The sequence below is a fragment of the Lygodium microphyllum genome, chromosome 1, assembly GCF_053477565.2.
Source record: "Lygodium microphyllum isolate KBCC chromosome 1, Lygodium_microphyllum_v1.1.10, whole genome shotgun sequence".
Taxonomy (NCBI): domain Eukaryota; kingdom Viridiplantae; phylum Streptophyta; class Polypodiopsida; order Schizaeales; family Lygodiaceae; genus Lygodium; species Lygodium microphyllum.
Genome location: NC_141135.1, coordinates 65837691 through 66126048, shown reverse-complemented (window position 1 = coordinate 66126048; position 288358 = coordinate 65837691). Strand labels below are relative to the sequence as shown.

At 43.1% G+C, this 288358-nt stretch overlaps 2 protein-coding genes across 8 annotated transcripts; one reads left to right on the top strand and one right to left on the bottom strand.

The window, feature by feature from the left end:
* The first annotated feature begins 4825 nt into the window (after nt 1-4825).
* Nucleotides 4826-61505, top strand: LOC148041206 (protein NUCLEAR FUSION DEFECTIVE 4-like). 2 transcript variants are annotated; one of them, XM_087678113.1, is made up of 4 exons: nt 4826-5411; nt 5661-5810; nt 59327-60351; nt 60514-61505. In XM_087678113.1, the coding sequence occupies exons 1-4, from the start codon at nt 5019-5021 to the stop codon at nt 60980-60982; spliced, it is 2037 nt and encodes a 678-aa protein (XP_087534239.1). In that variant the 5' UTR covers nt 4826-5018; the 3' UTR covers nt 60983-61505. The 2 variants fall into 2 exon arrangements, with proteins under 2 accessions (XP_087534239.1, XP_087534247.1); XM_087678121.1 differs by lacking the exon at nt 5661-5810 and having other exon boundaries at nt 4831-5411; nt 60514-61503.
* Nucleotides 61506-71504: 9999 nt separating this feature from the next.
* Nucleotides 71505-278738, bottom strand: LNO1 (Nuclear pore complex protein). Of its 6 annotated transcripts, XR_015690892.1 has the most exons (20): nt 278424-278737; nt 251576-251787; nt 246883-247066; nt 230033-230185; nt 209670-209794; nt 208646-208755; nt 188399-188538; nt 184283-184445; nt 183838-184064; nt 183120-183430; nt 149572-149727; nt 149430-149487; nt 149204-149337; nt 148978-149093; nt 106550-106931; nt 75416-75674; nt 73210-75252; nt 72853-73085; nt 72021-72084; nt 71505-71921 (listed from the first exon to the last, which is right to left on the bottom strand). XR_015690892.1 is itself a non-coding variant. In XM_087678071.1 (18 exons), exons 1-18 carry the CDS (start codon nt 278590-278592, stop codon nt 72943-72945), a joined length of 5085 nt encoding a protein of 1694 aa, XP_087534197.1. In that variant the 5' UTR covers nt 278593-278737; the 3' UTR covers nt 72465-72942. The 6 variants fall into 6 exon arrangements, 4 of the variants coding, with proteins under 4 accessions (XP_087534197.1, XP_087534213.1, XP_087534220.1 ...); XR_015690891.1 differs by having other exon boundaries at nt 71505-72084; XM_087678071.1 differs by lacking the exons at nt 71505-71921; nt 72021-72084 and having other exon boundaries at nt 72465-73085.
* Between the last annotated feature and the right edge of the window lie 9620 nt (nt 278739-288358).

Sequence of the window (288358 nt, the reverse complement as noted above, 5' to 3'; positions counted from 1 at the left end):
CCAGAACATAAAGTAAATCAAATTAAACAAAAAAATAGAATAACATAAAAAACTAAATAAACTAACTAAACTAAACTAACTTATCGTTCTTTAATCAATTTAAAGTAAACTAAAACAAAACATTAACTAACCCTAAACTTTATCTACTAACCAACTAAACTAACTTATAATTTAAAGTAAACTAAAACAAAAAAGCAAACTAACCCTAAACAGCTATATGTACTAACCTACTAACTTACTAATCTAATCAACTAACCACAAACAATTAAAACCTACTAACTTACTAAACCAAAACAACAAAATTAAACCAACTGTAAACTAAACTAACTAATCTAATGTAACTAACTAAACTAACTAACATAAAAAACTTACTAATCTAAATAAATAAACACGAAAAGCACACGCACCCACACACCCTACGAACGGGAAAATTCTCTCTCTCTCTCTCTCTCTCTCTCTCTCTCTCTCTCTCTCTCGCTAACTATATATATTAAGTAACTACGATATCTATTACTAACTAAATATCTATTACTAACTATATATATTACTAACTAACTAACTATCTATTACTAACTAACTAACTACATATTACTAACTAACCATAACTCTCTCTCTCTCTCTCTCTCTCTCCACGTGTTAAGTTGTATGCCGGATGAGAGAGAGAGAGAGAGGCGATGCCTCTCTCTCTCTCTCATCTGGTGATTGGGGACTAACGCAAAGAGAGAGAGAGACAAACTAATTAACACTCGGAGAGAGAGAGAGAGAGAGAGAGAGAGAGAGAGAGAGAGAGAGAGAGATTGTGCCTCTCTCTCATCCGGCAGACGACTGTGGCCCTATGTGGAGAGAGAGAGAGAGAGAGAGAGAGAGACTGCGCACCTCTCTCATTCGGCAAACACAAAAACGTTGACTACGGGATTGGAGACCCTGATGACAGACATACGTCCTGAGAGAGAGAGAGAGAGAGAGAGAGAGAGAGAGAGAGAGAGAGAGAGAGAGAGAGAGAGAGAGAGAGAGAGAGAGAGAGAGAGAGAGAGAGAGAGAGAGAGAGGACTGACCTGCCTGCTACCTGCTCCTGACTCTCTACTCCTGCATGTTGCCTGCTTGCTGCCTGCCTGCTCCTGTGTCATGTTTGGCTCTTGCCTGCTTCCTATGAGAGTGAGAGTGAGAGTGAGAGGAGAAGGTGGTGGAAAGAGACCACGTTTCTCTCTATCCCCAATCATGTGAGATAAATGGCCACTTACATTTCCCTCTACCCCTAATCATGTGAGCAATTAATGCCACTTTGGTTTGGTTTGGGAGCTAGGTTCAAGAGCTCCGTGGTGCTTCGACACTTTCCCGAACTTGTAGCTCAAATAATAATGTAGTATAGATATAGATTTTTTCCAAATTAAAATTTAAAAATCCCTTCTATAAATATAACATTATAAGTTTTACTGAATAAAATAACCCTTCTTTTGATTGCACGTGGTACACTTACATTTTTTGAGGTGACCTCCCCCCTCTCCCCCTCCCTAAGTTTCCCTCCTACCCCTACTCTTTTATTTAAGGTTTGCCACTATACACACCACTTCATCAAACTACTAAAGTATGTCTTCCTCAACTAATCATAATTTCTAAACATGACATGATAGGGATAACAACTAGGTTGTGTCATTAATACTTATGACCTATAATTATATGTTTTTTTTCTTAACCGTTAATTATGACTAGCTTGCTAGTACTAGATACACCCTCTTGTCACAATTTGCATGCTTTGATTTGTATATTGTTGTTCAAAGATATGCAGAGATGATTATGGTTGAACTTCTTATACATGTAACACTGTTACATAATATTAGAGTAAATCTTTTCCATTTTGTGAGCCTATCCTCTCAACTGATGATGTTAATCTTATGGTTTTGATGGTTATGTCAATGTATTTCTGGTGAAGAACTACCCATAATATCTCTTGCTTATTATAACTTATTCACAACTAATGCAAATAGATGTGTTGAGATGGGGTTTAGGTCTTAAAATGATAATTTGGCTAGCTTTAGAAAGGAGTGTAGAATTGTGTGTGTGTGCACGCGTGCATGCACATGCATGTATGTATGTGTGATTGCATTGCAAAATGACAAATGGAGAAAACAAAATTTTTGGCAATTATAGACCTCAACATGGTCGTATAATAACTTCATAGTCTATAATGTGTGTATGAAATATAGACAGAGCATTGCCATTGCATTTTAAGATCCCAACACATCCATTTGCATTAGTTGTGACAAGGGCCAAAAATTTTTGGAAGCAAGACAATACATCATCTTTACTAGCCATAGGAAAAGCCTACACTTTTTTAGTTGCATCATTAGTAAACTTGATAAAATAGGATGCCCCCCCTAAAGACCTTGTAGAGATAGCCCCACAAATATCAATATGTAATAAGTCATATGGCTCACTCTTTTTCCTCTTTAAGTGCTTTTTATGGGCTGAATGAGCATGTTCACAATACATGCAATCCTCACATATAGAAAATTTAGCAAAGTATAAAACTGGCAAGTAACCTGGATGGGAAAGCATTTCTATTGCTTTCTTAGAATTGTAATCTAACCAACAAGACCGGAAAGATACACTTGGCTACTCGATTATTGCAATTACATATGATCTTTTATAGTGGATACATGAACAAGATTAAGGTTCCACATTTGGCTCCTCAAGCTATAACAAGCGAGCCCTTGTGGATTTTCCATGATTGATAGCCAAAGGTAGTGGAATACCCCAAGTCATTGAGTTGCGCTCTTTGTGAGCTTCGGCACATGTTGTACATTCTTAAGAGTGAAGGTAGAGCCATTATGAAATTAAATTTCACATCTCCTATGTCATATACATAGTCATTTTCAGTGTGGATAGATCCGCACCTACCATTGTCATATGAATAGAGCCACTCCCTATGAGGAGTTACATGAAAAGAATCGCCAAAATTAAGTATCCAATCTTGGTTCAAGTGCCAATTTGATGCAATCAACATGTTTGTAGGGATACTAGAAGCAAATAACACTTCATTATCATCTTCATGCACAATTAATGCATTGACTTCCTCAATCTTCACTTTTCCTTTGCCCTCTTTCTTGTTAGCTTCATTTCTATCATTCTTTTTGTCCTGCTACTCTCGCTGCCATTTATAATAATGCTTCTTGCAATGACATGTTTTACCATAATGGAAGCATTCAATATCTTTCTTGGACTTGGATTTACTACATGACTATCCATGGTCTTGATTCTTGCCTTTATACTATTTTTTGCCTCTTTCTTCCTAAATTGCCAATGCCTAACCATTTTTGCCTTGGCCCATGGATTTCATGTATATATCTTTAGCCAATAAACTACCCACAACATCATTGAAGTTCACCTCACCATCTGGAGTTCAATTACTAATGGTTGTCCTAAAGGTATCCCATGACATAGGCAAGGAACATAATAGAAAGATAACCTTAAGCTCATCTTCAAAATTCAAATTTTATGCTTGCATTTGGTTGAATATTTTGTTGAACTTATTGAGGTGGGAGGAGATACTAGTACTCTCCTTCATTTACAATTCAAACAATGCACAAACCTCATCATTCACCCAATTTGACAACTAAGGAAATGCCACCCACATAGGGCACTCACATTGTAGCATACATTTTAGAGATGATTTAGCTAGCCATGGAAGAACATATAGAAAATTACCTTGCAGTCAACAATGACGTGCAAGATCTAGTCATGCTCAAAGATAGAGCCAACTTTGAGAAAGAAGGAGCCCCATCCAATAAATTGATATTTGATAAGCTTTGGTCATTGAGAACTGTTTATCGAAGTGAAGTCTCATATTCCATGAGGGACTTCCTTGGAAAATACATAAGTAAGCATGTGAGAGAGTAGAGTAGATACCTATTGCAGAGATTAGAAAGTGAAAAGGTTGTAGGTGCATACATGGTCATCTCGCTTTCATCACATGTGAGCATCTTTTGTTTCTTATTATTGTTGAGCTTGAGGTGATTCTTAGATTAGATTGAGGCTTTTTGAGCTTTTCAACATATTCACATTCCATTCCCTCTTGCTTTTGAGCCTTCTTGGACTCAAGCCCATAGAGTCAACTTGTAGGGGGAGGGGGTGCTTGGAGTTGCTTTTCCCTTGCATGCATGTGGTGGTTGGAAGAGGGGGGGGGGGGGCGGGGGGGATATAGTTTTAAAGGAGAACAATGGTATGTGTTAGACCACTTCATTCCTCAACGCCTTTGAGACCTTGTACTAAAATCGTTGTCATCATCACTTGATTATTACCTCTCTGTTTGTTTGAGAGTCATCATCACTTGGTTGTCATATCTCGCTTCTCAGAGTGCCGATAGGTGAGTTTTCATTAGCTGATTGTAATGTCTCTCTTCTAAGAATGCTTATGTGTGACTTGACATGTGTGCTAGAGAACTCGATGCAATTTGACAAAACATTGCTTGGTCTTGCACTTTCTCTTGAGCAATGCGAACAAAATTCACAACGAGGTGGAAAGGCAATAACCATGAGCTCTCAATGGTAGTGTTCACCCGAAGAAACTGACAGGACATTGGACAAGCCGAGCCGTGTGACAGGGCACAAATACTAGCAAGATTCGCATGGTTTCTTACAGGGCCGGGTGACAGTTGAGCTGCCAAAAGGCAAAGCGCCACGAATGATGTAACGGACGCCGTCACGTGCAAAAGGGGAAACCCGCGAATATTTAGAGGAGAAATGCAAAAGAAATCCGGAATTGGATTCCCCCTGGTCGGCGGGCCACCTCATCGTCGCCATGGACCATCATGGCTCGTGTATGCCGGCGTGTACAGAGAGAGAGAGAGAGAGAGAGAGAGAGAGAGAGAGAGAGAGAGAAAATGTCTATTCATATCGAAATTCGAATGATGATGATGATAGTTCTCGTATAAAATGATGATGGTGATAATGATTCTCCTATAAGATGATGATGATGCTCCTCTGGCTGCCACCTCAGTGCTTACCCCTGCAGTAGCTTCCATGGATTCTTCCTCTTCTTCTTCTTCTTCTCCTTCTTCGCCCTCCCTATGGCCTGCCATTCCCTCTGCTTCCACCCTCGCCATCAACCTCTGGCGCAGCCGATGGCTCGTCCTAGTGGCCTCCTTCTGGATCCAGGCCTGCGCAGGCATTGGCTATGCTTTCGGGAGCTACTCCCCTCTCATAAAATCGGCCCTGGCCTACAACCAGCAGCAGATCAACATCCTCGGTAATGCCAAGGATATCGGTGATTCCATGGGTCTTATCTCCGGTAGCCTCTGCGAGGCCCTCCCCATCTGGGTCCTGCTACTCATCGGTGCTGCTCAGAACCTTGTTGGCTATGGCTGGCTGTGGCTCATTGTCACCGACAGGGCTCCCGCCATGCCTTTCTGGGTGGTAAGCTCTGTTCCTGGTTCTCTCCTCCATTGTAGGTTAAGACTTGTCGTTCAATGTGTTCTGAGCATCCCCTAGCTCTGAAATAACAATCAATGCAGACTAATGAATTCTTACTTTTATTGGACGCGGCTTCTGGTGAATGAAACTGCGCCTAACACCACTAAAAAAGTTTACACCACAGAAAGTGCTGATTCTCTCTTATGTTCATAAAGCCTTACTGGCAAGTTACTGCTTTTTACTTCAGGTCAGGCAACAAAGCCTTCCATTCTTGTGCCACAGCATTGCTTGAACAATGCAGGATCTCTGTACTCCCACTCACCAAATCCACAAAGTGGTGACGATTCAACAACTAGTGGGAAGGTATCTTGTGGGTTCAAACCCCATTGGCTACACTTTGAGGTACCCCACACAAAATGCACAAGGATGAGTCTACATTTTTGTTGCAAAATCTTGTTTGGCAGATCAGTCAATTGCAGTTGTTTCTCAACAAAATGAAAGTGGAAATGACTAAAGCCAGTCAACCGATGATGTCTAGCAACCGAGCAGGCTTAAGATGCTGACACAAATTGCCTGACACATAACACAGTTGTTGGCAGCCAATTGAGATGTGTACTAAATTTCAGCAGTTAAAAGCACTCAGCTATGAAAGTCTGCACATTTAAGGTTTATCTCTGATGCATGGTCAACTGAAGTTGAGCACTACAGAATATAGTCATCAGTACTTATTATTTGACTAGGTTGCATGCTCCTGACTAGTGGATGAAGCCTGAACTACTTGCTTCAGTAATATACTCATCCGTACTTATTTTTGACTAGGTTGCATGTCCGTGAGTAGTGGCTGAAGCCTGAACCAGTTACTTCGGCTGGCATATTAAAGCCTAACTTTCTTGTCCTTTGAGTGGATTGCAATAATGACCCGACTAACTGCTCGCTAGCTCATGGCAGCTCCTAGCCTAGTCAAGGTGTATTACGTTAGTAGTTGTGCCTACTTTGTGCATTTTCTAGCTCTAAAGCGCAAGATCATGGTATTCTTGCATGTACAACCATGTCGTTTGGCCCAAGTCTCAATTGGACTTTGTGAAATCACCTCCCACTTTGCTTGTTATATCTCTTCCTAAGCTTGTGGGCAGCAGACAAACAATGCTGGAAACTGCAGTAAGAATTCATTATTGAGCCATCTTTCTGCATGTCTCTAATGTTACGGAACTTGGTGAGGAACTATTGCAACTTGTGCCATCTCTGTTGGTGGAGAAGGATATTCTTTGCGACATTATCAATTATGCCATGTCGAGAGTTTAGGGGCTCATCTTGTACCTCCTGTTTTATCTCATGCCCAAGGGCTGGGATCCAAATGCTCTCTTTCTAAAAATACAAGTGTCTACGAGGGTTCATGGGGGGCGGGTTTTTTGTGTGTCAAGTTGGCCTGCCAATGCAAAAGTGGCTTTTGGGAGTTGACTAAGAATTGAGGGTTAAGGAGGCCTATAAAAAAGACCATTGGGCCATCACTCTTCAACTCCAAGCCTTGGGGCTTGCTAGGCATGCACATTTTAGTGGTGGGGGTTGATGATATGGTTGCTAACCTTTGAGGTTTGGAATTGGAGGCCTGACCATTGTGGCTAACCCCATGCTTGGAGTGAGCGGGCATGCCTTTGTTGTGATTCAAATGGCACATTTGAGTTTTTTTGGGCTATAGCATTTTCTAGTCTGGTGTAAAGCCCATGATAGGAGTCTTTGAAGCCTCCCCTATCCAAGGACACTAGAGGAGCACAATGATGTGCAAGGAGGTGCCCATAAAGGGGGGCCTACACGACTTGCAACTAAGGTAGGTGTGAAGAAAACTGCTAGGGTTTGCACTGAGGACACATAGAGTGTATGACCATGACAGAAACACAAAGAGATAGACACAGACACAGAGGGCAAAACTCAAACCCTAAACGCAAAACTCGAAAACTCAAACCCTAAACGCAAAACTCGAAACTCAAACACAAAAACTCAAACACAAACAGAAGAAGGGAGAGGGAGAACACAACTCTGAAGTGAATGAATGGTGTAAATGAATGTAAGAGTGTATAGTGTGCTCAAGGGTAGAGCAATGTCGGAGTGTGACGCCCATTGAAGATGGATCCGAAGTCTGTGACCACCAGTTGGAGTGTAGGAATGCTGAATAGTGAATCGCAGCAGGCTGGTCACCAAAACGCAGCAGTTTGGAGGTTGGAAACTGGTAAATGCAGCAGTGTGCCACCGATCAGAGGCTAGAACTGTGCACAGTCTGCTGTAAGCAGCAGGCCGAAACAGTGTCTGAGAGTGTCAAGGTTTGCAATGTTGAAAACGCAGGCTGGCTGACCCTGGAGATGATGGATAGCAGGCTGAATAGCAGTCTGGGACAGTTTGGAGCAGTCGCCTACAGCAATGGACAGGCTGAAGATAATGTGGTTGTAGTGGATGATGGCTGGACAATAGATGGAGGCGGGCTGTAGGCTGGAAACTGGGCGCCAACAGCAGCAGAGGATGTGTGGGCTGGTCTAACCTGCAAACAAGGATAATCGCTGAATGGGGGCAGCTTGTCTATTTATAGATGTGGAAGGGTGTCCCAAAAATTAGGGTTTTCACTAAACTCTCTCGAACCGCTCCCCGTTTTAGGGTTTCCAGTGAACTCTCTCGAACCGCTCCCCGTTTTAGAGTTTTACTCTAAAAGAGCATTTTTAGTGTGTTTTGGGGCTGTTTAAGAGGCTAATCAGCAAGTAATGCATATTTTACCTCAGCACCCTCTCTCAAGCCCAAACTTGAGCTGAAAGGTTAGGCCAGCCATTGTGATGTTTATGTATCCCAAGGCGTCCCATCCCAAAGCACCCAAGGCATCGAACAAAGGGTGCATGCTAGCTACCTAGTGGCGTATCAAGACTACAGAGGCGATGGTTATCGTATCAAGGGAATCCAAGTAGTTACCCTAGAGAGGACAGGGCATTGGACAAAGGGTGTACGTCGGCTGCCCACTGGCCTACCAAGCCCTACAAAGGCGGATGGAACTACATGGAATGTTTTTTTTTTTGAATAAGTGAAGTAAATTTGATGGGATGCGGCCAATTGAGTAAAAGTGACCCAGAAGACAGGAGTAGGGAGGGTATACCCAACACATCAGAAAACAGTACAAGCTAACCCATTCACTCACGGTGTCGATGACGAGGAAAAATAGGTGATGAGGTATCCATGTGATGAAGAAGGATGGTGGTGTGGTAACAACAGCCGCTGGTGGAAACAACTTAGGATCTGTGCAAGTGGTGGAAGTCACTGCTATGATAGCATCGAGAGAGATGCTGCACGATCTGCCTCGGGAGGGGAAACCGCCATATTGAAAGAAGAGTAAGCACTCCTAGGATGATAAAACCATGAAAGGAACGGTACGCATCCCCACGTCTCTAGCCCAGGGAGGACCAAAGCAATCTGCAAGTTAGCCCTACACTGAAAGTCAAAACCCTGCAAAAGAGATGAGAATTTGCAAACACAGAGGTCAGTGGTGAGATGCTCCAAAGCAAAACAGAACAAAAAGAAAATCTAACTCAAAATAAATGCAATGAATATGTATGTTGAGTAAATGCAGTGGAAGACAAAAAAATAGAAAAACTAAGAATAATGAATTCTATGGGCTCGACTCCAAGAATGCGAAAAATGAATGCTAGACTGACCTAGGGTATCCGAAAGGACCTAGATGCATGCGAATCGAAGAAGGTGACTACCATTGTGTATGTCCAGTAGTAGGGCTTTGCCAAGGGAACGCCCGACGGGGTAGAAAGGAAGGTGAGATGGATGCATGAAGTGCAATAGGATCGAAACCTGTAGATCAATCAACCAATCCCTTAGGGGTAGTGAAAGAGATGGGCCGCTCAACACCAACAACAATGGGTGTTGAAGGAGTAGATGAAGCAGGAGCAGAGGGCATAGCCCCACTGGACTGTGCAGTCGCAACGGCCTGTTGAGGCTTTTTAGGTGGAAGACCTTGGGCCTTGGAGCGACACTCCTCGTCCACATGGCCTGCTCTCTGGCAATGTGTGTAAAATCGGTTTTTCTTAGGGAGTTGCTGCCAGATAGGTCTAGATTCTTTGGTTCCATCTGAGGAAGAGGAGTCACCCTTTGATTGGCTTGCCTTCACATCTAGCGAGTTCTTGCCACTAGTGGGTGTCCCTCCCGAAGAAGAGGCAACCAACCCCCTCTGCTCTGAATAAGGCTGTGATGAGGATTTTTTGTGGACTTGATCATATAGCCTCGCGCAACGCAAAGGACTGGCACTCAAACTCGTAGAAGGTTGGCAATCTAGGTTGGGAGATGATGCATTGAATGAAATTGAAGTACTTGTCGGGCAACTTATTCAAGAAGAATGTAACCTGATCGTCATCTGACTTTGGAGAGCCAGTAGTGGCAAACTCGGCAAGTAACCACCTATAGTCAGTCAGGTTGACTTTCAGATCATCCCCTTCCTTAATAGAGAACTCTTGAAGCTCAAAGTTGAGATTGATGCGCCGAGTACAATCACGAGCCGCATAGCGGTCGAGAAGGTGGCTCCAACGCTCTAACACAAGGGGGAAGTGCTGCAACTGAGAGTGATACTTAGGAAGCAATCCCTGTATCAGCTCTGTTAGCAGCCATGTTTGTCATGCCTTGTCATCTCCTGCCTGTGAGCCTTAGTCTGAGTGAGACGAGGACTTTAGGAGCTCTGACTTGTCTATCACTTGTTTTGACGGAGGAGGTAGCTTATTCTAGAGCACTCAGTTTATTGCATTTCAGTGCATTTTCTCCTCCAGTCCGGATTTTATGTGCATATCCCGGGGTAGTTTCTGCATTCTTCAACTTGCCTCACCTGCCGGACATTGTCCACCCTTTCCGAGATTTTTCTGAGCATTCCTGGCATTTTTACCAGCATTAAATGCTGGTCGGATCAGCATTAAATGCTGGTCGGACATATTTATGGCCTCAAATATCAGGTCGGCCAGTTTTTGGGTTTTTTGGCTATTTATAGCCGTTTCCTACTTGGCAGTTAGTTGTATTATCATCTTCCCTCCTTCTTTGGCAAGTGCACACTTCGACTCCGTCATCTTCCTCCGTCTTTGGTGCTGCCGTCATCATCAGCCTGATCTGGTGCCCTCACTAACGCTTCGGGCTGCGTGCAGGGACTGATCAATCCATTTCAGTGTATTCAGCATTCATTTCAGTCAGTGCAGATTTTCTTCCTTCATCTTCTGCTTTCTCTCTCTCTCCCTCTGTGCTCGTGTTTCTTCTTCCGTTGCGCACTCTCACAAGCTCAACATTGGCTATGGCATTGTGGGCTCTCCATTGATGGATGTAATCAAGGTGAGCTAGTCGAGGGTCCGACATAGGCTCTAGACCAATGACGAGGTCCCAAAGACCCTGAGACTCAAGCACTTGTTGCATGAAATTAGACCAAGTGTCCGTGGCAACAGGAGTGGTAGTGATTGGAGATGGATAGTGTGAAAAAGTGTAGTGTGGGTAGGATGGGGGAGTGGAGTACACTTGGGAATGGGCCCCAAAGAGCGCGTGTGCCCACTAGGCATGCGTGTAGTGTGCAAGGTGGATCCATAGGTAGGGATGGGTTGACTAGGCATGGGCATGGCAGCCACATGAGGAACCCAAGGAGGTGGGACGGGAACATGGTGAGCAGAAGATGGGAATCCCTACGTAGGTGGAACCCAAGGAGAGTGTGAAGACGTACCATAAGCTGAGGATGGAAACTCTTGTGTTTGAGTGGTCATGGGAGATGTGAAGTTGGGGATAGTGAGGGGGATGCCCATTACAGTCGTCCCAGGAGTTATGGGCGTGCTCATGTGCTAAAAGGTGGGAGGCACTATGTTAAAGGGTGGCATTCCCCTAACGAAGTACCATGGTGCAAAGAGGTAGAGAATGGGGTGGAGAAGGAAAAGGTGCTAGGAGCCGAGATGGAAGATCCAACCCCTAGGGTGTGTGATGCAGATGTGGAGTGTAATCCAAGGTTTTGGAAAGATGATGAGAGGTGTGATAGAGAAGAGGGTGGGATGGGAGGGAAGTGAGAAGTGCGTGTGATATGCTCAAATGAAACAGAAGCTGTAGATGTACTTGAATTTCGTCTGCTTCATGAGCCCTCTCTATTGAAATTCACATGCGCAAAGCCATCCGGATCCTGTACCTCAAAAGAAGAAACAGGCGAGGGTTTTGATTCATGCAACACAAAAGAATTGTATAAACCTGACATTGGACCTGGCTGAGATGATGAAGATGGATCGCTAGACGTTCCGAATGCCATATGTCCTCCAGGATCGGCGGAGAGGTGGCTAGCCTCACCAACGGGTCCGGATGTGGTAGCAAAACTGGTAGAAGGGGTGTAAACATCACCATACTTGTTGCGATAGTACTCCTCAAAGTCCTCCTCTGTCATGTTAGTGAAATCTGGTGAAGGTGGAGTGTTGTTCCCCTCACCGAGTCCATAATGCCGTCTTAGGGCCTCCAATGAGGGAGAAGCCTGATAAGACATCATAGGAACTGGAGAAGAAGGTGTTTGGGACATTGTGATTCGGTTAGGAGTCGTATTGTGTGTCTCGCACAAAGACTAGCTCTCCATAATATCCGCAAGCACTCTTTACAAGAGCATTGGCTCTGATACCATGTGAAGGAAATTGCTAGGGTTTGCACTGAGGACACAGAGTGTACGACCACGACAGAAACACAAAGAGACAGACACAAACACATAGGGCAAAACTCAAACCCTAAACGCAAAACTCGAAACTCAAACACAAACAGAAGAAGGGAGAGAGAGAACACAACTCTGAAGTGAATGAATGCTGTAAATGAATGTAAGAGTGTACAGTATGCTCAAGGGCAGAGCAATGTCGGAGTGTGACGTCCACCGAAGACGGATCCCAAGTTTGTGACCACCAGTCGGAGTGTAGGAGTGCTGAATAGTGAATGGCAGCAGGCTGGTCACCAAAACGTAGCAGTGTGGAGGCTGGAAACTGGTAAACGCAGTAGTGTACCACCGATTGGAGGCTGAAAACTGTGCACAGTCTGCTGTAAACAGTAGGCTGAAACAGTGTCTGAGAGTGTCAAGGCTTGCAATGCTGACTGACCCTAGAGATGATGGATAGCAGGCTGAATAGCAGTCTAGGACAATTTGGAGCAGTCGCCAGTAGCTGAGAGCTGTTGCCTACAGCAATGGATAGGCTGAAGATAATGTGGCTGCAGTCAATGATGGCTGGACAATAGATGGAGGCGGGCTACAGGTTGGAAACTGGGCGCCAACAGCAGCAGAGGGTGTGTGGGCTGGTCTAACCTGCAAACAAGGATAATCGCTGAATGGTGGCAGCCTGTCTATTTATAGATGTGGAAGGGTGCCCCAAAAATTAGGGTTTCCACTAAACTCTCTCGAACCGCCTTCCTGTTTTAGGGTTTCTACTGAACTCTCTCGAACCGCTCCCCGTTGTAGGGTTTTACTCTAAAAGAGCATTTTTAGTGTGTTTTGGGGCTGTTTAAGAGGCTAATCAGCAAGTAATGCATATTTTAGCTCAATAGTAGGTAGTGGCATTTTCAAGCACAACCAATTGGAGATTTTCAAGTCTTGTTATGCACAGAAGTGTAGGAGGGAATCCTGCCTTCGCATAAAATAGAAGCCATTGAAGTGCCATAATATGCTGGCTTATTGATGTGAGAGAACAAATCAAGAGGTGCAATATTTGGTCATTGCCTAACTATCAAGGCATGAGAGGGTGGTGCTTTGGTATTTCATTCCTATACCTTGGGTTTAGACTTGCCTAACAAGGTTTAGGCATCTACTATAGTTAGAAGTCAAGCATCTACTTGTGCAGCTAATGTGAGAGGGCAGTGCACAAGTTTGAGGCGGCTAAATTGAGGAGCTTAACGAGGCACTTAAAAAAGGATCCTAGGAGTTAGTTGTGGGAAAGGAGTCCTCACTCTTGGACTCTAGCCTTGGAATCGCTAGACATACACATTTGAGGAGTGTGTGTCAGTGGTATGGGATGCTATTTCTTAAGGCTTGGAAGGTAAGGCCCACTCATTTTGCTGCTCGCCTTGTGGTTGGGGGTGACCTCAAATGGGTCTATGTTGGGGCAGTGAGTTAGGTGCTACACTTTAAGTTTTAAGCTTTGTGTTTGTTTGTTGTCATGTTAGGGTTATGCCTGTTGTTCCAAGTGTGGGCGTGTTATTGATATTAGAGGTCCTTCTAGGATATGTGACAAATAGGGTAAATAAGAACCCTCTTCTTGGGATTGGGTGGACTGGGACTTTTTGGGAGGGAATGATGGAGTTGTGACCTATGCAATGAAGTGGATGGTGGATGTGGAAGAATGGTATGGCAAACATAGAGGTCACCAAGCTGAGGAAGGTGTTGTCAACTGAAGATGACTTATAGATGGATTGGACTGAGCAGGCTGACTGCAAAATGCAGTTGGGAAAGGCAGCAAATTGGTTGTGGCAGTAGGTGACTAATAGGATAACAATTGTGTGATGATCCTCCACTGAAGTTGAAACCAGTCTTCCTTCTGTGGAGGGGTGGTAATAACCTAATTATAACTCAACTACAATAAGCAATTATAAATGAAATGCTGAAACACAAACATAGCTGTGGGAACGACAGTTCGGTACTCGTTGTTGTGATTGAGCCTAGGGGTTTAAAGGAAAATCGTAAGCAACTAGAATGGCATGGCCCCTACCATGATAAACCTACCATGATAAACCCAACAATATACCAATCAATCTTGGACATTGGATATCTTGTTGGCCCCAAAACTGGCAGCCCTTCGGTATTTCTTTATCTTTAGTCATAGTTGAATTCTAATACAATGGGATTCATTCAATCCCCTTCGCAATCCAAAAGCTCCTTTGCTGTTAACAATGACTAGCAAGTCTTCAAATTGATTTGCCCCTAGATTTGCTCGTGTAATTGGCCTTCACTGACTCCTTGGAAAATGAAAATTGCCCCATGAAACCAACCTTCCTTCTTGGATAGGGTGGCACTAACTTGATTTAACACTAATTACAGAAAGTAATTAATTATAAAAAGTAAATAATTCACATAAATTGAAATACACACTTTATCAGTTTAATCTTGGACAATGGATAGCTTATTGGTCCCAAAATTGTGCCCCTTGCAGTATTTCTTTAGCTTTTATTGCAAATGGATGGAGTGCAACTGAGATTCTCAGATCTCTGCTAATTAAAGTGCTACTTCTTGTTATTGATGATCACCAAGCCTTTAAATCAATTTGCCCCTTAGTTTGTGTGGGGAATTGGCCTTTACCTTGCTCCTTGAAAGACAAATTAAGTCCCAAATGTAATATGTTGGCCTTTTGAATCTCCCTACAATTCTTTAATTTTAGTTGCGGGAAATTAATTCAAGTCCTAGGCCCTCGATTTTGAGCATGCATCATGAGGTGGCTGCCAAGTCTAATTTCTGCTGTAAATTAGGGTTTACAGCAGAGATTGATTGAAATCTCTTCCTCTGATGACTCAAACTGGTGAACAATATTGAGGGAAGTTGAGAAATGGTTGGAGAATGAGAGAGAATGTTGAAGAGAGAGAAAGTTCAGACTTACATCGCAAGAAAATGGAAGAAATCCGCTACTACCCTGTCTAGATAGCCATGAAAGCTGTCTCCATTGATGAAACACATCGATTATGAGGTTGTTTGTTTGAAGTAACCCTCAAATTGTTGTCATCTCTTGTTGTAGTCTCTTTAGGGCATGTCACTAGCTCCTGGAGAGTCTCTTGCTGGCTGGAAATGGCCTGTCAATTGTTGTAGCAGTTATGGCAGTCTTCTCTTTCTCTCTCTCAGCTTGCACAAGGTTGGAATGGCCCTCTCTCTCTCTCTCTCTCTCTGTCTCTCTCTTTCCTAGTTTCAGAAATGTCTTTCCCACTTGCATGGGCAAGTTTTGCCAAGTGGTAGCCTTCGAATCCCATTTTCTAGCATTATCTAGCTTATTAAATTAACTTTAGTAATATTAATTTTGAAAATTAATTTAATAATTATTCTAGTGCCTGGAAAATTGATTCCGCTAGCTCATAATTAATTGGCTAGGATAATTTGTCTCCAAGTGTCCTTGAGTAGTTATTGATCCTTAGATTGGCATTAATTAATTAATTAATGTCTAGTCTCTAATGTTACTATTGACATTAGTGGCCAATAAATTAGTCTAGGCCCAAATCTGACAGTGGATACTACCTATACCTGTCCTAGTATCTGTTAGGCATAACTTATTGCAACTTTTGCCTTTGGCACCAATTGATATCTTGGGGTCTTGGGTCCCACATTGTGAAATAATTAACTTGCACCTCACATATGCAAGTCACATTAGCACATTTGATTAACTTTTAATCAAATGCTAAGCAAAGCAATAAAATTTTATGTCCTTGTGATACTCCAAAGTCAAAAGTTGGCTGGTCCCTCATTTGAATGTTGCTGAGAATTAATTCTCAGCCGTGAAAATTCAAGTCTTGAGGTTTCAATCTCTTGGTATGCTTTCCGAGGTTGTTGTCAAATCCTAATTTTTGCTGTAAATTAGGGTTTACAACAGAGAAAAATACAAAATGCTGAGATCTTTGGAGCAAGACTGGGAAATGGCTGGGGAATGAGAGAGATTTCTGAATAAAGAGAAAATTCAGACTGCCATTGCAAGAAGATGGATGAAATTAGGTGCTGCTCTATCTAGACAGTGATGAAAGCTGTCTATTGATGGAACACACCGAATATATGTTTGTTTGACTGAAACAACCCTCAAATAGTTGTCACCTACTGTTGTAGTCTCTTCAAGGCATGTCACCAGCTCTCGGAGGTCTCTTGTTGGTTAGAAATGGCCTGTCAATTGTTGTAGCAACTATGGGAACCTTCTCTTTGTCTCTCTCAGCTTGCACCAAGCTGGAATGACCCTCTTTCTCTCTCAGAGCTTGAAAAATGTCTTTTCCACTTGCATGGGCAAGTTTTGCCAAGTGGCAGCCTTTTGATCCAATTTTCCAACATTATTTGCATTATTAAATTAATTGTCAGCTTTAAAATTCTGAAAATGAATTTAATATTTATTTTAGTGCCCAAAAAATTAGTTTGACCAACCAACAATTCAATTGGCTAGGCCAATTCATCTCTCAAGTGTTCTTGAGTCTTCTTTAGCCCCTAGATGTCGAGCTAAAAATGCATTAGCTTGACTTAAACAACCCCAAAACATGCTTAATTAATAAAGAAACCTTATTATTTTAAAAAGAAATGCAATTCTAGAGAGTAAATGTGTCCCACATGCCAAACCCTAATTTGGGTATCCCCAAACTTTCTATAAATAGACATGTAGGCCATCCCTCTCTCTTAATCTCATTTTTGCAAGCTTGAGTTCTCTCTACTGTCCACACCTTGTTTGTAGAGGACATCGCGGTTAGAGCTTCCCATCATAGTATACATCCATTCGCTTCCTGATTCCAGCCTCTTCTACTTGTCGGCTACCTCGTGGAGCCGTCGCCATCACTAGAGTGCTTGCATTTATTGATGTCAAGACATCCACATATAGTTTCCATCATTTGCATTTTGTCACTATCATCTTCCTGCCTGCGTTTGGTGTTTATACCTTGCGTTTGCAGTCATTTTTCCTCCTCTAGTAGTCACCTCCTCATCCGCATTGTCATCATCAGCCTGTACCTATCGCCCAATATCAGACAACTTGTGTTTGTCTATTTCTTCCATGTGCACATCACCAAGTAATGGTCCCACCTCTTTTTTATATGTAAAATGCCTCACCCCAAAGCAACCAAGGCTTTGGACCAAGGATGCCTTGATGGGTTACCAAAAGGCCATACCGTGATTCTAGAGTTGATGGATATCTTCTTTCAAGTAGCCCAATTTTATTAGTCTTACACTTTCCTTTTGGTTCTTTTTTTGATATCTATACTTGAATATTAAGGCTTAAGATTTTTAAATTCTCCATAAAAGTAATAATTGCAAGGCAAGGATGGGGTGAACGAGAGTAGAAGAAGTAATGATAAGATAATGCTACAGTGGTATGTTGCATAATCCAAAGTAATCTGCTATAGTAGATTGCCATAATGATGTGCTGTGAATATGGTGGATCCAAATCGACTAATCTGTGACTAGGTAAAAGGGAAGTGTCCTACATAGTGTGATGAGTTTTCACCTTGAATGTGTGCTTGTTTTCACAAGTTTTCCCCCCCATCCAAAGTGCCCTATTTTCAAATAGATAGATTGCCAACGTGTGAGGAATGCAAGGCGTCATGCTCAAACATTATGCTATTGTAAATGCCTTGAACAACATAGTACGCTCAACAATGATAATATAAGTGTATTTTCGAAACTTGACACTTCAAGAAAGTGGAAAGAGTGAACACTTGAAGATAAATTATGACAATTATTCATAAAATTACAGCCATGGACGCATAAAAGAAATGAAGACAAGTTGAGGATTGAAAATGGGTAACCGCTATTCAACCTAAGGCCCTTAGGGATGAGCTTAGCCACAATCAACCATAGAGCAAACAATATTTCTCATTCTCACAATATCATGCAAAGGATGGACACATGCACACATGCCTTACATGCATATACTTACCACGCTACAAACAAAAGATTTCTTTACAAATTGAGATTTCTCAGCCTTTCTACATGGTTCTTTAGTAGTACATTGCCATGGCTTCCTTCTTGATCTTGAGATGGAAGAAGAGTTTCATAAGAGGTGCTATTATGAATTTATAGGTGTACTGTCTTGTAAACAGCAATGAGAGGAGGGGAAAATTGAGAGACTTTATGATGAAGAAGTGGAGGATAACTTTGGGGCTATCTTTAGTTGTTGTAATGAGTTTACAAGACGGAATATTCCAACAACAACACTTTAGGTCCAAAATTGAGGCTTTAAACAAGCATTTTTTTCACTAGAATGGCCATGCATCAAGCATGGAGGAGAGAGAAGTAGTAGGATATAGACATTTTTGTGTTTGCTGCCCATAAACAATGCCTAGCAGTTGTTGCCTGCATCAACTGAGCTCCAACAGTAGTTGCCTGCCCTAGACAGTGTTATCTACAGCTTCATCTTCTACACATGATGAAACCAGCTTTCCTTTTGTGGATGGGTGGTAATTCCTTGATTACAACTTAATTACAGCAATAACATTTATTACAAAACTGAGAAATGCAAAATAACTTACAATCTTGGACGATGGACACCTTGTTGTCCCCAAAACGGGCACCCCTTTCGGTATTTCTTTAACTTAATTGAAGAAGAAGTTGATGTACAATGGGATTCTCCCAATCCCTTTCGGTATTCCAACTCCCCTTGCTGTCCAAAATGACCAGCAAGTCTTCAATCTGATTTGCCCCTTGATTCGGGTAGTCAATTGGCCTTCACCTGCTTTGATGGAGATGGAAAATGCCCCAAATTCATTGATTTGCTGGTCCCTCCACTTGAATTTGAGTAAAAACAACTTCAGCCCTATTGAATCTAAGTCTTAGAGCTTCCAATTTTTGGCACGCTTCTCGAGGCTATTGCTTAGTTCCAATTTCTACTCTGCAGATTAGAGTTTACAGTAGAGAAATCTGAAATTTCTCAGGTTTTGGTGATCTCAATGCTGTAATCTTTGGAGCAAGGCTGTAGAAAGGTTGGGAGATGAGAGAGAATGCTGAGGAGAGAGAAAATTCAAACTTTCTTTGTGAAAACTTATAGAAAATTAGTCATTTACTGCTGGTGCCGTGTCTCAACAGCCTGTAGTGCTGTCACTTGCTGTTGATTAGTCTTCTCCTATCCCTGGCTGCCTTGGAAGGTCCTCCAATGACTGCAAATCAGACCAACATCTCCTTGCTCTCTGTTGCAGGTTGAATGCACTAAAAATATCTCTCTCTAGCATCTAAAGACGTTTTTCAGTCTTGCGTGGATATTTTTGATAAATGACAACCTTCCCAAATGGTTTTTCCAGCATGATCTATAATTAAATATTAATTTTCAGTCGTTAAATATTAAAAATTAGTCTAATAATTATTTCGGTGTCTAGAAAAATAATATGGTAAGCCAATAAGTAGATTGGCTAGGCAATTTCCATTCCTGAGTGTCTCTGCACCATCTTTGACCATTAGATTGATGTTAGATACCATTAAATACCACTTCTCTAGTGTGACAAAAAAACTGACACTAATAGCCAAATGAATGACCTAGGTCAACAACTGGCACCACATACCACCAAGTACCTGTGCGGCATAACTTATAGCAATTTTTGCCTTTGACATGCCATGATTTTCTCGGGTCATGGGATTGTAAATTACTCTAACCGTAGTTATACCTCACATGTGTGACATTTACTTTAACCATGTGATAAGAAATTAATCCACATGGTAAGTGAGGTTTCAAAGATACAGTGACAGCCCTCCCCCTTAAAATCCTTGCAATTGTCCTTGATTGCATTACCAGATGCATCGAAAGCAAAATAGTGAATTGGAATTTCCACAAGGAATCATAGTTAGCACAACATTGTGCATTGTTGCTCAACCATTCCATATGCCCAACACATGTTGAAAATTACTAGCCAATCATAACATAACATAGGACTCACAAAGAATCTCAAAAACATTGCCAGCTTATCATGCGACATGTCTATTTCTCATGAGCTCAACTCATCGGGCAAAACCAAATCATAGCATAGCAGAACCAAGCATAAACCATGGCTAAATCATCAATGCCATCATAACATATGTTGTTGTCCATGGAACCAAATGTAAACCATTGAAAATTGAGCATAAATTGATCATAAATTGATCACTTGCTGATTTGAGAACTGATTACAAACTGCTACAAATGTGACCCCAAACTGATCACAAACTCATTGCAAAACTGATCAGCAATCAATGCAAAAATTGATGCAAAACTGATCCCAAAAGTGACCAAGTTGATAAAAAATTGAGATGAAATTGATCATCAATTTTGCCTCAAAATTGAGGTAAAATTCATGCCAAATTTATCATAAGCTGATGCGAAAGTATAGTTCCAGTGACCAAGTGAAACTCATACTCATTTGCATACATCTCACAATGACTAGTACATTAAGTAATGACCTCATGGCAAACATACTGTCAGCATAGTACCTTGGATGCATGCTGAATATATCCAGATCCACTACATACGAGAGCTGTCCATAACTGGAGGAGTGAACGTGCTACCTCCCCCTTGAGCATCAGGCAATACTTCAAACCCTTGCTCTGCTGAATCTAACGGGGAGCTTGAACTAAAGTTGGCTCTAATTGAAAGGCATCTTGGTAAAGCTGCAACAATTGAGGATGGTCTGCTAAGTCATCCTCTTCGTCCATTTGGCATCCATCGATGAATATTTCTGAAATTTCACCAAGTATCTCCTAGAAACTTTACCTTTGACCTTTCTTTCCTTATGTGCCAAAATCTGGTCGGGTATCAAAATCTCATCCGACTTCTTAACCTTGGGTTGAATTTCAGCATACATATCCTTTGGCACATCACCATGAAAAGGCCTCAACAAGCTGACATGAAAGGCATTGTATATCTGCTAATGTGGAGGTAATTTCAGCCAATATGCCACATCGTTGATCTTCTCCAACATCAGGAAAGCCCCGTAGTATCTCATACTCAACTTTGGATATAATCTTTCTCTTCCTTTCATCTTTTTCAACCTTGCCTTTTCAAACCGCAGCAATACATAATCACCCTTTGCAAATTGCAAAGCACGTCTGTGGCGATCAGCTACCCTCTTTTGGTTTTTTTGCGATCTTTGAAGTGCATACTTTATCTTTGCATAGGCTACATCCAAGTTTTCCACATAACAATCAGCCTCAAAGATCTTATCCTTAGTTTTCAGAATAGGTCGTACCTTTTGTTAGCAGATTAGTCAGGTCATGGTTGAGTCTGTATTTGTGGTACAGCAGGCTGGGCACAGAGACATTTTAGGCATTTTATTTGCCTTTGCTTATTATGGTTTAGGCATTATTTGTAGCCAGTTGGCCAGTATTTAATGTTGGCTGACTAGTCATATTTTGGGCATTTATTTGTCCTATATATTGTTTGGCTCCCTCCTCCAGTTATTCATTCATCACTTGAGAGTTTTTGGGGAGAGGGAGCAGGTGCGAGTGCCTCCACAACCGGTGACTCACATTGCTTCTGTACTGTCTCATGTCTTGGTATATGGATTCCATTTCCCGAGCATACATCTGAGTTCTCATCTGTATTGTGTTCTTTCTTTCCCTCTCTCTTTTGTCTTCTGTTTCAGCAGTTTATTATAGCTTATGTTTACGCTTCCATTGCTGCACCACTTCTAACATGGTATCAGAGCTCAGGATTTGTGCTTCTACTGTGTTTTCTTGATGATTTCAGGACTGTTTTCACCCTTGCTGATCAAGTGGCTGTTGCTCCATACAGGCGACTTGTTTGACCTGCATTTTCTGCAGATTTGCCATCGCCTGCTGTCCAACACCTCCTGTTGCGTGTGTTTTCATCATCAGGCTGTTGGCGATAGTACCCTATACCTGTTTATGCAGTGTGCAGCCTGCGTTTTGCTGTTTTCAGCACTATTTTGGGCTGGGCGACGGGCAAAATAGGCCGTTTTTACTGTTTTTGGCAGTTTTGAATTGATTTTTTGACTTTGTGTAGCAGATTTTGGCTTCTTTTGATCAGATTTTGGGTTATTCTATATGTGAACTCTTGCTTTTTGCAATCTGTGCTCGTGGTTTGGCTGTGTTTCCTCTCCAAATACCTTATTTTCTCTACTTCTGTTCTACATTCTCTCCAGATGGCTCCTCCGTGCACATCCATTGATGATACACTACATGGAGATTCCAGTGAGGCTTTTGCAACTTTAGAGCTGGGTTTGAAGACAAAGAAGTTAGCGGCTACCAAGAAGGACCACAATAATTAAGGAAGGACCACAACGAGTTAGCGGCTACCAGGAAGAAAAAGGAGCAAAAGACAAAGCGGGATGCGGACTCCTCCGATGAGTCCTTATCTGCCTCAGATTCCGTTTCTGATCCTCCAGCCAAGGCGAAATCCTGTGAGAGTGCGCAGCGAAAGAAGAACACGAACACAGAGGAGAGGAGAGAGGAAGCAGAGAATGAAGGAAGAAAATCTGCACTGACTGAGATGAATGCTGAATACACTGGAATGGACAGAACTGTCCCTGCACGCAGCCCGGAGCGTCAGTGAGGGAACCAGGACAGACTGGAAGCAGAGGCAGCACCAATGCCGGAGACGGAGACGGAGGGAGGAGTGCTGAACCTGCAGAGCATGAATGAGTGAATGCTGGACTGACTGGGGGGGCAGCTATAAATAGCCCCCAGCCAGCAAACTGGCCGACCTGGCCAGATCTGGCCGACTATGGGCAGTCACCCCAAAAACAGCCCAGATCTGGGCTGTAAAATGCCCAGGGCTGCATACAGACTAAGGCAGCCTGAAAACACACTGACAGAGCTCCTCTGTCTCCTGTCAGACTCTGACAGGAGCTCACAACCAGGAGATGACAGACTGAGACTAAATAAGAGCAGGCTAACACCCCCTCTCAACTCCTGGGAGAGTCTGAAGACCCAAGAACCGCATGTGATGAAGCAAAGAAGCCTGAGGCAAAGGCTTCGTAAAGAGATCAGCTGCATTGGCCGCCGTAGGACAATAGACCACCACCAGCTCCGAATCCACGATCCGCTCTCGAACATAGTGATACTGAACCTCAATGTGCTTCGTACGAGCATGAAACACCGGGTTCTTGGCCAGAGCAAGAGCACTCTGGTTATCCACGCGCAGCTCCGTAGGTCCGGTCTGGGAAAAGCCAATCTCCGCGAGTAAGCGACGGAGCCAAACTGCCTCCATAGCGGTCGAACATAGGGCCCGATACTCAGCCTCTGTAGAAGAAAGTGCCACAGTAGGCTGCTTCTTGCTGCTCCAAGAGACAGCACCAGATCCAAGGGTGAAAGCATAACCTGTAGTGGATCGTCGCGAATCCACATCACCTGCCCAATCAGAATCACTCCATCCAGAAAGGGTAAGCCCATCTCCATACATGATCCCAAAGGATCGAGTCCCCTGCAAATAGCGAAGAACCCGCAAGGCCGCCTGCCAGTGATCCTGGGTAGGAGTCTGCATAAAGGAAGATAATAAAGCCACCACAAAGGAGATATCCGGCCGAGTGTGAAGCAGCCAGATAAGAGAGCCGACAAGGCACCTGTAACGGGTGGGATCGGTAAGAGGAACTCCAGCTGTCAAAAGCTTGGACTCAGGGTCCATAGGGCATGAGATAGGCCGACACTCAGCCATGTCAAACTCCGAAAGAAGCTCGGAGATGTACCTGTGCTGCGAGATAAAAATGCCCTGTGCCATCTGATAGATCTCCAGACCTAGAAAGAAGTGAAGGATCCCTAGATCCGTCAGGTCAAACTCCTGCTGTAGAATGGACCGTGTATGCTCCACCTGCTGAGTGTCGCTCCCTGTAATAATAAGATCATCCATATACAAGATGAGAAACACCGAAAGAGAATCCACAACCCGTAAGTAGAGGTTGGGATCATAAGCGGAGCGCGCAAAGCCACTCTGTAGAAAGAAGCGGTCAATCCGCTGGTACCAAGCACGAGGAGTCTGCTTTAGGCCATAAAGAGCCTTCCGCAGCCTGTAGACATGATCCTCCTTCCCCTGCACAAGAAAACCAGGAGGCTGTGAAACATAAATCTCTTCCTCAAGAACGCCATTCAGAAAAGCAGACTTGACGTCCATCTGATAGACAGGCCAACGGTGATGAGCAGCAAGAGCCAAAAGCACTCGGATGGTGGACATCCTAGCTGTAGGAGCAAATGTCTCAAAGTAATCCAACCCTGCACGCTGGGCAAAACCCTTGGCAACAAGCCTAGCTTTATGCTTGTCCAAGGAGCCATCTGCAAGATATTTGGTCTTAAAGACCCATTTCACACCAATCACCTTCCGTTTCGCGGGACGCGGTACAAGCTCCCACGTATGGTTTCGCTCGATGGAGTCGAGCTCGGCCTGCATAGCCTGTCTCCAAATATCCTGTGCAAGAGCCTCCTCCACAGTGGAAGGCTCGGAATCCTGAAGAATCTGTGACATAAGAGCATAGTTCACACATAGTGAACTGTCCCGCTGGGCCTGTAAACGGGCTGATCGTCGAGGACCTGTAGAAGAAGCAGGAAAGTGTGTAACACCTGAATCCTGCATGAGCCGGCGATACCATAAAGGAATCCTGAGAGACTCCTTCTGCGAGGGAGACCGGGGGGTCTCCGGAACCTGTAAAGCACCCAAATCGGAGAGGGACTCCCCCTCACCAAGTGAAGGTAAATCCTCCGCATCTGAAGAAGGCTGTATATCCCGTAAAGATCCCGAAGAGGCGGTAGAAGAGCTCGTAGAAGACGAAGGCACATCCACCAAAGGGGAAAGGGAAGCCGAAGGAGGAGGAGGAATAGGGGGGGTGCTAAGGGTGATCCTGGAAGGAAGTGAAGGGAGAGAAGGTGGGGGGGGTCCGTCGATGATGAAGAAACATCGGAAATAGAACCATCAATCGGATCCTCAGAGGCCGAAGCCTCATCAAAGATCACATCCCTGCTCACCTCAACCTGCCGCGTCGTCGGGTCGTAGAGCCGATATCCCTTCGTGGTCGTACTATAACCAACGAAGATAAGCTTTCTCGACTTAGAGTCGAACTTCGTCTTCCTCTTCTTCTTGTCCACATGGACAAAAGCATCGCACCCAAAGATGCGAAAATGGGACACGGAAGGCTTCTTTCCGAAGAAAGCCTCATATGGAGTCATGTCCTGTAACGCCGAAGTCGGAGAGCGGTTGCGTATATGCACCGCTGTAGCCACCGCCTCACCCCAAAGGAAATGAGGAAGTCTCCTATGCTCCAACATAGATCGGGCCATCTCAATCATGGTCCGATTCGCAGGCTCCACCACACCATTCTCTGATGGTGTGTTCGGATGGGAATACTCCACCCGAATACCATGATCCCTGCAAAACTGAGAGAAAAGGTGAGAAGTGAACTCTCCACCATGATCAGCTCGAACACCACGGACTTTGGAAGTTGTTTGGGTCTCCACAAACACCTGCCACTCACAGAAACGGGAGTACGCCTCGCTTTTGTACTCCAAGAAATAAGGCCAAACATAACGACTAAAGTCGTCCACAATCAGCATCAAATACTTGGCCTTCCCAAGGGAGGCCGTGCCCATAGGTCCGCAAAGGTCGGTATGAACCAACTCAAGCGGTGAAGTAGCCCTCCTAGAAGCAACCTGCGGGTGAGGCTGCTTGTGCTGCTTGCCCCTCAAGCAGCTAGGGCACAAAGTGTGAAGAGGAGGGAAATCAGGAAGTCCCTCCACCATCTTCCTCCTAGAAGCCCGGCGAAGAGAATCAAGGTTCAAATGACCATACCGAGCATGCCAGAGCAGCCCAAGCTCATGGGAGGTCCGCGCAGCCAAGGCTGTGAGCGTATAAAGCCCACCCTCTTGTGTACCTGTCCAAAGGGCATCACCTGTAGAAGCATCCTCCACTGTGACTGCATCCTGAGTAAAAATGACTCGGGTACCTAACTGAGTAAGACCATGCACAGATAATAGGTTAAAACCCAAATCAGGCACATAGAGAACTTTGGCGGAGGAAGACCGCCTGTCAGAAAACATAGGTAAAGTCCCCACTCCATGAACAGGAACTGTAGAATTGTCACCAATGGTGACTGTACCCCCTCTGGAACGAAGATCCTGAAGCCAATCCTGACAGAAGGTCATATGTGAAGATGCTCCACTGTCGACGAGCCAAGGCTTCTCCTGAGTGGTAGAAGCTAGGGCAGTGTCTTCCTCAACAAAGAGATGCACAAACGCAGATTCTGTTGTGGCTGGGGCCGCCTTCGAGTCCTTCTCCTTAGGCTTCAAATGGGGATACTTCTGCCAACACTTCTCCTCGGGATGAGTGCCCTTCCCACAATGGGGACACTTGGGCTTCTTCTCCTTCGCATCCTTCTTATCTTCCTCCTTCTTGTCCTTGGACTTCTCCTTCTTTTGTTTCTTCTTCTTGCCACCACCTGTGGCAGCCGTAAATGCCTTGGTGGAGCCACTGGCTCCCACCTCTTTGAGTCGCTCGTCATGCTCCAAGACAAGCGGGGAAAGCTCCTCCCATAGGAGAGTCTCACGGGTTCTCGTAGTGATGAGGCTGGTGTAGAAGACATCATATCGGGGTGATGGCAGCTGAGTCAACAGAATCATCGCCATATCCTCAGACGATATCAGACGACCAAGAGAGGCTAGCTCGCCTCGCATATCCTCCATCTTCGTGATGTGCTCCTTCATGGAAGAAGAACCATCAAGACTGAGCATCCGCAACTTCTTCTCCAGGGAAATCTTGTGGGCAAATGTCTTGTGCTGATACAAAGACGCAAGCTTTGTCCATACTTCCGCCGCGGTCTTTAACTTGTGAACATGTACAAGAACTGAATCATGGAGACTCATAAAAAGAAAGGAACGGGCTCGTGAGTTGAGCCTATCCCATAAGGCTGCACGGTCCATTGAGGTGCCATCGGACGAATCCACGGGGGGTCGGTCGATGGGCGAAGAAACAAGATCCCATAGATCAAAGGTATCAAGAATGCAAGCCACCTTGCATGACCATAGGGAATAGTTGGAACCATCCAACTTGTCTTCCTTCGGAAAGGAAGGGAGAATCGGCACCTGAATAGAGGGAATCAAGGAAGGCATCCGCACAGTTGATGCAGTCTTCACTGAAGAAACCTTCGCAGTAGATGGAACCCTCTGAGATGCATGGACTGAAGAAGGACGAGTGCGAGGAGGGTCATCCCGTTGTCGAACTTCACGATAGTCCCGCCTCCGCTCAGAGGAATGATGAGAAAGAAGCTCATCCTCTGAGTCTTCAAAGCCTGAAAACTGGTAAGACATCTTCCAATCTGCAAAATACCAAAGAAAGTTGTGCCGCTGACGAAATAGGACCAACAGTGTGGTCACCAACCACCAAGATGCGGGCAGAGTATGCCTACAGCCACCTGGATCTGCAAAACGCAAATAGATCTGATGGCGAACACCAGAATCGAGACCACCAGCACCGGGAACTTGCCCAGACAGAGGTCGCCTGCAGGATAGGAGCAGTTAGGGTAGAAGCGACCTGCAAAACAGCAAAACGCAAGCTGTAGGAGGGTCGCCCTGCAGCAGAGGAGGTCGCCTGGCAGCAAACGCAGGGTTGCTGCGTCACTGGATGACGTGGCAGCCCCTGTGTACAGCAAACGCAGGCTGTACAGCCTTCTGATGCAGTCGCCTGGCTGGAATAGACCTGTTGGCAGCCTCCTGAAGGAATCGCCTGGCTGTTGTGGAACTGTGGACAGCAGCAGTAAGGTATTTTTCTCGTCCTCCGTGCTCTCAATCAGGCGATGATACCATGTGAGAGTGCGCAGCGAAAGAAGAACACGAACACAGAGGAGAGGAGAGAGGAAGCAGAGAATGAAGGAAGAAAATCTGCACTGACTGAGATGAATGCTGAATACACTGGAATGGACAGAACAGTCCCTGCACGCAGCCCGGAGCGTCAGTGAGGGAACCAGGACAGACTGGAAGCAGAGGCAGCACCAATGCCGGAGACGGAGACGGAGGGAGGAGTGCTGAACCTGCAGAGCATGAATGAGTGAATGCTGGACTGACTGGGGGGGCAGCTATAAATAGCCCCCAGCCAGCAAACTGGCCGACCAGCTAAACTGGCCGACCTGGCCAGATCTGGCCGACTATGGCCAGATCTGGTCCGACTGGCCAGTTCTGGTCCGACTGACCAGAACTGGTCCGACTGCCCAAAATAATGGGCAGTCACCCCAAAAACAGCCCAGATCTGGGCTGTAAAATGCCCAGGGCTGCATACAGACTAAGGCAGCCTGAAAACACACTGACAGAGCTCCTCTGTCTCCTATCAGACTCTGACAGGAGCTCACAACCAGGAGATGACAGACTGAGACTAAATAAGAGCAGGCTAACAAATCCAAGGTGCGGCAGGGATCCTCTTCTTCGGATCGTGGGAAGGGCTTCGTAGCCCCTTCCTCAGCTGCTTTCTAGTGGTGGTGATGTGGTCATCCCTTACGACTCTCCAGTGTTAGAGAGGGAGTGTGAGAGGGTGGTGAGATGGGGCAGCCGTGCCTCATCTATATTTCTATACAGATGCACAAGATCCAGAGAGGGACATCCCTGACGCATTGACCGAAGTCTGGCAGGTACAAATCCTGGAGCTAGGATTGACATCCAGGTTCATGATGGGCTAGTTACTTGACAGAGAGAGGGTGGCTTTCGTCTGGAGCTCACATGAGGGGACACTTTGGCGGTCTGGCATTGTTGACAGAGAGAGGGTGGCTGACCAGTCATATTTTAGGCATTTATTTATTCTATATATTGTTTGGCTCCCTCTCCACTTATTCATTCATCACTTGACAATTTTTGGGGAGAGGGAGTAGGTGCCAGTGCCTCCACAGCCGGTGACTCATATTGCTTCTGTATTGTCTCATGTCTTGGTATATGGATTCCATTTCCCAAGCATACATCTGAGTTCTCATCTGTGTTGTATTCTTTCTTTCCCTTCTCTTTTGTATTGTGTTTTAGTAGTTTATTACAGCTTATGTTTACGCTTCCATTGCTGCACAACTTCTGACACCTTCTTGCTACTCTCAACCACCTAAAACGGAGCTTTGCCCGTGGAAATATGCACTATGTTGTTGTAAGCAAACTCATCCAAGGGCAAATACTGCTCTCATTGTGTCTTGTGGTTTGAAACATAGCACCTCAAAAGATCTAACGTTGTGGAATTTGCTTACTTAGACTGATCATCTGTCTGTGGATGGAAGGATGATGAGAATTTTAGTGTGGTATCCATATTCTTAAATAACTCCTTCCAGAATAAACCGGTCATCCGAGGGTCTCGATCACTAACGATCGACTCTGGCATACCATGATACTTAAAGATGTGCTACAAAAACAATTGTGCCATTTGATTAGTATTTATTTTCTTCCTCACCGAAATGAAATGGGCTTGTTTGCTAAACTTTTAAATGATAGTCCATATTCCATCATTCCATGTAGGTGTCTTAGGAAGTTTAAAAATAAAGTCCATTGTAATGCTCTGCCAAGGTCTATCTAGAATAGACAAGGGCTACAACAAACTCGGCATATTTTTCCTATCATGCTTTACCTTGCCATACGATGCATGTCTTAATAAATTGTTCTACATCATGCCTTAAAGCTGGCCAACAAAAGAAATGCTCCACGGCCTTGACTGTGGCATCAATACCTTTGTGTCCTGTATACAGAGGAGCTTGACTTTCAGTGATAACTTTGGCCCTTAATTGCTTTGTGATACATAGCCGTCCATAGATCATAAAAAATCCATTTCTTAGCACAAAGTGTTTATGCCTTTGGCCATTGCAAAGCTAATCATAAACATTAGCAAAGTCCGAATCAGCAACATATTGCTCTTTCATGGCATCCAACTTAGTGTGATAAACCATATTGACGGCTGAAATTTGTGGCTTACGTGATAGTACATTGGCCACAACATTCTTTTAATCATCAATATGTACAATTTGAAAGTGAAACATAGAGAGAAAATTTGCCCAACATTAGTCACAACATTCTTTTTATCATTAATATGTACAATCTGAAAGTGAAACATAGAGAGAAAATTTGCCCATCTCATATGCTTCTTTGACAACTTTGTTTGTGTTAGAAAGTACCTCAAAGTTTGATGGTGTGTCTGCTTTGTTAAATTAGCCGCCAATAAATAATGTTTCCACGCAGACAGTACTTGAATTACAGCCAAGAGCTCTCTCTCATAAACTTGCAAATTCTTTTTTGCACCGTGGAGAATTCGGCTCTCATAAGCCACAACTTGGCCAACTTGCATAAGAACAACCCCAAAGCTATTACCATATGTATCACATTGAACTACAAATGACTTCCTTGGATCGGGCAATACAAGCACAAGATCTGAAGTCATATTTTCCTTCAACTTTTCAAATGCTGAAATTTCCACTATTGTCCATCTAAATGGTACATCCTTCTCTTGCAAAGCATGCAATGGAGATACAATTTCAGCAAACTCGCATACATACTTCATGTAGTAAGAACATAAACCCTAGAAGCTGTGGATCTCATGCATATTTCTCAAAGGTGGCCATGATCGTATTGCCTCAACCTTTGCAGGGTCCATGTGAATACCATCAGCTGATACAATATGCCCCTAAAAGTGGATTTCATGCAAGAAGAATTCACTTTTCTTATCATTGATAACCAGCCTATGCTCACGCAGTTATTTGAACACAATGTCCAAGTGTCTTCGATGCTCTACCTCGTTCTTTGAATAGACAATCATGTCATCAAAGAAAGTGCCCACAAATCCTCTATGTGGCTTGAAGATGCGATCCATCATCTGATTAGAAGTGGCTAGAACATTCGTAAGTCCAAAAGACATAACAAGAAACCCATACAATCCAAAAAATGTGCTGGAAGCTGTCTTAGGCACATCTTCCGATCTAGTGCGTATTTGATGATACCCACTTTTCAAATCTGTAGGGCTGAATATGGCTGTCCCTTGCAATCTATCCATAACATCATCGATCTGAGGAATCAAAAAGTGATTCTTTATCGTGATCTTGTTCAGACTACGATGATCAATGCGTATATGCCATGAACCATCCTTTTTTTGCACCAAAAGCACTCGAGAACAAAAACGAGATGAGCTGGGCTGAATCAGCCCTTTTTCTAACAGCTCATTTACTTGACTCATAATCTTCTCCTATTGGTTCAATGCTTTTCCACCCTCATCATAGTCTTGTGCTGCCCCTTTGGGTGTTAAGTTGTCTTGAGCCCCATAAGCATGGCACAAAGTAGCATTCATTCCTTGAGCCCCATAAGCATTTGGGGGTGCAGATGTAGTATCAAATATGCTACTTTGTGCCCCAGTCATCAAGTCAATGCTATCATACATAGGGTTTTGCATACTTCCAGCCATACCTGAATACATTGGGCCTTAGTCCTTGTCCAACCATAGCATGAAAAATTGTGCTTCCACCAAAATATTGTGACTGCCCCATCATAGCATGCATGCTTGGCTGTCCAAAATCCATTGGATTGGCACTTCTGTGATGGCCTTGCATTTACATTCCTTGCCTAGTAGGTATCAATTGTTTTGTTTCATTAGCATCTTTGGGAGCTTTAAATGAAGGGTTTGATATTATCTTCAGTGCATCTTGCTTTCCTGAAGGTATACTTGCCTTTGTTATCCTTCTTCGGAGCAAATTAGGGTTTACTGTCTAGAAACTTGCAAGGTGCACAATTGCTGTTTCTTTTGTTCCCTAGCCGTTGCATGGTCTATTCATCGCTAAATGCCATGTGGTGAACTTGCCCATGTAAATTCAGCCTCGAAATTTGAATTTCCAGCACTTAATAATTCAATAAATTGAAAAGTACTTGGACATGCCCAAGTTTTGGCCATAGCCTAGCCTTAATTTTAAATCTCTAACCACTATGAATTTGAAAGTGTTGAAGCTTTCCACAAACCTTAGTCCAAGGTATTAAATTGATTTAATTTTCTACTCCCCATGACTCCAAAAGTTATTTCCATGGAGCTATTCAATGTTGCTGACCAAGTTTTGTCCTTTATATGCATTGGCACTTGTCTCCACAACTTTTGCCAATGCCCCCCCATTGGTTTTTTGTCACCATGGTAGAGCAGCTTGGTAGCTCCCAAGGCTCATAACCTTGAGGTCACGGGTTCAAGTCCCGTGTCCGCAAAGGAATATGTTCATTCATCTTTGAAATAGTCCAATATGACCCTAATCCCTTCAATCCAATTCTTTTTCTCCATTGATTTACCGAATTAAAGCTCTATTTCTTAAGAATTTCAAGAAACAATAAAAAAATCCCAAGTTAAAACTTCTTTTAGGTTTCCATCTTGCAAATCAAAAGAAAAACACAAAAATTCGTCAATACTTTTTATGATGCTTAGTTGATTCCTTTGTCATATCTTCTTCTTATTGTTGGAGACAAGGTTATATATCTTGGAAGAATTGGTGAAACATTCTTATTGATATTCAATCAAAGAGTTTTAATTGGATTATGTTTTACAAGGGAGAAAAAATTACGGGGGGAGCCTTTCATAAAAGGTTAAATTAAATTAGAGAAGCCATTTTCTTCTTCTCCCTCCCACCCTTTGTAAAGAAATTCTGGACTACAGAATACAAACAGAATTGTACAACAAACGCATAGACTGATAAACAAACACAATTAGGGTTAGGGTAAGATAGAGACAACGAACATAGAAGACAAAAAAGTTTGAATAATGAATAAATACAATGCTTCATGCAGCAAACACACTATGCATGGTGAATATTGAACCTTGAACTACCGTGTCTCAGGGATTGGGGTAGATAGTATGAGCTGAAGAGTGTGTTGTACTTTGATGGATCCTGAAATGTAGTAGACAGCCTCCAGAGATGTGAGAGAGCAGTGAATGCAGCTCAAAAAGGTTGGAATCAGTGTCTGGCGGAGCAGTCAGAGCAAAAAATCAGTAAACACAGAAGTGATTGATGATGTGGCAGTTGTACGACAGGTTGCAGCAGCAAAACGTAGCCTGTCTGCTGATGTGGCAGGCAGCTGGAACAGGTAAATAAATGCAGGCTGCAGGTGCTAGGTGGTAGCATGGCGACAGTAGACTGCAGTAAATGCAGTCTGTCTTGCATGCAAATAGGCTAGAAATAGGTTGCCAGCTGTAGGATATGTCAAGATAGTAGTTGTCAGCAGTGGAGAAGGGCTGAACAGTAGTTGCCAATAGTTTGGGAGTGTCTGGAAGTTGGCACTAGCAGCAAATATCTGTAGGAAGCAAAGCCCAAGTAATCATCCCGGAAAGACTAAGGCATCGGACAAAGGGTGCTTTCTGGTTGGCCAATGGCCTACTAGGATCTACAAAGGCGGATGGAACCACAATGTGTTTTCTTTGTTGAAGGGTTTTAATCTTTGATTTAATTTAGCATCAAGTGTGGGTTTTCAATTAGTGTTCATCTTATTGAGTAATCTGTACCCCTAGGGGATAATAAAAGGAATGGTTAGTCACAGACCCAAGACCTTCACAAAACGGACAAGCTATCCCAATCACCATTGGGTGTTGGTTCTTTGGTTAGACTGTCGTTTGGTGGTAGACCCTAGCATTATTGATGAGGTTTCTACACTGCATTTGGATTCTATGAGTGCTATTCAATTAGCCAAGAATTTGGTCTTCCTTGCGAAGATGAAGCACATTGAGGTGCATTACCACTTTATTCAAGAGGTTGTTGAGGACAAGTCCATTAAGCTTGTCAAGATCTTAACTGGCCAAAATCCTACAGATCTATTCACTAAAAGTCTCTCAGCAGAGCGCATTGCCTTTCTTAGGAAGATGATGGGTGTTGGATTTGATGGTCTTTCCTTATTCTATTGTACTTATGTACATTTGTACTTTATCTTTTTTTGCTTGTTCTCTCCTCATTAGGGGCACATTTGCCTTTAAGTAGGAGGTTATTGGGGGTAAAGGCGTTTGCGCCTAGCCGCATGTGTATTAGTTATACTGATAGTACCCTCACTGTGTATTAGTTATCCACACACTGGTACACTGTAGGTGGCGTGCACCCATCATTGCCACTTTATTCTTTATTCTTTAAGTGACATTTGAATAAAGGAAAGACGGGTCACACATTATGACTGTTGGAGTTCTCACATTGTGTGTGTCTCTCTCTCTTACTCTTGCTACTTCCACTATAGCTCTTGCTTCCGCTCATGTCCTTCCACTTTAGGGCTCACCTCCCTTCACAACAAGTAAACAATTCACATAAATTGAAATGCATACTTTACCACTTTAATCTTGGATAATGGACAGTGTGTTGGTCCCAAAACTAGCGCACTTGGTGTTATTTCTTTAGCTTTTATTGCAAACGGATGGAGTACAATTGAGATTCTCTAATCTCCTGTGAAGAAAATTGCTAGGGTTTGCATTGAGGACACACAAAGTGTACAACCACGACAGAAACACAAAGAGACAAATGTAGACTCAAACCCTAAACGCAAAACTCAAAACTCAAACATAGAAACTTAAACATAAACAGAAGAAGGGAGAGAGAGAATACAACTTTGAAGTGAATGAATGTTGTAAATGAATGTAAGAGTGTACAGTGTGCTCAAGGGCAGAGCAATGTCGGAGTGTGATGTCCACCGGATATAGATCGCAAGTCTGTGACCACCAGTCAGAGTTGTAGGAGTGCTGAATAGTGAATGGCAGCAGGGTGGTCACCAAAATGCAGCAGTTTGGAGGCTTGGAAATTGGTAAATCTAGCAGTGTACCACCGATCGGAAGTTGGAAACTATGCACAGGCGCTGTAAACAGCAGGGTGACAGTTGGAGAAGGCGTGTTGGAGAGTGTCAGGGCTTGTAATGCTGAAAATGCAAGCTGGCTGACCTTGGTGATGATGGACTTCAGGCTGAATAGCAGTCAAGGACAGTCAAGAGCAGTCGCCAGCAGCTGAGAGCTGTCGCTACAGCAATGGACATGCTAAAGATAATGTGGCTGCAGTCGATGATGGATGGACAGCAGATGGAGGCGGGTCGCAAGCTAGAAACTAGGCGCCAACAGCAGCAAAGGGTGTGTGGGCTGGTGTAACGTGCAAAGAAGGATGATACTGAATGGTGGGCAACCTGTCTATTTATAGATGTGGATTGGAGCCTCCCAAATTAGGGTCTATACTGAACTTTCTCGAACCGCTTCCCGTTTTAGGGTTTTTACTCTGAAAGAGCATTTTTTAGTGTGTTTTGGGGCTATTTGAGAGGCTAATGAGTAAGTAATGCATGTTTTAGCTTAACACCCCCTCTCAGGCCCAAAACTGAGTCAAAAGGTTAGGCCAACCATTTTTACCCCAAGGCATCCCATCCCAAAGCAACCAGAGCATCGGACAAAAGGTGCAGAGTGGTTGCCCAGTGGCCTATCAAGACTACAGAGGTGATGGTTATCTTACCAAGGGAGTCCAAGTAGTTACCCCAGAGAGGCCAGGGTATCAGACAAAGGGTGCACGTTGGCTGCCAAGTGGCCTACCAAGTCCTGCAAATGCGGATGGAACCACATTGAACCTTTTTTTTTGTTTGGTGGGAAAGTGAATGATTAAGAGATGGTTTGTGGTCGATTAAGTAACAATGCCAATATTTTTTTGTTTGGTGCGAAAGTGAATGATTAAGAGATGGTTTACGGTTGATTAAGTAACACTGCCAATATGGAAGAATGACAAGGGATGGTCAGCCCTAGCACATCATAAAACAAACAAGCTAACCCATCCACTCAGGGGTGTCGATGACGAGGAAAAAACAAGTGATGAGGTATCCATGTGATGATGGAGGATGGTGGTGTGGTAATAATAGCCGCCAATGGAAACAACTTAGGATCTGCTCAATTAGTGCTTTGCACAATGAAATACAAAGTATGCTACATGCTGAAGAATGCTTATGCACCAGGTGCCACTTGGACAATGTCCCTCATGGGAAAATTGTTCACTTGCCCAAGTGCCCTAGTACAAGGATGATGTAATCATGCAATGCAAAGGGTAAGGTACAATAGGGGGAAGAAGCCGATGTCGAAGACACAGTGCTAAAGCCTGTAGAATACCAAGAAGGGTAAGAATCCCCTCTCAACCTGGATGTAGATGCCGAAGAAGGAAGAGGAGCCTGATGTTGGTCTTCATATGGCGCCGAGAACCATAAGGAATGAAAGAAGATGAAGTGATGCTGCACGATCCGCCTCGGGAGGGAAAACCGCCATACTGGAAGAAGAGCAAGCACTCCTAGGATGATGAAACCATGAAAGGAACGGTGCGTATCCTCACATCTCTAGCCCAGGGAGGACCAAAGCAATCTACAAGTTAGCCCTACACTGAAAGACAAAATCCTGCAAAAGAGATGAGGATTTGCAAACATAGAGGCTAGTGGTGAGATGCTCCAAAGCAAAACAGAATAGAAAGAAAATCTAACTCAAAATAAATGCAATGAATGTGTATGTGTGTGAGTAAATGCAGTGGAAGACAAAACAATGGCAAAACTAAGGATAATGAATGCTATGGGCCCGACCCTAAGAGTGCGAAAAATGAATGCTAGACTGACCTAGGGTATCCTAAAGGACCTAGAGGCATGTGAGTCGAAGAAGGTGGCTACCATCGTGTTGTCGTGACGCTGCGCGTCTACCACTGCAAACCTGAGGGCAGAATTTTCTTCCCAGATTTTGAACTCTCAAGTCAGTGTTATTATGAGTTTATTTTCCGTTGTGTGTTTCTTTTGTGTTTGTATCTGCATGACGCACGAGCACATATAGTTAGGCTAGGCACAATTTTTTCAATGCATTCATAAATTTTTCATGGAAGCATTGCTTGATTGATTGCATTGCATGGAACCTAATTTGCAAACTACACGAGTGATTGGGCACGAAGTTCTTTCCCAAAGCATGTTCTTGATAGAGCACATTACATGAAAAATGGATTCACATGAAGATTTCTATTTTGAAGTCTCAAGAACTTGAGGAAAAGAATGCAATGTTGATCCTTCACTTGGCCTTATAAATCGGATGTTGCCAAGAACAGATGGAGGAGACTTGCTATGCAAAGTCTATTGTCCCTCTACCTTTTATACATCATGGCATTGTTATCTTGGTGTATGACAGGTTTTTGTATGCTCCGAGAGATCACTTCAAGAGCTCTTCCTGGATGAGAGTTTAATTGATGTTTATGAGAACAACTGGCTACATGAGCTAGCATTATACAACTCATCCTTGGAAGTGCTCAACTTCTCAGCCACAAACATCTTAAATGATGAAATTATAGATTTTGAGACATTAGCAGAAATCTGCAGAGCTCTAACATCGCTGAAGGAGAATGATGGATCTGAACAAGACCATGGTGACAGGTGTGTTACTGCATTAGTTTAGCCATTAGCCTCCAATTTGAAGTAACCTGGCCTTGAATAGGCAGTTCTTAGTGTTGATGGCCATTCTCGGCTCCTTTGACATTGTTTCAACCTGGAAACTTTTGAGGTTTTGAATGACATTGGTTCAACAAGAATCGGTAATACAAAGAAATATAACATCCATTGCGTAAGGTTGTGGAAAACTAGAGTACATAGCATTGTACATGTCAGATATAAACAATGCTACTTTGAGGGCGGTTGGCGACGGATGCCCAAGACTCGAGAGGTTGCGCAAGCTATTTTTGATCTACTTTTGCCCATCAACATTGCCTGCTGTCCCTATTACAAGGAAGATTTTTATGGACGCGAAGAATTAGCGAGGAGGACCGTTTTTTATCTACAGCAGCGGATAGCGTGATCTCTGACATAAGGAAAGCTTTTTTTTGACGATGCTTTTATGAAGCTTTTTCAAGGTGGTGGATTGATTTAAAAGGATGATCAGAAGGACATTCGGGGGAGAGGAGAAGAAAGATCGAAGGGCAATAACAATGACGATAATGAAGAAGAAGCTTTGAAGATGAAAACGGAGGAACGCAGACGTTGCTGCAACGGAAGCCTATAGATGACCACGAAGGCCGAAGAAAGCAAACGAAGTTGTAGTGGAACGCAATAGAAGAGAAGGAGGTAACGAACGAAGACTGAAGGTGACGAGCTTGGGACGACGGAGGAGAGTGGAAGACAAAGATGTGAATGAGATTGCCGACGATAACTGCCTCTCCGGCTCCCATATTCACCTGTCCTTTTCTGCAAGATTGATGGCGATGGAGGCTAGTCTTTGGCTGCTTTTCCGGGAATTGGAGGTGCTAAACTCCGCAGACCAGTATTCGGATGTTGAAGACATCGAGATTCTTTTTATTGCTTCGCAGATATCCAACAAAGTTGGCAGGCAAACGGCATGAAACGACGCAGATCAAATGAGGAGATGATGCCGTAAGGTGCCAGCAAAGCTGTAGAAGATGAAGCCGAGAGGAGGTAGGTCAGACACTTTGACTCCAAGCTATGGAGGATGTGCAAAGGGGATAGACGAGTCGACATTGGATGCTGAAAAGTTTGATGAAGCCTACTAAGGTGGATGACTGGAGGAAGGAACTCTCCATCGGTGGAGTCGACATCATACCCGATCCACGCTCATTGCTCCGATCTATTTGAACCTATATTCCAACATAGACAGACAGTAATCACCAAAGGTTGCAGTCCAATAGACGGATGGCGGTCCGTTAAATCGGGTCTGTAGTCATCATATTGTATTGTGGCTTTTGTTTCTGTAATTTCTCTCATGATGACTTTTCTGACGGCTTATTGACATAGAGGCAGAAATCCACGAAGGCTAATTACATGGGATAAAGCTGAAAGTCTAATTGTTTCTCTAAAGCAAGAGAAGATGAATTCCTTCAGTCATGCATTATGAAGAGTTTGTAATTCACTTTCACCTATTATGCCTTTACCTGATGATATGCGGAAGCTGAACTCAAGTTCTTTTTGTCTTGCTTCCTTGTCTCCCAAGTCTTATACACTAAGAACCCAAAAATATTCCTTAAAGTCTTTGTTTGTGTATTCCTTATCCTCATATCCAAAGCATGGGAAATCTTAGAAGAATCCAATGTACATAATGCAAACATATGTACTTCCAATAAACTTATTGATTTCTCTTGTGAAAAGAATTCTAATGTTTATGTGTTTATATTGAGTTAAGCACTCTTCATCATCCTTGCTCCCGTCTCAAAGCGTCCCTGCGGCGAGAGACTTTCACGAACCCCCCGCACGAATCCTGTTCGACAGTGTATGTCCAGTAGCAGGGCTTTGCCAAGGGAACTCCTGACGAGGTGGAAAGGAAGGTGAGATAGATGCATGAAGTGCAACGGGATCGGAACTTGCAAACCAATCAGCCAGTCCCTTAGGGGTAGTGAAAGAGATGGGCTGTTGAGGCTGTACTCGAGCCATATGTCCAGCAACAACAATGGGTGCTGAAGGAGCAGATGAAGCATGAGCGGAAGGTGTAGCTCCACTGGGATGTGCAGTCGTAGCGGTCTGCTGAGGCTTTTTAGGTGGAAGATCGTGTGCCTTGGAGTGACACTCCTCGTCCACGTGGCTCGCTCTTTGGCAATGTGTGCAAAACCGGTTTTTCTTAGGGAGTTGCTGCCAAATAGGTCTAGATTCTTTGGTTCCATCGAAGGAAGAGGAGTCACCCTTTGCTTGGCTTGCCTTTGCATCTTGCGAGTTCTTGCCACTAGTGGTTTTCCCTCTCGAAGAAAAGGCAGCCAACCCCCTCTGCTTTGAATAAGGTTGTAATGAGGATTTCTTCTGGACTTGATCTTAATCATGCAGCCTCACGTAACGCAAGAACTGACACTCAAACTCGTAGAAGGTTGGCAATCTAGGTTGGGAGATGATGTGTTGAATGAAATTGAAGTACTTTTTGGGCAACTTATTCAAAAATAATGTAACTTGATCGTCATCTAACTTTGGAGAGCCAGTAGTGGCGAACTCGGCAAGTAATCGCCTATATTTAGCCAGCTTGACTTTCAGATCATCGCCTTCCTTAATAGAGAACTCTTGAAGCTCAAAGTCGAGATTGATGCGCCGAGTACGATCTCGAGCCGCATAGCAGTTAAAAAGATGACTCTAACGCTTTGACGGGACTGGGAAGTGCTGCAACTAAGAGTGAAACTTAGGAAGCAATCCAAGCATCAGCTCAACATTGGCTGTGGCATTGCGGGCTCTCCATTGACGAATGTAGTCAGGATGAGCGAGTCGAGGGTTCATCATAGGCTCTAGACTAATGATGAGGTCCCAAAGACTCTGAGACTCAAGCACTTGTTGTATGAAATTCGACCAAGGGGTGAAATTTGACCCGTTAAAATGTGTCTTATCCGTGAAGGCATTCTTGGCCGTTGCAACAGGAGTGGTAGTGCTTGAAGATGGATAGTGTGAAAAAGTGTAGTGTGGATAGGATGGGGGAGTGGAATACACTTGGGAATGGGCCCTAGAGTGCCCACCAGGCAGGCGGGTAGTGTGTAAGGTGGATCCATAGGTAGGGATGGGCTGACTAGGCATGGGCATGGTAGCCATGAAGACGCACCATAAGCTGATGATGGAAACCCTTGTGTTTGAGTGGTCATGTGAGATGTGAAGCTAGGGATAGTGAGGGGGATGTGAAGAAAACTGCTAGGGTTTGCATTGAGGATACACAGTGTACGACCACGATAGAAACACAAAGAGACAGACACAGACACAGAGGGCAAAACTCACCCTAAATGCAAAACTCAAAACTCAAACACAGAAACTCAAACAGAAACAGAAGTAGGGAGAGAGAGAACACAACTCTGAAGTGAATGAATGCTGTAAATGAATGTAAGAGTGTACAGTGTGTTTAGGGTAGAGCAATGTCGGAGTGTAACATCCACTGGAGATGGATCCCAAGTCTGTGACCACCAGTTGGAGTGTAGGAGTGCTGAATAGTGAATTGCAGGAGGTTGGTCACCAAAACGCAACAGTTTGGAGGCTAGAAACTGGTAAACGGAGCAGTGTACTGCCGATTGGAGGCTGGAAATTGCGCACAGTCTGTTGTAAACAGTTGGCTGAAACAGTGTCTGATGTGGTTGGCGATGGCTGGATGATCAGATTGCAGTAGATGATGTTGTCGCCAGCAGTTGACGTCAGCATGGATGAAGGCGCCAGCAGTAGGAGCAAACACGGATGGAGTGGCAGCAGTCTCGAGGGTTGGACAGTCACGTGGGAGGAGGCTGATGGCTGAAATCTGCACATGGAGTGAGAAACCTGCACAGATGGAATAAGGTTGAATGGGGGCAGCTTGTCTATTTATAGATGTAGAAGGGTGTTCCAAAAATTAGGGTTTCCACTAAACTCTCTCAAACCACTCCCCGTTTTAGGGTTTCCATTGAAGTCTCTTAAACGGCACCGCGTTTTAGGGTTTTTACTTTAAAAGAGCATTTTTAAGTGTGTTTTGGGGTTGTTTAAGAGGCTAATCAACAAGTAATGCATGTTTTAGCTCACTACCCCTCTCAGGCCCAAAACTGAGCTGAAAGGTTAGGCCAACCATTGTGATGTTTATTGACCCCAAGGCGTTCCACCCCATAGCTGCCAGGGTATCAGACAAAGGGTGCACGTTACAATGGTTAGGCCAACCATTGTGATGTTTGTTGACCCCAAGGCGTTCCACCCCAAAGTAGTCAGGGCATCGGACAAAGGGTGCACGTCGGCTGCCCAGTGGCCTACCAAGACTATAGAGGTGATGGTTATCTTACCAAGGGAATCCAAGTAGTCACCCCAGAGAGGACAGGGCATCGGACAAAGGGTGCATGTCGGCTGCCGAGTGGCCTACCAAGCCCTAAAAAGGTGGATGAAACTACATGGAACTTTTTTCTTTTTTGAATAAGTGAGGTAAATTTAATGGGATGTAGTCGATTGAGTAATAGTGACCCAGAAGACGGGAATAGGGAGGGTACACCCAATACATCACAAAACAATACAAGCTAACCCATCCACTTAGGGTGTTGATGATGAGGAAAAATAGGTGATGAGGTATCCATGTGATGAAGGAGAATGGTGGTGTGGTAACAACAGCCACCGGTGGAAACAACTTAGGATCCGCTTAAGTGGTACTCGGTACAATGAGATACAAAGTATGCTACATGTTGAAGAATGCTCATGCAGCAGGTCCCACTTGGACAATGACCCTCATGGGGAAATTATTCACTTGCCCAAGCGCCCTAGTACAAAGATGATGAAATCATGCAATGCAAAGGGTAAGGTACAACAGGGGGGAGAAGTCGATGTCGAAGACAAGGTGCTGAAGCTTGTAGAATACCGAGAAGGGTAGGAACCCCCTCTCAACCTGGATGTAGATATTGAAAAAGGAAGAGGAGCCTGATGTTGGTCTGGTGCTGAGAACCATAAGGAATGAAAGAAGAGGAAGTGGATGAAGCACCCTGCGAGAAGAGCAAGGTAGAAGTCACCGCCATGATAGCATCGAGAGAGATGCTGCACAGTCTGCCTCCGGAGGGAAAAGTGCCATGCTAGAAGAATAGCAAGCACTCCTAGGATGATGAAACCATAAAAGGAAGGATGCGCATCCCCATGTCTCTAGCCCAGGTAGGACCAAGCAATCTATAAGCTAGCCATACACTGAAAGACAAAACCTTACAAAAGAGATGAGAATTTGCAAACACAGAGGTTAGTGGTGAGATGCTCCAAAGCAAAACATAACAGAAAGGAAATCTAACTCGAAATAAATGCAATGAATGTGTGAGTAAATGCAGTGGAAGTAAAAAGAATGGAAAAGCTAAGGACAATGAATCCTATGGGCCTGACTCTAAGATTGCGAAAAAATGAATGCTAGACTGACCTAGGGTATTCAAAAGGACCTAGCGACATGCTAGTCTAAGAAGGTGGCCATCATCGTGTATGTCCAGTAGTAGGGCTCTGCCAAGGGAATGCCTCACGAGGTGGGGAGGAAGGTGAGATAGATGCATGAATTGCAACAGGATTGAAACTTATAGACCAACAAGCCAATTCCTTAGAGGTAGTGAAAGAGATGGGCTGCTGAGGCTCTACTTAAGCCATATGTCGAACAACATCGGCGGGTGCTGAAGGAGTAGATGAAGCAGGAGCGGAAGGCGTAGCTCCACTGGATTGTGCAATCGCAATGGTCTGCTGAGGCTTTTTAGGTGGAAGACCTTGGGCCTTGGAGCGGCACTCCTCGTCCACATGGCCTAGTCGCTGGTAGTGTGCAAAACCGGTTTTTCTTAGGGAGTTGCTGCTAGATAGGTCTAGATTCTTTGGTTCCATCTGAGGAAGAGGAGTCACCCTTTGATTGACTCTGATACCATGTGAAGAAAACTGCTAGGGTTTGTACTGAGGACACACAGAGTGTACGACCATGACAGAAACACAAAGAAACAGCCCCAAAACACACTAAAAAATTCTCTTTTAGAGTAAAAACCCTAAAGTGGGGAGCGGTTCGAGAAAGTTTAGTGGAAACCCTAAAACAGGGAGCAGTTCGAGAGAGTTCAGTGGAAACCCTAATTTTTGGGGCGCCCTTCCATATCTATAAATAGACAGGCTGCCACCATTCAGATTCTTTCCGTTTGTGTAGGTTTCTCACTCCACGTGCAGATTTCAGCCATCAGCCTCCTCCCAGACTGCTGCCACTCCATCCGTGTTTGCTCTTGCTGCTGGCGCCTTCATCCACACTGACATCAGCTGCTGGCGACATCATCATTTGTTGCGATTTGATCATCCAGTCATTGCCAGCCACATCAGACATTGTTTCAGCTTGCTGTTTACAGCAGACTGTGCACAGTTTCTAGCCTCCAATCGGTGGTACACTGCTGCGTTTACCAGTTTTCAGCCTCCAGACTGTTGTGTGGATGACCATCACAGTCGACCCAAGAGTTATGGGTGTCCTCATTTGCTGAAAGGTGAGAGGCATTGTGTTAAAGGGTGGCATTCCTCCTGACGAAGTACCATGGTGCAAAGAGGTAGAGAATGGGGTGGAGAAGGAAAAGGTGCTAGGATTGGAGATGGAAGATCTAACCCCTAGGGTGTGTGATGCAGGTGTGGAGTGTAATCCAAGGTTTTGGAAAGATGAGGAAAGGTGATCAAGGTGTGATATAGAAGAGGGTGGGATGGGAGGGAAGTGAGAAGTGTGTGTGGCATGCTCAAATGAAATAGAAGCTATAGATGTACCTAAATTCCGTCTGCTTCGTGAGCCCTCTCTATTGAAGTTCACATATGCAAAGCCATCCGGATCCTGTACCCGAAAAGAACATGCGAGGGTTTTGATTCATGCAACACAAAAGAATTGTACAGACCTGACATTGGATCTGGTTGAGATGATGAAGATGGATCGCCAGACGTTTCGAATGCCGTATATCGTCCATGATCGGAGAGGTGGCCAGCCTCACCAACCAGTCCGAATGTGGTAGCAAAACTAGTAGGAGGGTTGTAAACATCACCGTACTTGTTGCGATAGTACTCCTCAAAGTCCTTCTTTGTTATGTTAGTGAAATTTGGAATAGGAGTAGAAGAAGAAGGTGAAGGTGAAAGTGGAGTGCCATCCTCCTCACTGAGTTCATAATGCTGTCTCAAGGTCTCCAATGATGGAGAAGCTTGATAGGACATCATAGGAACCGGAGAAGGTGTCTGGGACATTGTGATTCGATTACGAGTATTGTGTGCCTTGCACAAAGACTAGCTCTCCACAATATCCGCAGGATACTCTTTACAAGAGCACCGGCTCTGATACCATGTGAAGAAAATTGCTAGGTTTTGCATTGAGAACACACAGTGTGTTCGACCACGACAGAAACACAAAGAGACAGACGTAGACACAGAGAGCAACCTCAAACCCTAAACGCAAAACTCAAAACTCAAACATAGAAACTCAAACAAAAATAGAAGAAGGGAGAGAGAGAACACAACTTTGAAGTAAATGAATGCTGTAAATGAATGTAAGAGTGTACAGTATGTGCTCAAGGGTTGAGCAATGTCGGAGTGTGATGTCCATCGGAGATGGACCCCAAGTCTATGACCTCCAGTGGGAGCTGTAGGAGTGCTGAATAGTGAATGGCAGCAGGCTGGCCACCAAAACGTAGTAGTATAGAGGCTGGAAACTAGTAAACGCAGCAGTGTACCACCGATCGGAAGCTGGAAAGTGTGCACAGGTGTTGTAAACAGTAGGGTGACAGCTGGAGAAGGTGTGTTGGAGAGTGTCAAGGCTTGCAATGCTGAAAACGTTGGCTGGCTGACCCTGGCGATGATGGACGGTGGGCTGAATAGTAGTCAGGGACAGTCAAGAGCAGTCTCCAGCAGTTGAGAGCTGTCGCCTATAGCAATGGACAGGCTGAAGATAATGTGGCTGCAGTCGATGATGGCTGGACAGCAGATGGAGGCGGGTTGTAGGCTGGAAACTGGGCGCCAACAACAGCAGAGGGTGTCTGGGCTGGTGTAACCTGCAAACAAGGATGATATTGAATGGTGGGCAGCCTGTCTATTTATTGATGTGGATTGGAGCCTCCCAAATTAGGGTTTACACTGAACTCTCTCGAATCGCTCCCCGTTTTAGGGTTTTTACTCTAAAAGAGCATTTTTTAGTATGTTTTGGGGCTGTTTAAGAGGCTAAACAGCAAGTAATGCATGTTTTAGCTCAACATCTCCTCCGCTAATCCAAGTGCCTTTTGCTATCAAAACTAACCAACAAGCCTCCAAACCAATTTTCCCCTTGACTTGCTTGGGGTTTGGCCTTCACTGTGCTCATTGAAAGACAATTTTAGCCCCAAATCTAAATATTGAATGACTGGCCCTCTTGAATCTCTTTGAAATTCCTCAATTTCAGTAGCAAGCAAGAATTCAAGTCCTAGGTCTTCAATTCTGAGCATGCATCCCGAGGTGGCTGTTAAACCCTAATTTCTACTATAAATTAGGGTCTACAACAGAGATTGATTGAAATCTCTTTCTCCAATGGCTCAAACTGCTGAAAAATGTTGAGATAACTTGAGAGATGGTTGGGGGATGAGAGAGAATGTTGTAGAGAGAGAAATTTTAGAGTTTCATCATGAGAAATGTTGAAAAATTACTGCTACTCTTCTCAAATAGCCATGGATACTATCACCTACAGCTTAGGACCACTAGAGAGATTGTTGCCCCCTCTTGTACACTGTCACCTGTACCAAAAGGATCTTGGATTGCTGTCACCAACACTTGGAAGACTCCAAATTGCAATCACATCCTGTAGGATTGATCCTTGGTGGTTAGAAATTACATTAACCTCTTCTCGCTATCTAATAACCTCCTTCTTTCTCATAATGGCTAGAATAGACTTCCACCAACACTTAAAAAATGTTTTTCCCACTTGCATGGGCAAGTTTTGCCAAGTGGCAGCCTTCTAATATCATTTTTCAATATTATCCGGCCATTTAATTAATTTTAAGAATTGAATGATCTTGAAAATTAATTTCAGCCCTTTTGACGCTGCCCAAAATCAAATGTGCCCATCCATAATTAAGTTGGCCAAGCCATTTGCAACTTGGAGTGATCCCCAACCTTTGTTGGCCCTTAGATGGACATCAATTAATTAATTAATTAATGCTAGTCCCTAGTGTCACCACTAATACTTATTGGCCAAATAATTGTCCTAGGCCCTAGGGTTAAAATTGACACCGATTGACTACCAAAACCTTGTTGGCATACCTTATCACAACTTTTGCATTTGACACCCGCTGTATCCTTGAGGTCCTTGGCTTGTTATCATGAAATAACTACCATGTGTATCACATGTTGTTACATTAATGAATGTAACTTATGGGGAAACAATATGCCTCCTGGCATCAGGTTTTGAGCCATCCTATTTTTTCTTGGCTCTCCTCCAATTGTTTTATCATTGTAGCTCTTTCGTGGATTAACCACTAGTTCTACAGCTTCAATATGTGAATGTTTTGCTAGATTCTGTGTACAAGCTAGAAGCCCTTGACTCTAGTCTCCAACAAACCTTAGTAACAATGGGAAACACAATGAGAATGGAGGGGTGCTTCTCATTATGGAATCCGCAGGATGCAACTTGCCATCCGATATTCTTTCTACCCTCCTTTGAGCTCATTGCCTCCAATGCACTTGGTGTGTTGACAGAAGCTGACACTTGGTTTCCCTTGTGAATGGATTCATACTCATCTTCTAGAACAATATGGAGATGGTATAGATGCTTACAACCAAGGCAGTGATCCATGCTCGCATGTTGATGTGGTTTATAGTCCCTGAAAACAAAGTCTTGTAGTGAGTTATAAATTAGTATAACTCTTGAGAAATTGACCTTTGGCAGGATTCTACGCGCGCTTCTTCCTGCATCTTCCTGAGTAAGGTTGGGTGGTGAATCGGAAGGCTCTCGTGCTTGCCGATGCCTTTGCTATTGTAAATTAGGGCTCCCTCACATTGGTATCAGAGCAGTACGCTTGTTGGACGAGAGAAGAGGAGAAAACAGCTAGGCGGAAGAATTTTTCAACTGGCTTGCCCGTGGAAGCTTCCTACAGCCCTGGACACCGCACCACAAATCTACACTCCCTCAGGCCATTTTCAGTAGGGCGATTTCTCCTGGAGGCTGAAATTTGAATTTCAGAAATTTCCAGTGTGCTGAAAACTGAAATTCAGTGCACCCATCTACGCCCCTTGCCGAGGAATAAGGTGGACGCAATATAGGGAAGTGCCCCACCTTTGTCTGCAAATTCGTTACATCTTTTTTCCTATTCCAGTGTATAGATGGAGGGGAAAGAGAGAGAGGGAGCAAGGGAAGGAAACTGAAATGCAAGAAGAACACTGGGAATAATTTTTTGCTACACGAGAGCAATTTGATGATTTAACTGCTCGTGTGCAAGGACAGGACGTTCAAATGGAGTTGCTAACTCAAGCACTCATTGAAATAAAATCCCAATTAGCCTTATTGTTAGGAAGGGCCAAAAGGGATAAAGGTAAAGCAGAGGTCTCAGATATTCCATCTTCATCGAAAGATGTAGATGTGACTATACGAGACCCAAGGGAACCCCACCAAAAGCTAAGGGATAACCCAATGTTAAAAGACATGAAACCCTCTCAGTTTCATGGGGAGGAAAAAGATAGAAACAAAGACACATCTTTAACTTCCTCAAAAAATGGGAGGATTTGCACAAATTAAAGAATACTCCACCACATCTTCAAGCGCTGGAGGCCAGTTTAATCTTGGGGCCAAAGGCATATAAATGGTGGAGAACTTTAAAGGAGACAAATAAAATACCTGAAACTTGGGCTCAATTTGAATCGGTCTTTCTGAAAGAATTCCTTCATGAGAATGAAATGGAAAGAAATTGGAAAGATTGGGATTTTGTCAGACAAAAGGGAATACCTTTGCTGACATATCTCGAGGAGTATCGTGAGATAATCCTCAAATTGGAAGGAATAGATGAATTTCAAAAGACGAGGATTTATAAGGGGACTAGATAAGGCCTGTAAAAAGGAGTTCACCTAAGACACTTGAAGAGGCAATTAAATTTGCATTAATCAATGAAGATAATATGCGTCTAGGTGCACTCACTAGTCCCACCAACACAGAGCCCAAGACTAAAGAATTTGAGGCCTCAAAATTTGCAGGCAAATCCAAAAGGAAAATGTCATTCCTTAAGGGTAAGAAACAACCCTTTGAAGAGAGAGAAAATGTAAGGCTGAAGCTAAGTCAAGATGACTTTGATAAGGCCAAAAAAAAGACAAATTGTGTTTCAATTGCCTATCCCGTAACTATGCTGTTTGGAATTTCCCTTAAAGAAAGAAGGGGGAAGATAAAGGAAAGGATAAGGACAAGGGCAAGGGAAAAGAGAAACAAATCCATGTAGTGCAGACCTCGGAATTAAAGGGGCATGAAAGGTATAAATCTTTAGAGGTCTTGCATAAGGATGTACAACACAGGTGTTGTATGTCAACTTCCATGTGGCAACCTACCTTCGGGCCACATGATTTACTTAGAGTGCATGGATTGATAGGTGGGAAGAGGGTCAAAGTCATGATTGATGACTCTGCCACCTACAATTCATAAGTTATGCACTTGTCAAAAAGTTGAAACTTTCCCAATAAAAGAGTGAGCATCAATACATTGTTTGTATGATGCAAGGCCAGGATAACAAAATATGGGATACAATGGTATCCAATTTGGAAATCGAGATCCAAGGATATAAAGATAAGCTTGATTTCCAAATTATGAATATGGAAAGGGCCGATATTGCTCTAGGGAGGAAGTGGCTATGGGGATTGGAACCATCCTTAAAGCGTAGTTATCATCATAATACACTGGAATTTGAAAGGGATGGTAAGACTTTTGTGATTCAAGGTGAACATGAAGTATCTGATAACCCTTTGATGTGTTTCCTTGAAGTACAGAAGTTGATGATGAAGGAAGCTTGTGAGGTATACATGTTACGGTCCCTCCCTATACAGGACACTTTTATTTATTGTAATATAAAGCAACAATTTTCTTATGCTTGTGAGTTGAATGTAAATAATGAATCAAGTGGTTTGTTAGATGAATTTAAAGATGTGTTTCCATCTGACTTACCTAGTGGCCTTCCACCAGATAGGGGTGATGTAAATCACCCAATTGATATAGATAGGGATACACGCCCTGTCTCTAAACCACCTTACAGGCTGATTGAAACACAACACTAAGAAGTCGACAAGGATTACCTTGATAAGGGGTTTATACAACCTAGCAATTCACCTTGGGCTTCGCCAATTTTATTGGTGAAGAAAAAAGATGGCTCTATGCGACTTTGTGTTGATTATAGAGTACTTAATAAGATAACGGTGAAGAATAAATTTTCTATGTCTAGAATGGAAGATCTTTTTGATCAATTACAAGGGGCAAAATTCTTCACAAAGATTGACTTAAGATCAGGCTATCACCAAGTAGGAATTAAGACCCAGGATGTTCCTAAGACGGCATTTCGTACTAGATATGGGCATTATGACTTTTTGGTGATGCCTTTTGGCCTCACAAATGCACCGGCTACATTTATAAGTTGATGAATAGTGTGTTACGGCCCTATCTAGGAAGCTTTGTAGTAGTCATCTTGGACGATATCTTGATCTTTAATAAATCAAGAGAAGAACATTTGAAACACTTACGGTTAGTATTCCAATTGTTAAGAACCCATTTCCTTTATGGAAAGGAAACTAAATGTGAATTCTTCACACAAGAGGTCAAATATTTGGGGCATATTATCTCGAAAGAGGGAATCAAAATGGATCCAGAAAAAGTAAGGGTAATTATTGAATGGCCATCTCCAAGGAACTTGGAAGAGCTGCAGATCTTCCTAGGTTTATCTGGGTTTTATTGTAGATTCATTCAAGATTATGCCAAGATAGTTGTTCCAATGGCGGACCAACTTAAAGGAAAAGGAAAGAGCTTTAATTGGGGAATAGAACAAAATGAGAGTTTTGAAAAACTTAAGGTAGCTATTGCTACAGCTCCAGTACTATTAATTGTGGATCCCAATAAACCATTCATGGTTGAAGCTGATACCAGTGACAGGGTAGTAGGTGCGGTCTTATTATAAGAGGGTCGACCGGTTGCTTTTGAAAGCAAGAAATTAGACCGTGCAAAACGGAATTGTTCTGTTTATGAGAGGGAGATGTATGCAATAGTACATGCAATGAAGAAATGGAGACACTATCTGTACGGTGCCAAACTTTTGATCTTGTCGGATCATGAAGCATTAAGTGGCTTAATGACCAACCGGGTCTACAAGGGCGTAAAGCCAGATGGACCGAACTCCTCCAAGAGTTCGACTATGAGATAAGGTATAGAAAAGGAAAATACACTATAGTGGCTGATGCGCTCAGTAGAATGCCCATCATAAATGAATTGAGTTTTACTCAATTCTCTTCTGATTTGCTTGAATCCCTAAAAGGGAAATGCCAGGTTGATCCGGCATATTCCAACATATGGGAGGTAATTGATAATGGGGATCCAAATGGAAGGGCCTCCACTGAGGAAGGAACATCTGAAGATGTTCAACAAGGAAATGGAGCATCAGGGGTTACTCGAATGGGATTCAAGTGGAAGAATTTTACCATTGATAATGGTTATTTACTCTACAAGGGTAGGGTATGTGTCCCGAAAGATGAAGAAATAAGGCACTAGATACTCTTTGAGTGTCATGATATCCCTAGTGCGGGACATCCAGGAGTTAATAAGACTTATAGTCTTATTAAAAGGCAGTTCTATTGGCCTGGAATGAATAAGGATGTCCTTGACTATGCGGTCAAATGTAATAAGTGCTAGGTTAATAAAGCTGGAAGATTGAAAATGGGAGGACTTTTTCCTTCGGGAAAATGGGAGAGTATCTCCATGGACTTTATTGTCAGGTTTACCCAAGACATAGAGGGGGCACGACTCTGTGTGGGTGATTGTGGATAGGTTAACCAAAATGGCTAGGTTTATTCCAACTTCAACTGATGTTAAAACACTTGAATTGGCTAGATTGTTCATAGAGAACACATACCGATTGTATGGCCTTCCGATAAATATAGTTTCTGATCGAGATAGAAAATTTGATAGTCAATTTTGGCTTGTTGTATTTAGGAAGTTGGATACTAAACTTAGCATGAGCACGATGGAGCACCTGCAAACTGATGGGCAAACTGAAAGGGTTAATATGTTGAGAGCATATGTAAATAAAAGGCAAACTAATTGGGAAGAGTACTTACCGATAGCAAAGTTTGCATATAATAGTGCAAAACACTCTTCCACTGGATATAGTCCATTTATGCTAATGTATGGGTTTCAGCCTAGAGCTCCTCATGCAGTAGGACTGCATAAGAAAAAGGTTCAGGCCGCAAAAGATTTTTTGGAGGACATGAATAGTATGTTAAAATTTGCTCAAGAAAATATTAAGAAAGCTCAAGACCAAGCTAGAGCTTATGCAGATCCTCACTGAAGAGAAATATCCTTTGAAGAAGGGGAATTGGTCTATCTTAAAGTGCATGAACAATCTGAAACCATGAAAACGAGAGGATGCCCAAAGCTTTCACCCAGGTATTGTGGTCCTTTCACAATACTTAAGAAGGTGGGGGAACATGCTTACAAGCTCCAACTACCTGCTGGTAGTAAAACACATCGAGTTTTCCATGTAAGCAAGCTAAGAAAGAAGCTGGGTGATATGGATAATCTAGTCTTAAATGATAAGATTAAGGAGCTATTCAGTGAGACCAATCTATTCCACATGAGCTAGAAAGAATTTTAAATGTTCGTAACAGACAAACAAGGCAACTATTTATCAAGAATGTCTCTTAAAATGGAAAGATTGTTCAGAAGAAAGCTCAACATGGAAGCGAGTAAGCACTTTAAGAAAAAAGTTTCCAAATTTACAGTTAGACCTTCCAAGTATCGTTTTCGAGGACGAAACCAATTCTTAAGGGGGAGGAAAAAATGAATGTAACATTTGGGGAAACAGCACGAGAGATGACCGTCCGGGGGCCTTGGGCACCTGTATGGGGTTCGGGGGGCTTAGGAAGTAAGTGGGAACAAGGCCTTAAGTAAGTGAGTTATAAATTAGTATAACTCTTGAGAAATCGACGTCTAGTAGACACACGTGCTTAAAAAACCTTGCATATTTGATTAATGTCTTAATCAAATGTTATCCGCAAGTTTAGAGCATCTCAAAATTTCATGTCCTTGTGATAGTAAAGTAAAAGAAGAAGGAACATAAGTCGAAACTTATGTACCTTACATTAGAGTGGAAGGATGAGTTTAAAAGAAAGGGATATACTTTAGATTTCTTTTTCCAACACGTGGGATGATGGAGGTCTCGATGGCCTTGCAACCTCATCAGATTTATGTGCAACATTTGAAGAGAGAGAATAAAAAATACCTTCATTGATTAGTTCTCAAAGTGCAACTCTTCTGTTTAGATCTTCGATCTTCTTTGCTCTGTGAGCAATAATTAGCTTAAGCTCCTCGTTGATGATAGAATATGGTCTAGTTTCTCTAGGGTAGTTAGAAGTATCCCTACTCGTGTCGAAACCTTATAGGGATTAAGAAAATGATTGTTGTGAAAGCAAACTAGAAAGACAGTAGGGTTTGCGGGGTGAAACATAGTGTGTGTATGGTAAACACGGAGAGTTGAGAAGGAAAAGATGATGAAGCACTGGATCATTCTAAGTGAACAAAGGTGATACAGTGGAGCCGAATCTTTGGAGATAATTACACTGTCTTGTTTGATCAAGTGGCAACACCTATAGAGAATCTGCATGGTGAAGGGAGGGATACACAGTCCTTTGGGTAGTGGGATGTCTATGAATGCATACTCTGAAAGATAAGAATCAATAGGACAGCTTGCTAGATGAGGAAATCCAACCCTTGACGAAGTAGGAACTGCAAGAATGTAGGTTATCTAAGGTAGTAGGTGTTTGTCACAGCCATTGTTTATGTGAGGGAGGTGTCAGACTGTGAAACACAGCCTGAGAGGCTGATGCCATGTGGAAAGAATTGCCTCTAGGTAGAGAGAGGTGATTTGATAGCAAAAACGTGGGTGCTTGTTGATGCTGAATGGAGATGATGGTTGTCAGGTGGAGGAAGAGAATCTGCAGCCAAAACCATAGGTACAATCTGATGCCAAATTGAGATGGTCGCCAAGCAGAGGAAGAGAATCTGCAGCCCAAAATGCAACTTGGAAGGTATAGGAGACGGGGCACCTAGTGCAGGAAGAGATGAAGACCATGAACTATAACATCCACCGGGTGGGGTGTGAGCAACAATGGAGAGGAAGAGAGTGATAGAATGTCGGAGGAAATGAATGTGGGATGTGTAGAATGGGTGAAGTCAGTGCCATATATATAGGCATAGACTGTCTAGAGTATCTGTTAGCAGATTAGTCAGTTCATGGTTGAGTCTGTACTTGTAGTACAATAGGCCAGGCTTAGAGATTATTTAGGCATTTTATTTGCCATTATTTATTGTGGTTTGGCATTATTTGCAACCAGTTAATGCTGGCCGACTAGTCATATTTTTGGCATTTATTTGGCCCATATATTGTCAGGCTCCCTCCTCCACATTCATTCATCATTTGACAGTTCTCGGAGAGAGGAAGCATGTGCCAGTGCCTCCACAACCGGTGACTCACATTGCTTCTGTACTGTCTCATGTCTTGGTATATGGATTCCATTTCCCAAGCATACATCTGAGTTCTCATCTGTATTGTGTTCTTTCTTTCCGTTTCTCTTTTGTCTTGTGTTTCAACAGTTTATTATAGTTTATGTTTATGCTTCCATTGCTGCACCACTTTCGACATGGTATCCGATTTCAGGATTTGTGTTTTTGCTGTGTTTTCTTGTTGATTTCAGGATTGTTTTCACTCTTATTGATCAAGTAGCTGCTTCTCCAACCAGGCGAATTGTTTTGCTTGCGTTTTTTGTTGACATCAACATCTGTACAGTCTGCGCATCTGTTTCATCCTGTGTTTTGGTGCTTCAGCATCTCCTCTTGGCTGGGCGCTTGCATTATTAGGCCGTTTTTGCTGTCTTTGGCAGTTTTTGACCGATTTCTTGACTTTTTAGCTTTTGTCTTATTTTGATCAGATTTTGGGTTATACTACATGTGAACTTTTACTTTTTGCAGTCTATGCTCGTGTTTTGGTTGTGTTCCCTCTCCAAATACCTTCGTTTCTCCACTTCTTTTCCAAATTCTCTACAGATGGCTCCTCCATGCACATCCACTGATGACAAGCTCCATGGACCTGATTATTACACGTGGAGTTTGTTGATGAAGGCCTGGTTTATCCAGAAGCGGTTATGGTATATGGTTGGCGGAGCTATGGGACATCCTTAACAGCCTTTTCTTGTTCCATTTGATTTTGATGAAGACAACCATGAGGAGGCAGTGCTTACATGGGATTCGGATGATGGCCATGCTTATTCACCATTACTTCGGTGTATTTCCAAAGAAGTCCTATTGGCGATCACCTCCTGCAGGACAGCTTCAGACGTATGGTCGAAGTTGCAGTTGATGTACGAGGCTCCTTTCACCATGCGGGCCGTTACTCTCTATGGCTAGCTCCAACAATTGAAGTTTGAACCCTAAGATATGATTCAATCATTCCTACTTCGTGTTACCCAACTCCAGGACCGTCTTTGCACTATGCAGTTTGCCCTATTAGAGACACATCTTGTTGGTATAGTACTCTACAAGCTTCCTCAGGAGTTTTATGGAGTGGCAAAATGCTTTAAGGGGGCAGATATCTACGACTCCTGTCAGTTTTCTTCATATGTCCTCGATGCTACTTGAGCATGAGGCTACTTTGCGACTACAGGGGAGGCTTCCATCACATTATGGAGGTTCAGGTGAGACTCTTGCAGCTTTAGAGAGGGGTTCGAAGATGAAGAAGTCAAAGGCCCAATGTTACCTCTGTGGCAAGAAGGGTCATTTAAGGAAGGATTGCAAAGAGTTAGCGGCTTCCAGGAAGAAAAAGGAGTAGAAGACAAAGCGTGATGTGGACTCCTCCAACGAGTCATCATCTGCCTCAGATTCCCGATTTTGATCTTTCGGCCAAGGTGAAGTCTAAGGCGCAGAAGGGATCCTCTTCTTCGGATCATGGGAAGGGCTTGGTGGCCCCTTTCTCAGCTGCTTTCTAGTGGTGGTAATGAGGTCATCCCTCACGACTCTCTAGTGCCAAAGAGGGAGTATGAGAGGGTGGTGAGATGGGGCAGCTGTGCCTCATCTATATTTCTATACAGATGCACAAGATTCAGAGAGGGACATCCCTGACACATTGACGGAAGTCTGGCAGGTATAAATCCTGGAGCTGGGATTGACATTCAGGTTCATGATGGGCTGGTTATTTGACAGAGAGTGGGTGGCTTTTGTTTGGGGCTCACATGAGGGGACACTTTGGCAATCTGGCCAAAGAAGGGGAATTCATGGTCATTTATGTGCTGCGGCATTGGTGTTAGGATGGTCACGTATGCTACATCAGAGGCATTGTTGACATACATTGAGAGCTGCTATGATTCTCTCTATCTTCAGGAGCTGGTACGATTGACATTGACATCAGGTTCTCTCAGAGGCACCTTGGTGGTGGCTTGCGCACCCACTACTTGGGTATCCATGGTTCTACTATGATGGACATTGTTGTATGTACTATGATGCAACATTATCATTGTATATTGTATTGTATCAGATCACCCATGATCTGAGAGCGGGTGTTAGCAGATTAGTTAGTTCATGAGTCTGTACTTGTGGTACAGTAGGCTGGGCTCAGAGATTATTTAGGCATTTTATTTGCCATTATTTATTGTGGTTTGGCATTATTTGCAGCCAGTCGGACAGCCTTTAATGCTAGCCGACCAGTCATATTTTTGGCATTTATTTGGCCTATATATTGTTAGGCTCCCTCCTCCACATTCATTCATCATCTGGCAGTTCTTGGAGAGAGGGAGCATGTGCCAGTGCCTCCATAACCGGTGACTCACATTGCTTCTGTACTGTATCATGTCTTCGTATATGGATTCCATTTCCCGAGCATACATCTGAGTTCTCATGTGTATTGTGTTCTTTCTTTCCCTTTCTCTTTTGTCTTGTGTTTCAGCAGTTTATTACAGCTTATGTTTATGCTTCCATTGCTGCACCACTTCTGACAATATCGACAATTGAAGTCTCTTGGGTGACACCGTGACTCTCTTGGAAGGTGTCCAGAAAGCCTTTTTGGGGTTGTAAATGGAAACCAAAAATAGGAATGGAGGGAAAATGTACTCAACGACTTGGTTTCTCAACAATAGGGTAGGCTTTGGAATTTACTGTTGCTTTGTTCTCAACATAGGCTGCTTTGGAGACATGGGACACACATTGTCTAGGGTTGCATTGCTTTTTAATGAAAGTTGGTAAAGGTTGCCATGATGGAGAGAGGTTATGGGCAATAGGATGAGGTGTTTGTGATGATGTCCGGGCTGTGGAGCACTTCAAATCAGGTGGCTTGCATGTAAAGACCTTGCGGAAGGTAGTGGCAGCACTCGGGAAGGGTTGGCAAACTGAGATGTCCTCTGTGAGGGGGTGTGGAAAGCAGTGGAAAGTGCTGAGGGGTAGCTAGATAAGAGAGAGTGGGTAGTCTGATCTGAAGAGGAATGAGAATGGGAGAGTTTGGGGGAGAATAATTTGAGTGGCTAGATGCCCACAACATGCCATGCCCTATTTATAGGGGAATTTGGTGCATTTGTCCTACCATTTGAAATCAATGCCAATACATATAAATAAAGCCTTTATGGGGCTGTTAATGAAGGCCAAAATTAAGTGCTAATGCACTAAAATTACTTATTAATTCATGTGAGGATTTTGGTTGCTCAATAGGGGCCCCATCACCATTGGTGACAATTCATCAATTCCTTTTAGTGGAGTGGGCACCATTCCTCTTCTTTCCGAACATTGAGATCCTTGTCTAGCAACTGAAGTTCTCTATGCCCAAGATTTGGGCTTCATGATCTATTCTTATGGTCTCACTCGGCTTGGCATCTGAGTCGTCTTCACATAGGAGGAAGTTAGGATGGAGGATGCCTCATTAGGTGATACCCTTTGACCCAATCATTAGGAGGGTGGGCTCTATGTCTCAGAAAAGAAAAGGAGGGTGGTCTCTACAAGTCCACAGCCCTAGTAGCCCATTCTTTTTCAGCCCGCTAGCTGCAAAGGATTGGTAGAGTGTTTGTCAGACTTTGCTCATGGCTTCCATCACTTTGCCCATGTTTGCCTTAGAGGCAAGCAACATGGGGAACTTGTTCTTGTGTAAGCGTGCTACTATCTCTTTGGAGCTTGCCTATACTGATTTGTGTGGACTTGTCTGTATCTCTTCCTTGGGCAAGACCATTTACCTTATGCTGATCATGAATCATTTTTTGAGATATGTTCGGGCTTATTTCCTAAAGCTCAAATTGGAGGCATTTTCTACTTTCTATAGTAGAAAGACTTTGTGAAGCAAGCTTTGAGGTACTTGTGCCGATCTTGATGGAAAATTCCACTCCTTTGAGTTTGACAGATTCTATAGGTACTACGTAGTATGCATTCTGATAGAGTTTGCCAATATAGGTAACCCCATTGGAGAATGCTGTGGTGGAGTAACCAAACCCAACCATGTTGGAAATGGCTACTAGGTCCATTCTTGAGTGCAGAGGGCTTCTATATACCCTTCGGGCTCAGGTTGTTATCACAGTTGTGCAGATATTTGCAACTATTTTCCTATGGTTGCTATGCTTGGGAAGACCCTGTTTGAGGCCTATTCTGGGCAGAAGCCCTCCGTTGCTTATTTTTGGGTTCTTGGATGTGATGTCTATGTTCATGTACCAAAGGATAAGAGGGGGGAAATTAGATTAAAATTCAAGTGGCATATGAGGATAGGAACGGTTTACAAAGGGAAAAGTGCTATGTCCTATGCCATAGAGTTAGGTTTATATATTCCAGCTGTGAGCATCCACTAAGTTTACTTGTGGGATGTTTAAGCATTAAGTTGGTGGGAATTTGTAAGAAGGTGAAGAGGTCACGCTTGGATTTCATGACTTGGGCCAGCTCAGTATGCACATTTGAGGGGTGGGCCCTATGCAATGGGATGTCAGCTTTTGAGGATTGGAAGCCAAGGCTCAGTCATTTCTCTAAACCAATGCTTAGGAGTGTACGATGATTATTTTTGTCTTTGAAGTCTTTTGTTTCAAGAAATGTTATTGACATGTTCAGAGGATTAGGATGGAGTAGGGAAATGGAAAATACTACCAAGGAGAGGGGGCCTGGAAATAAGAACTAAAGGGTGCCAGATGAGGTGTGGGAGAGGAGGCCATGGAGGAGGCGGAGGAGGAAAGAATGGAAGAGGCTGTATTTGAAGGCAAGAAGGGCAGTGGGTGTAAAGAAATATTCGTCTATAGATAACAAACACAATCATAGGGCAAATGACAGACTAATAAAGAACACAGTTAGGGTTAGGGTAACTTAGAGACAATGAACACTACGTGGGTGTTCAGCTTCTTTTTTGTTTTAGACACCTCTCTTCTACCTCAAACAGTACAAATAACCGCTCCCTCCATTGCAGCAAACGACCTTTATGAGGATGGGTTGCTTTGCTGCAATTGCCACTATACAGGGGTGGCAATATGGCTCGTCTGATGTGGAAACAATCATGAAGTCATAGAATTGCAGGTATTGTGTGAAAGATTTGGTGGAGTAATATCCTTTCCCTCGCCATTGATCCCTGTTCACAAACAGGATGGAAGAGGGGCTTGTTAAAATAGTCATTTTGCTAGACATAAGAACGAGTCATTTATAAATTTACTGTGCAGTCTTAAATCCAGTTTGACTTAAAATTTTTTTCCCCCTCAGGTATGTATTCTCATCTTTGTTGGTACAAATGGAGAGACTTACTTCAACACTGCTGCTCTTGTCACCAATGTCCGGAACTTTCCAAAAAGCAGAGGACATGTAGTGGGGTTGCTCAAGGGGTTTACAGGTCTATGTGGAGCCATCTTTACTCAAATTTACACCACTTTCTTTGCTCCAGACCAAGCAGCTTACCTCTTTATTGTAGCTGTAGGTCCAGTAATGGTGACCTGCCTTGTGATGTTTATTATCCGCCCCCTTAAGGGTATACCAGCAGACAGCACACGCTCAGAATCCATAGGATTCTCTTACATCTATGCTAATTGCCTTGTTTTAGCTGCTTATTTAATGGGCGTTCTTATAGTGCAAGACATCATTACGGTGAGCTTCACTGTTAGTCTTATCATCACCATAGTTTTAGTGGTGCTTATTCTTTTACCTCTTGCGGCTCCACTTGTCTCATGGATTGTACGTGCCAGGAGCCCTTCTTATGCTAGAACTTCCAACATAGCTCCAACGGAGGAAGTTAAAAATGAGATGGCTGCTCATCTTTTAAGCACATCTCAGCAGCCAGTTTTGTCAACATATAATCTAGATGAAAAGGAAGCTCTTGACCAGCCTTCTGGGTCTATAAGCAGGGTGGAAAGCTTTGCTGGCTCTGTGGATTTCAGTGAGCTGGAAGATGACAGGCCAAATGAAGTTGATCCCCTTCCTGAGCCAATCAGGGTAAAGAAGAAGAACAGGATTTTGCATGCCATAGCAGAAGGTGCAGTAAGACTGAAGAGGAGGAAAGGCCCCAGGCGAGGGGAGGATTTTACTTTGGCTCAAGCTCTTGTAAAGGCAGATTTTTGGCTGCTTTTCCTGGCACTTGTGTGTGGAGCAGGAACAGGATTAACGGCCATTGACAACATGGGACAATTGAGCCAGTCTCAGGGTTATGTAAACTCAACAGTCTTTGTTTCCATGATGAGCATATGGAACTTTCTTGGACGTCTCCTGGGGGGATTTGCTTCTGAAACTATTGCAAGGTAGTAATGCTAATGTGTTTTCATGCAATAATATTCCATTCCCAATGTTGTTGATAATCTGACACTAATGAAGGCTAGTAATTCAGTTGCTCGCACTGAAGGTCAAACATCATAGTACCACACTAGTTTTGATTATCTTCTTTGTGGCTTGATGCGTTGCAGGAACTATTCACTCCCACGGCCATGGGTATTGGCAGTTGCCCAAGTTTTTATGGCACTAGGTCATTTTTTGTTTGCAATGGCTTGGCCTGGCACTTTGTATGTTGGGACTTTGTTAGTAGGACTGGGCTATGGATCTCACTGGGGCATTGTGCCACCAACTGTTTCTGAGCTTTTTGGGCTGAAATACTTTGGTATTCTGTACAATTTTTTCATCATGGCAAGCCCTGTAGGATCTATCTTCTTTTCAGGCTTTCTGGCAGGCTACTTGTATGATTTGGAGGCTGCTAAACAGCAGACCACATCCTCGTCCACTTGCTATGGAGCTGTTTGCTTTCGTTTAACATTTCTCATAATGACGGGGGTGTGCATTCTTGGTGTGGCCTTAGCAACAGTTTTGTCTGTGCGTACCCATTCAGTCTACCAGATGCTCTATGCCAAGCAAGGGGCTGTTAGGGCAACACTGAAATGAAGCATTTCTGTTTCAAGGAAGCAATTGTTTTACCAACAAAGCTTCACATGCTCAAGCAGTTTTACAGTACGACAACATACTTGGAAGGGTTAAAACTTGGACTTGATTTCAGTTCCATGCTCAGAATGTTTGGAAGCAGATAGATGGAAAAGGATTGTGTTGATGAAGAAAGATGAACATGGCGCCACACAGGTTCCAAAGGAAGTGCTACGAATAGGTCTTCAGGCGGTGGCTCATGGGCATTGCAGGCTAGGCATGTTTGGTATCCTTCTCTCTTGAAAAAGAAAGTTGGTCAGTCTCACTTGATCTGTAGTTTGTTTGCTGTAAAATCCAAAGTTTTGTTCCTTCTTGTTTGCCTGTGGGGCATGTGGTAAGAGGTTTTCGAACATAACCCTTCAATAAAAGATTCCCCAAAAGATTCCCCCCAAAAATAAAGGGTACCCCCTGAAAATAATAGTTTTTGGTATGTATGAAAGTCCTGCACAAAGCAAGAAAAATGAAAAAAGGGGCCAAGTGTCATCTAATAGTATTCCATTCTACCTTTCTTTTCCAAGTGGCCTGCATAAAGTTTTTTAATAGGCAAACAATAAACATCATGACATTCATATAAAAAATTTGGGGCATTTTGATATTTTTATGTAGACCTTATAACTGAAGGGTTCACAAAAGAATGACAATGAAGGGCTAATAAAGTGACACTTAAGGATGCACTGTTTTAAGGTTACAAGATCCAAAAATATAAAGAAGTTTACATGGCTCAATTGTTTAGTAAAAAAAATCATCTTTAAATACAAAGGTGTTAGTGACCCTTTCATTGATTGTAGCGTGAAAACGTCCACATACTTTTGAGGAGAGAATCATACACAATGTAAACAAAGTGGTTATGATAGCCTTGCCTTATGGACATTTTAAGTTCCAATTAGAACGTAACTATTGATAGTATATCCATGTCCAAATTCCATTCTTTCACAAGTTCAAAATGATGAAGGGCCACTTGGATTTATCATGAGTTGTACTTGAATCTAGCTTAATTAATACCAAAACTTTTATTTTCAAGGACAAATGCATGCGAAGGGCCATGAGAATCAAGTTTAACATGTCATGACAATCATAAGATTGAGCCTCATAAAACAAGACAAGGCCTCATTGTTGGGATTTTATCTACCATTGTGAATTAGATTTATGTTTTTTATAACAAGCATTAGCATTTGACTTGTATGTAGTGCAACAAGATGGTTGCGTGAATTGCTACCATTAATATACCAAGACTTATTTCAATTTTATAGCTTAGTAGAAGCTTGTGTTGCCATTATTTACTTCCCTTATTTGAGTTGAATGGGTCAAAGCAGTGCTTGCAAGATTTAGTTGGAAGGTGGATCCACCTTCAAGACCCAAAGGACGACTAGACAAATACTAGCAATCTATGGTAAGTTGATTTGTTGTCATGGCAATAACCATTAGAGGTAGCACATTTGAAACTTGTTGGGCCTCCACTTAAAAGCTAATGATGTTCTTGATGGATACCAAGCATTTTGTCTCAAAGCTTATAAAAAGTCCATCTTTCTTAAGTAATAGATTTAGTATGCATTGTTCTATCAATTGACCCTCTTAAAAGCTTATAAATGTTTTTTGTATCATTGGCCCTAAGCTTGTAATATGTTTATCTTTTCCTTGTGATAGGGATGTGTTGCATTGTATTACACCTCTCTCTCTCTCTCTCTCTCTCTCTCTCTCTCTCTCCAACCATACAAGGGCAATACCTAGGGGAGAGGGTTAGAATTAAGTCCACCCTAACATGCAAGATATACCCAAATAGTTTCTCAATCATATTGGTAGCACTACTTAAGCCAATTTAAGCACCTAGAAGTAATATCTAGGTCATTGAGCTTGCAATGTAGATGCAAAAAGTATGATCTTGAAAGACTTGCTTGCCAAAGTGCACACACGCTTAAGAAAACCTTTGTTATGGAGGTGAGGTGACTACAACTAATATGAAGATTAAAGATGAGCTTAAGGAAATGGCAACAAAAGTAGTAGTACAACAAGAAATGAAAACAAGCAAGAGGATAAGGTATAAAAAACTATTTTTTCTATAGTTAATAAAAGGACATGGCAAAAGATTGAATCCCACAAACATCTAAGCGGCCTTGTAATGGGGGCATGAAGAAACATGAGAGAAACTAGATGATCACTACTAAGAATGTTTGGAGTCACACATGCTAGAGACTAAATAAAGGACAATATTAGAGAATCAAGAGTTAAATCCAATGGTGCTATTGCACATCATTAAGCAATGGAATAACCAAGTGACATTGGATTTTGGAGACATACAAAATAAAGTTGAAGCACTAAAAAGCCATTGAAATGTTTCAAGGGACCCAACATGTGGGTTATGGATGAGCTCATGTTACCACAACTCAAAGCACAACCAAGTAAATTGCCAAGATGAAGGTACCTAGGAAAGAATACAACTTGGTAGTTTATCAAGTTGGCAAAGACATCATAGAAGGGTAAAAAGCATAATCATTTAGCTACTTTAGGGTCGTTGATTATGTAGTAATTCTTTGGACCTTAGATGCTTGCTTTCCTTTGTGCCACCAACACCTCCAAGTCAATTGTAAAAGCCTAAAATTTGTTGTTTTGTCCTTTATACCTTAGGGGTCGTACAATACTAATATCACACACACACACACACACACACACACACACACACACACTCTCTCTCTCTCTCTCTCTCTCTCTCTCTCTCTCTCTCTCTCTCTCTCTCTCTCTCTCCACTTCATATCACAACTATTTGATCTATTGTAGTCATTTGCCATGGCCAACACTTCCCATTAGACTATCTAATCTTCATCTAAAGTTGAAATAAAGACAATGGCCTAAAAATAGTCCACATGATGTATGTTGTGAGCCTTGTCATCATTCCAATTGCACACTATCCATTCGTCCTTTAAGGCCAAAGTATGGACAATGCCATATAATAGTTTGCATGATGAATGCTGTGAAAAGTCTCTTTAACAATATGTCTTAGGGGAGATCTCCAAGTAGGAAAATCAATTGTTAAAATTAGCTCAAACACACCATCATTGACAAAACAAGATACAACAATATTGAGAACTCTACTGATTATTTTTAAGAAAATTTTGTAGGAAGCTTGGAGGCAAATTCAAGAGTCATGGTCACCTACACCCATCTCTAGTCCCACCATTTGGTGAATACATGTAAGTCCCTCCATCATCTCCCAAAATAGTAACCATTACCCCCTCTCCACAAGACCACAGTGCTGATTTTATCATCATCCAAATGATCACAAACCCACCATTTCAACATTATTCACCTCTACCATGGCACTAAGGCTATAAGGAGATTACACCATGACAAATTTGCAGTCACTTGAGATGTGAGGGACACCTTGTTGGAGAGATGCTAGAAATGAAGCAATGATGGTATAAGAAGAGAGGTGTGTGTACAAGGGTTCCCCTACACATGAAGCATGCACATCTTCAATCCCATTCACAAATCTCATGGCTCAATAGATCCAAGGAACTACGATCATTAGGGTTGGTTAATATAAAAGATATATGAAACAACATTTTAAGAAGATCTTAGCAACTTAGCCAAGACACACCTACTTATTAAGTATTGCACACTTAGAGCATGCATTCAGTTTGAGGTCTCTAGGTGAGAAAATCAAGGCTTTGGGACATGGAATTTATTACTTCTTTTGGATTTTTGCAAAGATGTTGAGAAAATGCCATGGGACCACCTTCTCCAACACTGTCCATGCTCAAAGTACCATTAGGAATGATATGGGGGATCACTGCATTGCATAAAAAAGTATTGGGGTGAGATAGATATCCAAGTGGTGTATTAAAAGAGAGATTGAGCACTATGGAGTTGTAGCAAGGCCAACTACCCTCCCCAATACTTTGGCGACATATAGATGAGATTACGGTGTAGAAACTTATCATCAACATACTCTTTTGGTTTTCAAAGAACTGTAGGATTGATAAACTTTCACCCTTACACTTATTTTTAATTCTCCCCAAAGGGAAATTCATATCTCCCACCAACACAACCAACTATTCATTGCAATTTGAGTGCTTAACCCATCATCCCCTCCAATAATTTCTAATAACTATGGAATTATTTACACTTCCATCTTTGTCAAAGCCAATCTCCATTTCTCATAAAGAGCAAGACTATGTTGTTTGTTATTTATTGCATGTCACCTGATATAGAGGTGAAGGATTTGTTCTTAAGCATAGACAAAGCCTTTTCAATCCATGAATTACAAAACCATAACCCTTATCCTAAGTGTAGGTAGGTGAAAGCAAGTTAACATTTACCAAATAGCATGTACATGGACAATTGTAAACAATATAAATGTGAGATGTCAACTAAACCTAAAGATAGTCTAGAATAAAAAAATTCCTATCATGCTGTATATAATTGAAAAGCTCTTTAAACAAAGAGTCATAATTTTTAATAAATTTTGATTTTTTGGGTAATAATTTATTGTAAATATAATTTTTAAAACATATTATTGCTAATAAGCATAAAAAGTAGTTAAGGTTAATTTACTTTCCCTGAATGTGAAATCACTAGAAAGCCTCATTCTTATTTATACACATTTTTTTTTTCACTAATCTCTAAACACACCTCTTTGCTTTACACAATTGAGAGAGTAGAGTAGTTTATTATCGTCCACAGAAGGCCAAGTTATGACCCATGGGACCTTTCCAGATGTACAATGATTCTCCTTTCCCATGGTAGGAAAGGGTAGCTACGGTGAAAGAACGATCTATACAACGTGGTTCTTGTGAAAACATAACATGCGGGTGACGAGAGCCCCTAACTTCGATATAGGATTAGTGGTTAGAAACTGGTGAAGTGGCCCTTGTAAAGGGATATCAAAGTTAGCCCGTATGTGTGCAGATGTTGGGCATGTCGTAATCATGTGCTCCTCTGATTCTACACTTTGTAGTCCACATAGCTTGCATAACCTCATCTCTCTTTGCTTGTCCACTCCATGCACATGTCTCGATCAATAAAGTATGTGATTGAGTTTGAAGTCGTGCAATACTCTGTCTAAATACCATAGAGGGCAGGTTGGCTATGTATGGCTGCGTGTGTGCCTCTGCCTGCATGTAAGATTCCCAACATGAAGGATAGATATGCATACTATAATAAGCAAGTTTGCAATTTGCTCCCTTGCTTTGATGTTTTGCTTGATACACTCGTAAGAGGTCTGATTGAAATGTGTCCATGCATATATCTTCGGATATCATATCTAGATATCTATCCACTCTCCACCTTTTAAACCATTTTCGCATATCTAGCACCCATCCTGTTGAAAGCACTTTACTTTTCCACATTTTCTATAGATGTGTGCTAGCATCCCATGCCTATTTGGGGAGCCTACTGTCATATATTTGACGTACTCGAGTGGCATATCTCAATACTCGGATCATAGCATGTACCTCAATTGGCTGACGGCCAGTTTTCAAAAGCATAGGTGCATATGGTGTGGTAATTTTGATGCCCAAATGTCTATGAATAAAAGTTTTTTGTAGCTTCTCAATGTTGTTCCATACAGATGAGAGAGTGAGGAGAAAGGGAGCTTTAGTGGATGGGTGAATGTGTGATCTCATTGTCCTCTTGTGCTTCCTTTTCTTCTTTTTCTTCTTTTGTTCTTACTCAAAGATCTTGGAGATCAAAGATATTGGCAACCATTGGAGATTGAAGCTTCCTTGCCATGGAAAGGGAGAACTAACATTTGTAGTGGAGATCAAAGGGAGGCCAAGCTTGGATCATGAACCACTGAACCTCCTGGTCATCTTAACTATAATAAAAAGAGTCATTCACATAGTCTCTAATGAGACTTGGCTTTATTAAGTAGCTTGTGTAGGAAAAAAAGGAGCATAGCTTGCTTAATGAGGAAAAAGAGATTAAGTGAATCTTAGTGCAAAACAAGAAGCCATAGGGTGCAATGAGCTATTGAAGGAATAAGAACAATCCATCTCATATTAAGTGTTCAATCACGTTGATTGCATTGCTAAAACAATTTTGAAACAGAGCACTCATTGGGAGTCGCACATCCTTATTGCATTACTAGAACAAAGAGTGATGATTGTAAGTATCAAAAGAGTTTTCTCTCCAACACATTGACATATAAGTACCCATAAACACATTGCTAATTGATACATGGATGCTTTCAATGATTTATCTTGATTTCATTCTTAAGCATAGAGATCTATTTCATGCCAACATTTTGATTACAACATCAAATGTGTATAAGTGATGTAAGAAGAATCACTCAAAGAACATAGAAAGCATTTGGGAAGCTTAATAAATGAAATTGAAGTCCACAAGACTCCCCTTCCCTTTACATCTATACTTCATCATTGAGTTGATTATGCAAAAGTAGGCCCACCTTTTATCAAGCTAAATATGACCATTTGTTTGGTATTATAAAAGGCTAGGGAAAAGGGTATGATTATGTTGCTTCCTTATAAAAAAATGTGATTGTAAATTTCAAATAAAGAATCACCTTCTCAACATCTCATGTAGGCAAGGAGGGTGCATAAGGTTGATTGAATTTGCATCTTGAGCCATTGGGACAGCCAAGTTAAAAAGCTACCTACTTAGGTGTATGTGATTTCTATGGAGAAACCATAATCAACAAGGAACACATGGAGTCAACTCTAGGACACCAACAATAAAAGATGTACAAGCATTACCAATGGTAATGCATAAAGGCTTAACCTACTGGTAACATTTTGATAGCTAATTCTACCTTTTAGGAATATATTGCTGGAATACAAGATTTAGATGTTTTCAAAAATGTACCCAACTAGGAAGAACAATATCATGCAAAGCCTCCAAGAGGACTCTTGCTTACTAGTTGAAAAGGGAAATGCTTAAATAGATTATGACTGTTCATATCAAGCCAAGGTGTAATGCACATGCATATTTTCTTAGAGCTAATGTTGAAGGCAATGCCTTATAAATGCTAAAACCTATCCAATTTATAGTAAGTCCATGGTTTGAGCCTTTTCATGAATGGACTTACTATTTATCAATCAAAAGGGTTGAATCAATGAAATTGACCTCTTCATCAAAGCTCCATGAACTTGAAATTGGAACATGTCCTATGTTTACCAAGTTGAATGTATTGATTGAGCCTTGTATCAATCAATGCTATCATCTAGCTTGAATTTCAATTTGGAAACCCACTTAGGACCAATGGCATCTTGGGTATCAAATAGGCATATGCCATTTTCAATGTAAAGTCATGTGTTAGATTGTAGTAATACAATTTTCTAACATTGTCCCACAAAAGATGAGATGTTCATCCTCATCACACGATGGTAAAACAAGTACATGCAATAATCATAAGAGAGATTCATGTTGAGAGTCTAGTGTGACAATACAAAATAGCAACAATCTTGCTATCATATAAAGTCTACAGTAGCTATTTTGACATACATAGTGGCTCTTCAAAAATTGCACTCTTCTCATTAGCAATATCATGTATGTATGTATCTTGAAAAAAAATATAATGAATTAGTGTTGAACATGTATGGACTAATTACTTGTCTCTATATAAGCATCATGAATCTATACATGATTATTTGTCATTAACCTCATATAACAATGCTATAAATATCTATAAGCTTACATTCTCTAGTTACTACACTAACATTGCTTGCAAAACATCTTTATATGCATCCATCTCAATGAATACTTGTGAATGACAATCTTAGAACTATGCCTAACAAAGACACATTACAACATTATCTTCAAACTTGTCATGTTGTATTCAAGGATATAAGACCATACGTCAAGCTACATGAGTGAGCTTTAAATTATGCTAAGCCTCATAAAATCCAACAATTTATGTATAATTTGTATACAAAACATCCTCAAGCCAAAATGTTAGACTCAATAGATTGTGCACTTCGTGGGAGATGTTTTCCCTCTCCATTGTACCATTTTACTTACATATTTATGCTTGGAGATGCCTTTCCAATTTGGTGACTCAAATATCAAATCAAGTTTATAAAAAAAAACAAATTGCTAAAATTTATTATAAAGTGTGCATGTCAAGCCTTTATATAAAAATAGCTTGGATATAAGTGAACAAATATATTTTATCCTCCGAACATTTCCAATTTGTATTCATCTTTTACACATCATCACAAATTGTTATCTATGAACTTGACCATTACGCAAATGTTAATAAAATATTATAAATCACTCAAACCATGATAAACACATTTTTGTAACGGTAAAAACCTCACAATGAGTTCTTATTAATCCTCTGCAGATATACGTTTGAGATTGAGAACATACAACCATCACCAATTACAACAATGATTTTTCTAGCACCATTGTTAGGACAAGAAACACTAGGATATATGATTATATTTCTTGTTTCCATCACTATTTGAGAGAACCAAATATGTATATTTGCAACAAATACAAAAAGATGAGTAGGAATAGTCATTATAACAATGCACATTAATGCACTTTCTATACCAATAGATTCATGAGGCATTGTTGGCCACCATGAAGTTCTCTACATTAATGTGCTTTTCTATACCAATAGATTCATAAAACATTGAAGCATATATCAAGGTTAATGCTGCTAAGTCATCTTTACTTCTCAGTTTAGCGACTGACAATAATGGTCATACTAGTCAAGCATGGGATTTGTTATGGTGGCCAATGACAATTATGATATAAATCAATAATGTTAAGTTTAATGCGGCTGCTCAATGGCTTGGAAGTTATTAGTACAATGTTGATGGTTGTTTTTTTACATGATGAGAGGTATCAAAGAAAAGACATTGATTTTCTTTCCAACAACAAATCAACTTCCATAACTGTTTTGGACTCTATGTGAAGAACTCTAGTTTATTATTATTATTACAAGTGCAGCTATGTGACATTTTGTAATTATCTATTTTTTTATTTTTTTGAGTTAAAGAAGGAAAGCATAAGCGTACATCCAAAATTGAAGAAAAGCTTAAATATTTAAAAGCTTTTAAGCTTTTTAAGTTTGTAAACTACAAACGCTTTAAAAAGCTTAAAGGAAAGCTTTAAACGTTGAAAAGTCTTAAGCCTATATAAAGGAGGAAGAGTTAAGTAGTACGAACCATTCTCTTCATTACGAAATTCGTCTCTTATTTAAGAAGAAAGAAATATCATACACAAGTATGTGGAGATACATAGTCAGTTTCTCGATCATTGTGCTTGCAAGCTAAAAGGTTACATTCAAATCTTCGTCATTCGTTTTTTTAAAACGATTAGTTTAAATAAAATTGTCTGTCTTTTTAGTTTATTAAGATTAGATTTAAATCTTCATCATTTGTTCTTTTCAGAATTAGTAAATAGTAGTGAAACAAAAAGTAAAAAAAAAAACCTGTTAAATGTATGACAAAAATGAAAGCATAACAAATTTTTGAATATACTTTAAAAAAAACATAAAACTCTAACCAACCATATATTTTGAATGAATAAAAAAACAACATATTCTCCCATAATTATTTAATTACCAAGAGATTTATACAAACTCTTCAAGATGCTATATAACATGTTTTCTCATTTCATGTTCTTCGTCTTTTTCGTTTATTAAGGTTAGATTCAAATAATCGTCATTCGTTATTTTTAAGATTAATAAATAGTTCAAAAATAAAAAAAAAATCAATCTTTTGAACATATAGTGAAAACAAAAGCGTAACGAACTTTTGAATGTACTAGAAAAAAAACATAAAACTTCAATAAATTGAATATATTAAACAAACGAAAAAATAACATATCTTATAATTATTTAATTACGAAGAGATTTGTACCAACTCTTCAACATGTTATATAATATATTTTTTCATTTTACTTGGTTTTTAAAAAAGAATTTGAAATAATAATATTATTCATTAATTTCATTTATTTACTTTATTAAAATTACTATGAAGAAAAAAAATCATCCTTGTACGTTTAAAAAAAACTATCTTAAAAAAATAAAAATACAAAATATAGCACACTTTTTTATAAATAAGTGTATTACAATTTTATGATAAAAACATATCATTTTCATCAATATCAATGGATGTTACAAAAAAACAAAGTCACAAGGCATTCTTTAGAACTTTTAGAAAAAGAAAAACTATGAATTCTACAAAACATAACAATTTGCTACAACTTTGTACAATAGAAAAATTCAAATTATCTTGAGCGATAGAATGTGAAAACATCATTGGAAAACTAACAATATGCACATCTTGTGATATAGTTACAATGCAACATTATGCTATCAACTCACAAAAAAACGATCCATCTATAGAAAACCTACAAGTCAATGACTTTGTCAAGCATTATTCTCATCATTACATGCCAACAACACAAAGTCAACATGATAACTAAATACCGACTATGCCTTGCGAAGAAAGAGAAACAAATATGTAGTGTCACTCTTACCAAAGTACACAAAATGAATTCACAATGCAAAGTTGTTACAACTCTAACTATTGAGCATCATTGATACATCCATCTCGGTTTGCAAAACGACAAGAGCAATTGCGAATAAAACCTTGGACCGTCGATCTATTATTGATAACCCTCTAGTCTCTTAGAATGATGAATTACTTTTGCAATCATCTACTAGAATTGACTTGATATCCGATATTGCGAATGTATTTGCTTTCAACATGCTATATAATCCATCAATCCAAAAGTACATGGCTATAGCAAAATATCCACATCCAAGAACAAGACTTTGCATCCTCAACAAACAATCCATCAAAAGGATTATAGAGCTCCATTATGAAAGCTCTCCATTTGACCCAATGTTGGAGTAGATCACGAGAATGAAAGATGTTACAATTTGCTCGAAAATGTAGTCGAGAGCCAAGATGACAATAGGCATTCCAAAGAGCTGATTAGCAAGAGTTCGCATGCATCATATTACGGAATAATAACCGTCTTATTGAAAGAACAATGTTCAGGATGAATGGCTTGCCTACAAGAACCTCACCCTGCCTAGATATTACCTTGGAAAATATAATGTTTCCATTCTTATTCCCACTTGGCCATGGTGCCTATGACCAAAAGAAATACAAATGTTCAAAATCACGATAAGTGTCTCCAACTACATATCCATACATATTCTCCTTTCGACATCCTCCATGTATTCAAACACCACAAAAACTTATCTACAAACGTGCTTCGCTTCAAAACACAATGCATATCTAAACACCATTAGTACAACTGCTACATAACAAACATGCAAGAACTGCATATAGAACTTTAAACTCCTTTATTGAGCTGCACATGTCAATCTAGTTGCTATTGTTATTATTTTTTGGGGGGGGGGGTGGGAGGTGGGGGGGGGGGGGGGGGGGGGGGGGTTTTAGTGTTTTGTGGGGGTGGTGTGTGTGGCCGTTGTGGGGTAGGGTGAACACACACATAGGCATACAAATAGCAAACTTGTGTAGCTTAATTGGAAGATTAATGTGCACCGTGACCAAATGGACTCGACTTTGATTCCTACACCTGTACAGCCATGTTACAGTGCTAGAATTGTAAGGGCCATCCAAATTTCTAATTTGAAGGGCTATACTAAAAGCTCAATTTCTTTGTGAAGAGATTGGATGTGTTCACTAGTCTTATGCTAAGTACATACTTTATTGCGAGGGGCAAATTTATTTCTGCCCTCCCTGTTCTTCAAATTCAAGCCCTGGTCTAGCGACGAGAATAATAAAGAAGGAAAATCTGAACCCAAGCCTGGGGCCTGATAAAACAAGTGCTTTCTACTAGGGTGGCCACTTGAGAGAGAGAGAGAGAGAGAGAGAGAGCAGCTGCTATACTCTTTCGACCAGCAGTGATATTGTGATTGATTAAGGAAGGTTACACGCCACTGAAGTTCTTCGTCTGCTTCCAACCAGATATTCCAAAACTTATTTGCGCATTTGAGTGAAGAGACTGGAGTTTGTAGCGCTTCCAGAACTTTGAATGCCAAATGATCCAAAAGCACCCGAGCTACCTCCAAAGGACTGAAAGCCACCTCCACCGGCCACTGCAAAGCCACCAAATCCTCCACCTGGATGTGGAAAACATCGTTTAGGATAATAGAGCCCTTCCAGACAATTACAAGCAAAACCAGAACAGAACTGGAATATGTAGAAGATAAAATCAATCATATCAAAATGCAATCAATCATTTACCACTTGCAACCGATGCAAAACCGCCACCAGTTGCAGCACTGGCAAAACCGCCACCTGTTGCAGCACTGGCAAATCCTCCAGTGTTTGCAACGCTTGCAAATCCACCTCCTGTTGCTGCATTTGCAAAACCACCACTGGTTGCAACACTGGCAAAACTACCACCTGTAGAAGCACCTGCAGACCCACCACCTGATCCTACACCAAAACCTGTAAATGATGATGCTCCAAATGGAACTCCTATCTGCCTGGTCTGTCCAAATGCACCAAGGCTACTTCCTAAAACTTGCTGTGCAAGTCCAGGTTGAGCAGGCTGCCCAAATGCAGCCCCAGTTGGTCGAGCTGGGCTACCAAATCCACTGCTTATTGGGCCAAATGCTTCAGGAGTTCCAGATGTGATGTTGCTCATGAATGTGTTTCCACTACTCTGTGGTGAGGACTGGGGTGTTGGGAGACTGAATGAAGCTGGTTTGAAAACCTGGCCTGAAGGAACAGATAACATAGCTGGAGAGCCAGTTTGGCTTCCAAAAGGAGAGACCCCAAATGGACTAGAATGTTGAGATTCCGCAGCTCGAGTGGTTGCTCCCAGGCCAAAACCTGTAAACCCGGATCCAAAATCAAGAGTGCTACTAGTCTCCTCTTCCATATCTTCCTCATCACTCATTGTAGGAGGACCTTGTGCAGTAAAAGAGGATGGAACTGCACCGACTGTGGCAAGAGGGTTCTGTTGTGATACTGGTGTTACAGCCTCAGTAGCAGGCAACACAGAGAAGGAAGAAACGAGTGGAGGACCTGAGGATGTAGTTAGCTGTGTTTCATGTTTGATTGATGAAACCTCAATTTGTGAGGAGACATCAGTAGTGGTAGATGGGGGAAATGATGAACTCAACAGTTTGCCTACAGAGCCAAGATCAGAAGATGTGAAGCTTGCTGATGCGCTTGGCAATTGATATCCAGGTCTATCAATTAATGCTCGAGCTTGTTCAGGTTTAACTGGGGATGAATAGACTGTTGGCATTTTATCAGATACTGTTGTTGAAATACTAGATATCTGGGCTGAAATATCAGAGTCCTGTCCACTTTTTGTAGAGAAACTCGAGCTTACTGTAGAAGCGGTATTTCCAGAAAGTGGTAAGACAGGAGCTGTTTTCTCTGCTGTGGTTGAACTAGGAATTGTTTTTGCCTTCTCTATTTTAAGACTGCCTTCTACCTGTAGAGGTTCAGTAGGTGGTATGACCATGCCAGTTGGATGGCAAGTGTGCAGAGTCTCAGAAGGTGTAACTTGATGTGGCTTCATGAGAGCAGACATATTTGAGTTAGAAGAAAATACTTCAGGTTTATTTGTATCATGTGACTCCATGAAAGTGATACTGGAACCTGCCTCTGGAGAAACTTTAGAGAAGAAAGATGTAGATTTACTTCCACCTGCTTGGGTTTCCAAGTTCTGGTTTCTACTCTCTCTCTCCCGTAGCATTCCGATCTTGTCAATATCTTCACCCTCAAGTTTATGTAAAGCTTCCATCTGCACTGTTGGAGGTTTGACTTGCATGTTGCCTGAGCTCTTCAACTGAAATGCAGGTAACTGAGTAGAGGAAGATGTAGCTGTTTTCCCTAGTCTAACTGATCCCTGTTGAGTTGCTAAACTTTCTATCGGCCGTACTGGAGGTTGACCTTGAAAAGGGCCCAATGAAGACTGAAGTGTAGGCCACGAGCTGGTTGAAGATGTAAGATTACTGTCCATTGTTCTGCCCAATTTTGATAATCCCAGTTGAGTTGTCGAACCATTTTGAAGTTGAGGTGCCATCATTGAACTTTTGGCTGAGCTGGTTTGGGAGAAGATGCCTATTTTTGGTGTGTTGTTCTTGTCTGCTGATGCTTGTAATGTTGCTGTATTGAATAACTGATTACCTTGGGAAGCAAAAGCAGTATTTCTAGTGCTATAAGGATCTTTAGATGTGGGGCTTGCTAGTAAAGGCTTCGGTGCATCACTCTGTTTCATATTCAAGCTCCAAGTTGACCAATTGGGAAGATTGCTTGACCCTGTTTCTTTCAAGTGATCCATGCCAAAATGAGAAATTTCCTCTTTTAGTATAACAAACAGTTCAAACTAACACACAAGTCAATAATCAAAGGCAAGAAACATTCATCTATTGCAAGCACAGGTTGCATTTTGAAAGACATGCATGCTACATAGAAATTTTGAACCTACCTGACTTTCCAAGGGCAGTTCCAATTCTTCCTAGTTGGGCCCCTTCTGTGTGTTTTGAACCAGATAGATTTATGTTACCAAAGAGCTGCCCGGGAGATGATGGTATAGACTCAGATGCCGGGGACCCTCCAAAAGATCTGATATTTGTGTTTTCTTTTTCAAATCCTTCTTTGATTTCTGGAGTAGGGAGACTTCTGGATCCCCTAACTGGGGTGGCCCTTTTCACAGTAGTTTTTGCAGCCCCCACGTCAGACCATAACTGCAACAAAACTCATTAATGATCTCATTTCCGGGTGTACTGGATAGAGATATTGCATTTCAAAGTAGCACAAGCCTGCTGACTGAAGAGAAAACATTCTGCATTGTCTAGCACAACCATACATTGAAGAGAAATGTTTGGGTTTTTTTGTGTGTGTGTGTGTGTTCCTTTTCATGCTTTCTGATTTCTCACATTGCCTCAAATATACTTGCCCACTTTCCTCGAACAGTAGAGGTCTTCTATGTGGGTTGAGATAGGCTCTCGCTCTATCTTGTGCCTTCCTAATGCTGCTTTGTACAAGTTTTAACATTTCATTCATAATCATGAAAAAATCTTTGAAGCTTCACTGTCTGAACCTTCTCTTCTTGCAATCCCACTTACAAAGAGATCCAGGCTGAGACCAATACATCAGCATTAAGGAACGATATCCCATGGAAGATTCCTCAACTCTGTTATACGCAAACTCTACTATAGGTAAATACTCTTCCCAATTAGCTTGCCTTTTACATGCATATGCACGCAACATTTAGTCTATGATTTGGTTAAACCTTTCCATTTGCAGAGTTTTGTTGTGTCTCTAGTTTAGTGTCCACCCCCCTACAATTAAACTTGCTATCTTGATTAGGATCAATATTTGGTGATAGGTCATACAACCAGTGGAGGTTCTCTATGAAGAATTTAGCCAATTTTGGTCAATCTATCTACAATTACCCAAACAGAGTCATGGCCCCTTAGTGTCTTGGGTGATCCAACAATAAAAGCCGTGGAGATGCTGTCCCCTTTCCCTGAAAGAATCTCCAAAGCTTGAAGGAGATCTCCCACATTGATCTTTCGAGTTTATTGACCTGACACTTGTGAGTCTTGGCATCCCTTGGGCGGTACACACTAGGACTATCACGACACTCCTAAAGTATCCAATTTGAAGTTACATCTTTTGGAACACACTCTCTCCAACTTTGTAGAGTGAATAGCCATCATAGATGAAAACATGTTTTTACTTGTTGCAAACTTGAACGGACTGTGATGTTCTTTCTTGGGTGGGAGACCCTTTCATTTGAATCCCCATTCTCAACAGTCTGACATTTTTGTATAATGGATCTTAGTAACAATGTTCTATTTCCCTCCTCTAAACAATTGCATGTTGAACTTGAGCTCCTCAAAGATGTGGCAAATGGAGCCTTGAAGCAAGTAGATCCTCCACTTTTTTGAGTTGCCTCTACATTTGCATCCATAGAGTTGTTATCACTACCTAAAGCATCACGATCTATCCACTGTGTTCCTCCATACGTCATACAGATGGATCTGTACTGTGCACATTGTACTGTACGTAATCGTATGGAATTGTATGAATCCATACGTGATTTTATGTGCGTTTTGGCCATCCATCTTGCAGATGAAAACAAGTAATCCAAAACAATTTCAGAGCATTTTCACGGGGCAGCATTTGGCAAAAGGGACCGGTGTTGGACTTGGGGGTCATTTGCACTCTCTCAAGTCTCACTCTCTCCTCAAGGCTCATCCCTTCCCTCTTGTCTCCAAGCATCAACCGCCCATCCCCTCCCTCTCAAGTATTGTCTCCCCACCCCATCCCTCTTCAAGCCTCTAAAGCTCTCACTTTCTCCTCTTCCTCCCATCCCCTTTCTCTTCAAGCATCATCGTGATTGAAGTGATGAGTCTTGACTCTCCTCTCCATGGGGCCTCGCCTCAACGCCTCGACATCATGACACGAGAAGTATGAGGCCTTCAATTTGCATGCCATCCATGTGGAAAGGACACAAAGATATCCAACTCCCACCATTGGACATGCAAGTATTGCGGGAAGCGCTACACAAGTGGTGTGACTTGGCTTCTTCAACATCTTTCCAAGATGGGGGGGCAAGTTGCCGCATGCAAGGCAATCCCTCAACACATTGCAGATGAGATTCTCACCAAGATGAGAGAAGGATCCACTAGAGGAGGAGAAAGTGGTGCATCGGATATGATACCTAGACCTACGTCTACTTATGAGGAAGCCTCAAATGTAGACATATCTTCGACTGATACGGATGAGGCCTCCACCATTGGTGGTACCAACTCTCGATCATATACTTGGATCCATTGCATTTCTTAGAGAAAAACAACGACAAGTGGACATTGAGATTGCATGCATGGTGATCGAGTGCAATATTGCATTCAATGTCCTAAAGTATGAGCAATGGAGAAAGATGGTGAGAACCATCGCCAATGTGGGTCCATGTGAAGGATGGAGCCGTGTTACATTACAATGACATGAGGAAAAAGAAGATTGATGAAGAGAAGGAGAGGATTGATAGAGCCCTTGATCCTATTCGAGCCGCATGGACAAAATATGATTGCTCCATTCTCATCAACGCATGGAGAGACCGTAGGAAACGGGGCATCATTGACATACTTGTTTCATGTCCACTTGGCACATATTTTTTGCGGACCGTAGAAACAGGCAAGAGGGAAAGCAAAACAACCGGCACATTCATCTACTGCTACATTTGGTAGACTATCATTGAGGTATCATTGTCTCTTTAGAGTTGTTGCTTTCATTATTATAATTTGAATTCATGTCCTCTCAAAGCTTTCCTTATCATAATTCTAAATTTGTGTCATGTATGATGTGGTTGTAAGAGGGCCCACAAATGTGGTGCAAGTTGTTATTGACAATGGATCCAGTTGTCGACGCACGGGCCATTTTCTTGAGGCTAAGTTTTCTTCGATAGTGTGGACTCCATGTACAAGTCATTATTTGGACTTACTCATGGGGGACATTGGGAAGCTTAAATGGGTGAAGAGGGTGGTGCATAAGGCTACATCAATTGTCACCTTCACGGTGAAGGTGAAGGTGCTTGCGATGTATCGCAAGTATAGTACGATTTGGGTCAACTTGCTTTGCTTATATGTAGTTGTTGTTGGAGTGCCTTTATGAGGTGCAGTCCAACAATGATATCCACTCTATGGAACGAGTGAAATGAGCATGAGACAAAGGAGGTGAAAGCCATGCAATGCTTGTGACTTGATAAGCAGTTTTGGTAGAGAATCTGTGGGATCGTGATTGCCGTGACTCCCTTTTATGGGATGTTACGTATGAGTGATCCATCATGGGTCTTCTCGTTCACTTATTTAGAGCAGAATTGGTGGAGGCATGGGCTTATATGGTGATCATGGAGTCACAACGTGTATATATCATTGACATGGCAAAGAAGAGATGGGCATGGATGCGTAAGCCTATCCATGGATTTGCAACACTATTACATCCAACCTATAAGTCTCTAGTAGTCATGGATGATAGAGAGTTGCATTCTGACTAGTTTTCATATCTCACTCGTGTGGTCCCTGTGGATAACCACAACTTAGTTCTAGAGGAGCTTAGATGATGTGGATTAGAGATGACATGTGGCTTTTGCTTCTCCCACTTGTTGGAGAAGAGAGTCACTTGTGAAGCCTCTCTTTTGGTGGCAAAATTTTTGAATATGCGCTACAGACTTTTTAGCCCTTGGCCATGCGAGTCCTTGCTCAAGATTGCTCTTTAGTTGCATGCGAGAAATTGGAGTGCCTATTCTCTCATTCACACAAAGATTATCATGGGACTATATTGGGAACACTACCTTATGTATACTCAAGATCCACTATGAATGAAAGGTAGGCATGGTCAATTGCAACTCCACTGGGACATGGCAATCCTATGAGATTGTAAATATGGCAGGTGAGTATTCTTCGTTTTCTTTTTGTTTTGTTTCTTTCTTTTGGAGGGGGGGGGGGGGGGAGTGGGGGAAGAGGGGAAGAGAAGGGGGTGTGAAACTAATCTTCCTCCTCAAAGAGGTTGGTAATAATTTGCTTTAACAATAATTACAACAAGTAAACAAATTGCATAAACTGAAATGCATACTTTACTACTTAAATCTTGGACAATGAACAACGTGTTGGCCCCAAAATTGGTGCCCCTTACAGTATTTCTTTATCTTAAATTGCAGATAGATGAAGTATAACTAAAATTCTCTAATCTCGTCTGCTAATCCTAGTGCCTCTTGCTATTATAAATGACCAGTAAACCTTTAAACCAATTTACCCCTTGGTTTGCTTAAGAATTGAACTTTACCCTACTTCTTGACATATAAATTTAGCCCCAAATTTGAGATAAGCTGATTGGCCTCTTGCATCTCCTCAAAATTCTTCAATTTTAGTTGCTAGAACTCAATCCCTAGTCCCTCAATTTTGAGGACGCTTTCCAAGGCAAATGTCAAACCTTGATTTTGAGTATAAATTAGAGTTTACAACAAAGATTAATCAAAATCTCCACCTCTAATGGCTCCAATGGATGGATTTTGTTAAGATAACTTGAGAAATGATTGGAGGATTAGAGAGAGAATTTTTATTTTCTTTGTGAAAACTCCAACAAAACAGCTTATGCCCTATCTAAAAGACCTTGAATGTCGGCACCTATCTAGGAGCTAAAATCTGCTATTGCTAGCTATTCTAGATCAATCGCCTACTATCTAGGCCCCTTCTTGGCTATCGCCTACACCTGTAGGCCTCCAATTTGCTATCGCCATAAGTAGGTCTTTGATGGCTGTAGATCAGTTCAATAGCCTCTCCTCTCTCTAACAACCTCCTCTTCTCTTAGAATTGCTAGAGTAGTCTTCCACCAACCTTCTCTCCACCTGCATGGGACAATTTTACCAAGTGGTAATCTTCTAATCTCATTTTCCATCATGTTACATTAATTCTTAGAATATTAATTTTGAAAATAAATTCACTAGCCAATAATTAAATTGGCTACGCTAATATGTCTTGAAGAAGCCTTGATTAGTTATTAGCCCTTCGATCGGCATTAATTAATTAACTTATGTCTAGTCTCCATTAACATTAGTGACCAATAAATTGATCTAGGTCAAAATTTGACATCGAATACCACCTAATACACGTTAGGCATGCCTTATTACAACTTGGTGCTCAAGGAGCTTTATTGCGAACAGCATAGAGCATGCCATTTCCATGATTGTCTGGTTCCTATGCTCTATGACTCCATTCTGAGAGGGGGAGTTGGTAAAGATGAGTTGGCGAGAGATACCATGTTGCTGTAGAAACTCAGAAAACCCGTGGAAGTTGAACTCACCATTGCTATCACTCCCTATGCAGCCAACACAACGACTCGTTGGTTCATAGCACCCAAGCAAAGAAATATGTGAAAGCATTGTACTTATGCTTGAGGAAATACACCCACATGTATCTCAAATGATCATCAACTATCAAAAAGAAATACATTGCGCCGTTCAAGGCAATAGTTGATGTTGGCCCACAAAGATCAACGTGAATCAATCTAAGAGGCACCTTAGCTCTATTTGTAGATTGCGGAGGGAATGGGATATGGTGCTACTTCCTGAGCTAAGATACTTTACAAAGGTCTCGAGCTAGCTTCAAGCGAGTAAGACCCTCAACCATCTCATAGTAAGATAACTCAAAAAGAAAGTCATAGCTAAGATGCGCTAGGCAGAAATGCCAAAGACGCTCATTGTTCGTAGGCTTCCAAGATATGGCTAATGCCTTGAAGCTATGGAACATGGAGCCCTTGGCTGTCGGCTCATAAGAAAATGGGTCATGTAGTATAGGCCATTAGGTTGTGCCTCACAACGAGCAATTATTAAACCAATTTGAGAGTCAAGGACCTCGACTGTGGTTGCTATAAAGAAAATTGCTCGCCCCAGCAGGCAAAGATGTTGATTAGGTTATAAGTTTACCCCAAGTTGAGAGACATAGTATACATTGTCCAGTGAAGCCAGATCCAGATCCTTGTTAGTGGTAAAACTGATGCAACCATGAGCTTGGATCTTGATCGAGAAGTTGTTTTCTACACGAACCCACCCGGTTGCAAGGACTTGGGTATAGAAGATGTCCTCTATAGGAGTCATGTGATGTGTAGCTCCACTGTCCATAATCCAAACAGGTGCTGATGTGCTCGGCTATGACAAATGGGTCTCTACGGTAACCTCGTCAGAAAGTCAACTCACAGATATGAACGAGACTTGCATCAGATGTCTCTATGGAGACAATGTGGGCCTCTGCAGACTAGTCACACAAGCCATCTTGAGTAGAGAACGTTGTCGACTGAGATGGCTAACCGGTAGCAATGTGAGTCTGATCTTTCCACTACTTCTTGCTATCACCCTGCCTCCCATGATAGGGGTTACTTGACTGAGAGGCGGGGGTCTATGACTTGGATTTTGGTATTGTGCTTCTTGCCTTTGATCGACACTCCTCTTCAAAATGGCCAACCTTTTGACAATGTTGATAATATTTATTCTTCTTAAGTATATTCTGGCACTTAGGTTTGAGTTGAAACTAGGAATTTCCTTGTGATTGCCCTGCTTGATTTTGATTTTAATTTTATTTATCCTTCTGTTGCTACCCCTTCTGAGAATGAGCAACAAGAGCCCTCTCTAAGGGATTATTTATATGAAACTGATTGAATAGCCGTGCATAACGTAATAGCTGATACTCAAATTCATAGAATGTGGGTAAATTGAACAAAGAAACCACTTATTGCATAAAATTGAAGTATTCACGTGTTGGCTTGTTAAAAAACAATGTGACCTGATTGTCAGAGAACTTAGGAGTCCCTATAGTGGAGAATTCGGCAAGGAGATGCCGATTCTCAGTCAACTTGACTTTCAAGTCATCTTGATCAGAGATTTTGCAATTTTCAAGCTCATAGTTAAGATTTATTAAACGAGTCCTATCTTGAGCCGCATAGCGGTCAATCAAGTATGCCCATCGCTTTGACGCTAAGTCAAAATGCTGAAGCTGAGAATAAAACTCAAGCAATAAGCCTTGTACCAGCTTGACAATAGCGGAGGCATTTCTAGCCTTTCATGAGCAGACGACCTTCTATGGAACAAGTGCCAGATCGGGTTGTGATTCTAACCTTTGCACAAGATCCCATAGCTTCTGTGAGTCAAGGACATGTCTCATCAAGTTCAACCAAGTTGTAAAGTTTGACCCATTAAAACGAATCTTGCCATTGAATGCATGCTTAATGGAAGATGAGGTAGAACCATGAAGTATCAAGAATGTGGGATAAGATGGATGTGGAGAATAAAATGGTAGTGGTGGTGGTGGTGTCCGATAAAGAGGAGGGAGAAGAGGTGGGTAGGCGGAAAGTGGTTGTGAGTGTCCAATGAGTGTCAATTGATATGGAGGCACGGGAACATGAATGTTTCCATAAGGTGCCAATGTAGATGAAGGTACTGAGACACGTAAGCAATGTCCAAATGTCGACTAGGACACAACAAAATAACAAAAGGGTCCACTAGGTAATGTCATAGAGGCAAATTATGGCACCAACCGATCCACACTCGAGAGAGATTGAGGAGAAAACCCAGGTTGCAATGATCCTGAAAGTGTGTAAGAAACCCACTCGGCTGAGGAAGAGATGAGGTCCTAATGGCTGTGCCTAAGTTTGAAGAATCTCCTGGTGTGGTAAATGAAAGCACATGTGATTCAAATGAGATGCAACATGTGGTGCACTTAATGGAGGGTGAAAGGATATAGCAATAGAATAAGAGGGTGGGATGGGACGGAGATTAAATGGATTTGTGATAGATGTAGATATGGAAAATAATATGGGTTTTTTTAGTCCATTAAATGCATTAAATTGAAATGATGATGATGAAGATGCCTCTACTTCATTTGACCTTTGAAAACAAAATTGTTTGAAGGAAAAGAAGGGGAATGGGTACTCACAGTTTCTTGTTTTAACTGCTTACCTATTCTTAAGTTCACAAAGAAATATCTGTCTTTCTCATTACTCATAAACCAGAAATTGTTTTGCATACGTCCTTCATCATGAAAATCATCCATACCAATAGGAAAAGGGAAGTCATCATTAAGAGAATATGAAATGGTAGACACACTTGGTATCGGAGAGAATAAATATGAAAGCAATGGAGTGTACTCTATGCCTGTTTTCACTTGCAGATGGCTAGTCCTAAGTGGAGATTCCACCCTTCCAGCATAGTCAGTAGATCGGTGCACCGAATCTGAAGGGTGAAATTCAGACCTACCTTCTATTTGTTGTTGGGCTCTATGCATCAAAATGAGACGTACTCAGCTGTAGTGATCTCATAAGGTCATGAAACTCCATGGTAGTCCAATGTTTGTTTGGCCATGTTGAGAGCTTGTCAAGCAAGCCGTGAGGCCCACTCTGACTCGTTCCTTGATGGATTTAGCTCAAATGTGAGAAGTGGTGCAGAAGTAGTGTTCGTAGTCATTTGCCTTTCTGTTGTTCCTACTTTTTGTGTAGAGCTTTTAGATCAAGGCCTAGGTTTCTCTCAAAGAACTCGACTCTAATACCATGAGAAGAAAATACCCTAACACAAAAACACAAATAATAAAAGAACACATTTAGGGTTAGAGTAACTCAGAGACAATGAATACAGAGAATGAATGAAGTGATATGACTATTGAGTATATAATGCTAATGCAACAAACACACTATACATTGAATGAATACTGAATCTTGAACTCCTGTATCTCAAGGATCAAGGTGGGGTTAATGAGTTGAAGACTGTATCATACTCCGAACGGATCCCGAATTGCAGCAAGGCAACCTCCTAGTGTTGAACAACAGTAAATGCAACTTGTGTGTGGCTGGACTTGATACAGATGACAGTCTAGAGAGAGAGTGTGCTGTAAATGCAAGCTGAGGAGAGAGAAAATCTGCAAACGCAAGTTGAGATGATGATGGCGACAATTGGAGGATAGAGAAAATTGCAAAAAGCAACGAGAGAGAAAACAACAGCGACAGCTGAGAGGAGAGAGAAAACTGACGGCGATAGTTGGGGCCTGCAAATGCAGCAATATGCTGATGTGACAGACTGTACGACAGCTCAATGGGTGCACAGTAATAGTTGCTTGGCTGAAAACAACAACAAAACGATAGAGGGCTAGAAACAGGCACCAGATGAGTTAAGATTGCAATGGACAACTTAGACAGCGATGTCCTCCGTGAATGGGGTGTGGGTAGCGAGTTGAAAGCACTTGAAACTTGTGAAAACGAGATGAAGGCTAAATGGAGGGCATCACATCTATTTATAGAAAGTTTGGGTCCTCCCAAGTGGGTTTGTGCTTATGAGATACAGACACTCTAGGAACGCATTTCTATTAAATAAACAAGGTTTCTTCCTTAATTAAAAATATTTTGGGGCTGTTTAAGTGAAGTTAATGCATTTTTAGCTCAACAAGCCAATGTGGCCTATGAGACAAAATCTAGAAAACATCCATGTCTAATATCATCTCATCAGTAAGGTGAAGATAACGTTAAATTAAGTAAGTGGCCTATGAAACAATGCTAAGAATAACTATACAATGGGACTATGCTAGAGTAGAACCATGTCTAGTGTTGTCCCATTGGTAGAAAGAAAAGGAAACCAAAAAACCTAATATGATGGACCTATTTATAAAAACCGTGGTGGAGACTCTAGGCTGTGGCTGATCTCAAGATCTGCGCACGATCTTAGCCATGATGGAGTCCATGCTTGCTCCATTGGCATGCTTGGTGGTGAGTCTTCGGTGTTCCATGATAATGGCTTTGATCCACGATTGTGATGCAACATCCTTGGACGTGGTCTTGGTAAACTGGATCGTTGTACTCGATGAAGTAAAATGACTCTATCCAATGCGACTCCACGGCATGGGATGGAAGGCGTCTCGCGGAGTGGCTTTGTCTCTGCTAGGCTAGTAGTGTTAGTAGGGTAATCTGTGAAAAAAGGTTGTCACTACTCTCTGTGTGGGTCCCAGTCCAAAACCATCACAGAAGAGGCAATGGTATCGACCTCGTATGTCATAGTACATTGTACATTTGCATATGGAGTGCTCCTTTGTATCAAGCTCTTGGCCACAAAGATGGCAAGCCCTATCCTCTATTGGAATATTTGTCAATCGCCTCTTTCCATCTGTAGACTACGACAGGAGATGCGAATCTTTCTAATAGCAACACCTATGTTGTGGGAGAGAGGTGTTTCTATGTATGTTGGCCAAATATTGAATCCATTATTAGTGAGACACAATAAGTGAATCCAGTAGAACAACATCCTTGGTCCAAGAGAGAGTGGTAGATGGATCCATGTCCTCGCTATCTCAATCCTTAAGATATCAAATCTAATCACTTGGTTTAGCTTTGATTGGCCCAGAGAAAGTGTAGAGTAGTTAAGGTTGTAATCAAAAAGTGGAAGGCAGTCATCCAAACCGTGTAGGCTCATCCAAATAGTCATTTGTGAAAACCAACAATTCTTCTCGCCCTCCGTTGCTAGTTGTCTAGATGAAGTTGGTGCCAATTTGGAGTATCTATGACGTGAAAGCTCCCATAATCTGTGCCAAAAGGTCACTACCTTGCAGAGTGCCTCTGTGACTATAGGTGCTGCCCCCAACTCTGCTTTGACAAGGGATATGGGGTGGAGGGCTTACTCCTAATCATTCTTGCTATTATCATGATCAATGGCCTTTCCATGCTATTCCAACCATCATAATAATCTCTCTTTGTTATGGTCCGATCAGTGAGTGGGCTAAGATACTTGTGTTACAAGCTGCATCCCCATAGCTCTACTCTATACAATAGTGTAGGTGTGACTAGGGTGTCAAACAACCATAGTTTTGTGCAAGGCTCATGGGATTGAATGTAAGCACATTGACTCTCAAGTGCCCCTAGTGTTGCATAACCTCGTGCTAGACCTGCCTTTGATGCCCCTCTTAATGAAAATTGTGGGCGAGAGAAGGTGACTTCCAAATAGACATAATCCCTCACATGCTCCACAATGTCTCCCCGAGTTGTGAATTGGTATATTGATCTAGTCATCCATGTTGTTGAAGTACTGAAGACCATGGTTTTGGTCCTCCCAAGGTTTACTCTCAGGTCTCTCTCTCTACAAAAGACATGCAAAGCATCTAGGTGGCGCTACAATCCCTTCGATGAATTTGAAATGAGAACAATATCATTTGCGTACAATAATATTGGTATCAACACCCCTGCTAGGCTGGCTCGTCCTCCTCCTCCTTAGTCAATGTAATCACTTCATCTATATAAAACCAAACAGTGTGGGTGACTTGTTTCACTCCTATGGTATTATCCATCCTCTTTGAAAGCCTCCCAAGTGTCCACTCGTACATGACCTGTCATGGTCTCATATAATGCATAGGTACCCCATCGCATACCCTCTGGTACTCCAATGTCTTGCAATTCATAGTTTAGAGTGAATCATGAGATCAATTTCTTTGTACTTCCTTTCATTCATGGTGCGTGAAGTCTATCCATGCTTGTTAGATCTTGGTGAGATGGTCCAATCACGAACTCTACAGCCCTATGTCTTGTATCATATGTTCTTAGAAGGAGTGTTGAACATTGCTTCCATGGATGGTTGTGTCAATTCTTGATCAGATTCATCTCCCAAATAATCATTTTTCACGGTTTGATGCTTACATTTGCCTGCATTATATATCCCCATAATTAATTGCAATCACACACTGTGTGCTAGGCCACTCAACTTATACTTCGAACACATCAAATCAAACCAATAGGCCATCACAACCCCAAAGACACTCAACAGTTGCTGTCACAGTCACAATCATAGTCACAGCAAGTAACATCACTTTCATGATAGTCAATCACTATTCCTATGCCAGCATCACATCACACGGAGAATGATCCATCACTATCACTACATCAAGTCAGTCATCACATCCCAATCGTTGCGTTCTTATGACTCCCTGCAAGTCACTGTATGGGGAGACTGTAGATGGCCAGCAGACATGTGACCTCAATCTGTTGCACTACTGCTGAGTATCACACAGCATATGATTTTCCAATAGTGTATGATCTTCCAATTGCATCAGTTCCAATCACTCTGTCATGACAACATTCATAGTATTCACCTCAATCTAAGCATTCAGTCACAGCCGAAGACTTTAAGTCACAAATGCATTTCATTTCATTATGATCAGAGCATTCACAGTATTTAGTTGTGCCAGCATTCACACAATAGTCAATCATGACAGTATGTTGTCATAGGTCATGGTATTTTGTCACCAAGTCACTCCATTTCATTGCAGGTTACAATATTCCTCATAGGTCATGGAACATTTTCCCTTGCTAAAGGTGCTGATCACGACAGCAAGGCAAGATAGGTCACAGTTGCATCTCATGCTCAAAGTGGTCATGCATACATCCTCGCAACAGCAAGATAGGTCATGCCAGTATTTAAAAAAACATTCGTCACAACATACTCTCGTCTTAGAGAACATTCATGTTGGAGGTCAACTATGGATGTGAAGCACTTCGAGGAAGAGTGAGAGTGACGGCTAGAGAGAGTCAAAGAGGGAGTGAAAGTTAAAATTAGATTTGAGTGTACCAACAATGTGTTGGTACACAAAGAATAAAATGTATTTATACTTAGGGCACGTAAGGGTGCATTCACATGTACAACTAAATAATGTGTGTGTACTTTACACAGAGGTCAAACGGGCCTTTATCCCAACAACCTCCCACTCAAAGGTCTGAAGTGAACCTCTAACTAACCCCCACTAGTCGTATGCAATGCTCATGCTGAGCTTTGCTTAGACTTTTAGTGAGAACATCTACAAGGTTGTCTTGTGTTTTGATCTTGATCAATGTGATGAGACCATCTTCCAAAATCTGTCTAATAAATTGATATTGCACATCTGTATGCTCTGTGCGTGAATGATACATGGCATTCTTAGCCAAATACACAGCACTTTGGCTATCACATTCCAAAACTACAGTACCCATAGACATGCCGAGATCCTCTGCCAGTCTGCTCAACCATATAGCTTCCTTAGAAGCTTCAGTAGCTGATATGTATTCAGCTTAAGTGGTACGCAATGCGACGATGTTTTGCAACCTGGAACACCAAGAAACATACCCACAAGCAGCTGTAAAGACATACCCGCTGGTGGACCTACGAGTGTCCAAGACACTTGCCATGTCTGCATCACAATCGCCCTGCAAACTAAGTGCACCCTACCCATAGAAAATACACTTGACAGCCTCCCAATGTGTTTTGCCAGGATTTGACATAAACCTGCTAACTCCCACTGTATGAGCAATGTTTGGACAAGTGGCAACCATAGCATGCATAAGAGAGCCACAAGCTGATGCATAAGGGACTCCCTTCATAGCATTTGCTTCCACGTCATCTTTCGGGCTGTTAGCGATACTAAGCTTAAGATAAGAAGGCAAGGGTACTCCAAAAGGCTTAGCTTCAGCCATGTCAAATCTGTCCAGTACCTTTTCAATGTACTTTTCTTGAGATAAAAACAATAATTTCTGCATTCTATCCCTACGAATCCTCATGCCCAAAATATGCTCTGCATTCCCCAAATCTTTCATGGAGAAGGCTGATTTCAGCTGATTTTTGAGAGCATCCAAGCTAGTCTTTCTTTTCCCAACTAGCAACATATCATCCACATACAAAACAAGTATGATGGGGCTACCATCTGTATCCTTTTTCATGTACAAACAATGATCTACATGGATGCGTGGAAACCCATGAGATAGCATAAAAGTGTCACACTTTTTGTACCACTGCAGTGGTGCTTGCTTCAGCCCATATAGGCTGCGTTTTAGTTTACACACCATCTGCTCTTTTCGAGGAACTACAAAGCCCTCAGGCTGTTTCATGTAGATTTCCTTATCAATGTCACCATGCAAGAAAGCTGTTTTTACATCCATTTGATACAACTCTAAGTTTAATACAGCAGTGAGAGCAAAAAGCACACGTAGAGTGGTCATCTTCATAATAGCTGAGAAGACCTCTTGGAAGTCAATCCCTTCCTTCTGTGCATACCCTTTGGCATTCAGTCTTGCCTTGTACTTGGGTTTCCCATCAACTGTCTTTACTTTGTACACTCATTTGTTTGGAAGAGGCTTCCTTTCTTTGGGCAATGACACAAGATCCCAAGTATCATTTGCATATAGAGATTTAATATCTTCGTATATAGCTAGCTCCCACTTACAGCTGAATTTGCATGACTTGGCCTTTTTGTATGTAAGAGGCTTAACCTCATCTGTAAGCATCACATAATGCAAGGAGGGGTCAAACCTATGTGGTTGCCTTCTTATGCGTGTAGACTTGCGTACCCAATGATCAACATTTTTAGAAATTGGGTGTACATCTGGAGGTATGTTATTTTCAGAATTTTTGGCTGCTATAAGCTATTTTCAGCATGGTGTTCATGCTGTACAGCACCTTCATTTTCATTACCAGCACCTGCATTCTCGTAATCAGCAAGTCTATCTTGCAGTCCATGACGTCCTCGTACTTCTATTTGCTGTCCATCATCATTTGGCTCAAAAGTAACCCGCTGATCATCAGTTTCAGCCTGTGGTACAGCACCATGAGGCTCATTTTCTGAAGTAATAGGTGGCTACAACCTCTAAAATTTGACCTTTTTCATATCTTCATTAGAGGCTAAAGTACCTTTCAACAAATTTGCCTCGTTAAACACAACATTACGGCTGCGAATAATTTTCTTGGACTGAGGTAACCACTCTGTAGCCAAATTCACCCTTGTCACCATAGCCCATAAAAATGCCTTTGGTGGATTTTGGGTCAAGTTTGTTCCTTAGCTCATCTATAACATGCACAAAAGCATCATAGCCAAATATGCGTAAATGGTCATATGAGGCCGATTTGCCACGCTGTAGCCCTTCAGGTGCGCTAGAGATGAGGACTATGTCGTCCGCATATAGTAAGATGGGTATCAGTGTCCCTCCCAAGCTCGATCCCTTCTCGCCCAATCTATCTATGTACTCTGAGATCTCATCAATGTAGAGGCCAAATAGGGTGGGTGAGAGTGGGCATCCCTGCTTGACTCCGATGGTGTTGGTTATCTCCTTTGACAGCCCTCTTGGTGCCCGGACTCGGCCTGTTACCGATTCGTATAGTGTCACTATCCCCCATCGCATTTCGATTGGGACCTCCAGTTCCTGTAGTCTCTGCATGAGTCTCGCTCGTGGGACTGTGTCAAAGGCCTTGCGAAAGTCCACAAAGTAGTAGTACACCCGTCTTCCGTGTGCTCTGCCCTCCTCTATGATGGCTCTCAGTGTGAGGATATGGTCAAGGGTGCAGAAACCCCTCCTAAACCTTGCTTGTCTTGCCGCCCGATGTTGGTGTTGCTCTGCCCACTTGCTCAGCTCGTGGTCCAGTATGGATCCATAGAGCTTGGCTAGTACATGGCCAACCATGACTGTTCGGTAGTTCGTGGGAACCATAGGGTCTCCGGTCTTCAAGATAGGTATTATGGTGTTGGCTGACCAGCTGGCAAGGAAGCCTTCGCATAGGGCTCTGTTGAACATGTGTGCTAGGAGAGGTGCCAGTATGTCTCTGGCATGGGTCAAATGCTCTGCTACCAAGCCTTCGTGGTCTTGGGCACGGCCATTTTGGAGTCTATCAATGGCGTCCCGAACCCGCCCCGTGCTGAAGAATGTGGATGATCTGGGTTTGCTCCCTAGGGGCTGGGGTAGCTGGGGCTGCTTGGGTACTTGGTATAGTGAGGTTGCATATGTGTGCCAAGTGTCCAGGGAGGTGATGGGTGTCTGGGCTCGGGGTTCCTGAAACGCCTTCCATGCCTCTCTGCTGTCCTGTCCTAAGAATAGCTGGTAGAATTTGTGTTCCACTTTGGAGAGGTAGGCTCGTTTCTTCCGTCGCACTAGACGACGGAAGATCAAGCGTGCCTATTTACGCGTGTCTACTCCCTGTGCTTCGTCCTGTTGAAGACGGAGCCGGGTTTCCTTGCACTCTGCCTCGTACCAGCTATTTTGTGGGACCTTCTTCTTCGGAGGGGTGGAGTGGGGGGATGTGTGGGGAAAGTATTCGGCAGCCGAGGTGTGTAGTGTGCCTGCCAACTGTGCTGTGACCTCCTCCAGGGGTGCGTGGGGGTCCATTTCCTACAGGCTCCAGTAGAGATGGTCAGAGTATGCTATCGCCGTTAGCCTGGTAAAGTGGTACCTGGGGAATCTTGGGGGGGGGGGTTGCTTGGTGGGGGGGTTAGGTCATACCTGCAGGTTATGTCAAATTGCAGGTAGGCATGATTGGCAGCCACTGCGAGTGGGCGAGGTGATATTTTAAAGGACTGGATGTCGGGGATAAGTGATAGAGGGCCGAGGAAATAGTCCACTGTGCTTGCTCCCAGTTTCTGTGTGGGTGCTCCATGTGCCCCCCGTCCGGTGCAATTGGCCGCGTGCTTGTGTGGGAAGCATGTGAGGGCCTCCGACCCGGGCCATCTGTCGAGACCGTTGAGGATGGCTAGTCCGTGTGCCCCCCCTAACGCCAGTAGGTGTTCACCATATTGGGTGCATTTAGCTGTGTCCTGTGATCCCCGGTTGAGTCCTATCTCCTCCGGTGCGATCTCTTTGTACATGTGGTCTTCGCTCTCGAAGAAGGGGATATGCCTCTGTGCTGTGTGTGCGTTGAAGTCTCCGGCCAACATGACATCCCCCAAGCTGGAGTAGTGCATGATATCTTCATATAGTGGTAGGTATGGTGACTCACCCTTCGTATTGCGTATGGGGAGCGTGCTAGTGGGAAATAGCACACCGCCATGTATATGTCTCGGGGGCGATTTGTGTGTATCCGGATCCACATGAACCGAGCTTCCTGATCTTTCCGCATGACTTGCACCGTGGGCTGTAACTCCTCCCTGTACAACACAGCCACCCCTCCGGTCCCTCCTTTTGTTCGGGCTCTAGGGCGGCATGCCGTCTCCCATCTATATCCCCTCAATTCTGGTAAGTAGGTGCCTGGGCTTTGGTGGGTTTCTGTGTAGAGGACGATGTCCTTGCCGATGAAGGTCTCCTGGAATAATCCTGCATCTGTTTTCATAGCTCCGTTGCAGTTTCACACTGCAAACCTCAGGTGGGTCTCATAGGCCGCGGCCCATCATTGGCGTTTATCTGTGATGATGACACGACCATCTCTGTATACTGCCCATTTTCCTGCTTTGCGAGACTCTAGGATCTGTGGCATGCATACTTTACGGTGTGCCACCTGTGCGGGTGTGAGGTCATCCTCCAGGTAGACATTTTCCCCTTTTAGAGCTGTCCTTTTGGAGAGGAAGGCTCGTCTAGATTCTAGGTTGGGAAATTTAAGGATAAGAGGTCTTCCCTTGGTGAGGTCTTTCCCTACGCGCCATGCGTTCTTTACTATTTGAGGGTCCGCTACTCCCAGCTTTTCACATATCTGTTTCGCGTCTGCCAGGGGGCTATCCCCTTCCTTCCATCCGACTACCCGGATGTGGAGCTCTCTAAGCTTTCTCCTTTTCTCCTCCTCCAGTGCTGCATTCACAAACTCCTCCTTCTTTGTTGGTGACTTCTTGGCTACCTCAATCCATTTGGAGTTCTCGGCCACTTCGGCTTGTGCTTGTTTCACTATATTCGCCCATGTGTTGAGCTCCTTTGTTACTTGTGTCTTCAGCTCGTTGATCTCGGTTTGCACCTTGGTGGGAGTTGTTTTGGTGATTTCTCCTTCCTCATTCTTGAGTAGATCCAGCTGGTTTCTATATTCATCGAGCTCGTGCCTCAATTCTTCGATCACCTTGTTTCTCTCCTGGAGGGACGTTTCAATGTCCACCTTCCAGGAGGTGAAGTGTGATGCGATCTCGGCGTAGATTTCGTTCCTCCAGTCTTGCACTTTCGTGCTTATTTCCTCCTTGATTTGGTGTGCAGTTTCTGCGCACATTGCTGCCATGATTTCCTTGATGTTGCTGATGTCTTGGTCATGCGCCTTGCATACATCTCAGAGGGCCTCCATGCCTTTCCTTGTGTGGTAGTTTGTCACCTTGTCAATGCTACTCCAAATCGCTAAGTATTTCTCATTTTTCTCCCCTCTTGTGCGGTTCCCTTGTGACGGGGATGTCTTGCTCGAGCCCATCATCTTCCTCACGGTTCTTGGGCTTGCCCAGGGGATGTGTGCATCTGGCCTCATTGTGATGGCAGATGCGTGATGGGCGGTGGTAGAGGGTGGCTGAAAATTTGGGTGGTGTGATATGGGTTCCGAGTCCGAGGCGCGAGGGAGGCCTGTAGCAGGGCGGGGGAGGGGGGGGGGCGGCGGTTGCTACAAAGAGAGGAGAGATGGCGACTGCTCTTGTCGGAAGAGCAGGGAGGGCGATGGTAGGGGCGGGCTGCGTGCATGGTCTGGCGGCTTGTACGGTATGGACGGGGAGGGTGGTCACGTGGAGAGGGGGGCGTCCGATTGTGACATGGGGAGGGGGCTTCCGATTGTGGGGGGAACTCGGACGAGATTGTGGGGGGAGCTCGGATGAGGGCGGGACTCGGACGAGAGACGTCCGAATGTGGGGGGAACTCGGACGAGATGGTGGGGGGAACTCGGAGGAGGGCGGGACTCGGACGAGGGACAGACAGCGGGGAGAGACGGGCGATGACGGCGATGATGGGGTGATGATGGGGTGAGAGAGAGAGAGAGAGAGAGAGAGAGAGGACCTGCGGACGTGCCTAAGAGAGACCCCTCTCTCTCTCTCTCTCTCGAAGAGAGAGAATCGCGAGAGATGGCGCCCTGTTGCCTGCGTGCCCCGTCACGCCGTCTGACTGCCCGCCGCTTGACTGCCCGTCGCGCCCCGTCGTCGTCTGACTGCCGTCGTGTCCTGTCGTCTGCGAGCCTGTCGCCTGAGCGGCCCGTTCGCTGTGCGCCCAGTCGCCTGCCTGCCCCGACACCTGCGTGCCCCCTCGTCCACGAGCCAGGGTGCCCCGTCGCCAAGCCGCCCAGTCCTGTCCCCGCCCTCGCACTCGCCCGTCAGTCGTCTGTCCTGGGCGCGGGGACCCCTGCCGTCGCCCTTCAGTCACACAGCCCTGCGCATCACCCTGTTTCATCCCGCTGAATCGTCTGCAGCCGCCCCGTCAACTTCACCTGTGCTGCTGTTCGAGGCTCCGCCTGTGTGTGCTCCTCCTTTCGTGCAGAGGCGCCCAGCTCCTGTAAAACCCTAAACCTGACCATCGTCAGAGAGGCAGCGTCCAGGATAGCGTGCCCCCTGCTCTGTACACAGTGAGAGAGAGAGAGAGAGGGCGAGAGAGCGAGCGGTCCTGATCTGCACTGTCGGTCAGTCCTTCTTCGAGATCAACTCGTCATACACGATGGCTGGTTTGGATCTGGATTTCATAGACCAAACGGTGGCAGCACTTGGCCCGGACTCTGATGCTGAGGAACCGGAGGATATGGCTCCGTGCACTGAAGAATTGCCCCCGGGTCCTGACATCCAGCCTGCGGGTAAACGTACCAAGCATACCCCGGAAGAGATAGGTGTTACTCCGGATCGTTCCTATGCGCAGGTTGCTTCGGATTCTGTGGACTCTCAGGAGGTGGACTGGGAGCATCTGTTGGAATTTGCCAACACTCTGCTTGGTGAATATGTTCAACATAATCAGGAAGCCTTCTCTGACTCTGCTCCAGACGATGTTCTGGAAGCTACCGTCGACCCAAAAACTGTCCTACGCTCCTTTTCGGTATTTTATGATCGCGCGGTGATACTCTTCTTCATTGGTCGAATCCCACTGCTTTCCCGTATTCGCCAATGGCTGCAGAGTCTGCTACAAGGGGAATGTGTTGAAGAGATTTTTGTTGGATCCCGAGGTTTTTTTGAGGTCCTCTTGAAAACAGAGACGCACCGTGCTGCTCTCCTGTCTAAACTGCCTTTGTTTTTTGATCGTCGGTTGGTTCATGTGGTTCCATGGCGCCCGATGGCAGATTTCCAACGCCTCCTGCAACGTGAATGCCCTGTGTGGGTAGAAGTGGAAAATTGTCCGGCTGTTTATTGGCCGCTATTGAAGGATGCTATGGCCGCTGTGGGCACGGTTCTGGTCCCTCCCAGTCTCAGGGCTGTGAATCGCAACCGCTTGTGCATGTTATGGGATACTGCAAGGAAACGCCCTGCTTGGTTACGCCTCAATTGCTCTGGCATGCATCCGTTACACTTTCGTTTGAAATGGGGCAATTTTGCAGGCCATTGCTTTTCCTGTGGACAGTTGGGGCACTTTATGGCTGAATGCCCCGAGCAACAACACGTTTCAGATGCGGTTCATGTTGCTCCGCCCATGGAAGATATGGTGTGTGATGCTCCGCCGCTGGATACTATCCACCCGCCCCAAGTTCTGGCCAAAGGTAAACAACAGGTTTCGGGTCTGGATTCCCGTGCCACTGATTGGGTTGAAGTACGTGTCAAAAAAGGCAACAGGATTGGTGCTGGCATGGAGAGTACTGTGCCTACTACCTCACCAGATTCCATGCGAACATATATGCGCAGGAAGGAAATGATGTCTTCCGAGCGCTCTGCTCCTGCTATGGTTTCTTCAGCTCCCCGTCATCAGCCTGCCAGGAAAATGTATTCGGATCGTCTAAAGGGTCCACCTGCACAGCTGGCTTTTGATACCAGAGGCAACGTCATTACTCCGTGGGACCGTCGTTACCCACGTTTCAACCCCAAGCAAGCAGATATGCCGTCTACTTCCAAATCTGGTCCTCAGAACTCTTTTGCGGTGTTGGCGGATTTCTTGGATGAGGGAGTCCTGGACATTCTCGCCGACAAAGTCAAATCGAGGCAAACTGTGCCTCGTACCTGATTGTGTTTTGAATACACATGAAAATAGCCACGTGGAATGTGCGAGGAATTTGTTCTCGCCACAAGCAACATGCCATGTGGACTGCATTGTATGAGAATCAGTGGGATGTCCTGTGCGCTGTTGAGCACAAGAGTCACGGTGACGCCGGTAAAGTTGTGGATTGCCATGACTTTCGTTTGTTCTATGCAGGAACACAAGCCATGCATTATTCGGGTGTGCTCATGATTGTACATGCCAAATATCAACCTGTTCTTATTAAAAATGATGTTCATGGCCGCTTTTTGGTGGTTGAAATCTTATTCGAAGGGGAAATCCTATGGTTACTTGGCCTCTATGCTCCGAATGATTCGTTATCTCGCCGGGAGCTTTGGCAGACTTTGCAGACTTCCTTGTCACTTGGCAGACGGGGCTTCTTCATGGGGGATTTCAATATGTGTGTTGATTCTTCCCAGTCTACATCGGAGCACTCGGTCATGGATGCGCCGGAAAGTCGTATGTGGCACGAGTTGGCTCTTGCTGTTCTTAAGCAAGATCTTTGTTCCTGGCTACACCCGTCTTCTCCAGGCTTTACTTTCCATTCGGCCCAGTATGCCATAACATGGTCGCGGTTGGACCGTATATATATCATGCAGAATGATGATTTTCTGCCTGAGATGCTCAAAATAAAAGTGTTGCAGCAATATGTCTTGTCGGACCATTTCCCTCTGCAGTTTGAGTTGCTTGCATAAACCATTGCCCCTTTCAAGCAATTTCTGGAGAGACTCCCTTTGCGTTTCAACTCGTCCTACTTAAAGCATACAATTTTTCAGGGCTATATGCAGCAATTGCTTGACAGATTCTTCTTGGACTTTTCCTCTCAGGGCACTGTGTGATTTGAAAGATTGCTCTCTAATGTGCAGCGGGTTGCTCGGCGATATGGGATCTATCATGCCTCTCTTTGTCGGCGCCGTCGACAGGCAGCGGAGGACCTGCTGCTTTTGGTTCGCTCCCTGCTGGTGGACACTCCGGATGATGCATTTCTGCTTGCACTGGCCATGCGGGTGGCCGATCTTATTAAAGAATTCCAGTTAAAATCGTATCAGCAGGCCAAATTGCAACATCTGACAGAGACTTTGCAAGATAGTGCATGTCAAACCCATAAGTTCTTTCGAGCTCTCCATGCCTCTCCTGCCCGAGAGAATATGACCAGACTCGAGGATGCACAAGGCCACCTTATACTGGATCCACAGACTATTGTGCATATGTGCAGGAATTATTTCCGTGACCTTCTCGGTTCCGCTTCTCCACCTTCAGCCCAAATTACTCAGGCCCGTTCGGTTTTTTATGACCTGGTCCGCAATCAGCTTCCACAGGTCATGCAAGCTACTCTGGAGTCAGATATCGGTGAAGCAGAGGTTATGAATGTCTTGTTACACTTGCCCAAAGATAAAAGTCCGGGTTGGGATGGTCTCACCAATGAGTTCTTTGAAGCTTTCGCTACCCAACTGGCGAAACCATTGCAGGCTTTGTTTCAGCAGGTGTGGGAAACGGGGATCATGCCTCCCTCATGGAAACAAGGACTTATTAAACTGCTTTCAAAAGTTCCTTCGCCATCTAAGTTGACACAGTGGCGCCCCATTTCTTTGATGGGTTCAATGTACAAAATCTTTTCCAAAGTAATGGCGAATTGGCTCCATAAGCATCTCCCTGCCCTTGTGCACCCTCTCCAGTATGGTTTCATTAAGGGCCGAAATATTCTACACAATGTTTTGAATGCCCAATTGGCCATTGATTATGCCCGGCATTCTAATCAGGAGGTGGTACTGATTCAACTGGACCTGGAAAAGGCTTTTGACTATCTGGACTGGTCTTTCGTTGCTGACCTTATGTCTGCTATGGGCTTTGGTGCTCGGATGTCTCGTCTGATCTACACCATTAGTGCTGCGGCGTCTTCGCGAGTCATGCTGAACGGAGGTGTTACTGCGCCATTTGTCCTTGCCCGTTCTGTCAGACAGGGGTGCCCCTTGAGCCCTTTATTCTTTGCCCTTGCGACACATCCAGTTCTTTCCATGTTATCACATATGGCCACCTCTTCCCAGTTGGCCGGACTGTCGCTTCCTACAGGACAACACTTTATTAGCCAATCCCTGGCGGATGATACTTTTATGATTTTGCGTGCGGACAAGGATAACCTTCGAAAAGCATTGGATGTTTGGGGTCTCTTTGGTCAGGCGTCAGGCCTTCGTATCAATGCGCTCAAATCAACCATTCTAAGCTGCACGGAGTCGGATTTGCAGTCCTTGGACTGGCAGGGTCTGGTTGTTCCTCGAGGTTCCATTGTCAGGCATCTTGGATACCCTTTGGGTGTTGATGTTCCCCCAAAGCAGCTTCTGCAGTGGATTTCTCAGAAAATGGTGGCCAAGTTTATGTATTGGAAGTCTCAGGCCTGGCCTTTTCATGTTCGCCTCAAAGTAGCCCAGATAATTATGTTGCCAATGCTCACATATTTCTTGCCATTGTTGCCCTGGACTCCTACGACTCTGAATGCTCTCACTCAGTCTATTCGCTTCATGCTATGGAAGAAGGACTCATTGCATGCAGGTATTTCCTGGATCTCGTGGTCGCATGCGTGCACCCCCAAATGCATGGGTGGCGGAGCTATTTTAGATGCCCAAACTCACATGCAGGCACTCCGTTGGTCCCTTTTCCGCGCCATGTGCTCGAATGATCATCATCCGTGGGTCGCTATCGCCCGTTATTTCCTCGAGGGCCATGGGCTTCGGCATGGCAATACCCAACTCCGGAGTTCTTGGTGGCACGTTCTTAATGCTGATTCGCGGTTTTCCAGTTTTTCTTCATCGCTGCTTACTCATTTGGTGTGTTCTTGGAAACATGTTCTTCAAAAGGCTCAGTGGCACCCAACGGAGGATCGCCTGGCTACTAACTCTTTTCAATTGGAATTACTGGCAGTCTCGCGTTTACTTTCGTGGGAAGGTAAACGGGAGCTTAGACCACAATTCAACCGGATGGCACGTTTGGGCTTGTCTTCAGTTGCGGATGCCACCCTTGCCAGTCGCAATGTGCTTATATCGTTTCGTACTGCTAGGAGGCTTTTCCGGATCCCTCGTGGATACAGGCCTTTATGGGAACAGCTTTTGACGGTGCTTCAGAGCAGACAACCCTTTCCTGCTCTTGCTTTGGATCATCCCTGGCAGGATTGGGACCTACAAGGCCGGCTGCATTTGAGCAAAGCTTCTGCTAACCAAGTGTATCATCTTCTGATTAAAGATAATCAATGGCTAGTTACTAAAGCGAATGCTTTATGGGGATTGCGTAAATCCCGGTCATGGTGGAGGGCAACTGTGATGGAGGGCTGGGTCAACAAGACACCCTTTAAATACAAAGTCTTTCTTTGGAGAGTGATGATTGGGGGTCTTCCGATTGCTTCGGCTCTTTCCAAGCGACGAATCTCCAATGGCACCTGTTTCTTTTGCACCACTACTATGGAATCCGCCCGCCACCGATTTATTTCTTGCCCCGTCGCTAAGAAAGTCTGGTTATTTTTGTCGGCCGTTTGGCGAGGAGCGGTTGGTATCACACTACGCCCCTTTGATTGGGTTTTGGGCCAGCCCAAATACCCTACTCCCGCACAGCCACATATGAAGCTCATGTATCACTTTCTTCGATACTGGGGCTGTTGGCATAACTGGACCATTCGGAATGCTTTTCTGTTTGACTCTGCCCATAATGTTCAGCGGCATATTGTGAGGCTTAAGGGCCTCTTGTATTGGCAGTTAGCTCTTCTCCATCGTTCTGATTTGCTCTCTACGGAGGACTTCCGTCCTTGGCATATGGCAATTTCCTCCGCATCCTTGCCATGAAATTGTAACTTGTAGTGCTTAGCACCTCTTCACACGATGGCTTGGATTGTCGTCATGTATCTTGTAATCAAGTAATCTTGTATTTTTTTTCGTAATTAATACAATTACCTTTTATGAAAAAAGAGAGAGAGAGAGAGAGAGAGAGAGAGAGAGAGAGAGAGAGAGCATGCAATAAGCAAGCTCATCGTGGAGCTCGAAACATATCAAGGATTTGCGTACATATGTATCTATGATGCATGCATGCATGCATGCAAACGCACATGCACACACACACACACACACAGAGAAGAGAGAGAGAGAGAGAGAGAGAGAGAGAGAGAGAGAGAGAGAGAGAGAGAGAGAGAGAGAGAGAGATCTGCAGTGGTGCTGTGCTGCCGTAAACCCTAGCCAGTGTACAGCTGAAATCATCTTAGAGAAGGAGCGCTTGTTCACACAGGTCACCGGCAGGTATACCTCATCCGATGCCCCGCTAGCCCTCAGCACTGTGTCTACTGCCCGTGGGTGCTTGCAATGTGCATGTTGCTGTGCCAAGAGAGAGAGCGAGAGACATAATCCGGGAGCACGCGACTGCGACCTTGCACAGATTAGAGAGCTGACCTGCCCCTGTACACAGAGAGAGAGAGAGAGAGAGAGAGAGAGAGAGAGAGAGAGAGAGAGAGAGAGAGAGAGAGAGAGAGAGAGAGAGAGAGAGAGAGAGAGAGAGAAAGAGGGAGGGAAAAAAGAGAGAGAGAGTTGGGAAAAAAAGAGAGAGAGAGTTGTTAAAGTGGTGATACAACATGGCTGGTCTGTACATGGACTTTATTGACCAAACGGTGGCAGCCCTTGGTCCCGATTCCAAAACAGAGGAACCAGAGGATATGGTTCCTTGTACAGAGGAGATGCCACCTGCTCCTCACTTCCAGCCTGCGGGCAAACGCACCAAGCATACTTCGGAAGATACAATGGATCATCAGGATCATCAAGAACGTTCTTATGCTCAGGTTGCTTCTGATTCTGTGGATTCTCAGGATGCTGACTGGGAGCATTTGTTGGAGTTTGCCAACACTATGCCTGGTGATTATGTTCAACATAATCATAAAGCGTTTTCTGACTCTGAAACTGAAGATGTTCTGGAAGCCACTGTGCATCCTAAAAATGTTTTGCGCTCATTCTCAGTGTTTTATGAACGTGCTGTTATACTCTTCTTCACTGGGAGGATCCCAGTACTTTCCTATATTCGCCAGTGGCTGCAAAGTCTACTACAAGGGGAGTGTGTTGAAGAGATTTTTGTTGGGCCTCGAGGCTTTTATGAGGTCCTGTTGAAAACCAAGAAGCATCGTGCCGATCTGCTGACTAAACTGCCATTGTTCTTTGATCGCCGTTTGGTCCATGCTGTGCCATGGCGCCCAATGGCACATTCTCAGCGCTTGCTTCAACACGAATGCCCAATGTGGGTTGAAGTGGCAATCTATTGGCCACTGTTAAAGGATGCCATGGCCGTTGTGCGCACTGTTTTCGTTCCCTCGAGCCTAAGGGCCACGAATCGTAACCGTTTGTGCCTATTATGGGACACTGCTCGGAAAAGGCTTGCTTGGTTACGTCTTAATTGCTCTGGCATGCATCCTTTGCACTTTCGTTTGAAATGGGGTAACTTTGCAGGGCATTGTTTTTCATGTGGAAAATTCAGGCATTTTATGGCCAAATGTCGAGTGAAGCAACCGACTTCAGATGCTGAGCATGCTTTGCCTTCCATGAAAGATATGGTGCTTGATGCTCCGTCGCAGGATGCAACCCAGCCACCTAAAGTTTTGGATAAGGGGAAGCAACATGTTTCACGTTTGGATTCCCGTGACATTGACTGGGTAGATATACGTGTTAAAAAAGGTAAAAGGTTTGATGCTGGCATGGTGGATACAATGCCTAATGCTTCACCAGATTCCTTGCGTACTTATATGCGCCGGAAAGCCATGTTGTCTTCAGAGCACACTACTCATGCTATGGTTTCTTCTGCTTCTTGCAATCAGCCCACTAGGAAAGTATATACGGATGGTCCGAAGGGCCCACCTGCTAAGTTGGCTTTTGAAGCTAGAGGTAATGTGATTACCCCATGGGATCGTCGTTATCCCCGTTCCATCCCCAAGACAGTGGATACACTGTCTACCTCTAAATCTCGCCGTTAGAACTCTTTTGCCGTGTTAGCTGATTTTTTGAATGAGGGAGTCCTTGACATTCTAGCAGAAAAGGTCAAATCGAGGCAAGCTTTGCCTCGTTCCTAATTTTCTTTTTAAATACACATGAAGATAGCCACGTGGAATGTGCGATTCATTCTCGCAATAAGCAACATGCCATGTGGAGTTTATTGCATGAGAATCAGTGGGATGCCTTGTGTGCTGTTGAGCACAAGAGTCACGGTCAAGCAGGAAAAGTTGTGGATTGCCATGGGTTTCACTTGTTTTATGCAGGGACACATGCCATGCATTATTCTGGTGTGCTTAGATTGTACATGAGAAATATCACCCTGTTCTTATTAAAAATGATGTGCATGGTCGTTTTGTTGTGATTGAAGTTCTATTTGAAGGAGAGATATTATGGTTGCTTGACTCTATGCTCCAAATGACCCTTTCTCCTGCCGGGATCTTTGGAATACTTTGCAGTCCTCCTTGTCGCTTGACAGACGGGGTTTTTTAATGGGGGATTTTAATATGTGTGTTGATTCTTCACAGTCCACATCATAGCATTCGGTGATGGATGCTCCGGAAAGCCGTGTGTGGAATGTGTTTGCTCTTTCCGTACTTAAGCAAGATCTCTGGTCATGGCTACACCCTTCTTCTACAGGGTTTACTTTTCATTCTATAGAGTATACAACTACATGCTCGCGGTTGGACAGCATGAACATCATGCAGGATGATGCTTTTATTCTTGAGATGCTGGAAATGAAAGTGAGGCAGCAATATGCCTTGTCGAACCATTTTCCTCCACAGCTTGCGATGCTTGTTCAAGCCATTGCACCTTTTAAGCAATTTCTGGATAGACTTCCTTTGCATTTCAACTCATCTTATTTGAAGCATTCAATCTTTCAGGGTTATATGCAGCAATTGATTGATAGATTTTTATTGGACTTCTCCTCTGAGGGCAATGCTTCTTTGGAAAGATTGCTCTCTAACGTGCAGCAGGTTGTCCGGTAGTATGGGATCCATCATGCCTCTCTTTGTCGGCGGCGTCGACATGCAGCGGAGGAATTATTGGCTTTAGTTCGTTCTCTGCTGGTGGCGACTCCAGATGATGTATTTCTGCTGCCATTGGCTATGCGTTTGGCTGATCTTATTAAAGAGTTTTAGTTGGAATCTTATCAGCAAGCCAAACTGCAAAATTTGACTGAGAATTTGCAAGATAGTGCTTGTCAGACTCATAAGTTCTTTCGAGCTCTCTATGCATCTCCTGCTCGAGAGAATACGACTGCTCGAGAGAATACGACTAGACTCCAGGATGCAGAAGGGACTATTGTGAATATGTACAGGAATTATTTTCTAGACCTTCTTGGTTCTATTTCTTCACCTTTTGACCAAATTACTCATGCCCGCTTAGTTTTCTATGATTTGGTCCGCAATCCGGTTCCACATGACATGTTAACTACTTTGGAGGCAAATATTCGTGAGGCGGAGGTTATGGATGTGTTGTTACACTTGCCCAAGGATAAAAGTCCCGATTGGGATGGTCTCACCAATGAATTCTTTGAGGTTTTTGCTACCCGACTGGTGAAACCATTGACGGCTATGTTTCAGCAGGTTTGGGAAACAGGTTCATGCCTTCCTCATGGAAAGGACTTATCAAACTACTTCCAAAAGTTCCTTCGCCGTCTATGTTGAAACATTGGCGAATCGGCTCCATAAGCATCTTCCTGTCATTGTGCATCCTCTTCAATATGGTTTCATTAAGTGCCGAAACATTCTGCATAATGTCTTAAATGTGCAAATGGCTATTGACTATGCAAGGCACTCTAATCAGGAGGTGGTATTGATTCAATTGGACCTGGAAAAGGCTTTTGATTATTTAGACTGGTCTTTCATTGCAGAACTTATGTCTACTATGGGCTTTGGTACTCGGATGTCTCGTTTGATCTACACCATTAGTGTTGCGGCTTCTTCGCGAGTTATGCTAAATGGTGGTCTTACCGAGCCATTTGTCCTTGCACGCTATGTGAGACAAGGTTGCCGTTTGAGTCCTCTCTTTTTTGCCCTTGCGACTCATCAGGTTCTTTCGACGTTATCGCATATGGCAGCTTCTACTCAGTTGGCTGGATTGTCTCTTCCTTTTGGACAGCACTACTACATTGAATGCTCTCACTCAGTACATTCTTTTGATGTTATGGAAGGACTCCTTGCATGCAGGCATCTCATGAATTTCTGGGTCGCATGCATGTACCCCCAAACGCATGGGTGGTGGGGCTATTTTGGATGCCAAAACTCATATGCTAGCACTCCGTTCGTCTCTTTTTCGTGCCATGTGCTTTGATCATCACCCGTGGGTCTTTATAGCCCGTTATTTTCTTGAGGATCATGGGCTTGTGCATGGTAATACCCAAATTCGGAGCTCCTGGTGGCATGTTCTTAATGCAGAATCTCGGTTTTCTAGTCCTTCATCATCCCTGCTTGCTCATTCGGCATGTTCCTGGAAATTGGTTCTCCAGAAGGCTCAGTGGCATCCAGCGGAGGAGCGCTTAGCTACTAACTCTTTTCAACTGGAATTCTTGGCAACCTCGCGATTACTTTCTTGGGAAGGCAAACATGAGCTCAGACCAAAATTTAACCGCATGGCACGTTTGGGCTTGACTTTAGTTGCGGATGCCACCCTTGCCAGTCGCAATGTGTTGATATCGTTTCGTACAGCCAGGAGGCTTTTCAAGATCCCTCGTGGATACCGTGATTTATGGGGACAGCTTTTGATGGTGCTCCAGAGCAGACAACCCTTTCTTGCCCTTGCTTCGGATCGTCCCTGGCAGGACTGGGACCTTGCAGGCCGGCTGAATTTGGAAAAGGCCTCAGTTAACCAGGTGTATCATCTTCTGATTAAAGATCATCAATGGCTGGTTACTAAAGCTAATACTGTATGGGGATTGCGTAAATCTCAGTCATGGTGGAAGGTAACTGTGATGGAGGGTTGGTTGAACAAGATACCTTTCAAATGCAAGGTCTTTCTTTGGAGGGTGATGATTGGTGGTCTTCCTCTTGCTTCAGCCCTTTCCAAGCGTCGAATCTCCAAGCGAGCAGTGGTTAGTTTCGCGCTAAGCCCTTTTGATTGGGTTTTTGTGCGGCCCAAATACCCGACACTGGCACGGCTGCATATGAAGATCTTGTTTCACTTTCTTAGATACTAGGGCTGTTGGCACAATTGGACCATTTGGAATACTTTTCTTTTTTATTCAGCCTCTAATGTTCAGGGACATATTGCTAGGCTTAAAGGTCTCTTGCATTGGCAGATAGATCTCATTTGACACTCTGACTTACTCCCTCGGGAAGACTTACTTCCCTAGCATATCGCAATTTCCTCTGCGTCTTTGCCATGACTTTTGTAACTCATTTGTCGTTTAGTACTTTATAAATATAACATCCATTACGGAAAAAAAAAAAGAGAGCAGGCAATAGATGATCCACTCAAATGTGGAGGAAAACAAAAAAAGAAGAAGATTAAAGTCTCCTTATTTGTGTCATTGCTGCCCCTTCCCTACAAGGGGAACACGGCTACAATGTTCCAACTAGAGAATGCTTGTCCACAAACCGGGGCTCGAACATTCCATTGTGATGGTGTGTTCCCCATTCTTGATTGTTAAGGGGCAGTGTGACCATCAAGGGACAACATTTTAGCGTTCCAAGCACGGGTTTCCTTTGTTCAAGGTCATTATGTATGTTTCTCTTGGATTTTCAGTCTTAAGGTGGTGTAAGATAGACAAGATTGATGTGGTTAGATATTTCTATAAAGCATCCTCAAATGCAGGACACACTATCAAATCTAAACTTAAGGAATCTCACAACTCTAGGAACATCCACACAAACCAAACCAGCTTGTGAAGGGAAAAGAAACAAGGAAGAGAGGAGGAAAATAAAGGGAGGAGTTTTTTGTGTGTGTGTTTTTTTTGGTGGGGTGGGCAGGGGGGCTGGGTTGGTGTTGTGTTCTTCTTGCTTGCTTGGTTGTTTTTTAATATCTTATTGCACTGTGCTGACCCTTTCACATCAATCAACCATGCCATATCATAAAGGTTTATCAAATATTCAATGCTGTATCTTCCTTTTGCTCAAAGACTGATCATTCGTATGGACATTACAGGAAAAAAGTTCACTTGAGTAAAGCAAAAAATTAGGTCGAGCAAGGTTGTAATTTGAATGCTTTTCTAGTCATACCTTATCCAAAGAGTCTCTCCTCCTCCTCGTGCTATCCTGTAGGCCTGCATTTAGTGCAGCATTAAAATCTGGTTTCCTTGGTGTTTGCATTGAGAAGTAGCTCATGCCCGTTTTTGAAGGCGAAAATTCAACAGACTCTCGTGGAGTTAAAGTTGGTCTTGTCCTGCCGAAGTGAAATGAACTTCTTTTGCTAGACTTCTCATCCAAGCCCATGCTCTCCAATTTGGATATAGATGTTTCAATATTCGCATGAAATTCCTCTTTTCTAGGAAAAGATTGCTTTAAAACTTCAATTTGGATGGCAAGTCGTTCTGACAGCTTCTGTGCCACTGCCATTTGTGTATTTACTGTGCCATAAAGTATTTGCATGCGCTGAAAATACCTGTTTCATTATTGATATTTTTATTTATTTCAAAAGGTAGCAACACAACCAAAATTTTCAAGACTGCTACCACTTCATACAAATAACCCTAACTGCAGATCTTCTCATTCACATATTGAATTTGCACACTACTTACGCACTACAAATCCAACATGACAGGCAAAAATGCCATCTCTACGTGAGTCTTATCTAAGTGTGTGCCCATAGTGCAGCTTAATAAACTTGAACTGCACAAACAAGAGGGGATGTTACATTAAAAATTCCTCATAAAGGTGTAGTATTTTCATAGATTTTGTAGTAGGATTATCCCGTACAAGTCAAGGTCATAATGTAATTTGGGTAATGGTTGATCAATGGACGAAAATGGCTCAGTTCTTTCCAATCAAGGAGATCCCATGTGTTGCCTAGCCTCTTTGTTGCACATTTGTATAAACCTTGTGGTTGTCATAGAAATAGTCAGTGACGTTGACCCTAAGTACACAACTTGAGTTCAATTGACACAAACTAAGAGGAGAAATCAGACCATGGAGGACATGTTGCATGTGCATATCTCACTCACTTTCTTTGTTTGAGTCCCAAATCCACAAGGCAGCCTCTCTCCTCCACCTCATCCTCTCAGAGCCACCCTGTGTCTTCTTCCATCTCTTGTGAAGAGTGTGGATAATCTCTATCCAAGTCCTCGAAAGAGTCTATAATCTGGATGCATTCTAAACATTTATAGCATCACTGCACCTCAAAGTCCAAATGTACTGAGCTATAATATAAGCAATCAGCTTCCATTTGTGACACTTGTCCTTGGGCTCACTGTGAATGCAAGTAATCTGAAGCAGGGATCTTGCTTTGATGTCCAATGATGAGGAAAGAAAAGCACCCCTGAACATACTCATACCCAGATGCCGCATGGCTCTCTGTCTTGAACCCAAGCTACAGCCCCCCAAGTTGCCACCATGGTCTTTGTTGTGTGTAGAATATCATCCCAAGGCTCTTCTTCATATCTCCTAAGCTCTTGGACAAGCCAACATGCGGTCTCTCTTTGTCTCCTTTGGCTCACCATGCTTGGTGCATGCTGTTGGGTCCTTGCCATATCCAAGCAAACTGCCAAGCATTAAGCTCTTGTGAGCTAATAGCCATAGGAAGAGGGATATCCTCCCAAGTAGAAATCTCTCATCTAGCCTCTTCCAAAAGTATAATAAGAAATAATCTAAGATGCCCTATCTATGCCAATGGAAGACGGCTGCTTGCTTTGCCTTGATCTTGCTCATTTGAATTTTCCTCTTCAACCTAGTGGTGTAGCCAAAGAAGGCCTATCAAGGAATGGATCCTTCCACACCTACTCTTTTGGAGCCCATTGAAATCTCTGGAGAGATCACTGATAAGCCCAACATTTCCATCCATCTACTAGATATGTGGGTGAGTTTGGGTCAATGTATCACCTCCCTCTCATAATATGCCACTACTCTAATACTTTGCCTAGAGCATCCTCTGAACATTGTGTTGTTTAAGTCCTCTCATTGGCGGTGGCCATCATCCTCAATCATAAAAATGAATGTCTTGTGTTTGCTATTCCTAACAGCTACTATAGAATGTTCCCTCTAGAGAAGAGACCTACCCAAGTCTCAAAAGTGTCTATATCCGTCCCTCAAATCAGCACGTACTCCCTTTGTCACGGTCTCAATCACAGTCCTCACTCCCCTGAGGCCATGTAGTCTATGCCTCTAAATCCCTTGTTGAAGCTCCCAAAATGCAAACTAGTCTTTGATTAAGGCAGCAACTTGTCTACCCTAGGATAGATAACTGCTCCTTACGAGAGTATGGCCTGACTATAATCTCAAATAGTCATTGAAGAGAAGGGGCTGCCTCCTCTTCTCTTCGATTGTGGTTGGTGGTAGCTGATCAAGGCCAAATGAAATTGATCTCCTTAATCTGATAATAGCAGCTGCAAATGTGACCTCAAAGCTGCTCCCTAAGTCTACTCCTATCTCTAAAAATCCACTGAATTCTACGCTGCCATGGTCCTCCATGCGTAAATACAACAAACTGATGCCCCCCTACCATAAGCTTCTTCCAAGGCTCCTTGCCTAGAAGAAGACCCTTGAAAACGACAATAGCAAATAAGCCTTTGAAAATGAGAATAGCCAATAAGCCTTTACTTTGGATATCTCGGTCCATGATCCCCATGACTCCTCTAGATTTGGGTTGTATGATGACAACCCATAAAGTAATTGATAAGGCCCTTCACCTGGCCAATGCATGACTTGGAGAATGCCCAATAGGAAGGGGTATGCCAAATGGTCACAAGAGGAACTTGGTTGGTGATCAACACTCGCCCTCCTAGGAAGAGCCTCACAAACCTCCAATGAAGGAACTTTTGTGTGATGCTTGGAAGAAGAGCTGCCCATTGCTACTCCGAAGTAATGTTAGTCCTTGCATGGCATCCAAGATCTCACTCTAGTCTTGCGAGAAACCTAGGTGAAATCCCTGAGTAATCATCATTCTATCTACCCAAATCCATAGGAGCTGTGCCAACTAATTAAGGCACCACTGCTTTACGGAGTATCTCCATGGGTCATGGCAGCTACAAAGGCTCTAAAGCTACTCTCATTCCCATCTAAATAAACATTTGTATTGTTAGCCAACTCCATGTCAAGAAGATCCTTGAACTCATGGCTAGCTAGATACCTCTAATATCATAGATTTGCCTCTAAAGAAGGAGCTCATAATCTCTGCTACAAATAAGAACAAGAAGGGGGGCCATGGGCAGCTCTATCTCACTAATCTCCAGATGCTGAAAATTGAAAGCCCTTACAGCTACAAGATGGGAACCTTGATATGGCCATCTTATATATATCTCCTTCTTGGCTACCTTCAAAAGGAAATACAATTACTCCACATGTTCATCTCTCTTATAACCATGTTTCTTGTGTATAGCGCATTGCATTCGAGAAGTAGATTTTATCCTTGCACCCATTGCCTTTATCACAACTTTGGTCAAAACAACTAGTTTATCTCTAATGTTGAATGCTCCTCACTAAAGCTCCTCTATTTCCATTGATGTCAAGTTTGTACCTCCTAATCTATCCACTCTTGAGGGTGCTTCTTATCTCTAATGTTGAATGCTCCTCACTAAAGCTCCTCTATTTCCATTGATGTCAAGTTTGTACCTCCTAATCTATCCACTCTTGAGGGTGCTTCCTACGGGACTCCTCAACAATGTTAGATGGTGGCCATGTGTGATCTACACTGCTTCCACAAAAACACACTAATTTTGTTTCTACAACCATGCATATTGTTTGAATCCTAGGCCAAATGGAGGAAGTTTTTCATAATTGGATATACCGGAGGTCATCCATCACCTTTAAGATTTTGAGGGCTAGATGGCTAGCCTAATTATTGAAAACTTCCAGTTAACTGCACATGGTATGAACAATACTAGGATGGGTGACCTCTCGAGAAGGGAAGATACAAGGGCCCCCACCACTTTCTAACTTCGTATCAAAGCTCAGGTTGCTGAGCTTGGGTGGCACTAGGATCTCAACCAAGGTGTGGCTTGAGGGGGGGGTGTTGGAAATGCAATCCACACTTGCTAGAGAAAACTAGCTTACTATTGGTGCGGTGGCGATGTGTTGAGACTAGGTTTGAATCCTAGGCGAAATGGAGTAGATTTCCATAATCGGATATACCTGAGGTCATCCATCACCTTAAGGTTTTGAGGGCTAGATGGCTAGTCCAATTATGGAAAACTTCCAGTTAATTGTGCAATGGCGTGAACAATACTAGGATGGGTGACCTCATAGGAAGGAGAGGTACAAGGGCCCCCACCACTTTCTAGTTGGCCTATGGGTCATAACCTTGCAATGTGTTGAGGAATAGGGTGTTGCTACTACCTTGACTCACTACTTTGGGGATCCCATCCTTAGCATTGTGCCCTCCAAGAACTCTCAATCCACACATTGATATGCATTCTCAAAGTTGAGAAGGAGCACGATGAGATCCTAGTCTCTAGAGTGAGCAAGAGCAGTGACTACCAAACGGCAAAGATGTTATCCAAGATGGTGCACTCTTGGGCAACAGTCTTGGTGGGGTGGATAATGTTTGATATCAATGGGGCTAGTCTAAGACTAATCACTTTCACAAGGATCTAGTAGGCAATTCCTAGCAAAGTGATCACTCTACTAATCTTCAATATGTCTCCATATCCCTTGGAAATGAGGTAAATCAACCTATCAAAAAGTCTCTCTACCATAACCTTGGACGCGACAAACTCTTCGAAAGTGGAGATTAGGCTTGTATTGGTCAATTGCTACTACCTCAAAAAGGACTTCTCTTGTCCATCTTCTCTTGGACACTTGCCGAAGAGTAGTGCTAGATTAGCCTTCTCCATTTCCTCTTTAAAAAGGGCCATCAAATGTCTTCTCATCCTATTTGTGGCCACCCTCATTGGAGCTTGGCCATACCGTCTCTCTATCCCTCTCATAGCCCAAGAGTCTAGTCGTAGATCGAAGCAAAGTTGTGTAGTACTATATAGCCACATGTCTTGCCTCCAAAGGCTGTATGCAATGGATGGTGATTCCAAAGGAAAACATTAAAACAGTCTGGGTTCGTGCTACATTTTATGAAAATCATAGTCCTTGAGTCCAAGAGGGCATGTGCGTTCACCTTAAATTCCCAAAAGACTCCAATTGAATGACTATTGAGAAGTATTGTAAGCTCTCTTACAGGTGTTCTGGATCTTTGTATTGCCAAGAAGATAAGTAGTGCATCGTATGAGTTGGATTTATCTTCAAACATTTGAGTTCAACTGATATTGCATGTGAGTTGTTTCAAAGAATAATAGGGCAAGGTGAACTAGTCTCCTTCTGCCATCTAAGAGAGTGCATACTCTTAGCCACCAAGATCATGGGGTGCATACCATATCCCACCTTGGCATGAGGTGAGTATTCATCTTGCAGCATTCATCTATGATTCTTAGCCTTCGATGAGAATATAATTTCATGCTTAGCCACCTTGGCTATGGTTTCTTGGCACATATAGTGTATTTCTTGTATTTTCAGTTATTTGCTTGCTGTGAGAATTATCTATTTTACATTGGTATCACAACTCATTTTTGATCCAATGGAAAGGTCATTTTCATGGTGAATCTGGTTACAAGTTTAGGCATAGAGTTCCTCTATGGTCTTTCGCACCTCTTTCACATTAGCTCTGCATGTGCCTCTTTGCACCTCATAGTTATGTGTGCCTTGATGGATGAACAATCTTGACATTGGGCTCACTGACATCACATAATACACTACACACTCGCGCTTGGAGAGCAGGATGGGTGCATTGTGTTTGTCAATATGTGCTTATTAAGTGGTGAAGAGGGAGATATTCCTTGAATATGTGGCTCGTTGGTGGTGAGATTGCGCCCAAGTCCATGGTTCTCACGGTTTAAAATAGACCTATTCGTGAATATTGTTCAACATTTTATATTGATATGGATGTTTCCTAGGCCCAATTTATCATTTATGGTACTATCGACTATTTTTTTAAAATATCAGCATTTAGATTTTGATTTTTCTTGATGCATTCTTTATCTCTACACGCTTGCATCATTTTACAGATAGTTGTAACTTATGTTGTCATAGGTAATTTTGGCTCCTTGTAGATGTTAACAAATCATAACAAATCATTTCATTTTATTTCCTCTCTCTCTTTTTTTTCGTAACGGATGTTATATTCATAAAGTACTAAACGACAAATGAGTTAGAAAAGTCATGGCAAAGACGTAGAGGAAATTGCCATATGCAAGGGAAGTAAGTCCTTCCCAAGAAGTAAGTCAGAGTGCCGAATGAGATCTATCTACCAATGCAAGAGACCTTTAAGCCTAGCAATATGTCCCTGAACATTAGAGGCTGAATCAAAAAGAAAAGCATTCCAAATGGTCCAATTGTGCAAACAACCCCAGTATCTGAGAAAGTGAAACAAGATCTTCATATGCGACTGAGCTTGTGTGGGGTATTTGGGCCGCACAAAAACCCAATCAAAAGGGCTTAGCGACAAATCAACCACTGCTCACCAAACCGCTGATAAGAGTGACCAGATTTTCTTAGCGAGAGGGCAAGAAATAAATCGATGACGGGCCGATTCCACACTCGTGGTGCAAAAGAAACAATTGTCGTTGGAGATTCGACGCTTGGAAAGGGCTGAAGCAAGAGGAAGACCACCAATCATCACCCTCCAAAGAAAGACCTTGCATTTGAAAGGTGTCTTGTTCAACCAGCCCTCCATCACAGTTACTTTCCACCATGATTGAGATTTACGCAATCCCCATACGGTATTAGCTTTAGTAACCAGCCATTGATGGTTGTCTGCTCTAGAGCACCATCAAAAGCTGTCCCCATAAATCACGATATCCACGAGGAATCCTGAAAAGCCTCCCGGCTATACGAAACGATATCAACACATTGCGACTGGCAAGGGTGGGATCTGCAAATTGAAGTCAAGCCCAAACGTGCCAAGCCGTTAAATTTTGGTTTGAGCTCATGTTTGCCTTCCCAAGAAAGTAATCGCGAGGCTGCCAACAATTCCAGTTGAAAAGAGTTAGTAACTAAGCGGTCCTTCGTTGGATGCCATTGAGCCTTCTGGAGAACCAATTTCCAGGAACATGCCAAATGAGCAAGCAGGGATGATGAAGGACTAGAAAACCGAGATTCTGCATTAAGAACATGCCACCAGGAGCTCCGAATTTGGGTATTAAGAACCGGATGAGTCGCAAGGGCAAAAAAGAGAGGACTCAAAGACTCGAAAGAACTTATGAGTCTGACAAGCACTATCTTGCAAATTCTCAGTCAAGTTTTGCAATTTGGCCTGCTGATAAGATTTCAACTGAAACTCTTTAATAAGATCAGCCAAACGCTTAGCCAATGGCAACAGAATACATCATCTGGAGTCTCCACCAGTAAAGAACGAACCAAAGTCAGTAATTCCTCCGCTCCTTGTCGACGCCGCCGACAAAGAGAGGCATCATGGATCCCATACTACCGAACAACCCGTTGCATATTAGAGAGCAATCGTTCAAAAGAAGCATTGCCCTCAGAGGAGAAGTCCAATTAAAATCTATCAATCAATTGCTGCATATAACCCTGAAAGATTGAATGCTTCAAATAAGATGAGTTGAAACGCAAAGGGAGTCTATCTAGAAATTGCTTAAAAGGTGCAATGGGTTGTACAAGCATCTCAAGCTATAGAGGAAAATGGTCCGACAAGGCATATTGCTGCAACACTTTCATTTCCAGCATCTTAGGAAGAAAAGCATCATCATGCATGATGTACATGCGGTCCAACCGCGACCATGTACGTGTATACTGCGCAGAATGAAAAGTAAACCCTGTAGAAGAAGGGTGTAGCCATGACCAGAGATCTTGCTTAAGTACGGCAAGAGCAAACGCAATCCATGCACGGCTTTCCGGAGCGTCCATCACCGAATGCTCTGATGTGGACTATGAAGGATCAACACACATATTAAAACCCCCATAAAAAAACCACGTCTGCCAAGTGACAAGGAGGTCTGCAAAGTATTCCAAAGATCCCGACGGGATAAAGGGTCATTTGGAGCATAAAGCCCAAGTAACCATAAAATCTCTCCTTCAAATAAAACTTCAATCACCACAAAACAACCATGTATATTTTAAGTGATCTCGCTCCTGCGATAATTTTTCAATATACTTTGTAAGGTTACACTGTTCCACTATCCTCCTGGCTGCCTCCTCCTTCGCCATCACAACTTCGATGTTGTGGATGGTTCAGAACTTGAGCTGGTCGAAGGCACGGTTCTCTAAATGGATGAGATACTGCTCCCTTTCTTCGTCTGTGAACGGGAGTCGATGGGTGCGGTCTTGCTGCGACATTTTCTGCTCCTGCGATAATCCGTAACTTTCGTTAGCATTTTCCACATAGCACTTTATTGTTTATGTGAAAATAAAAACTCTTGACTGAATTTTTTAGGAAGCCATTTTTCTCCTATTATATGCTTATGCTTTTCACTACCTTTACTTTACTGTACCCGCTTTTTATTCATTTCCTATCTGATTCTTTTCACCTTCACCACATACCCACATACATACCCACATACACATACACCCACATACCCCCTCCTCTTCTGGCTTAGAAAAGAATCCTTCCTAGGATTGGGGGTTAAAAGGTGAAGGGCTTTGGGCCTGTTGGGGTAGGAGTTTACGTGTGAAGAAGCCACGACATAAAACAAGCAAAACCCATGGCAATCCACAACTTTTCCTGTTTCACCGTGACTCTTGTGCTCAACAGCACACAAGACATCCCACTGATTCTCATGCAATAAACTCCACATGGCATGTTGCTTATTGCGAGAACAAATGCCTCGCACATTCCACGTGGCTATCTTCATGTGTATTCAAAAAAGAAATCAGGAACGAGACAAAGCTTGCCTCGATTTAACCTTTTCTGCTAGAATGTCAAGGACTCCCTCATCCAAAAAATCAAATAACACAGCAAAAGAGTTCTGACGACCAGGTTTAGAGATAGACGTGTATCCACTGTATTGGGAACGGAACGGGGATAATGACGATTCCATGGGGTAATCACCTTACCTCTAGCATCAAAAGCCAACTTAGCAGGTGGGCCCTTCGGACCATCCGTATATACTTTCCTAGTGGGCTGATTGCGAGGAGCAGAAGAAACCATAGCATGAATAGTGTGCTCTGAAGACAACATGGCTTTCCTGCGCATATAAGTACGCAAGGAATCTTGTGAAGCATTAGGCACAGTATCCGCCATACCAGCATCAAACCTATTAGCTTTTTTGGCACGTACATCTACCTAGTCATTGTCACGGGAATCCAAACCCGAAACATGTTGTTTGCCTTTATCCAAAACTTTAGGTGGCTGGGTCACATCCTACGACGGAGCATCAAGCACCACATCTTCCATGGGAGGCAAAACATGCTCAGCATTTGAAGTTGGTTGCTTCATTGGACATTCGGCCATAAAATGCCCCAATTTTCCACACGAAAACAATGCCCTGCAAAGTTACCACATTTCAAACGAAATTGCAAAGGATGCATGCTAGAGCAATTAAGCCGTAACCGAGCAAGCCTTTTCCGAGTAGTGTTCCATAACATACACAAACGGTTACAATTCGTGGCCCTTAGGCTCGGGGGAACCAAAACAGTGCCCACAACGGCCATGGCGTCCTTTAACAGTGGCCAATAGACAGCCAGACAGTTTTCCACCTAAACCCACACCGGGCATTCGCTTTGAAGCAAGCGCTCAAAATTTGCCATTGGGTGCCATGGCACAACATGGACCAAACGGCGATCAAAGAACAATGGCAGTTTAGTCAACAGATCGGTACGATGCTTCTCAGATTTCAACAGTACCTCATAAAAGCCTTGGGGCCCGACAAAAATCTCTTCAACACACTCCCGTTGTAGTAGACTTTGCAGCCACTAGCGAATATAGGAAAGCACTGGGATCCTACCAGTGAAGAAGAGTATAACAGCACGTTCATAAAACACTGCGAATGAGCGCAAAACATTTCTAGGATCCACACTAGCTTCCAGAACATCCTCAGTTTCAGAGTCAGAAAACGCTTCATGATTATGTTGAACATAATCACCAAGCAAAGTGTTGGCAAACTCCAACAAATGCTCCCAATCCACATCCTGAGAATCCACAGAATCAGAAGCAACCTGAGCATAAGAACGTTCCTGATGATCCATTGTATCTTCCGAAGTATGTTTGGTGCGTTTGCCCGCAGGCTGGAAATCAAGGCCAGGTGGCATCTCCTCTGTGCAAGGAACCATATCCTCTGGTCCCTCTGTTTCAAAATCCGGACCAAGGGCTGCCACCGTTTGGTCAATAAAGGCCACGTCCAGACCAGCCATGTTGTACCACCACTTTAACAAGAGATCCGAAGCTTTTTGCAGGGCGCTCTCGCTCTCTGCTGCCACACTTTGTCTCTCACTCAGACACAAAGCAAGGCACCGCAGGAATGTTAGGTCATAGAGCAAGACTATTCACAATTCAAAACGATGATCGTTCACACGAGTATTGGGGTAGGGCTCGATCAGGGCAGAAACGGGCCCTGCGCAAGAGAGCTGGGGGAGCTCACGCAACACGCGAGACAGATTCAAACGTCAGCTGGCAGACAAAAACGGGCCCCCCTCGTTGTCAGACACAGAGCACGATGCCTCGGGAATGTCAAATTAGGGCGACGAGGATTGACAATGGTACTGGGACAGAGCGCGTGCTGAGTAGAAAGCAAACTTAGCTTAAGTAGGCGGAAGACAGGCGTCTTGACATCAGGGGCAGGACACGAAGTGACGGGACAGCCAAGACGAAACGAGACCCCGCCCTAGTCAGATCCAGGAAAACAGGCAGTGCGCGAGGCAGGAATAGAACGACAAAGGCATCACGTCCGTCTGTCGGTAGGAAGGCGCAACCCTCTCTCTTTCACACTCGCCATTGCTGTCGCTCGCTTCTCTCTCTCTCTCTCTCTCTCTCCAGTTTGCTCTTTCTCCACCGCCAATGTACCACATCCTGCATCCAGGAGGGATCACCTGCTATTAGCGACTTCGACGACTGCTACTACATCCCAGGATAGTATATCTCCCTGCATCTGTTACATATACACATCGCACCACTTTATCACAGCCGACAGTTGTTCCCCTATCACAGCCGACATTTGTTCCCCTTTTGTAGCCATTATCTGGAGTACCAGAGCTACATACGCACATACACATACACGACACTTATCACACTCACAGCACCGTATTTTCAGTTTCCAATTTTTAGCTTTTCATTCAACACTTTTATTTTGGATAGCTGGACCTCATCAGTTGTATCACAGTTTGTCTCATAGGCCAGTTTTGGTCTTTAGAAGACGTTAATATAACTTTCTTTCTTTCTTTCTTTCTCATATATGAGGATCCACACACATTCTCTCTATATATCTATCTTTAATGTGCATCAAATGGTATAATACTTAGTGGCATTCATGCATACACACGTCTTTAGCGAGGGCCAACAAGGGCTTGTCAGAGTGTGAGTGCCTTAAATGATCACACTTCTTAGGTTTTTCCCCTCCATTTTAGTCGTTTGAAAGTGGCTTTTTCATTTTTCAAGGATTAGGATCATGCTACAATTGCCATGAAGGCTAGGTTGCTTCTCTATATGAGGTTTAGTGATTGCCTTGCTATTTATGAGCTAATGAAAAAATGGTTGTGACTGCCTTGTCCCACTTATCTAGGTCTATTATTGTAGGCAATCTCATGGGCTACGTGTTGATGCCCTTCGATCCATGATCCGGGCTCCCTAGGCATTTAGACTCTCATTAAATGCAGTTAGACACTAGGGTTAAAGTTTCCTTTAGGGTCTCCTATGATGATTAAGCCATTAGGGTTCTGTTTTGTTATAAAAGGACACTTTGTGAGTCATTAGCCCATAAGTGTGATATTTTCATTGTGAAAGCCTTAAGCGTTGTACTCTGTCTCACTCATTAATACATCACTTTACATTTGTGATCGAGTGTTGTTGTGCATCGATTAATTGTTTCATTCTCTAAAACTATTAAGTTAATCATACATTTACTCCACATCTGGGCCAACAGTGGTATTAGTTCCACTTACCTTCATCGCCATCGCCATTGCCATCACTCACAATCACCTTCCCCGTAGTGATTGCCATTGAGTGCCACATCTTGGCCGGTTGCCCCACAAGATTGCCACTCAAGGCTCTATCCTTCAAACTCCAATCACTTGCTGAAGCGATAGATCTACTTGGTCTCGTTGGTCAGGGACCTCCACTTTGCCTAACATTGTCCCTGCATCACGAGATGGCCTTGAGCGTTGTACTCTGTCTCACTCATTAATAAATCACTTTACATTTGTGATCGAGTGTTGTGCATCGATTAATTGTTTCATTCTCTAAAACTATTAAGTTAATCACACATTTACTCTACATCTGGGCCAACAGTGGTATTAGATCCACTTACCTTCATCGCCATCGCCATTGCCATCACTCACGATCACCTTCCCCGTAGCTATTGCCATTGAGTGCCACATCTTGGCTGGTTGCCCCACAAGATTGCCACTCGAGGCTTTATCCTTCAATCTCCAATCACCTCTGCAGATGCGATAGATCTACTTGGTCTTGTTAGTCAGGGACCTCCACTTTGCCTAACATTGTCCCTGCATCACTTGCAGCATGCACTAACTTGTGCACCTACAAATCATTGATTGCCTTCATCAACTCCCTACCTATTGAATCACCTATCCCCAATGTTGATCGCCATGCTTGCTATACCAGCTGTGCTTGGTTATCGCCTGGTTGTCTACCAGCCAACCTGCAGTCACGTGTTTCTTTGCCTCCCTGTGAGGCATATTGAAGTGTCACCTACTCATGGTGTCTACCACATTGGTCCAACCCCCACGCCGACCTAGCCCATCACCATCGTGTTTTTGCCGACCATTACCTGTTGACCACTTCTCAAGCCAGTCACGTCAACATGTTGCTTTTTGCCTTATTTTGCTTTGGCCAAAAGAACGATTTTTATCCTCATAATATTCATTTACAAAATACTTATTTATCTATTATTTTATTCCATCAAAAGCCCTTGTTCTTCCACACTGCCCCTCCCAAGCACAACTTGGGTAAAATTTTGGGCTTTTCTTGAAATCCACCCAATTTGGCCAAATTGATAATGAGCTTCCTCAAACTCACCACTAGTGAAATTTGAGCCAAATTGGTGGTGAGTTTCTTCAAACTCGCCAACAAGCTAGACAAATTCGATAGTGTCATCAACAAAATATTGAAGACAAATTTTCTTATTTTGGCACATTTATTGGGTGAATTCTCACAAATTCTGTTGCGGTCCACATTTTTGGAGCTCCTCATCCACTAATCTTTGATTCTACCATATTGTTGATTGCCACCTTGTTTGCGTAATATTTTATTACTGAAAATTATTATTTTCAAGATATTTTTCATCCTTAGCAAGAAAACACCAAGAGAAGAATTATTATTCTTGATATTATTCGACTCCATTGAAGCGGCCAACCACTCACGGCCAGCAATAATAATGATTTGTTGGGTATGCTTAGCAACGACAACAAGATTGACAGCATGAATTACCCAATGAGGTTTTACATGATGCAACATGTTCTTGTTGTGAAGAATTTATGGCACATTGTCAATGGCACCGAGGAAAAGCTAGCTTCTCCACCCCCCTACATCAAGAGGTGGCTCTCATGATGTTGAATCATCTCTCTTCCACATTGCCTCCCACTCGTCGAGCAAATTCGATGGATGGTGGTAATGCCCAAGCATATGCCATAATTGATTTATTCTTGAAGAGAGATATCATTCCACACATCCAATCATGCAAGACAACCAAGGATGCATGGGATAAGCTTGCATCATTGTACGAAATACGCAATAATAATGTTTTATTGGGTATGTTTGGCAGTGATGACAAGCTTGACAACACAAATCACCCAACGAGGGCTTATATGATAAGACATATTCTTGTCATGAAGAATTTATGGCATATTGTCAATGGCACTGCCGAGCAAAGGCCGGCTTCTCCAATACCGGAACCACCTTCCGCCTCCATGTCAAGATGTGGTTCTCATTATGCTAAATCTTCTTCTTCTTCCACATAGCATCCCACTCCAGAGCAAATTCGATGGGATTGCCGTGATGCCCAAGCACATGCCGTAATTACTTTATCCCTAAAGAGAGGTATCATTCCACGCATCCAATCATGCAATAATCTTGCATCATTGTATCAAGTACACAATGTTAGAATTTGTCGATTCTATGGGCAGAGCCCAATGAAATTTATGTGGTGTGGACACTTATTAAAGTGTCAATGTAAGGTGTGTACACCTAGTGTCTTAGAAACTTAAAGTAGTGACACTAGGCTCAAGAGTAAAATATACCTAACTCTAGTTAGTTGGTGGAAGGTTGGTTAGGTCAACGCTTGACCTAAACATAAGTTGTACTTTCACTCTATCTTTCATTCTAGCAAGTATACTCCTCTTTTTGCTTCAGCTCCCTCTCTTGCTGTCATTGTCTCTCCTCTCTCTCTCTCCACAGCTAGCTTCCAACATTTGATATCAGAGCAGCTTGTACATGCAGCGGATTCCGTTCAGCCACTGTCAGCTAGTGTCATCCCACCCAAGGTCCTACTGCTGCCAGCTTGGTTCTCAGCTCGAGGAAGAGTTTTCAGCTGCTGTGAGGTGCTGCTGAAGTGGAGGAGGAGCTGTAGCTGAGCCGTCTCTTATCTACTCCACATCTGTCCATCTGCTCCAGATCTGTCCAGTTCAGCCATCAGCTCCAAATCTGTCCATTTGCTCCAGATTTGTCTAGCTTAGTCATCTGCTCCAGATCTGTTTTCAGCCTGTGCGCAGCCCTGCACGCTGCCCAACGCGTAGTCCCACATGTGGACCTGCACGCAGCCCAAGGAGCTGTTGTTTTCAGCTCTGCCCACCAATTTCTGCAAAACCTAAAAAGTGCAAAAACCCTAATTTTCAGATTTGGGGTTTTCTCGAAATTTCTAGAATTTCTAGTCTATTTCAGCCATCTCTTCTCGAATCTCAGCTGGTGCTGCCCAAAAATTTGGGGCCTTTGCTAATTTTTGCTCCCGGAGTTCGAATTGACAACCAATTTGAAGAAATTTCTCAATTTCTTCTACATTGGCTCAAGAAAATTTGGGCCTTTTCAGTTTTTTGGATCCGGCACGCATGAGGAGGCAAATTTCAGCTTCTGTTCACTGCTAACATGCATCCGGAGGTGACATTTCTGTAGAAATTCCAATTGTACGGTACAAATTTCTTCAATTTCTTTGAAATTTTAGAAAGAAATTTTGGGTTTTTGCCCGACATGCACTGCAAGGCAAGCAACAAGCAGTATAGCAACATTTAATTGCTTTTACAGTTAGATTGGGCAGAGAATTTTGGGAAAATTCAATAAATTTTGGTAAGAATCAGCATTCTGTTGCTGTATTTTGTACTTTGTGGGCACACATTTCGAGGCGAGTGTGGTATAACAGTATAGTGCTGTAATTTACTATCTGAGTGCTGATTTGGGTGGCATTGTGCACACTTTGGCATTTGTGTGATAGTTTGGTACTAGTTTCTTAATCCCGTTGGGGATATTGGTACTATACTCTATACTTCAGCATTTAAGTATTTGGCTGCGGATTTTTGTCTATCATTGGCAGCATGCCACGTTAGGGGAATAATGATCAGAGTAACATCCTTAGTGTCCTCACTCAGGAGAACAAACTTGATGGCTCAAACTACCTACTGTGGAGATTTATGGTCCGTAACCTTCTTGTGGTGAAAGACTTATGGGACTATGTTACAGGTGATTTGCAGCGACTAGGAGATCTTGCATCTCAAACACCTCAACGTAAAGCTCGAGGACATGTTGTTGGTGCTGGTGGTAGTGGTATCGATGCTGCTACTGTTACTGCCCCTCCTCCCCCTCCTACCGAGGATCTAAGGAAATGGGACTCAAAAGATGCATAGGTACTTTGTTTGATTTCCTTGTTAGTGAAAAGGGTGATCATTGCACACATTCGATCTTGTAAGACCTCAAAATCAGCATGGGATATACTTGAGCGTATGTTTGCAGTACGCAATGAGGCCAGGATATCCTATCTCCGCAAAGAGTTGGCCAATGTGACCATGGATGAAGGTGATAGCATGACAGAGCACCTTACTCACATACAGGATTTGCATGAGCAGCTACTCAATGTTGATGAGGTCATCAAGATGCTGAATTAGTAAACATCACACTGAACTCTCTTCCAAAGTCATATCTTGGTTTCCACACCTCTTTGATGTTGTCTTTGAGGGGGGGGCAACAGCCCCTTACATTTGTGGAGTTGAAAGGCCTCTTGCTGCAAGAGGAACAGACTCGTAATAATGTGGCATTGTGTTCAAGTGATGTGGCTATGCTTTCCAAGTTCAAAGGCAAAGGAAAAGTCAAGCAAAATGTAAAAAATCAGCAAAAGGGTGATACTGGACAGCCATCAAATAAGGTTGTCCAAGACACAGAAAAGACTAAAAAGAAGGGGAAATGCCATCGTTGCAACAAGCCCGGTCACTATATTGATGAATGCAGAAAGAGATTGGCCAAAGAGAAGAAAAAAAACTCCGGTTCAGCTGTCCAAGAAACATCAGCCAGCAAATCTACTGATGATGATACTTCAACCAAATTTTTAGAGGAGCACTATGCATTTCTCACATGCAGTTATGATTCTTCAATGACTGATTCAGCATTTAATGCTGCTGAAACGCAACAAACATGGTATTTTGACAATGGGACGTCTAAGCACATCACTTCCAGGAAGTATTTGTTTACCTCTTTGCATTCAGCCCTTGCTGGGAAGCGTGGTACATGTGCGAACAGCAACAGTTATGATATATGTGGCATTGGAACAATCACTATTACTGCAGATGGTTGTGATTTCATGCTTCTAGATGTCTTGTTTGTACCTGGCATTAAAAAGAACTTGTTGTCTATCTCTGCTTTTAATAAGCATGGCTTTCGAGTCATCTTTGAGGATGATAATTGCATTGTTAGAGACAGAGAGATGAGTTATGCACTTAGGCTGTCCGACACCCTATATAAGGGTCTATTTTTGTTGGATACATATGACAGACAGTCTCATAATGCTTCAGCAATCACTACTCTTTCGCCGGCTATGCAAAATACAAAGTTATGGCATGCCTGCTATGGACACATGAGCTTTGGGAGTTTGATGGCCCTTCAAAGGTGTCATATGGTAGATGCATTGCCTCCAGTGGAGACTCCACCTCCTCATGCATCTGAGAGATGTATTTTGGGAAAGATGCATAGGTTTGCCTTCAAAAAGAATGGTACAGTGCATGCTGTCCGAAAAATGCAGCTTATTCACTTTGATTTTGTGGTCCCATGAGGACACGTGCACTTGGAGGTCATCAGTACTTTGTTACATTTATTGATGACTACTCTCAGTATACATGGGTGGTTGGGTTGAAGGCAAAATCTGATGTGTTCATGCATTTCAAACATCTTGTTGAAAAGCTTGACGTTAAAACTGACTTAAAAGTACAGACACTTCGCACAGATAGAGGGGGGGAGTACATGTCTCGTGCTTTTGAGACATATTTGCTTGATCATGGCATTACGCATCAAGCCATTGTTAGAATGACTCCTTAGCAAAATGTTGTTGTTGAAAGGAAGAATCGGTCTCTTATGGAGATGACTCGTTGTATGCTAAAAAGCAAGGGGCTACATCATAAATTTTGGCTAGAAGGCCTTCAGTGTGCAAATCATGTGTTGAATCATGCACCCACTAAGGCACTGAAGACGACCACACCGTTTGAAGCTTGGCATGGCAAGAAACCAAAAGTAGACTACTTTCAGGTGTTTGGTTGCATAGCCTATGCACATGTTCCGAAATAGCTTCATGGGAAGCTTGATGACAAGGCTGTAAAATGCATATTTATTGGCTATAGTTCGGAGAGTAAGGGCTATTGCTTGTATGACCCACACACGAAGAAAGTCTTTGTCAGTAGGGATGTCCAATTTGCTGAAAATGCTGCATTTTCACATGATCAGTTTCAAATGCCAGCCACCCATGACATTGCTGATGTCTTTGAGGGTCTCTTGCCACTTACTTTGGAGTCTGTGCCTGCTGTAAATGGCAAGACAGACTTAATACAGCAAGCTGTTGCTACACCATATGCTCCTGAACAGCAGGATATCGATGATGGTTTGCCACATGCAATGGAAGAAGTAATACAACATGAAAGGGCTGCTGTAAATGCAGCCAAAACAGTCCCAAGATGGCTGTTACAAACTCTCCAGGAGAGTAAAATGGATCCTCCTATACCTTAACACACTAGAAGGGTTGCCAAAAATGCAGCAAATGATGCAAGGGGGACACATTTGATTGATTATACAAAAGTAGATGATTGTGATGAGCATGTGTCTAGTGTTACTCTAGAGCAGGTAGGTGTAGTCTAGTGAGATGAATCTATATTTGCTAAACTAGAAAGAAAGAAAGATATATTAGCGTTTAAATAAGGCCAATGTGGACTATGAGACAAACATCCATGTCTAATGTCATCTCATCAATAAGGTGAAGATAACATTAAAATAAGTAAGTGGCCTATGAAACAATGCTAAGAATAACTTACGATGGGACTATGCTAGAGTAGAACCATGTCTAGTGTTGGGCCATCACTAGAAAGAAAGGAAACCCAAATCTCACAGAACTATCTATAGAAAAATGTGAAGGAGATTGTAGATTGTAGCTGATCTCAAGGTCTGCAAATGATCAACTCTGATGCAATTCCTTACTGCTCCACTAATATGCTTGGTGGTGAGTCTTTGGTGTCTTGTGATAATGGCTCTGATCAGACTTCCTTTGGCATGCTCGGATGCGGTCTCAATAGAGGGGGTCGTCATGCTTGACGAAGTGAAATGGCTCTATCCAATGTCACTCCACGGCATGGAATGGGAGGTGTCTAGCAAGGTGGCTCTATCTCTACAAGGCTAGTAGTGTCAGTGGGATCAAATCTGTGAAAAACGTCTCTCACTTCTCTCTATGTGGATCCCTCTTGGTGAGTTGCCTCTTGTCTCACAATAGTACTGCATAGCACCTCTCAAGCTCCAGGAGGCAAAGACCTAGGCATCTCCAGTCCTCGTATTAGAGAGAGAGAGAGAGAGAGAGAGAGAGAGAGAGTGTGTGTGTGTGTGTGTGTGTGTGTGCGTGTGTGTGTGTGTGTGTTCTTTTTTAAGGAGTAATAATGGCCGCAATGGCAATGTTTTGGTTTTATGCTAATCACTCGTGTCATTAGCCCGACGTGCTAACCCTGCGGACAATCTTGCGTGATCAGTGACAGCTGGATAGAGATCGTGCCGAGTCAGCCTACAAGCAGTTGTGAACCTATAGGTTGCCCTAGCATGAAGACAAACCTAAGTTGTGTGCGTGAAGTCAAATACTCACACAAACATGCAGTACTAGAACCTTCCAAATTGTGATGAAGAAGATATTATGGACGCTCATGTTGACACACAAACTACTTGGCTCTTTCTATGCTCTTTATGAGCATGGAGTCATCCTTTTTCACGGGTAAGATCTCAGTGATACCTTGGATCTATCAATGGTTGACTTTCATTTTACGATATGATTGTGCTAAATAGATTTTTATGGGTCCTAAGGGCTTTTAAGAGGTCCTACTCACATCAATTAAGAATCATGATGACATTTTGGGCAAGCTGTCCCTTTTTTTCGATAGAGAATTGGTGCATGTGGTGCCGTGGAGACCCATGGCTGCTTAAACAAAAATGTCCAGTATGCGTTGAGGTGAAAAGCTATCCTGCGGTGTATTGGCCTTTGCCAAGGGATGCAATGGCAGCCATTGGTATTATTTTGGTACCTCCAAGTGCGAGGGTTGAAAACAAAATTCGATTGTGCATGTTGTGGGATACCACAAGGAAAAGGCCCAATTGGTTGCATTTTAATTGTACTCATATGCATCCACTATGGGTTAGACTTAAATGGGGTACCATTGTTGTTCACTGCTTCTCTTGCGACAAGTTTGGTCACTAGTATGATGGTTGATGCACTAGTCACTGGGGAATGGACTATGCAAAAAGATTTGGTCCATAATAAGCAGCTTGTGCTATCTTCAGATCTTGATGATTTTCGATGGGTTGATGTTCAGCATAGAAAGGGCAAGAAGGTTGAAATTCAGCAGCCCCAAGGGTCCATCAATACACACCTAGGATTCCTTCCGTACATTCATATGTAGAATGGATCAATCTTCTGATGGGTTGCATGCACCTACCATGGACCCTTCTAGTTCAAAGCAGCCCACATAGTTGTAAATGCAAGTTGAACATTCTCGAGATCCACCTGCTCACCTTGATTTTGATCAATGGAGTAAGGTGATCACCCCATTGGATCGTAGATATCTCTGCTCGGGTTTCAAAAAACGAGACTAGGTCCTCTATCTTCAAGTTAGGGGCAAAACAAGTTTACGATACTGGTTGATTTCTTGGCAGATGGTGTACTTGAAAAATTGACTGAAAAAGTCGAATCGAGGCAGGATTAGCCTCAAATAGGATTTTCATCTCATTATGTTGGCCCATGAAGATTACCACTTGGAATGTTTATGGAATTTGCTCTTGCAGCAAGCAATATGGCATGTGGCACGTGTTGCATGAGAATTAATTGGATGCCGTGTATGCTATTGAGCACAAGAGTCATGGTGATGCTGGACAAACTGTTGAACATCATGAATTACCATTGTTTTATGCTAGGAATGCCACCATCCACTATTCTGGTGTCCTCATGATTGTTCATGAGAGATTTCAACCACTCCTTGTGAAAAACAATGAATATGGGGGTGTGGGGCGCTTGGTTGTGTGTGTGTGTGTGTGTGTGTGTGTGAGCACTCTTGCAAGTACACAAACTGAAAGAAATAGATTGATAATGATAGTTGTGACAAAAGTACAAGTCATAGGGCTTGAATATATAGGCTAAGCTATGTAGCTAACCCTTTGACCCCTATTTAATAGTTAGTGGTCTAAAAGGTGTGAATGTAAGTCGTTTAGTTTCCTTTTTGAATTTCTCAGTAAATTGGAAATTAATCAAAACATCTTAGTATTGAATGTGTGCATACACATGCATATAAACTAAACTGAAGTCATGAGTTGATTATTATTTTGAATGGAAATTATTGAGATTCCATTGAAAAAGTTATCTTAGACACCGATTGGAAAATATTGTTTTTTTATTCAATTATTTCTCATGATTGGTTTTGATTGGAGAAAGCCATACCCAAAAACTCTTCACCCAGAGTAGCTATCTAGCCACATCTCCACCTCCAATGGCATGGCATTAAACTCCTCAAAAGTTAGAGGAGTTCTTGCCTATGTATTCAACATTAAACACACACTTTTACACACACTAATGTGTGTTCACATACACGGAAAAGTAACACTAACAAACCCCTCTTCGGGTCATGGGTAACTAAACTTGTGACATGAAACATATGAAATAGATAACAAGAAGCCCTTATCTCAAAGAGGTAGTATCTTATCCCGTATAATGATTTTGAAAAAAGGAGATACATAAGTAAGAGAGATGCAACAATAGGTAGGTCATCGGATCGTCTATTGACAAGCTCAAGGACTCCATTTAAGACATGGTTCAAACGTTTGGAGGCATCGCTGAGAGGGTGATTAAAAGCGAGCATGGCTCAAAGGCATTAGGCATATGACCAAAGGCCAAATACACAAGTACAGCTTTTGAGATCAAGTAGAGGTCATGTGCAAAGTCGTTAGAACCCCCCGCCCCCCTTGAAACAGAACTCCTTTTGTGAATCCAAGAACGGAAAATAACCCTGCGTATATCTACCACCTTCTCAAGCTACTTATGCATCTTGTCTTCATGGAAGACTACATCATGGCTGCGGATGACTTTCTGCGCCTGCAGATCCCATAGATGATAACCCATCTCTCCTACATCTCCATAGCCAATGAAAATGCATTTGGCACTCTTAAGATCCAGCTTACTACGCTTGTTCTTGGACACATGGCAGAATGCCTCACATCTAAAGACACGTAGATACGCATAAGACGGAGGTTTCCCAGTACATACCTCCTATGCAACCTAGAAATCCAAACCACTAGAAGGTGATCTATTTATGATATGCACAGTTGTACCCATTGCCTCGGCCCAAAAGTTCTGTAGTAGGCTTGCATAGCTAAGCATACTGCGTACACGCTCTTGGATGGTTCTATTCATCCGCTCAACCAAACCATTTTGGGGTGGGGTATCGGAAGCGGCTAACTCACACTTAATACCCCTCTCGTCACATAGCATATGAGTAACACATCCAAGATCATACATCAATAACACATCCATAGCATATGAGTCGTCAAGAATCCAATGATAGCATCCAATGTCATGAAGACAATCCTAATCAATCTCTGTGACGAGCCAAAGCAAGACTAAAATAAGCTCCAAAATATCCAAAGTCAAGCCCAAACAAAGTTCCAGTAGCATTCAAGTCTAAACAATGTAACTAGCATGTGTAAGTAGCATAAGCATCAAGCATGTACCAACGGGTCATACATAGACCATAGGTATAACCTCTATCACAAAGCATGTCACTATAGACCAATGTCAACTAAATGCCATCCAATACAAAGCTCAAACAAGGCTCAAAATACATTCTCGAACCATCCAAAGCATTCGCCAACCTTCATTTGCATCCCAATAGTCAGATGAAACACCCAAGAAGCACCTATGACCAGTAGGCAGAGCATAAAGTAACAAAATAAGCTTCAGCCCTGGAGTATACAGCAGTGATTTACTATGTAAAACTCAGTATTTCAAGACACTAAATCAGCTCCAAATGATGGCCAATCAATAGGCATACATTCCCCAAACATTCGAGGACCACTCAAGACCACCAACTAGGCATAATCAGGCATCAAATGACCATGTAGCATAAGTATAAAGTGTAATGACAGGGTATTGCCCTATTTTGGGCTGCCTGTGGACTGTGCAAAACAATCAATGGCTGAGCAAATTCAGTCCCAAAAGCATCTCACATCATAGGCATACATTCCCCTAGCATTCGGAGAGCATTCGGGACCAACTGGGCATCAAATGTCAATGCCAAAGTGATTCAGACATAAAATGCTAATGTAGCACTGCTGTAGATTGCCTCTAAACTATGTGTAACAGTTCCAAACCTGAAGGCTCGGGATCAAATTCCAAGAATAAACCAAGTGTATAGTGCCCAAATGAGGCTGCCATGAGTGCCAAGGGAGAGCTGAAGTAAAAAGACGAATTTTTTTGCAATCCCTTTTGTTGTACCCTGCAAACTGAAATAAACACTCAAAAGAATGCTTCAATACCTCTGAAGGAATGCCCTGAGGGTACCCAAATGGGCCAAGTAGGTACTCGGGAAGCCGAGGAGTGACGAGAGCTCGAGAGAGTCGGCTATGGCTGCCGGGAAGGAGACCCAGAGTGTAGGTAATCAATAGGAAGCTGAAGGAGTCACGGACCAAGCTTGAATGCTCAAGCAACCACACTCTGATACCAATTGAAAGGTGAGATGGATCTATATTGGAGCATGAGCTCAATGAGTGGGCAAAAATGCAAGGCAAGAGAGCTTAAGGAGAGGAGGGTTTCAGACGAGGATATACCATGCTGGACCATATTCTCACACTTAGAGCCATTATTGAGGAGGGTCAAGCCCAAGACAAGAGGATCTATTGTTGCTTTGTAGACTTTCGCAAAGCTTTTGATACAGTGCCTCGTACACGCATCATGCAGAGATTGCAAGACATTCGAGTACCAGAGGGTATACGATGGGGAGTCTATGCATTATATGAGGCAGTGACAGGTCATGTACGAGCACCTGGGGGGCTATCAAAGAGGATTGACAGTACCATAGGAGTGTAACAAGGATGTCCACTTTCACCCACATTGTTTGGTCTATACATAGATGAAGTGTCTGATTACATAGACCGAGGAGGAGCTGGAGCCAACCTAGCAAGGGTGTTCATACCGATATTACTATATGCAGATGATACTGTTCTCATTTCAAATGCACCGAAGGGATTGCAGTGACATCTAGATGCTTTGTATATCTTCTGTAGAGATAAAGACCTCACAGTGAACCTTGGGAAGACCAAAACCATGGTTTTCAATACTTCAGCAGCATGTGTGACTAGATCTATGTACCAATTCACATTTGGAAGAGACATACTGGAGCATGTGAGGGAATATGTCTATTTGGAAGTCAACTTCTCTGGCCCACGTTTTTCATTGAGAGGGGCATCAGAGGCACGTCTGGCACGTGGAGACACAGCACTAGGGGCACTCGAGAGTCAATGTGCTCACATACAGTTCCAGGAGTCCTCCACCAAACTCTGGTTGTTTGACACCCTAATCACACCTACATTACTATATGGAGCAGAGATATGGGGTTGCAGCTTGTACCACATGCGTCTTAGCCCACTCACTAATCAGATTGGCGTAGAGAGGGATTATTATGATGGTTGGGATAGCATGGAAAGGCCATTGATCATGATGATAGCACACATGATTAGGAGTAAGCCCTCCACCCCACATCCCATTGTCAGACCAGAGCTAGCGGCAACACCTATAGTTACGGAGGCCCTCTTCAAAGGCAGTGACCTTTTGGCACAGCCTATGAGAACTTCCACACCATAGATACTCTAGATTGGCACTAACCTCATCTAGACAACTAGCAGTAGGAGGCGAGAAGAACTATTGGTTTTCACTGATGGTTATTTGGATGAGCCTACATGGTTTGGATATTGATCGTCTTCCACCTTTGGATTATAGCCTTGACTGCCCTACACTTTCTCTTATCCAATCACAGTTGAACCAGGTGATCAGAGTTGATATCTTGAGGATTGAGACAGCAAGGACATGGATCCATCCACCACTCCCTCTAGGATCAAGGATGGAGTTCTACAGGAGTCATTTCTTGTCTCTCTGATGATGGTTTCGCTATTCGGCCAGCATATATGGACACCCATCTCTCCCATAGCGTACAGGTTGCTATCGGACACATTTGCACCTCCTCACATAGGCTTCAGATGGAGACAAACAGATGGACAACTACCCTAGCAAAGGATAGGAGACTTGCCAGCTTTGTGGTCGAGAGCCTAAGACGAAGGAGCACTACATATGCAGATGCACAGTATACTATGATATACAAGGACGGTACCATTGCCTCTTCTGTGATGGATTTGGACCCGTCACATCATGGAGTACGAGGACCAGAGATGCCTAGGTCTTTTCCTCCTAGAGCTCGAGAGGCGCCGAACTGCACTACTGCAAGACAGGAGGCTAGCTCACCCAGAGGGACACACACAGAGAGCATTGACAGACTTCTTCTACAGAACCGACCCTACTGACACTACCAACCTAGTGGAGACAGAGCCACCCCACCAAATACCTTACAAGCCACACCGTGGAGTCACATTGGATAGAGTCATTTCCTTTGTGGAGCACGACAACCCCATCTACCAGGACCACGTCCGAGGAGGCCACACCACAGTCGGATTAGAGCCATTATCACGAGACACCGAAGACTCACCACTAGGCATATCAGTGAAGCAGCTAGGGACCGCATCATAGCTGAGATCATGTGCAGATCTTGAGATCAGCTACAACCCATAGTCTCCACCACACTTTTGTACATGATTCTATCAGATCTGGTTCTCCTTCACTACACATGGTTCAACCCTAGTATAGTCCCATCGTATAGTTATTTTCAGTATTGTTTCATAGGCCACCAACTTATTTATAATGTTATCTTTACCTTACTGATGAGATGACATTAGACATGGATATACTTTGGACTTTGTCTCATAGGCCACATTGGCCTTATGTAGACGTTAATGTTTCTTTCTTTCTTCTCTCTCTCTCTCTCTCTCTCTCTCTCTCTCTCTCTCTCTCTCTCTCTCTCTCTCACACACACACACACACATACACAAAAGAATGAAGAGTCTCTTTGTCCATCCACCCTACACTTTGCTTTGTTGTATGATGTATTACATATACACTCCCATCTGTCTTCTAGTGGCACGTTGCGCATGTTGTGCATGAGGTTTTACCTTGTTACCTCATGTATTCATCCTATTAACTCAAGTGACATTGCTATTTTAGCTCTAAACATGTGTTCTATTATCTATAATCCAAAGTAACCAAGTTTTTGTTTTTTTTTTCTTTTCGTATTGATATCGTACCATACCATATAAAATCATAAGGTATCAATTAGTACTGTATTTTATCTTACAGTACCGTATCGTACCTTTCGTACCTGACAACCTTGCAATTATTTAATAAGTGATGGAAAGATCTCAATGCATGTGTGTAAATGGCCAGTGCCTAATTCAAATCACCTAATTGTTTTAAAAAATCAAAGCTTTTATTTGTTTTTAATTTTTTATTTTTTTTAATTTTTAAAAAAGTTTTGTCGAGATAAGAATCCAACCAAGAACATCGCGATCAATGTTGAATGCTTGTGACGGCATCACCAAGCATTGGACGTTTGCCCAATGTCGAAGGTGAGTACTCGCATGGTCTTCATTGTATCATTGCGGGCCTCGATTGGATGTCAAAGAGCTCCAACATAAAAAGCCCTATATTTTCGTGAACCAATTTGGAGAAATTGGGCTTAGATTGGAAAAGCCCCAAATTGCATAAGAAGATTCCCTAACAATCCAATGTTTTGAACTTTAGTTGATCAATGTTTACGTAAACTTCAATTCTTGGGTTATATGGTGGATGACGGGCCAAACAGATAATGTGACGGGTCAACACACGTGGCTAGGCTATCAGCGGTTCTCGATGGGCTGGAGACATGTGACACAGTACATGCAATGTGATATCTGGCAGACATCGTCACCAGGCCAGCAAGCACCGAGTATGCAGGTCGAGTCTTGACACGTCGAATTGGTAAGACCCGTGCAAGGATGTGGGCTTCACCAAGCAGATAGCATGGTAGATTATGACAGGCTGTTTGACACTTGTAGTCAATGAGGCACATCGAGAGAAAGGACATTGCAGAGCAGTGGACGGACAGGCTACGTGTTGTATGGACAGGCTACATGTTGTGCAACAGGTCAAATTGTTGGGGCGGAAAAGGGCTGCTGAGCATAGTACTTCTCTTCTTCCTTCTGATGCTAGAGCTGCTGGGCAGCATGGAGCTGTTGGTCAACAGTAGACTTGCCTTCTTTAGCAGATTCACTCTCCACTCTGATACCACTGTTGCATATGGAGTTCGCATGTGACCAGCAGGCTATGATGGATGGAACTCCATTTTGGGGGGGTGGGGAAGGGGGGGGGGGGGGGGGGGGGGGGGGGGTGGTATGGATAGAGAGAGAGAGAGAGAGAGAGAGAGAGAGCATTCCTGTAAGTACACCCAAACTCAAAGCAATAGATTGATAATGATAGTTGTGATAAAAGTACAAGCGGTAGGGCCAGAATATATAGGCTAAGCTGTGTAGGTAATCCTTTGACCCTTATTTAATGCCAAGTGGTGTAAAAGGTGTTCATAGCTAAGAACAAACTTTTACACACAATAATGTGTGTTCATACACAAAGATAAATAAAGCTAACATAGTTGAAAGCAAACCTTCCTCCTGGTAGACTGGGCTTGATGATGGGCAACTTTAATATATTTGTTGCTTTGTCACAGTCTACCTCTGAGCAATCAGTAATGGATGCACTGGAACAAAGTGCTTGGGATGATTTTGCATCAGCCATTCTTAAGTAGGATCCTTGGTCTTGGCTTTGCCGGTTTGCTTTGGGTTTTACCTTTCATTCAACCTAACATACAATAACATGCAGTCGTTCGGATCGCATCTATGTTTTATGCTTTAACCGAGGGTCAAGTTCGTTCAAACATTCATGCTGTTTTAGAGGCTGGCATTCGTGAGGATGGGGTTATGGATGTTTTATTAAACTTACCTAGGGATAAAAGTCCTAGTTGGAATGACCTCATGAATGAATTCTTTGAGACTTACATTGCTTCTTTAGCCAACACTAGAATCTTCCCGCCATGATATATCACTTGTCCATTGGCTAGGAAGATTTGGTTCATGCCATCTTACATTTGAAGGGGCTGTGGTGGGCCCTTTGCACCATCCATCAAATAGGGTCTTTGGCAAGGCAAAACATCCTGCTCCAGCATAGCCACATATGAAAATGTTGGCACAATTGGGTCATTCGGAATGATTTTGTCTCTGATTCTGACTTCAGGTTTCAAAGCCATCTTGCAAGCCTCAAAGGTCTTCTTCATTGGCAGCCGGATCTAGTTCAGCACCCTGGTCTTCTCCCTCAAGAGGATTTAGTCCCTTGGCATACAGCAGTCTCTTCTATTGCACTGCTGTGTCTCTTACATTCTTCTGTGATTAGTACAACCACCCATTACCGGGGGGGCGGGGGGGGGTAGCCTTTTGGCTTGACTTGTAATTGCTGGGATTTTCATGAGTTTTTATGGCTGGCCAGCTGGCCTGATGTAAATACTTTCAGTAATTTAAGATTCTTCACGGGGGGGGGGGGGGGGGAGAGAGAGAGAGAGAGGTGTTGTGCGCATAGTTACCAGGAACGGGGAACGGGAACGGGACCCCCTAGAACGGGGGGAACGTCCAAAGTGAGGGAACAGGAACGGTATATATATATATATATATATATATATATAGAGAGAGAGAGAGAGAGAGAGAGAGAGTCAACACTTGTCTTAGAATCTAGAGAGAGAGATCATATCAACCATAATTCATGAAATTAGACTCTAGAGACATAATAATCAAGTTTCAACAATAATAAAGATTCAAAACATTGTAACTAGCAATGGATTGTCGCATTCATAATTCAACATTCTAATCAACAATGTTGCATAAGTCCAACTGGCAACAAGTGTGCATTGCAAAAACACAAAATATGCACTAAACTTTAAAGCCTAAATAGTAAAGATCCAAGTTACAAGAGCTCCAATTTCCAAGTCAATACTCTAAAGTTCCAAAAGGCTAGCTACTAAGTGCTCTAATTCATGGAAGATGGCTCCACTGTGCATGAATGCTCATCCTGCTAAACAACATCCTGCCCATCATCATCACCATCATCATCATCGTCATCTTTTTCCCAACATATAAAAGAATCAGCCTTTGCAACTGATGTACGAGCTAGCAAGAGAAGATTGGAGCTTACATAAACTAGGTCATTCGTCTTCATTGTACCAAGACGATTTCTCTTCTTTGAGTGAATGTGATTGAATGAGCTCCATAGTTGCTCTAAACAAGAAGAGCTAATTGTTTGGCTAAGAATACGAATAGCCAAACTCTGCAACTCTGGAGCTTCTGCCCCGTAGTCCTCCCACCATAAAGCAGCCCCAATATTTATCATGTCCTCTAGTGCATCCTCTGTACCAAACATCCCTAATGTTTGCCGATATACAGAGAGCTGATTTTTAATTTTGCGTTGCATTTCACGGTTGGGATAAAGCCTTGCAAGCAATGTGTTCCAAGCCTTGACCACCTCAAGGTCTCTTTCTTGCATCTTTCCTTGAAACTCAAGATCAAGCACATATGCTGCAGCATGCATTGGAGAGTCATACTCATTCCATCTACTGATGCATAACTCCTTGATCTGCTCATACCTATCTGCATTTGGTTCCAAACTCTCCAACCTCTCAATCATGCGATCCATACCTTCATAGATCTTCCCAATGCATGGATCCATGCCATCTGCAAGCCTCAACATGTGCATAATAGGATCAACCATTTGGTTGGTGCGATTAACCTCATCCCAAAAATCTCTATCAGAAACATATGCATTACATAACACAGCAGTAGCAGTGGCAGCCCCAGTCCAATTTTCATACTCATCACTAGCAAATAGCTCCCGAATTGCACCTTTGCAATAGTGCAATCGACCAAGCATAAGAAAGTTATATGCAAATCGTGTATCCGAGTATTTAAGAAGTTCTTTGTCATTCTCTTGCGAAACTCAGCATGCAAGTACTGATGATTACATATAAAAGTGATAATCTTGTTGCCTTTCGCAACAAGAGATGCAATCCATGGCAAGTCTCCAATATCCTTCAACAAGTTATTCAAGCAATGCGCCATGCATGGACTAAAGGTGATATGTGGATACATTGCCATTAAAATGTTTCCTGCTACCCTATTTGTAGGTTCACCATCTGCCACAAACTGCACTACATTTTCTGCCCCAACAGCCTGCACTGCCTCGCACCACTCGGATGCCAATACATCTGCACTCTTTCCAGTCTCTGAAGCATCATGACTACCAATGAAGTATACATCTCCACGAGAATATGCAACAACACCATGTATGGACCTATGGCGTGTGTCACACCATTCATCTGCTATCAATGTCACTCCATTTCTTGCCCATTGATTGCGAATATTTGCTGTTGCAATCTCTATGGCCACTTTCTCCTTTTGAAGCAATGTAGTCCTGATAGTTTCTAATGAAGGGGGCTTATATGTGGGTCCATACTCTGCAATCTTTGTCACCATATTTAAAAAATAAGGTGACCTGGCTGATTTGAATGCAATATGGTCATGGTAAAAAAAGCGTGCCCCTGCTGCATCTGTTTCCTCTTTTTTCTTTGGTTCCCATGAAGTGTGCAATGAACTCTGTTTAACACCACCACCTGTTGCCATTGATGGCCCACGAGAAGGCTGCGTAGCCACTAATCCTGGTGGTCTTTTGCATGAAGCACCATGCCCTGCTGGCCTTGGAGTCCATGTTGTTGGATCCACTGCTATATTTGGCATCCTCCTGGCGTGTGAATTCCCCAAAGAAGTGGCTATGCGGTCAAGTAACTCCTGCCTTTTCTCAATTGATACATTGGTGCAAAAACGCACCTCTTTCCCCTCCTCATGTAGAAGATGGGCTCTCACTTTATCGGCCCCACTAGTGCGAGCATAAGGGCAAAGTTTGCATTTCCAAGGGCGAGCCCCTCCACCTCTCAATGGCACCCCTGCATCTACCTCATCCCACCATGACCAAGTAGTGCTTCGACTTCGTCCAGTTGTTGACGAAGTACCTGCTGAGGATGATGAAGATCCCATAGATGTCAATGCTGCCATCTATATAGAAGTAACAAATAATCAGTAAACTGTAAACTTCAATGAAATTAGTAATTACAGAAATTTGCAGCCAACATTTCAACATCCATGCGTCAAAGTTCAATGAAATTGCAAAAATTTCAACCAAGGTCCAAAGTGTACCGTGTGCCGCACGCGACTTAGGCAGGAGACTCAGAGGCAGGTGGGAGAGTCAGATGCACAGAAGTAGGCACAGCGCACGCCCACGGCCTTGGCGAGGTAGGTGTGGCAGGCCAAGCAGCCTGCAGGCGGAGGAGCAGGAGCAGGCGGAGGAGCAGGCGGAGGAGCAGGAGCAGGAGCAGGGGGGCAGGTGCACGGAGCAGGAGGAGGCGGAGGAGCACGCGCAGGCGGGGCAGGCGGCCACAGGCGCAGGCGCAGGGGACAGGCGCAGGCGCAGGGGACAGGCGCAAGCGCAGGGAACAGGGGACAGGCGCAGGCGACAGGCGCAGGGGACAGGCGACAAGCAGGAGCGAAACGTCAAACATGACTTTTTTTTTAAAAAAATTAAAAAATTACATGGCTGGGCTAGAACGGCCGTTCCAAACAGGGAACGGCCAGGGAACGGGATGGAACGGGCTGGAACGGGCCAAGGAACGGGCTGGAACGTTTCGCCAGCGTTTCCTGGGCTCGTACCGCCCGGAACGCGTTAATCCGTTCCTATGCGCCGAAACGGGCGTTCCCTGTTTCTATGGTTGTGCGTTACAACCATTATATCCATGGCGTGACTGGATGTTTGTGCTTCCTAATGATTTCGAGAAGAGGTTGGCTAACGATATATATCATCCATATATGTTTGTGCTTCCTGATGATTGCGACTATGCCCCGTGCTTCCAAACATCATCCATGACACACAGACAGGCTTTGTCCAGGATAGGAGCATCCGTGACAATGTATTTACCTTCTTTGAGGCGACAAAGTGGGCTCAACACAGTGGGCAGAGAGACTGGCTTATGATAGGGTGCACTGGGATTTCCTAGAAAGCACCATGGTGAGGTTGGGATTCCCGCACGTTCGGCCAACAGCAGGGTTCTCATAGGCGGAAGGCTAGGGAAGGAGTTTCGGCTAGAGAGATCCGTTCGACAGGGTTGCCCCCCTGGTCCCATACCTGTTTCTAGTCTTTGCAAAGGTGATGTCTCACTTTCTCAAGTCACGTGTGACCGGATTACGCAGCCTCCGACTTCCAATGAGAGAGGAGACTGAATTGTTAGATTCAGAGTATGCAGATGATACAGCACTCTACATAGAGGACGATGAGTTGATGCTGGAGAGAGTGAGGCTGGCTCTTGACGTGTTCTATTCTGCATCGGGAGTGAAAATCAACTGGCGAAAGTCAGTTGGTTTCCTCACAAACCTGGACTCTAGCACAGAGTGGGGCATCCACCTGGGATTTAGATGGGTGAGCAGAGGACAGACCGCCCGGTACCTAGGGTTCCAAGTGGGACTTGAAATCACTCCTACCCAGCAGTTTCTTCCTGTCCTTGATTCTATTTGGAGAAAACTGACCTACTGGACCACTGGCCGGCTGAGCCCTAGTGGTTAACCAAGTCCTCCTAGCAATGGCCTGGTACATCGCCTCGTGTTGATGCTTCTCCTCATCATGCGTAGTGCAGCTTCGCCGCTTAGTGTGGAACTTCCTTTGGTCAGGGTCAAATGGTTCCAGGGATTCCAAGGCCAAGGTGGCGTGGGCAACCATCATACAGCATCGATCAAAGAGAGGGCTTGGGATCATAGACCCCAAAGTATCAGAGTATGGCACTCTTGGGGAAGCTAGTTGTCCGCGGCCTCACACCAAGCGAACAGACCTGGAAGGTCTTATTGCAAGAGGGCCTCCAGGACTGTAGACCGAGGCTTGGTGGAGAGTGGAGGCCGTCCCTAAGATGGATCTTCACGTCAGCCCACATCACCCCCCCAGATCACCTTTCCTACGCAGCTTACTCCACGTGTGGCAAGGCCTCCGTGAGGCCCTAATCCAGAGCCCCCAAGGCTGCCAGGAGGAGATAGACTGTCAACTGGTGATTTGAGATCCCCAAGTCAAAGATCGGGTTGGGGCGCCCCCACATCCAGCGGGCTGGTTGGGAGGCCGGCTCGGCTCGTACCATCAGGACGTGGCGGGAGGTGTACAAGATGGCAGACGAGGGGATGCTGCAGCAAGTATCAGGCTGCCAAACAGGAGTGGAGTTGAGGAGAAAGGAGATAGACGCGGTAATAGCTTTGGAGTGGCTTACTCCCCTGATATGAGAGCCGATAGAGCCCGGGGAGATATGGGCAACTAGGTTTTCACTAGTAGGCATCCCCCTATAGGTAGCAAGCAAAGTGGGCAGCGCCTTGCAGGGGACTTTCTTCGCCATTCAGGAGGGGGGGGGGGGGCAGGGGGATGGTGTGTGGGGGGGTTGGTCTAGCCCTTGACAGAGGGCAGCAGGATGAAGGGATAGTTGCCCTTTCATGGAAGAGAATTCGGGTGGTGGGCCTTCAGAGAAAGACATGATGACTGGACCCCTATGTTTTATGGAAGGAGCTCAGGGAGTGGCGCCTTTGGATCTGGGAGGGTAGACCACTTGATGAGCTGGAGTGGGACCCATGAGAGTGGCTATGGCCGGCCACAACGGTCGCCAAGAAGCCATCCAAGTTCCTGGAGTACACTACCACGATTGGCAAACATGTATTGATGCAAGAGGATATGGCTTGGGCGCCATCACGTAGCACCCACTGGGCGGAGCACAACATCACGGAGCCTTTCCGACAAATCTTCTGGTGCTGCCAATGGGATAGCTGGAGGCCGAGGAGGGTGTCGTATTTCTTATGGCTGGTGGCACATGGAGGCTTGGTGGTGGGAAGTTTACTTGCCCAAATGCAAGAGGGAGGTTGTAAGCGTTGCACACAGTAGCCTCTGGAAACACCAAAGCACTACCTTTGGTCATGTGAGGAGGCACGGCTCATGTGGAGAGGAGCATGCCGCATCATTCTCCATATGGTACCCACCCTTGGATGTATCTCATGGGGAGCTTTTTGTTGGCACGCAATTAGCCAGGGTCGTCACCTTCTATATGAGGCCGGGATACAGGACACACTATTCATTATCGAGGCAGGGTCATGTGCAGTGGTAGGTTTGGAGGTTCTGCCCATCCGCCAAGTACTGGAACCCACAGCAGACCGCTCGAAGGTATGGGAGATCATAGAGAGTCTAACTGGATGGCATATCTGGAAGGCGCAGTGTCAGATGGCTTTCAGCAGAGAAAGACTCTCAGTACAAGCGACCTTAGCGGAGCTCTATACCTCCATCATCCACTCCCTCCGCGGCCGATGGGACCAGGTGCAAGGCGAGTCCAAGGCGAGTCAGGAGCTCCCTTGTCATTTCATGCGTACTTGGGGTAGCCAGGACCTGTTCTTCATGATGCAGGCAAGCAGTCCCAGTTGGCGATACAGACCCCCCCCCCCCCCCACATGGCTTCTTGCCCCCATCCCCCCCAGACCGCCTTGAGAGGCTTGTATACATGATGTAGTTGTGGCTTGGCATCAGCTCCAGCTAGTCTGTTGAGCATGAGCACCCCATTGTAATCAATTTTTTTGAGTAATATAATCAACCACATTTTACTCGCAAAAAATATATATCATCAAATGGTGGAGGCCAAGAGATGGGCCACTGCAAAGGTTAATAAATTATGGCATATTCGGAATAGCAAAAAGAAGTGGAAAGAAAGATTCATCCAGCTTTGGAAGTCTAAGGTTCCATATCAGGGTAAAGTGTTCATGTGGAGGCTGCTTATTGGTGGTATTCCAACTGGGGATGTGTTGCGTGCCCGAAAGATTTCTGTTGGTCGTTGTGTTTTCGACACTACGTGTGATAAGACATTGCTTCATCTTTTTGTCTCTTACCCTGTTGCTCGACAGATTTGGAGTTTTATTTCCCGCGTGTGGTCTTCGACGACTCAGCAACGGATGCTTCCTTGTTCGTGGATTATGGGAAGCATGCCCTCTATGTCTTCTTTGCCTTCAGATTATTCCTGTCTCTTACATTTCCTTAGATGGACAGCCCTGCGGCATATTTGGCGTATTCGGAATGCCTTTATTTTTTATTCAGTATCGGACATCCATGGTCTTGTGGCCCATGTTTGGGGTTTAGTGCTATGGCAGATCTCTTCTATGATGTCAACTGACTTGGCTCTTCCTGGCATTGCTGCTCCATAGCTGGCTATTGTTCGCTCTACTCCAGCTGTCCTTTCTATGTGATTTCTTTGTATTAAAGTCTTGGTAGACTTTCGACAGTTTTCTTTGATGACCTGATGGTCTAACGTAAATATTTACTACTTAATTCAATTATCTTCATAATAAAAAAAGAGAGGTGTTGTGCATATGAAAGCAAATGATAATTACTAAAAGAATGGAACTGCAAGTGCAAAGGTTTTTTAGCATTTCTTAGTAGGCTAAGGTTCATACCTATATGTTTAACCCTGCAAGAGGTTCACACCCACACATACTGTTACATTAATGTGACATTAAAGTGACATTTAATGTGACATTAAGGTAAATCAAGGGGAACATGCACGAGGATGACCGTCCGGGCTCTTGGGCGCCCGAACGGGGTTTAGGGGAGCCTAGAACCAAAGAGAGTTCAAGAATAGTAGGACTCACCAAGGTATGACGGCTGGCAATCGGATCACGATGGGTCGGGCCAGCAATAAACTAGGCAAGGCTGGGAGGTGAAAGAATCGCTCGTGCTCATTTCTTCGGACTGCTTTTTCCTCTGGCTTTATGGTCTTCTTCAGAGTCGTCTGACATTGGTATCAGAGCCTATGGTTCAACGGACATGACCTGTCATTTGCCAGGTCGCCAATCGATTAAGGTTGCGCGTCACCCGTCATAGGTTATTGGCCGAAAAGGGACGCCGTGAAAGCGTGACGAGCCATGAAACGTGAAAGCGTGACGGGCCATGAAGGAAAGTGAAAGGTGTGAGACGTGCCACGTCACGTAAGTGTGACACGTTGCGGGCAGAACTTTACGAGCAGAGGGAAAGAGTGAGGCGAAACGTGATCCGACGGTGGTCAACTGAGGCGAAACGTTTAAAAAAAAAGGCGCCAGAAACGTGAGACGATTTCTGTGCGCGAGGTGACTGCTGTGGGACGGACAGAAAAACGTCATGGGACGGACGGAAAAACGTCAGATGATATACGACTGAAGTCAGGAAACTTCATTTTCAGCATGACTGCTTCACTGTTCTAGTCCAGGAAGGCAAAATTTGTTCCTTATTTACGAAACCAGCAACAATTACCTGCCATTATAATCAGGGAAGTACTTTACTTTGTATGCAAATTTCTTATATTTGCTTTCCAATTCCAGTGTATTAATGGCAAAAAAAGGGAACGAGAGAGTAATGGAAGATTCTAGTTCTGGGGACCACCCTATGGTAGATCCCCATGAATCAGAGATACAAGAAGAACATTGGGAAGAATTTTTTGCTACACGAGAACAATTTGATGATCTTACTGCTCGTGTACAGGCTCCGAGGGTTCAAATGGAATTTTTAACTCAAACACTCACTGAAATAAAATCTCAATTAACTTTATTATTGGAAAGAGATAAAATTAAGATAGAAACCTCGGATATCCCATCTTCATCGAAAGATTTAGATGTGACTATGCGAGATCCTAAGGAACCCCACCATAAGTTGAGGGATAATCCAGTTCTAAAGAAAATGAAACCCCCTCAATTTCACGGGGAGAAAAAAGATAGAAATAAAGATACAATCTTTCATTTCCTCCAAAAATGGGAAGATTTACATAAACTTAAAAATACTTCACCACATCTCCAAGCACTAGAGGCTAGTTTAACTTTGGAGCCCAAAGCATATAAGTGGTGGCGAACTTTAAAGGAGGCAAATAAAATACCTGAAACTTGGGCTCAATTTGAATCCGTCTTTTTGAAAGAATCCCTTCCTGAAAATGAAATGGAAAGAAATTGGGAAGTTTGGGATTATGTCAGACAAAAGGGAAGACCCCTGACGACATATTTGGAGGAATATCGTGAGATAATCCTCAAATTGGAAGGAATAGATGAATTTCAAAAGACAAGAGGATTCATTAGGGGACTAGATAAAGCCTGTAAAAAGGAAGTAAAAAGGAGTTCACCTAAGACGCTGGAAGAGGCAATTAAATTTGCATTGATCAATGAAGATAGTATGCGTCCAGGTACACTCACTAGTCTCACTGATACGGAGCCCAAGTCTAAGGAATTAGAAACCTCAAAATTTGTGGGCAAATTTAAAAGGAAAATGCCATTTTTTAAGGGTAAAAAACAACCTTTTGAAAAGAAACCATATGTGAGGCCAAAGTTAAGTCTTGATGACTTTGATAAGGCCAAAAAAGAAAAGTTGTGTTTCAACTGCCTATCCCCTAACCATGCTGCTTGGAATTGCCCTCAAAAGAAAAAGGGGGAAGACAAACGAAGGGATAAGGACAAGGGCAAGGGAAAAGAAAAACAAATCCATGTAGTGCAGACCTTGGAATTAAAGGGGCATGAAAGGTATAAATCTTTAGAGGTCTTGCACATGGATGTACAACACAAGTGTTGTATGTCAACTTCTATGTGGCAGCCTACTTTTGGGCCACATGATTTAGTTAGAGTACATGGATTGATAGCTGGAAAGAGAGTTAGAGTCATGATTGATGACTCTGCTACACATAATTTTATAAATTATGCACTTGTCAAAAAATTGAAACTTCCCCAACAAAAGAGTAGGCATCAATATGTTGTTCGTATGATGCAAGGCCAAGACAATAAAATATGGGATACAATGGTATCCAATTTGAAAATTGAGATTCAAGGATATAAAGATAAACTTGATTTCCAAATTATGAACATAGAAAGAGCTAATATTGCTCTAGGGAGGGAGTGGCTATGGGGATTGGAACCATCCTTAAAACGTAGTTACCATCATAATACACTGGAATTTGAAAGGGATGGTAAGACTTTTGTCATTCAAGGTGAACATAAAGTATCTGATAATCCTTTGCTGTGTTCTACTGAAGTTCAGAAGCTGATAAAGAAGGAAGTTTGTGAGGTATATATGTTATGGTCTCTTCCTATACAGAACACTTTCACTTTCTGTAATATAAAGCAACAATTTTCTTATGTTTGTGAGTTGAATATAAATAATGAATTAAGTAATTTGTTAGATGATTTTAAAGATGTGTTTCCTTCTGATTTACCAAGTGGCCTTCCACCAAATAGAAGTGATATAAATCACCCAATTGACACAAATAAGGATACACACCCTATTTCTAAACCACCATATAGATTAAGTGAAACACAACATCAAGAAGTTGAAAGACAAATTAAGGATTACCTTGATAAAGGGTTTATACAACCCAGTAATTCACCTTGGGCTTCACCAATTTTATTAGTAAAGAAAAAAGATGGTTCTATGCGATTTTCTGTTGACTATAGAGCACTTAATAAAATAACGGTGAAGAATAAATTTCCTATGCCCAGAATGGAAGATCTTTTTGATCAATTACAAGGGACAAAATTCTTCACAAAGACAGATTTAAGATCAGGTTATCACCAAGTAAGAATTAAGGCACAAGATGTTCCCAAGACAGCATTTCGTACTAGATACGGGCATTATGATTTTTTAGTGATGCCTTTTGGCCTCACTAATGCACCAGCTACTTTTATGAAGCTGATGAATAGTGTTTTACGGCCCTATCTAGGACATTTTGTAGTAGTCTTCTTAGATGATATCTTGATCTTTAGTAAATCAAGAGAAGAACATTTGGAACACTTACAATTAGTATTCCAACTGTTAAGAACACATTCCCTTTATGCGAAGAAAACTAAATGTGAATTCTTTGCACAAGAGGTCAAATATTTGGAGCATATTATCTCGAAAGAGAGAATCAACATGGATCCAGAAAAAGTAAGGGCAATTATTGAATGGCCATCTCCAAAGAACCTGAAAGAGCTGCAGATCTTCCTAGGTTTATCTGGATTTTATCGTAGATTCATTCGAGATTATGCCAAAATAGCTGTTCCAATGACAGACCAACTTAAAGGGAAAGGAAAGAGCTTCAATTGGGGAACAGACCAAAATGAAAGTTTTCAAAAACTTAAGGTAGCTATTGCTACAGCTCCAGTATTATTAATAGTGGATCCCAATAAACCATTTGTGGTTGAAGCTGATGCCAGTGATAAGGCGATAGGCGCGGTCTTATTACAAGAAGGTCGACCAGTTGCTTTTGAAAGCAAGAAATTAGACCGTGCAAAACAGAATTATTCTGTTTATGAAAGGGAGCTATATGCAATAGTACATGCAATGAATAAATGGAGGCACTATCTGTACGGTGCCAAACTTTTGATTTTATCGGATCATGAAAGCATTAAGTGGCTTAAAGATCAACCGGATTTACACGGGCGTAAAGCCAGATGTGCCGAACTCCTCCAAGAGTTCGACTATGATATAAGATATAGAAAAGGAAAGTATAATATAGTAGCTGATGCACTCAGCAGAATGCCCATCATTAATGATTTGAGTTTTACTCAGTTCACTTCCAACTTGCTTGAATCTTTAAAAGGAAAATGCCAGGTTGATCCGGCATATTCCAACATATGGGAAGCAATAAAAAATGGGGATCCAAATGAAAGTGCTTGTACTGAGGAAGGAATATTTGAGGATGTTCAACAAGGAAATGGAGCATCAGGGGTTGCTCAAACTGGATTCAAGTGGAAGAATTATACCATTGATAATGGTTATTTACTCTACAAGGGTAGGGTATGTGTCCCGAAAGATATAGAAATAAGGCGCCATATACTCTTTGAGTGTCATGATACCCCTAGCGCGGGACATCCAGGAGTTAATAAGACTTATAGTCTTATTAAAAGGCAATTCTATTGGCCTGGAATAAATAAGGACATCCTTGACTATGTGGTCAAATGTAATAAATGCGAGGTTAATAAAGCTGAAAGATTGAAAATGGGAGGACTTCTCTATCCACTAGAGATTCCTTCGGAAAAATGGAAGAGTATCTCCATGGATTTTATTGTTGCTCTACCAAGAACACAGAGGGGGCACGACTCTGTGTGGGTGATTGTGGATAGGTTAACCAAAATGGCTAGGTTCATTCCAACTTCAATTGATGTTAAAACACCAGAATTGGCTAGATTGTTCGTAGAGAACATATACCGATTGTATGGCCTTCCGGCAAATATAGTTTCTGATCGGGATAGAAAATTTGATAGCCAATTTTGGCGTGCGGTATTTAGGAAGTTGGATACTAAACTTAGCATGAGTACGGCGGATCACCCGCAAACAGATGGGCAAACTGAAAGGGTTAACCAAATTCTTAAAGATATGCTTAGGGCATATGTAAGTAAAAGGCAAACTAATTGGGAAGAGTATCTACCGATAGCAGAGTTTGCATATAATAGTGCCAAGCACTCTTCCACTGGATATAGTCCATTTATGTTAATGTATGGGTTTCAACCCAGAGCTCCTTTTGCAGTAGGACTGCATAAGGAAAAGGTTCAGGCAGCCAAAGACTTTTTGGAGGATATGAATAGTATGTTAAAATTTGCTCAAAAAAATATTAAAAAGGCTCAAAATCGAGCTAGAGCATATGCAGATCCTCACAGAAGAGACATCTCCTTTGAAGAAGGAGAATTGGTCTATCTTAAGGTGCCTGAACAAACTAAAACTATAAAAAAGGGACAATGCCCAAAGCTTTCACCAAGATATTGTGGTCCTTTCATAATACTTAAAAAGGTGGGAGAATTGGCTTACAAACTCCAACTACCTGCTGGTAGTAAAATACATCCAGTTTTTCATGTAAGTAAATTAAGGAAGAAGCTGGGTGATTTGGATAATCTAATCTTAAATGATGATATTGAGGAGCTATTAAATGACCAATCTAATCCACATGAACCAGAAAGAATATTAAATGTTCGTAATAGACGAACAAGGAATACTATTTATCAAGAATGTTTGGTTAAGTGGAAAGATTGTTCAGAAGAAAGCTCAACATGGGAGCGAGTAAGTACTTTAAAGAAAAGGTTTCCCAATTTACAGTTAGACCTTCCAAGTATCGTTTTCGAGGACGAAACCGATTCTTAAGGGGAAGGAAATGTGACATTAATGTGACATTAATGTGACATTTAATGTGACATTAAGGTAAATCAAGGGGAACATGCACGAGGATGACCGTCCGGGCTCTTGGGCGCCCGAACGGGGTTTAGGGGAGCCTAGAACCAAAGAGAGTCCAAGAATAGTAGGACTCACCAAGGTATGACGGCTGGCAATCGGATCACGATGGGTCGGGCCAGCAATAAACTAGGCAAGGCTAGGAGGTGAAAGAATCGCTCGTGCTCATTTCTTTGGACTGCTTTTTCCTCTGGCTTTATGGTTTTCTTCAGAGTCGTCTGACACATACACTCCCATATACACTCATAAGTGTGTTCACATGAAGAGGAACTACTCTCCAATAGGGAATACCTAAAGATGGCAGGGCTGCATTATTGCCCACCAGATTGGTTGTCCATGCAATCATTTTATTTATAATGCATTTAGCTACTCTCTATAGGGTTCTTTGTACTTTGTATCTCACGTCATGGGAATTTTCTTCAAGGTGGTATTCTACAATTTTCTTTCTTTGAGAAAAAAAAAAAAAGAACTCGAGGGGCTGGTGGTCCTTGAGCTGCTGAGGATGCAGGCTGTGGTCTTGGCTCACAATCTATCTTTGTTGTCTTTCTAGCAATGTTGACAATACTATGTCTTAGAGAGACTATGCAATGAACGTTAAGATAAGTTTAAGAGAAGATCATTCCATTCCAGCAAACAAAAGCATCTGGAAAATACTGACTGTTGCCTTTAGGTCAACAATTAGACAGCCTCAATTAACAAGGTATGATTCAGATTTATAAACTGGAATCTACACCACTGCCCTTACACTGGTTTTCCTCTGGACTCAGCACCAACCCAATGGATCATTGTACATATCATGTCACTAATCCAAGCGTTGATGCAACATATAATGAAGCATGGATAAATATGGTGCTTGATAAACTCTTGGTCATTATGAATCAAGTGTCTCAAGGTTGCAAGTCAAGAAAAAATGAGATTTACTTGATCGTGGTAATGACAGTCCAACAAAACAGTGAGATTTACTTAACTACAATAAAGACAAGTTGACATTCTAGGGAGCTCCAAACAGTTAACCATGAAGACAGTGCTGGCAGAGAACTTCAGTCAGAATCAACAGAAATTCTTATGATCCAATCAATGCCCTGAAGCAGATACAAGAGGACCTTGTTAATGGAAGGATATGAGAATCTAATGAAAACATACTCTGAATTTGGCAAAGCAGAGGTCTGATGAGAGAATTGATTGTATTTCCTCCCCAACTGAGACAACTCGATATTGTGCACATGTTCCTCAAGCTCAGCAATTTGTTGTTTCACCGACTGTGTGAAATAAATATGAGGGAAGTTATATCCGCAGAAGGTACAATTTATGAAAGCATTTATGGTGCTAGGAAATACAACTCAATCCAAAACACAGAGTTCGTACAAACCTGGTCAACCTTAAGAATTCGTTTGCGCAATGCATCCATGCGTGGATGCAGCTTTTGTTTCTTCCATAAATCTTGGTAGCGCTGATCAGATGCTTGTTCAAAAAGGCTCTGCATATAAATCCTCCAATCATTCACTGTACACAACATGCGACCATGTGTGAGGAGACTCAAGGATTGTGAAGGCAACAGATGCATAATATACACACTTCATAACTGACAGATTAACCTTGCTTGCTTTCATCCATGAGATCGGCAAAATTCTCCCTTTGGTTCCTCAGTTCTGTCTGCATGAAATAATGGGTCAAACAGAAGAATGAAGGCAATAGCTACAGTTTCTGGATTAAACATATGATTTAACAATTCCAGACCTGGAACAGTCTGCAATCAGAAGAAATCTTCTGAATACCATGTTGTATGTCCTCCAATGAGCCTCTTGTGAAAATTTTCTGCTTTGCATTTTGCGGTGGAATTTGTCCATCGATGCATGAGAGAATATCTTCAATTTGGTTTGCCATCCTTTTGACCTGCAAGAGATGCTGCTAATTGGATGAAATCACCCTAGGGAAAGAATTTTAGCAAATGTCTCTTCTTTTAAAAAACAATAATCTATCAAAAATTCATCCTAGCTGAAAGATCAAGGTAAAATTACAAAGCAGAATCCATACGCAAAAATAATAACATCATAAGAAAGGCTATTGAGCAATAAGTCTTATATAATCGGCTCACTTAGAATCCATTCAAGAAGAACACATTGTGGAGATATAATGAAATGAATGGAAAAATATGCTCTCCCAAGTGGCAAGAAATGTCTCCCAATCTCTGATATGTGCTCTCTGGATCACCTTAGAAGTCTCATCTACCTCTCAACACTCTGTATGTATGTGCATACACAGTGCACACACGTGTGTCTGTCTGTACACACATGCACACACATTCGGTAAAGGAGAATTATTGAGACCAAACCCTCCTGGAGGAGAAGCCCTGCACACAAAAATCCGTCAAATCGACCAAAAGGACATCAATACACGTTGTGTCAGCAAAGTCGTATCACAATGGAAAGCAATCCAAGCCATGATATTCTATTAAACCTGGGTCTAGCATATTATATTTTCTCTCTCTCTCTCTTTTTCGTGAATATAATTGAATTAAGTAGTAGATATTTACATCAGACCATCAGGTCAGCATTCTCTATATCTCTTACTATCTGTTACATCAGACCATCAGGTCATCAGAGAAACTCTCTCTCTCTCTCTTTTTTTTTTCGTAAAAGGTAATTGTATTAATTACGAAAAAAAGTACAAGTTTACGTGATTACAAGATAGACGATGGTTCTAAGCCATCGTGTGTAATCTCTCTCTCTCTCTCTCTCTCTCTCTCTCTCTCTCTCTCTCTCTCTCTGTGTGTGTGTGTGTGTGTGTGTGTGTGTGTGTGTGTGTGTGGCATCAGACCATCAAGGTCCTCAAAGAAAGTGACGAAAGACTATTAGGATAATATCACAAAGAGAAAATCACACTGCTGGTGTAGAGAGAACAATGGCCAGCCAGTGGGAAGCAATGTCAGGAAGAACCAGGTCAGCTGATATCATAGAAGAAATCTCCCATAGCACTAAACCTCGAATACGGGCCACATGACCTTGGATGCCCGAGATTGAATCAAGAATAAAGGCATTCCAAGTACGCCAAATATGCCACAAGGCAGTCCATCTAAGGAACTGGAAGAGGCAGGAACAATCAGAATGCAAAGAAGGCACGGATGGCAGCTTTCCCATAATCCATGACGGGCTGTTATCCGGAGTTGAGTCGCCGAGAGCCACATGCGAGAAATAAAACACCAGATCTGTCGCGCAACTCGACAAGAGGCAAAACGATGAAGTAATGTTTCATCGCATGTAGTGCAAAATACACAATGACCAGCAGAGATCTTTTGAGCATGCAACACCTCTCCAGTTGGAAGACCACCAATCAGCAGTCTCCACAAGAAGACTTTTCCCTGATAGGGAACCTTAGACTTCCAAAGCTGAAGGAATCTTTTCTGCCACTTCTTTTTGCCTTCCCGAATATGCCATAATTTATTCACCTTTATAGTGACCCATCTCTTGGTCTCCACCATCTGATGGTACATCTGGTTAGTAGACCTCTTCTTGAAATCATCCGGAATCACAAACTTCCAATCATGCCATGGATACAATGGCTGTAGCATTGGTAAAGAAGAAAACCTTTGAAGATTGACCTATATGGATGACCAGATATCACAATATCCATGAGGTACCCAAAAATGTTGACGAATACGCCGAAAAGAGTAAAGACGGAACTGCCCAGGAATAACACCATCAAAAACTATCTGCAACCCCAAACGAGCCATCCGATTAAACTTGAGTCTATGCAAATCTTTGTCCAGCCAATCCAACAACCTGGAGGAGGCTAAGACCTCTCCTTGCAGTGAATTCGCCTCCTTGCGAATCTCAAGAGGGCGCCAAACTGAAAAACGTAAGAGCTCCTGCCAGGATGCAATCAAATGAGAAAGGAGAAAAGACTGGGTGGTCTTAATTGGCCTTGAGGAGTTAAGCACATGCCACTAGGAGGCATGAATAACCGTATTACCATGAGAGATGCCAGTCTTTTCAATGAAAATTTTTGCCATGTCTGACCAAGGATGACTCTGTACACATAATGCCTGCAAAAGGGCCAACCTCAAGGCTTTCATATGCAAATGAACATCCAACAAGGCTGCTCCCCCCATTCGTTTAGGCGTAGTCACATGCTGCCACGAAATCCAAACCTAACCCAACCGATTCCCCTTCTTTTTCCACGGCATAAACCTGACAGGCTAAACAAGTTCCAAAAGGGACTTCTTAGTCTAGGAAAGCAATGGCAAGAATAAATAACAATATCATACTAATCATAATACTTTGAGCAACTTTCAGTCTGACATGCAAAGGCCAACACTGAGATTTCCGGTACATGAACCTGTCATGCATCCGAGAGGCCATCCAATCCAATAAGGCCCGGGGTGCTACCTCCACACCAATAGGATATCCCAAGTGTCTGGTTATATTTCCTTTTGGAATCGCAAGTCCATGCCATCCCAAGGCTCTCTCTCTCTCTCTCTCTCTCTCTCTCTCTCTCTCTCTCTCTCTCTCTTTTTCGTAAAAGGTAATTGTATTAATTATGGAAAAAAGGTACAAGATTACATGATTACATGATTACAAGAGACACGAGGGCCCTAGGCCAATGTGTGGGAAATCCCCGTACTAATGCACTAAAAAGGTTACACCAATCATGGCAACAACCCAGAGGCAATTGCCATATGCCAGGGATGCAAATCCTCCCGAGGCCGGATGAGATCTAGCTGCCAATGCAAGAGCCCTTTAAGCCTGGCAATATGTCTCGGTACATTAGAGGCCGAATCAAAGAGAAAAGCATTGCGCGTGGTCCAAATGTGCCAGCATCCCCAGTATCTGAAAAAGTGAAATAAGATCTTCATATGTAACTGTGGCGGTGTGGGGTACTTTGGGCGCACAAAAACCCAATCGTAAGGAGTTAGTGAGGACCCCACCACTGCGCGCCAGATTTGCGACAAGAGTGACCAGATATTCTTGGCGAGCAGGCAAGAAAGAAAACGATGTCGGGCCGATTCCGCAGTAGTGGTACAGAAGAAACAATTGCCATTCGAGATTCGACGCTTGGAAAGGGCCGAGGGCAAGAGGAAGACCACCAATCATTACCCGCCAAAGAAAGACCTTGCATTTGAAAGGTGCCTTATTCAGCCAGCCCTCCATCAGCGTTGCCTGCCACCATGACAGCGATTTCCGCAGTCCCCAAACAGTATTAGCTTTCACACCCAGCCATTGGTGATCTTGAATGAGAAGATGATACACCTGATTAGTAGAGGCCTTTTCCAGACTCAACCGGCCTGCAAGGTCCCAGTCCTGCCAAGGACGATCCACAGCCAGGGCAGGAAAGGGTTGCCTACCCTGAAGCTCCGACAAAAGCTTTCCCCATAAACCACGGTATCCGTGCGGGATCCTGAAAAGTCTCCTAGCAGTCCGAAACGATGCGAGGACATTGCGCGTGGCAAGGGTAGCATCCGCAATCGAAGTCACACTTAAACGGGCCATGCGGTTAAATCTCGGTCTGAGCTGATGTTTGTCTTCCCATGAAAGTAATCTCGATACTGCCAACAATTCCAGCTAAAAGAAGTTAGTCTGCAAGCGGTCCCCTACTGGATGCCAACGGGCCTTTTGGAGCACCACTTTCCAAGAGCCGACCAAGTGCAGTAACAAAGAGGAAGAGGGACTGGAAAATCGAGAGTCAGCATTAAGGACATGCCACCAGGAGGCCCGAAGCCGTGTATTACCATGGCGTAGCCCGCTGTCCTCAAGAAAATAACGGGCTATGATGGTCCACGGGTGATGATCCACACACATGGCACGAAAAAGAGACCAACGAAGAGCCAGCATATGAGTTTCTGCATCCAAAATAGCTCCACCACCCATGCGTTTAGGGGTACATGTATGTGACCATGAAATCCACGAAATGCCTGCCTACAGTGAATCCTTCTTCCATAGCATGAAACGAATGGGATGAGTGAGAGCCTTCAAAGTAGTAGGCGTCCACGGCAGCAATGGCAGAAAATACGTTAGCATTGGTAGCATAATTGTCTGAGCCACTTTGAGGCGGACATGGAATGGCCACGCTTGCGACTTCCAATACATAAACTTCGCTGCCAGTTTTTGTGAAATCCACTCCAGTAGGTCCTTTGGCCGTACATCCACCCCCAATGGGTATCCAAGATGCCTGACAATGGAGCCACGGGAAACCACCTGGCCCTGCCAGCCTAATGACTGTAAATCAGGCTCCGTGCAGCTGAGAATGGCTGACTTAAAGGCATTGATGCGAAGACCAGAGGCCTGACCAAAGAGCGTCCAAACATCTAATGCCTTTCGAATGTTGTCCCTGTCCGCCCGCAAAATCATAAAGGTGTCATCAGCCAAAGATTGGCTAATGAAGTGCTGCCCCAAAGAAAGAGACAATCCTGCCAGCTGAGCAGAAGCCGCCATTGAGGATAACATTGAAAGGACCGGGTGAGTCGCCAGGGCAAAGAAGAGAGGACTCAAAGGGCAACCCTGTCTGACCGAGCGTGCAAGGACAAATGGCTCTGTAACCCCACCATTGAGCATAACTCTTGAAGAAGCCACAGCACTAATGGTGTAGATCAATCGGGACATCCGGGTACCAAAGCCCATAGCAGACATGAGATCTGCAATGAAAGACCAGTCCACATAGTCAAACGCCTTTTCCAAGTCCAATTGAATCAATACCACTTCCTGACTGGAGTGCCGCGCATAGTCAATAGCCATTTGCACATTTAAGATATTATGCAGAATGTTGCGGCCCTTAATGAAACCATATTGGAGAGGATGCACAATAGCTGGAAGGTGCTTGTGAAGCCGATTCGCCAGCACTTTGGAGAAGATTTTATACATCGAGCCCATCAAAGAAATTGGTCTCCAGTGTTGCAGCTTTGACGGCGAAGGGACCTTTGGAATCAGTTTGATAAGGCCTTCTTTCCATGAGGAAGGCATGACCCCTGTTTCCCAAACCTGCTGAAACATGACCGCCAATGGCTTCACCAACTGCGTGGCGGAGTTCTCAAAGAATTCATTAGTGAGACCATCCCAACCAGGACTTTTATCCTTAGGCAAGTGCAACAAAACATCCATAACCTCCTCCTCGCAAATATCCGCCTCCAAAGTGGCTTGCATATCAAGTGCAACTTGCTGGCGGACCAGATGATAGAAGACCGAGCGGGCATGCGTAACCTGGCTAGAAGGCGAGGGAGAAGAACCAAGAAGTTCCATAAAATAATTTCTGCACATATTGACAATGGTCTGCGGATCAATGACCATGCGACCTTCCGAATCCTGGAGTCTAGTCATATTTTCGCGAGCCGAAGAAGCATGCAAGGCGCGAAAGAACTTATGAGACTGGCAGGCACTATCTTGCAATGTGTCAGTCAAGTTATGCAGTTTGGCCTGCTGATAAGATTTTAACTGAAACACTTGAATAAGATGGGCCAAACGCCTCTCCAGTGACAGCAGAAAATCATCATCTGGGGAATCCACGAGCAAGGAACGGACCAAAGCCAGTAAGTCCTCTACTGCATGTCGGCGTCGGCGACAAAGAGAGGCATGATGAATCCCATACTGCCGAGCAACCCGCTGCACATTAGAGAGCAGCCGTGCAAATGAAGCCAAGCCCTCAAAGGCGAAGTCCAATAAGAATCTCTCAATCAATTGCTGCATATAGCCCTGAAAAATTGGATGCTTCAAATAAGAGGAGTTGAAACGTAAAGGGAGCCTATCCAGCAACTGCATAAAAGGTGCAATAGATTGTGCCCGCATCTCAAGCTGGAGGGGGAAATGGTCCGACAACGCATATTGCTGCAAGACCTTCATTTCCAGCATCTCGGGAAGAAAATCATCCCCCTGCATGATATACATTCGGTCCAACCGGGACCAAGTAGTTGCATATTGTGCGGAATGAAAAGTAAACCCTGAAAAAGAAGGGTGAAGCCACGACCAAAGATCTTGCTTAAGTACACGCAAAGCAAAGGAATTCCACACCCGGCTTTCCGGCGTATCCATTACCGAATGCCCTGAAGTGGACTGAGAAGAGTCAACACACATATTGAAATCTCCCATCAAAAACCCCCTTCGGCCAAGTGACATGGAGCCCTGCAAAGTCGACCAAAGATCCCGTCGCGATGCGGGATCATTCGGAGCATAGAGGCCCAGCAACCATAAAATCTCTCCTTCAAATAAGACTTCGATTACCAGAAAGCGGCCCTGCATATCATTTTTAACAAGAATAGGCTGGTATTTCTCATGGACAATCATCAGCACGCCCGAATAGTGCGTAGCATGTGTCCCTGCATAAAACAGACGGAATCCATGACAATCCACAACTTTTCCTGCTTCACCGTGACTTTTGTGCTCAACTGCACACAATACATCCCACTGGTTCTCATGCAAGACAGTCCACATGGCATGTTGCTTATGGCGAGAGCAAATGCCTCGCACATTCCACGTGGCTATCTTCATATATCTTCAAAAAAAGAAAGTCAGGAACGAGGCGCCTGTTGCCTCGATTTCACCTTTTCCGCAAGAGCATCTAGGACACCCTCATCCAAAAAATCAGCCAATACTGCAAACGAATTCTGGCGACCTGCTTTAGAGATAGAAGGAAAATCCACTGTCTTGGGAGTGGGGCAAGGATAACGCCAATCCCAGGGTGTAATCACATTACCTTTTGTATCAAACGCCAGCTTAACAGGTGGGCCCTTGGGGCCGTCTGTATAGACTTTCCTTGTAGACTGATTACGGGGGGCAGACGGGGCCATAGTATGCGCAGCCTGCTGTGAAGTGAACATTTCTTTCCTGCGCATATACGTGCGCACGGAATCCTGTGAAGCATTAGGTCCCAGGATCCGCCAGGCCTGCATCCAACTTTTTATCTTTTTTTTTGACGTGCCTCAATCCAATTAGTGCTACAGGAATCCAAACCCAGGACCTGTTGTTTGCCTTTATCCACGACATTAGGTGGCTGAAGGGCCTCCTGTGTCGGGGCATCAAGCACCACGTCATCCTTAGGCAGCACAACCTGCGCATCCTCGGAAGATGGTTGCCTTTCAGGGCATTCGGCCATAAAATGCCCCAATTTACCACATGAAAAGCAGTGTCCTGCAAAGTTGCCCATTTCAAGCGAAAATGCAAAGGATGCATGCCAGAACAATTGAGGCGAAGCCACGCAGGCCTTTTCCTAGCCGTGTCCCATAACATGCATAAACGGTTTCGATTCATAGCCCTGAGGCTTGGGGGAACCAGCACTGTTCCCACAACTGCCATCGCATCCTTCAACAATGGCTCTCTCTCTCTCTCTCTCTCTCTCTCTCTCTCTCTCTCTCTCTCTCTCTCTCTCTCTCTCTCTCCCTCCCTCCCTCCCTCCCTCCCTCCCTCCCTCCCTCCCTCTCTCTCTCAACAATGGCTCTCTCTCTCTCTCTCTCTCTCTCTCTCTCTCTCTCTCTCTCTCTCCCCCTCCCTCCCTCCCCCCCCCTCCCCCCTCCCCCCCCCCCCCGCCCGCCCTCCCTCCCTCCCTCCCTCCCTCCCTCCCTCCCTCCCTCCCTCCCTCTCTCTCTCTCTCTCTCTCTCTCTCTCTCTCTCTCTCTCTCTCTCTCTCTCTCTCTCTCTCTCTCTCTCTCTCTCTCTCTCTCTCTCTCTCTCTCGGTGGAAAGGCAAGGCTGCACTGTCTCCGTATGCAGGTCGCAGAACCCAGAGGCGCAGGCTCAGGCACGAACAGAGGATGCTGCCTCTCGCTGAGAGGAAGAAAAGATCAGTACGCCCTGCGAGACGCTGCCACAAACGATGTGTTACCTGGGGCGACCACCACGGCGGCTGACTGGCGAGGGCAGCGTCTAACAGGCGAGGGCGGCGTCCGACAAGCGAGGGCGGACAGTTCAAGCAGGCGATGGCGTCTGACAGGCGACAGGGCAGGCAGTCGTCAGAGGCGGGCGACAGGACAGGCGACAGGGCAGGCGACGGGCGTGCCTGACGGCGAACAGGACCGACGCGCAGGCCTGATGGCGAGCAGGTCAGATGGCGGATACGACGGACGGGCACCGACGACGAGCAGGAGCACCGCTGGTGTGACAATCGACAGCAAGCAGGAGCGATGGCGGGCAGGGTCGACAGTCAGCCAATCGACGGCAGGGCGGGACACGCAGGCGGCGTCATCGCGCCCCCCTCCCCTCTCTCTCTCTCTCTCTCTCTCTCTCTCTCTCTCTCTCTCTCTCTCTCTCTCTCTCTCTCTCTCTCTCTCTCTCTCTCTCTCTCTCTCTCTCTCTCTCTCTCTCTCTCTCTCTCTCTCTCTCTCTCTCTCTCTCTCTCTCTCTCTCTCTCTCTCTCTCTCTCTCTCTCTCTCTCTCTCTCAGCACATACACATACACATTTGTTTCCCTTTTGTAGCCATTATCTGGAGTACCAGAGCTACATACGCACATACACATACACGACACGCACATACACATACACGACCCTTATCACACTCACAGCACCGTATTTTCAGTTTCCAGTTTTTAGCTTTTCATTCAGCACTTTTATTTTGGATAGCTGGACCTCATCAGTTGTATCACAGTTTGTCTCATAGGCCAGTTTTGGTCTTTAGAAGACGTTAATATAACTAACTCTCTCTCTCTCTCTCTCTCTCTCTCTCTCTCTCTCTCTCTCTCTCTCTCTCTCCGTAATAGGTAATTGTATTAAGTACAAAAAGTGTACAAGATTACAAGATTAATGCAAGTACATAGGACGTAGACAAGCAAAAGAAATTGCATCAAACAAAGAAAGAAAATCGTGTCTATGAAGAATATGCACCAACTCAGTCAAGTCAAGTTGCCAACTAGTCCACATATGCCAACAACTCTAGAAATGTAACAAATGAAAGAGCACTTTCATATTGGCCTGCATAAGATCCACAAACTTGGGTTATCCAAAGAACCAATCCTTTGGAAGCATCAATAGCCCAACCATGTAGAACCAAATGGCCAATAGTAGTGACCAAACCTTTCGCGCCACCCGACAAGAAAGGAACCATTGGTGGTGGATTTCTACGGATGTCTGACAAAGGAAGCAACAACCATTGGAGATCCTCTACTTGGAGGGTGCACATGCAAGAGGAAGAGCACCAATCAACACTTGCCAAATGAAGACCTTGGATCAGAAAGCCATTCTGTTTAAGCCGACTTGTCATTAGCACTAAATTCCAACATGCTGACATTTTTTGTGACCTAGGTCGTGTTGCCCTTCTAGGCAAGCCAATCCTTATCGCATATGAGCAAATGGTATATTTGTGCTTGAAGCACAGACCCAATGCACCCAACCATTAATCATCCAATCCAACCAAGGGACCTCTTGGTCCAAAGAGGGGAGAGGTAGTATGGCCTGCAAAGAGGCCAAGATGGTGTCCCACAAATTACCATGGCCTCGAGGAATACGAAAGTAGCATCGAACTGACTAAAAGAGGTGACAGCCCCACTTGCAAGTAGAAGAGCATCACTAACAATGACCAGTCCTAGGCGTGCCATCCTATTCAACATCAGCCTTGGTTCTTATTTGCCTCCCCAAGTGAGAAGATAGCACTTCAGCTCTCAGGGAGTTTGCCATCTCCCAATCCAAAGGTGGGTGCCAAGAAGATTTAACAAGGGCCGATTTCCACGAGTGGACCAAATGATCCAAAAGCATGGAAGACTTGAAATGAAAAGGTTGTTGAGCATTAACCACATGCCACCATGAGGCACAAGTATAGGTGTTCCCCATGCTTAATACCTTGAGTTTCAAGGAAGAGCCTAACAATCAAGGACTAGAGCTGCCTACCCTCGCACAAAGCCTGGAACAATGATCAATGTGTCTCTAAGTCCACAAAGCCCCACCACCCATTCCTTTGGGAGTGCAAACATGGTGCCAAGAGATCCACGATATACCCATCTGTGTAGAGTCTCTTTACCAAAGCAAGAACCGCATGGGTTGATTATTTTCTTATAAATTAAACTTCGACCAAGGGAGCAAGAGAAGGTAATATGAAACAGTCGATACCATGATCGTCTAAGCAATTTTTAATCTTACATGGAAAGACCAAGCTTGTGATTTCCAATACACAAACTTAACCATAAAGCATGAGGATATTTAATCCACTAGCACTTTAGGTGACACCTACACCTCCAGAGGATAGCCCAGATGTCTAAAAACAAAGCCTTTAAGCACCACCTCGCATTGCCAACCCAAGGCCTGAAGATCACTCTCACTACAACCGATAAGGGCCAACTTACAACTGATAAGTCCCATGTGGCAATTGCTCTTCTATATTATTAGAATCAGCCTTGAGAAACATGAAATTGTCATCCACCAAAGCTTGCCGAACCAGATGTTCCTTAGTTGGGAGTGACAGTCCAACCACCTCACCATTAGCTGCTAGGCAAGACAACATCATTAGAATGGAATGAGTAGCTAGGGCAAAGAATAAAGGACTCAACGAGCAACCCTACCTAGCCGATCGGCAAAGGGGAAAGGATGTCATGACACCACCATTGAGCAGAACTTTTGAAGAGAAATTCACACTAATAGTATTCATAAGTCCAAACATTCTTGGAACGAATCTCATGCCTAGCATCACCTGGACTAAGAAGGACCATTCCACGTCCAACTCAACCATGACCATTTCCTACTTTGTGTAGCAAGCATAATCTATCCCCATTTGGGCATCCAAGATTATGTGAAAAATAGTTCTCCCTTTAATGAATCCATATCTGGGAGGGGGAATAAGGTTTTGAAGATATTCATGCAATCTAGTAGCCAAGAATTTGGAAAAATGGTAAAAATCTTGTCCACATCCCATCAAAGAAATTGGTTGCCGATTCTTTAAGGTTGCGAGGAGTGGTGTTGAGCTAAAACACGCTTTTTAGCTTATTAGCATCTTTAAACAGCCCCAAAATACACTTAATTCATGAAAAACACCAAACTAATATGTAGTTCAAAAGAGTTTCATAGGTCTCCCAAAACCCTAATTTTTGGGGCATCCTTGAACATCTACAAATAGACAACTTGCCCATCATTCAACCTCAACCCGTTTGCGCAGCTTCTCACTCCCTTGCTACGTTTGGCCCATCTGCCATCACCAGCCCATGAACTGCCTTCTTGTTGTGTTCCATTCTTCGTCATCCAGGCAACAAGTGGTAGCCCTCCATCGTCATCAGGTGTCAGCCCTGCAATTTGTGTTTGGCCTTCTCTCCCCCATGCAGCCACAATTGGCGACTGTCATCTACCTATTGACACCCTTCTTCTCCCTCTTCTCCCTGTTGGCAGCCATCTTATAGTTGCAACTGTAACTTCTTGTTGCTGCTCTCTCCTCCAAGCATCATCCTTACTACCACCTCTATCTTCTGACTACCTAGTGATTAGTGTTTGGTGTTTTCCTTCTGTTCCGTACTCCAACTCGTGGTCACAGTACTTGGGATCCTTCTCTGGTGTGGGTGTCACTTTCCGGCACTCCATTGCTCTGCCCTTGGGCATTCTGTACACTCTTACATTCATTTACAACATTCATTCACTTTAGAGTTTCTTCTCTCTATGTTTGTCTCTGTATTTGAGTTTTGAGTTTTGAGTTTGCATTTTGCGTTTTATGCTTAAGGTTTGAGTTTTTCTTGTCTTTGTTCGAGTTTCTATGTTTTAGTCGTAGTCATACATGTTGTGTTTCCTCAATGCAAACACTAGCATAGCTTCACATGCTATCAAAACCAATGCTCTTCTAAAGAGTATCCTGCAATGATTGTGGAGGCTAGTTTTTGTGCGAGACTCACATGTGACTTCCTCTACAAATCCTATGACACCCTATCAAGGTTCTCCATCATTGGAGGCTCTCAGAAGGCATTATGGTCTCGAGGAGGGGCTAGACTGTTGGAGCGCGCGGGTAGCGGAAGTGTGAAGATTTGCAGAGCAGAGGAAGTGAACAGGTGAGTGAGTGAGCGTAAGAGTGACGAGCAGATTTTTGAGTGTACCAACAATGTGTTGGTACACAAAGAATAAAATGTATTTATACTTAGGGCCCGTAAGGGTGCATTCACATGTACAACATAACAATACAGATGTAGAATACACGAAGGTGAATAAAAGACCTTTACATCCCAACAACCTCCCACTTAAAGGTCCGGAGTGAACCTTTAACCAACTCCCACTAGTCGTATGCAATGCTCATGCTGAGCCTTGCCTAGACTTTTAGTGAGAACATCTGCAGGGTTGTCCTGTGTGTTGATCTTGGTCAATGTGATTAGACCATCCTCCAGAATCTGTCTGATAAAGTGATATCGCACATCAATATGCTTTGTGCGTGAATGATACATGGCATTTTTAGCCAGATACACAGCACTCTGGCTATCACATCCCAACACTGGAGTGCTCATAGATATGCCGAGATCCTCTGCGAGTCTGCTCAACCATATAGCTTCCTTAGAAGCTTCAGTAGCTGATATGTATTCAGCTTCAGTAGTACTCAGTGCGACGATGTTCTGCAACCTGGAGCACTAAGAGACGGCCCCTCCAGCAACTGTAAAGACATACCCGCTAGTGGACCTGCGAGTGTCTAAGTCACCTACCATGTCTGCATCACGATAACCCTGCAGATTAAGTGCACCCTGCCCATAACAAATACACTTTCTTTGTGTACCCTTCAGATATCTAAGAATACTCTTGACAGCCTCCCAATGTGGTTTGCCAGGATTTGACATAAACCTGCTGACAACTCCCACTGTATGAGCAATGTCTGGACGAGTAGCCACCATAGCATACATAAGAGAGCCACAACCTGATGCATAAGGGACTCCCTTCATAGCATTGGCTTCCATGTCATTTTTTGGGCTGTTGGCTTTACTAAGCTTAAGGTATGGAGGTAAGGGTACTCCGAGAGGCTTAGCTTCAGCTATGTTAAATCTGTCCAGTACCTTTTCAATGTACTTTTCTTGAGATAAGAACAACAATTTCTGCGTTCTATCTCTATGAATCCTCATGCCTAAAATATGCTCTGCATTCCCTAAATCTTTCATGGAAAAAGCTGATTTCAGCTGATCTTTGAGAGCATCCAAGCTAGTCTTTCTCTTCCCAGCTAGCAACATATCATCCACATACAAAACAAGTATGATAGGGCTGCCATCTGTATCCTTTTTCATATACAAACAATGATCTGCATGGCTGCGCGTAAACCCATGAGAGAGCATAAAAGTGTCAAACTTTTTGTACCACTGTCGTGGTGCTTGTTTCAGCCCATATAAGCTGTGTTTTAGTTTACACACCAACTGCTCTTTTCCAGGAACTACAAAACCCTCGGGCTGTTTCATGTAGATCTCCTCATCAATGTCACCATGCAGAAAAGTTGTTTTCACATCCATTTGGTACATCTCTAAATCCAATACAGCAATGAGAGCAAAAAGCACACGTAGTCTGGTCATCTTCACGACAGGTGAGAAGACCTCCTGGAAGTCAATCCCTTCCTTCTGTGCATACCCTTTGGCAACCAATCTTGCCTTGTACTTGGGTTTCCCATCAACTGTCTTTACTTTGTAAACCCATTTGTTTGGAAGAGGCTTTCTTCCTTTGGGCAACGACACAAGATCCCAAGTATTATTAGCATACAGAGATTTAATCTCTTCCTGCATAGCTAGCTCCCACTTATTGCTGAATTTGCATGAGTTAGCCTCTTTACATGTCAGAGGCTCACCCTCATCAGTAAGCATCACATAATGCAAAGAGGGGTCATACCTATGTGGCTGCCTTCTTGGGCGTGTAGACCTACGTACCCAATGATCTACATTCTCAGGAATCGGATCTACATCTGGAGGCATGTTATTTTCAGCATTTATTGGCTGCTGTAAGCCATTTTCAGCATGCTGTTCATGCTATACAGCACCTTCATTTTCATTTCCAGCACCTGCATTTTCATAATCAGCAAGTCTATCTTGCTGTCCATGACCTCCCTGTGCTTCTATTTGCTGTCCATCATCATCTGGCTCAAAGATAACCGGCTCATCATCAGTTTCAGCCTGTGGTACAGCACCATGAGGCTCATCATTTGAAGTAATAGGTGGCTGCGAATTCTGAAATTTGACCTTTTTCATATCTTCATCAAAGGCTAAAGTACTTTTCAGCAACTTTGCCTCATTAAACACAACATTACGGCTGCGAACAATTTTCTTGGACTGAGGTAGCCACACTCTATAGCCAAATTCACCCTCATCACCATAGCCCATGAAAATGCCTTTGGTGGATTTCGGGTCAAGTTTATTCCTCAGCTCATTTCTAACATGCACAAAAGCATCACAGCCAAATATTCGTAAATGGTCATATGAGGCCGGTTTGCCAGACCAAACCTCCTCAGGGATGCCATTATTTAGGGACCTGTTTGGAGAGTGGTTGCAAATGTGAACCGCGGTTTTAAGTGCCTCTCCCCAAAATTCATGAGGGAGATTAGCAGTGGACAGCATGCACCGCACTCTCTCACATAGAGTCCTATTGTATCTTTCAGCCACACCATTTGAAGAAGGGCTGTAAGGGGCTGTAAGCTCCCTCTTGATCCCATGCAAGTCACAAAAGGACTTAAATTCATTAGACGTGAACTCACCCCCATTATCAGTTCTCAAGCATTTCAACTTTCTACCTGTCTGAGTGGTCACGAATGCATGAAAAGTTTTAAAAACAGCAAACACTTCACTTTTCTTTTTCAACAAATAAACCCAAATCTTCCTGGAACAATCATCAATAAAAGAGGCAAAGTATGCAGCACCACCCAACGATTTCAAAGGCATGCTACATACATCAGAATGCACTAAGTCCAAGACATTTGACTTACGGGAGACACCAGAGTAAAATGAATTTTTCATTTGCTTTCCAAACTGACAGTCATTACAAAAATCAAGTTTAGAGCCTTTTCTATCAACCCTCTTCAAAGAGGTAAGAACATCAAGTCCTTTCTGGCTCATATGGCCTAATCTCTTATGCCATAACTCCAAAAGACAGCCAATTTCAGCAACTCCAAGAAACTTGCCATTCAAGGCTTTACAGTGCAGACAATACAAAGTGCCCTTCTTGGTTCCTTTAGCAATCAGCATGGAACCCCTTTTTAATTTCCACAAACCACCACCAAACAGTGTGGTGTAACCATGCAAGTCAAGTTGTCCAACAGATAGTAAACTCTTCTTGATGCCAGGCACATATCTGACATCTTTCAACATAAGTTCTTGCCCATTATCCAAAGACAAGTGTATGGTGCCAATCCCATCAATGCTGCAAGCGTGATTATTTCCAAGGTAAACCTTGCCATAACAGCCTGCATCAAAAGTAGCAAAACACTCCAAGCATGAAGTCACATGGAAAGAGGCACCAGAGTCTACAATCCAAGTCTGAGTGACACCATCATCAACTGACAAAAGTGCATCAATCACATCAGCCTTGGTGATCTACATATCCTGCATGTGACATACAAGGGCATCATAATCCACTGCACATAATACATCAGCCTCTGCATTTGAGAGCTCCTCTATGACAACACTAGAGGCCACATTGGCCTTTTCCTTGCCTTTACCTGCCTCAGATGCATCTGTCTTTTCCTCTTTCTTCTTTTTGTCTCATGCATTCTTCTTTCTCTCTTGTTCCTTCTTGTAATACCTGCAATCAGGCTTCTTGTGGCCCTTCCAACCACACTGATAGCATGTAACATCACTCTTTTCTTTTCCTTTGCTCTTGCTCCTGCTTCTCTGTCCAGCATTTGCATTTTTCTTTTCAGCCCTGCCTCTAACATTATAAGCTGAGTTGTTGCCTTCTCCACTAGACTTACGTCTAATTTCTTCATTCAAGATCGAACCCCTCACACCATCATATGTGAGATTGGGGTTATTGCTGAGAGAAACAACCAAAGTCTCCCAAGAGTCAGGCAATGTCATGATCAAAAAGATCGCCCTCAACTTATCATCAAAATCCAAACTTGCATCCTTGAGCTGATTTAAAATGCCAGTAAATGCACTCAAGTGCTCAGCTGCAGGCTTGGACTCATCCAGCCGCATATTCACCAACTTGCGCATTAAATGCACCTAATTAACAGGTGTGGTGATCTCATAGGTAGTTTTCAACTTCTCCCATATTGCATGACCAGTGTCTAAACCCTTAATGTCTGTCAAAATGTCATCAGTGACACCCATCTTTATATAAGCCACAGCCCTTTTATTGACTTTGGCCCAATCCGCCTCAGACATTTGTGCAGGTTTATCCATTTGCAAAGCATCCTCACAATCCTTTAAGAACAGTATGCCCTGCATACGATCTTTCCAAAGATCAAAGCCCTGACCATCAAATCACTTGATTTCCATCAAACTTTTAATGTCAGAACTGGAAGAAGTTGCAGCCATTTTATCACAAGTACAAGTGTAAAAGCACTGAACTGCAAGAGCACAAGCTAAATCAGCAAATACACTGCTGTTCTTGCATAACCAGCAATAATCCTCTGCTGTTTTGACATAGACCAACCACTGCACAAGCAAATAATGCAGAAATTTATCAAATTCTGCACAAAATCCCAAATTTCCAGGTCCAAATGTGCGCAAATGTCAGCCAACCTGACTTAGCTGAGCAAAATTACATCAATACATGAAAAGCCCCAATTTTTCTTGGTCCAATGCCAGGAAATTTTACTCGGATGAGCAAAATTCCAACAAATTTGAAAAATCTCCAAATTAATTGAGGTCAATGCACACAATGTCTGCAATTTCTGACACAGATGTCACTGTCAAGCATAAACAGCATCAAATCTGGGAAAAGCCCCAAATTTCCAGGTTCAAATTTGACCAAATCTGAGAACTGTGCCTGCGCGTGCGAACTCCCGTTAGTGGCAAAGGGAATGCTTGCAGTAAACCTTAGAAAATTTTTTAAAAATTTCTGGAAGAAAAATGTGTCGAATCTGCAGCCGTTGACCTGCGCTGCCCGTCAGATGCCACGCAGCCTTGCTTGAGCTGTCGCCTGCTCAAAAACATGACGAAACTGCATCGCGTGACCTGTGCAGCCTGCGCCTGATGCCACGCAGCCTGTCGCTGCAGTTTCGTGACCTGCGTTGATTTGTGCAGCCTGCACCTGGCTGCTCGTGACCTGTTCGTGACTGCCTGCCTGGTCAAAAATTGACATGTCGCCTGTCTATCAGGCTATCGCTTGCACAAAACGTGACCTGCAACACTGTCGCCTGACTATCCAGCACATACACGTGCCTGGAAAACAGTGACGACCTGACCTGTATGAGTGACGACTTACTGATTTCTCGCGAGCGAGGAGCTGGTGATGTCTCACGCGGACTTCGAGGAGCGCGAGCACCTTAACCTCAGCTCTGATACCAATTGTTGGAGCGCGCGGGTAGCGGAAGCGTGAAGATTTGCAGCAGAGGAAGTGAACAGGTGAGTGAGTGAGCGTAAGAGTGACGAACAGATTTTTGGGTGTACCAACAATGTGTTGGTACACAAAGAATAAAATGTATTTATACTTAGGGCCCGTAAGGGTGCATTCACATGTACAACATAACAATACACGTGTAAAATACACGGAGGTGAATAAAGGACCTTTACATCCCAACATAGACACACCTTCACCTTTACCATCTTCTTCTTCATGTTTTGGTCATCTTACAAATGAGAAGTTTGAGGAGTACTTGCTCTAATAGTAACCATAACATTCAACACGTTTGTTGATCCATCTCCTTCATCACAACCAGCTCTTATGTAAGGTTTATATAACCCTTTTGAGTCCTATGAGTCAAAACCCTCTTCCATTTCTCCATTTGGTGTGCAGGGTTCGGATGGTTTTCAATATGTTAACTTTAATATAGGAGGCTCTTGGAGCAGATACTCTTCATTAGGTATATCTCTATCATCAATTTCATTTGAGCAAGTAAACCACACTTATTAGCTTCCTCCCATCCCACCACTATCTTCTCCACCTTCCGATCTACTAACATCTTCATTCCAAAACCTAGGAATACACTCCACTTCTGCTCAAAGCACACTAGGGGTGGATCTTCCATCTCAGCTCCTAGTACTTTTTCATTCCCCATCCCGCCATCTAGCTACACTCCATTCACTCCACCTCTTGCTGCATTGTTAGGGGGAATGCTACCCTTTAACACTATGCCTTCCCCATACCCCTACTTTACCATATTCTTACACTCTCGCACTATTGTGATGACCACCCCCTCCCTACCCCCAACCACTCACAACCCCCCTACACGACCTACAGACGCAAGGGTATCCATCCTTTACTTATGGACTATCGTCCCACATCCCTTAAGTCACTTCTATGCATGGATTTTCATTCTCTGCTCCCAGTGTCCCTATCCCTCCACCTTGGGCTCCTCATGCAATTACCATACCCATACCCGGTCCACACATACCCACACTTGGAACCACTATGCACATTTTGCATTTGCACACTTTGCCCCATTCATACCAACTCTTTTCTTCATTACTATCATTAGAAGCTTCATGAGAAGACTTTGGCATTTTCTTCAGTACATCATGCTATCCCAAAGGTGTAAAAGATGACTTCTTATTCTTGTCCTTGCAATCCTTCATTGGAGCATTCAAGAATCGAGCGAACTAAGCAATTTCTGCCGATTCAACAAAGAGATTTACTATTATTCTCATTCGATTTTAAATTGATCATCATATTCCTCTTCCCCTTGCTGGTCATCAACATCATTTTGCCATTAAGATCCTGCATCTTGACCAACAACAACATTTTCAGCTCATTGTCCATGCTATGAGCCTTGTCAAAGATCAAGCATTACATTTCCTTCTTCGCCATGTTGAAACCAACCTTCCTTCTTGGAGAGGGTAGTAATTCCCTAATTAAGCACTTAATTACAGCAATCAACAAATAAACATAAAGTAAAAATACACACTTTACCGCTTTAATCTTGGACATTGGACACTCTATAGGCCCCAAAATGGGTACCCCTTGTGGTATTTCTTTATCTTCTATTGCAAATGGAAGGAGTACAATATGATAAAATACAGTACTAAATGGTACCTTATGACACTATAAGGTATGGTACGATATTAGTACGAAAAAAAATTAACATGATTTTTTTAAACCATAAATCATTAAATGATAGAATACATGTTTAAAGTGGAAATATCCATTTCATTACAAAATAAGATGAATACATGAGGGTGACCATCGCGGTCGCATGGGCTACGCAAAACATGTGATACAACTACAGTCTAGTGTATCATAGTAGCATCATGCATGTAGATACAATGATAGTAGATATAAAAAAGAGAGAGACCTATGAATCTTATTTGAGACATCACTATCATCATCATCATCACCAAAACCATTTGAGTGCTCATCAAGAGAGTCTAAAGATAAATCCTCAGCATCAGATGATAAGACACACTCATACTCATCCTCGCTGATGAGCTTACCACCATCATCATCAAATGATGGCTCCCTAGGTGGCGGCTATGTAGGCAAGGGAGGGATGTCATCATGAGGCACAGGATGTGAGCTACAAGAGCCCCACCTTACATGTGTTTGCAAGCCACTCAAACTACCCCTCCTCGATGTTGAAGGGCATCAAATGACGATGCCCCTACTACCACCTACTCGAACTACTTGCCCACGAGCACGTTGACTACGAGTGTCATAAGTATCTGTTGCTATAAGCTCTCTACAGAGCTCTGCAAAAATCATATCCTCCTTCTCTTCCACCTCCTAATATACACTCGGAAGAGTGTAACCCCTCAACTTGAATGTATCAACATTCACCTACACAATGCACACAAGATTATGAATGCTTAAGTTTAAATTGTAAAGTATAAAACAATAAATTTATGGTTAAATGTTTAAACTTTACTTGCTTCAGACTATCCATGCTCATCATAGCCCTCATCATGCATCACTTAGTGCAGCAATAGACTAGCAACTCTAACTATCGTATGCTAAGCCGATTGCGAATCTTTGTGTGAATAAGAATAGGCACTCCAATTTCTCTCACATGCACCCAAAGAGCAATCCTGGGCAAGGACCCTCATGGCTAAGGACTAAAGGGTTTCCAATGCGTATCCAAAATTTTGCCACCAAAATAAAGGCTTCACAAGTGACTCTCTCCTTCAACAAGTGGAAGAAGCAAAAGCCACATGCCCTCTTTGATCTGCATAGCATCCTAGCTCCTCCAACACTACATTGTCGTCATCTATAGAGACCACACGAGTCAAATAAGCGAGCTGGTCCGAACGAAGTTCTCTATCATCCATGACCGCCAGCGACTTGTAGACTAGATGTACCAATGCGACAAAACCATGGATGGGCTCATGCATCCATGCACATCTCCTCTCTACTATCTCTAAAACATGTGCACGTTGTGTCTCTATGATCATTGTACAAGCACGTGGCTCCACCAATGCCGCTCTAAAAAAGTGAACGAGAAGGCCCATGGTGGACCCCTTGCAATCACTCATACATAACACCCTATAAAAGAGAGTCGCGACAATGACAACAGCACAAACTTTCTGTCAAAAATACTCTTTAAGGCACAAGCGATACATGGCTTCAATCTCCTCTGTCTCATGCATCCCACTCATTCCATAGAGTGGACACCACTATCTGGTGCAAGGTGAACAACACCTCATAAAGGCACTCCAACAATAACCACATGTAAGCAAAGTGAGTTGAAGAAGGCTTCTTAAACTCCAGTATACTATGCTCATGATACATCACAAGCACCTTTACGTTTACCCTGAAGAAGATAACAACTGACATAGCTTTGCGAACCACTCTCTTCACCTACTTGAGCTTCCCAATGTTTTCCATGAGCAAACCAAACAATAACTTGCACATGGAGAACTTGGTCTCAAGCAAACCACCCATGCACCGACAATTCGATGCATTGTTGGTAACAACTTGCACCATATTCGAGAGGCCCACCTACAACCACAATTTACAAATTACAAGTATACTAATAATACTTGGGAAAGAAGGGAAGAGAAGAAGAGGAGAGGAGATGGTGAAGAGCTTCACCCTCTTGATCCCTCACTCCCACACACTCACTCCCTCACACTCTCACACTCCCTTTCTCAAGAGCACACACAAGCAAGAAAAAGAGAAGAAGAGAAGAAGAAGAGAGCTCCTGTTAGCCACACACCAAAGAATGAGCTTCCATTTATTTTTTGAACTTTATATACAAGCCCTAAAATCCCATGGGCACCCATCCCCTTTTTTACATGACCGGCCATTGTGGCAAGGTTCTTTTTCCATTTCCCTCTTCTAGCCTTATTCCTCTAGCCTATGCCCGTCTAATATTTTACAATTGGCACACGAGAGAGCCTGGCGCTCTTTTACAAGAGTTTTCCAAGTTTTTTGAGGTGCCTTTCATTTAAAATTGTGCCTTTGGTCTCGGCTTCGCTTTTAGAGGTCGCCTGCACATCTTTGCTCTTCTTCCATGCTTTTTCCACTTTTTCCTTCATTTTCCGTCATTTTCCGCCATCTCGACTTGGGGTTAACATTACCCCCCTCCGAGACGGGTGCCAGTCCCATGGCACTTCTGTGTTGTTGTAGAGTGGTAAGCACTTGGGCAATGATGGTGTAAAGGAAAGGGCCACATGTAGATTCAGGTGCATCTGGAAGCTGATGTTTGTCGGGGAAGCCAGATGGATAGCGAGTGGTTGACGGGGGCCTCCGAAGTTTGTGATTTGCCGCTTGTGTGATGCCTGAAAGGAGAAGGTGCGGTGCTCTTCCTAAGGGGAGTATCTACCTTACTGTGTTAGTGTAGTGTGCTCGTGCTAGTGGAATGGGGAGGTGGGTCTAACCGCAAGCAAGCATGGGTGATGTCCCACACTTGAGGACCCCATTTGTGTTAAGGGAGGTGCGGTGCAAGTGGCTTAGGGTGACAGGTCTAACCATAGGCGAGTGTTAGCTCCCTAGGTATGTCCTGCCCTTGATGTGCCCTAAGCATGAAGTGGGAAAGCAAAAAGAGCTAGAGGATTAGGAGCGGAGCCGGCCGACCGAAGCCACCGGGCACGCCTAACTTGAGAACCCCTAGGTGCAGTGATAGTGCTCTATGTGGTATTTAAGTGCTTCTGCAAGTGAGTGCTTGTGTGCTTTTTCTTTCATGTTATTCTTTTCTTTGCTTTGACTTCTTTTTTTTTTTGGCAGTTGTGGAATGACAACCAGGCCTAATTTTCTTCATCTGAATGAGGAGGGGAAGGGGGTCCGATGGATTTGCTCAAAAATTGGTAGCTTTGCATGTATCCTTTCAGATTCATGCGGATGTGGAGAGAACTGGTGGAGAGGAAAGGGTGATTGTATCTAGTGAATTGGCTGTCATTCATATCTTCTAGGAGGGCTAGGCAAAAAGAGGGGAGGAGACTAGCCCTCATCATAAGACGAGCCATGGCGTAGCTGTCAATAGAGTTAGGGTCAAAGAAGAGGGGAGGTAGGCCGCGCTCTTGTGGAGTCAGGTCCTGCTCAAGGAGTAGCTTAAGTAACCTAAGGTAATTACAGGTTGTTACAAAGGCGGGGTCAGGGCGTGAGGAGAAACTGCAAGAAAGCATGTCATAGAATCATCTAGGCTTTCGGAGTTAAAGAGAAGGGCATGCTCGAAGGATACTACATTAGAGTTATAAATAATAGGGAAGTCGTACCGCCCGTAGAGGGTGGCATCAAAATTCACACCTACCCTTTGAGGGTATGCCATGTAGGTGGGGTTGTTCCACTCGAATGGCAGGGTATTACAAAACGCCATCCAGGCGAGCATACTGATAAGGTATGCCATGTAGGTGGGGTTGTTCCGCTCGAATGGCAGGGTGTTACAAAACGCCATCCAGGCAAGCATACTGATGTCGCATACTCGCCTCCTCCACAAGGGTTGGCTTTTGTAGCCCTGTATAGTGTGTGGAACTTCAAAAACTTTGTTCTGCCAGTAATCAGCCACTTCTATTCCCCAAGAGGTCGGGGTTTTTTCCCGCTCTTCTAGTCATCTTTGCCCCAACCAGCCACCAATCGCGATCACCTCATCCATCACCTTGAGCAGCAAGACCCTCCGTAAACTGTTGGGTAGGAGAAAACTAAAGGTGAATGGATCCTTTTCTTGTTCTTGTCTCTCCCACAGTACCAGTTCTACGTGGAATCCAACAGGGATATCATCAGCGCAAGGTGGGAGGGGTGCGGACGGCAGCACGGCTGGTTTGGCTCTCAGCTATTTCCTGGCTTCCTCTACTAGCTTTCTGCGCCTTTCCCTAGATGCGGCTTGTCTTTCCGCAGATGGATCCTCCTGTGGTGGCTCTTGAGACTGCGGCAAGGGGAGTTGTGGGACTACATCCTCCCTGAATCGGTTCATGTCGATCTCAAGTTCTGCTTCCTCCCCCTGCCGTTCTCCCTGTGGTGCTTCCTCTTCGAATCCGAGGGCGTCGATTTCCTGGGGGGTTAGGCCGGCCAGCAATAGGTATTTTCGTTGCTCGTCCAAGCTCAGCCTAACCTCCGCAGGTTGGGGTGGCATCTGCAATCCAGCATGTAAGGCTCTGCGTGCGATGCTGAGCTTTCTTTGTGTCACCTCCAACGACTCTCCTTGCTCTGAGCGGGTGGTGTCCATGATGGTGTCGAGGAAGGCTTTTTGTTGGGCACCGAAGGCCACTTGGGCGGCTTCCGCCTTCCTCTCTGCAATGATTTTCTCCTTCTCTACCAGAGCAAGGCGCCGTGCCAGTGTCTTCACCCTCTTTTCATTATGCACAGCCCACTCCTCTGCTCTCTTGTTCATTTCCTCCATGCTTTCTCCTTGCTTTAGGATTAGTATCATGAGCCTTTGCTCTTGGTCCTCCAACTCCCTGACCAGTCTCTCTTACTCTTCTTTTTCAAAGTTTAGTTGATCTATCAAGCACTCAATCTCTTCTTGCTGCTCCTCTATGTCTTGTTTTCTCTCCTCATCTCTGGTGTTCATTTCAGCCACAAGCGCGTCAACCTGAGCGGATTTCATAATGAGCTCCTGGTATTGCACTATCAGGAGCTTGTGCGCTCTTTGCATATTCACTAGCTCCTGTGTTTCGTTCTCGAGCTGCTGTCTCCAATGCTCCTCCCTGTCATCCTTAGCCTTGACTGCTTGTTTGAGATCTGCGATCTCCCTTTGCTGCATGGCTATCATCCTTGTTTTATCCAGCTGGAAGGTGACTACTAATTCCTTCTCAGCTGCCAACTCAGCCACGGCTATCTTGCGTTCCTCCTTAGCTTTCTCCAATTGGGAGAGCAACTCGGCGACGTACTCGTCATAGTTATCCGATAGCGTCATCGTTGTGTGGATGGGTGAGGTTGAGGCTTCCACCTTCTGCCGTTTAGAATCTTGCCTGGATTCCGCATCACTAGCTGGCCTCTTTTGTCCTGTGGCCGTGGTTTCTGTGCTCTATCCCTGGGCCATCTCTTTGTTGATGAAGTATTGCATCCATGCCACGAAATTTGACACGTCGACACTGGTCGGGATGCTAGGGGTGATGGTGGTGGGTTCAGTGGAAGGCACCAGGAGGGTAGGAATTGGATGAATTGGGGCCTTGCCCTTGCCCTCAGTGAGACTACAGGTGGCACGATCTCCGGCACCTATGTGGTAGACCCTGGCCCTTCTTCTCTATGTGGGCTCAAGTTCCCTAATTCATCAGCTCGGCTTTGTTGCTCAATGGACCGGCGTATGGCTTCAGCCAGGTCCTCTTCCTCCTTCCTTCTTAGTTCTTCCTCTTCCTCATCAGCCTTTCTTCTCCTTTCCTCCTCTGCTTTTCTCTGCTCTTCCTTCTTTTTCTCTTTTTCTTCTTTTTCCTTTCTTTTCTTCTCCTCTACTTCCTGTTTCGATGCCTTCTTTGCTTTCTGTAATTCTTCTTTCTCCTTCTCTTCTTCCTCTCTCTCCTTGGCCTCTTTTAGGGACTCTTTCTTTGCCCTTTCCAAGTCTTCTCTCTCCTTCTTTCTGCCTTCGTCATCCTTCTTCTTTCTCTGCGTTGTCTTCTTTTTGGGCTTCTTGGTTGTCTTTTTGCTTGTCTGTTCTTCCCCTTCTTCCTCTGTCTCAGTTCTATCGGTGGACCTATCCTTGTCCTGGTGAGGAGGCGACCTTTCTGGCGTTTCTCCTTCTTCCTCTTCTGCATCCTGTGCTTCCTTCACTACCTCCTGAATGAGCGCAGTCAAGACACCTCCATACCCGATGAAGGAGGCTTTGGAGGAGGCTTTCTTTCTTTCTGTAGCTTTAGAGGCTGGAGATTCTCCTCCTGCTGGCACACTTTCTAGGGCCAATGCTTTGGCTGCCTGGTTGATCGTTTTTCGCACATACCCGTTCCATTCCACTTCATCTAGGGTATGGGCTGCTACATTCTCCAGCACAGGTACGTTAATTCGATGCATCAATGAGTTGTAGCGCTGGCTGGAAAAGAGCACATGTATCAGCTTTGCTTGCATCCTGGCTTCTGCGCCGGGGATATCTTGAATGCTTATGCCGTCATTTGTGAGCACATCTTCCCTCTTCATTTTAAGCATGGCATAAACATCCCTTTTCTATTTCCTCTCCGTCTTTGGCTCCAACCCCAAAGCCTTCTCCACCAAGGCTGGGTCTAAGCGAACCTGTACCTGCTTTGCATTTTCTCCTCTGCCCACCGTCACAGTGCCACATTCTTGATCTGGGTTGTACGTTCTGAGGAACTCCACGCACTTCAGCTGGTCCAACTCCTGCGAGAACTTTTCAAGATACTTCGTGAGGTTGCATTGTTCAACCACCCTCCTAGTTGCTTCCTCCTTGGCCACCACAACTTCTACGTTGTGGATGGTTCGAAACTTAAGCTGGCTGAAGGCGCGGTTCTCTAGGTAGATGCGGTATTGCTCTCTTTCCTCGTCTGCTACATTGCAAATTTGGATGTAGCCATAGTCTGCAAAGATGGTTAGAAGACTAGTGGGGATGCAATGGAAGCAACTCCTAAAATTTAGGGAGTTACTATTTTTGGACTCCAGAATCTGTTCGCGTCATTATCTTCGTTTTTGCACGAGGATTAATCCTTTGGTCTGTGCCGAGGTCAAATTTTGCACCGAGGATGGAGAATTTTAGACATGAAGGCTAGAACGGGAAATATCTTCCAGTGCTGCCATTTGGCACAAATTTGTGCACTTACCTCCTTAAAGAGGGGCTGACGTCCAGTTTTTTGGGTATTGGGGGCTCATTTGTGAAAGGGAAGATGGATAGCTGCAGATGGAGAGCTATTGAGAGCTGGCCTACCTTGTCTATGATGCGCAGAGGGTTGAGCTTGCTCCCTACTATGGCCAAACCTACTGCAGTTAGCACAAGGTCTTGACCTAGGGTCTTGACACTGGGCCGGTAAGTGGTTTCCGCTACAGTACACGCATTGGACGTATGGGCGCGTTGGTCATCTCAACATGTCTTGCAACTTGGCTAATTCCATCTTGACATCAGCCAAGCCTCGGTCTGTCTCGGTGGCCTTCTCCTTATCTTGGGATGATGGGATTGATCGCTCACTAGAGGCTGACGCTCTCTCTAAACCTCGCGAGTTTGTCTCCTCTACGTTCGAGCTCCTGGAGCTCCGCTCTTTCAGCTGATCATTGACTCTGATGGCTTCCTCAAACACTCTAGCTATCGCGTCTCGCTGCAAGCTCGAATTGCCTGCCAAAGCCTTATATAACTCCTCGTCTTGAATTCCGCTGATGAATACAGTCGAAACTGCTCTTTCAGTCGGTCGATCGCCCAGAGGGATTCTCTTGAAGAGACTCCTCACATGGGTTACATAGTCGCGAATGTTCTCTCTTCTTCCTGCTTGACGTTCATCAAGCGTACTAGTAGGTTATCGGAGTATCCGGGCTCGGCGAATCTCTTAATGAAGAGATCCTTGAGCCCATTGAAGTCGGATCGCTCTACAGCATCTAGGCTCGTATACCACATCCTACCCTTGTCGCCTAGGCAAAGCCCGAACACTTGCGAGCGTTAAGTTAGGTCGTTGAGGCCGTTGGCTTCACACACTTGCTCAAACTGCTCAACAAAGCTGTATGGGTCGTCATGGGGTTGGTACTTGTCGAGTTGCTTGGCAACGATCGGTATTTTGGACTGGCTCTTTGAACCTTGGTTCGCCCCTAGTCCTGCGAGCAGCGATGTCGCTAGTGCCGCAGCACTTTGCTCTGCAGCCGTGTTATCTAGCAGTCGCCTCATGAGAAGCTCGCTCAACGTCAAGTCCCCCTCTTGGGCTCTCTCGTAATAACACTCGCTGCACCTCGCGCAACTCCGTACTTTGCCTTTGGCTTCTAGCCTGTTGATCCCTATTGTATTCGGCTATGCTTTGCGGGCTAGCTTTCTCTCCTCTTCTAGATCTGCGATGTTAGCGTCTGTTGTCCTACCGCGGTGCTCATACCGGGCGTGTGCGTCGTAACTGCTTACCAGCTACTGAATAGCCTCTGGGAAGACGTTCAAATTGAGTTCCTCATTAGACCTGCGGTCTGAGCTTTCCTCTGCCATTGTCGAGTTGTCTTGCTCCACCAAGCTGTCGATCAGGTTCAGTAGACTTGTTAAATCCACGTCGTTGGCACCCCTTGCTTGGTCCTAATCTGCGCTTTGATGGTTTGTCTATGTCTTGGGTCCTCTCCTATTGGTGGGTTCCTTGAGTGGTTTATCTGAGTGAGTTCCTTTAGTTATTGAATACAAACCTCAATTTATGATCACTCAGTGCGTGTGTCGTTTCTCGTGCACTTGTGCTCAATCAGACTTTCAGCTTTCTTAAGTGTACTTCAAGTGCGGAAATTCAATGTGAGTGCAGCAAGCAATTCCTAAGCGTCTTACGCACTCTCGCTTGTTTCGGGCCTGATAGGCTTGTAGATCAATTTTCTGGGCGTTTTGTCAGTGTTTAGGGTTTTTCTCGTATGTCGCCTTGTTCGTTTTCAGTCAGTCAGGTTTTACAGCTCAGCGGTTTGCGTCTAAGTCCTTGGGTCTTGCAACTATCTACTTCTAGCTGCTAAGCAGCTGCGCGCTACGATTTTTTCCTATTACGTGTGCCAGAATCAAGTTCTGAGCGTCCGAAGGATTTCGACAGTTTGCGCTGCTGCGTTTTAGCCGGGTCAGGTCGAATTTCTGAAAATTTTGATAAAAGTTGCACTCGAACCAACTGGTCCGAATTGCAGGGTCCGAGTAGGTCACTCGGACGGGCCGAGGCACAGGGCCGAGGGCCGAATTTCAAGGTTTGACTCGGACGGTTTTGATTCGAACGGGCCGAATGGCAAATTCGAACAAGGTGATTCGGACGGGTCGAGGCACTTGGGCCGAAGGCCGAATGTGAAAAGTGGCAGAGGACCGAATTTGAGACTCGAACGGGTTGTTCGGACGGGCCGAGGCCGAATGTGCCACGTGGCCTAAAGTTTGACTCCGACGGTCCGAATAGGTAGACTTGGACGGTTTGCGTAGGACGGTCCGAGTGCCGACTAGGTTTTGGGCCGAGTGGACCGAGTGACAGGGGCCGATGGCCGATTCTGGGACTCGGCCCAGAAAAGGCCACTCGGACGGGCCAAGTGCGGCACACGTAAACAGCGCGAACACGAATTTGATCGATTCACAAGATTTAAGCAAGCACAATGGCCATGCACTTCCAGATCCTATCTAGGGGAGTAGAGAGAAAGATTCATATACCTGAACGGGCCGGTAAGCGCGTCGGTGATGCGATTGAATCGATGTGGGCTGGAGCTCTCTCTCTCTCTCTTTCTCACTGAAATGGCACAACTGAGCTCTCCCTTGGCCTCTTGGCTCTTATACCCCTTCCCGGGTGTGATGCTGATGCCTCCAATCACTCATTTACCGATCTTATACATCACTAGCGAGCGTTTTACCAATTTTTGCACGATTTTCCCCCTGTTTTGCCCTGTTTTGAAACAGTAAACCCTACCCTTCTCCGGTTCAATTTCCTAATTCTAACCTACGCTAAATGCAACAAAAATCGAAGGCAAAAAACTGAAATAAATTCTCCATGTTTTCCAATCATCAAACAACCAAAATATCCCAAAATACTTACTTGTTTTGAATATTAAAAACACCCAAGCTTCCTACCTATCTCAAGCTCCGTTTCGGGGATGAATCTCCTACTTCGATACTCGATATGAGGCGTGCAAGTACTCAAGCTTGAATCCGTTGGTCCCGGCAACGGAACCAAAATGTAGTGGGAGCTCACGCTCAACCGCCAAGACCCACGGACCGCTTATTACTTCAAGCGTTTCAAGCGAGCTCTAATGGCTATCTCTCACCTAGCCGACGCGCCGTCGATCCTACGAGTGTACTGAGCTTACCTTGATGCCGATGTGAGTAGCCTCCTCCCTCCCACACCTTGGTAGCTCTACGATTCTTCATGCTAGCTCAAGCCTCCTCCATCTCCAAGCTCCATCCTCCATAGCCGCGCACGCGAGAAAAGAGAAGAGAAGGGAAGAGAAGAAGAGGAGAGGAGATGGTGAAGAGCTTCACCCTCTTGATCCCTCACTCCCACACACTCACTCCCTCACACTCTTACACTCCCTCTCTCAAGAGCACACACAAGCAAGAAGAAGAGAAGAAGAGAAGAAGAAGAGAGCTCTTGTTAGCCACACACCAAAGAATGAGCTTCCATTCACTTTTTAAACTTTATATACAAGCCCTAAAATCCCATGGGCACCCATCCCATTTTTTACATGACCGGCTATTGTGGCAAGGTCCTTTCTCCATTTCCCTCTTCTAGCCTTATGCCTCTAGTCTATGCCCGTCTAATATTTTACAATTGGCACAGGAGGAAGCCTGGCGCTCTTTTACAAGAGTTTTCCAAGTTTTTTGAGGCGCCTTTCATTTAAAATTGCGCCTTTGGTCTCGGCTTCGCTTTTAGAGGTCGCCTGTGTGTCTTTGCTCTTCTTCCATGTTTTTTCCGCTTTTTTCTTCATTTTCCATCATTTTCCGCCATCTCGACTTGGGGTTAACATCGAGGCTTTTGCTAAACCCTAATTTCTACTGTAGATTAAGGTTTACATATCAGAGATTTGAAATTTCTTAACCTCTGGTAATCTCAATGCTCTAATCTTCGAAGCAAGGCTATAGAAAGGCTAGGAGATGAGAGAGAATGCTCAAGAGAGAGAAAATTCAGACTTCCTTTGCGAAGAACTAAAAAAAACTTGTCTCAACAACTTGTAGATGCAAAGAACTAAAGTAAATCAATCATTTACTGCTGCTGCCCTGTCTCAACAACATGTAGATGCAGCAAGATCTCTCTCCCTCTTGTAGACTGAATCTCCTAAAATGCCTCTCAAACCTCTAAAGACGTTTTTCACTCTTGCATGGGCATTTTTGACAAGTGGCAACCTTTCCAAATGGTTTCTCTGACATTATCTATAATTAAGTACTAATTTTCAATCTTTAAATACTATAAATTTATCTAATAATTATTTCGATGTACTAAAAAATTATCTAACTGGCAATAATTAAATTGGCTGGGCAACTTCCGTTGCCAAGTATCTTTGCGCCATCTTTGACCATCAAATTGGCATCAAGTACCATTAAATGTCACGTCTCTAGTGTCACCAACTAACACTTATGACGAAATGAATGACCTAGGCCAAGAACTGGTACCAGATACCACCAAGTACCTATGCGGCATAACTTATAGCAACTTTTGCCTTTGACATCCCATGCTTTTCTTAGATCCCAAGCTCATACATTTACTCTACCCCTAGTTACACCTCACACGTGCAACATTTACTTAACCATGTGATTAAAAATTAATCCAAATATTAAGTGAGATTTCAAAAACACATGTCCTCATGACACTGTCTCTGCTATCAGTCTGTAAGGGTTGCAAAATCATGCCTACAATGAACTAAGTTTATGAAGATTCACTCCTATCTCGATGACAAGTCAACACAGCTACCTGTCTATGTATGGCACGTTATGGTCTTTGTCTTGGCTGCAAAACTATGTATTTGTTTGCGAGAGATCTTTGCTTGATACCTATTCATATGCCCGTTTTAAAAATTTTAAAAAAAAAAACTCTATCCTATAGCAAGTTGCTTCTATGGCTGAAAACCTATCCATTTAATCCAACAAGTCTTCTCTCTATCTCTCTCGCAAACTTGGTCTTACTACCGTTACAAGATCCTCTCTCTCTCTCTCTCTCTCTCTCTCTCTCTCTCTCTCTCTCTACATATGGGTGTCTAAGTTGAAGATGCCCAATTTCAGCCCAAATACCTAAGAGAAGGCTGGTCTGCATCTAGCCCTTTGATGGAAGACGTGAGAGAGAAAAAATTTGTATTAAGCTCTACAAAAGGCCAAATAATCCTATGACATAAAAACATATACAGGTAAAACATAATCTAAGAGGAAACACCTAAAAGATGCAAAGAAAGAAAGAAAGAAATATTAACATCTATCGAGGCCAAACACAGCCTGAGACAAAACCATATACACTAGGTAGTAATCACTGGACATCGAAGTGTACCATGCAAAGTATGATATGTATATAATATACAACGCAATGTCAATGTAGACATAAAACAGATGGGTGGACGGAGTACTAAATGTCCAGCTATGTGGCTGAGTGATAGCCTAATGTATGTAATGAGGATACAATCATGTGTGGCAATCCTACCTAACTCCATCTAGTCAAGATCGGTGGGTATGGTATACCATATATCCCTGATGAGATGGTGTGTGGACAGGCTACCAGGTGCCGCTCCACAACCACTGCCAGCCCAATCTCCATAGGCTACTAGATGCCGCTCCAGCCCAATCTCCATACTCTCTCTCTATTGTAATGTAGTGGGCTTCCCCGTGCGTGCCTTGACACTTTCAACTCACCAAATCTCCAATGGTAATTGCTTTTTCTACCTAGTGTGGAATCCTCTCAACACCGATTTCTTTCATGCCCTTTGGCACGAAAAATCTGGACTCTTTTGTCTAATATTTGGAGGGGTGACAAATCACTGCGCCCTTTTGATTGGGTCTTTGCTGAGCCTAGATATGCCACTCCAGCACAACCACATATGAAGGTTTTGTTTCCTTTTCTCTAATTTTGGAGCTGTGGGCCCAATTGGGTCACTCAGAAACTTCTGTTTTTAATTCCGCTTCTAGTGTTCAAAGATACCTTGCTAGACTGAAGGGCCTCCTACATTCGCAACTGGATCTCTTTCAGCACACTCATATTCTTTCCAAGGAGGACTTGGATCCTTGGCATATGGCAATTTTTGCTGCTTCTTTGCCATGAATCTTGTACTCTTTTGGTCATTTGATATAATATAGTTACTCATTATGGGGAAAAAAAGAGAGGAAAGATTTTTCAAATCTATCAGAGGCCAAAATAGCCAGTGAGACAGAAGTACTGATACATTTAAAACTCAGGGAACTAAATGTCCTGAGTCCAAAATGGAAACTATTAACCGCAAAAGACAAATAACTAACTACATCCTGAGGTCAAACCAAAAACAATGACCTGAGTCCAAAGTAGACTGCAGGGAAATACAAGTGAGCTGCAGGAAAAAGCAGCTGGCAAAAGTAAAGATGACAAAACAGAGGCGGAAAACAATGTGCAGCAGTTATGCAGCAAAACAAGTATGCTTAGTCAGGAAAAGGCCAACAAAGTCAAATTTTAAGAGTGATTCTCTTCCCGTTCCAGCCTGACCATTCCCCTGATTAGGATCATTCCTACTTAGTAATAGAGATAGAGAATTGAAGCTGGAATGTTCCATAAATTAGAAACATATTCCCCATCCCAAAGAGCTCTAGAACCAAGTTCCCGTGTTCTAAGCTCCCCTCCCCTCTGTTCCATGTTGCTATGAAGCATTATATTAGAAGTACTCTGGAGCATAGGTTTTTTGTGCATTCAACACAGCAAATGCTGAGGTTAACCATTACAAAAGCATGATTTGAGTATGATCAGCCCCACGACCTGAATCATATATGGCAGAAACCAGAAGATATACATGGTACACAATCAATGTTTAATGCTATTCAGACAGACTGCAGTAAATAGAGAAAATGGGAAAACCACCTCAGTCCTCAATTTTTTGTACAATTGTAGAATATTTCAAGTATGGGACATCAGTTCTTAAATTTCGAAAAGGTCAAGTATGTTTCTCTTTTTTCCATACAGGTTTAAAATCACAGATTTCGGACATAAGGTTGGTTCATCAAATCATGTGCATCTGATTCCAACTATGCTTTGGAGAGAGCAGAGAGTTAAAACAGGTGGCAACCTGATCATTGGCTAGGATTATCACAGCTTAAATAGCCAAACAATATGTAAGAATAAAAAGCATCCGTTCATGTGTATTGGCTGTTACCTTCTCAAGCTCCTTCACAAAGTCCGATTCCATTTCAGAAACAGGAGAGGCACAAGCCTGCTCTTGCTTTGAAATCCCAAGGTTTATTGGGTGCAGTTTTACTGCAGAAGTGTGCTCCTGCAATGGCTTCGGTGCTTCAAACTTCAAAGGTTTTGGCTGCACTTCTAAGACAGGACCTAGTGGTTGTTTCACCACTGTCAATGCTGCTCGAAATGGGACGCTTGGCTCCTTTGGTCTACTTACTGGTACTGCTTGGTTTGTTCTATCCATTTGCAGCAGATTGCTTGCCTCCTTTGATTCCTGTAGTGACCCTGCTCAGAGAAACAGAATCACATTTTATTTGCAAGACTCTGGACCAGAATTGTTACAAACGAAGCAGACCAGCTGCTGTGACAAATGTAGTTTGTGTTTCAGTCTTAACTTGTTACCATTTGCTGCATACAATGTGAAATTAAATTACTGAAGCAACAGGAACAATGTCGTAATTGTTTATCCTCAAACATAAGTTGGAGTTTCTACATTAAGCCCACAAGTAGAAGGTGTTCTACTGGGGCTACCAGCAGCTTGAAACAAAAAGAAACAATAAATGGAGGACCGTTTCACCACAGGTGACCCGGAGAGACAATTGGGTAAACCAAAACTTTACTCTAACTAGAAGGCTTAAGAATCAGGCTAGCATATATAGCATCTTGTTTGGATTATCAGGAGGCAAACTCACCAAGTTGTCTTTCTTCCGATATCTTCAGAGAAGATGGAGATAAGTCACCAACAGAATTTTTATTATGCTCATTCCTTAATTCACTAACTCTTGCAGAAGCCACAGCCTCAAGACGATCCTCTTTAACAGGCTTATCGTTCATCATCTTAGGACAGGAAAGGCCGCCCGCTTCTGGAATGTTTAGAGGAGGAGCAACAACCTCGACACCAGTCCACTTTGGGTCTGTCCTGCAAGTGCATATCATTTCACATGAATAAAACTTCTCTTAGAGGGGGTGGTAGTTCTGAGTTTCTCCAAACTGCATCAACCGATATGGTTGAAACAACATCAACACAAAGAACTTAAAGAGATTCTATCCTTTAGGAGAATCAAGCCTTTGCTAAGTCTAAAATAGCCAAGTATTTAGCATAACAGTTAAAACACACAAGAAGTAAGAAAATTTTACCTTGCAACAGAGAAGAGAGTGAGTTTTCCTTCAAGTGTCAAACAAAGTAGAACCGGCCCAGGTGGAAGCTTTTCCCCAGCCTCACTACCTGGCACAGGCAGCTGAATGTAGGAACTGGTGAGATCAACAGCCAATCCAACCACACTGTTATCATCATCATTCTCTGCAGATTCAAAAGTAATAGAGGAGGACAATTCAGATATACTACACCATGTTTATGATCCCATACTGTAACCGTACCACTTAATAGTTTATAAACCCATCAAACAATGTTTCAAGTGCCAGATCTTCAATGAAGCATCTAGCACTATTAGCATAAGCACTACAGAAATCTTAATGTCCTAGTAGAGATTGATCTCAAAACATGTCTAGAGCAACAGAGAAAACATTGCACATGCATTAACCAAGAACCTGTACATATCATTGGATTGGTAAAATAACAACTGCTACACAGAAGGTAACTGAGAATAAAGATAACTTGACTTTTCCTTCTCTTCCATTGTAAAAAACCAAAGATTAGCCAGTTATCCATAACACGCCATGGATCTCCAAGAACTCTGATAACTTAAGGCAACCAAATTACTCAAAAACAGGCCTGGATATCCTGGAATTCCGCATCCTCCAGAATTCCAAAAAACTGAAAAGCTGGGCTTCAAAAGAGGCATACCAGTTAATGCCAAAATTCTCGACTTTTGATTGGCCATGTACCTTGTCACTATGTGGATACTCAAGGCAGTCCTCCATTTGTAGTTTTATCATCACTTGGACAGCATTTGAGCACTATTCCCACTCCAGACGTCCAGATGCCACAGATCAATTGAGTCATAGGTCAGTTCTAGGTAGAATCTAATTGTTTCAGCATACTAGATTAGTGCATAGACAGCAAGATCCAGGCATGCCATCGAGCAGGATGATGTTTTTACGGCAATAAGTGGGAGATATGGATTTCTTTATCTCTCTCTCTCCAAGATATGTTTTTTTCATACTTCCAAAGGACAACACAAGTAACTATGAGTGTATGAGGAGGAGAGATGCTATTTCAAGTTCCACGTCTTCTTCCACTTGGATACACCTATGATCCAGCAGTACCGGCCACCAGATTTTCCTTTTACAAAGAGTGTATTGGAACCTCTTCCAAGGGCATAGCTTGCAGATATACTCTATTGAATATTTATTTCTGTCATCACAATGCTTCTACTGTACTTTAACCTAGGTTCTTCTCTTAGCTGATTATCAAAAGGATTTTCTTTCGTTGGGAGAAAAGGCATAATAAGCGAAAGTCTGACCTTCAATTCCACACAATCCATTCCCCTATTCAATTTTGTGCAAGGGGAACAGGAAAGGAACATACTAAATAGGGAACACCTATCAGAATCATGATAAAAAAACGCTATGGATAAGAATACATTACGCACTCCTACCCATTTGAGAACAGCATTGCCATGCTGCATGTTGATATGACCATCACCCAAGGTTCACAAGTCAGCAACCATGTGCACACTATTGCTGGTATCTTGCACACATATGGCAGCATTCCCTCACACAAAAGGCAATTTGAGGCCGCCATACAGCACTGCCTACAAAAGTTGGTATGATCACTACCGCACACATAAGCACAACTTCACAGGCAGCTGACAATAGGGCAGCTCATGAGCCATGCGTCACTGTCTCACTAGACAAAGGACATGGGTTCTATATATGAGAATTGAGAAACTCTAGCACAATGCTTTATGGAAACTCTAAGGATACTTGTTCCGAGAGATACCAAGACCACCACCATGCGACCTCCAGGCTCCACCGGTGGTCTAACATGTGTATGTCCACGCCCTCTACTACACTCATCAAGCCCTACCTTATTGCACAACACCTTGTCCTACAACCTCATCTTTTCCCCTGCCAACCTGATAATATGGCAACCTCCTCCCAGATATGGCAAAAATGGCAATGACAGGTCTATGCCAATGATGATGGTGGTGATTGGCAACTGCAACTGCGTAATCTGCAACAGTCCTGACGACTGACTCACTGTGTGGCTGACAAAGTACTATCAATGACGTCCAATCCTAAATGTTGAGATCATCTCTTAGCTGTCGCAGGTGCATATGGACTACCCATTCTTCATGGCCAAGCCAGATGGCCAAGATTGGACACTCTCATATGCTTTTCACACAAGCATGCATCTAGGCTGCCAAGAGGAGGCCTCTCTACAAGACCTACACAAAGACTAGGAGAGCACAGCATTCAGGAGGAGTGGTAATATTATTTAGGAAAGCCTAGTGAATGTAATACAATTACTACAAAAGGATGTAAGAGGCCAGATACATGTGGAACTAAGTACACGCACACACACCGCAACAAACTCACACTAAGATGTCTTTTCTGCAGTGTGTTGTTTTCCTCCAACTCATTCATGCTATGCATCACAAGCAAAGGCACCCTATATGCCTTGCAAACATCACTATATAAAATGAGTCACCAAAGACATGTGTTCTTGTTTCATGTTTCGAGGCTTTAATGTTTCATCTCGTTGCCTACCTTGAGGTTTGGAGGTTTTGAGAATGTTACTGATTATAATTAAATTTACTATGTATTAACAGTATTATTGCAATAAATAGATCCATTAAGTAAAAACCTTCATTTCACCTGGATCCTAGATCCTAGATCCTAGAGTCAAAAGCTTAAAGCCTAAAACAAAAACATGAATTTCACCTACTCATTTAGAAATTAGCATTCATGATTTACAAATCACAACATAGAGGCTACAACATATGGATACTACGTGATGCAAAGTAAACGTAAAAACTGATGTTCATGAGCAGAATCCTTGAGGAGATTCCTTGTTGGGAGGCATTTGTCACTAAAGGAGGAATAGGTGGAGTGTGAAAGAGGTGGTGGAGGAAGTGTGGAGGAGGAGCAAAAGGAAGAGGAAGAGATGAGGTGGAGGTGGAGGTGGAGGTGGAGGTGGAGGTGGAGGTGCAGTTGAAAAAGATGCAGGACGAGAACATGCATAAGGAAAAGAAGTGATGGCACACAAAAGGAGGGGGTGGAAAAAACAAGAGCTGAAAAATATAAAACAGCATACATATTCTCTTTTTTACAAAACCCTGAAAGAAATTTCCATTCCAATTTTAAAAAAATCATTTTGTGGCTCTATTTCATCCAATGAAACAAAACATTCCATGTGTTTCATTGTTTCATGTTTCATCAAGGCGAAATGGAATTTTCAGTTACTATCCATGAGGGACACTATGTATGGAGAGATACCTCTACAAGAGACAGGTTTACAAGAATCTCACAAGATAGAGGGATGTAAGGGTATGGGACGCACCTCTATGGGCTTGGGAGGTGAAGATAGGCTGGTTATTTATAATTGCTTAGTAAGGTGGCCAAATTCACATGCTCTCTCTTTTGCTGGAATCATGGTAGAGGAGTTAACACAGTCAACCACCTAATAGGCTCACTAGATTTATTTCACAACTTCCACAACGTCATGATTTAAAACAGACTAACTTTGGCTGCCACCAAACATGCAGGCTTGTCTTTCTCAATGAAATGTCAGGGAAGAGGCAAAATCCAGTCCTATATGCAGGCAAACATCCAAGTTATCACTTTACACAATGAGACAGCCCATATATATAGGAGTTTGTGGTATGAGATCGTTTATGGGACATTGACAACAAAACCCTTGGATGAACTGATGGTAGCCCTAGCAGATGTACTACATGTATAGTTACACTCATACATCGTACAGACTTTACAGTGTGCATTTCCACATAGCAAAGCTTTCAAAGGTAAGACTCCATGAAACAGGTCCTCCAAAACACATACAATGAAGAATGTCATGAGACTACAGATGGAGAGATCTCACTGCACACTTTTACACGTAGCCAGGCAAAGAGACTTTTCAAAGCCTAGTGTGGAGCAAGAAGTGCAACCACCTACTTAAGCTTGAAAAGGAGATCTATCAGCTATTAGTGGGGCAGGATAGCAAGAGAGCTTAAAGAGGTTTAGATCTCGTCAATAAAATAATAGTAAAACTAAAAGATCTCAACTTGTGAATGCTAACATAAATCTTGCCATTCCAAACGATATCCAAAACATATAGTATCAAAGCACCTTGAAGCTCAATTCTTGGGATGTAATTGTCCATTGCATACTCAAACTTGTAAGGTTCAAGCTTGTCATCTTGCATTAGCCATCCAAGCAGACCAATATGATCATCAACGCACCTTCTGCTCGTGACAATGGTGAAGTCCCTAGCACAAAAATAGGGGATAAGCAAAAACGACTGTGTCAAATTGTAAATGCCCATCAAAACAACTATGAAGTCACTCACACAACTACATAGTAGTGCAAACTACGATGTCATCGTAGGGAACCCAACTAGTATTGTTTAGCCAATTCTATGACAAAACAATAATAATCCATATTATGAGAAAAACAAAAAAGCATTAGAAAGGCACAAAAGACACACAAAGAAAAAACTAAGCCTCAATTGTACCCTGAAGGCTAATTCTCCATCAAATTAAAGAAATACCCTTTCTCCGTATTCTATTTGCTTAATTTACTGTTAAAGCAGTAATTTGTCTTTGCAAATTAAGGATATACTGCCCTTTGAGCTATGAAAGCCCAGTTTCAAGGTTCCGTTGCCAGGGCACCATCATCTTCTATAAGGAGGTGGGCTTGAAGACATCTCTAGGAGCAAACACGTGCATTTGGGCTTGCCGTTACCTTATGGCAGCAATGTTTTTACTCACCAAAGACAATAAATAGCATACACAATTTAGTGAAAATGTCTTGCAACAGTAGTGACATGAATGAGGAGCAAGAATCCTGTCCACAAAGGCAATGTGTGCAATATTTTGAATCACAATATGCTCAAAATCCTTCAGGAAAGTGAGCAACGAATGTGATTGGTGAGCACGCAGCTCATTCACATACAGCCCCTCAAATTCAAGATGAACAAGAAATAGATGCAATGTGTAGGGAACAAATGGCAGTGTTGTAAACACATGGTATTTAACAAAAGTTCAAGATGAACAGGAACTAGATGTAATGTTTAGCACACAATTGGCAAATGTTGTAAACACATTGCAACAATTACGGTTTGACTCTATGGGTGTGTACATGGATGTGTGAGTTCAAACCTTGGATACAACCTTGAGGCATCTTGCATCTTCCAAATTTCAATCCTTCTTGGAAGAACAACAACAACAACAAACCACCAAAAAAAAAAACAAACAAACAAACAAACCACCACCTCAATTTGCTGATTATATGCAGGTTACTACCCAAGTCAAAGGGAAAAAGGCATAGTCCATTTACATAGCCATGTCAGGCTCATGCACCTTCGTCTCAATCAATAACATTGAATGCACCACCACTAGTGATGCTGAATATGTGGGGCCTCTTATGGACAGCAAACAATTTTTCTGCATCTGCACATTTAGGTAAGTTTAGGGGTTATTCATTGTTTCAAGTTATGGAGGTTACCACACCTGCCAATGTTGGCACACAAAATACAATAGGATTTGAGATTCCTGTGCAAGGTGTTCACATGAATCCTTATGGGCCATTGCAGGCTGAAACTATAATGCCATGTATGGTATCATTGGCATATAGCCAAGTATGCAAACTAATAGTTGATCCATTAGGAGGCCCTACAAGGCAAATGACAAACACAAATGCAGCAATGGCATTACATGGGCCACAATTGTTGCAAGCACCAGATTATGATAATTTGACACCTTTACTTACAAAGAGGATGAGACAATGGTCAAGTTAGAAACCTTCAATTGTGTACAAGGAAGCCTATGATGGGACAGTACAGGGAGTGAAGACTACACAGAGATGGATGGAGAGAGAGACACACACAAAATGTTGCTTTGTGTGGTGCCTCAATAGCTCTCTAGTGAGCAGCCCCTTATTGCCTTATCACTTACCACATGAAGAATGAGTGTATACATGTATATTACAATTAGTGAGATGGGAAGTTAGCCACATTAGCCTTTACTTCAACAACCTCCCACTTGAAGGCTAATGTGCCTTCAAGGGAGAAGGAACAATAAGAGAATATATGAGGTACTCTATCCCCATGCATATCAACTTCCGACAATGTGCAAAATTCTCAAAGGGTAGACTCTTAGTGAGAAAGTCTCCAAGAATTTCATCTATATGCACATTGACTAGTCCAACACACTTATCACACATATCCTAGAGTTGACTTCTTGTTGTCAACATTCCCTGCATCACATACATCTATATACCCAAGTACACCACCACTGCTCCTCCCAAAGTATATGCATGTATCCCTTGTACCACTCAAGTACCTCAAGATGCCTTTCACTAGTTCCTAATGTTTCTTGCCAAGATTTGGCACGCACGTATCCCTTTTACCACTCAAGCATCTCAAGATGTCTTTCACTACTTCCCAATGTTTCTTGCCAAGATTTAGTATGTATCTACTCACAACTCCCATTGCGTATGCAATGTCCAAGTGAGTAGCAATCATGGCATACATGAGACTACCCATGCATACTATATAAGAAACCCTGGCCATTTCAATCTTTTCCACATCATATTCGGACAATCATCAACACTAGGTTTCCATATGGAGACAATGGAGCACTTATTGTCTTTCCCTCTCCATGTTGGAACGTTGCAATACTTTGCTTATATAATCCTTTTGGGACAAATGGATCAGCCTCTTTGTTCTATCCCTAATTATGTGCACACCAAGAATACGATTGGCATGTCCCAAATCCTTCCTCTCAAAGGTTTCCATTAACCTTTTCTTTAGGGCATCAATCCCATACCTATTTGTCCCACCAATTGACATATCATCCACATATAAGATCAACACTATCAAGTTGTCATCCTTTAGCTTTTCTAGTGCATAAGCTATGATCTATCTCACTTCTTCTCTATCCATAAGGATGCATAAAGAAATTAAACTTATTATACCATTCGTGTGGGGCTTGCTTTGAGCCATAAAGATTCTTTTTTAGCTTGCAAACAAGCTTTTTTTACCCTTTTCCACAAAAGTCCTATGGTTGCTGCATGTAGATGTCATCATGAAGGTCAAAATGTAAGAATGTCGTCTTTACATCCAACTACATAAGGTCCATATCTTCTTTAGTCACTAACAAAGAGTACTCCTTTTCACCACAAATGAAAAGATCTCATCAAAATCCACACCTTCAATCTATCAAATGTTTTTGGCTACCAAATGTGCCTTGTACATTATCAACTATAACCTTCAATTTATAGACCCACTTACATGGCAAAGCATTCTTGCCCTTTAGCAAAGGAACTTACTCCCAAGTATAATTCTTCATGATAGAATCCATTTCTAATTGAATGGCTAGCTCCCATTTAAGCGTGTCATCACGAGTCATAACCTCTTTGTAGCATCTATTAGTATTGTAGGCCATCTCATGGGCTATGAATCGATGCCCTTTGATCAATAATCCTAGCTCCCTAGGCATTTAAAATGTCATTAAATGTAATTGTTGGCCCTAGTGTCCTAGTGATCAATAATCCTAGCTCCCTAGGCATATGTCATTAAATGATTTGTTGGCCCTAGTGTCTAGGACACTAGGGCCAACAATTGCATTTAATGTTTTCGGCTACCAAATGTGCCGTGTACATTGGCTTAGCATTATCAACTGTAACCTTCAAATTATAGACCCACTTACATGGCAAAGCATTCTTGCCCTTTAGCAAAGGAAATTACTCCCAAGTATGATTCTTCATGATAGAATCCATTTGTAACTGCATAGCTAGCTCCCATTTAAGCTTGTCATCAGGAATAATAACCTCTTTGTAGTATCTATTAGTATTGTAGGCCATCTCATGAGCTGTGAACTAATGCCCTTTGATCAATAATCCTAGCTCCCTAGGCACTTAAAATGTCATTAAATGCAATTGTTGGCCCTAGTGTCCTAGACACTAAGTGATACTACGATTAGGGTTTCCTAAAACGATTAAGCTATTTGGGTTTCATTTTATTATGACAAGACACTTTGTACGTCATTATCACATAAGTGTGGCATTATTCATTTTGGTCGCCTTGAGTGTTGTATTCTCTCTCGCTCATTAATACATTGCCTCTCATTTTGTGAGAGAGTCATTGTGCATCCATTAACTCATTTATTATCCTTCATTCTCTATCAATTAAATGTCCAATTACTTTACACCTGGTCCAACATTGATATCAAAGTGGCTTACCTTCATCGCCATCGCCATCGCTCGCAACCACCTGCTATGCAACCATTGTCATTGAACGTCACAACTCAGACCGACTGCCACCCAAAACCATTGCCACTATGCCAGCTTCTATAAACCTTGACGAGTGGCAATTGACAATCACACATCACCATTTCGACCATTGTCACTATCACTTGATCTCTTCTTTCTTCACCAATAGTTTTCACTACCTTGATTATCCCCTTCAAACCAACAACACTACCTCATCCTCTTCATAGACAATGGACACGCCAACTTGTCTTCAACATCATCTCATCTACTATTGAGAAATAAATTTATTTTTGTGCTATCAACTTGTTATCTCTAGTCCCTTGAGTTATCTTGCCAATTGGCCAAGTCACCTACTTGTGACAATTCATGGTGTAACGAACAGTCTTACAAACGCATTGCCCAAACAATAGTCTACTTGCAAGCACAATCACCACCTACTACCGCCTTTGATTGTTGCCTCCGCACCTAGTTGTTCCCAGCTTCATCTAACCCCAATCACATTGATGTGTTACACACCACCCTGCAAACCGACCAAACCATCATCGATCTTATTGCCTAGACGCCCTCACCCATCTTTAATTTTGGTACTTCACTATCCAAGCGACAATTAACCGACAGGCTACCACGTCCTAAAATTTTCACACAATTTAAGCCTCTATTCACACTCAATGCCCCACCCAAGCATAGTTTGCGGAAAATTTAGGGATTTCTCCAAATCACCCAATTTTTCCCCAATTGAAAGAAAAATTTTGGGGCTTTTCAACTAGTACTCCAAATTCATCACCAAACTAAAGGAATTTGGCGCCCGCCTTTGTCAAATTTGGGGATTTTTGTTGCATGCCTCCAATTTCATTGTCAAAATTAAAGCTTTTCTAAAATTTGGCATTCTTCATCAACATTGAGGCCCAACTCATCAAAAGGTGTGACATTTAGCATCATCCAAGTACAAAAATCACAAAAACTCTTCCATTTTCTCTCCATGTTCTCAATAAAATTTGGGGCGTTTTCACCTTTCAAGTTCTAGTTCACCCAAATTTCTTCAAGACAAATTGGGGCTTTTCTGAAATTCATCAAATTTCATCAAAACCAATGTTCAATTCAGCTCAAAGCACAACATTCAACACCAAATCAAGTCATCATTTTATCCAATATCTTCAATTTCTCTTCAAATTTTGGGTTAAATTTGGGGATTTTGCCCAATCTTACCTCCAAGGCACTCAAAATTTGGGGCTTTTTCCTCAATTCAATTTTTGTGGCCTCGACATGCTCAAAAATCATATTATTTGGTTGTCGGTCCTGTTTTTTCCCAAAGACAAAGTTCTATTATTATGGTACATTTATTGAGCAAATTCTCAAATTCTACTGCTGTCCATATAATCGCAGCATCTCAGCACAAATCTCTGATTTTAGCATATAGGTAATATTTTATTTCTGAAAACTATTATTTTCAATTTATTTTTCTCTCCTTAGTATAATAATAATTTGTTGGGTATGCTTGGTGCCAATGACAAGCTCAACAACACCAATTAGCTGATGCAATCTACATGATACGGCATGTTCTTGTCGCAAAGGATTTATGGCATATTATCAACGGCGACAAGCAAAGGCCAATATTCCAATACTAGCACCATCTCCCACCTCCACATCACAACATGGCTCACATGATGCCGAATCCTCTTCCTCTTCCACATCGCCTCCCACTCAAAAGCAATTTAAATGAGATAGCCGTGACGCCCAAGCACATGCCCTAATCCCTTTAACCATGAAAAGAGATATCATTCCACACATCCGATCACGCGCAATAACCAAGGATGCATGGGATAAGCTTACATCATTGTATCAAGTGCGCAATGATGTGCGCGTTGCTTACCTTTAACCATGAAAAGAGATATCATTCCACACATCCGATCATGTGCAATAACCAAGGATGCATGGGATAAGCTTGCATCATTGTCTCCATTACACAATGACGTGCGCATTGCTTACCTATGTAAGCAACTAAAAGACATTCACATGGAAGGAGGAGGTCATATGGATGCCTCTCTCACCGGCATCAGAGATCTCATTGAGCAATTATTAAATATTGATGAAGCGATCATAGATAATCAGCTTGTTTACATCACTCTTAATGGCCTACTAGAGTCATATCAAGGTTTTGCTATCACCTTGCAATTGGTAACTATGGGTCACCAAGTTACCTACAATTTCGGCCAACTTGTCTATCTCTTATTGCAGGAAGAAAAAGGCGTCTCAACCGCAAAGCTACTATAGCAACTGAACAGGCCTTTTTGACTCATCATCGTGGAAAGGGTAAACCTAATGTAGAAAACAAGCCTACTAGTCAAAAGTCACTAAACTAAGAACTTTTATGTTGGTCGTCCTTCTACTTCCACTTCTTTTTTATCAAAGACATCCTTCCATATTGGTCCATCCTCTTCCAACCCTTCAAAGGGTACAATCAACAAACCCAAGAGGTGTAATTATTGCCGAAAGATAGGGCATGACATCATTGAATGTTGTAAGCGCATTGCATCGGAGGAGGAGGAGTCGAGTCTTGTTCTCACACATAAGACCACGAACTATACTCAATTTAAAGATTTTACTTTTTTCATTCAATGTCAGTATAATCCTTCTATTCATGATACCTATTTTTCTATTAATGATACGGCTTCTACTTGGTATTTTGGCAATCATGCATCTAAGTAAGTCACCTCTTGCCAAGCATAATTTTTCTCTCTCACACGTATCTAAGGGGGGTACAATCATGTGTGCTAACAATGCCTCCTATGTAGCTAACGGCATTGGTCATGTGCAAGTTGTCTCTATTTTGGGCACTTCGTTGACATTGTACAATGTTCTCTATGTGCCCAACATCAAGAAGAATCCTATTCCCATTTCAGCCATTGCAACTTCAAGGTTTTGTATCATTTTTTATGGTCCCTCTCTTGACATGCACCCTCAGTAAAGGTCTCTATTGTCTCGATACATATGATCACCAGCTTGCTGAAAATTCTATTGATACTACCTTATTAACAAAGGAATCTTTCCAAGATATACATTTATGGCATCGAAGGCTTGGCTGGATTAACTAACGAGCATTGATGAAGCTCTAGTTAGAGGATATGGTTAGAGACCTTCCAGAAATTCACTTACCATCAAATCGCATTTGTCAAGGCTATTTACTCGGTAAGATGCACCAATTCTACTTTCCTATGGACTCTTGTGTTCATTGTCCATCTATTTTGCATCTTCTTCACAATGATATTTGTGGTCCTATGTGAACCAAATCTCTTGGTGGATTCCTATATTTTGTCACCTTTATTGATGACAAATCCCGATTTACTCGGGTAATGTGTAAAAGTTAAGTCTGAAGTCCTCCCTTGCTTCAAAACTTTTATTGCCATGGTGGTGAACCAAAGCGGCTCCTATATTTGGACCCTTCGCATCGATAGAGGGGGTGCATACCTTTCCAGACAATTTTCGAAGTATCTTGCATCTTGAGACAGCAAGTAGCCTCTTCCTTTGGCTGCCCACACACAAGTCTCCGCTCCCAAAGAACAAGGTAATCTTCTTGCATGTGCATTGGTGGCTATAGCATGCAATGAAGAATGTTTAGGCTATAAAGATGCTTTTTCAAAAGATCATTGGGAGGAAGCAATAAAGGCAGAGATTGATCCCATCCATCAAAATGACACTTGGGAGTTATGTGACTTGCCTCATAGCAAGCATGCAATAGATATCAAATGGATTTATAAAATTAAAAGAAAGTCAAATGGTTCTATTGATAGGTACAGATCCCACCTTGTTGCTAAGGGCTATGCCCAACAGCAAGGCATCAACTTTAAGGAGACCTTTGCCCCTACCTCTCACATTACTACCATCAAGAGTATTATTGCCCTTGCTACCCACTTTCTTTGGGAAGTGCATCAGCTAGACATCAAGACCGCGTCTCTCCATGGATATCTCATTAAAGAGATTTATGTTTCTTAGTCTCCAGGATTTGAACTCAAAGACTCCGAGCACAAATCTTGTCCTATCAAGAAGGCTTTGTATGGTTTAAAGCAAGCTCTACAAGCTTGGTATTCCTACATACATTCTCATTTATTGCATCTTGGATTTTAGCCCCTACTGAGGCTACTCTTTACATTTGACATCAAGGATTTGATTTTATTATTCTTGTACTTTATGCTGAGGACATGCTTGTCAATGGGACCAATGTTGGTCAAATTGGAGCATTTAAGGCTGATTTACAGCAGACCTTTGCCATGATAGATCTTGGGTCTCCTTCACTACTACTTGGATATCCAATTTGCTACCATTAGGGGAGGCATCATTATATGACACAGTCCAAACATATTGGACAATATCTTTAGCGCTTTCAATTTGAGGATTACAAGCCCGTGTCTACTTCCTTGAAGCCTCATTTCAAACTCACTGCTAATTGTGGTAGCAAATCCTTTGACACTAATTTATATCAACAGGTTGTTGGATGCTTGATTTATCTATGTCATAGGAGGCCCGATCTACAAAATTTGGTATCTCCCAATTGAGCAGAGTTATGCACAGCCCTTCAATACTTCATTAGCAGGCAATAAAATATGTATTTCGATATATTAAAGGCACACAAGATATCCAATTTTCCACCATTGAGGGGGGCATCATTATATGACACAGTCCAAACATATTGGACAGATTCTTCAGCGCTTTCAGTTTGAGGATTACAAGCCCGTGTCTACTCCCTTGGAGCCTTGTTTCAAATTCACTGTTAATCGTGGTAGCAGATCCTTTGACACTACTTTATATCAACAAGTTACTGGATGCTTGATTTATCTGTGTCATAGGAGACCTGATCTACAATTTGCTATCTCCAAATAATGCAGATTTATGCATAGCCCTTCAATACTTCATTGGTAGGCAATGAAATATGTATTTCAGTATATTAAAGGCAGACAAGATCTTGGCCTTTCCTACGAGGCTGATTCTTCACGCTCTTTCCATGGATATTCTAACATTGATTAGGCTAGTTGTTTAGATTCTCACGTCTCTCATAGTGGCAGCTGCTTCTTCATGGGTACATCTCATGGTTCAGCAAGAAACAAACTACAGTTGCAATTTCCAAATGTGAAGCTGGGTACAAAGCAACATTCACAACCACAGTGGAGTGTTTGTCTATGCAAGTTAATTGCAAATCTTCATGTGCACCAAACGACTGGAACACTTATCTACACTGACAGCCAGAGTGCTTTGGCCATTGCACAAAACCTAGTGTTCCATGCCTGCATAATGCATATAGAAGTTCATTACCATTATGTTTGTGAGTGGATGTCAACAAGAGATAGAGTTGTCTTATATACCCACTGTAGACAACCTCGCATATCTTTTCACAAAGGCCCTTCATCAACCAAACTTTCACGTTTTTCGAAAAGCCTTGAACTCGATTTCATTTGCTCCATAATTGTCATACTCTGTAATGCCATAGGTTGCTATATCCACTAGGATGAGCTTTTTTTCCCCAAGAAAAGAAATTTCTATTAATAACACCTCCGCGAATAACCTGAGGTGAAATAAAAAGTACAAGGAACTCTATGAAGAGTAACTAAATACATCACAAATACAATGGTTGTGTGAATAACCAATCCGATGGGCTATAATGCCAAACCATACGAGAGACAGGCTTTTATTCTCTTCTATTTTCTAGGATTTTCTTATAGCTCCTAGATCAATCTACCCATTTCATGAAGAGAGGTTTGTAGGCCATCTCATGGGCTACAAATTAATGCCCTTTAATCCATGCTCTTTGTGCCATATTTTATTATTAGCATTTTGATTTTGATAGCCTCGCTCATGAGTTTTTATCTCAAACGGGATCGTAGATGGTTATTCCGTTGTCCTCGCTGGGTTCCCTAGGCATTTAAACTCTCATTAAATGCAGTTGTTGCCCTAGTATCCTAGGCACTAAGCCACACTAGGGTTCGGGTTTCATTTAGGGTCTCCTATGACAGTTAGGTCGTTAGGGTTTCATTTTATTATAAAAAGACACTATGTGTGTCATTAGCACATAAGTGTGGCATTATTTGCTTTGGTCGCCTTGAATGTTTATTCTCTCTCACTAATTAATACATCGCCTCTTATTTTGTGATTGAGTCATTGTGCATCAATTAATTCATTTATTTTCTTTCTTTCTCTATCAATTAATCACGCTATTACTTCACACTTAGGCTAACAAGTATCACAAAGTCAATGCCAAGCTGAAATCTCTCAAGGAGACAAGAGATAGAAGTAGATTTTGGTAACAAAATGGTGGAAATTTCAACCTCCATTCTTTCTTCACGAGGTATCATAGGGCTCTCAACCTACTGCTTAAACAAATCTATCCACTTCTTGCTTACTTGCAAAAGCACGACTTGAGCCCTCCCTTCCTATACTTGGTGCACTAGCATTCGCCTTTTATAGCAATACAATAGGTGGCAATGCATCTTAGAAAAGTAACTCTTCTTATCTCCTTTTCTTAAGGAACTCTTTATGCATCTTCTTCTCATTGAAGATCGCATGATTATTACATACGATCTTCCTAGCTTCTGGATCCCAAAGGTCGTAACCCATTTCATCACACTGTCCATAGCTTGTAAAGATGAATTTTCTTGGCTTTGGCTCCAACTCTTTTGGCACATATACATAAGCTTCACAGCTAAACACTATTAAGTAAGCATATGAAGGCTTCTTGCCTATCCATACCTCCTTAGAAATGCTATCATCTAATGCAATATTTGGTGACCTATTTATCAAATGTGCAACCATTGCCATAGCTTCAACCCAAAAACCTTGGGTAAGACCAATATTTGAAAGCATACTTTGCACCATTTCATTAGTGATCCTATTCATGCATTTTGCCACACCATTTTGTGCAAGATTACTAGGTGCAATGAGCTCCCTCTTGATGCCATGCTTTTCACAAAAACTTTTGAATTCAATAGACCAATATTCATAGTTACCATGCGTTTCGGAAATGGGAGTTTCGGAGTTTCGGCCATTTGAAATTTTGGTGGAAACGGCGTTTCAGAGAAACCAATCAATTATGATTAAATATACATATATATACACATACTAAGTATACTAGAGACTAGAGTTACTAGTAACTCAACAATCTTAACTTTTAGCACAAGAATCCAACTTCCAAGACCCATGATTTAAATTTCACAAATCACATTGCACAGCAATTTCACATAGTTATCGATTTCGCAAGCTGCAAATCACAAGATTGAAAAAATCTTAAATCACCCAAAATATCTTACAATATTTTGAAACAAAAGTGTAACATACTAACATCATAAAATCTGTCATCCAAGAATTATGATCAGAACTTAAAAGTTAAAAGTCAAGTTCATCATTCATGAGACTCATCACTCGTCACTCATCATAATACTAGTAACCGGTGACAAATCATAGTACTAAGTAGATACATGATACATCAAGATTCATCATTCATCATTCAAATTTCAAAAGAAGGCAGCCTAGATTCTAGAATCTAGATACATCTAACATCAACAAAAGCCAATTTAAAGACTGAACAGAAGACTACAAGCTATCATATGATGTATCATGTGAGTCGTGACATGTCTCAAGAGTCAAATATCAAAGTAAGATAATAGATCTATGAGATCTCAAAGAACTGATAACTTTAAATTTCGAACAACGGCCACTGGCCAGCCATGGGAAAAAACATAAGCAACTGACAACTGTCAACAATGCTCAACAGCAACGATAAAATCAAGGCTCAAGGCTCAAGCATCTGTAACAACATCATCTAAGCCAATAGAGGTGTTGTCATCCTGATCCTCCTCTGACTCATCGCTATCCACATCAGCTGATGAGCCAGAACTATCAGAAGCCCCTGAACCTGCTTGAGCAGCTGAAGTGCTAGCTCCATCTATGGCTCTCTAACGTTGTAAAGCAGTCTTGCTGCACGTGGTACGGCTCGGGGCTATCATCTCCTGGTAGAGCATGGTATATATATCTCACTCCTCTAGGGTGATATCTGGAACAAACTTCATATTCTCTATGTCGATCTTGTCAATATTTACCAGTGTTTATTTGACATAGAAATTTAAAAAAGTTATCATCTTTAGATTCTAGAATTGGCATTCAAGAGTCAAACTTCAAAGGCCATAAGCTATTAGCAAAATATAAATATAATCACCAGCGCAGGCTCGGAATGAATATCGTTTTTCTCAAGCAGTTGGAGGTTGCAATGGCAAAAGACCAACCTCTCTAACTGAGCAGTGGTAAGTTAATTCTTTTTCTTTGTATGGAAAAGAGCCCAAGTACTCCAATTTCTCTCACAAGGGCCTAAGCTATAATCTTGTGAGAGAACCCGTATAGAAATGTGTTTCTATAAATCATCATTCAAATAGAAATACAAACGGAGCCATAAGAATCTAAGATTCAACTTTCAAGAATCAAACTATGCAGTGAATGCCAGTGATAATAAATTACAAATATGTGATTATGTATAATTATTAAAAGAAATCTTGGAATTGCAAATTACCAATGTGGGCGCGCAATTTTCATACTTTTCCCACCATGAGACAGGTTGAAGTTGACTCTCTCTCAACTTCGCAGTCTCTCTACCAAAATGCAAGCTCTCATTGCGGAATGTCAAAAGATCATCCTCAATCCTTTGAAGCATTGACACATCGCCACCTGTCACCATTGACATATCGGTAATGTGTAGCACTGTGTAGATAGGATTGAGAGTTCTCACCATAGCCTCCACATCTTTCCACCAAGTATCATTCATGACATTGCACCGAAATGCCATGGTCTTTGGATAATCATACGCATCCCACTGCATGAACTCATCAGACTATATAGTGCGCACCAACTCCTTGTGAACGCGCACCAATCTCTTAAGCACAATGAAGATGTAGGCAAATCTCATAGTGGAGGGTTTTAAAAGCTCAAGATGGCTAAATGAGCGAAATATGGTAAGAACCTTGGGCCTTCTCCTCACAAAATTGACCATACTTATGGCCATACTGAATATGACCTCAACCCATTGAATTTTGCCTATATCCTCAATCAAAAGATCAATGGAATGAGAAGCACATTATGTCCATACAATGCTTGGAAACTTCTCCTTTAACATACTGCCCATGGAGACACAATTGCTTCCATTATCGGTCACAACCTGCACAACATATTCAGGCCCGATTTGATAAGGCAGCTGGTAACTTTTTGATCAATGATGACGAATTGAGGGCTGCCATTGATGGTTTGTACGGGTGGTAAAAAAGCTTATTACGAAAGCTTTAAACGAAGAGAAAAACACGACACGGCAGTTCAACGTTTGTAAGAAAGCATAACTTTTATGTTTAAAGCTAAACACCTTAGTTTTTTTTTTTTGGGGGGGCGGGGGGGGGGGGGGGGGGGGGGGGGGGGGGGTTGTTAGAAAAAAAACACAACGTGAGAAGAGGAGGAAAATCTATATAAGAGAGGCTCTAGTGGTGCTCTTGGGGGCAAGGAGAGCCATCAAATCAAGTGGGAAAGGCTAGAGGTTGAGCTTGTATCCCTCGCCCTCTTCGAAGATCTTGCCATCAATTCAAGAGAGAGGCTTGAGGTTGAGCTTTAAGCCCCTCGCCTACATCGAAGTTTTCGCCATCGAGTTGCCTATGAAGATTGGCTTGAGTTCAAGCTTGGTGTTCCTCGCCTTCCTCGAAATTCTTTCCATAAAATTGAAATCTCACTTACTTCTCTTCTCTCTCAAGTTGAGAATTCATCCTTGTCTTTCCCGTCACTCTTTTGATCTAATCCGAAAGTCTTATGAACCTGTAACTTGCCTATATATTTTTTTAATCAAGAATTGGTTTCTTATTCAAAATTCTTCTGGATAAGTTTTATTTCGCTAATTTCTCCCATCTCAAAGCATCCCTGTGGCAAGCGACTTCACGAACCCCAGCGCAAATCTCATGCGTCTCTGATCAATCGGCCGGTGTTGCAATAAATTCTACCTAGGACCGGCCTAGGTACACCCTCCCCTACTTCCTTAGATTAACGAGCAAAGGGTGATTCCCTCCAACTTTCTCTTCCACTTTCAAAGGGTTGGCTTTCTCATCTTATTGGTGACATGATGTTGTTTACAGTTTCTTTTCAAGCAGTATGTATATTATACTTTGTATCTTCATCCGCATCATCAAGATGACATGATTGTAAAAGGGCACTTGGACAAGTGACCAATTTCTCTACAAGGACACTATCCAAGTGGCACCGTTGCATAGCATTTTGCATAAACGTGATCACACTTATATTGACACTTGCATAACTCTAGTGCATCAGTATTCAATTCTATAAACAAGCATTTGTGCACATCTATCTCTTTTCTTCCTTTTGAAGTGGTCAACTCTCGATCCAGTATATTCATGGCATTGCACATGGCAGTCTCCCTTGCTTGCTTAGCTTTGCTAGCTTGCTTTCCACACATCTTTTTCACCTCTCCACATACACACCATATTTGCTTCACACACCCTTAGCATATTCCTTCGTCATCAACACCTAGTAGTAGTAGGGATAGCTTGCTTATTTTGTGAAAGCCTTTGGGTCTTCCCCTTAGTCTCCCGTCAATTACTTAATCAACCACAATCCACATTTTTTGAAACAAACACTCTAAGTAAAAACAAGAGTTTATTGTGATTCCATCCACCTTTGCAAGACTTGGTAGGCCATTGGGCAACCAACATGCACTCTTTGTCTGATGCCCTGGCCTCTCTAAGGTGACCCCTTGAACTCCCTTGGTAAGATAATCATTGCCTCTATAGTCTTGGTAGGCCATTGGACAACCATCGTGCAACCTTTATCCGATGTCCTAGCTGCTTTAGAGTGGGATACCTTGGGGTAAAAATGCCAAAGCAAACAAAACTTTGAGTTGGTCTTCCTTTCTAGCTCAATTTTTGGGCCTGAAAGGGCGTGTTGACCTAAAATAAGCATTACATGCTGAATTAGCCTCTTGAACAACCCCAAAAATAAAGTAGATAGACTGCTTTCCATTCATATCAATCTCATATTTGCAAGTTTCATGTGTTACCTACACCCCGTTCGCAGAAAACATCTCAACTGATGTTATTCCTTGCAGGTTGCTAACATCTAGAGTCTATTTCCAGGCTCCACCTTGCTAATTGCTCTCCTTCCATTCATCACCTTGCTGACCCAGCTCCACTGCAACTGCGCTTGTAACCTGGTGACCTATTCTACACTTGGCGACTGCATTAGGAGCACTCACTGCAACTAGCGATGATCTACACCTTGGCCTTTTGATGATTTTGTTGTCACATGGCTTGGAGGCCTCCATCTACATCTATGTTTTCACTCTGTAGCTGCCACCTCAGTATCTAACACTCCTTTGAAGGTTGTGTTTGCTAATATTCTCTCTCCTCATTGCCAATCTACCACCACATCCAAGATCCTCTATTGCATTTGCTGGTGTCCAACATCTTGGAGGCTGCCTTGCTACATTTCAAGATCCATCAAGAGTACAACACACTCTCACACTCATTACTTCTGCCTCAGTCCTCGAGATACGATAGTCCGGAGTACAATTTTCATTCCCAGTATGGTTTGTTTGTTGCATGAGCATTATATATTTAGTATTCATCCATTCATTCAAATTTCCATGAGTTCATTGTCTCTAAGTTCCCCTAACCCTCAGTGTGTTCTATTGAGTTTATAGTTGTCGAGAAACCCGTTTCATATGGTTAGGAAACTCATTTCATACCTAGGTGTTTCATAAACATATGAAACACTTGTTTTCAACTTTCTAATGCCATACCCTAAACGTCATGGAACTTTTGTAATTGTCATTTATCATGGATTTAATTAACACATTGGCATCAATATTGGCATTGATTGCCGGAGTTTTTTGTTTTGAGTTGTTCTCCATGATGATTGAATATGTTGATGGCTCCTTTTGCAGCTAAAGTTGATGTTGGGCATGGATAGTGGACCATTATGCATGCAAATATTGATCTCATGTTGAATGTTCATTTGCATTGTATAGAATAATGAGTAGTGCCAATCTATGTTTTCTACGTCACATGAGTCATATAGTATATCTATATAAAACCTTTATACTTTTCAATATCTCGAATGAAACCCATTTCTAACATTTTATGAAACTTGTATGAAACCTATGAAAGCCGTTTCATACCTCCTGTTACAGAAACCCTTGGCAACTATGATTGAGTTTATGCTTTATTGTACGCTTTCATTTATGTTTCTACTTTAGGATGTTTCTTCACAACCCTATTCAATTGTACCTCTCTGATCTCCTGCCACAGCAGACTACCGGTGATTGCTCTATTGTTGGCTTAGGATAAGAAGGTGGCCAATCCACCCTTCCATTGTGATGGAAAGCCTAGGCAACTCTATCATAATCTTTCTCAAAATCAAGAGAGGGATGGTTATCCCTTGGCCATTTGTCTTGTATCTATCTTATGTCCAATCTAAGGCCTCAAAGAAGCTAAGGATTTTGTCTAAGTTACTTCTATCCTAGATATACATGTCCCTTGAATGATTATTAACGATCTTGGTCAATATAACAAGAGGGTGATGGGTCTCCATGTGTTCAACTCCTACCACTCTCCTCCTTTGGGAAGTAGACAATCATCACACTGAGAGGCTGACAGGCATCCTTCTTGTGCTGAAAATTTCCTAAAGCCCTATGAGCAAGAGTGGCTTCACCTCCTTCCATAAAGCAAAGATTAAGGCTTTGAAAATCCCATGCTTACCTCTATGGTTATCCCCCTCCTAATCCCTAAAAGGTGAGAAGTATTGACACATCTTGATCACTTTGAATGCTCACCCAAACCTCCTCTCTGCAATGCAATGGTCTTAAAGAAGTTGCAATTTGCGTTTGCAGAAAGACTCGCTTTGGAAAGTCATAGTCCTCAAGGCAATTCCACACCCTTCCAATCTGATCTGTAAGATGAATTGAACTCCAAAGGCTCCCATACTGATCTCTAAGTGTGCACTCTCCCCTATTGGTCTCTGAGACTACAATTTTGATATCAAGTCACTTTGGGCAGATGCACTTGGAAAATTTTCCCTACACATGGTACCCCCCTTTAGACCTACGAAGCTAAGCAGGTGTATTCTCCTCTTCCCAATGTTGCCTAGAGCTGTCTTGGCTAGCACGTCCTCCAGATTGAGAGAATAGTCCCATAAAAACTTGTTCAGATTAATGGTCCTCTCGTCTTAACAGCATAGTTGCATCACCCTCAAGGCCACCTCCTGGTTGGTCAAACTTAATTGACTCCATGATCAATTAACGCCTCCTCCTCAAATCCCAAGACATGCTCCAAAACCCTTCACCAAATATCCCCCACTGTCTCTATTTCATAGATGGAGTCAAGAATTAGCCACCCCAAGGAGGATGACGTTGAGAAATGGTAGGGTTTGTGGGAATCACACAATTTGTAGAGCAGACACTATGATAAAGGACTCAGGACACAGAAAAAGAATGAAGATGAATGATGAACATTGAATCATACTGATAAAATGGAGTGAGAAAGAGTGAGTGAGCCTCAAACTTACCATGCCTCTAATATTGACACTGAGGTGAGGAGAGCTCAGAGATAATTACATTGTCATGGACAATCAAGCAGTAACACCTGTAAGATATGTGCATTGTGAAGGGTGGCAAATGCAGTCCTTCAGGCAAAGGTGTCAACGACAAGGATAAGAACTGCTCTGTGGAGGGAGCGAAATGCAGTCCTTTGGGAAGTGGGTTGTCAGAGTAGACACTATGAGAGAAGTGGCAGAGGGATCAGATCAGTCCTCACAGGCTGTCACCAAAGGAGTTTTGGCTGGGAGCTGTAACCAGCAAAACACAAAGTAGCTGATTAGCAACCAGGTCGCCAGCAGCTGCACATGTCACCAGCTGATAGAAGACCATCCAGCAGCAAAACACAATGTTGCTGTTGATGATGCAAATGATGACAATAGACAGTGGAGTGAGCAGCTTCAAACGCAGGGCAAAAGGCTGGAAAACAGTAAGCCTCAACATGACAACGAACAACAGGTTGGGCAGCCGCAGGCTAGGCCACAGCAAACTGAACAGGGCAGCAGCATGAGCTGAGGTGGCCGACAGCAGAATAGCTACATATGGCAGCAACCAGCCACTCCTGTGGGGCAGCAACCCCCAAGCATTGGAGAGTGACAATGCCCATTCCTATTCATGAACCACAAATGCCAACTAAATATAATAAAGCATTTTCGGGGCTGTAAATTGAGACCATATTAGCATTTAATGCAGTACAATTATTTGTTAATGCATTTGATGACTTTGCTTGCTCAACAGAAGCTAGTACAACCAGAGATCAAAGAAAAGAAGCATTATCGAAGAGAGTAGTGCCCTACAAGTTTTTCACTTCACTACCACAGCTGTAACCCGATCTCCAAAGATCAAACCTATCAAAGCTAGTACAACCAGAGATCAAAGAAAAGAAGCATTATCCGAGAGAGATATGCCCTACAAGTTCACTTCACTACCACAGCTGTAACCCGATCTCCGAAGATCAAACCTACCAAGGTCCCACATGATCCAAATAGCATCCACCCATCCTTTACAAACACCTGAAAACTCCAAGGAACCCATTCCCCTAAATAAAAATCTCTCCACGCATCTTATGCGCCTGTCTCAAAAAGAACACTTCCTACTCCTTTAGTCTGCCTCTCTGATGCCTTACAATTACGCCTCTATGTGACAGTTGGCTTCTTGGAGGCATGCATTCCATAGCCCTTTAGATCACTACGCTGATACACAGCACATGAAAGACAACACTTGCCTGGAGCATTTACATGACAATTCACTTCTTGGTATAAGGCATTCCATTATAAATGTCACATTCACCTTTGAGGGTGTCGAATCTCACATCTGTAGACCAGTGCAAACCTTCTATGAGGAAGCCAATCTAACGATGGTCATACAATCACATTTAGCCAATAGTTTAGCAGATGAAATCCAATCCCTTGAGAATTAAGTACAGGGGTGATGTTGTTGGGACCTTAAACTGTAGAATAGACATCCAAAGTCACATTAATAGCTACATCTCACTGCTGCAGCAGAAAGGAGACACAACCCGAACATGCAGCCACTCCTACATATCCATTTTGGAGTGGGCAGCTCAAAGGATGATGCTAAGATGGGGTTGTCCTGTCCTACCAATTTCCAATAGACATCCATCATGCAAGCAAGCCACAAACTGGTCAAGTGCTCAAGTCCACCCACACCAAGCCACTAGATCATGTGCTCCTCCACCTAACTCCAAAGTACATCCCAAAGCACATGCTAGAGCATATCGCAAGATGGTGGAGCAGTTTGGGCCATCTCAACCACAATTCATTGCCTTGGACTTCAGATTTCCACCACTAGAGGAAAAGAAAAACTTGCTAATTTGTAATGTATGTCCAAATGCCTTGCCCATAAAACTGTAACAGGAAAAGTTGGTCATCCAAGGAAGCATGCCTAGCACTTGTGACCAAACACTTTACTGGTCACCTCACGCAGGGACACTACTGCAATCTCAGAGAGGGTTGAGGAAGTCAAAATGGTATGGGTATACTCCTTAGCTCCCATGTGCAGATAGAGATGCACATGGGCTATGGCAGGGCAGCCAAAGGTAGACAAAGAAGGACGGGAGGTGGGGTGGAGTTGCTGGGTCCTTTATCTTTGACATAGGCTTTATTCTTACTAAATCTCAATCTTTCAAGACTAAGTAACAAAGCAATAAGTCATGAGAAAATGAGACGGATTCTCAATGCTTCCTTTGCTAGCCTTAACAAATGTTTTTTGTAATTTCCAGAGCAGCTAGCTTAACATTGACCCTCGCAAAGATGTCATCATCAAATGTTATGCACTTACTGCTCACTAAAGAATCTGTACCAATTAGATTTGGAACATGTTCAAATGGATTCCAACAATATCATTAATTCTAACTCCCTGCTAGGACAACATTGGTGGTTAAAGAAACAAATAGAAAAAGATAATAAGGAATACATTGTTACCAAAATAACTCAAAAACTTAGAGACTGCCAGCAATGATTACAAAGGCATACCATGTTTGCAAAAAACTTGCCAACATGTAAGGACCAGTTCCCGAAGGTAAGATTGATTCACTAAGTTCTGTAAATAGCTCATAAGTCAGGATCTTAGTGCTACTAACATCCTGCAAGTCCAAGATGTAGCCATTTTAGTGCTTGAGAGAAAAAATATTCAGAAATAAATCAAATGGTTTCCCATTCTAATAAGAAACGGTGAATGTTTCTATGGCAAAAATGTCAACAGAATGTCTGTGCCCTAGGTGGATCAGAGATAATAGACATAAGTGTGAATGGTACTCGGCATCACATAAAAGTTATATAGACTTGGATGTTTGTGCAATAAATATATATACATGTAAGGCTGTTCAAATGCAGAATGTCTGTGGCATGTAGGGGTCACAGAAAATAGACATCCATGTGATAAGTAGGCTGTATGATGGTTAAATGACAGATTACATGTTGGGGAGCATGCATGCAGATTATCTAGCTAATTTGCTTGGCATTCACCCTTTTTCTTGTTCAATTATATGTTAAAAGCCAATCTATAGTTGAAACAGCAAATCATAAGTTTTGTCAGGATGCAAGAACTTTAAAATTTTGTATTCTAGTCCTGAAACCTGCATATGAAGGTGCTTCACATAAGCATAAGCATGAATACTTTCCACAGACGGGATAAAAACATGCATGCAGATTCTCCTGCTGATTTGCTTGGCATTCACCCTTCTTTGTGTTTAATTCTCTCTTAAAAAGCCATTCCACTGCTGAAACAGCAAATGCAATTCTCTGTCAGCATGCAAGAATTATACACTTGTATTCTAGTCCTGAAACCTGCATAGAAAGGTGGCCTAGATAAGCATATGCATGAACGCTTACCATAGATAAAGCTTTTAAAACTGTGCACAGGCCAAGCACCAAAAATTTTATGATAGAGAACACCAATGTGCAGTTCATTTTAAACAAGGTTTTACTATGCTCCACCTACAAACACCACTAGGTACCAAAATAGCCTTTTGAGAAAACAAAATGATCAAAAGAGAACCTTAGCAACATGTCCTTCACTGGAGACGAGCAGAAAGATCCAGCAATCATCTTCTTCACCATCCGTGTTTCTGTGTACAGAGCTTATCAGCAAGCTGTCCAAGCGAACCCATTTCAGCATGTCCACTGCAAGATCAGAAGAATAAGGCAATTGATTGCATCAACAATGTGAAGTAACCTCTTCCCAGAAAAAGAAACACGGCGGCACAAAATATACACACATAAAGTAGCCCTTGGATGCACTTCAACATGAATTTGCAGATTGGCCGCCCAGTTTAAAAGATGGGATTACTAGACATGCAAGCTTAGCCCCATGCATAGTTGCCAAGAGTTTCTGAAATGGCGTTTCATAGGTTTCATATGAGTTTCCCAAAACATTAGAAATGAGTTTCATTTGAGATGGAAGAAAAGTATCATGAGACTTTATACGTATGGAGTATGACTCATATAATGTAATTCATCATAATTCATGATCCTATACAATGCAAATGGAAATTCAACATAGCATCAATATATACATGCATCACGGTCCATTATCCATGACAACATTAGCTTTAGTTATAGAAGAAGTCACCAATATATAAATGCATCGTAGACAACAACTCCAGAAAATTCTTGCAATCAATGTCAATGGCCATATCAGTGTGTCAAATGAATCCATGATAAATGTTGATCGCAAAAGTTCAAATACATTTTTTAGGGTAGGCCTTTTTTGGATATTTAAAAAAGGTGTTCCATAGGTTTCTGAAATGCCCAGGTATGAAACGGGTTTCTCATTCACATTGATGCCTACCACCACCATTTCTTGTCAAAGATGGTTGTACTTGACTCCAGTTTGACAGTCCATACAGATATACTTAACAATTGAAGTAATTGCTTATATCAAGCGGGAAATAATACAGGGAATCAGGATCCCACACCCTGGGATTTCTTTAACATGCAAAACAGCCACAGACACACAAACTGCAGAAAATCTATGGGGATGCAGGCCCAACCACCTTCCAACAATGATTGACCAAAAGCACGTATTGTCTGTCCCCGCCAAGCCACTGTTATCCCTGACATACTGGTTTCCCATACTACCAGGACATGCTACAAGGACCCGAGGATGATGGCATGGCGGGCACACCTTAGGTGTACAGTTGCATTAGCTCTTAGGAATTTGACCCTGCAGAGTTCACCATGATGTGAGTCTCTGACTGAGTGCACTACTAACCATCAATCACCTGCCCTAGCTCCAGGCCTCCCTAAGCCTTTGAAGTTTGAACTGGTCAAATGTGCCGTCCCAAACCTCAACTAGGGAGGTATATTTATACGCACAGATATCATTTGACAAGACACTAGGAGAAGCTGGTACTTTTCAATTCTGCATGACAGTAGGATATGATGATTCTGATTCTTGCACATACAGAGTATCAAGACACGAAATTAGCATGGTCCAAGCCCCTTGTTTCATTAATTGAAAACACATAGATCTCCTTCCACTAGAATGGGACCTCATCATCAACAACCATAGCAACATGGGATGAGGACGTTACACCAGACCGGAACCAGAATAGGGAGTTGAAAATTGCATGTTCTCTTGACATAACTGGAATACTCTATAAACAAACTTTTACAAAATGAAATACTCTATAAAGAAACTTTTACAAAATGATGCTTTGACTCAAAAAACCTCCTAAAAAGTTCAAATAAAACAATAAACAAGCCATGAAAGTTGGAACATGTCAATTGAATCGTGATGTCACATAATCAGAAATAGATTCATAGAACCCAAGGGCCATAAAAGTCCAATAGTCAACACTCAAGACTGAATACCATGGTGACAGCAATTGAGCAAAATGAGTGGACTCCAAAACAACAAAACGATTTTACACTCTATACTCCATGTACATGATCTAGACTCATCAACTGAGAGGTGGGATGCCAGTAAAGATGTATAGCCTAAAGGTGCTAGCCTAGCTGGCCTCATGCTCCATAGCATCAATAGCCTATAGGACAACGCTCTATCTCCTGCATGACATAATCATCCTCCAAAACTTCCTGCTCAGCTCGATACTGCTGCTCCTCACAACCGCATTGCTTTCCAACATATGCAATTTAGCACTAGCAATTACTAAATCGTTTGCTTTTGCACACCCAATGAATTCCTCCTTTTCAAAACAATGTCAGAATAAGAGCTCCATAACTGCTCCAAACACAAGGAGCTCATAGTAGCACTCAAAATCCTGATTACCAATGCATGTAGCTCAAGCCCATTGGATGCACAATCATCCCACTATAAAGCAACCCTGACTCTACATTTTGTCATCCTATGTATCCTAATAACCATGCATGCCCTAACAATCTCTATACTTTGAAAGATTGTCTCTAACTTTTCGTTTCATGTCTCCATTGCTGTTCAAGATTACATTCCAACCAGCTACAACCTCATGATCTATCTCTTAACAACAATTTCTGAAACTCCAGATAGAAAATGTATCCAAATGTATGTAAAGGAGAATAACACAAGTTCCACCTTCTTTTGCATAATACATGCACCTCCTCCATGATTCCATCTAACCATTATCATCATTGGAACAACGGAAAAGGACCTTAGCTGCTCAATGAACCTATCCATAGTATCACATACTTAAAAGTGTAGCTCCATGCATTCCATGAGTCTTAGCAAACACATAATAGGCAGCACGATGGCATCAAGCTGACACATCACCCCCCAAAATGAAGCATCTCTAGCACACATGGTGCTTTTCTTTCCAATCACTATGGAGAATAATGCATTTATGTGATACTCATCACTAATAAACACTTGACTCAAAGCACCACTGCATGTACTCAAGTGACCAAGCAACAAAAGGTTTTGGCCATAATGTGTCTTCAAGTACTTCAAGATAACCTTGTTAAAATAATCTGATCTTTTTGGAAGAAAAGCAATGTGTTCATGGTAAAAGATTCTAGCAACAACCATATTTGCATCTTCTTTTTTCTTGGCATCAACTCTGCCATACACGTGTAAGTGTAGGTACTACATACTTGCAAGGCATGTCAAAGGCACCAACAATTGTATTGCTAGTGATCAAAGTAGTGGTTGACAATGTCCCATCTGATCAACATATTATCCCAATCCCATCCCCACGTTAGAGCCCCCTCTTGGGACATGGTCATGACCCAATATATTACTAGCTCCCAAGCTCAAGAGAGAGCCCGTTTGGCTCTCTAGCGAGGAGGTGAGGCTGATATCTACTCCCTTTACGTTCTTTGTTCCCATCTGCTCAACATATTATCCCAATCCCATCCCCATGTTAGAGCCCCCTCTTGGGACATGGTCATGACCCAATATATTACTAGCTCCCAAGCTCAAGAGTGAGCCCGTTTGGCTCTCTAGCGAGGAGGTGAGGCTGACATCTACTCCCTTTATGTTCTTCGCTGTGGATATGACTTGCGTTGTCACATGTGCAAGTTGGATCCTCTAGCGACGTATCATTGGTATTAGAGCATCAACCAACTATCTTGCATGGGATACGATTACGTGCACAAAACCATTGTTCACTCACGAGACCTTGATGGTCCATGCTTCAGAAGTATGCTTTTATCTTGTATAGGGTGGTATGTGATGCTACTAGCAAGAGAAGCATGCACAAGGGATATGTGCTGTAGGTGGTGGGTACAACAAGGTATGTTTCTTATTCGATAGTTGTGCTCAGGATGGTATTCAGAGCAATACTATCGAGGAGAGAGAACATTAAGTTTGGAAGAGGGAGTGAAGCTTGTCAAGGAGGGAGAAACAATGAACCAGGAGGAGAGAGGAAAGTCAAGGCTCCTATCCACCAATACAACCAACACCAAACAAGACTGGTGAGGGGTGGTGTAAATATGTAGGTGGTGATTGATAATGGCCAACAGCTAGCATGGTGAGTTGATCCGCTATTGGCCAACAACTAGTGTGGAGATAGTGGACATCTAGCATCTTCTAGCAAATTGCACAAACCAAGCCAACATGGCTATTCCAAGGTCTAGACCAATTGTGTAAAGAGCGGGCAAGGGTGTTCTGGGAAGGCCACATATCAACATGACATATCAACCAATTTAGTGTCCATGTGGATGGCTCTTTTGTACTCTCTTTGATCAATGGCATAATTGCCAAAATCTCAATAAGAACAATTTGCTTATAGGGAATAAATTAATCTTGGTATATTTGTTCCTAAGCCGGTTCGTAATTGCTCAAGTCCCTAAAAAAAAGAGCCACCAAAATATGCATTAAATGCAACCCAGTTTCACCTACAATCTACTATTATAACTATCAATAATCCTCTCATCTTCTCTCTCTAGAACAACACTTTTGCACTCACTTATTAAAAACTCTCTGTACATTGCATGTTCTCTCACTCATATCTCTCAACACCACTACTCTCTTTTGTCACTATCACTTCTCACGATGCGCCTAAATTCGAAGCACCAATTGTGACCAGATCTCAACACGAAGGATGTTCGTCTGACTTCCCTTGATCTTGAGCATACATATGGGCAATTCCCAAGGCTCTTCTTCCCTCATGTCAAACATAGATCCATCCCTTGTGGTGGCTTTGCAACCATAGCTTAAGGAGATGCACTGGCAGCTCACCAAACTATGCATTGCCCATTTTCCATTTGTGCACCAGCCATGTGGACTTTGCCTCTTCTATTCCAACCTAATCCCTTCAAAGGACAAAATAAGAAATGTGATGAGACAAATACTGTTTCGTGGCTAGCCAACTCAATGCACATTGTGATTTGTAGCAATTCAAGGATATACAACACACCAAATGGATACAAATCATTCCTCACAGAAAGGTGTATGCTTGGCGAGCAAGGCTGCGCCCCAAGCCCCACACATGGCCAAAATTTTGACATGTTTTGGAAAGTAGTTTGTAAACTAACAATCTAATTACTTAGACACATACTCTCAAGAGTTCAAAGTCCCTCTACACAACACGAAGGCCTTCAACGACCCACATGCATTCCTTGACATATGTTACCTTTTTGGACTACCACTAGAGTACCGAAATAAAGTATTGTCCAACCCTTTTCATTCTTTAGAGGATGTCTACAAATATGCAAAGAACTTTACAATACTTTGGCTGGGAGCAAACATGGCTGGTCGACGGGTGGTCCCCATTGAGCCATTTCTAGCTCTAAGTCAAAGAAAGCCCTTACTATAGCAACTTCTCATCAGTCGACTTTAAAAGCACAAAAGAAAAAAGAAGGCCAACCCAATGCCACTTGAAGTGAAGATTGGTGTCCTTGCTTCATGTGCCCTCAAAGTAACAAGCACGGATGTTACATTCTTGTCAAATTCCCAATAAAAAGTGGAGTAGTATCTCCATGGACTTTATATTTGGGTCATAGTTGACCAATTAATGGAGATGGCAATTCATTCTATCGAAGACGACCATTAAAAGACATGAGTTGGCTAGTCTCTTTAACAAGCACTTATATAAACTACACAGTTCTCCCAAGAAAATAGTCAATGACCATGATCTTAAGATTGGCCATATCTAGCAAATGTTATAAGTCGTCTTTGATATATTGTAAAGCTTTCCAAATTACCACGAAAATGAGTAGGATGTCCTAATGAGTTGGATTTGCCTCCAGATATTTGAGTTCACCCGATGTTCCACATAAGTCGTTTAAAAGAACAACTAGTACATAGTAAACTAATCATCCAAATCAAGCAAGTCATGCGACTGAAAGACACTGCTCACTATATTCTACTCGAAAACAAATAGGTTCTTGACAATAAGACTAAACGGTCTTGTCACACCATTTGTCCCAAGACTAAAATATTGAGTCAAGTGGAAGAACCGCCCAAAGATGGAGGCTACTTGGTAATTGGTAGGTTCATTGAAGAGTTGTTTTCCCATGTCATTTCTAGCAATATTACCAAGGACAGTAATTATTCATAAGGAGGTAAGTGTTACATCCTTGGACATCTAAGTAGACACTAGCAGCATGGGCCACAATGGTCATTAAAATGACCTAGTCTCAACGCACTAGGAAAACTTTTGGGTTAGGGCAATTGAGTCCTATTTAAGGGACTCAAGGCCCTATTGTGCAAATCATTATGGGATCACCACTCTTGAACTCTTTGCTCACAATCAACACGTCCATACAGTGAGACAGTGTGGGCTCGTGGAATGGGATGCCACCTCTTGGGACATGGTCATGACCAAGTATGATGCTAGCTCCCAAGCTTGAGAGTGAGCCCATTTGGCTCCATTCGCTTTACATTCTTTGTCGTGAGTATGGCTTGTGTTGTATCTTGTGGGCAAGTTGGATCCTGGGGGACATATTAGAGAGGAGAGAGAAATTGGTCAAGACAAGTAGCAATGCCGGCAGAAAATAGAGCAAGGTGGATAAGAAACTTGTGAGCACCAAGACTCAACACAAGCTTGTTTTGAATCTCAAGTGGTGTAAGGATGTGTTGAAAATATCTCCTAATGCAATAATCAAATGCCATGCAAAATGGCTTTATACATACATACATACATACATACATACATACATACATAGATATATATATATATCTATATATATATATATATATATATATATATATATATATATATATATATATATATATATATATATATATATATATATATATATATATATATATATATATATATATATAGATAGATATATATATATATGAATGACTATTGCAATTAACATGCTTCAATGAACAATTGATGGTAGCAGTTGATCCATTTAAGTACATGTACGACCATGGAGTATATGGATGTGTTAGCTAGTCATCTCCCGGATAGGCAGGTGCCACGTGGCACGCAATTGGCTAGGTGCCACGTGGCCTGCAGTCAGACTGAAGCAGTCAGACTGCAGCAATCGACTGCATTAATTGCAGCCGACCTGCATCTTTTTTGGCCATTATTTTCAGCCTATTTATAGGCTTTGTCTCCAACAATCTTAGTTAGTTGTCCCCCACAGATTTCAGGCTGCAGACCGTGGAGACTGCCCTTCGGGCTGACGGAGACCGAGATCTTCAAGGTGGAGACATATGCAAATATTCTCTCTGCACCCATGTATAATTCTGCATCCTTATACAGCATTCTTCACTGCAAATTTTGTGTTTCACTATCTCTTTCTCTCTCTCTTCTCTCCTGTTCACTCTTTGTCTTGGTCATTCGCTTACGCATTGCTTCACTCTGACATAGTATTAGAGCACTGGAGGACTGACCTAGGCTGGACCCATCTGAAGAGGAGATTTCAGCGTAACACAAGGCTATGTTATCAGCGTTCAAGTGTGAGCAGGTGGGCTCCGCATCAAAACAAGGCTGAGGCGAGTGTGGGCGTGCAAGAAAAGAGAAGATTTGCTGAAGTTCCTGCTGTTTTTTGCTGTTAGAGAAGAAAGAAGGCTGCGTTTTGGGCCTTCAAGTGCAGATTTTACCTTTTCATCGCCTCCGGCGGGTAAAGGAGGAGCAGGACGAGCGAACCATAGCCCTAGTAAGCTGTATTTTCACAGTCAGAGGGGGCTGCTCTTTGTGTTTTGTGCAAGCATTGTAGGTGAAGATGTCTTTTGAGGCCAAGACAGAGTTTCAAGCGATCATGGACCGAAAGGTGCCTGTCCTACTGGCTCTTCCTTCAAATCAAAAGCTCAATGGTGAGAACTACCGCATTTGGCGGGTCATGATGCTTGCCATATTGGAGTCCTATGATTTGGCGGAGCTTGTTAAGAAGACTATCCATCATCCTTCTTCGCACGACGAGTCCTAACTCTCTTCCAATGAGAAGGTGGAGTTGGCAAAGGCTCAAGCACATTGAGATAAACTCAATGCTCGCATTTTCTTGTTTTTATTTCTCTCTTGTACTACAGCTATTATCTCTCATATAGAGCATTTGACGGTGCCCTGGAAAATATGGCTCGAGTTGGATTAGATGTATAATCAGATGACCATCATAAAGCGAGTTTCTTTGGAAGTGCAGATGTGGACCATGAGTGTCAACAAGCTAAGCCAGTTTCAAATGCAAGTTCAAAACGCAGGGAAGGTCATTGCTTCTAAATACATGGCGATCACTCTCCTTTCACAGCTACCGCCTCACTTCAATGGTTTTTATTCCACCTTGATTGCTTCAAGGCGGTCTGAGACTCTTCCGTGGGAGGAGTTGGTTCCCTATGAAAAGGAACCAATGCTTCAAAATCTAAGGCCTTGGTTACTCAATCCTCTCAAAAGAAGGGGAAGGACCAAAAGAAGGAGGAGGACAAATCTAAGAAGGCCAAAGACAAGGAGTCTACTTGTCACATTTGTGGCAAAACACGTCGCTAGAAGAAGGATTTCCCCAACAGAAGAAAAAGAAGAAGCAAAAGAACAAGGAGAAATCTTCAAAGGATTCCGGAGCGGTGGCTGCTCCCTCATCAGTTGCTTTCCTCCATTTGGAGATGGTTGAGGATTCGACCCTGACAGCTTCTGATGCTGTGTCAAAGACCCCATTCACTCGGGAGTGGATTGTCGCTAGTGGTGCCTCCCCGCACATGACTCCTTCTTCAACAGGTGTTGCCCATTTGCAGCCTTCCCATGGTCAGATTCTCATTGGTGATAGTTCGTCTAATCCAATTCAGGGACGGGGCAACATGCATCTTATTCTAGATGGACATGGTGGTGCCCATGCATCCGAGGTACTTTATGTGCCAACTTTGGGGTATCATCTTCTCTCGGTGCACAAGATTTGTGCCCTCAGCCTTTTGGTCGAATTCGATGTGGATTCTTTTCAGATTCTTGATCAAGGATCGAGACATGTTGTTTCTTTAGGTTATGAGAAGAATGGAGTCTACAAGTTGCGGTCTTCTTCTGCCTTGACTTCTCTTCTTCTTACCTCTCAAACTCAATCCAAGCTTTGGCATGCTCGGTTTGGTCATTTCAATTATGATTACCTTTGGAAGGCGTCTAAGGGCCAATTTGTTTGAGGTTTGCCAGACATTGTGGTGAGCCAGCAGCCTTGTGTATCCTACATCCATGGAAAATAGACTTGTGATGTTGTTCCCAACAGCGCTTCAAGGCGGTCTTCAGCACCCTTGGAGCTTGTTTCTATTAATCTTTGTGGACTGATGACGACGAAGTCCCTTAGAGGGAGCTTGTATTTCATGCTAATTGTGAATGATTACAACACGATGACATGGGCCTATTTCTTGAAGCTCAAGTCAGAGGCTTTCTCCAACTTTAAAGATCGATTGCTCTTTGAGGAGAACCGATCGGGGTAGAAGCTGAAAGTTTGACGATCGAATAAGGACGGAGAGTTTGTTTCTAATGAGTTTGCTCGTTTTTGTGGTGTTGATTGTGGTATTCACCAAGAGTTTGCCAATACAAACATCCCTCACGAGAATGGCATCTTAGAGCGGAAGAATCGCAATGTGATCGAGATGACCTGTACCATACTCGAGCATCATCAGACACCTCAGTGTCTATGGGCTGAGGTTGTGGCTACTGCTACTCATGTCCTTAACCGTTCCCCTACTTCTATTGTTGTAGGTATGACTCCTTGTGTGGTGTACTTTGGGTCAATGCCAGATGTTTCTTATTTCAGGGTCTTTGGATGTGATGCCTATGTTCACATCTCGAAGACACAACGTGACAAATTTGAAGCGGCTTCCAAAAGACAAGTGTGTATGGGCTATAGCTCGTAGTCTCAAGGCTACCGATTGTATAATCATCTTAAGCGGGGTGTCTACACGAGCTGTGATGTTCGGTTCATGGAGGTTCCAACCCTAGAGGGGGGTGAGGGCCACCTTGTTCTTGGAGATCCCAGTGATAGCTGGGCCCCAGCAACTGTTCCTCTAGAGCCTGACTCTTGAGGATTCTTCTTCAGATGAGGAGCTTAGTTCCCAGCCACCCAATTCACTGATTGCTCCTCAGTCGTCGATGGACCTTCAAAAAACTTCAACAAATGGCGAGCGTCGAGGCGAGACCCGACCTCCTCCTCATTGGGCCCATGACACGCTCCAAGATTCAAGGATCGAGGGCATCCTTGAGAAGTGGCAACCGCAGGATGGACCGCGGCAGTCATGGAGGCACATTCTACGAAGCTTGTTTGCTCTAACTACTGTTTGATGTCTCGTGTTATACAAGATAGAGAGCCTACCTCCGTGAAGGAGGCTTTACAGTCTTAACCATTGGCGGAAAATGATGGAAGCCAAGTTGCAGGCTATTGAGTGAAATGGCACTTGGTACCTTGTGCCCCTTCCCTCTCATAAGAAGGTGATTGGTGTCAAATGGGTCTTCAAGACCAAGTACCACAGTGATGGCTCTTTGAACAAGCACAAGGCCCACCTTGTTACTAAAGGTTTTGCTCAACGCCCAAGCATTGATTTCCATGATACTTTTTCCCCCACTGCTCATGTGGCAACGACCGTGCTGTTCTTGCCTTGGCTGGTCATAGGAGCTGGCCTTTCTTTCAACTGGATGTGAAGTCGATCTTCTTGAAAGGTGATTTGAAGGAGCAGATCTATATGGAGCAGTCTCCTGGTTTTGATTCCTCAGATGGGCAGGTTTACACATTGAAGAAGGCCTTGTATGGCCTAAAGCAGGCTCTGTGTGCTTGGAACAAGAAGATTGACTCATTTATTAAAGCAAAGTTGGGATATCAGTGCTCTAGGGCCGATCCGCAACTTTATGTGCACACTTCTAAAGGTGGTCATGTGTTATTCATTTTGTATGTTGATTTGACTTGATTGTTATAGGTGACCATGCCCAAAAGGTCACAAAGACGAAGGCAGCCTTACATCAGAAGTTTGAGATAACGGACTTTTTCAATTCTTTTTGGGCCACGAGATTTATCAAACTCAGAGGGGGATTTTCATCTCTTAGCAGAGATATGTACAAGAGCTCTTGGTGACTTTTGCGATGGAGGATTGTCGATCCATTTCTACTCCTATGGATCCGAACTAGAAGGCCACTTCACACTCAGATTGTCCTTTGGCGGATGCTACCCGCTACCGCCAACTGATTGGATCGTTGATTTGGCTTCTCAACACCCGGGTTGATCTATGTTTTGCTATAGGTCTCTTGGCTAGGTTCATGAGTGCACCTCAACAAGTGTGTTGGCAAGTTGCTCAAAGGATACTACGATTTTTTAGGGGAACCTCTAACCTAGGGATTTCCTATCCAACAGGTACATGTACTTCCAATCTTGTTCTTGTAGGTTGGAGTGATTCGGATTGGGCTGGCGATGTGGATCATAGGCGGTCTACTACAGGCTATCGTTTTACCTTGGGTGCAGGGATTATCTCTTGGAGTAGCAAGAAGCAACCCACGGTAGCCCTATCTTTGACTGAGGTGGAGTATCGAGCCGCATCTTCTACCACATGTGAGACTGTGTGGCTTCGGCGATTGTTGGAGGAGCTTGGCTGCTCCCAAACTCGTCCTACTATTATGTGGTGCAACAATGAGAGTTGCATTGCCTTGGCACGGAATCCCGTATTCCATGCCCAGACCAAGCACATAGAGATCCGGTACCACTTCATCAGGGAGAAGCTTATGGATGAGACCATCAATGTGGAATACTGTAAGACCAAGGACAATCTTGCAAATCAGTTTACAAAGGCGCTTCCCTAGACTCTACTTCACCGACATTCCAGATCCCTCCGCCTTATGCCTTATCCAAGATCTGAGAGGGGGTGTTAGCTAATCATCTCCCGGACAGGCAAGAGCCACGTGGCTGGCTGGCGCCATGTGGCACGTGGCCTGCATTCAGCTGCATTAATTGCAGCCAACCTGCATCTTTTTTGGCCATTATTTTCAGCCTATTTATAGGCTTTGTCTCCAACAATCTCGGTTAGTTCCCCCACAAATTTCAAGCTGCAGACCGTGGAGACTGCCCTCGGGGCTGACAGAGACCGAGATCTTCAAGGTGGAGACATACGCAAATATTCTCTCTGCACCTATGTATAATTCTGCATCCTTATAAAGCATTCTTCACTGCAGATTTTCTGTGTTTCACTATCCCTTTCTCTCTTCTTTTTTTTTTCGTAAAAGGTAATTGTATTAATTACGAAAAAGTTTACATGATTACAAGATACACGATGGCTCTACCCCATCGTGTGTACACACTGACTCTTTACAAGAACCAGACGGCCAAAGAGTTACAAAAATTATAGCAAAGACGCGGAGGAAATTGCCATATGCAGGGGCGTAAGTCCTCCCGAGAGAGGATGTCAGAATGCCGGAGAAGATCTATCTGCCAATACAAGAGACCTTTAAGCCTAGCAATATGCCGCTGAACATTATAAGCGGAATCAAAAAGGAAAGCATTCCGAACAGTCCAGTTGTGCCAACAGCCCCAATATCGAAGAAAGTGAAACAAGATCTTCATATGTGGCTGTGTCGGTGAGGGATATTTGGGCTGCGCGAAAAGCCAATCAAACGGGCGTAGCGAGAAACCAACCATCGCTCGCCAGACGGCTGACAAGAATGACCAGATTTTCTGAGCAAGGGGGCAAGAAATAAAACGATGACGGGCGGATTCCACAGTGGTGGTGCAAAAGAAACAGTTGCCGTTGGAGATTCGGCGCTTGGAAAGAGCTGAAGCAAGCGGAAGACCACCAATCATCACCCTCCAAAGAAAGACCTTATATTTGAATGGTGTCTTATTTAACCAGCCTTCCATCACAGTTGCCCTCCACCATGACCGGGATTTATGCAATCCCCATAGAATATTAGCTTTAGTAACCAGCCATCGATGATCTTTAATCAGAAGATGATACACCTGGTTAGCTGATGCCTTTTCTAAAGTCAGCCTGCCTGCAAAGTCCCAATCCTGCCAGGGACGATCCGTAGCAAGGGCAGGAAAGGGTTGTCTGCTCTGAAGCACCATCAAAAGCAGTTCCCATAAATACCTGTATCCACGAGGGATCCTGAAAAGCCTCCTGGCTGTACGAAACGACATGAACACATTGCGATTGGCAAGGGTGGCATCCGCGACCGAAGTTAATCCCAAACGTGCCATGCAGTTGAATTGTGGTCGAAGCTTATGTTTACCGTCCCACGAAATTAATCGCGAGATTACCAATAGTTCCAATTGAAAAGAATTAGTGGCTAAGCGATCCTCCGCTGGATGCCACTGAGACTTCTGGAGGACCAGTCTCCAGGAACATACCAAATGGGCAAGCAGAGATGAGGAAGAACTGGAGAACCGAGAATCGGCATTAAGAACATGCCACCAAGAACTGCGGATTTGGGTATTACCATGCCGAAGCCCATGATCCTCAAGAAAATAACGGGCTATGACGACCCAAGGATGATAATCCGAGCACATGGCGCGAAAAAGAGACTAGTGGAGTGCCAACATATGAGTTTGGGCATCCAAAATAGCCCCTCCACCCATGCGTTTTGGGGAGCACGCATGCGACCAAGAAATCCAGGAAATACCTGCATGCAAGGAATCCTTCTTCCATAACATGAAACGAATAGACTTAGTAAGATCATTCAGTGTAGTAGTAGTCCAGGGTAGCAATGGCAAGAAATATGTAAGCATTGGCAACATAATTGTCTGGGCTACTTTGAGGCGAACATGGAAGGGCCAGGCTTGAGACTTCCAATACAGAAACTTAGTCGTGAGTTTCTGTGAAATCCACTGTAGTAGCTGCTTTGGGGGAACATCAACGCCCAAAGGATACCCAAGATGCCTGACAATGGAGCCACGGGGGACAACCATTCCCTGCCAGTCCAGTGACTGCAAATCCGACTCCGTGCAGCTGAGAATGGCCGATTTCAAAGCGTTGATGCGAAGACCAGAAGCGTGACCAAAGAGAGCCCAAACATCTAATGCTTTGTGAAGATTATCTTTGTCCGCACGCAGAATCATAAAACTGTCATTAGCCAAGGATTGACCAATGAAGTGCTGTCCAGAGGGAAGCAACAATCCAGCCAACTGAGTAGAAGCTGCCATATGAGATAGCATCGAAAGAACCGGATGAGTCACAAGGGCAAAGAAGGCAAGACTCAACGGGCACCCCTGTCTGACAAAGTGGGCAAGGACAATTGGCTTGGTAACGCCTCCATTCAACATGACCCGCGAAGACGCTGCAACACTAATAGTGTAGATCAGACGAGACATCCGGGCACCAAAGCCCATAGCAGACATAAGTTCTGCAATGAAAGACCAGTCCAGATAATCAAAAGCCTTTTCCAGGTCCAATTGAACCAGTACGACCTCCTGATTTGAATGCCTTGCATAATCAATCGCCAGTTGCGCATTTAATACATTGTGCAAAATGTTTCTGCCCTTAATGAAACCATATTGGAGAGGATGCACAATGGCAGGAAGATGCTTGTGAAGGCGATTCGCCATAACTTTGGAAAAGATTTTATACATAGAACCCATCAAAGAAATTGGGCGCCACTGTTTCAACATGGATGGCGAAGGAACTTTTGGAAGCAGTTTAATAAGACCTTCTTTCCAAGAGGAAGGCATGATCCCCGTTTCCCATACCTGCTGAAACAAAGCCGTCAAAGGTTTCGCGAGCTGGGTGGCAAAAAACTAAAAGAACTCATTGGTGAGACCATCCCAGCCAGGACTTTTATCCTTGGGTAAATGTAACAGAACATCCATAACCTCCGACTCACAAATATCTGCATCCACAGTAGATTGCATGTCCTGAGGAACCTTATTGCAGACCAGATCATAAAAAATTGAACGAAAATGAGTAATTTGGCCTGAAGGAGGAGAAATAGAACCAAGAAGGTCGAGGAAATAATTTCTACACATATTCACAATCGTCTGCGGATCAAGGACCATTTGACCTTCTGCATCCTGGAGCCTAGTCATATTCTCTCAAGCAGGAGAGGCATGGAGAGCTCGAAAGAACTTATGGATCTGACAAGCACTATCTTGCATAGTCTCCGTCAGATGTTGCAATTTGACCTGCTGATAAGATCTCAGCTGAAACTCTTTAATAAGGTCGGCCAGACGCGTTGCCAAAGAGAGCAGAAATGCATCATCTAGAGTGTCCACCAGCAAAGAACGAACCAAAGCCAGCAATTCCTCCGCTGCCTGTCGACGCCGCCGACAAAGAGAGGCCTGATGGATCCCATACTGCAGAGCAACCCGCTGCACATTAGAGAGCAATCGTTCAAACGAAGCAGTGCCCTGAGATGAGAAATCCAATAAGAATCGATCAATCAATTGCTACATATAGCCCTGAAAGATTGCACGCTTCAAATAAGACGAGTTGAAACGCAAAGGAAGTCTATCCAGAAATTGCTTAAAAGGTGCAATGGGTTGTGCAAGGAGCTCAAGCTGCAGAGGGAAGGCATATTGTTGCAATACTTTCATTTCGAGCATCTCAGGAAGGAAATCATCATCCTGCATGATGTATATGCAGTCTAACCGCGACCATGTTATGGCATACTGGGCAGAATGGAAGGTAAACCCTGTAGAAGAAGGATGCAGCCAGGACCAGAGATCTTGCTTAAGAACAGCAAAAGCCAACTCCTGCCACATACGTCTTTCCGGCGTATCCATTACCGAATGTTCTGATGTTGACTGTGAAGAATCAACACACATATTAAAATCCCCCATCAAAAAACCCCGTCTACCAAGGGACAAGGAAGTCTGCAAGGTATGCCAAAGCTCCCGGCAAGATAAAGGATCATTCGGAGCATAGAGGCCAAGTAACCATAAGATCTCTCCTTCGAATAAAATTTCAATTACCACAAAGCGGCCATGTGCATCATTTTTTATAAGAACCGGCTGATATTTTTCATGTACAATCATAAGCACACCAGAATACTGCCTGGCATGTGTCCCTGCATAGAACAAACGAAAGCCATGGCAATCCACAACTTTACCTGCTTCACCATGACTCTTGTGCTCAACAGCACACAAGACATCCCACTGATTCTCATGCAATATTGTCCACATGGCATGTTGCTTGTGGCGAGAACAAATTCCTCGCACATTCCACGTGGCTATCTTCATGTGGATTCAAAAGAAAATCAGGTACGAGGCACAGCTTGCCTAGATGTGACCTTTTCTGCGAGAATGTCTAAGACACCCTCATCCAAGAAATCAACTAACACGGCAAAAGAGTTCTGATGACCAGCTTTGGAAGTGGATGGCATATCCGCTGTCTTGGGGATGGAGCAGGGATAACGACGATCCCATGGGGTAATGACGTTACCTCGAGTATCAAAAGCTAGCTTGGCAGGTGCACCCTTTGGACCATCCGAAGATACTCTCCTGGCTAGCTGTTGACGGGGAGCAGAGAAAACCATAGCAGGAGCAGAGTGCTCTGAAGACATCATTTCTTTCCTGCGCATATACGTACGCATGGAATCTGGTGAGGCAGCAGGCACAGTATCCACCATGCCAGCAACAAGCCTGTTGCCTTTTTTCGCGTGTACATCTACCCAGTCGTTGCCACTAGAATCCAAACCCAAGACCTGTTGTTTACCTTTATTCAAAACTTTAGGTGGCTGGGTGGCATCCTGCGACGGCGCATCACACACCATATCTTCCATGGGCTGCGCAACATGCTCGGCATCTAAAGCGTGGTGCTTCTCTGGGCATTCAACCATAAAATGCCCCAATTTTCCACACGAAAAGCAATGTCCTGCAAAGTTGCCCCATTTCAAACGAAAATGTAAAGGATGCATGAAGCGTGGTGCTTCTCTGGGCATTCAACCATAAAATGCCCCAATTTTCCACACGAAAAGCAATGTCTTGCAAAGTTGCCCCATTTCAAACGAAAATGTAAAGGATGCATGCCAGAGCAGTTAATACGTAACCAAGCAGGCCTTTTTCGAGCAGTGTCCCATAACATACACAGGCGGTTGCGATTCATGGCCCTTAGGCTTGGGGGGACCAGAACAATGCCCATAGCGGCCATGGCGTCTTTTAACAGTGGCCAATAAACAGCCGGACAGTTTTCCACTTCAACCCACATGGGGCATTCACGTTGTAGCAAACGCTGAAAATCTGCCATTGGCCACCATGGCACCACATGGACTAGACGGCGATCAACGAACAATGGCAGTTTAGACAGGAGAGCAGCACGGTGTGTCTCTGATTTCAACAGCACCTCAAAAAAACCACGGGGGCCAACAAAAATCTCTTCAACACATTCCCCTTGAAGCAGACTGTGCAGCCACTGGCGAATACGGGAAAGCAGTGGGATCCTACCAGTGAAGAAAAGTATCACAGCACGTTCATAAAACATTGAAAAGGAATGCAAGACCTGTTTCGGATCCACAGTGGCTTCCAGAACATCTTCCGTTGCAGAGTCCGAAAAGACTTCCTGATTATGTTGAACATAATCACCCAGCAAAGTGTTGGCAAACTCCAGCAAGTGCTCCCAATCAACCTCCTGGGAGTCCACAGAATCAGAAGCAACCTGAGCATAGGAACGATCCTGGTGATCTATTATCTCGGCCGAAGTATGCTTGGTGCGTTTGCCCGCTAGCTGGAGGTCAGGAGCCGGAGGCATCTCCTCTGTGCACGGAACCATGTCCTCTGGTTCCTCGGTGTCAGAATGCGGACCAAGAGCTACCACCGTTTGGTCTATGAAAGCCAGATCCAGGCCAGCCATATTGAACCAGTATGTATGTCGGCCAGAGGCCGAGTGAAAAAGTCGCGGGGGGCAGAGACACGCAAACCTCTCTCTCTCTTTCTCCCTCATTTCTGTACAGAGTCGCTGTCCAGTGGCGTATTCTGCACGCACAGCCGATGAAAGCGGAGCTTTACCTGTTAGCCTCAGTCATGGCCTGTCCCAAGAACCCTTGCGGCAAGGCACAACCCTAACAGTGCAGGGACAGGAGGGCGGAACAAAAGCCTGGCAGTCGACGGCAGAGCGGGACAGTCTGGGGCGCAGGGCAGGGGTCCGTCGTCTGCCGAAACCCTAACGGACAGGGTGAAGGGGCGAGAAGCAGGCGCAGCGGTCGCAGTACATGCGGATGAGTGACGCAGGCGATGGGCCGTCCGACAACAGGGCGGGGGACTCAACGACAGTGGACAGGGCGTCAGGCGACGGGCCTGCGGGCGGCGAGCAGAAGACGTCTGTTTCGCTCGCGAAAGGCAGGCGGAGACGAACAGGACAATAGGTGCGTCAGCAGGTCGATGGATCATGGGCCTATCCCTTTCTCTCTCTCTCTCTTCTCTCTATGTTCACTCTTTGTCTTGCTCATTCGCTTCCACATTGCTTCACTGTGACAGGATGATGGTCATCACAATGGAGGCAATGATGAGCGTGGTTTAAGAGAGCTAAAGTATGATCTTGATGGAGGCATTACAAACCATGATAATGACATCACACATGAGAATGATCGTGTAGCAATCATTGATGATCATCATGATGAGCATATCAGCAACCCTAGTAGTGGGATCAATCTATTTGTAAGGTTAGATATGAATATAGACATTGAAGAAAATTCCCCATGAAAGGATTGAGCTCATTGCGAAGAAGGTTGAATCCTAGATAATCATTCTATTATTGCAATTCTTCTGCATAGTATGACTCTTGCAGATTTCCTCTCATTTATATCAACATACTTTGCGAATACATCACTACAATAGATGAAGGCTTTACCAACAGCAAATTCTGACATGAAATGTGAAGAAACCACTCTGTTGATATTTTCCTTGGACTGATTGTTAGTATGACCACTTTCCCTTTCTTTGCACATTCTAGAGTTGGAAGTGCACCTAGATTGAAGACAAATGCATGGTAAAAATAGAGATAAGAGCACCATGCTTCACTCCATTTTTCCTGCTTTTTTTATTTGCTTGTTTGCTCGTCTTCCACACACTCTTTCTCCTCCATACTCTCATGGGAAAAGGCATGCCTGGTACGTCGAGCTAGGACGTGTCTCTAGACACCTGCTATTTCGGGACAGCACCCCTGCACCGTGGGCAATGCAACATATTTGGGAGAACTCCATCCACACCCTTGGAGTACATTGAGATCGCATGTACAAGGCATATTATAGTGAGCAACTCCTAATTGCTAAGCCCTTTCAACCATTATGTGAGGTTCCTCCTCTTAACCACATTCAGTAAGAATATTATACTATCTACTGATGTATCAACCACCTCAGCTTGTACATTTTGAATTTCAGTATTTTTCACTATACTGGTCACCTGACAGCACAGCCAGTCAGCATAAACTATTTGCCATATGCTTTGTTAACTTGACATTGCAATGAGGTTCTGTTGTGTTATGTGATGACTTTCTTTTAGCAAGAAAAGAAGAGGTGCATAGCCTGGATGATGTAACTGTTTTGGCCAACTGAAGGACATCCTTGCTATATGAATTTGGTGATTACAACCATTTGCTATTTATCTGCCATTTGCATTCCATTCATACAATTCAAAAACCCTCAAAGCATAACATGGAAGCAAGAAACATATGGGCTTCTTTTTAATACACCAAATCAGCAACACATTGCAGTCTTTGTTATTTATCTGCTGTTTGCATTCCACTCACAGAGTTCCAAAAAACCTCAAAGAGCACACATGCTGTATGACTTGGGTGATTAGGAAAATTCGCTGTTTACCTTCCATTTGCATAGAGTTTGAAAGCCCTCAAGGTATAAAATAGAAGCAAGAAAAATATGGTCTTCTTTTTAATAAAGCCAAATAAGCAATGCATTGTACCCTTTGCTTGGCTTTCACCCCAACAACTTAGACAGCTTATTTACAATGCAAATATCAAATTTATGTGCACCCAAGCTAAACAATATATGCATACTAGATTGAGGCACAATTGGCAACCTATAGAAAATGTGACCAGAAAGACCATAGAATACCATTCACAAATATGATATCTGCCATGCAATAAGGACTCCTTTTGTTACGTATTAGACCTTTTCATATCTAAAGAAACATAGTCGGGGCAAACATGCTGCTAGTCCATTATTGCAAAGATCTGCCATATACAATGCACATTAAATATTTTTAATTTTGCTGATTGACAATCCTGGTAAGCACTAGCCAGTTGGATGAAAACAAAAATTTTGTTTAGACACCTCACAAAAGAAATGTATGCTTGAATATTCAGTTTGGAAATCCAAGTTAACATTTTGCAAAAGAAATCTGATCCATTTCTGACATATTCCAATCATGTTCACTTTTACAATGTGTGAGTAAGGCATTGCAATGCAACACAGCTTCTTACAGGATAACTAACAAAGTGCATGTTCCTCAACAATCAATATGCCCACATACAACCAAAAATCATTATGTTGGCTGCATAGAGCCAAGCACAAACTTACAGCACAATCCATCTTAATTACATATTTTTCCACAAGCTCAAAAAAATAGAGAACATAAAGCAACTTTAAAAATTAACCAACCATCAGTAAAGCTAGGAACTACACATACCATATGCTTCTGATTCGCCATCTTCTGAAGTTTCACCAAACAATTCTTGTGGAAGTTCGGAGTTCACACTTGCTGTCGAATCCAGCTTTACCACATGAAGGTTCTTAGCACTAGAAATGTATGCTAGATATTCACCATCTGGGCTCCAGTCCACTGCCAGAAAAAGAATATCAATTATTCAATCCCTGTATATAAAATGTTAGCACTAAGAACACATTGCAGAAAATATGCTTTCTAACATCATGAAATTGAAGGGGAGAGTGCGCAATGAGAGTGCCAGACAGAAGCCCGAGCAGCAATGTTGAGAGTGAGAGAGAGTGAATGCAGAGATAGGTATACCAGATTGTGATGGTACACAAAGAATAAAAGAATGTATTTATATGTTAGGGTACAATTAGGGTGTGTTCACACCCGTATATCTTTATACATAGAGACGAAGAGACTTTACACCCAACAACCTCCCACTTAACAGCCCGAAGTGGTACCTTAAAGCTAACCAACTCCCACTAAACGGATGCAATGCTCATGTTGAGCCTTTGCAAGACTCTTAGTGAGAAGTTTGCAAGGTTATCTTGGGTTTTGACCTTAGTCAGCATGACTAGACCATCATCCAAGACCTGTCGAATAAAGTGGTACCAAACATCTATGAGTTTGGTACGTGCATGGAACATGGCATTCTTAGCCAAACATACTACACTCTTGCTATCAAAACCAAGCACTAGAGTACGTGAAGAAAGACCAAAATCCTTGACCATACGGCCAAGCCAAATAGCTTCCTTAGAAGCTTCAGTGGCTGAAATATATTCAGCCTCTGTAGTACTCAGTGCCACAATTTTTTACAACCTTGAACACCAAGAGATAGCCCCACCAGCCCATGTAAAGACATATCCATTAGAAGATTTCCTAGTGTCAAGATCTCCTGCCATGTCCAAATCACAAAATCCCTACAACTCTAGTGTACAATTTCCATAGCATATGCACTTCTTTTGTGTACCTTTCAAGTATCTAAGGATGCATTTCACTGCTTCCCAATGTGGCTTGCCAGGGTTAGACATGAATCTACTAACAACTCCCACCGCATGAGCAATGTCAGGGCGATTTGCAACCATGGCATACATCAAAAATCCACAAACTGATACATAAGGTATGCCCTTCATAGCACTAGCAACTGCATCATCCTTTGGGCAATTAGCTTTGCTAAGCTTTGTATGTGGCGGTAAAGGCACACCAAGAGGCTTAGCATCAGCCATATTAAACCTATCAAGTACTTTGCTAATGTACTTATCTTGTGAGAGAAACAACAAGTGCTGCCCTCTATCTCTTTTAATGCGCATGCCCAAAATGTGTCAGCTGCCCCCAAATCTTTCATTGAGAAGGCTGAACTCACCTGCCTTTTAAGAGCATTCAAAGTACTCTTATGCTTTCCTACAATCGGCATGTCATGCACATATAAGACCAAGACCAACACAATAAGGCTTCCATCATCAACCTTTTTAGTGTATAAGCAGTGATCCGCATGACTACGTTTAAATCCATGGATGAGCATGAAGGTATTAAACTTTTTGTACCACTGTCTAGGGGCTTGTTTCAGCCCATATAAGCTGCGTTTCAACTTACAAACCAAATGCTCTTTGCTCGGGATTTCAAAACCTTCGGGTTGTTTCATGTACACCTCCTCATCCAGGTCACCATGAAGAAAAGCAGTCTTCACATCCATTTGATCCAACTCAAAATCCAAGGATGCAATGAGAGCAAACAAAACACGGAGCATAGTCATCTTCACCATTGGTGAAAATACCTCTTGGAAGTCTATGCTTCCTTTTGTGTATAGCTCTTAGCAACCAATCGTGCCTTGTACTTGGGCTTCCCATCAATCCATTTCACCTTATAAACCCATTTGTTAGGGATAGCTTTTCGATCCTTGGGCGAAGGTACAAGCTCCCATGTGTTATTTGCATACAGAGACTTCATCTCTTCTTGCATAGCAAACTCCCACTTTCTTGTTTTCACATGACTGTGCCACTCTAAATGTCAAAGGCTCACCTCATCAGTCAACAAAATACAGTCCAAAGATGGCTGAAACCTCTGTGGCTGTCTTCTGACACGTGTAGACCTTACCCAATGATCTGTATTGTTAGGCAATGGACCTACATCCTCAAGTATGTGCACACCATTACCTAGTGGCTGGTTTTTAGCATTTCCTTGCTACTGTGACCTGTTTTCAGTATGTTCTTGCTGTCCTATTCCATCTTGTGCATCTATTTGTTGTCCATTATCTTCTAGCTGTAGCACAATGGGTTGCTGCTCATTTTCAGCATCAAAAGGAACAGAATTTTCTACTAATGGCTGCTGAATGGCTGGCTAATCATGCTCAAATTTGACCTTCTTTTTGTCAAGGTCACCATGTGTAGCATTGTAAACGCCCCGAACAATGTAGTATGCTTAACAATTATGATATTCGCTTGTTTTCGAGATCTAATATAAAAGAGAATGAACACTTAAAGCTGAAAATGAAAATTACTCACAAAATTACAGCCATGTAAATGTAAAAGTAATGGAGACAAGATTGAGGGTTGAAGATGGGCAACCCCCCCCCCCCCCCCAAGGAATGTATTTCTGCTCAACCCAAGTCCCTTAGGGAAGAGCTCAGTTACAATCAACCTGAGAGTGAGGAGAAGTAATTCTCACTCTCACAAGATCATGCAAAGATGTACAAACGCACATGCATTATCTATTATGCAATGATAAGAACTGATTTCTTTACAGTTATGAGAGAAAAAAGAGGGGAAATCAACCTTTCTCCATCGTTGAACAGTAGTACATGGATAGGGCTTGCTTCTTGTTGCTAAAATGGAAGAAAGAGCTCGAGAAGGAGGTGCTGTAATGAATTTACAGGAATGCTGTCCTGTAAAACAGCAGTGATAGAAGAGGGAATATGGAGGAATTTGATAATGGAAAAGTGGGGGATGATGATGGGGATGGATGGGGCCAGTTTCTGGCTATCTATGGGTGCTGTACATGAGTTTACAGAAAAGAAAAATGATGCTGAATGAAGAAAAACGAGCTCTTATTTATAGAAGAGGGAAGAGCTAGTACAAAAGGGGAAAGTGGAGTAGCACAAGATAAGTGTCCAGCCACATGTCATGAGATGTGACAAGTGGTGGGACACTTGGAAACTTGTGTGACAAGTGTCTTGATACTTGTCTCTTCTCTATGGCCTTCCTTTTTGGACTGAATACTGTCAAGAATAGAAACAACCAAATTTAGTAAGCACAGTCAGAGTATAGAACTTACTATTTTTAGAATGACATCCCTAAATTTTTAGGACCTCCTAAAATTTAGGGATCTCCTAAAATTTAGGGACCTCCTAAAATTTAGGGATCTCCTAAAATTTAGGGACCCCCCTCCCCAATATGGGTGTCATATGAAAGCTTTTTCCGTGTACATCGCAAAAACGGTATCAGAATCTTCATGTGACTTTCCTATGCAAAGAAATGTGCATTTCAAGCTTTCAGCCCACACATGCACATTATACAAGCATTTCATGATCATGCCATCTTGTTGATTGTAATTGTCTATTCTGGTGGATCTAGCCCACACTTCAAGGCATCAATCTTTTCTGCGTGTGAGTCTAACCCTGATATGCGTGAGTTCTGGTCACAGGCGCTCAATCGGGCCATATAGGTGGAAGTGTGAACTATCTTTTCTCTAACCCACCGCGTGGGTCCACCATAACCTGTGACCACTCATCAGTGGCCAGCTCCAATGCACTTTTCTTTACATCTAATTAGTGCAAAGGAAATAAATTTAATAAATCATTATATAGACAAATTAATGAAAAAGGATACAAATTCTGTTTCTATAGAGTTGTGACAGCCCTCTGGCTTTTATTCAGCTGTCCTCAGCTGAAAAGCTTCTTGATATGGCTGAAGAATGTTTGGGTAATCCTTCATGAATTTTTCATCTCCCCACTGTGCATCTGTTGTGGGTAGATTCTTGAGTAAGAATTTTCGTGTCACAAGGCCACTTCTCGTGGTTCGATCCTTGTGAAACAAAATCTGTTCAGGTTCCAAGAGTTGCTCTGTTTCTTCAACTTCTAGGGGATCTTCAGTAATGGGTTCCTTTGGTTCTGGTCCTATGTAAGGTTTTAGCAAACTTACATGAAAAGCATTGTGTATTTTCCAATGAGCAGGAAGCTCAAGTCGATAAGAAACTTCATTTATTTTCTCAATCACTTTGAAGGGTCCAAAGTGTCAGAGTGCAGCGGTGCGGAAGCGTAGGACTGAGAGAGAGAGAACGCAGAGAGAGAAGAGAAAGAAAGAGACTTTCGAAGATGAAGATCTGTTGTATAAAGTGTGCTGAATACAAAGATATGCAGATATATACACGGGCACATTGCGCTGGACTGCGTGTCTCCACCTCGACGATGCAACCTGCTGTTCACCTCGAAGTCCGCTGCAGTCTGCACTGTCTCCTGTCTGAAATCTGCGAACAGAGACGAAATCTGCGCGTGTCATCGGTCTGTAATCTGCGAGCAGAGAAGTGTCGGAGACTGTAGAAATCCTCGGCTATTTATAGCCAGAAAAACAGGGCACAAACAGGACAGGTCGGCTGCATTAAATGCAGCATAACTACACATGCCTGACCTGCCTGCCTGCCTGGCTGTGATCTCTAACACCCCCTCTCAGAGCCTGGGCAGGGCAGAAGCCTGAGGGATCTGGAATGTCTCCGAAGTAGAGCCTGGGGAAGTGCCTTCGTAAACAAATCCGCAAGATTGTCCTCCATCTTGCAGTACTCCACAGTGATGGTCTCCTCCAGAAGCTTCTCTCTGATGAAGTGGTACTGGATCTCTATGTGCTTCGTCCGGGCATGAAAAACAGGGCTCCGTGCCAAGGCAATGCAACTCTCATTGTCACATTGCAGCAAAGTAGGACGAGTCTGGGGGCATCCAAGCTCCTCCAATAATCGCCGAAGCCACACAACCTCACATGTGGTGGAAGACGCGGCCCGATACTCCGCCTCAGTAGACGAAAGGGCTACCGTGGGCTGCTTCTTGCTACTCCATGAGATAACACCTGCACCCAAGGTAAAACAGTAACCTGTAGTAGACCGCCTCTGGTCCACATCATCGGCCCAATCCGAGTCGCTCCAACCTGCAAGTACAAGATCGGAACCATCTGTCCCTGTGGGGTAATGAATCCCTAAATCAGACATCCCCCTCAAATACCGAAGTATCCTCTGAGCAGCCTGCCAATGCACCGTCTTAGGTTCTCTCATAAACCCTGCCAAGAGCCCAACAGCAAAACAAAGATCAACCCTAGTGTTGAGAAGCCAAATCAAGGACCCAATCAACTGACGATAGCGGGAAGCATCCGCCAAAGGAGAAGCTGAATGGGAAGTGGCCTTCCAGTTCAGATCCATAGGAGTAGAAAGGGCCCGACAATCCTCCATCTCAAAAGATACCAAGAGCTCCTGTACATATCGCTGTTGAGAGATGAAGATCCCCCTCTGAGATTGATAAATCTCATGGCCCAAAAAGAAATGGAGTAGACCCAAGTCCGTCATCTCGAACGTCCGATGTAAAGCTGACTTCGTCTCTTGGACCTGCTGTGCATCATCACCTGTGACGATCAAATCATCAACATATAAGACAAAAAGCACACAACCATCCGCGGAAGTGTGAACATAAAGCTGCGGATCGGCCTTGGAACGCCGATATCCCAACTGAGACTGGAGGAACGAATCAATCTTCTCGTTCCATGCACGCGGAGCCTGCTTGAGGCCATACAAGGCCTTCTTCAACCTGTAGACTTTCCCATCTGAAGATCCAAAGCCAGGAGGCTGCTCAACATAGATCTCCTCCTTCAAATCACCATTGAGGAAGGCCGACTTCACATCCAACTGGTAAACAGGCCATCTCCTATGGCCAGCCAAGGCAAGAACAGCTCTAATGGTCGCCATACGAGCTGTCGGGGCAAAAGTATCATGACAGTCAATCCCTGGGCGCTGTGCAAAACCTTTAGCAACAAGGCGAGCCTTGTGCTTATCCAAAGAACCATCGCTGAGGTATTTGGTCTTGAAGACCCACTTGACGCCAATCACCTTCTTATTTGGGGGGCAGGGCACGAGTGACCAAGTGCCATTCCTCTCAATAGCCTCCAACTCGGCTTCCATAGCTTTCTTCCATGGTGCGGACTGTAAAGCCTCCTTCACGGAGGTGGGCTCTCGATCCTGCATAACACGGGTCATCAAACAATAGTTAGAGCAAACAAGCTCCGTAGAATGTGCCTGGTGCCGCCGTGACCGCCGCAGACCATCCTGCGGTTCCCACTCCTCAGGAACCCCCTCGATCCCTGAATCACGGAGTGTGTCACGGGCCCAACGAGCAAGAGGCCGAACCTCCCCTCGTCTCTCTCCATCAACAGAAGACTCTGGAATATCCACCGGTGGTAACTCCTCAGGGGGGACCGGTGGAACGGTAGACTCTGTGTCAGAAACAGAATCATAATCAAAAGGCACGGGCTCCAATGGAACTGTAGAAGGAGCCCAACTCTCCCCTGAATCTCCAAGAACGGGATGCTTCTCACCCGTTGATATAGCCGGAACCTCAACAAACCGCACATCGCGGCTGGTGTACATATCCCGCTTGACGGGATCATACAATCGGTAGCCTTGGGACTGGGAACTGTAGCCAACAAATACCTGCCTTCGGGAAGCTGCTTCAAATTTATCACGGTGAGCCTTGGGAATGTGAACATAGGCATCACAGCCAAAGACCCTAAAGTAAGAAACATCTGGCATCGTCCCAAAGTAAGCCTCAAACGGGGTCATCCCTTCCACGGCCGAAGTAGGGGATCGATTAAGGATGTGGACTGCAGTAGCCACAGCCTCGGCCCACAGAACCTGAGGGTCTGTCGGTGCTCCATCATGGTGCGCGCCATCTCGATCACACTGCGGTTCTTCCGTTCAAGAATGCCATTTTCTTGAGGAGTATTGGTATTGGCAAACTCCTGGTGAATTCCTTTATCTGCACAAAACCGAGCAAACTCATTAGAAACAAATTCACCGCCCTTGTCGGATCGCAAGGTCTTCAACTTCCGGCCCGATCGGTTCTCCTCAAAGAGAAGCCAATCCTTGAAGTGTGAGAAACCTTCTGACTTTAATGCCAAAAAGTAGGCCCATGTCATCCTGCTGTAGTCATCCACGATCAACATGAAGTACGAGCTCCCACGCAAGGACTCATTCCTCATAGGGCCACATAGATCCGTAGATACAAGCTCCATCGGTGAAGTAGACCGCCGCGAGGCTGTGTGGGGAATGGCATCCCTATGCTGCTTCCCCCAAATGCAGGAGACACATGGCTGCTGGCTCACCACTATATCCGGCAACCCTCGAACAAGCTGTCCACGTGACGCCCTCCGAAGATAATCATAGTTCAGGTGACCAAACCGTGCATGCCATAACTCTGACTGTGACTGAGAGGTAAGAAGAAGAGTAGAGAGGGCGGTGGAAGACTTCAATTTATAAATGCCGTTCTCCTCATATCCGAATGATAGAACCTTCCTCGATCCACGATCAAGGACTCGCACCGTAGAACTGTCAAACTCCACTAAAAGGCCAAGGGAGCAAATCTTATGAACTGACAGAAGATGGTACCCTAAGCCTGGTACAGGCAAAACCTCGGAGGTATGGATACCACCTCGTCCATCTGGAATAAGCTGCATCTTACCCCAACCTGCAATAGATACTGAAGAGCTATCTCCAATGAGAATCTGCCAACGCGAGGGTCGCAAATGGGCAATACCATCTGATGAAGGAGTCATGTGCCGGGAGGCACCACTATCAACGATCCACTCTCGAGCCTGGGGAGCCGTCATCGCAGCATCAAAAGCATTCGGTGACGCATCCTCAATGACAGCTAGATGAAGAAATGCAGCTGATGAGGGTGCAGCCACCGCTCCAGAATCCTGTGTGTCCTTCTTGTTGGTGTCCTTCTTGTCTTTGTCAGGGCAATCCTTCTTCCAATGGCCAGTCTTTCCACAAATATGGCATGTGGAGTCTTTGTCCTTGTCCTTCTTGGACTTGTTATCCCCCTTCTTCTTCTTTTGGTCCTTTCCCCTTCTTCTGAGAGGCTTGACCTGTCAGCGCCTCCGACTTGGAAGCATTCTGTCCCTTTAACTGTTCCTCTTGGTCCAAGACCATAGGAACCAACTCTTCCCACCGAAGAGTAGACTCTCGCCCCGAAGCAATAAGGGCAGAGTAAAATGTACCAAATCGTGGCGGCAACTGGGACAAAAGTGTGATCGCCATGTCTTCGGAGGAAATCGGCTTCCCGGCATTCTGAACCTGCATCTGAAGCTGCCTTAGCTTGTTAATGTGCTCCCGCAGCAAAGAAGACTTCTTTACGGACAAGGTCCGCATCTGTACCTCCAAAGAAACCCGCTTCATAAGGGTCATCCGATTGTACATCTGATCAAGCTCCAGCCATATCTCACGAGCCACCGTCAAGTGCTCGATGTGAGCGATCACGGCTGTAGTACATGATAGAAAAAGAAAGGAACGAATCCTGGCATTCAGTTTGTTCCAATGAGACCGAGCCTTGGCCAACTCCGCACGAGCATCGGAAGAGAGTTTGGACTCATCTCTTACCAAGGGCCGATCGATCTCCTCCTGTACCAGCTCCGCCAAATCATAGGACTCAAGGATGGCCAACATCATGACGCGCCAAATGAGGTAGTTGTCGCCATCGAGCTTCTGATCTGCAGGAAGAGCCGGTAAGAAAGGCATCTTCCGGTCCATGATCGACTGGAACTCCAAGTCAATCTCTGTAGACATCTTCACCTGTAATGCCTTCACAAACGCAAAAGCAACCCCCTCTGACTGTGAAAACTCAGCCTGCTAAGGCTCTTCCGCGTCCTGAAACTTCTTCACCCGCCGGAGGCGATGAAAAAGCAAAACCTGCACTTGTAGGCTGAAAACTCAAACTTCCTCCGCATCAAACAGCAGTAAACAGCAGCAAATCCACCACCTGGACTCCTTTCCTGCGCGCCCACACTCGCTTCAGCCTTGTTCCAAGGCGCAGCCCTCCTGTCTGCCCTCAAACGCAAAAAACGCAAATTTGTGTCGCGATGGAAACTCCTCTTCAGGTTGATTCTGCGCTCAGTCAGCCCTCTAACACTGCTCTGATACCATGTCAGAGTGCAACGGTGCGGAAGCGTAGGACTGAGAGAGAGAGAGAACGCAGAGAGAGAAGAGAGAGAAAGAGACAGTGGAAGATGAAGATCTGTTGTATAAAGTGTGCTGAATACAAAGATATGCAGATATATACACGGGCGCAGTGCACTGGACTGCGTGTCTCCACCTCGACGATGCAACCTGCTGTTCACCTCGAAATCCGCTGCAGTCTGCACTGTCTCCTATCTGAAATCTGCGAACAGAGACGGAATCTGCGCGTGTAACCGGTCTGTAATCTGCGAGCAGAGAAATGTCGGAGACTGTAGAAATCCTCGGCTATTTATAGCCAGAAAAACAGGGTGCAAACAGGACAGGTCGGCTGCATTAAATGCAGCCGACTGGGCTGCAGGCAGTCGGACTGCCACGTGGCAGTCCGACTGTGCAGCCGACTGCACATGCTTGACCTGCCTGCCTGCCTGGCTGTGATCTCTAACACAAAGTATCTACTGGAGAGCTTTGGAAAAGATGAAATTTGACCGGAACCTTGTTTGAGCCTGCTTTTATCAAACTTTAGCAAGACATATTGACCTTTTTCAAAAGCCAAAGGTCTTTTTCGTTTATCTGCTTGCTTCTTTTGTCGCTCTTGGGCAACTTTGATAGTGGCTCGAACTTGATCCATTGCGGTTTTTAAATCTGAAGCAAACTCATCAGCAGGCAAAAATCTTATCTTTAGTGCGAATAATTGGCGGAGGAATCACTTAACCCTGTACTATTTCATTTGGAGCTTTCCCTGTGGATGAGTGTACTGTATTGTTGTAAGCAAACTCCAATAATGGAAGATATTTCTCCCATTGTGACTTATGTTCACTAACATAAGCTTTCAACATATCCAAAAGAGTGAGATTCATCACCTCTGTTTGGCCGTCAGTTTGAGGATGAAAAGCTGAGGAAAACTTTAAAGTGGTTCCCAAATTCTCAAATAAAGCACGCTAACAGTTACTTGTGAATTTGGAGTCTCTATCTGAAATGATCTCAGAAGGCATACCATGTAATCTGAAGATATGTTGAATGAAAAGTCTTGCAGCTTGTGCAGATTTCAATGTTTTATGACATGGAATAAAATGTGATTGTTTGCTGAATCTATCAATTATAACCCAAATCATATCATGACCTTGAGGTGTTTTTGAAATACCTCAGATGAAATCCATTGTGATAGATTCCCATGGATCTTTGGGCACTGGAAGAGGTTGCAACAATCCTGGAATCTTCTGCCTATCATACTTGGATTTTTGGCATACCAGACAAGCCTCAATGAAGTTATGTGTATCTCTTCGTAATGTTGGCCAATAAAAGTAGCGCTCAATTGCACTTAGGGTGGCTGCCCTCCCTCTATGCCCTACATAAGGGGGTTCATGACTTTCTTTAAGCACCTTTTGTCGAACAGGAAGAGTGACACAAAGGCGATTGTTCATGAGAAGGTAACCGTCTTTGATGGAATAATCTGGATGAGAACCTCCTTGCTGTAAATTTGACCAAATTGCTGCAAAATCAATATCTTCATCATAAGTATTCTTCATCGTTTGAAAATCTTCATGATGAGCCACTGTAATAGTTGCAATGCGAGGCACTCTAGAAAGTGCATCAGCAACTACATTTTGTTTCCCTAGAGTGTACATAATTTGAAAATGAAACATAGACAAGAAATTTTCCTATCTTGCATGTTTCTCCTGCAAATGCTTTTGAGTCTTGAAATACTTCAAGCTTTGATGATCAGTTTTAATAAGGAATTCATTGCCCAAAAGATAATGTTTCCATATCTTTAAAGCATGAACCACTACTAAGAGCTCCTTTTTATAAATGTCATACCTTTTCTCCACATCATTTAGACGGCGACTTTCAAAGGCTACGGCATGGCCTTCTTGATTTAGCACTGCACCAATACAATCAATGCAAGCATCTACTTCCACCACAAATGGTTTTACCAGATCTGGAATGATAAGAACAGGTCTAGAAGTAAGAGCTGTTTTCAGCCTTGTGAAGGCTGCCTTCTCTTTTTCCTTCCATTGGAAAGAGATCTTCTTCTTTGTAAGGTCATGAAGTGGAGAAGCCATATGTGCAAAATGCTTGATGAAGTGGCGGTAATAAGAGCATAAGCCAAGAAACGATCGCACCTCATGTACATCATGAAGATGAGGCCATTCTTGGATTATCCTGATCTTTTCAGGATCCATCTGAATCCCTTCAGAAGAGATGACATGCCCAAGGTAATTTATTTTATGCATGAAAAATTCACTCTTTTTACCATTTACCAAGAGTTGATTTTGTTGAAGTAATTGTAGAACAATTTCCAAGTGTTGATGATGCTCCTCTTCATTCTTGCTAAAGACAAGAATATCATCAAAAAAAGTACCGACATATTGTCGATGCTCTCTAAAGATGCACTCCATCATTCGATTAAAGGTGGCTGGTGCATTGGTTAATCCGAAAGGAACCACCAAGAATTCATAAAGACCGTATGAAGTGCAGAAAGCAGTTTTGTGTACATCTTGTGGTATTACCCTAATTTGATGATAACCACTCTTTAGATCAATGCGGCTGAAAACCTTTGAGCCTCCTGGACGATCCAAAATGTTGTCAATTCTCGGAATAGGAAACCGATTCTTCACAGTGATTTTGTTGAGGGCTCAATAATCAATGCACATCCTGAATGTGCAATCTTTCTTTTGAACAAGAAGAACCGATGAACAAAATGGTGAGCTACTTGGCCTAATTAGCCCACGGTTGAGTAGGTCTTTGACTTGCTTTCTGATTTCTTCTTGTTAAGGACGGCTCACACGGTATGGTGCTATATTAGGAGGAGAACTGCCCGGAATAATATCAATATGATGGTCTTCTAGCCTTTCTGGGGGAAGCTGAGAAGGAAGATCTTCTGAAAAACAATCTTTATACTTTTCCAAGAGCTGAAGTCGCTCTTGGTTTTCAGCATTCATATTATCTTTTACATCAGTGACATAAAGCAAACAACATTGAACACGATCCTTAATTTCTCTAGAGACTTGCATATGGCTTACCATAGGTATGGTCTCTCCAGAAACTCCAGCCTGGATCTCGTACTTCTTGCCTTTGTTGGTGAGTTCTACCTTCTTTTTCTGAGAGAAGATGGTTGAATCTACTCTATGATTCCAGGGCATGCCAAGAATCACATCGCAACCATCAAGGTCTCCGATACAAAAGGTATCTTCGTCACTGTAGCCTTGAATTTGAAACTTGAGCTTGCCAATGTAGGGTGTCACAGTCTTCACTGTGTCACCTTCATCAGCATTTAAAGCTTGGCGAACTTCTGCTGGAGTGTCCATCTCTTCATTCTTTAATCCAAGCTCTTTAGCTAATTGCAAGAAAATTATATTTTCATTCGCCCCAAGATCTATCAAGAATAGTGCTTGCTTACCTTGCAACTGTCCCCAAGCTTTTAATAATTTGCGCGTCTCTGGAGTGTGAGTTGTGTTTGCAACTACATCACTGATAGCATTGATTTTCACTGGCGACTTAGGCTTGTTGTCAGAAACCTTGCTCTGTCCCTTGTTTGGACATTGCTTCGCTATATGGCCTGTTTGTCCACATTTAAAGCACTTCCCTTCTTTCATGAAGCGTTGCTTTTCTTCTTCGGAAAGTTGCTTTGCTTGTGGGTATAGATTGGAGCGAAATTGAGGAGCATTAGGAGGTGCATAGGGCTTCATCTTCTTTTGATTTGATGGCTGCTTTTGCCGCTATTTTTGTCCTTCATTAGGGGCTGAATACTCCTCATCATCAGCTACTCTCTTCTTATCATTCTTTTGGAATGATTTGTTGCCATTGTGCTCCATTTCCCATGTCTCAGCATAGTCAATGAGTTCCCTGAGACTAGAACAATGATAATGATTAAGAGCAGTACAAAGTTTAAAATGCCAACCTCCTTGAAACTTCCTAAGCTTTTCCGAACTGCTGATCTTCTTGAAATGTTGGACCTTCAAAAGTAGCTCCCAAAATCTCTTGGTATAGTCACCAAGTGACTCATTTTTCCGCCAAAGCCGATCCCATTCCATTTTTACATCTCTTTTGAAATGAAAAGGAAGAAATTGGCTTTGTATCATGCGAACAAAGGACCGCCATGATTTTGGGGCAGCATGATCATATTCCAACCCTGTCCACCAAGTATGGGCTAAGTCGGTTAAATGTAAAGCTGCAAACTTAATCTTTTCTTTTTCTTTATACTTGTCACGACCATACAAAATTTGAAATTGACGAATAAACTTCAGAAGAAGATCAGGATTTCGGAAACCATCATACATACTGAACTTGATCTTCTTTTCAAGTTGAGAAAGTGACTTAGTCTTCTTCTTCTTCTTCTTATGCCTTCGTCCATGCCCGGATCTTGAGGTTGAAGATGATGAAGTGCTTGATGGGGATGAAGATGGAGACGAGGGTGAAGAATGTCAACGCCTTTGACGATGATGAGGTCTTCCACGAGAAGGGTGTGACTCTTTGTCACTAGGAGAGGGTCCATCAGAGTAGGTACCAGATGACTTTGAAAAAGAGGATGAGCTTCGACGTGATCTCTTTCTTTGTCTTGAAGTAGAATGGGACTGCCTCTTAGAAGTAGTTGGACTTCTTGATCGGCTCCTTTCATTGGTATGGCTTTGTCTCCTTGAAGCAGATGGGCTTCTTTCCTTAAATTCTTTGGAATTCTCAACTTTTTCTAGTTTGAGAAGCTGGTCACGAATTTGCTGATTCTCCTCTCTAAGACTTTAAATGGCTTGAAGGATAGCACTCGACTGATCCATTGAGACTCTTAAGAAAAAAATATGCTCAAGCACTCAATGCAAGGCTGAAAACAAACAAACTTATAATTGTAAGCACTACCAGTGTTGGGGTGAGGACCGAGCCAAAGCTCTGATACCACTATAAATGCCCCGAACAACGTAGTATGCTTAACAATTATGATATTCGCTTGTTTTCGAGATTTAATATAAAAGAGAATGAACACTTAAAGCTGAAAATGAAAATTACTCACAAAATTACAGCCATGAAAATGTAAGTAATGGAGACAAGATTGAGGGTTGAAGATGGGCAAACCCCCCCCCTCCCCCCCCCCAAGGAATGTATTTCTGCTCAACCCAAGTCCCTTAGGGAAGAGCTCAGTTACAATCAACCTGAGAGTGAGGAGAAGTAATTCTCACTCTCACAAGATCATGCAAAGATGTACAAACACACATGCATTATCTATTATGCAATGATAAGAACTGAATATGGATAGGGCTTGCTTCTTGTTGCTAAAATGGAAGAAAGAGCTTGAGAAAGAGGTGCTGTAATGAATTTACAGGCTTGCTGTCCTGTAAAACAGCAGTGATAGAAGAGGGAATATGGAGGAATTTGATAATGGAAAAGTGGGGGATGATGATGGGGATGGATGGGGCCAGTTTTTGGCTATCTATGGGTGATGTACATGATTTTACAGCAAAGAAAAATGATGCTGAATGAAGAAAAACGAGCTCTTATTTATAGGAAAGGGAAGAGCTAGTACAAAAGGGGAAAGTGGAGTAGCACAAGACAAGTGTCCAGCCACATGTCATGAGATGTGACAAGTGGTGGGACACTTGGAAACTTGTGTGACAAGTGTCTTGATACTTGTCTCTTCTCTATGGCCTTCCTTTTTGGGCTGAATAAATACTGTCAAGAATAGAAACAACCAAATTTAGTAAGCACAGTCAGAGTACAGAACTTACTATTTTTAGAATGACATCCCTATTTTTTTAGGACTAGCATTTTTAGGCTAATTCGAGGCTCCTAAAATTTAGGGACCTCCTAAAATTTAGGGATCTCCTAAAATTTAGGGACCCCCCAATATGGGTGTCATATGAAAGCTTTTTCCGTGTACATCGCAAAAACGGTATCAGAATCTTCATGTGACTTTCTTATGCAAAGAAATGTGTATTTCAAGCTTTCAGCCCACACATGCACATTATACAAGCATTTCATGATCATGCCATCTTGTTGATTGTAACTGTCTGTTCTGGTGAATCTAGCCCACACTTCAAGGCATCAATCTTTTCTGTGTGCGAGTCTAACCCTGATATGCGTGAGTTCTGGTCACAGGCGCTCAATCGGGCCATATAGGTGGAAGTGTGAACTATCTTTTCTATAACCCATCGCGTGGGTCCACCATAACCTGTGACCACTCATCAATGAACAGCTCCAATGCACTTTTCTTTACATCTAATTAGTGCAAAGGAAATAAATTTAATAAATCATTATATAGACAAATTAATAAAAAAGGATACAAATTCTGTTTCTATAGAATTGTGACAAGCATTTTTCCGCAATTTTGCCTCATTAAATACTACATCTCGGCTGCATACTATCTTCCTTCCCTGAGGGAGCCAAACTCTATAACCCATCTCTCCCTCATCTCCATATCCCATGAAGATGCCCTTGATGGATTTCATGTCTAGTTTGGTCCTCTGATCCCTTCCTTTGACCTAAAACCTAGAGTACACTGGCAGTTTGAAGCACTCTTGATCTTTCACTTTTAAGATGGCTTTGTTGCTGTCTTATTATTTTCAAAGATCTTGTAAATAAAATTGAATAAAACACTAGATAGGTGCCAGTCTTTGAAGCCAATCAATGATAATGTCTACTTGGACAAGGATTCTAGCTCCCCAATGTTCTCTTTAATTCCCGATTTGCAGTTGTTTTGAGTTGTCTATACAGGACAGATTGTTCTATTGTCCTTGATTTTATTGAAGTTCAATTTCAGTTTCTTAGAAATGCAGGACCAAAACACATATCTTGGCAACTGTATTCCCAAATTTGTCATAACTCTTTCAAACAATTGACCCACGAGTGATATGTGAGCTCCTCACTCAGGAGGTCTGCCACTTTTGAATAAATTGTCTCAACAGTCCCCCAATCAAAAATCAAATGTCCAGAATAACCCAAAGTAGTAGCCCACAGAACATTGTATCAAAACGGTCAGTAATTATCAAAATAAGGAATTATGACTGGAAGCCCCATCTTTACACAAGAAATCATGGATCTTAAAGACCTACTTTCTTGCAATCTAATCAGCCCAGGATGTTCATATTTTTAACCTCAATCTACAAGAGTCAAGATTGTCCAGTGGTATATATAAACAAATCAGAGTCAGATTCAGCAAGGAGAGCATATTTACCCCAAGTGAAGGTGGATAAACATAACAGAAAGCATGAAGGAGACTAGGAAAAAGGAGCACCACATAGGCCGATGACCACTCAACTATACAATCATGCATTTTGTAGCCAATATTGCCTATGAGGGTAAGGGTTACCCATTAGAACCATGTTGAACAAAGGCCCCAACTTGATGATGAGGCGAGATTGCATTGCATATCACAAACCCAATGTGCATGGACAGACTAGAACCCCTCCACTCAGCAGCACAGATGTATCAGAATTGCAACACCGAAAGAGCAAATTGAGAATTTTGTAGCCCGTCAGAGCAAAAACATAACAACTCGTCCAAAACAAGATCTTCCTGCCATGCACTGAATAGAAACTTTGGCATTTTGAGTAAAAAACATGACAAGGTGCAACACTTTGCTCGGAGTGACCGGTACAGAAGTGCAGATCCAACCAGAAAAGAAAAATAGATGAACAAAAAACCTGCATCAACTTGTTCTGCAATGACTGTAGCTTCGTGCATAAAATTCCCACTTGTCAAGGTCCCAACATTGGACAAGAATACATACGCATCATTCTTGGCAGGATTCCACGTAAAGAATTTGATTCCATCCAAAACTGATAAGGACATAACTGATTTTGTAGCAAGCTGGGATGGCATTTTTCCCTGGACCATAGCAAGAAAGAACATGAGATTAAAGCAGAAATAAAAAGGGATGGGTTACATGCATTTAGAAAGACTATATAACACAAATTACTTCAATACAGAAAATGCTGCTTCACCTTAAACAGCAAAGAGAGCAAGTGTGGAGCCTCATAATGGATCAGATAAAAAAGCAATTAAGCCCAAAGAAAAAGGGATGGGTTACATACATTTAGAAAGACTATATAACACAAATTGCTTCAATACAGAAAATACTGCTTAACCTTAAACAGCAAAGAGAGCAAGTGTGGAGCTTCATAATGGATCAGATAAAAAAGTAATTAAGCCCAACAAAGGTGACTTTTAGGTCCTCTCTCCATGAGAAAAGACATCTAGTATTTCCTACTGCACTGTTAAAACAATCAATCTCCTTGAAAAGCATGCCCCCACTGCACAACACAACACCCAATTTGTAATTTACAGCAATTCAGTGCTGTACCACTACATGTGCCTCCATATGCATGCCAAATATTAAATACAACTTCTTAATGCTGAAAATCCCCAAAAGTTTACTGCAATTTCCCAAATTTGTACCAATTACTCTTCCCAATCAGACATGAACAACAAGACAATGCTGTTGCAACACATGTTCACTGCTCTAGGATGCATGCCAAGCAAAAGCCCCAAATTTCTGCGAAGAAATTCTGAGAAATTTAAGAGATTTTATACTTACAGCCTGAAAATCTGATGAAATGTCACCTCAGGATGTGTGTTGACAACAACCAACAACTTGAATGTGCCTTGGGATCTGTGTTGCAGCCAAAAATCAGAAAAGCCCCAAATTTCTTGTGCAAATCTTGAGGAAATTGCACAATGTTGGCACTGCGTAAGACTTCGATTGGGGCAAAAGCCCCATATTTTGGGTGGCACACTGGCTGAGATGCGAGCTGAGGTTGTGGTGAATGTCGACAGCGCGGTGGTGCTAAGCAGAACCGAAGGGGCGGACTGGTGGTGGCTGTGGCAGCACCGTGCACAGGTGACGGGTCTGATGGCTCAAGGCAGCAACTTGGGCAGTCCAGGCAGGCAGTGGCAGTGCTGGTGGACTACGTGCAGTTCAGGCAGGTCGGGCAGGGGTGCTGGCAGGGCAGCGCAGGTAAGTGGCGCACAGGCAATGCGCAGGGCCGCAGTAGGCTGCAGGGAATGCAGCAGGCAGCGGCAGTGCAAGGGACAGGGCGCCCATGGTGATGGCTGAGGAGCTGGTGGATAGTGGCGCTGGAGACTGGCCGACAGGGGCTGGCAAGCAGCGGCGGCGGCGCAGCTGAGCTGGGCAGCTCAGCTCCTCCTCTCTGACTGATGGCAGATCTACTGCTGCTCTTCATCCGGGCTGAGAGTCGAGCTTCTGACTGCAGGACCTCAGGTGGAGAAGCACAACTGACATTGGCTAAATGGAAACCGCACTCATACGGTTTTGATACCAAATGTTTGAAATGCACCAGCTGTGGAGGAGAGAGAAATGAGAGACAGAGTAGACAGTGTGAGCTGAGAAATGATATGCCGTACTTGCTGAATTGAAAGTGATAGAATGAAAGTACCACCTTAGGTCTAGGGTAGACCAAACCTCTAACTCGATTGATTTCAATTAACTCTAGAACTAACTCTAAATGTGGTGACACAACTTATTACTTAGTTGTATTCACACTACAAACTAATTGACTAAAACATTGGGCACTACCCATAGAATTGGCAAATCCTAACACATAAATCAATACCCTAGCTACATCTGGCTGTCCATATGTACTAAGCAATAATTCTAAGGAGCTCCCATCTGTAACAATGCCCCTAAGTCCATACTGTCTATGAGAAATCTGGCATGAAAGTCCTGCTCACAAGCTATCTCGAGATTAGATTAGCTTGACACCCCTATACATCCTCCTACCCACAATTTGAGTCTCTATTCAGTGACCCATGCAATTGACCCCCACGTAGCAATCATAGAATCTGTAGTGCCATGAAACACCATCCTAAGGACCCTCCTCCCGACCTCCTAAGCCCATGGGCAATCTCCTATGCAATGTCTATAAGTCTCCTCATAATCCCCACATCTAGCACAAGGAATAGGGTCTCCACCATAGCCAAGCCATGTACCAACTGCTAAACTCCTATGTGCTAGTAACCAAAAAAAGAGTGAAATCTTTCTTGGTCTAAAGTTGCCCTCCAATCTCCTCCAGAAGTCTACAAGGAAAGGCTATGATATACCTTGGATAGTCCCAATGCTCAACTGCACTTGGCACCACTCTAATCCTACTCATCTGTATTCTCCTTCCGAACCTAGTGATATAGCCAAAGAAGGGCACATCCTAAGGCATCTCTACAAATGGATCTCTCCATATCCACTCCCCAAGGTCCCATTGAAGTCTCTGTAGCAGCCTCCTCCTATATGCCCAATGTCTCCATCCATCTTCCATACAAGTCTGAGGGTCTCGATCAAGTACCAAGTCCTATTACAATGAGCTACAACTCTAATCCTTTATCGAGAGCATCTTGTGAACTATAGCTGATCTAGATCCTCTCACCTAAGTCTGCCATCCATCTCTATTGAAAAAGTAAACACTCTCCACTGGTGGCTACCACTACAAGAAGGATCTCTCCTCTGGAGAAGAGCCCTATCCATGTCTAATTTATCATTGTGTCATTCCTCCATTCAAGAGGTACCACCTCCCTAATGCTCTCCATTATGACTCTAGCCCCCCTGATACCTCGAAGTCTTTGTCTATGTATAGAACTACTCATTTCCCATCATGCAATGATATTTTTGGTTGAGGCATATGTTGGCTAGGATTGGCTTTCTTTGAGAAGACCCTACAATTCTTCATTGTCAACAAACAGACCTGCATAACCATAGCCACATGTGTCATGCTCACACAAACCACATTGACATCCAATACCATTTTGTTTGAGAGAGGATCTTGGATCGAGAAATAGAGCTAGTGTATTATCCTACAAGGGTCTCTATAGTAGACATCTTCATGAAGGAACATTCACTACCTTCATTTCTTCCTTATTTGCGCTCCTTGGGAGTGCAAGCACACCCAATATCCAAGAGGGGATAGTAGTGGTCATGGTCATCTCCTAGTTGTGGGCCCTACATTAAGTCACCCTTGCTTGGTCCTCTACTCAACCAAGCAGATGATAAGGCCTTGATCAATGGGATCTTGGAAAAGAAGTCTATTAGTATCTACTTCTCCTTCTATGTGTACTTACTTCTACTACTTGAGACCAAGTCAATCAATCTCAATATCTATAGAGCTCTTGAAGATAAAGTCCTAGGCATCTTTGGACAAGGAAAGCCATGATCCAACAAAAGAGATCAAATCCCTCATGGGAAACGCAATGGTAGTGCCTTTTTATCTCATAGTAGACATGACATCTACATATGTAATACTCCTCTATCTCCACGTCCAACAAGCATCTCTGACATATCCAGTCTTCCCGTGCCTCTCTAGAGTACCTACCTATATCGCAACTTGAAGCTAGTCACATTGGCCTTCAAACACTCAAACAGCAATAAACCACAATAATATAAACATATAATTCAATACTTTAGAACACACTCAATTAGTATGATGAGGACATGAAATTTTAATGCTTTGCTTAGCATCTAACTGAAAGTTCATCAAATGTGCAAATGTGCCTTGCACATGTGAGGTGCAAGTTAATTATTTCGCAAAGCAAGACGTAGGACCTTGAGATATCAGTTGGTGCCAAAGGACAAAAGTTCTAATAAGTTATGCCTAACAAGTACTAGGTAGTACCCTGTGTCAAAACTTGGCCTAGAACATTTAATTAGCCATTAATGTTAGTGGTGACACTAAAGAATTAGCATTAATTAATTAATTAGTTAATGCAAGTTCCAAGGTAATGAGCCCTCAAAATCACTTGGGTGATAAATTAGCCAATTTAATTGTTGGCTAGTCGGATTCTTTTTTGCCATAAATAATTATTAAATTAATTTTCAAAATTAATGTTCTAAAAGTTAGTTTAATAAAGCTGAATAATGCTGGAAATTGTTTTGGAAGGCTGCCACAAGAGTCATTCTAGCCTTGTGCAAGTTGAGAGAGGAAGAGAGAAGGCTGCTATTGCTGTTCCAATAGTTGACAGCCAGCAGGAGACCCTCTCGGAGCTCGTGACATGCCCAAAAGAGACTACAGCAATAGGTGACTGCAATTTGAGGGTTGTTTCAGCCAAGCAACATCATATTCAGGTGTTGGCTGTCCAAGATTAAACAATAAAGTGTGTATTTCATTTTATATGAAATTGCTTCTTCCTAGTGTTAATCAGGTCATACTACCCTTTTGAAGAAGGAAGGCTGGTTTCCATCGGAGTTAGAATGCTCCTATACCACATTGAAACCTATTGACCCTAAAGAGACAAGACAAGGATCCACACACATGCACAAAGTGTATATATATATATATATATATATATATGTATATATATATATATATAGATATGAGAGAGAGAGAGAGAGAGAACCTTTTGCAAAAGTGCCAAGACATTGTAAAAGTGAATACTATTCTCTAGACATGCTGCAATTGTAAGATCATCACTTGAAAGTGCCAAGAAACGTATATTTGGCAATGCAACGCTTGCTACACATCTTTCCTTTAAAAAGCATTTGGCTTTTGGACTGTTGACCAACTTCTGAGAGGCTTGGACAAGATCTTTCGTATATGCCACCGAAAATCCTATAGAAAAAAAGAGACTTAGATTCATAGATCACATTCAAATGAAACAAAAATGTAAATAATATGACAATGCTAAAAAAGCACTTTCACGCTTTCTTCTTCTATACACATTGACCTTAAATTCATCTCCTCACTGTTGTTCCAATGTTGCACAAAACTTTAGTAGACATTTAGGATTGGAAAATAATCATAAATGACAATGCACGTGACTTTTTTGTGAGACTAAATTTCACTTACATAAAATAAAATTCTAAATCAATGCAAATGAAAACCTAAACTACGCAATTGATACATTACTAAAAATTCAACAATGTGATTCTCTGATCCCTGCATACAAAACAAGTGCAGTGTCCTTAATAGACACAAACAAAAAAGGACTTGAGATGAAACCAAACTTTGGTCACCCAAAGGGCAGCAAAACTTAATTAAGCAAATACTTCATTCAGCAAAACAGCAAATTCAGCTACTGAAAATCCACACACAACCGGAGCAAGAGTGCTCCTATACCACCTGTGACACCTATTGGCCCCTATGCCTAGTGCCCCTTTCAATAATTACTTATAATAACAAAGAATTCTCCAAATTAGTTGTAATAGGCTGGATTTCCAGCAATCTCTCCCAACACAACTGATCTAGAGACGCTCAACGACTTTTGTCACCCTCATTGCTGATCTATTACCAACTCTGGACTTACATTCACTTGAATACTTCAGCCTGCTGAACTCTAGTAATGGCTACCAGAAATTAAGCTCAAATTCATGGAGCATTTGCTTAGATTATCCTGCACAAACCGGATGAATTCCTGCAACGCTCCTCTCGCAAACAAAAGGAAGCAACGTATAGGATGATGACATCTCCCTATTTGAGGTCTGTCCAACTGCTGGTCAGCAATTCTGGTGTGCGGCAGATCAGAGGGGGAGTGTCTGAGGCTGAAACAAGTCAAAATGCAGCTGTCCAGGGAGGAAAACCTGCAAAACACAGAATGCATCCAGCTCGGACAGGAAACACACAGGCTGATCTCACCTGAAAATAGGCTGCCTCAGTGAAATACAGATGATTGAGAGCCTCCTCTGGAGCTGCAAAACAGGATCGCCTCATTGCAAAACTGTGACCCAGCACTGGAAGGGTGCTGCCCAACAAAAACACACCCTGAGATGGGTGTCCAAGGCTGAAATGCGGCTGGTATTGACTGAGAAACAGGTCATCCTGCTCAGGAAACACAAAAAACACAGATTGACAGCACTAAAAGATGTCACCCAGCTTGCTTTATCGCAGATAGATGCTCCTCTTTAGTTGACTCTAGCTCCCACCAAGGCGAATGATACCATGTGAGAGTGCACAACAGAAAGGAAAGTGAATACGAAGAGAGTAGAGAAGGAGATTAAAAGAAACGCAGTAGAATAAAGGAACAAACAAACAAAAGATTGAATGACACAAAGCCCCAACCGTTAGTCCCAACACACAACTTGGAGCGTCAGTGTGGATGCCAAGTAGAAGTAGGAGGATGAAACAAAAGAACAAGGGCTGGCTGAATGAACAGTGGATGAGTGAAGCAAGGGGGGGGGGGACTGCCTATAAATAGACAAACTGATGCCACAACTGACACACTAATTGATCAAGGCCCAAAATATGTGCACCTAGGCTAGCCCGCCCACTAATAAAATCTTCACCCTACCAAAAATGGAATACAATGATGTGATCTTCACCGAAAGTGTTTACGACTAATAAATTGACAAAAAAACACGTCATCAGAGCTCCAAATGTCCTCTTCTAAATCAGATTGAGGCTCACAAGCAAGAGATGACCAGAAATGACACATGACTGCTAACACATTCATATTCATAAATTACAAATCTATCTTTTCTCTATATCCTTGTATCTCAATTTCTAGATTGGACACCACCAGAGTGCAACAAATGCAAAAGCGTATGACTGGACTGAAAGAAAGAAGTGAACATGGAGACTATAGAATGAATGCTGAATACTGAAGGAAGATATATGCAAGGGCTGTGTGAGTATAAACAGCTGGAGATCTCTCTCAATTTGCATGAAAACTGAAGTAATTGTGACCCAGGGCAGCCAGCCTAAATCTGATAAGGTCAGCCAGTAAAAGCTGGCCAACAGCTGCAATAAATAGGCCGATTGCTCGTAAATTAATGAAACATTTTAAAAACTACGGCAAAAAGTACTGCTCGCCACGTGGCAAATCTGCCCAAACCTGCCTGTCCTGATCCGCCTGCCCAAACCTGGTGATTGCAAAAAATTGTTGTCCAACCTACTCTTGTACAATGCAATGCTCCACAAACTACCCGCCTTGTACATGCATGTGCCCATCCTAGACAATGCAATGTTGCACAATTTACCCACCCTGTGTAGAGATATGCCAGGGTTTGCACTAAGGATACACAGCATGTACGCCCAAGTCTAAAACACAAAGACTCAGATAGAGACAAGCAAAACTCAAACCCTAAATGCAAAACGCAAAAACTCAAAACTCAAACACAGAGACAAACACAAAGAGAAGAAACTCTAAAGTGAATGAATTGTTGGGTATTTCACTCACGCTTCACTTACGCCTACACTCACATAGGAGTGTTGGTGATCAATAAGACACTGGGGCACTTTTTACTCTCCGTAGGAGAGGTTTTTTTCCCCAGACTTATGGTATTATTTCGTATGTGCTTATGACACACACTTTCGGCACTTACCGTGTTCGGGTGTGAACACCCCCTACAACCCTAAGGTTTAAGTGTTGTACCTTGTATTTTCAGCTTACACTCTTTCAATCTATTGCATTGGGTGTCGTGCTTCACTCTCACACTGTACTGTTTTCTGTGCTGAGCTTCGATCTTGCCTTCCTCTCTCACATTTGGTATCAGAGCAGCAGTGGCACTGCTCAGCTCAGCTCCGCGGTTCTCCTCAGCTCCCTAGTTTTAGCACGACCTGTAGCAATCGCCAGCGTTCTGCTTGCCAGCTCCTCTAGCTCTTGCCGCCTGGACCTCAGGTGTTTGACGCCTTTTGTTCGTCTTCTGTCGCATTTTTAGTGCTTCCCGTCACTGGAATCGCCGCCTCTGCAGTTTGTAGCCTGCTTAGGCCATGTAAGTCGCTAGTTTGCAGCCGCCACGTCAGCCGTAAGCTGATATACGCTTCACCAGTGCACGCAGGCAGCGCTGCTTGCGTCTACTTCCTGTGCCGTTCGTCATCAGTCGCACGTCCCGCCAGTGCTCGCCAGACGTCTCCTGTGCCGCCCGTCAATGGTCCACAGCTGGTCCGCCTGCCTAACGACTGTACCCGCTTGACACTTGCCTAGCGAATCTACGTCAGTCAACCCGTGATTTCTGTGGCAAACGTTTTTTCTTTTTTCTTTTTTAATTCCAGCATAAATTTTTGGAAGCAAGGGTTCCTACGCAACAAGCATAGCATTCAAAAGCATGTCTGGGACGCATTGGATGCAAATCTTTTGGCACATTCATCAAAAATTTTGGGACTTTTATGTTTTCTAAGGACATTGGCATACGCACTGCAGTTACAGTCACTGAAAGACTGCTTTGAACAAATCTGAGGCAAGAAATTTTGGGGATTTTGTAGATACAATGTTGTTGAACATTGATTGCACATTGAATTGCATGCATTAAAGACAGTTTTGGCAAAGTGCACCTGTGCATACTAATTGCAAAAAGTTATTTCCTACAATTTCTGAAAATTTTCAGATTTCCAGTTTGGTCCCGCTTGGACATTGCTCTTTTACTTTTTTTGGTAATTGATTATCATGGCAAATCAGGGAGGAGATGTCTTCACCTATGTATCCAAGGAGGACAGATTGGATGGAAATAACTATTCATTTCGGTCCTTTATGATGAAGAATGTACTTGAGGCCAAAAATCTTTGGGATTATGTCAGTGGAGAAGAAGTTAGACCTGGAATTGTAGCTCCAACCACTCCTCCTCCAGGAGGACGTGCACAACGGGCACCTCAGCCTACTCCACTTCAGCCGCTTCCCCAAAGATTAGCAGCTCAAAAGGCATGGGATACGCGAGATGCACAGCCTTTATCACTCATTGCATTGGCAGTTCAACAGTCAATCATCCCCCACATTTGTTCAGCAGCTTCTTTACGAGAAGCTTGGCTAACTTTGGAGCAAATGTTTGCAGGAAAGAATGAGACTCGCATCTCTTTCTTAAAGAAAGAGCTAGAGACATTGAAAATGGATGAAGGTGATTCTATTCAGGATCACTTGAACAAAATTCAGGACTTGTGAGAGCAACTCATGAATGTTGATGAGTACTATTCGGATGCACAAATGATATCTACCACTTTGAACTCATTACCTCCTTCGTACTTGGCTTTTCATACGGCCTTAAACCTCACCATGAGGATTGCCGCGCAGCCAATCACTTTTCTTCAATTAGTCACTTTGCTTCTAGAGGAGAAGTAAACAAGAAGAATTAGTGGTGTGGATGCTATAGCCTCTGAGCAGGCTTTTATGGCTAGACAAAAGGGCAAAAGCAGCCAAGTGAAGAATACTCCGCAGAGTTCTGGGACTTCTGACACATCACAGGCAAGTAAGAGACAAGGGGGCACGAAAGCCAAAAACGGCAAATGCCATTATTGCAAGAAGCCAGTCCACTACATTACTGAGTGCAGAAAGCGCATTGCCAAGGAGAAGAAGAAGGAGTCAATAATGTTTGTTTCTGATGCTCCTTCCACTGCTACTGAGTCCGTGTCTTTTGTTGTAGACAGGGACTATTGCTTTTACACATGTAGTTATAACACTTCTTGGGCTGATTGAGCATTTAGCTCTACTGAGGATGCAGGCACTTGGTTTTTTGACAGTGGTGCTTCGAGGCATATTACATCTCGCAAAGATTTATTTGCTTCTGTTGGTGCAGCTCCAGTTGGCAAGTCTGTACAGTGCGCCTCATACCCTGTTAGAGGTATTGGGGAGATTGTGCTCACAGCCATTGATGGCTCTATTCTCCGCCTACAGGATGCTTTGTTCGTGCCAGGCATAAAGAAGAATCTGCTCTCTATTTCTTCTTTGGCACGTTGTGGATTGCAGGTCACATTTGATGATGACAAATGCATGGTGAGAAACAAAGAACACATGACTTTGCTCTTAACATGCACTTTATGTCATGGGTTATACAAGTTGAATACTCTTTTAGTTGATCAGTCAACATACTTGGCATCCACTCTTACTCCTGCTATGATACGGATAGAGCTATGGTATGCTAGGATGAGGCATGTGAACTTTGGCAGCTTGATACTCTTGCAACGTATGCAAATGCTAGATGGATTACCTCTACTGGAGAGACCTCCTGATCACTTGTGCGAAGGATGTATTTTGGGGAAAATGCATCGTTTTTCATTTCCCAATGATGTTGCTTTTAGAGCAACAGCCAGGTTGCAGTTAGTGCATTCAGATGTATGCGGGCCTATGCAGACAAAGTCATTGGGAGGATGTTACTATTTTGTGACTTTTATTGATGACTTTGCTAGATTTTGCTGGGTCTACTCTTTGGTCAAAAAGTCAGAAGTGTATGATGCATTTTGGGCTTTTATTGCACTCGTTAAAAACTAGTCTAGTTGTATAAAGTTAAAACTCTCTGTTCGAACCGAGTGGGGGAATACATGTTCTCTATACTGAATTCTTTTCTGAAGCAGAAGGGCATTGTCCATCAGTACACTACTGCTTATACTCCACAACAGAATGGGGTTGCTGAGAGGAAGAATCGGTTACTCATGGAAATGGCCAGATGTATGCTGAAGGCAAAGAGCTTGCCACACAGTTTTTGGATGGAAGTCGTCATGTGTGCTTGCCATGTTTTGAACAGATGCCCCACAAAATCTTTGAAGAAAATTGTACCTTTTGAGGCTTGGAACAGCCGAAAACCTTTTGTTGGACACTTTCGTACCTTTGGGTGCCTTGTATATTCACACATTCCACAGGCACTCATAAAAAAGTTGGATAACAAGGCTGTCAAATGCATTTTTGTGGGTTATAGTAGTGAAAGCAAAGACTACAGACTCTATGATCTTGTTTTTAAAAAGGTGGTTGTCAGTACGGATGTACTATTTGATGAAAAATCAGAATTGTCCTTGGCTGGTCTAGACACATATCAGACTGCCTGTGATGTATTTGAAGGGCTGTTGCCCATTACATTTGTGATTCAGGTAGAGTTTCAGCAAGTGAACTCAATGTTCAGCTAGCTACTCCTTTGGAAACTGCAGAAAAACAGCCATTGGCTGATCTAAATATTCAGCAAAGTGCTGAAACTGAAATTCAGCAAGAGCTTATGCACAGTCAGGAGGCAAGACAAATGCCTAGATGGTATTTACAGACTATGAAAGATAGTCATCTGGATGCACCCATGGCTGGTCGTACTAGAAAGTAAGCTTGTATGCATGATACTGCACATACCATGGAGTTTGTTATGGCAACAAGCACCCTTGATGAAGAGGAGCCTGAATGTTTTGAGGATGCACAACAAAGTGTGCATTGGATGGCAGCAATGAAAATTGAATTGGATTCTATCACTAAGAATCAAACATGGGATTTGGTGTCTTTGCCATTTGGGAAGAAAGCCATTAGAACAAAATGGGTCTACAAGCTAAAACGGAATGCAAATGGATCCATTGACAAATACAAGGCAAGGCTTGTAGCTAAAGGCTATGCACAGAAGAAAGGCATTGACTATGAGGAGACATTTGCTCCTACTTCCCACATGACGACCATCAGATCTATGGTTGCTTTGGCTGCTCATTATGGATGGACTGTGCATCAGTTGGATATTAAAACTGCATTTTTACATGGGGAACTTCATGAGGAAGTATATATACAGCAGCCCATTGGTTTTGTAGTTGAGGGCTTGGAACACTTGGTTTGCAAGTTAAAAAAAGCTTTATATGGTTTGCAACAAGCTCCTAGAGCTTGATATGCAAAGATAGATACTTTCTTACTTAGCCAAGGGTTCATAAACAGCTCATCTGAGTCTATCCTTTACGTATGTAAAGAGGGGGGATCCATACTGATCATTGTCTTTATGTTGATGATCTCTTGCTTATAGGGACACATGCTAATCAGATTTCAGCATTTAAACAAAATTTGCAACAAACTTTTGACATGTCAGACTTGGGGTCTTTGCATTATTACTTGGGCATTCAGTTCATACATGATGCTAGAGGTATTGGGTTATCACAATCAAGATACATTGGTAAACTTCTTGAGAAGTTTGGCTTACAGGATTGCAAGCCAGTCTGTACACCAATGGAACCTGGACTTAAGCTGTCATTACATGATGACAGTGATTTGTTTGATATACACACATATGCTCCAACAGTTGGATGTCTTATTTACTTATGCAACACTAGGCCGGACATACAGTTTGCAGTTTCAGCCCTAAGCAGATATATGCATCAGCCACGCATGTCACATTGGCAAGCTGTTAAGCGTGTCTTCCGTTACTTGCAGGGTACTAGCTCTCTTGGATTGCTTTATTCCAAGGGGGGACCGCTGCAGTTACATGCTTACAGTGATTTTGATTGGGCTGGTGATTATGATTCACGTCACTGCACTAATGGCAATTGTTTCTTTCTTGGCTCATTTTGCATATCTTGGCTTAGCAAGAAACAATCCATTGTTGCCACATCGTCATGTGAAGCTGTATAAAAGGCAGCTTTCACTACCATAATTGAATGCGTATGGATTAGACGCTTGCTAGCTGATTCGGATGTATCTATTATGGAGCCTACTCCTTTGTTCACTGATAGTCAAAGTGCCATTGCAATGGCACGGAACTGACTGTTTCATACACGCACGAAACACATTGAGATACGTTATCACTTTGTCAGGATAGGCTAAATGCAGGTGATATCAGCCTTGTCTATTGTCCTACCACCAATAATGTGGCAAACATCTTCACCAAAGCTCTTCCTCGTGACAAATTTGAAGCATTTCACGATGCTTTAAATTTGATCTCCTTTGGTGGCAGATGATCCTTGTACTCTTGATCACTCTTCACTTCAGGAAGATTTGTTGGGTATTTCACTCACGGCTCACTTACGCCTATGCTCACATAGGAGTGTCAATGATCAATAGGACACTAGGGCATTTTTTACTCTCAATAGAAGAGGTTTTTTCCCCTAGACTTATGGTATTATTTCGTATGTGCTTATGACACACACTTACGGGCACTTACTGTGTTCGGGTGTGAACATCCCCTACAACCCTAACGTTTAAGGGCTGTACCTTGTACTTTCAGCTTACACTCTTTCAATCTATTGCATTGGGTGTCGTGCTTCACTCTCACACTGTACTGTTTTTTGTATTGAGCTTCGATCATGCCTTCCTCTCTCACATGAATGTTATAAATGAATATAAGAGTGTATAGGATACCCAACGGCAGAGCAATGTAGTGTCGAAGAGTGACGTCCATTGGAGACGGATCCCAAGTGTTGTAACCACCAGTCGGAGTGTCGAAGTGCAGGACACACCAAATGCTAATCATCAGAGTGTCAAGGAACTAAGGCAACAACAAGAGAGGTGTTTGCTGATGTAGACGGCCTGTTGGACAACAAAAATGCAAGTACTGCAACAATCGCCCGATGGGAGAGATGGCAATAGCTTGTCACCTGGCACCAAATGCTATGCACGCTAACTAGGTGTTGTAATGATGCAGTAGATGGAGACCTCCAAACAGCAAGATGATGGCTAAAAACAAGCCGCCTAGGACTAGATAGTGATGGGCTGCAGTCGGTGATAGTTGGATAGCAAATAGTAGGTAGCTAATGGCTAAAATCTACACGATAGAGTGAGAAACTTGCACAGAAGGATAAGACTGAATGGTGGGCAGCCCGTTTACTTATAGATGTTGAAGGGTGCCTCAAAAAATTAGGGTTTTGGGGGACCATTGAAACTCTCTTGAACCGCGCACCAAATTTGTGTTTTTCATTAATTAGGCATGTTTTGGGGCTATTTTAAAATACTAATCAACTGTAAAGTGTGTTTTAGCTCAACAACCCCTCTCACACCCAAAACAAAGCCTAAAAGGAAAGGCCAACAATGTTTACCCCAAGGTGTCCCACCCCAAAGTAGCCAGGGCATCAGACAAAGAGTGCACATTGGCTGCCCAATGACCTACCAAGACTATAGAGGCAATGGTTATCTTACCGAGAGTGTCCAAGTACTTACTCCAGAGAGGACAACAGGGCATCGAACAAAGAGTGCTCATCAACTACCCAATGGCCTACCAAGCCCTACAAAGGCGAATGGAACCATATTAAACTTTTCTTTTCTTTTTTTCTTTTTTCTTGTTTTGTGGTGAAAATGTCATTTTAGGGGGTAACAGCCCATTGAGTAAGAGTGACCTAGAAGACAATAGTAGAGATGACACGCCCAACATGTCATGAGGACATGTATTTTTGAAACCTCCCTTAACATATGGATTAATTTTTAATCACATGATTAAGTAAATGTTGCACATGTGAGGTGCAATTAGGATTAGAGTAAATTTACAAGCCCAAGACCCGAGAAAATCACGGGATATCAAAGGCAAAAGTTGCTATAAGTTATATCGCACAAGTACTTGGTGATATCTGGTGCTAGTTGTTGGCCTAGGTCATTCATTTGGCCATAAGTGTCAAATGGTGACACTAGAGAAGTGGCATTTAGTAGTACCTAACGCCAATCTAATGGTCAAAGATGACGCAGAGACACTCGAGAATGGAAGTTGCCTAGCGAATTTAATTATTGGCCAGTCAGATTATTTTTCAAGGCACGAAAATAATTATTAGATTAATTTTCAATATTTAAAGATTGAAAATTAATATTTAATTATGACTAATGCTGGAAAAACCATTTGGAAATGCTGCCACTTGTCAAAAATGCCCATGCAAGACTGAAAAACGTCTTTAGAGACAAGAGAGAGGCAATTTTAGTGTTTTCTGCCTTTAAAAGAGAGGAAGGAGATGCTACTGGTCTGATTTGCAATCATTGGAGCAACTTCTAAGGCAATGAGGGGCAGGAGAAGACCAATCAACAACAAGTGACAATATCTACAAGCTGTTGAGATAGGGCAACAGCAGTAAATGACTGATTTTCCTCAGTTCTTTGCATCTACGTGCTGTTGAGACAGAGCAGCAACAGTAAATGACAAATTTTCTTCAGTTCTTTGCGAAGAAAGTTTGAATTTTCTCTCTCCTCGGCATTCTCTCTCATCTCCCAACCTTTCTACAGCCTTGCTCCAGAGATTGCAGCATTGAGATCACCAAAGGCTGAAAAATTTCAGATTTCTCTACTATAAACTCTAATTTGCAGCAGAAATTAGGATTTAGCAACAACCTCGAGAAGCGTGTCAAAAATTGAAAGCTCCAAAACTTGGATTTTTCAAGGTTAAAGGTGAATTTCAGCTGAATTCAAGTGGAGGACTAGCCAGCCCTTGAATTTGGGGCATTTCCATCGTCTATGAAGTGGGTGAAGACCAATTAAGTGCCCGAATCAAAGGGCAAATCAGATTGAAGACTTGCTGGTCACTTTGGATAGCAAGGGGAGTTTGGATTGTGAAGGGGATCGGGAGAATCCCATTGTAAATAAAGCTAAAGAAATACCGAAAGGGGCGCCAATTTTGGGGCCAATTGGGTGTACATTGTCCAAGATCAGTAGGTAAATTTGTATTTTCAAATTTGCATTTATTGTTTGTTGCTATAATTAAGTTGTAATTAGGGATTTACCACCCGTCCACAGAAGAAAGACTGGTCTCACAACACATCACAAAACGGTACAAGCTTACCCAACCACTCAAGGATATCAATGACGAGACAAAGGTAATGAAGTATCATGTGAAGAAGAACGGTGGTGTAATCCGCTAGTGAAAATAGTTTAAGATCCGTCCAATGGTGCTCTACACAATGGGATGCACAGTATGCTACATGCTGAAGAATACTCATGCAACATGTGCCACTTAACAATGTCCCTTATGGAAAAATGTTCACTTGCTCAAGCTCCCTAGTACAAAGATGATAAAATCATGCAATGCATAGAAGAAAGGTACAATAAGAGGGAAGGCCAATATTGAAGATAAGTGTCGAAACCTGTAGAATACCAAGAAGGGTAGAAACCCCCTCTCAACCTGGATGTCGATACCGAAGAAGAAAGAGGAGCCCAAGGATGTTGGTCTTCATGTGGTGTCGAGACCCATATGGATGAAGATGATGAAGCATCCCTACTGGAAGAGCAAGGATAGAAGTCACCCCCATGATAGCATCATGAGAGATATGGCACAATCCGCGGCGGGAGGAAAAGCCTCCATACTAGTAGAAGAGCAAAACTCTAAGTAGATGGAACCACAAAAGGAACGGCGCGCATCTCCTCTCTCCAGCTCAAGAAGGACTGGTACAAGTCTATATGTTAGCCCTACACTGAAATACAAAACCCTACAAAAGAGAGAAAATCTACAAGCAAAAAGATGACTAGTGAGATGTTCCAAAAAACAAAACTAAAAATAAAATAAAACAAAGCTAAGTGCAATGCAATGAGTATGTAAGTATGCAGCGGAAGTCTAAAAAAGAAAAGGCTAAGTGTATAGCCACCATTGCGTATAGCAAGGCAGAGAAGTGGTCCAAGAAGGTGCAATGGATGCCCTCGGAATGGATGTGTAAAGTGCAATAGATGAGCCACTAGCAAACCAATCAACCAATCCTTCAAAAGTAGTGAAGGAGATAGGCTATTGAGACTATCCACGTGCCACATATCCAGTAGCCGTTAGGACAAATGGAACAAATGGTACAGCAACACGAGGTGTAGACCCACTAGACTGGCCAGCAGGAGTGTAGGCCAGAGTGGAGGCAATCGTGGTGGTCTGCGGTGGTTTTCTAGGAGAAAGACCTTGGGCCTTGGTACGACACTCCTTGACCACATGGCCCGACCTCTGACAGTTTGTGTAAAACCTATTTTTCCTAAGAATGTGTTGCCAAAGGAGACGTGTTTGTTTGGTTTCATGAAAGGAAGTGATGTCACTCTTGTTTTGACTTGCCTTTGCATCATGCGAGTTCTTACCACTATTGGTTTTTCCTCTCGAAGAATAGGCAACCAGCCCTCACCCCTTGGAACAGATGTGGGTGGAGGACTTCTTATGGACTTGATAATGCAGCCTCGCATAACGCAAGAACTGACACTCAAACTTGTAAAAGGTCGGCAATCTAGATAGTGAGATAATATGCTGGATAAAATGGAAGTATTTGTCAAACAACTTCTTCAAGAATTACATGACTTGATCGTCATCTAACTTCAAGAAGGGAGTAGTGGAAAACTCGATGAGTAACTACCGATATTCGGCCAACTTGACTTTTAGATCATCCCCTTCCTTAATGAAAAACTCCTAAAACTCACAATCGAGATTGATACATCGAGTGCGATCTCGAGCCGCATAGCGGTCCAACACTCAAATGTGAGGGGAAAATGCTATAATTGAAAGTGGAATTCAGGAAGCAACCCCGACTCAGCATTGGCTGTGGCATTGTGGGCTCTCCAATGACGAATGTGATCGAGGTGAGCTAATTGAGGGTCCTTGATACCAATGACGAGGTCCCAAAGTCCTTGAGATTCAAGCACTTGTTATATGACGTTCGACCAAGTGGTGAAATTCGACCCGTTAAAATGTGTCTTATCCGTGAAGGCATTCTTGGCCATTGCAACTGGAGTGGTAGTGCTAGGAGATGGAGGTGTGTAATGAGGGTAGAATGGATATAGGGGATAAGGTGGGGGAGTGAAGTACACTAAGGAAGGAATCCCAAAGTGCCTACCATGCATACAAGAAGTATACACAATGGCTCCAAAGCTGGGTGGATTGGGTATGGGTATGGTAACCGCCTGTGGAGCCCAAGGTGGAGGGATAGGGACATGAGGAGCAGAATATGAAAATCCCTACATAGGAGTGACCCAAGGGATGTGTAACGACAATCCATGAGCAGAGGACAGTTATCCTTGCCTCTAAAGGCCGTATGGGGGGGTTACCACCTTATGTGAGACAGAATGCTGGTTTCAAATCGCTAACCAAGAAATCACGCTTGTACCTAGTAGAAAGTGATAGCTTGTTGTCCATCATCTATGATCAACATTACCAACCCAATCAGAGTTTGTCCAAGGATGATATTGCTGAGAATTTGTTGTAACTTATAAGCCCCTTGTCCTAAGCTCTCTTGTATATGCAATGTAATTCACAATTGTATGCAATGTAACATTGGAAGAAAGGGTGTTAGCAGATAAGTTATCTCACGAGTAAGTCTATGCATGTGTATTTGTAAGCTAGACATAGGAGATTCTTTTAGGAATTATTTTTTGCCAATTTATTGTCGGCTACCTCCTTTACATTCATTCGTCGCTTGCTATCTTCCAAAGCAAGTCTTGTTGGAGAGGAGTCGTCTGTGTCAATGCCCACCTAACCAAAGATTCATTGTTGTATACGACTGTCTCATGTTTGGTATATGGATTCCATTTCCCGAGCATATCTCTAAGTTCTCTCTTTGCAGTGTTCCTATGTTCTCCTGTTTTCTCTTTTCTCTCTCCTCTCGTGTTGTGCAATCTATTACAAGCCTTCTACGCTTCCTAGGAGGCTGCTCAACATAGATCTCCTCCTTAAAATCACCATTAAAGAAGGTAGACTTCACATCAAGCTGATATATCGGCCATATCCTATGGCTAGCTAAGGTAAGAACGGCCCTAATGGTAGCCATCCAAACTATCAATGTAAAGGTGTCATGGAAATCCACCCTTGGCCACCAAGCGCACAAGTTGGTTTACACGACTTTCGTAGGCGATCATTTGAAGGACTGAAGACCCATCAACATCGGTGGCCTCTGCATCCTCATCCTTCCATGTTTCAATTCTCTTCTTCTATTGTGCCATCACTGATTCTTCATGCAAACATCATCTTTCATCACATTATCCAACAGGTACTAGATATTCAGCTTTGGTTCTTTCACGCTAGATGGATTCAAATTGGGCCAAAGATGTTGAGCAACAAAGGTCAACGATATGATATTGCTCTACTTTGGGTGCAGGTGTTATTCGTGGAGTAGCAAGAAGCAACCCACAATTGCCCTTTCTTCTACATTGGCGGAGTATAGAGCAACGTCTTCTACCACATTTGAGATAGTGTGGCTTCAGAGGTTACTAGAAGAGCTTAGCTACCTACTGCAAACAGGTCCTATGACACTTCACTGTGACAATGAAAGTTGCATTGCTTCCGTACGAAACCTTGTGTTCCATGCTCAGTTGAAGCACATTAAGATACAGTATCACTTCATTCAAGATAAGATCTTAGATTAGACTATTGATGTGATATACTACAAGACAAAGGACAATTTGGCAAATTTGTTTACAAAGGCACTTCGTCAGGTTGTTCAACAACAACACTCCAAATCCCTAAGCCTTACACCACATCCACGATCTAAGAGGGGGTGTTAGAGATTTAGTCAACCTTAGACTGGCATTGTAAGCCTACAGTTGGTATAACTCGAGCACAGTTATGCATTTCTTGTCAGTTTTTGGTCATTTTCCAGCAGTCAACAAGTGCAGGCACTTTTCACCGAGCAGGGGCAGTGCCACGTGGCAATATGGCAGCTGATCATGTTTTTATGGCGTTTATTGTGGCCAATCGGCTGCTGTCAACCAATTTGCTAGCTGCCCTGACTATTTTGCAGGCATAATTCATGCTATTTATAGCCACTACGCAGCCAGCCCACTTCACTTGTCATTCAGGTGGTGGAGACAAAGATCAGCTCGAGAGATACTTCAATTCATGGACATCAGTCCACCCAATTTTGATGTTGCATTAGCAAGCTTGCCACTGTCAAAGTGCAGCAATATGGAAGCATAGGACAAAGACTAAGAGAGAGTGAACACAGAGAGGAGAGAGAGAGAGGAGACAGTGTAAAAACAGAAAATCTGTAGTGTAGTATGCTGTATAAGAGTGCAGAAATATACAAGGGGGAAGAGGAAATATCTGTGTATGTCTCCGACTTGATGACCTCGATCTCCATCAGCCAGAGCACATTCTGTCTCAGCCAACAAATCTCAAGATCAGAATCTGAAAATGAATGAACGCTGGAGTGTGCCACAAACCGGCTATAAATAGCCAAAAAATAGGAAATAACTGCACCAGGTTGGCTGCATTAAATGCAGCCAACTATAGTAAACTGGCCGACTGTGCAGTAAAACTGTCCAACTGCAGGCTGCCACGTGGCACCTGCGCAGTCTGCTGACGTGGCACTACCGTACTCTGCTGTCCACCGACTATCCAGGAAATGACTGTCTAACACCCCCTCTCAAATCCTGGACGGGTCAAAAGACTGAGGGATCTCGAATGCTGCCAAAGAAGAGCTTTGGGAAGCACCTTCGTAAACAAATCTACAAGATTATCCTCCGTCTTGCAATACTCCACATCAATGGTCCCATCCAAAAGCTTCTCCCGAATGAAGTGATACTGGATCTCAATGTGCTTCGTCTGAGCATGGAATACAGGATTCCGTACCAAGGCAATGCAACTCTCATTGTTGCAACGTAGAAGAGTAGGACGAGTCTAGGGGCAGCCAAGCTCCTCCAACAATCTCTAAAGCCACACAACCTCACATGTGGTGGAAGACGCAGCCCGATACTCCACCTTAGTAGAAGAAAGGGCTACCATGGACTGCTTCTTGCTACTCCAAGAGATAACACCTGTACCCAAGGTAAAACGGTAGCCTGTAGTAGACCGTCGGTGGTCCACATCGCCAGTCCAATCCGAGTCACTCCAACCTGCAAGAACCAAATCGGAAGCATTTGTACCTGCAAGATAAGAAATCTCTAAGTCAGAGGTCCCCCTCAAATACCGAAGAATCCTGAGGGCAACCTGCCAATGCACCTGTTTGGGTTCAGTCATGAACCCTGCCAAAAGACCCACAGCAAAACAAAGATCAACACGAGTGTTGAGAAGCCAAATCAAGAATCCAATCAATTGACGGTAGCATGAAGCATCCATCACGGGAGAATGTGAGTGTGAAGTGCATTCCAATTCGGATCCATAGGAGTAGTAATGGGCCGACAAGTCTCCATCTCAAAAGTCACCAAGAGCTCCTAAATGTACCTCTGCTGAGAGATGAAAATCCCCCTCTGAGACATATAAATCTCGTGACCCAAGAAGAAATGAAGAAGCCCCAAATCCGTCATCTCGAATGTCTGATGTAAAGCTGTCTTGGTCTCTCGGACCTTCTGTGCAAGATCCCCTGTCAGAATCAAATCATCAACATACAACACAAACAACACACGACCAACCTCGGAAGTGTGCACATAAAGCTGCGGATTGGCCTTGGAGCGCCGATATTCCAACTTCGACTAAAGAAACGAGTCAATCTTCTTGTTCCATGCACGCGGAGCTTGCTCGAGGCCATACAAGGCCTTCTTCAACCTGTAAACTTTCCCATCCGAGGATCCAAAGCCAGGAGGCTGCTCAACATAGATCTCCTCCTGCAAATCACCATTCAGAAAGGCCGACTTCACATCCAACTGATAGACAAGCCATCTCCTATGGCCAGCCAAGGCAAGAACAGTTCGATAGTTGCCATACGAGCAGTGGGGGCAAAAGTATCATGGAAATCAATGCCTCGCTGAGTAAAACCTTTAGCAGCAAGGCAAGCCTTGTGCTTGTCCAAAGAACCATCGCTAAGGTACTTGGTCTTGAAGACCCACTTGACACCAATCACCTTCTTGTGAGAGGGACGAGGCACAAGAGACCAAGTGCCATTCCTCTCAATAGCCTCCAACTCGGCTTCCATGGCCTTCCGCCAATGATCAGACTGCAAAACCTCCTTAACAGAAGTGGGCTCACGATCCTGCATAACATGGGTCAGCAAACAATAGTTGAAGCAAACAAGCTCCGAAGAATGTGCCTCATTCCGCCGTGACCTCCACGGTCCATCTTGTGGTTCCCACTCCTCAAGGACCCCCTCAATCCCTGAATCGCGGAGTGTGTCACAAGCCCAACAAGGAGGAGGCCAAATCTCTCCCCGCAAATCTCTCCCCGTCGCTCTCCATCTGCTGAAGACTCGGGTACATCCACCGGCGGAAGCTCCTCGGGGGTGGCCGGTGGAAAAGAAGACTCTGAATCAAAAGAAGGATCTCCATCAAGAGGCTCTCGCTCCAAAGGAACTGTCTCGGGAGTCTAGCTCTCCCCCGGATCTCCAAGGACGGGATGCTCCTCACCCCCCTCTGTGGCTGAAACTTCCACGAACCGCACATCTCGGCTCGTGTAGACATCCCGCTTGACGAGATCAAACAGACGATAACCTTGGGACTGGGAGCTATAGCCAACAAAAACCTGTCGTTGGGAAGCCGCCTCGAACTTATCACACTGCCTCTTCGGAATGTGCACATAAGCGTCACACCCAAAGATCCTAAAATAAGAGACATTAGGCTTAGTCCCGAAGTAAGCCTCAAAAGGTATCATCTTGTCAACGACCAAAGTGGAAGATCGATTGAGGATGTAAACTGCGGTAGCCACTGCCTTGGCCCACAGAAACCGAGGTGTCTGTCGGTGCTCCATCATGGTGCGCACTATCTCGATCACACTTCGGTTCTTCTGCTCCAAAATGCCATTCTCTTGGGGAGTGTTGGTGTTAGCAAACTCCTGGTGAATGCCCCTATCTGCACAAAAACGAGCAAACTCACTAGACATAAATTCACCTCCCTTGTCTGAACGCAAGGTCTTCAATCGCCAGCTAAAACGGTTCTCCTCAAAGAGAAGCCAATCCTTGAAGTAAGAGAAAGCCTCCAACTTCAAAGTCAAGAAATAGGCCCAAGTCATTATGCTGTAGTCATCTATGATCAACATGAAGTACAAGCTCCCCTTCAGGGACTCGATCCTCATCGGGCCACAAAGATCCGTAGATACAAGCTCCATAGGTGAAGAGACTATCTAGAAGCTTTGTTGGGAATCGCATCCCGATGCAGTTTCCCACATATGCAGGAGACACATGGCTGATGGCTCACCACTATATCCGGTAAACCTCGAACAAACGACCCTCGCAATGCCTTCCAAAGGTACTCGTAGTTCAGGTGCCCAAACCGAGCATGCCAAAGCTCAAACTGTGTCTAAGAAGTAAGAAGAAGAGAGGTAAGAGCTAGGAAAGACTTCAACTTGTAGATGCCATCCTCCTCATACCCTGCAAAGAGAACCTTCCTCGATCCATGATCAAGGACACAAATAGTATCACTATCAAACTCCACCAAGAGACCAAGAGCATAAATCTTATGGACCGAAAGCAAATGATATCCCAAGCCTGGCACATGCAACACCTCGGAAGTGTGGGTACCACCACATCCATCTAGAATAAGCTGCATCTTACCCCGCGCAGCAATAGACACAGAAGAGCTGTCTCCAACGAGAATCTTCCCACCTGAAGGTCGCAAATGGGTAACACCATCGAAAGAAGGAGTCATGTGCCATGAGGCACCACTGTCCACAATCCACTCTCGAGCTTGGGGAGCTGTCATCACAGCATCAGAAGTCTTCGATGTAGAGTCCTCAATGACTGCTAAGTGTAGAAAAGCAGTTGATGAGGGTGCAGCCACCACTCCAGAATCCTTCGTGTCCTTCCTCTTGGTGTCCTTCTTATCTTTGTCGGGACAATCCTTCTTCCAGTGACCGGTCTTACCACAAATATGGCAAGTCGATTCCTTCTCCTTGTCCTTGGATTTGTTGTTCTCCTTCTTCTTCTTTTGGTCCTTCCCCTTCTTCTGAGAGGCTTGACCAACCAAAGCTTCCAATTTGGAAGCATTTTGTCCCTTCAATTGTTCCTCTTGATCCAAGACCATAGGAACCAACTCTTCCCGCCGAAGACTCGACTCCCGCCCTGAAGCAATAAGAGCGGAATAAAAGCTACCGAATTGTAGCGGCAACTAGAACAGTGATGTGATCGCCATGTCTTCACAGGAAATAGGGTTCCCCGCATTTTGAACCTACATCTGAAGCTGTCGAAGCTTGTTGATGTGTTCTCGAAGCGAAGAAGACTTATTCACAGACAAGGTCCGCATCTGCACCTCCAAAGAAACCCTCTTTATTAGGGTCATCCGGTTATACATCTGATCGAGCTCCAGCCATATCTCTAGAGTCACTGTCAAATGCTCGATATGAGCTATTACGGCTATAGTGCAAGACAGAAATAGAAAAGATCGAATCTTGGCATTCAGTTTGTCCCAATGAGACTGGGGCCTTGATCAACTCCGCACGAGCATTGGAAGAGAGTTTGGACTCATCCCTCACCGAGGGCCTGTGAATCTCCTCCATCACCAGTTCTGCCAAATCATAAGACTCCAAAATGGCCAACATCATCACCCACCAGATGCAGTAATTGTCACCATCAAGCTTTTGATCCGATGGAAGAGCTGGTAGGACAAGCACCTTCCTGTCCATTATCGCCTAGAACTCCAAATCAGTCTCTGTAGACATGTTAACCTGCAATACCTGCACAAATGCAAAATCAGCCCCCTCTGACTGTGTAAAAGCAGCCTTCCTCCCCTTTGAACAGCAATAACCTGCAACAAATTCACCGATTAGACTCCTTTCCCGCACGCCCACACTTGCTTCAGCCTTGATCAGATGCGCAGCCCTCCCGCTCGCCCTCAAATCCTGGAAACACAGCATTGTATCGCACTGAAATCTCCTCTTCAAATAAGCTCAGCCCTTAGTCAATCCATCTTCACCGCTCTGATACCATGTCAGAGTGCAGCGATGCGGAAGCGTAGGACAAAGACTGAGAGAGTGAACACAGAGAGAAGAGAGAGAAAATGAGTGTAAATGCAAAAAATCTGCAGTGTAGTATGCTGTATAAGAGTGCAGAAATATACAAGGGGGTAGAGGAAATATCTGCGTATGTCTCCGACTTGATGACCTCGATCTCCGTCAGCCCGAGCACAATCTGTCTCAGCCAACAGATCTAAAGATCAAAATCTGAAAATGAATGAATGATGGAGTGTGCCACAAACCGGCTATAAATAGCCAAAAAATAGGAAATAACTGCACCAGGTCGGTCGGCTGCATTAAATGCAGCCGACTGCAGTAAACTGGCCGACTGTGCAGTAAAACTGTCCGACTGCAAGCTGCCACGTGGCACCTGTGCAGTCTGCTGACGTGGCACTGCCGAACTCCGCTGTCCACCGACTGTCCAGAAAATGACTGTCTAACAGCCACATGGCAGCCTGACTCACCATATATTTCACATTATTTGCAGCAGGTCAGAAGGATTTATTTAGTGCCATTTCAGGCAGCAGGTCAGTTAGTTTTCAAATGATTGCCTATTGGTTTTGCTGCCAATTTTGGCCAACTACCCAGTACAGATTCAGATGCCCCCATTGTCTCTCATCCCTTCCATTCCTTGTTTCTTCTACTACATCTTGCCCTTGCTTATGCAGTGTTCAGCAGCATGAACTTTGAAGGGGCTGACCGCAACAGCCTTGTATTCAGCTTGAGATCAGTTCATTTTTGTTCCTTCTTTCTGTTTTTTGTTCACTTTGTCTCTCCTTCCCTTCTCTCCCCATGTTCATGGTCTACTTTTCGTTGTGCACTCTTGCATAGTATCATCCCCAAAAGAGAGGAACTGGAGCTGTACTGAAGAGAAGGCTTTTAACAGTGTGCTCTGAATCGCTCCAGATTGCAGCGTTTTCAATCTAGTGAAGCAACCTACTGCTGGGCAAGTGACTGTCCTAGTGTTCCCGTCACCTTCTCTAGCACCGAAGACCCTACTACAACACTGAACAGGCTGCACTCAAACCACAGCTATTGTAGGGGGTCACTGATCTCTCATCTTCCCAGGGCCCCTCCACACCAAAACACAGCATTTTCTTTCATTTTTCGCAGGTTTTGGAAAGACATCCATGGTAGACCAGTATGATTGGCACGAGCGGGCGGAATGCCAATAGGACCACAAAAGTGTTAACCATGATAATGAAGACTGGCATTACAACTACCAAGATCGAGAGGATCGATGCAAAGACTATCACCATTGTGAAGATCAAGAGGACCATTGTGAAAACCGACAAGATCGTGAACAAACCATGGTCAGTGCGGATTGTGACCAACCTCCTTCCCACCCACCATCCCTTCAAGTTTCTAACCTCAATGGCATCAAGTGCCCTTGACTTTCTATCATGGCACTGGCAAAGTGCAGCAATAACTCTGAAGAAGATGCCTGCTGAATATAGAAATCTGAAAAAAGAGTATGGAAATCTGAAAAAGAGTATGCACAAGAGAGTGTGTATGCAGTATCGCTCTCAGAAGACCTTGCAATCTCTCACAAACTGAATGACCTGACCACAAAAAGAGAGCCTGTAAATAGGCTAAGAATGCGACCAAGTCAGCCTGCTAAAATGGGCCTAATCACAAGCTGGCCCTAGCCTGCCTAACCTGCCCATGTGTTGCTCAGCTTGTTTGTCCATCTGTCTACCTGCCTGCATGTACAAGAGTTGATCCTCTAGCATCCCCTCTCAGATCCTAGACAGGTCGTGAGATTTAGGGGATGTAGGGTAAGTAATGCCGCCTGAGGAAAAGCTATGGTGAAGAGATCTGCCAAGTCATTCTTTCTCTTACATTACTTCATTATGAGTATGTCGTCCAATATCTTTTCCCGAATATAATGATATCGGACCTCTATATGTTTGTTTTGTGTGTGAAACACTAGACTCTGAGCAACGTTATGCAGCTCTGGTTGTTAATAGGATGATAGTAGCATGGCTCTCAAGATAGCAAAGCTCACCTAACAGCCTTCCATGTGGTAGTAGACACTGCTCAATATTCTACCTTTGTAGAAGAAAGGCCATCGTAGGTTGCTTCTTGCTCCTCCATGAAACAACAATTGAACCCAATAAGAAACAATAGCCTGTATATTACCTTGGATGGTTCACATCTCCTACCTAATCAAGATCGGTGGTCCTTTGAGCAATATGTTAAGGTCACCTATGTCTACTAGAGCTGGACATTCCCTGGACAGGCAAGTGCAGCAGATATAGCAAGCGGGCCATGTGGCAGCTAACACGTGTTATACAAGCAACGGGCTATCCAATCAGACAGTTTTTCTGTCCAATTAAATGCAGCCAACCTGTTATTTCTGGCCGTTTATTGCTGGCCTATTTATTGGCCTCAATCTTCACATTCTCGGTCAGTTGTGCTGCCATTTTTTAGGGTACAAACCGTAGAGACTGCTCTTGGGGTTCACCAAGAGTGAGATCTTCAAGGCGGAGACATACGCAAACATCCTCTTTGCACCCGTGTATATATCTCCATCCTTATACAGCATTCTTCACTGCAGATTTGTTTTGTGTGTGTGTGTGTGTGTGTGTGTGTGTGTGTCTCTCTCTCTCTCTCTCTCCACTCTTTGTCTTAGTCATTAGCTTCTGCAATGCTTCACTCTTGACATGGTATCAGAGCATTGAAGGACTGGACCTTCCTAAAGAGGAGATTTCAGTGCGACAAAAGGCTGCATTTTCAGCGTTCAAGGGCGAGAAAGAGGGCTGCACATCAAAACAAGGCTGAGGCGAGTGTGGGTGTGTGTGTGTGCAAGAAAGGAGAAGATTTGCTGAAGCTGCTACTCGTTTTTGCTGTTAGAGAAGGAAGAAGGCTGTGTTTTGGACCTTCAATTGCAGATTTTACCTTTTCATTGCCTCTAGCGGGTGAAGGAGTGGGAGGAGCGGTGAAGAGCCCTAGCAGGCTGCATTCTCACAATCAAAGGGGGGTACTTTTTGTGTTTGTGCACGCATTGTAGGTGTAGATATCTTCTGAGGCCAAGACAGAGTTTCAGGCGATCATGGACCGCCATCTTACTGGCTCTTCCATCATATCAAAAGCTTGATGGCGAGAATTATCACATCTAGCGGGTCATGATGCTTGGAATTTTGGAGTCCTATGATTTAGTGGAGCTTGTGATGAAGGCTATTCATCGTCCTTCTTCACAAGACGAGTCCAAACTCTCTTCCAGTGATAAGGTGGAGTTGGCAAAGGCTCAAGCACATTGGGATAAACTCAATGCTCACATCCGCTCGTTTTTATTTCATGGGCTGAGGCTATGGCTACTACAATTCACATCCTTCATCATTCCCCTACTTCCGTTGTTGTTGGTATGACTTCTTATGAGGCGTACTTTGGGTCTAAGCCAAATGTTTCTTATTTTAAGGTTTTTGGGTGTAATGCCTATGTTCACATCCTGAAGACACAACGTGACAATTTGAAGTGGCTAGCTCCCAGTCTTAAGGCTACCGTTTGTATGATCCCATTAAGTGGAATGTCTACACGAGCTGTGATATTAGTTTCGTGGAAGTTCTAGCCTCAGAGGGGGGTGAGGAACACCCTATTCTTGGAGATCCCGGTGATGGCTGAACACCAGTGACCGTTCCTCTGGAGCCTATGCCTCTTGAGGACTCTTCTTCGGATGAGGAGCCTAGTTCTCAACCACCAAATTGACTAATAGCACCCCAGTCATCGATGAACCTTCCAAAAATTCCAGCAAATGGAGAGCAATGAGGCGAGATCCGACCTCCTTCTCATTGGACTCATGACACTCTTTGTGATACAGGGATTGAGGGGGTCCTTGGCAAAGGCCAACATGGCCCACGGTGTTCTCAGAGGAACCAAGCACACCACACCAAGCTTGTTTACACTAATTATTGTTTGATGACTCGTGTCGTGCAAGATCGGGAGCCCACTTCTGTGAAGGAGGCTTTACAGCATGATCGTTGGCGAAAAGAGATGGAGCGAGAGCTAGAGTCAATTGAGAGGAATGGCACTTGGTATCTTGTGTTGAAGCCTCCTCACAAGAATATCATTAAAGTCAAATGGATCTTCAAGACCAAGTACCACAGTGATGGCACGTTGGACACACACAAGGCCCACCTTGTTGCTAAAGGTTTTGCACAGCGCCCAAGCATTGATTTCCATGATACTTTTGCCCCTACAACTCAGATGGCTACTATTCGCACAGTTCTTGCCTTGGCTAGCCATAGGAGATGGCTGGTCTATCAGCTTGATGTGAAGTTTACCTGCTTAAATGGAGAGTTGAAGAAGAAGATCTATGTTGAGCAAACTCCAGGCTTCGATTCTTCTAACAGTAAGGTATACAAGGTGAGAAAGACTCTATAGAGTTAAGCAACCTCCCCGTGCTTGGAATGAGAAGATTGACTCATTCCTCCAAGCGAAATTGGAGCATCAGTGTTCCAAAGCCGACCCCCTGCTTTATATTCACACCTCACATGGAGGCCGTGTGTTGTTTGTCCTTTATGTGGACGACTTGATTGTGACAAGTGACCATACTCAAACGATCGAGTATACAAAGGCAACACTTCATGAGAAGTTTTAGATGACGGATATGGGACTTTTTCACTTCTTTCTAGGTCATGCAATCTATTAGACTTCGAGGGGGATCTTTATTTCCCAACAACAATATGTACAGCAGCTTTGGACTACGTGTGAGATGGAGGGATGCAAGTCTCTTACGACTCCTATTGACCCAAATTGGAAGGCTACAACAACTCATTCCAATTTTCCTTTGGCAAACGCTACCCATTATAGGCAATTGATTGGCTCCTTGATCTGGCTTCTTAATACTTATGTTGACTTATGTTATGCTATAGGTGTGTTGGTCGGGTTCATGAGTGAACCCAAGATGATGCATTGGCAAGCTACACAGAAGATTTTACGGTTCTTATCGGGGACTCCTGATCTTGGGATCTATTATCCAACAAGTACAGGTACTACAGACTAGGTCCTTACAGGTTGGAGTGATTCAAATTGGACTGGCAATGTGAATCATTGAAGGTCCACAACAAGTTATTGCTTCACCTTGGATACTGGTGCTGTTTCATGGAGCAACAAGAAGCAACCCACAGTTGCCCTATCTTCGATTGAGGTGGAGTATCGCGCGGTGTCTTCTACTACATGTGAGACAGTATGGCATCGCAAGCTTTGGAGGAGCTTGGTTGCCTGCAGAGCAGTCCTACTATTCTTCAGGGCAACAATGAGAGTTGCATTGCCTTGGCCAGGAGCCCTATGTTTCATGCTCAAACAAAGCATATTGAGATCTAGTACCATTTCATTCGAGAGAAGATTTTTGATGAGACTATTTCCCTGGTCTATTGTAAGACAAAGGACAATCTTGCAAACTTGCTTACAAAGGCACTTCCTCAAGCTTTACTTCGACAACACTCAAGATCCCTTAGCCTTCTACAGTGTTTAAGATCTGAGAGGGGTGTTAGGGCTGGACATTCCCTGGACAGGCAGGTGTAGTAGGTGCAACAGGTGCAATAAACAGCAACAGGTACAGCAAGCGAGCCATGTGGCAACTAACACATGTCAAGTAGACAAACTGCAATCAAACAATTTTTCTTTCCAGTCAACTGCATTTAATGCAACCAACCTGTTATTTCCGGCCATTTTTTGCTGGCCTATTTGTTGGCCTCAATCTTCACATTCTCAATCAGTTGTACTCCCAGTTTTCGAGCTGCAAACCGTGGAGACTACCCTCGTGATTCATGGAGGATGAGATCTTCAAGGTGGAGACATACGCAAACATTCTCTCTGCACCCATGTATATATTTGCATCCTTATACATCATTCTTCATTGCCGATTTTTTGTGTTTCGTTGTCTCTTTCTCTCTCTCTGTTCGCTCTTTGTCTTGGTCATTCGCTTCCGCACTACTTCACTCTGACAATGTCTACTTGAACGTACAAATCACGATCTAGTGTGCTCTTGAGGAATCGCAAAATCCTCATAGCTGCCTACCAATGAGTTTCCTTGGTTGGAAATTACTTTTGCAAGGCCTAGAATCTCCATGCAATGGGCAACCGAGGCCCACTTCATGGAAGAGTATGCCATTCTAGAAGCACTAGAGAGGCACTATACCATGGAGGAAGCCCAAGCTATTTAATGATTCATCAATGATCACTACAACCTTGTTGCGTGATGCATCTATATGGGGATGAAGCTTACATCATAGGAAGAGAGAAAGAGGGAGGGGAGCCAATCACGTATATATGATGGGTAGAACCTTGTGAAGCAACCACTAGTAATGATGACCTCCTATTTAATACTCGATCAAGCTTTGAACATTTAAAGCACTAGGCAATTCCTTCCACAAGATCCTAAACCAAAACCAAGATACTATGGCAAGATTAAGGCCATTATTGCTAGCATCAACTCGAACCAAACAAGTAGCTTTCTATGTTACAATACTCAATGAGAGACATCATAAGATGGCGTTCATATAGTACTAGAGTCGCATCCCCTTCTTTTCAATGTAACTCTAAATAGGTCTAAAAGGCAGTGAACACATAGTACCTTGCACGCATGAAATACATCAGCAGACGTACCTATTTTACCCACAAAGATCGAATAAGAGGTGAACAGAAAATTCTGTACTGCAATATGATTGACGTAAACACATAGTTTTGCACGTGATGATTTCCACAAATGCAGACTAAAAAACTGCGTCGCGCCTCACTTTCTTCATATAACAAAGACGGTGTCATTTGCGCGACAAGATTATGCATCCACTCACACGATAAGGAAGCAGACATGAGTGCACACTGCAAATGAAGGAAGCAGAAATGGAAACTTGAGCGTACCGTCCGGGTGAACGAAGAAGGTGAGGCCGTACTTGTTAGAAACAGCGAGGCCTTGCACGGGGACGGTGTCCGTGAAGCCTCCTGGTTTATCCACCGCATACAGGTCGGGTCCGATTCTTTTGAAGATGATGCCATGGCTCTTCGAGCTCTTCCCTTCCTCCACCTCCATGCGCGCTCGTTCTCTCTCTCTCTCTCTCTCTCTCTCTCTCTCTCTCTCTCTCACAGTGGTTCGCGGGCTCAATTCGTAATTCGTTACTAAATTGCTGCTCTCGGATACTTCGTAATTGCTAAGCTAACCTCTCTTTTCTAAAACTTTTTTACCAAATTGCTGCTGTCGCATACTTCGTAATTGCTAAGGTAACCTCTCTTTTCTACTACTATAACTTTTTTTTAAATGCGAAAAATATTGATATTTCTATCAGAAGGATAAAATTTACATCTGCATCTCGAGGATGCTCCGGGTTTTGACCAGAAAAGCTATTGTTGTATCCTTACATGTCTTTTACTTTCTTCAGCATTTTCATACCTCCCTCACTACCTTGTCATGTACCTTACTAGTCTTCGTTCTACTAGCTTTGGCCATTCCTATTCCTATTAGCCCAAATGGCTTTATCCACACTCAGTCTTTCTGGATTGAGCCATTGTCTAACTCCTTTCTAGATAGTTTGTGATACTGTGTAGTGCCAGAGAACATGTAACATGGATTCCTTATTCTTAACACATATCATGCAAAGATCTTTGATCTTCATAAACTTGCCAGATCTATCTTTGGTTAGTGGCTTTCTAGTGCATACTTTCTAAAGGAATCCGTTGAGCTTGTTTGATGGTGTTGCCCTCCAAACTCTCCTTAGTCTACACCTCCAATTGAGAATTGTCTCTTCTATTCCTCCTTAAGAGCTAAGAAAGCTTCCACCTTCCAAGCCTCAAAGTCCTTCCTTCCCCTCACTTTTATGGCTTTTTTCCCTCTCTTGGTTATCAGGGACTTAAGGACTAGTTCTTTATAGACTTGCGAGGTGGGCCATTCTTCCGTCTCTAATGCCTTCTTTGCCCAGTCCATCTCTAGCCTGATTATTAATGTTCTTTTCTAGAAGTTGCTACTAAATTGCAGCATCTTATGGCCAACAACAATATATGTCTCCTTATGGCTATCCATTACACATTGCCATTTCATTAAATTTTCTACTTAATATTCTTGTTTGCACCTATTTGTGCATTATCTATTATGAGGTCAAAAAGACTTCAGCTTGGAGTGGGACAAATTATGATGTTCAAGTTGCCAACAAAGGATCGAGTTTCCAAAAGGATATCCATCTCTTCCTTATGCCTACTATGCAAAAAGCTTGAGGACTCTCCACCATCTTTTCTAGGTATGTCTACAAGTGAAGCCAATCTAGAAAAGCACTAAGATGTGGTTAAATGTTGCTCGCTTGAGGAACTACTTTAGCCTCAATATTGTTGTTTTTTCTTGCAAAGGTGTTCTTGATGAGAAAGCCTTAGAAGTTGTTAATCTTGTCGGGGTAGTGACCCAAAGGCTTATTTTTGGAAGCTATGGAGCCATAGTCTATTTAGGGAAGTGTTAAAGTGTCTACATGCATTTTTATACAACTTAAGTCTAAGATAATTGTAGCCCTTATTTAAGGATTTCTAGCACCTAGCCTTGGTGTACATGTATTATACAAGAAATCAATTCAACTTTAGTGGTTTGGCCTAATGTCATGATGCATTAATTTTGTTTTTTGACCCACTATGATAGTAGTTCTTTGCAAGCAAATGTGGTTGTAAACATAAGAAATAATAGATCCAAAGTCTTGGACTATTAGAGCTTTAGAGAGCTTAGGTTTAGTAGTACCTTCTTCACAATCCACCAACTTTGAACTCTCTAGCCTCTTTAAAATTGATTCTATGGTTTTGTGTAGGACCATGTATGATTCACTATTTGAAAATGCCTAATGTAGGTTGTAATCACTTATTTAGATGCGGCAAAACTTATGTCAACCTCTACTTAACTTTAACTCCACATGAACTTGGTCACCCTATATTTCCTAAGTACACCATTCTACATGCATAATCACTCCACTTGTAAGAAAATAGTATTTTTAAAGTTGTGTGATGCATTCCTAATAAACAAATAAGCTACATTGGCTAATAAAGGATGGCACCATTGAGGTTCATTAGAATGACAATTTATAAATGAGGACGAAGTGAGCTTGATGAATCAAGTTTTCTGTGATTCTAACAAAATTGGCTAATATCCACAATACAATCATTGCCAACCTAACAAGCCACCTAGCTAAGTGAGTCACATCCTCTCCTTCATAAAAGGATCATTTGGACAAGTAGTTTGGGATCATTTTGAAGCCTTAGGTTATGAAAGTAATATAGTGCTTCACTTCGAAAATTTATGTTTTGGAAAATGCTACACAATACTTCTCTCCCCTTACTTCCTCCATAGTGGTTAGATGGTAGAATGAGCAATTCAATGCTCCTAAATCCTCATGTGGCCTTCAATGTCTTTTTACTTTAAACTCCAATGCTCCAAGCTCCAACTTGGACAATAAAGAAGAGAAAAAAAAGAGAGAAGGAGAGGGCGAGGAGAGAGCATCCCCTTCTCCCACATTCACTAACTCAAACTCCCTCCATCACACAAACCCTTTCATAAGTTATGGTGGATGGAGAAGAACAAGAACAAGAAGAAGATGGAAAATAGAATCCACTGGTTAGCATACACAAGAATGAGCTCTCTTCATTTTTCACACATTTTATACAATGGGTTTTCACTTTTGGCTTCCACCCTTCCATGTAGCATTTTGGCCTATCCATTTTGCCTTTTTGACTATTCTAGATCAATGTCTCCTTGCTACACATATCCACATTTACTATAGACCTTTGCAACTTGCTTGTGGGACTTTATAACTTTCACAAAATTGAGCCCAACACTTCAATTTTTCAAAGATTAACTCTCAACACCCATAGAACCTAAAATAAGTACTCACAATTAAATAGTTAGCACTTTCTATAAAACGTTTAGCTTTTTGCTTCTTCATTTGAGCTCATGACATCACCACTTGACCACCTAACATATTTATATTGATACACATTAATATATGTCTCCTGTAAAACTCTTAACATTGCCCCATGCTATATGCGTGCTAATCCCATGGTATTAGTGTTAGAGGTAGCATGCATTGTAGACATTTAATGTTAGGAATTGAATGATAAGGTTTGATGGAGAGGCAATGGTTGTTGTTGATGGACATGTGACCCTATTGATGTCAAGGGTATTAGAGAATCTTTTGGATATCTTTGAAATAAAGGATTGTGGCATTGCTTGCTTTCTTCTTTGACGATTAGTTGAGATAATTAGTAGATGTTGGACAAGGATTTATGAAGGGTGATTGGTGACAATAAAATAATTGGGAAAAAGAGGCTATTGTTGAAAACTTTCTTGCTATTTGTTGAAGGTGGTATACTTGACTTGGTATTTTCTTTCTTGAATATATTGTCTTGAAGTGCTTAGGAAGGAGTGATTGCAAGGTGATTAAGAGTGAGGAACTTTCTTGTAGGTGAGGGTAGATATAAGGAGATATAGTCCTCCATGAACCCTAATGTCTATAATTGGAAACCTCATGTGTGATCTCTTCCTAAGGGGGAGTGCTAGTCTTCCTATGAACATTTCTTATACTAACAGATTGGAGATGGATCTAACACCACGTCAATTTTACCCTCCAAGTTATGTCTAAGACTAGGCCAATTTTACCCTCCAAGTTACGTCTTGACACTTGAGGACCCAATATCTATACAGGTTGGAGCATGATTAATACGTGAGTTTATGTGCTTATATAAGTAGAAGACCGCTTTATCAACTAATATATAAGCAGAAGACTACTTCGTCAGCTCACTTCCAATGATGGGTTGTTATTGTTGTTTCAAGGGTATTCTTCACGGTTGATAACTAGGAAATAGTGTTGATAATGAGGATAATGTATTACAAAGCAATTTGGATGAAGGTTAAGAGCTTGGAAAGAAATTTGTTAGAGTTCCATCCAAGTGGAAGCTAATATGCATGCCTCCTTTGTGGCTCAACCACCAATCTAGAGGTAGGTCATGCAATGAAAAGTCTTCCCTTATGTAGCATCTTCTTCACCTTGTTGTTTGCAAGTTTGTCCCATTGGCACTAAAGTAGGTGAAGGGATAATAAGGGAAACGAAGAGCATTGGGATAAGAAGGGTGCAAAATGGCTCAAGGAGTTAGGTCTAATACTAGGCAATGTGAAGCCTCTTATGTATGTCATGCCCTTGGCAAGCCTCAAGTATGTGTGGGGATAAGAAAGAGGATATAAGGTCAATGATGGAGCTGATCGACCAAGGTCACTAGCATCACTAACTTTAGGATCCCTGGGTGTGGTATAATGAACATGCATGTAACTTTTTGTTCATGCTTTTCTTTTCTTTTCTTTTTTCCCATTTTTCTTTTTGTTCTCTCTCTTTTGTTTTGAAATGCCATATAACATTGTCATACCAAGCCTTAGCCTTGTTTATATGGGAATGAAATATAAAGGCAACTAGAAGTTACACACTTAACACACAAAGGTAAGTATGAGTGCTCAAATGCATACAAGAAAATGAGAAATGAGTTGACAATGGTATCAACCCATGCAATCCAAGGGTGATGTCACTAATTAGTACCTTGTTTGGAAAGTATGATGATCATGTTGTTGAGGAAGAAATCTTAGCTCAATGCTTGAGTAATGACGATGAATACTTGAGTTGTTAAGAAGCGTCGGGAGACTCTCCCGAAAGAAGATGAGAAGTGTGTGAGGTAGATCATCAATGGACTTTGTTGAAGCAAAAATATGTACTCTTTTAGCATAACATGAAGGATTTATGAAACCTCCATATTCTTGTATCCTCACCCACCTCCTTGCTAAAGGTTTGCAAGGTTGGGTATAATTGTGATAGTTATTGATGTCTTCTCACCTGAATTTATGGTTGGAGGATGTTGGAAGAAGAGGTTGTAGAAATATGAGTGTTTGTTAATGAAGAATCAAGGGGAGTGGATGACTACTCTATCCCTTGCTAAGGATGGTCTGTATCTCAAAGTAATAGAGTTGGCATTAAGAACTCCTTCATATCCTCCCATGTTATAATTTTCTCCCATTTGGCTAACACGCAATAGTAGGTTAAACTCCAAGTGTAGCATATGGTTAGATGATTTCAATTGTTGAAATGAATTTGGCAAGTTGAATGGCTCATCGTTTATTAGATAATACTTAAGATAGCCATTCTTTGATGAAAATAAGCACAACAAGGGTTTTTGCAAAACAAACAAAGCTAGGAAAGAGTTGTAAAAGAAACATGTTACATATCATATTGAAGAAAAACAAAATTTGATCTCAATGGAATTTGCAATTCTACCTATGCTCGCATGCTACCTAGTGTCATTCCAATTGATTTGAACATCTTAATGACCATATTCTAGGTTCCAAGTAAGAAGTTATGCTAAGATGGAAGTGCATGAATTATCGCTGCATCATGCTAATGTCAAGAGCATATTCATTTCCTTCATTGCAATGTCATAGTGAAGGCCATTTAAGCCTTCTAGGCCTCTCAGGTCACCACCCCATGTGCTTTAGAAATGATTCAACTCAACAATTATGTGTGCAAAATGTTTACTTGAGCTAATTGATTTATTAATTTACTTTGAACTAGGTAGAGACTAGGAATAATATTCTAAGTAATACTAAAATTGTGTCAATCCATCTAATCATGTTGGATTTTGGGGCAAGTATATTTAAATATTCAAAAATTGCTTGCATCACCGTTTTAGAATGGAAGAGACTAATCATGTATAGCTCTTTTTTAATGATTAACTTATACATCAATGGGAGTTTCAATGTGTCTTTGGGAGTGCTTTTGGACCAACAGTAGTGTAGTAGTTGGTGTAACATAAGTAGGGTTATATTCCATGGCTTTTGATATGGTTGATGCTTTTGATTCTTTACAATAATTCTATATCCTACAATTGGAGCCTCCTATTGCATTTTGTACTAATGCTTCAAGAAGGGTGTTGATGCACTCTTTTTACTTCTAACAAGTTCCATCTTTGCATCTTATACCTATCTCATGTCCACAATGCTAGAGGATTTTTTGATCATTGCCACTCACTTCGAATGATTGTACAATCGAGCCTTAATAGCCATCCTACTCCAAGGAATTTCTCGAGTATATCACAACCAATCCTTAATAACAATCCTCTCCAACTTTACCAACATGTGGATGAGTCAATAGAAAGAGAAAATAAATCCATCATCAACTTGGTATACAACAAAAAGAAAATTATTGATACGCTTCTCCTTACTACATGAAAACATCCTTTGCCCCAAACAATAACCAATCTTACTTTAATTCGACGACCATTCCTAACCTAGAAATTGATGATTTGGTTATTTTGCCAATTGATTATTCTATTCATGGGGGTGGTGTAGTAGCCTTCATGTCGGTGTTTGCCACATGCTTACCAATTGCCTCCCTTGTTGCATTAGTACTTGAGTGATGGTGCTTATCCTATATGGCCTAAAACTTATGTGGATTAGTATGGAAATTAAAGGCTTCATCAAGATTTTGGTAGAGATTCTTCTAGATAACTGAAAAAGAGGAACAAAAGTCCAAATTATTTTCTTATTGCCCTTCCATACTTCATACTCAAGCTCTAGATCCTTGAGGCTCTCAAGGAAGGGTGTTGGCATCTATAAAGTGCTTGGCTAGGGAAATATGTGTTACAATTAACCATAAGGATCCTTTAGATAGTTTTTTGCGGGATTGCTTTAAGGCTTACAAAAGATTGAGAAAAGATTATGGGATTTGAGAGGTAGGAAAAGGAAGGTTGGCTTTCAAAAATTGCCCAAACAAGCCAAAAATGTGCTCATACATATTCACACACAGAGTGTGTGAAAAATCCTACATGCATGACATTTTTTAAATAGACATAAGTTTTAATCCAAACTTCAAAATTCAAATGGATTGAAGCATTGGAAGTATAGCAACAAGCTATATGATTACATCTCCTCAAATTTATCGTTTCAATAATTTCAAAAAAGCCAAATTTTTTATCCCCATGTACTAAGGTTTTGAAAATCCCTATATATTATCAATCTAGAACCTTGATCATGTGCAACAAAACTTGCAACATATCTAAGGTAGAAGGTTGGTACACAACATCCACTCCCCCTTGAAAAAATCATCTCGATGAATACTAGGGTACTACAATCGCTTCTATTCCATTTATGTCTAGTCAACATAGTACTCATGACAAAAAAATGCATCTCACCCCAAGTAAATCATCACAAGTCATTTTCCAACTCAATTTCTCCTATTTGCTTTTCTTTGTTGAAAGCATCCTCTTTCTTCTTTTACCAAAGGAATTCTTTTCCCACTAGATGAGAGACTTGAAATCGCCTCTATCCTTTAAAAATCCTAAAATCTGTAAAATCATTTGATGGATACTTACTATATGATCGAGAAAATTACTCCAAGATCAATAAAATTCTAACTCAAGTTTATCGTGCTTATTTAAGTAAGAAGATTGTTTTCTCAAGATGTTCGATCATCCATCCTTATTTCTTTATTTTTGTGATCTTAACTCCTATGTCATCTCAAAGTTAATATTTTTTATCATCTTTGTCACCTTGATACCATGTGCAAGGTATCCCCTCATCCAAGGCCTATAGGCGTCCTTGATTAATCAACCAAAAGTCCCGATTCTATGAGAAACCTTTTCTAGCCCCCTTTTGAAAATTGCAAACTTAGTTGAATGCAAGATATTAGGTTCTACTTAGCAAGGAAAACTTCAGAAGGTTAGCATAGTCTAATGCCCATCTAAGGTAGTCACTTTGCAAAGATGAGAGTAGCTTATAGACAATGGCTTTTGCTTTTACTATCTCAAGGATGAGTACTCTACCACACCATTTTCCTAAAACAATGTTAGCTTAGATACTATCTAACATAGTGGTGCGCAAATCGGATGTTGTATGCGCGTGTAGTGAACGTCAGAAGGTCCCCAAGAACAAAGAACTCTACTAAAACTCATAAAGTAAGAAAAAGGTTTTGCACGACATGAGACAAAAAGACAAATTGGGTACAATCTCCCCCCATGCCTTGTGTGAGTGCTCCACAAGGCATGTATTTATAGATTAATTAATCTCCAAGCTAAAAAATAGCCCAATTTATAATTAGCATGCTTTGGCTTTTGTGTTTGCTTTTGTCCAAATAAAGAATAAAGAGGCTGGAAATCCCAAAAATCAGGCTGTGCCCAAATACAATGTCCAATAATGAAATATTTAAATCGAGCACCTATGCGCATACAAAATAATAAATGTTTGTCAAGCGCTTTAATAAATAAGTGCGCCTGAATAAATATTAACGCCACACCTTTAATGATAAGGTGCGCGTCCATAAAAAACAATAACTCCTTCTAGGTAATCTGAATACACGCCATCGCCCAGTGCTTCCCAACGCCATTGCTGCGTACTCTACACATCAATTGAAGCATTCACAATTGTTAGAAAATAATAAAAGTAAATCGACAAAAGTGAATACCTAGTAGTCTTTAGCTACAAAATAAATAAATAGGTTGGAACTCTGTCCTAACCTTAATTTGATACGAGTGCACTCTAAACTCATAAACGCCCATTAATTTAAATATGTATTTTTCAGAATCATCAATTGTGGAATTATCCATGTGCACATTAAATTAACATGACGTCTGAAAAGGACAGGCGTCCCCGTCAACTTCTCACACAAGGAATCCACCTTGTGTGACAAATAAATATAGTTTTATGGAATCCACCGCAAAACCTCACAAAATCCACCAATGAATAAAAACCTCATGGAATCCACCGTGGAATATGCCTCTTGGCATCATACCCCTAGGGTGGGATAGCAATTGTCCTCAATCGCTATTAGCTTAATGTGGAGCGTGCACTGAGGGATAAGCACTTAGGTCTCGGGCTTGCATCCATTGGGCTTCTTCAATAGGATGATTTTTAAACTTGACCAAATATTTAGAATATATACGACTAGTTCTAGTGGTCATAAAGTCAGTGTCTAGAATAGTTTCAGGTTCAAGAATTTCAGTTTCATCTTCTAACAAAGGAGGGTTTTCACAGATAGGGTGGATAGGTAATTGGCCTCTAAGAGGTCGTAACAAACTGATATGAAAAGTATTATGGATTTTTCAATGTGAGGGTAGTTCTAATTTGAATGCATTGTCATTGATCTTGTGAATTACTTTGAAAGGTCCATAAAATCTAGGTGCTAATTTAACAACATGGTGTTTCTCAACACTTTCCAATCTTCTCTTTTCAATGCATAATCATCAACATTGAAACTCATGGCTTTTCTTTTCTTATTAGCTTGTTTAGTGTATGATTGCCGGGCTTTTACAATCATATCTTTAACTTCAGCAAAGATAGTAGCATGCGCATTAGCAATATCATCAGCATCTTTAACTTTGTTAGACAATGATGTAACAGGTGTAGACAATCTATGTCCATAAATGATCTCAAAAGGTGCTTTATGTGTAGCTGTATGTGGTGTATTATTGTATGTAAATTGAAGTAAATGCAAATGTGTATCCCATGTTTGTGGTTTTGAAATTGTGTATGCACACAAAAGATCTAGAATTGTACTGTTAGTAGCTTCTGTTTGCCCATTGATTTCAAGATGAAATGCAAATGAGAAATCAATCTTAGTACCTAAATTAGCAAACAAAGTAGTCCAAAAATTATTGCAAAATCTAGAATCATGATCAGAAATAATAACTTTTGGCAAACCATGGTTAGTGAAAACAATCTTCAAAAACAATTGTATAGCTTGAGATGCAGTTAATGTTTTCTTGCATGGTAGTAGAAAATATGCTTGTTTACTAAATCGATCTAC

What these genes read in the sequence shown, in the direction of transcription:
- LNO1 (XM_087678071.1), bottom strand. Translation starts at nt 278,592, where the DNA reads ATGGAGGTGGAGGAAGGGAAGAGCTCGAAGAGCCATGGCATCATCTTC. An exon ending in TCTTGGCACTTTTGCAAAAG is followed by an intron (nt 247,067 to 251,575) that starts GTTCTCTCTCTC and finishes GCTATGGTCCAG; the next exon opens with GGAAAAATGCCATCCCAGCT. An exon ending in GCAAGTTTTTTGCAAACATG is followed by an intron (nt 188,539 to 208,645) that starts GTATGCCTTTGT and finishes TTTTTGTGCTAG; the next exon opens with GGACTTCACCATTGTCACGA.
- LOC148041206 (XM_087678113.1), top strand. Translation starts at nt 5,019, where the DNA reads ATGGATTCTTCCTCTTCTTCTTCTTCTTCTCCTTCTTCGCCCTCCCTA. An exon ending in CCGCCATGCCTTTCTGGGTG is followed by an intron (nt 5,412 to 5,660) that starts GTAAGCTCTGTT and finishes ACTTCAGGTCAG; the next exon opens with GCAACAAAGCCTTCCATTCT. An exon ending in CCCATTGGCTACACTTTGAG is followed by an intron (nt 5,811 to 59,326) that starts GTACCCCACACA and finishes TTTCCCCCTCAG; the next exon opens with GTATGTATTCTCATCTTTGT.